Source organism: Phyllostomus hastatus, unplaced genomic scaffold (assembly GCF_019186645.2).
Source record: "Phyllostomus hastatus isolate PE091 unplaced genomic scaffold, TTU_PhHast_1.1 phas_contig_40, whole genome shotgun sequence".
Taxonomy (NCBI): Eukaryota; Metazoa; Chordata; class Mammalia; order Chiroptera; family Phyllostomidae; genus Phyllostomus; species Phyllostomus hastatus.
In genome coordinates, this window is record NW_025333872.1 from 16,238,745 (window position 1) to 16,512,491 (window position 273,747).

The 273,747-nt window shown below is 36.6% G+C and overlaps 1 protein-coding gene across 10 annotated transcripts; it reads left to right on the plus strand.

Moving 5' to 3' along the window:
- The first annotated feature begins 5,114 nt into the window (after positions 1-5,114).
- Positions 5,115-238,085, plus strand: LOC123822047 (muscular LMNA interacting protein). Of its 10 annotated transcripts, none has more exons than XM_045843868.1 (14): positions 5,115-5,277; positions 110,831-110,986; positions 113,747-114,139; positions 125,671-127,233; positions 137,051-137,122; positions 146,172-146,237; positions 146,321-146,404; positions 146,511-146,570; positions 157,850-157,894; positions 167,045-167,089; positions 182,909-183,037; positions 198,177-198,383; positions 228,774-228,827; positions 230,174-232,207. In XM_045843868.1, the coding sequence occupies exons 1-14, from the start codon at positions 5,215-5,217 to the stop codon at positions 230,204-230,206; spliced, it is 2,970 nt and encodes a 989-aa protein (XP_045699824.1). In that variant the 5' UTR covers positions 5,115-5,214; the 3' UTR covers positions 230,207-232,207. The 10 variants fall into 10 exon arrangements, with proteins under 10 accessions (XP_045699824.1, XP_045699825.1, XP_045699831.1 ...); XM_045843869.1 differs by having other exon boundaries at positions 146,321-146,380; XM_045843875.1 differs by lacking the exons at positions 198,177-198,383; positions 230,174-232,207 and adding an exon at positions 237,785-238,085.
- Positions 238,086-273,747: the final 35,662 nt, after the last annotated feature.

The window sequence follows — 273,747 nt, forward strand, 5'->3', positions numbered from 1 at the left end:
CTTAGAAAGGAATTATAGATCTTCCTTTGATATTTTTAAAAATATATTAGATTTGTTGAGGTACTCTCTTAGTATAACATTTATTTTTTAAAGCATACATAAAATTCAGTGATTTTTAGTATATTCAGAGTGATGCCATCATCATCATCATCATCTAATTTCAGAATATTTTCATCTTCCCAAAAAGAAACCTGTACCCATTAGCAGTCACTCCCTATTTTGCCCGGAACTAACACCTGGCAAGCACAAATTGTCTTTCTTTCTGTTTTATGGATTTGCCTACTTTGGGCATTTCATATAAATGAATCTTATAATATATGACTTTTTGGGACCAGTTCTTTCAGTTATCATATTTTAAAGGATCACTTTGTTGTATGTATCAATACTTCATTCTTTACTTTTATTGCTGAATGATGTGCCACCATATGGACACACCACGTGTTTCCCACCATTCCCATGTTGATAGATATTTGTGTTGCTTCTACTTTTTGCTATTAGGAATAATGCTATCATGAGTATTTGTGTACAAGTTCTTGTGTGGACATGTTTTTACTTTTATTGTGCATATGCCTAGAAGTAGAATTTCTGGATCATATGGTAATTCTATATAGAAAATTCTGAGGACCTGTCACATTGTTTTCTAAAGTGGCTGTTCCACTAAACAATCGTACCTTCAGTGTAGGAGGCTTCCAGTTTTTCTGCATTTTTGCCAAAGGTTGTTATTGGCCATTTCTTGACTTTAGTCATTCTAGTGTGTGTGTGTGTGTGGGGGGGGGTGTTAGCTCATTGTTATGATTTGAGTTCTCTAATCATAGTTTTATTGAATACCTTTTCTTGAGCTTGTTGGGCATTTACTCATTTTCCTTGGAGAAATGTCTATTCAAATCCTTTGCCAATTTTTAAATTGGGTTACTTGTCTTTTTATTGTTGAGTTATAAGAGTTCTTTCTATATTCTGGAAACAAGTCTCTTATCAGATAAATGACTTACAAACATTTTCTCCCATGCTCTCTGGTAATTTTTGTGCCACATTTGTTAGGACTTTGATTGTATATTTGGAGTGATTTTTCTAGGTGAACTTCACAAACCCAGGGAAATAATGGCAAATGCTTTTACTGAGAACCTGCCTGATGCCAGACACTAGGCTAAGTTCTTTGCACTATTACCACATACAAATTGTGTAGTAACATCAAGAGGTTGATATCATCCCATTATTTAAGGGAAAGGGAAATAAAACTCAGAATTAATTTGCTCAAAGTGACCAAACTAAAAAAGTGACAGAATCTGTAAATGAATCCAATATTTTCCTGCTTTCTAAGCCTGTTTATTTCTCCTTTAATAGTTCTTTGAGTAAGAAGTGAACAATCAATATTCTATTCATCTATAGTATGATTTGAGTCTTATAAATATGCATTTTATTTCTATTTTATACCAAAAGTCTTATAATTAACAATGCATCAAATGTCTTAAGTTACATCCATTTGCTACAATTCCCTCCAGTCCCACCCTCTTTCCCTTCCTCCCTCTTCCCTTCTTTCCTTCTTCTTCTTCCTGCCCTCTTTCCCTTACAAGACTTTATTTACTGTGCCCATGCAAAAGCTAGCCATTACTTTATCCAGGCACTTACTGTGTTCTCAGTGCCTGGATAAAGTAATGAATGAAGCACCCTCTGGTGCTTATACTCCAGTAGGAGGGACAAACTACAAATAAATGCATATGGATAAACTTGAAATACCATGTGAAATAACAGAATACCAGAGGTGATGAGACCTGTGAAGAAGACTATGGCAAATGAATGGACAGAGGGTTTGTTGTTTTAGATGGGGTCATTGAGGAAGACCTGGATGAAGTGAGAAGGAGCACTCATGCCTGGCTGGGGACAGAGCACACCAGTCAGAGGAAGAAACATGTTTGTTGTGATTGATGACAGAAGGAGACCAGTGTGGCTCAGTCTCTTCTGTTTGGCCAGCAAGTGGATGAAGGCTAGCTTTTGCATGGGCATATTTTTTTTTTACATGTAGCAACTTATTGGTACCTATTGGGGATGGAGAGAAGAAGGGTCAGGTTGGTATTACATTTGTACTTAAAAGAATGATGAATGATGATGATTAAAAGGAGAATTGCCATGAAGATGATTATAATTTTTTGAAGTGTTTCCACCATATCTTCCTAAGAATCTTGTTTTTTAAGAGTCTTTGGGATATTGTCTGTTCTGTCAGTGAAGATATGCAATCTTTCTTCACTTTCAATACTATATCAATATTTTGGGTCATAACATTGTTTTACATCAGTTACTTGACTCCTTGGTATAGATATTGAGCTGTCATCATGATTTTTATTGTATTTCATCAGTCTCATTGTAGCTTCTTCTTTATATCTTTAGTTGTGGGACTTCTGTTCAGCCAGATTTCAGGGAAGTTCTGAATGATGGTTCTTCTGTAGTTTAGTTGTTCTGTAGTTTATTTTGATACAGTTGTGGGGGTTTCTGAGTACTGCATTTACCTATACCACCATCTTTTTTTTTTTTTTCAGAGAGATGAGGAGGGAGGGAGAAAAAGAGAGAGAAATATCAGTGAGAGAAACATGATTGGTTGCTTCTTGTATGCGCCAGGACTGGGGATGGACCCTGCAACCTAGGCATGTGCCCTGATGCAATTGAACAGGTGACATTTCACTTTGCAGGATGACACGCAACTAAACAGTCACACGAGTCAGGGCCCTATACTACCCTCTTGACTCTCTATGTGAGCATAATTTTACTCAAGGAGAGCTCTTGTTCTTAAAACATATCTAAGATAATTTAAACATGTCTCTAAATGAATGGGGTAGATAGTATTCACCTTACAGTGCTGGTGCTATTTCCTCATTCTCTCTGTTGTGCCTGTGAGGAAATCACTTGTTCCGAGGCACCAAAGTGCACAGTGGTTAGGAGCTTGGGCCAGGGGGCTTGAGTGCCACGTATTAGTTATGGATCCAGTTGGGTCTTATTATTTTTTTTACCTCTAAAATGGATACATTAGTTTTCTAGGACTGCAGCAACCAATACCACAGACTTAAACAACAGAGATATATTTCCTCACAATTCTGGAGGCTAGAAATCTAAGATCAAGGTGTTGTCAGGGTTGGTTGTCAGGCTTAAGACCTCTTTCCCTCACTTGTAGATGGCCATCTTCTCCCTATGTCTTCCCTCTAAGTGCATCTTTGTCCTAATCTCCTGTAAGGACACTGGTCTTATTGCAATAAGGTCAACCCTAATGACTTCATTTTATCTTAATTACCTCTTTACAGACCCAATTTTCAAATATAGTCTTACTCTGAGATATTGGGAGTTAGGTCTTCAACATATTAAATATTTTTTGGTGGAGGTCACAATTTGGCCCATAACAACAGAGAAAATAATAGTATCTACCATCTAGAGTGGTTTTGAGAATTAATTGAGATCATACAAGGTTTGAAGCAGTTCCTGGCACATGGTGAATGCTATTAAAGCATGCTATATGAGTGTTATTACCCTACTTACATCCAGTCACGCCTATGTTGTGAGTTTGTTAAGGGAAGAAATGTAGACATTGTATCTTTTATTATTTAAAAAAATCTCCCTGCACCTAGGATGATCTTTGCCTATTATAGGTACTCAGTGCCTGTTTGTTAAATTACAGCTTTCATCCCTCCCACTACCACTGACACATCCCTCTTGTTACCACCACTCTCTTCCTCTCTCCAGCCAGCTCTACAACCCACCAGTCCTCTGCTTCTCTGGATCCTGAATTCTGCCTTCGGGCACGAAACTAGCCATAACTGAGTTTCTGTTTGTTGCCATAGTGCACTTTTTTTTCCTAGAGTGATTTTGGAGGTTCCATTCACATAAAATTTCAATGATTACCTTGCTTTCGAGACATGCCAGTCTTGCACTCTGGTAGACCTAGAAGACTTCAGTTTTCAAACTTGTCAGGGCAACAGCTAGCATGTATGATTTTCTTTCTGAAATTCAGAGTTGAGCCAGAGAGGGAAGCCCCTTTTAGGCATGAGTTTAATAAAAGGTTTTTGAATTTATTATGCTCAGCAGGATTAGTGAGACTTGTTTTCTACTCTATGTTTCTGAACTCCTCAGCCCTTCCGTCGTGATGCCAAATAAGCTGAGAGAGACCTGCCTGGCAGCAAAGAACCAGCTGTGATCACACTGAAGCCAGTTTCACAACACATTTTCTAAAATGCTTTCTTAAGAAGTAAAGTAAAAATTGATAGGAAATTTGAGTTAAGGTCAGAAACAGGTGTTAAAAAGACATTTAAAGCAAGTTGAGGGATTAGGCCAACATAGAGAGCAGTCTTAGCTGACTCTGGAAGCCATTTTTATTTTTTATTGCTGTGAAGAAAAAAAAACACAGGGAGAGTTAATTACTAGCTAGCTACATAATTAATTTTCTTTAAGGCATGTGACAGTTTCTAAAGAATTCTGAAAATGTTGTTCCATTGGTAAAATGAATTTCATCTATTATGTCATAACTTTGTCCCCAGTAGAAACACCAGCACAAAATCAGTATTTGTGAAAATGAACATGACTCTTATTTCATGATATTTCTAAACATCATTTGCCAAATTTTTATGGAACAAAACTGGCAATGGCCCTTGAATATATGTGTTACATCTTCATAGTTTTAATTAGTTATCCTTTGCTCTATCCTTTTAATTGACTTTTAAAATTTTTGAGCAACAAAATATTGCAGAAATCCCTGGGCCATCAGGGCAAAAATTGTTCGGAAGAATGACTGGTTGATTCATATTTGCTATATGACTATCACATTTGTCCTTTTGAAAGTGATTTATTAGGTCTTTATTCTGGAGTGTATTTTTTTCTGCTCCAAAGACTCTGAATGAATTCTTTGATAGTTGCTGTTTGTCACACACATCTTACTTTGTTCAGGGAACCTAAGCTGGTGGAATATTTTTTTATTGGAGAACTTGCTTTAATATCTAGTGACATTTATCACGATCCGAGGCCAGCTGCCTGACTTCTCTTCCGTGCTCTATCTGTGGGGATTGAACATCTATAAATGGAAACACTAGCTAACCAGAAATTATCGTCAGGGAGTTCTGATAGTGTCCTGGGCTTTCACAACTTGGAATGTCCTGTAATATCTAACATGTAAGCACGTCAAATCATTTTCTAGACAGAATCTGCATCTCTCTTTTTCTGTGTCTCTCTCTCTCTTTCAACATGGAATTTGAAAAGCATGAAAAAGGAAGCTTATTAAATGAGAATTTAGAGGAGAAACTGACGGTAAGATTTGTGAGACTTAGCATATGTAGTTTTACAACATAACTGCCAGAGTGAAAAAGCAGTTGTCACAGATTAGAAAATTGTGTTAGCCAGTCTATAATTTCATGTTTCTCTGGTCAACAACCTTGAAGTTAAGAATTCCACGGGCTTTACTGAAAATAATGTCATTAATAAAAAATTGTCATTACTGGAATATGGACAAATTCAATTTGGTTACCTTCACTTTAAAAGCCAGAATGAATTTATTTTGAGCCCTGATGTGATTGCCTCAATATTGAAAACTTATTTTATTCATTGCTGTAAATCTTAGCAAAAGTTCAAAGTCTAATTTCTCTTGGAGATACTGGGAATATATGTCAAGGAAAATATATAAGTATTATAGAATATTCTAATGTTTTTTGGAATAAGTTAATGAACTTCTAATGTAAGGATAAAGTTTATAGAATGTTTTATTTTTTTTTTGCAATAGAAGTTTAAAAGTAACTTTACCTTGATGTTAAAATATTAAACATCAATGAAATATAGTGGTCACCTGTATTTTCTCCAACAGAAATATATTGTTGCCTTGAGTAGAATCATGGTTCACCTGATGGGTATAGGAGGCTAATTCTGTTTGTAAACTTATTGTGGCTACAGAGTTCATGTTAGAAAAGGACATGGTCACCTTTAATAGTAGTGCAAGTAGCAAAAAGTGAAATCATATAGACTATAAAAACATGGTTTCTTAAACACATGAGAATGCATTGCTCTGAATGTCTGAAGTTGAGATTTATGCATTATTAATGATCTTAATACTTGTATTATGAAAAAAAAGAACCATATTGGGTTTAACCTCCTAAAGTGTATTAGAATTTCAAAGTCTTGAAGAAATAAATTGGATAAAATATAACCTTTCCTTAAAGGATTCAGGTCATACTTTTGAACATCAATTGTGGACCTCATTTCTATGTGGCTGTCTAAACGTGTAATGGCCACAGACTATTGCTTTTTGACTGTTTTTAAAAACCATGTGTTATTGCAGAACTCACCAATGTTTTAACTCAGAAAGGTGTGGGTGAGAATTCTCACTTCACACTTCCAAATGTAGGACTACAGGTTTTGCTTAAGCTCTCTCAATCTTAGTTAATGTATTTATTTGTGAGCCAGGGAACAGTAATTCCTGATTTGAAGGCTGTACTGGGGATTAAAAAATTATAATGTATGTGAAATCCTTAGGCTGAAGCTGTGACTTGCAAACTGTTTTTGGCCTGACTTACTTTAAAAGCACATATCCAAAATTCATTAATATAGAAAGAGAGAGCTGAAATGAATTGCAAAGTACAAGAAAAATTCAGATATGCTAACCATAAAGACTTGCTTAGTGGTAATAAAACCTTTATGGAACCAGAATGAGAGAATAAATAAATATAGTAATAAAGAGCTGCTGTGTATTAGTGTGCAATGGCCCAGATCTTCCTGGCAATCTTTTACAGGAAGTCTTGCAAATAAACATAGTGGACATGGGGCAAGTGAACAAAACTGAAAATGATCATTTATTATTTGACATGATTTGGTGTATAAACATTTCACCTTCTGGAGGGTCAGGCTTTCCGCATGCCTGACTCTACCTTGAGCACCACCACCAATCTAGAAGTGAGAACCAAGAAAGCAGCACAGAATTTATTAACACTATCTGGGGGAGAGGCCTAGGGCTAGTTTCTGATTAACTTTCAGAACTCCCAGAAGATTAGAGGTAAATACGGGGCAGATCAGAAGGCACAAGTACGTCCCATCTGCCTTGAGAAGCGACAGTTCTCAGGGAGGCAGGGAACACCTTCAAGTTCAATATGTGGGGCAATTGCCTGAGCAGGCGAACAGAACCAGGTTCGTAATGCAAACACTTTTCAGGCACAGGAATTCTGATGACGCTGTTAGCTTTTGTTCAGTATTTCTATTTAAGAGAGCTGGAAAATAGATATTTTAGAAAGTTTTCAATAGAATTTATTTTAGTTAAACACTTTGGCTCTTTACATGAATAAACATTCTAAAAGTTCAGCTCATGGAGTATTGTATTCCTTGCTAATACCAATGTAACAAAGTATGACTGGCTAGATTGCTGAATACATTCTAAAATGTGGTTTTGTGGAGTTTGGTAAGTTCTTAAAATTATTAAATTTATTCATTATAAGTAGTAAAGTTTATAAAAATATACTTTTAAAGGGTAGAATATTATGCCATTAAAATATTTAAATATACATATATTATTATTGAGTTTTAATATGCATCTGGTTTAAAATTAAAGGATACTTAAGACCTTTAACATGAACAATATTATAGTATTACATATCACACAATTAAGCAATGTGCATGGTTGGCTTTATTTGAAAACAAAATTTTAAGGTAAGATTTATAGCAAGTAAGAAAACCAATAGTCAGCAGATTTTAAAAAATCATTACTTCATTCTATCCAAATACATAGACAAAAATAAAGTAGGTTTCTTTACTACATATCCACTATGAATTGTACTTTATATGGGTGAGTGAATTGCTACCTTTAGCTACTGATGTTTTTGCCCTGAATTTGTTGCTCTTTGATGATTAAAAGTAGATTCCTGGGTGCTTGACAATTGGAGGTGCCACTTTTACATCTATTCATCAATAATCAGAAAAAACAACAACCGTGATTCTCAACTCCTTCAAAATGTGCCAAATTTATCTAAAGTCCTCATACATTGGTGGATGTCATCCCAATTTTTCAAATGTGAAAAAGATAAATCAATTAGCATGGATTTAGAAGGACATTTCCATCCCTTGAAAAACCAGCATATTGAGCTGTGTTGAATACTTTAGTCAAAGCCTGATTCTGAAAAGTCAGATTACACTAAAAGTAATTTTTGTGGAGGAAGGAAGGGGGCTATTTTGTAACAATACAGTTCAGTTTTGTCGATTCCACAATAATTGGTGTTGGTGCTGAATGCATTTTTGTTTTTCCTGGTCAGACTTGAATAACCCTTGTATCCTGTTTCTCCCAAAATATGTTCCTTGGAACTCTGATTTTCCAAACTGCTCCATAGAAAGATGTTCTGGTCTAGTCTCAAGAACATTCACGGAACTCTGTGTAGGAAATCCACTATACAGTATATTTCCCTTTGGAGACTCATATTGCATTTTAAATATTTAAGGCCATGATACACTCTGGAGGTAAATCTAGTCTTTGTTAAACTCCTTATTATAGTGCATTATATATGTGTATGCAATGACAGTGAACATTTTAAGTAGTGTTCTTTGGAACACACTTTAAAATCTGTGTCAACATATTAATTGCCTAATTTTTTGTGAGTTGCAGTTTCAGATACGGCAATAAATTCAAGCTGGGAATCATATCTATAATATGAAGTTATTTTTGGAGGAATTTAAAAAATAAATACCTTTCTATTTAGTATGTTCTAATAAATAAGTAAAGTTAAGTCAAGGAATTCTGACTTCTATCCAAACCATTTTTCTTTTAGATTAAATACACCAACAAAGAATTTCACTTACATTTATCTTTACCTGAAATTTCTTAATGAAAAGAAACAATTCATATTTTAATATAGTAAAAATGATCATGTACCTCAGAGCATTCTGATGTAATGGTGGTTTCTCTAAAAGATGATAAGAACAAGCAGATCTCATGTATAAATATAGTAATTTCTATCATATTTGTAAAATTAAGGAACAATTCTATCTTGCCAAATAATAAATGTTCAATAAGTATCACAAATATAATGATAACAAGGGAATGTCATCCAACTGATTTTTTTTATTGAGATTTGATGTACACAGATCAACACAGCAATTTCTAAATGTCATAAATATTACTTTATTGAGTAAAAGTAACTATCTGAGCTTGAGAAAGAAATGATGTCATCTGACAGTTTTTTTTAAACAGGGTATATCTCATATTAGAAGCTGGAAACATTTTAAATAATATAATTTTTACGTTTTATATTTAAAATATTTTTAATTTACTTTGAATTTAATGGAGGAAGATATTGAATGGTATGTAAATTTGCTTATGATCTCACAAACAATCTTCTCGAGATCATGCTGCTTCATTTTTAATGCTACAATGAAAGAGAAAGAAATTGAAGAAATACTGTGGGCAGAATGTAAAAATACAGAAAATTATGCATCTTAAAATCCTGTGATAATTCAGTGAAGGGTAGCTCTTTAAATAAGGTTAAGTTAGTTATTAATTCATAGCTTAATTAATACAAATAAAATTGATTACTTACTAAGAAGAGATCGATTACAAACAAAAAACTTGGAACTGGCACTTTGGTTATAATTCCTGTGTTATTATTGGCAAATTTGAGTTTGCTGGAGAGCATCTTCAGAGATGCAACCTAGTATCTACTTGGTAGAAATGTCCTCAGAAAAAACAAAATGAGTCTTTCAAATCAATACACACTTCTGAATGCCTATTTGGAACAAGACAGAGCACTAAGCTCTGCACCATGCAGTGGAAACACACATGATAAAATCTTGGCCACCAAGGAGATTATTATGTTTTGATTACATTTAAGCAGATTATGAAAGAGTAATGGTAACTTTTAGTAGCTTGGGAATATTCTAAGCGGACAAAATGAATACATCTCAAATTTGTTTTTCTCACATGAATTTGCAACAGCAAGTCTATAGTCATCAGAATGTCCTAACAAAAGGAACCATTGTAAAGCATTGTATGCAGTAACATATTTGATTTCATCATAATGTTCACTGTTGGAGGAGGTCATCGAGAGGACATGACCACTGGTTCACCCACGAGTGGGACCCTGGGCAGTCAGAGGCTCCCCACCAACTGCTGTCCTTAGAATGTACATTTTCCCCACCATTTCCACAGTGGAAGCTGTTTTCAAAGACACAGCCACGAAATGTATTGTTGAGAACATCTGAATAGTTTAGGGTACTGGACCCAGTTAAAACCTCTATAGAAGCTTTGAAGATTCTGGTGGTCAGGTGCAGAGATCTTGTCCTGAGGACACCCAAGACGAGCTTCATATGTAAGTTCCTTTGTGTATTAAGCCTGCCAGCTACCAGTCTGTAGTGGCCTGCCTCTTATGTCTCAAGAACATTCTCCTTGCACTTCATGTAAAGGGGCCAGTTTCAAATTTCCCCCAGGAACCTCCCAATTTTTTGAACTAACATCTATGTCTATATTTATTTTTCTAACTGTATCTAACTATAATAATTGGTTACAGGCACTAGTAAGCACTGACATACCTGAAGAAAAAATTTATACTGCTGATATTTCTGATGTGTTATTGAGAGATTATTTTCAGCATGGCTTGAATGTTGTTTCTGATCTAGACATGATTCCTGAGAAGGTTATATAATAAAATAAGTGGTAAATTTAGGGTTGTAAATCTCTACAGGGAAGATGCTAGATCTCTGTATCCTTGTATCATAATTGATGGCCCTGGATCTGTACAAAACTCATTTTGGTAATGATCAAAATGAAGGAAAGATGAAAACAATGACATTTCCTTTTCTGTGGCATTTTATTATTTATTTTGGAAACTTCCTTTCATTCCTTTGTTACTTGTAAGAGTGGACCGATGACCATTGCTCTATTCTGAATTTTACTGATAAAGGTGCACTGAATGTCCATTTTGTCTGAGTGGTCATTCTGATGGTAGGGAATGTGAGTTCATTTGTCGCCAAATGTTAAGCCCCTTATGCTGCTGGCTCATGTTTGCTTTTATGGGTGACACTGTCATGGAGAATGGCAGGCATCTGGGCATCTTTAGGAATGCCGCTGGCCTCTCTAACACGTTTGTGGTGCTTCCGGTGTGTTCTACAGCTCTATCTGGCACTGCGCCCAGGATGGCCTATTCAGCAGCAGTATATTTTGAATTTATAATAATAAATTCCCTTTTCTCCATAGAGGTCCAGACCTCTGTAATAAGTTGACATTTAAAATAATCAGTGAAAATAATTACTGAAAAAAAAACCCCCCCAACAAACCAGATGGGAAGTGCAGTAATGAACAAAATTGTATGGTTAGTGCCTCAATGAGTATCTTTCAACTGGAAGACAAGTGGAGGAAATTCAGACGTAGGATTCTCTGAAGTTATGAACTTAGTGTTGCTTACGTGATTTTAGTAAGATTAATTTATTCCCATTTCTAAGGGAGATAAGAACTCTCTGAGAAGTAAATGAATTGGATACAGGGATCAGTCTGCACCTGGTGTTAGAAAGTTATAAGTATTCCAAAGAGTTGAGACATCCCTCAAGCATCATGAGTAATAAGATTCTGGTTTTACTGCAGCTGAAGATGTATGGTTGCAAAAAGTAGCCATGAATCTTGATCATTTGGCAGGTCAAAGTGAAAAACTAAATAATTGATTTCAAGTCTCTTTGCATAAGAAATAATCCCACCCTAACATCTTTCTGGCTTCCTCTCCATAGAGCCAGTAACACATAAATTTTAAAAAATACCTGAAGAATCTGTAGCATGAAATTCAAAAAAGGAGGAAGGAGATGAGGTGCCGTGATAATGGTGAACTATGAAGATCGACAGGAAATTACTAAGCAGTGGGAACTGAAATCGTAGTGGGCATAATTGCAGAATGTTGAGTTCTGCATCATGTAGAATGATAAATTGCAGAATGATGGGACTGGAGAAATGGTGAGTTAGGGAAGGTGAGTGCATGCAGGTGTTCTGAGTACCATCGTACACATCTATGAAAACTGTGTGTGTGTGTGTGTGTGTGTGTGTGTGTGTATGATGATGAGGACTTCATCTTGCCTAAAAGAGACCTTCTGTCTCTTCCTAAGTGCCGTCTAGTGTGGTGAAAAGCATGCTGAGTCTGACTTTAGGAGGCTGGTATTGGTGTTAAATTTGTGTTTGTGTGGCCTTTGACAAATCACTGAACTTTGGTTTTGTTATCTATGAAGTGAGGGGTTGGATTGGATTGGGAAAGATGGCTATGCTCTTTAGAATTTTGTCAGTCAGCAGAAAGTGTCCTGTGGCTGTGTACTTATTAAATCCTTTTCATCGTAAATAATTCCTGTTTATACAAACATTAGGAACCTTCCAGTAGTTAATATTTCTATGTCATCACTCACCAAATGTAAAATAAACATCCTTGTTATTATATTAAACCTTTTTTGTAGTATAGAAAGTACAGTTTAGTGCTCGTGAGTTGAATTGCATATATTTTCTATATTTTCCCTGAGAAACAACAATGATTTGAGAATTGAATCATGAGTGAAAATTATGGAATATGTGAAGAAAGTAGCCTCAATATTAATATTGAAATATTATCAAAGCAAAGCATTCTATTTTCTCATAATATTACATAAAACAAAGTGGATGCTGTGTTTTCATTAGGAATAAAAATGTAGAAAACATAAGATCGGCGTTTAGATGTTATTTCTAAAATGGTTTCTTTAGCTTTTATTCATTCCCTCTTGTAGTCCGCACTGCTCCCTGCGCTGTGCCTGACACAGATATCTTGGTGCCTTTGCAACTCTAATTTTAGTCCCTTTGCATTGCCGCAGGCTGGGGAAAAGGTGGGCTGTGTGGAAATGGCAAGATCCTAGCCACCATTTCTACTTCCCTTAGTCCTTTAAGAAAAATGAAGGCTGTGTTTGTTAGATCCTGGGGAGGGGAAGTGGAAGTAAAGTGAAACTGATAAGGATCCAGATTTCTACTTTATGGTTCAAATGAAGTTCTTGAAGCCATCCAGCCCTTTGAAAACCACTGCTGATTAAAGCAGTGTCTGCTGATAATGTAAGTCCGAGAGGTACTGTTTCAATGCATCTTTTGCTACAGCTCTGTGTGATGGTGAATAACAGAAGGGAGATGGATTGCAGGCTCTAACTGAGCTGAGTTTTCACAGTGACGTTTATAACACACTGTACGTGTGGTGAGGTATTTTCTAGATTCTCATTGTGGGAGTTACAATTACTTACATATCTAGTTGTTCTGTTCCAAGTATGGCTCCCCTCAGGGAATGACAAATAGACTGTTGTGTTAGTGATGTAATTGCTTAGAGAGTCATGGGCCTGATTTTGCTACATGAGCTTCATAAATGTTAAGGAAGTGATTTTTAAAAATAGTGAGAGGATGTCTGTGGTTTAATTGCTGGTCTTTCTCTTTTATTTATAACCTAAAAATTTCTCAAAAGGCCTTTCATCAATTTTCTTCTCAGTTAATGGGCATTTTCTTTGCATGTATAGCTTCTGTAGAAGATGTCACCCCCAGTTTGTTCTCCAAAAAAGGCCTCATGTCATTGTCAGAATGTAGCAATTCAGAGACCACCTCATGCTTTTAAATACTAACTTGATGACATTCATCCCAGGAGCAGATGAGAAAGCCCACAGGATTGCTTTCCTGAACCTGTTATAGTTTCTCTGGGATATCATGTCCTAGTGGGAGACTGAAGGAAGAAATTGTCAGTGTGAATTAATAAGCTTATCACAGAGAGTTCTTTTAGAATGTGTGAAGGAAATAAGGGAAATAGAATTTTTTCATTCCTATTTTGCTTTTCTAGTTGAGTTCAGCTTTTATTCTGGAAATTCCTGCATGTTTTATTGTTCTATCTGCTTCTGCCCATCCGTCCACCTGTCCGTCCATCCATCCATCCATCCATCCATTGATTCATTCATCCATCCATTCATCCATCCATCCACTCATCCATCCTGGGAGTCTTTTGGTTGCAGCTTGTTGGCCTTCTGGCTGCTTCTATTCTTTTGCATGGGGTGTGGGAGGAGAAAGGGAGTTGGTCTTAGAGATTTTCAATGAATTCTCTTCTTTGCAATCCTACCACAGTGCCATCCCCTATGGAATTTGCCTTTCTTGACTCTGGATGGCCCTGTTGGGTTTGGTAAAGCATTTATTATGGTCTCTTTCTGGCTGGAGCTCTGCTTTGTCTAGTGTTACACCTCCACCTCCTTTTTATCATCCAGAAATTTATAATATGCCTTTTCAAGCTGATGCACCTACCCTTCAATATCTCTTATTGTTGTGGCTATGTTCTTTTTTTAAATTCCTTAATTCTCATTTTAATGGGGTCAAGAGAAAGATATGAGAGAAACTCATGCATTCCATCAGCCATCTTGAACCAGAAACCTTTCAATTTATTTTTAAAGCTCTTCCTTGATGCTTTGTGTTTTCACTATGTGGTGAGTGTTATAGAACTTCCCTATTCTTTATTGAGAGATAAATACCATTATATGGAACTATTGCATAGGCTATGTTAAATGGCATGCCAAAAAATTCCTGAGCATACAACAGAAACAATTTTATGCCAATTTTAAAAATTTGGAAATTGAAAATAAAAAAAGTTATAGTTTTTACTCATCTTCTTTGTGCCAGAGTGATTTTGATAGTTAAATAAAAGAACTGTGGGGTGAGGGTTCAAATCTAGGCTCGAGTGCTCAAACTATATGAGCTACTGTTTCCTCATCTGTAAAATGGGATAAAGGCTTGCCTCCTAAGGCTGGTATATGGACTGAGGGACAAAATCTTTGAAAACTGCCTATGCATAGTATGCACACAGTATTCATTAGAGTAATGAGAGTAACAGTGGTGTATAGTCACTTCTTTTGCTTGGAGAAACCCTAGACTTGTGATTGGTGTTTGTTCACTTTAGATGATGTGTGCTTTCAAACTGACTATTAGACTTGAGGCAATGCTTGCTTTCCCACCACGAAGTGGGTCATCTTTAAAACTTTGTTAAGTTTTAATTTTATGTCTGTCTTGTGAAGACTGATAGAGACTTAAAAATAAGAGTGTTACAAATAACTATTCTAAGACTTCTGGTCAAGATGGAGGCATAGATAAACACAGCTCACCTCTTTGCACAACCACATCAAAATTACAACTAAACTATAGAACAGCCATTACTCAGAACCATCAGAAATTGAGTTCAATGGAAGTCCGACAACTATGGAACTAAATAAACTACATCCATTCAGACTGGTAGGAGACATGAAGACATGGAGATACATAATCTTGAACCAGGCTAGTCCCTACCCACATGTGGCAGATAAAAATCTGAGAGGCATATCTGGGAGTGAGGGGTCCTAGCCCCATACCTGGCCCACAGTCCAGGGTTCCAGTTCCAGAAAGTTAAGTCCTTATAACTTCTGGCTGTAAAAAGCAGCAGGGTTTGAGTCAGTTAAAGGATCTACTGGATTCTACTGGATTCCCAAGAAGTGCCTCTTAAAGGGCCTGCGCACAAACTTACTCAGACTCACTTCCTTTGAGCTTTGGCATTGGGGGCACAGCTTGAAAGGCACCCATGGCATACAGGGAGGAGCTGAAGTGTCTGGTATCAAGGCAAGAGCTGTGGGACAACTTTTGTCCAGAGAGAAAGGCAGGCAGAAGCCATTGTTCCTTTTCTGAGCCCTCTCCACACAGAAGCACAGAGCTGGCAGACTGGAGCCATATCTGAGACCCCATCAACCTTGCTTACAAGGTTTGCTTTGCTCTGGGGAATCCCTGAGGCTCTGCCCCACCCAATTTACAGCACATGTAAGCTGCTAATTATGACTTTTCCATATGAATGGCTGGATTAGGCTTAGGCTTGCCATCTTTCTAAATCCTCTCAGACAAACAACAGAACTCAGGGAGCCTCCAGCCCCCATAACAATGGCTAGGCCACCTAAGGCCTGGAACTAAGAGCAGCCAGATTTGGATCCCATTTTGAATATGCCTGGGAACCTCACAGCTCAGCACAAGTAGTAGCCATCTGCACATTGCTTTCTAGCTCATGCTGGGTGGCTAGGAGTGGAACACAGGTGGTGGCTGACCCTGGCCCATACCACCTGAAAATCCCCAGAGCCTGCACACCCAGTGGACAGTTATAGACCACGTTGGAATATCACCATCCTTCCCCTGCACAGTTGATTTTCCATGATGGTCAGTGGTCACAGACAGTCCTTGCAGCCAACTGGCTGGGCTAAATCCCTCTCATTGACTTGCCAACAGCAATCAAGGCTCAACTATAAGAGGAGGGTGTGCTCAGCCTACACAAAGGGCATACCTCAAGTACTCAGCTTGAATGATAGGGGAGGCTGTGCCATTGGGTCCTGTAGGATACCTACTATATTACGCTATGCTACCAAGACAGGGAGTCATAGTAGCTCTACCTAATACATAGAAACAAGCACAAGGAGGCTGACAAAATGAGGAAGCAAAGAAACATGGCCCAGAAAGAATAGATCAAAACTCCAGAAGAAACTGAACAAAATGGAAATGAGCAAATTATTAGATGCAAAATTCAAAACACTGGTTATAAGGATGCTCAAGGAACTCAGTGGGGATCTCAGCAGTATGAAAAAACCTAGGCATAAATGATGGATATACCAATGGAAATAAAGAACAATTTACAGGGAATCAACAGTAGGATGAATGAAGCCAAGAACTGAAGTAATGATATGGAACATAAGGAAGCAAAAAACACCCAATGAGAACAACAAGAAAAAAGAATCCACAAAACAAGATAGTATAAGCAGCCTTTGAGACAAGTTCAAGTGTTCCAACATTCACATTGTAGAGGTGCCAGAAAGAGTAGAGAAAGAGCAAGAAATTGGAAATCTGTTTAAAAAAATAATGAAAGAAAACTTCCCTAATTTGGTGAAAGAAATAGAATGCAAGTCAAGGAAGCACAGAGTCCCAAACAAGATGCATGCAAACAGGCTCATACCAAGACACATCATAAGTAAAATGCCAAAGGTTAAAGATAAAGAGAGAATCTTAAAAGCAGCAAGAGAAAAGCAGTTAGTTACCTATAGTTCCCATAATACTGTCAGGTGATTTCTCAAAAGAAACTTTGCAGGCTAGAAGGGACTGGCAAGAAGTATTCAAAGTCATGAAAAGCAGCGACCTATAGCCAAGATTGCTTTACCCAGCAAAGCTATCATTTATAATCAAAGGGCAGATAAAGAGCTTCTCAGACAAGAAAAAACTAAAGAGTTCATCATCACCAAACCACTATTTTATGAGATTTTAAAGGGCCTTATTTAAGAAAAAGGAGAAGAACAAAACTATGAACAATAAAAAAGCAATAAGTACATATCTATCAACTGAATCTAAAAAACAAGCTAAGCAAACAAGAGGAACAGAAACATAATCATGGATACGGAGATCATTTTAATGGCTGCCAGATGGGAGAGGGTGTGTGGGAGAAGGGGTGAGGAGGTCAGGGTATTAAAAAGTACAAATTGGTAGTCACAGAGTAGCCACGGAGGTGTAAAGTACAGTATAGGAAAGGGAGTAGCCTAAGAACTTAAATGCATGATACATGGGCATGAATAAAGGGATGGGGATTGCCTGAGTGATTGGGGTTTTGGCATAGGGGGAAAAGGGGAAAATATTGGGGCAAGTCTAACAGCATAACCAATAAAATATAGTTAAAGTGAAAAATGAAAATAAAACTGTTTGAAACATGGAGAATAATTATATTACATGAGTGCAAATACTATATAGAGATAGGACTAAATGGCTAAATTATGAGTTGTAATTAATTAGGACCATACCTAATAAATGGCTCATACAATTAAAAAATATAACCTAAACTGCTAGACTTATCAAGGCAGGGTATGTGAAGGAGGGGGAGGATCTAGGTAAGGAGAAGGAGGGTTGTGGGAGGAAGGCATCCTGTGTGTGTGTGTGTGTGTGTGTGTGTGTGTGTATGTGTGTGTGTGTGTGGTATCTGTGCGTAAAGTGTTCAAAAGAAGAACATAGCTATGGTTAGCAGCACTGATTTTAAAAAGTTTTAAATACAGAAACTGTTGTATGCAGTATATCATAAGTTATGTCTCTTACCTTTATTTGGAATTTTTCTTCCTGTATGTAAGATAATTTCTTGTGAAAGGAACAACTCCAACAGTTAGTTTTTTTATTTAAGTGTATTTCTATAAAACATGTAGTTTCATATACTTCAAGAAGAATTGTAAATTATTACAACTTTTCTGGAGCACAATATGCATTGAGGCCAGGTAATTTTACTCTAGGGTTTGTTTGAAGTGAAGAAATATACAAATATTCAGTTATAATGATGTTCATTACAACGCTTTTTATAAAATATTATTCATAGCCCTGGCTCGTGTGGCTCAGTGGATTGAGCACTGGCCTGAGAACCGAAAGGCTGCTGGTTTGATTCCCCATCAGTGTACATGCCTGCGGTGCAGGCCAGGTTCCCAGTTGGGGGCATCTGGTAGGCAACTGATCAGTGTTTCTCTCACACATTGGTGTTTTACTCCCTCTCTTTCTCTCTTTCTTCCCCTCTCTATAAAAATAAATAAATGAAGTCTTTTTTAAAAAAAGACACTTTTCATAAGTAAAAATAATGGGCACAGTAGGGAAATTACTGATCTACAATAACATACAAGGAAATTTAAGGGCAGCCATATAGTGAATAATATATTCCATTTTTTTCCCATGAAAATACAGATGTTATGCAAAGAGGAATGATTCTTATATGAACCCTCTATGTTGGCAGAACATCGACATGCAAATCAGTGAATATATTTGTGCAGCACATCTCTCAAGCTAAATTGCTGAATCTTTTGTTAAAAAGGTTTTATTTATTCATTTTTATAGAGAGGGGAGGGAGGAAGCAGGAGAGATAGACAAACATCAGTGTGTGAAAGAAACATCAGTCTTCTCGTATGCACCTTGACTGGCCACTGAACTCACAATTTAGGCATGTGCCCTGTCCAGGAAATGACCTGGTGACCTTTTACTTTGTGGAATGATGTCCAACCAAATAAGCCACAATGGTAAGGGCTAAACCATAGAATCTTTATAGTCCAAATAAAAGCAAAATTACCACGGGTTGAATTGTGTTTTTAGGTTTACTCATATTTCAAACAACTCATAATGACTTTTCTTCATAATAACTTCAACTTTTTGTGATCATGACAAATTGATGAGGTTTTATGAGAGAAGAATACAAAGTAAGCGGATATTTGGGGCTTCATTCTTCATCTGAGAGCAGATTTATAGATACCTTTACTGCTTTCATCCTTTTGCCTAAACAGCTTTGACAACCAGCAGATATCAAATTCTTCAAGGTCAGGAACTTAATTTTCCTAGCACCTAGTGCTGTGTCTGATACATGGCAAGCGGTACTCAATAAGCCTTGGTTAAGCAGCATAGGTGTGACTTTTACCTATTCCTCTGTGTGTGCATGTGGACTCCTAACCAAGCATAAACTGAATTCACCTTAAGTTTCAGCTACACCTGGAAGGCTGATAGTTCGATAATTTCAAAGGATTGTTTTTAAGTGGCATTATGAGCCTCCCAGACAGAGACTCATCCCCAGGTTCTGAGGGAAAAGAACAGATGAGATACTTACATTGTTCGTTCAGAGAAAATGAGAGACCCTGAGTATGGCAGGCTGCCTCTCCTTCTGATTGACTTCTAACTCAACCTCATCAGTTTTGCTTGTGAGTGAAAATGGAAGGAGTTCCCTTCCATAAAATCTTTGAGCAATGTGAAAAGCACTGAATGCCACATGCTTGGTGCTAGCAGCTTCAACAAAGGTGTCAGCATCCAACAAAGAGCCCTGGACACCTTGGCATGGCCTTTGGCAGGCAGCCATGGTGTAGGTGGCAGAACTGCAGATTGGTGTTGACAGTAGCAAGGCAAAATGTGACAGGAGGAAAGTGGCAGACTCCAAACCTATGAGCCAAAGTACTAGTTCACAGAACAATGAAATGATTTTAAGGTTATGAAACTTTCTGGTAGTGGGTAGAGGTACAGCTGTAGAGATTTTAAGTACCATTTTTAGTGATTAATTTTACCTTGTTTTTGCTCCAAAAATAGATATATTTACAATTTACTTGTGGAAGTTAAGCACTATAAAAAATGGCATTTAGTATTAGATATTTTCAGCTATCAGGAAACTGCCACTAGCAGTTATAATTAATGAGGTATTAAGGAAATCAATAAAATCTGCATTACTTTTGAGGGTTTTTATGTTTATTTTTGAATTTATATTTTGCTTAGGTTCTTTTCCTTAACTTATCAAATTTCAATGCTGAGAGGTAGATTCTTCTCTGTCATACACAGCAATAACAACTGTAGAGTAGAAATGAAGTAGAACAGAGAACTTGAGATATTTGAGATGTTTGTGCATTTGGTTTTGGTTTGTTTTTATAATACTTAAGATGTAAGAGTGATTTTTTGGTTCCTGCATGTACACTAGTCCCTGCTTGCTTATTTGTGGGTTTGCTTTCCATGGTTTCAGTTTCTCCCAGTCAACCATAGTTCGACATGCTAACCATACTGAATAGTATGATGAAATTTCATGCCGTCCCTTGCGAGAGATGGATTATCCCTTTGTCCAGCATCTCCATGCTGCAGACACTCTGCATCGGTAGTCCCTTAGCAGCACTTCTCGGGTGTCAGATGGACTGTAGTAATATTGCAGTGTTTGTGTTCAAGTCACCCCGATTTTACTTAAAAGTGACCCCAAAGTGCAAGAGTAGTAATGCTGGTGACTTGGATATGCCAAAGAGACGCTAGAAAGTGTGTCCTTTAAGTAAAAAAGGTGAGTACAGTACAATAAGATATTTGAGAAAGACAATCTTCACATAATTTGTATTGCAATATATTGTTATAATTGTTCTATTTCATTAGCAGTTATTGTTGTTAATCTCCTACTGTGTCTAATACAAATTAAACTTTACCACAGGTATGCACGTATAAGAAAAAGCATAGTATATATAGGGCTTGTTACTTCCTGAGTTTCTGGTACCCACTGTTGGAACTGGAACATGTGCCCCTCAGATAAGGGTGGACCTGCTGATAAAAAAAAAATTGAGCCAGAAATCTGAGTTTCCTCCAATTTTTAATTAATATAATTCTATACACTTTTTTGGGGAGGGTAGAGCTTAAATTCTTGTAAGTTCTCACCGGCAAGACATCATGCCTAGATTTCCTGTTTCATCTGCAGAAAGAGGCAAGTTCAAAACATTTCTGGAGTCTTTACCATGGAAAAGAACCCTTGTTTGGGTATTTGTAATTATTGAAGTTGTACTTTTAAACACATAGATCTGTGGATAGTAAGAGAGCCATATTATGGAGACCCCAAAATTGAAGTTCACAGGAATGGAAAATATAGAATAAGTATTGCACAAAGATGAAAATAATTAAAAAAGAAATAGTTTGTTAATTTTAAAAACTCCAGTTTTATTTTCAGAATATTTGAGTTGGTTTAGGGACAAAGGAATCACATCATGGTGAAAACAGGCTCGATGGTTGTGCTGGGCATAGTTCCGGCTCCCACCACTCACCCACCAGCTTTGTGATCTTGGCAAGTTTATCAGCTCCTCTAATCATCAGAATCCTTGTCTGTGAAATGAAGATAAATGCTGCCCACATCAAACAATTATTGTGAGAAACAACACAAGTCAACTTCTTGACAATTTACTTCCCTGTAATTTCAGCCAGTCACCAAAGTGTGAATGGGGAGATTGTTAGGTCAATTCACCTGTATTTGTAGAAAAGTCTAAAAAGCCATCACAAGCAGACCTAACTATATTGCCTTAACTTTGGAAAAATTAATTTTTCTCTTACACACCAGCCCTGAGAAGTTCCAGGCCATCCATGGAAGAAGGGATGAAGAAAGTGGGGTCTCAAATACGTTCTACAAAGTAGAAACCAATTCTTTGTTATGGAGGCGTTAGGGATGGAGAGAAACACACACTCCTTCTTGGGAACTTGTGGACAATGCCAGGACTTAAAAAATTGTTCCTTCAAGAGAGTAGAAAAGTGATTCCCAGGGCTGAGGGTGGGGCAAACAGGGAGAGTTTGGTAGAAGGGTACAAACTTTGTTATAAGATGAATAAGGTGTGAGAATTTGATGAATAACATGATGACTAGAGTTGATAACATTATATTGTATATTTGAAATTTGCTCAGACAGTAGAACTTAAATGTTGCCTTGCACACACACAAAAACATAAATATGTAAGATAATGGATGTGTTAACTCAGTGGGGGAAATCCTTTCAAAATGTGTATATATAGCAAATACATATTTGATATGTAGATTTTAAATATCTTACAATTTTATTTGTCAATTATACCTCAATAAAGTTGGAAAACTGTTCCTTTAATATTACCTTTGGAGAGTCATAGTAAGTGTTCCTGATATTTATTGATCTCATCCTTGGTTGACATAGGTTATAAGTAATCAGAGTTCATGCACTCAGAGGGGGTTTTCTAATAGGTATCATTTTTTCCCATGTCATGTTCTGTTTTTATTTCAATTTGATTGATAATTTTAGTGTGTGCTCTGCAAAGAATTGGTGATAATATTCACAATGTTTCTATTATCTTAAGAGCTGGGGGCATGTCAGACAGCTGTAGCTCCACTAGCCCGGATTCCACATGCTTGGTGTCTGAAACCTTGCCACTGTCCCAAGGCTTTCCCAGATTGCCTCTGTGACCAAGATGGTTAAGTGGGCCCCTATAGAGGATTCCTTCTCAAAGGACATTTGTAAGCAACTAAGCCCAAGGAAATGCTTTTGTATGTGTGCGTATGTGTGTGAGTGTGTGAGAGCCAGTGAGAGAGAGACTTAAAAACTGAAAACATGGTGAAAGAGGTTTTAATAGGTGCCTCCACACAGTTATATTGCTCTCCATCATAATTTTGGATAAAGGTAATGTTGCTGTGAAATGGAAATGTCTATTAAAGGGGGAGGTGGAGCCTGTTAGTCCTTGGGAGGCTTTGAAGACATTTATTAGACGTTTTGAGAAAGTAAAAGTCAGGAGCCAGGGTACATTTTGATAGGGGAAAGACCATTCTGAAAAAGAGATTGATGGAAATCACAAGGGAGAGCTGTGGGTGATGATCAAAACAGCTGACAGTGCTGAGTGCCTAAAATGTTGTGTGGGGTTCCAAAGTGCAGTCACGGCTCTGAGGCCTCGCAGCGGTGGAGATGTCTTTGGCAGCTTTTAGTGAACCTCAGTTTGCTTTTTTAAAGTATTGTTACTAAAATCTACTGATAATACAGTAAAAGTAGGGCAAAAGTAGGTTTACAGTTGACAGTACACAGAACTGAGTTAATTATTGAATTATTTATTATTATATTTCCATGTGAATAACTGCAATGTACTTTTGCCCACACCTGTACTTTCATGATTTAATGTGAAATTAAATAATAACAACACCTAGACAAATGCGTAATGGTGTTCAGAGAGTGCTTGTTCATACCTCTCCTTACTTCCCTTCTCTTTAGTCTTCTCCCGAAAGTCAGGTCTGGTGCAAACGTGGCAGGAGCATTCATGAAACCACCAGTGTGAAAGGACATAACAGACCATCGAATACGCCCTCTGATAACGCACCAGTAGACATTTGCTCTTTGACATGACTTTAGCCTAAGTTAAGGTAATCAGTCTCATAGTGAGGTTTTCTCTTGTGTATGGACAGAAGAATGGAAGCTCCTTGAAAAGAGGTCATCGAAGGAGGAGAGTGCAGATCTCAGACACGCCTGGTCCCTCACGGAGGCCGCCATGAGACTGGGTGACGCCACGAATGCCTTGTGGGTCACTGCTGGTCTGTGTCAGGCCATGCTGCCCATAGAGTAAATAAAAAAGAGAACAGTGTAGTCTCCATAAAGTAATTTATGTGTATTCCATTTTTGAAATTACTCTCTCAACTTTTTGGTTTAAATTATTTTTTTTACTTATGAAATCATAATGAATCCTTAAAAAGCAATTATTGATCCATGAATTCTAAAAGTATGAAAAACCACTCTTTCTGACATTTCAGTCTCTGTTTTCAGATATCCTTAGTAAGGTATTGAGGGCATTTTTTTGTCATTAGCAAACTGTAGCTTCTTAGCTACAGTTTTATATAAACAGTGCTGTATCTCATTTTCTTTTGCTTCTTTCAGAATCCTAATTTTCTCCTCTAGCAAACATATCAGTTTTTCCTATATACAGATACTTAATTAATTTTTTTCTATTTTATCATTTTTTTTCATGTGTAAGTAGGCACAGTTACTCTTCATACTAAGAAATTAGATTCAAAACTTAACAAAGGTTTTGAGCACATATCATAAGCACAGGCCTTGGGATTTTTACATGTATTGTCTCATTTTTATATAACCACAACTTTGCTTTATTTTCCCCAAGAATCTGATAGTTCTTTTCTCTTATGGAATCAGATATGGTGTGGGTGATAACTGAGAAATTGTAATACATTAGATGTTCATAATGTTATTTTGGAGGGGTTTTTATTAAGGAAACCTGATTAAAGTTAAGATGGGTATTTTATTAGTGCTCACCTCAAAGAGAATCTAAAAAAGACCACAGTTCTATCATATAAGTTGATAGAAGTAGAATTATTACTGGAAAATTTATCTCTGGTTGAAGTGGAAGATACATAAAAATAAAAAAATCTATAAAATTTATTTAAATAATTTTCTAACATTGATGTTTTTTGGATCTTCTAACAATAAAGTTCTCACTAATAAATGATGCTAACACATTTGTGTAAGATATTTGGAAAATGGTATTTCTAATAATTTTACATCATGTTTTGTACAAAGTTTAAATGGTTTAAGTTTCATTTTCATCTTAGTTTCCTAGGTAATTTGTTAGAGAAAGTGGTAAAGTGTGGTGACATTTTATGAACTTTGAATCATTCTCCTCTGAAAATCATGCTGGGAGCTGCCATTTAAAAACAAACAAAAACAAACTAACCCATGAGAAATAAATAGATTTAATTTAAAATGGGTGAATGTTATTAAGTGTGTTAATGGCCGAGACTGATCTTAAAGCCAGAGCTCACCTGTCTTTCAAAATGAAAAGTTCTTTGGCATGGTACAAATAAAGGTGATTGTGACTGTCAGGTATAAAGGTCGAAAGAAATAGTATTGATGATGAAAGAAAATTAGGAATTTTTTTCTGGTGTGGTGCTGAACTGTGAATTTGGTTTCAAAAGAGTTCTGGGTGCTAGCCCCATATGCATGCTGTTGGTTTATTTAGTAACCTAAACAACCAAAATATAAAAATTAAAACCACTTTATTTTAACTTTGCCCTTAAATTGGCCAATTCCTTTTGATTTCGTAGTTTGTGAAATGAAGCTGAAAAAAATAGAGGTCATGTAGTATATACAGCTAACAACAGCTGTGTTTGTCGCTTTGCGTGTGCTCTGTTGAGGTGCATTCAGCATTGACCAGTGCAGTCATGCTAAGATGCTGACCATCTTTAGACCAAGACCAAAGAGTGACTGCAGAGTTCTTCACTGGCAGGTAACTAGGGTTTTTAAAAACAGGAAAGTGCCTGCTCAGCAGGCAGTGACTATAACAAAGTAAATACAATACAGTTGGCCTGATCTTGTGTGTATTACTATCTATTAACACATAAAACCAAAAACACACATTTGTATATATATTTGACATGAAGTGACTCTATATGTGAGGCAATTCTTCATATTTCTGATAAGGACAACATGAAGTTTCTCTTTGGCTAACTTGAATATGTAAATCTTGAGGGATACAGATGAAATAATCAAGTCTTCTCATAAATTATTAATTTAATTAACTATGCATACTTGATATCACATATATAAGATAATATTAACCTAGACAGATTTGTTTTTTATGCTCTTGAGTTTTTTGCAATTTTAATTAAGATCTTCACAAGTTAGGTATTACTTGAGATCATTTCAGGTAATACATTTCCCTCAGAAAAATGCTTCTCTGAATAATCTTAGTGAGTTAGTTTTAGTGGCTGAGGGCACCACAAAGCTATGGCATTTTCCCAACTGGTTTTAGGGGTGATACAGAGAAATCTGAGAGAGCATGGTTACAGACATTGAAGAAAAATAAAATCATTTCATGTCTGTCCTCTACCGAGGTCAGTCTGTTCAATGAACTATATATTCAGAATTTGTTTCTGCATAAAAATGTTTGGGAGGATATAAGCCAAGCTATGTTCAAGTTAAGAGTGGTTACCCTGGGGAGTGGATTAGTGGTAATTAGTGGTATGTGTGTGTGTGTGTGTGTGTGTGGCAGTTTAGTTTTACAGTTCTGTATTGTTGGACTATATTACATGGGTAAATATTACTTCTCTAGTACTAATGTTATAAAATTTTTTTAAATGAAAACTTCTATCAATCCTATTAGATCCAAGTTACCACATTTTCTCTGTGTCCATATTCTTACCCAGAAATACTTCTCCTCATTCAAATCTCTCAGTGGTTTTTGTTCTGTTTCTCATTTATATACTGTAACTTTCTAATGTGTGATCTCTTCTTTGCTAAATAAATAACTTTAATTTTTTCTGAGAACCCTGCTGCAAAGTGAAAAGCTATAGAATAAAAATATTTGGTAATTATTTTTCTTATTTTTAATTATAGTTTAAAGTTAGCACACAATATAATTGACTTTTTAATGTACAGTTCTACAAACTTTAACATGTGTGGGTACGAATACACTACCATCAGGATACAGAACAGTTCAATCATGTTAAAGAAAACTACCCTGCAGAACACAATTTGAAATTTCAAAATTGCCCTTTGTAGCTATAGCTTCTCTTTCCTTCTAACCCCAAGAAACCATTGATCTATTCTCTAAAACTGTAGTTACATCTCTTTGAGAATGTCATATCATTGGGATCATATATTATACAACCTTTTGAGACTGGGTCCTTTCATTCAGCATAATGCTTTTGAGATCCATCCAAGTTGTTGCATGCCTCAGTAGATCAATACTTTGCTCCTTTATTGTTGAGTAAGATTCCATTGTATAGGTGTTTCACAATTTGTTGAACCATCCACTCACTGAAGGACGTTTGGGCTGTTTCCAGTTTGAGGCCCTTATGAATAGAGCTATTATAAACCTTGGTGTACAGCTTGTGTGGGTGTGGATGTGAACATAAGCCTTCGTTTCTCTAGGGCAAATAACTAGGATGGACTTTTTGGGTCATATAAGGGTATGTTTACCTTTATAAGAAACTGCCAAACTGTTTTCTCACCATTCTGCATTCCTACCAGCAATCAGGGACATTTCCAGTCACTCTGTGTCTTTACCTACACTTGCGTATTTTCAGCATGTTTTCATTATAGCCATTCCTTTTTAAAAGTATAGCTGCAGTTGGTATATAATATATTAATTATATTGGTTTCAGGTATGCAATATAGCAATGGAATATTTTTATACCTCACAATGTGATCACCCCACTAATTCTGATAAGCATCTGTCACCATGCTAACTTATGACAATATTATTGACTGTTTATAGTCCCCTTCATTTTTTCCGTTCCTTTCTGGTAACCATCTTCCTTCCTGGCAACCATCCCTGTGGTTTCTGTGGTTGTGGGTCTGTTTTTGTTGTTTTGTTTTTCCTTCTTTTCTTTTTGATTCCACATGTATGTGACACCATACTATATTTGTCTTTTTCCATCTGCACTACAGCCATTCTAGTAGCTCTGTGCTGGCCTCTCATCATGATTCTATTGGCATCCCTACTGGCTGATGATATCAAACATCTTTTCATGTGCAGTTTTGCCATTTTTGTACCATTGGTTAAATATCTATTCAAACACTTTTGATATTGCCCAAGTATGTGGGTATTAATTAGTTTAAACCAGTGTTTTTCAACAGGCCCACTGTTGGTCATTTGAGTGGTGCAGTTCCTGGTTTTATAGGCCATCATATTCATTGTAGTTCATTTAGATTCCCTGATTGTGGGGCATGGAATACTTGAAGCATCTGCCATTATGAAGCCCCCAAAAAACACTCATACATTTCTAAATCTCACTAGGAGGATGATAACACTTAGTGAAAGCCGCTAGCTTAGAAATTAGGATTTTTCCTGTTGCTAGAATAAGGTCAGTTTCCCACAGTTCACATGGGGTTTATGCGGGAAGGGTGGCTAACTTAACAATATCAGCATTCTTCTAGGGAATGTATAGTTCAGTCCAGGTCTGAAAACCCAAGACTAGGAGCTCCAATGTCCAAGGGCAGGAGAAGATGGACATCTTAACTCAAGAAGAGAGAGAGAGAATTTACCCTTCCTTTGCCTTTTTTGTCCTATCAGAGCCTTCAAAGGATTAGAAGATGGACACTAACATGGGTCAAGGCCAGGTCTTCTTTCCTCAGTCATCAGATTCAAATGCTAATCTCTTCTGGAAACACCTTCACAAGACACAGCCAGAAATAATGTTATACCAGCAACCTGGGCATCTCTTCACCCAGTTAAATGGACACATAAAATTAACCATCACAGACATCTTCATGCTCATCCTCATCATCCTTTTGTAGTGAATTTTTAGCTGACTTGAGATGCAGGGAAGGGACTATGAATAAGGAAGGAGACATGAAGAGATGCAAGGTGTTACCTGGAAAGACGCAGAGCTGGTTACATGTATTCAGTACAAGCTGTAGGCAAAGTCTCAAGGCATTTGGAGGTTTTCTCACAGTGTGCTCTGCTTCCAGCCTGCATAGCACCTTACCACACCCCACCCCTAAACATTTAGACCCAGAGCTGCTGCCTTTGAGGGAGCCCTGAGTCAGGAGAGGGGAAGGAGTAACCCAAAAATCTTTGTCTTGCTAATGCTGTATCCTCCAAGTTAGACATTTTTAGAAAATGTCTTACTTTTTTCTTTAAGGAGGAATGTAAATTTTGTATTTTCCTGCATGGTGTGCTTGTGTTTGTTTTGAAGTGATGTTTTAAATTAATAATAACTTCTGCCTATCTCCCTTGTAGTAAAAATGTAATGAACTGAAATGATCAATGTTGAAAAATCGAGCTGAATTGAGAGAAGCTCAGCACAGCATGCCAGGTTCAGCAGCTACGTAATTTCTTTTCTTGATGTTTGGGTTTATTACAGATGTTTTTATTTTTGCCCAAATTCAGCCCTCTCTAAGGAAAGCTGTCTGCCCACAGCCCCACGACTTTAATGTTTTGTGCTGAGCATCTTATCTGCCCACCTCCATGTAAAAGTAACTGAGCAGGGACCCAGCCACCTCAGAGCCAGCCCAGAGGATAGTGTCAGTTAGAGAGACGGGCTGGGCTCTGTCTTCGAATTTGGGGCTGGGATGCCAGTTAGTGATATGTTACCATGTAAAAGAAGTAGGGGAGTTACATGGCAGAGCCAAACTGTGTGAGTTGCAGAGTCCACAGTTTTGCCTGTCAGTGTGGCAATAGTGTGCAGAATGAATGAGAATGAAGAGAAACTGGAATTGGGGAGCAGGACAGAGCCTCACTTAATTAAAAACTGTGAGGTAAAGGTAGACCGGAATGGCGTATTGGCCATGAAACCAAGGAGATTCAGATTTATGGGAAGTAATGTGTTTTGCTACTTTATCTCAAAGTTTCTGAAGAGATGATGACTTACTGCTTCTTTCTTCTTTTGCAAGTGGATAAAAGCCAAAATTCTTAGAATAAAAAAACCCCCACATTATTGTTCTGTTGTTAATGCAGATTCAGCGATACACAGCAAAGAGTAAATAGTCTGGTCATTTAAAATATTTAGTCTTTAAATTCGACAGATATGCCAATTACCTTGATCTGTGGTTCCTGGTTCAAGAATTAAAAGCCACAATCAATTTTAAAAGCTGCCACAGTTCTTTAGAAATGAATGAAAACAGAATGCCAAGCAGCTGTTCTGCTCTGCCTGGCCACCCGCCCCCATCTGTAAACAGGGTGTGTGCTGCTGGTGTGAGGGCGAACTGCATTCTTCTCCCTGTAAGCCTGGTTGCTCTGGCCCAAATGAGACACAGTGTGTCACTGGATCTCTCACTCCTGTTTAAATGCTGTTTTAAAAACCTCAGTTTTTTTCCTCTCTGAAAAGTTGCAATGTTTGGGAAGTATTGGGTTGGCCAAAAAATCCATTTATTTTTTTCCATAAAATAAAACACACATTTTTCATTTTCACCAGTAACTTTATTGATTTGAATATTTTGAGTATGTTGGCTGTCTCCTGCTTGGTATAGTGTTGATGGTTCTCAATTAATGCCTTGATTTGACTGCTGTTAACTTCAACTCATCTACTTGATCATGGAGCATTGTCCATTGAGAAATCTCCAGCACAAAACTTTGCAAACCACTTTCCACATGTTTATTCAGTCACAGCACCTTCTCCATACACTGCCCAAATCTTTTTTGTGTGTTTCAGTTGTGTTTTTACTTTTCTTAAAATAATAAAGCATAATATGCCAAAAGCATTGCATATTTTCTTTCATGTTTACTATTAAAATGGCTACACAAAAACTCATCAATTTTGGTAAGTTATTTTTAAATGTGTGCTGATATGACAGCTAACAAATACAATACAATACAATCTAACAAGATTGTTTTCAATGGAGTTAAAGACAACTAAGCACCACTAGAGCAAACTTATGGAAAAAACTAAATTAACTTTTTGGCCAACCCAATATTTCAAGCAAATTGGCCCATGCTCATTATTGTTCACATATTTAGGTCAAACCCATAGACATCTTGGCCTATTTTTAGGTGTTTGAAAGCAATCTTTTCTATTGGTGGTAGGCTTTTTTCAACATAACATTACTTCAAAAGAAAACCTTAAGTTTCATTCTGAAATGGTTAATTAATTTGTCCTTCCGTTATGAAGCCTTTACGGGGTTCTGCTCAGTGAAATGAATGCCACGCGCATTGGAAAGAAATAGGAAGAGCTGACCAATAGAAAGGACTCAGGGAACCAAGCATTTCTATTTAAAAAGTTCCTTTAAAAGTTTTCCTTAGCACTGCTCAGGTGCATCAGCTTTCCTCCAATCTAGAGTAAGCAAGAATAGAACACAAGTTAATACTGAGCTTGTATAACAGGAAATAATGCATGGGATTAGACACAATATTCGATATTTAGAAAAGTCTAGATTTTTATTTTAAAATGTTGTATTTATTTTAAACAGAGCTATTTTAGTCTTGGCTTCAAATTGTTCATTATACTTCCCTTATTAGAAATTCATGCAACATGGTGGCCCAGTGTACATGACCAAATTCTGAGAGCTGTATACTTCTCAAGGAATATGCTAGTGGCACAAAAATAAATTTGATTTTCCTGTGAGTCATCATAACCTATTTTATTATGCAGGGAGATTTGCTGTGGATGTTGAGAGAACAACAGCATAGTTGGCAGAGACCTCTAAATTTGTATTTCTTCAAGGTCATATGTATTTAGTGACAAGTTCTTTTTGGGCAAGATTACTAAATGTGGAAGCTGATATTTTTATCCTTCCCCCTTTTTTGACTAATTGTTGTTGGTGGCTATATATTTTTTCTTTTCAGTATCTCCAGAAACTCACATCTTCTCTCTCAAGACTCTATCAATCTATGCTTTCCACAAATGTTCAATAACCTGATTTATATTAATCGTACAGTCTTTACATGTTGACCAATAAAAAGCTATGCTTAAGGCATAGGCATTACTTTCACTCAGACCATTATTTATAATGACAAGAAAATTCCTTTTTTCTTTCCCATAATTTATTTTTAATTTTATTTATTTTTTATTTTAGAATCTAGAAAATACAGTCAAGCAAAAATTTAAAAAAGTCTCATGATTCCAGTCCTCCAAGACTTCCTCTGCTAATTTTGAATGTATTCTTAATATAACAAAGTAGAATCATTCTGTGTGCAAGTTTTAAACCGTGCCTTTTCTCTTAATTTTTGGTGATTTTAAATATCTTTAAACATGCTGATAAGCCATTTTTAATATTTCCATAGTTTTGTATTACATGACTGTACATTAAGTTATTTAAATAATCCACTATTATTTGACATTAAGATTGCTTCCATTATTTTGGTATTGCAAGTTGTCAAAATTAACATTCTTTAGCTTATTTCTTTAAATATAATGATGATTGTAGGGGAAGAAGCTTAGATATGATGCCTCAGTAGTAATGAGCCAGGGACAGAGAAATTTCTTGTCCCTTGTTATCATACCTCTGCAATCATTTCCTCTGCCTGCTGCTCAGGGGAGCCTTGTTTTCAGCCCTTGAAAGTTAACAAAAATTGAGCTAATTTGGTGTTCACTGAGGGAGGAAAGTACTGGAAAATAGTTGAAAGTTTGGAAGTGCTTTATGTTAGATTAACAACAAAAAAGTAAATTATCTGACCTATATTCAACCCAAATAACTATAATGTTTGGAAGTACTGTAATAAACTGACTTTATAGCATTTAGAGTTAGATACAGAGCCTCCAAAAGTTACTCATTGCCAAAATACTCATGGTTCTGGAGTGGTTTTTCTGAAACTGTGAAGTCTTGCTCGGTGTCAAAGTTACATGGCAGGTAGAACAGAAACTTCACTTGACACGTGTGAAGAAGAACTGGAAAAGAGAAATGGTCAGTGAATGGAAAGGAGATGGGTGTTAACAGAGGCAACACTTGTGGGATTTGACAGGCCATCGGTTGGTAGGAGAGGGGGAGTTGGAAGGTGAATGATATGAGCATGGGAGCAGGAGTGTGGTTCTGCTGATTTGTCAAGGACAAACAAATTGCGTGGACATGGGGCAAATTCCCGGGCTGACACTTACTCTGAGTTTCTGCCAGTTTAACCATGTGATGATATCCCAGCAGGGAGCTGGAAAAACAAAGCTGGCGTTAGGACTATAAGTGAATACAATTACTAGTTTTAACCAGTAGAAGGAATAATGGTTCCTCTGGAGAAAAAATGCTGCATTTGAAGGTTGACGTAAAAATATGACGGCAGAGTTAGCAGGGAAGATCGTAGCAGAGTGCAGCGTCAGCAGGAGCCCAAGAAGGGTGCAGCTTCGGTGACAGATGATGAAACCTGCTGACCCATGACTCAGTGTCACTGTTGAACCTCAACTGATTCAATGAACCTCAACTAGTTTCCAATGAATGTGGGTGTAGAAGCTAGAGAATAACAACAACAACAACAACAACAACAGAAAAACAATATTAACAAGAAGAATAACAGGTAGCATGTGTTAAGAGTTTACAGCATGACAACTACTGTGCTAAGCAAGTCAATTGCATTAGATCATTTAATCCTTTTAGCAGTATTTGTGATGTAGAAGTTTTTATTACCTCCCACTTTATGGAGGGAAACCAAAGTGTACAGGGATTAAATACTTTCCCCGAGATCATACAATGTGTCACATGTTAGACACAAACTCATGACTGTGCTCTTAACTTCTCTGTCTCAATGAGCTATTCAGCCTCAGGGGATTATACAGTAAATGCCTGGTGAGGAAGTGGGCAGTGGGTTGGATTCCTTTTGAAGAAGTGCAGCTCATTGTTAAAGAAAACCATGAGAGTCCTCAAGGAAGAAGAGGTGGAAAGGTGGAAGAGAGGTACTTTCACAGTTAGGCATTGAAAGAGGAGCCCTTCCTAGCAAGAGTCCAGGTATGGTGACATCTGTCAGCAGGGGGCAGAAGTACAGTGGATATAAAAGCCATTTTTGCTGGAAAGGTCAGGCTCTAACTCAAGATCAGACTTCTGGAAAGGTTATTAGTATCCATGTTCCCCTTAAGGGACACAGAAGAGACTGAGTTGAAGAGTAAGATGCTCAAATCATCAAAGAAGATGGGCAATTATCCTGTCACCAGAAGATGCCAGATCTGTGTCATCTGTCATGGGCTGAGAAATGGCCGCCCATGTGGTGAAAGTGCATTTTGAGAGAACAGAGGTTATTGTGAAATAGCAGAGAACAATAATTGGAAACCAGGAACTGAGGGGTGCCTTGACCTGCTTCCAGCTTCCCATAGGTGCATGCTCACAGATGAAGATGATAGGAAGGTGTCAGAGCTGTTGTCTTCCACCACGCCAAATGGTGGAAAGATGTTTAACAGAAAGGGAGCCTTGATGAGGGGGAAGGGTTGCAGTTACTGGGGAGGAAGAACAAAGAAAGATTAAAGCACAAGCTAAATATATTTTTCCCGTCAAGAGAAGAGTGTTTCCACTGGGGCACAGATGAAGGGGGCAGGCTGAACCTTTGGTGGCGTTAGTATGTTTCAATTATTTGTGGTAGGAGGTTGTGAATAGAGTAGAAATACTTGTCAGTGATGGAGGCAGATTGAGGTGGGGAGGAGCCCCATATTGGCTCAGTTTTAGACCATATCCCTTTTTCTGAATTTTCTGAGATGAACTTTTTGGTCTTTGCACACTGCTCTTCAGCAGCCAGGACCAAGAGCTACTCCCAGAGAAAGTGAGGAAAGGGGATGTGTGTCACGTTTGAAAAGAAAATGCTAATGTCCTGGTAGTTGTAGATTTTCCTTGAAGGCCTATGGAATAAATGATGAAATTTATTTCAAAAGAATTAGACATAACGTGGTAAATGTGGTTAGACATAGCCTAACATGGAATCAAGGGTCCCCAACCCTTGGCTGAGTTAGAATCCTCTGGAGACTTTCAGAAAATGCCTGCATCCCACCAAAAATCAATGGAAAACTAATATTTGTGGCCAGGGCTCTGGTATCGATGCTTCTGATGTACCTGTGAAGGCTGAAGGCATCACCTTTATGTAAAGAGCAGAAAATCTGGAGCATAGCTTAATAAACTTTTTGCTGATATGAACCCACCTACGTGCTCACACTTCTGCCGAGTCAAGGGTCTAGTGTCCTTAATAAGTCCTGGCATCCTTTGTTGCTTGTTCATCGTTAAGCTACAGGAATGTTGACACACATGCAGGATTAGTGTTGATAATATTGAGTATTTGTTTGACAGTCAATATTACTCTATGCCTTATCTCTCACAGAGACGAATGTTAGGTGAAGGGAAGCAAGTTGGGAACCACCCTATTGACTTGTGTGATGAGAGGGTAGGGCATGAGTCAGATGAAAGCTTAGCATGTACAGAAAGTTCCCTATCCTATAAGACATTCTGTAGTGCTCAGCCGAACACCACCACCCACCCTCAGCCACAGCTCCAGGCCTGGTCGTTAATGCATTATTTAAAATTATGCAAATTGAGCTCTTATGTAATTTACATTTTGCATACAAATAATAACTTGATGTCAATTAGTTGCAGTTTCAATGAAATAATCATTACATAGTTTGGAAAGGTCCTTGTGAGGTAATGTCCAAAGAAAACAAGCCTAATCTCTTTATTCTAGTTATTTAGAATGTATTATATGAAATTTTACCAAATTTCAACATTGCAAGTATTGTGACTGAAATATTGATGATAGCTTAAGAATTGTCTCAGAATTAAGCAAACAAATTTAAGTTTGACCATTGGTTTGTAAATTGTGTTGTAGGTGGAAAGAGTTTCTCACACAGGAGTCCTTGTTTCAGAAAAATGGAGTATCCATTCATTTTCGTCCTCATTTACTTTCTGAGCAAATATCTGTATCTCAATGTGTACTTTAACTTTCTCCCAGGGGAAGAATTAAGCCTTGTACATGCATAAATTCATAATATACATTTATATTTTTACTTTACAAGAATAACATGTATTTTCAGCTTAAAGCACAAATAAAGGATGAAAAATGAAAACACTTGCAATATATATTTTTTATCTTACCATCTGGCATTTATTGCCTTGAAGTAGAGTTTTACTTTACAAACACATACAATACACAGGTTAGTTCTGTCTATAATGTTTAAGTAACCTGTTCTTTCCTCACTTCACAACATATATGAACATTATTGTTTTCATTAAATATTCTTCAATAATGTGAATTTGGATGGTATTGATAGTATAATTTATTTGACAAATAATCTTCTGTTTGACATGTAGATAGTTTATAATTTTTTGTTTTTTATTCTTGCTAATATAAACAGTGATGGGCTGAATATTTTTCTAGTTCAAAGTTTTTAATGCTGAAAATAAAATGGTGCAACTGTGTTCTGCCCCAGTTGGTTACCATAGGTAATGTGCATTTTTAACATTCTGACAAGTTGAGTGGAAATCATTGTATTAGTCCCCTAAACTCCTTGATATTTTGAGAAGTCTGAAAGCCTACTGAAGACAGTAAGTTTTCCTGGTATTCTTCACCTAACACTAACTATTTTTACATACTTATCTTTCCCGTGCACTCATGGCTGTGTGCCTGCCGTGTGAATAAACACATCCTGAATACTGGAGTTTCTGTGTTCACGCCGCTGACTACCTCTGGAAGCTTTTGTTCACCGTGCTTCCAGCTCAAGCTTTTGAATCCCAATCTTCAGCAAAGCCAGTGCAAAGGTCACTTTTCAAGACAGCCCCCACTTGTCCTTCAGGAGGACTTTATCTCCATCTCCTTGGTGCTACTCACTTGGGCTTAGTACCATCTAGCATTAGTATTACTAATGCATAGTAATTAGGATTACTATGCAGTATTAACATTTGATGAGCTAGGTCCTACAGGAAGCATGTATTAGTCATCTTTGTTTTTTTTTTTTTGCAATACATCACATAGTGCTTTTTGGGTGCTTCTTGTCAATGCACATTCTCTGTAATACATTGCTTAATAGTTTACATTTAAATAAACCACTTTATATATTGTTTTTTCTTTTCATTTTCAATGCAGTACAAAAGCAGGAAATGGGTAGTTATAACAGAAACAAAAAATTCTAATTTGCTGATTAGCTTAGCCTTGTCTGAAAAAGTACAAAACCCACAACATACAAAACACCCCTAAACTCAACTTGAAAACAGGCCCTTCAGTCCCCACCCCATTACTTATTCATGAGAACATCTAATGTCTCTTTTAGGCCTTAATTATCCATGATAGTGTTACTGATATGGTAGATAATTTGGGGAGATTAGAATTCATAGGAGAAATACAGTCCATATTCTGATCTCAGATATGCAAAGGAAGAACAATTTGTGAGAAACGCTTTAATCTCCCTGAGTCTCAGTTTCTTTAGAAAACAAGGGAACTAGAATAGGTCTTTCTTGTCTAATCTAACTATAAAAGCCTATAATTTTTGAAACATGGCTGTTGACATATATACATGTATATATACATATACACATATATATGATTTAATTAGCACTACTATGGACTAGGCATATGCCATATATTTTTACATCTGTTTTTGGTTTTGGTTGTTGGTAACAGAGATTCAGCTCAACTTGCTGTAATATAAAGAAAAATGTTGGTTGGTATAACTGAGAAGACCCCAGGTTTATAGACTTCAGGCACAGCTGAATTTAGAAGCTTAACTTATGTGCTCCTTGTCCTGACTCTCTCTGTCTTATTGCTGTTCTGCCTTTCTCTGTCTCTGGCTTCCCTGCTGGCTTCACTCTTAGGTGGGCTCATAGGATGCCATGGAAAAGATGGGTGGTGATAGTCTCTAGCTAGAAAATGATGAGTGAGGATTCTGCCTTGCCAAGTTGAGATGTAAGGACTAACCCTGTGTCCAGTCACTGGGTCCCAGAGAAGAATAATCTAATCATCCTTGTGTGCGATGAATGTCACACTGGCTGCTTGCAGGACAATGTGATACATAGCCACACTGGGACCAACGAAGTGGAATGGAAGGTAAAGGAACAGTGGAGTCAAGAAAGTACATAAACTCCTATTGAAATCGTGACACTCCTGTGAGTGTCATCTTAACATTCACCTGTCTATTGTTCAGCCATCCATTGAGAACATCTATATTGTTTATGCAGTATTGGCAAAAAAAATAAAAAAGATTTACTTTATGCTTAAACAACATGGGTTTTAGAGAAACAATTAGCATATATATTTTAAGAGACAAAGATATCTATTTTTCTTTTACACAAAATAACTGAAACAGTAAATAATTATCAAACATAAAAATGGATAAACATTGTGAGTAATGTTTATGTAACATACTAAAAATTCCTTAAGTTGTAATCATTTGTCTTACCACACATTCAAGAATACTCTTCAGTTGCTGTTTCTTTACAGACAAATTAGAAGAAATAATTATTGTCCTTAAATAAGGGGATAGTAATGTTCCAAGGCAGAAATATAAGGATATATTGTGACAAATTTTAAGAATAGAATGCTAGAATGGGAGACTGAATTAGAGTGCAGGGTTGAACGATGTTTGGGTTCTAAAGTGAATCTGACGCTTATTTCACAGAAAAAAGGGAAAGTGTTGCAAATGAGGGCTCACTTTTGCCTGTCCTCTTGGGCTCAAGAAGTAAGGTAAGAGGAAGGTATGTGGATTGGTGGCTTGTTAACTTGGTTTGAAAATAAATGAGTAACACATACAACAGTCATTTAAGAGCATCATTGAGTGAAGGCCGTGGGGTGGGTACTCTGGTGATGCTCTGTACACATTATCTTCTCACAAAGGTGGCACTTCATCTGCCCCATTTTACAATGAAAGGACCTGTGACTGAGAGCAATAACCATGTGCCGAGGTCACAGGCCTCGAGAACGGCAGTACCAGGGCTGACTCTGAGTTTTGAAGCTGTGTTCTATAGTGGGTTGAACTATGTGGAATTCCTATTTTTTTTGTGGTAAAACAGTCATATATCAGCTATTTCATAAGATAAAAGAATGTGCTTGGCACTGGAACTTTTAAATATTAAAGAGATGAACTTTATATTTTTCTACCTTTAAAGCCTCATGTGAGAATGGTGAGTGTTCACAGTGTTTCTTTCTTCACAGTTTAGAGAAAATAATTTTCTTGTCTCCTAATTCTCATTCCAGATGAATACAATGTAAAGTTTGAGTTATTAGTCATATTTACCTTAGACAGAGACATGTGGAAAATCTTATTATAAAGCTCAAGTGATGTGATATTAATTTTTTTGATTTACTATATAGCAGGTGGTCATGAAATTAAAATGGAAGAAAGTAAATCCAACTGCAGAATACTATTATGATTACTAGTTTTGTGACCACGGGCAAGTAACTGGATGTAATTCAGTTATAATAAGCTAATATATCTTGTAGAGTGTTTGTGAAAATTAAATTAGAAAATGCAAGTGAAGGGCTCAGCACAGTGTCCAGCCGAATAACAATTTCCTGTTATTAATAGTTTTATTTTATTTTCAGATTTTAAGTGAGTATTTGAGAATTATATCTATTGGGGATATTCTGAGGTAGTTTGCTGATATAAGTCCATTAGTGGCTAATATAATAAATAATATAGGGATGAACTGAAATGAAGACTCCATAAAGCACTCCCAGACTGTTTAAGCCTTGGCTCTGCTGTCTAAGCCCGTAGTGCTGTTCATGACCAAAGCCTATTTCAGAGTGTAAATTTTATTTAATGAAAAGCATCCAATTTGTTATCTGAGCTACACGAGAGAAACTTAGCCACGTAACATTTCCTCTGGATGCTTTGGAGTTTTGCCTACCTACAAATTTGCTCTTTTGCACAAAAAGACTAAGTAGTAGAAGTTCTCAGCAGTCATAGCAACTTGTTAAAAGGCTCTCTCTCCTTCCTTTGCTGAAAGACTCCTTCTTTATCAGAGCTCTCCCAAGAATTCACACGTTGTAGTGAGTCACGCAGTAAATTCAGTGCTTCCCAGCAAGCAGCTTAGAGTCAGGTTCTGCAGCTATTTTCAGCTACTCCCCACCCTGTAATGGAAGATACTGGATGAACTGGCAAATGACACTTTGCACTGATGACAAACAGGGTGGATTGTGTCAGATTGAGTTTCCAAGTCTCTGTTCTCTTGGGTATAAAATGGAGAGTGGGGGAAAAAAAGACCGAAAAAGTCTTCTTGAGATCAGTACCATAGCAGATACAGCACCATGGAGCAGAATGTGTACTGAAAGCAGAAATGTGCTTCTTTGCAATTCTCTGATTTCCACACTGTTCCCAATCTATAAGGGGGAACCCCGGAATTTATTTATAAAAAGTCATGGATTTATTCTTACATGTTTAAACTTCAGTCACCTTCAAAGTACTCTCCATTTGATACAATATACCTATCAAGACTTTTTTCCACTGCTCAAAACAGTTTTAGAACTTGTTGATTTTGATGCCTTTTAGTTTTATTTTTCACCTCTTTCATATCAGCAAAATGTTTCCCTTTGAGGAATTATTTCATCTGGGGAAACAAAAAGTAGTTGCTCAGGGCAAGATATCATGAATAGGGAGAGTGGGTCATGAGCGTCATGCTGTTTTTACTCAAAAACTGCTGAACACTCAGCACGGTGTGGGCAGGTGATACTTAAATCAGCATTATCAAATGGGCAAACATGTTGAAAGAGCCTTCAAAAAAATTCACACGGCCTCTCACCACAGTGCCAGCTGGTACACTGATACAGATGGGCTCCTGGAACACTCACCTAGTGGGGGCAAGTTTCTTCTACAAGGGGTCCTCCCTCCAAAGACAATTCTGTTTTTTACTTTGTTCCCCCCTCATATAATCAGGGTGAACTTAAAGATATCAAAGCAGTTACAATCTATATTTCACTTGCAAGATCTCATTGTGACTGAATAATTCAGAAACAGTGGCTTTGCTTTTGAATGGTAACTAGAACATTGGCACCATCACATGCATCAACAAAATAACATTTCCCTGGCAGCTTGGACATTAAAGTCAGCATGCACATAATAAAGTGCCTTTTCTACTGAGATAACTGTTCCGACCTTTCTCCATTTATTTTCTCATGAAGCCAGACATTTCCTAAAGCAGAAGAAATGTGCATACCAGGTTGGGCAAAAGTAGGTTTATAGTTGTTTGTATGGAAAATAATGCAATAATATATAATAATACAAAAATAAACTGTGTGTTTCATGGACTCACAACTAAATAATATAGGAATGAGTTGAAATGAAGACCCCATAAAGTACTCCCCAGGGTGTTTAAGCCCATGGCTCTGCTGTCCCCACCCTGTATGTTCAATATAGTGCTTATCAAACTGTATCATTTTTATATGTCTGTTTCCTGAGTTTGCTTTTTTCATCTTTGTCCTTAGCATGTAGCATAATATCAGGTATTATGTACAAATATCAATATACAGCTATATTTATACACATATATATGCACATACATATATATGAGTATATAGAAAATGGGATTGTAATATGTATGTTCATTCACAATCTTACTTTGAATATCTAATGAACATCATGGAAATTGTGTATTCCACTATTGAGATACATATTTTTCATATAGTTCACTTTACAGAAGAATGATAATTTATTTACCCAGTCCTCTCTTATTGGTCTAGTTTATACTTATTAAACCAACTAAAATCAAACCAATCAAACTAATTGAAATAGTTTATACTTATTAGGAGAAAAGTACATTGCAGTGTGTTTTTATTCAGTCTCTCTTCATTTACTGATTCTGTCAGCAAGTATTTACTGATTGCTCTGTGTCAGACACCATTTAAACTCTGGGAATATCATAACAACTCAGCATTTTAGTGGAAATAGAGAAATGATAAACAAAATAAATTAAAAGACTAAATAATAGGGATCAAGTGACTCACTTATGATCTGCTTTTCTTAATGTATGTGAAACATGAATAAATGTGATTATTAAACATATATGTTCAAGTGTGGTTGGTACTATGGAGAAACTTTAAACAGGGAGCACTGGAGGGAATATTGAAATAGAGTGGTTAGAGGTTCTCCAGAAATATGACATCTGAGTAAAGACCTGAAGGTGAGGGGTCCCTGTTAAGCTCCTCAAGGGCAAGTGCCATGTGTCCTTGATCATCCTTATGTGGAGATCACTGCCCTTGTGGAGCTCAGAATCTAAGGTCTAATGCTATCTGGGTTATTTCCAGATCGTGATATTATGATAATTTTGTATTGTGTATGTATGTATAAAACACGTATGTATATAACAATGTGTTGGGTTGGCCAGAAGTTCCTTTGTTTTTTTCCATACAATGGCTCTAGTAGTGCTTAGTTATCTTCAACTTCATTTGAAACACTTTTGTTAGATTGTATTTTGACAGTTGTCATATCAGTGTGCATTAAAAATAACATATCAAAATTAGTAAATCTTTGTGCAGCCATTTTAATATTCAAGATGAAAAAAATACACAGCATTGTCAGTATATTATGCTTTATTACTTCAAGAAAGGTGAAAATGGAACTTCTAGTCAAGATGGAGGTGTAGGTAAACACGACTCTCCTCCTTGCACAACTATGGCAAAATTACAACTAAAATATAGAAAAACCATCACTCAGAACCATCAGACAATTGAGCTGTATGGAAGTCCGACTACAAAAGAATTAAAGAAACCACATTTAGCCCTGGTTGATGTGGCTCAGTGGATTGAGTGCCGGCCTGTGAACCAAAGACTCCACTGAAGAGCCTGGCATCAGGATGAGAGCTGGGGAACAGCTTCCTCCCAGAAAGAACTGCAAACAGTGACCATTGTACCTTTTCTGAGCCCTCCCCCACACAGAACCACAAGGTGGCAGCACCATATCTGAATCTCCATCAACCTGGCTCATACAGTAAGCCAGCCTTAATGATTACCTATGGGTCTGCCCCATCTCTCTTACTGGCCCACCCAAGCAGCCCTCCCACCCTGTTAACGGTGGTTATTCCATATGAAGGGCTGGGCTAGGTGCAGGTTTCAGACTTCCCTAAATTTGCCCAAGCGAGTAATAGCTGAGCCCAGCCGCTGAACCTCTTGCTGAGTGAATGAAGCCAAGAATCAAATCAATGATTCGGAACAAAAGGAAGCAAAAAAAAACAACCAACTAGAACAAGAAGAAGGAAAAAGAATTAAAAAAATTGAGGATAGTATAAGCAGCCTTTGGGACTTCAAGAGGTCCAACGTTTGCATCATAGGAATGCCAGAAAGAGTATAGAAAGAACAAGAAATTGGAAATCTATTTGCAAAAATAATGAAAGAAAACTTCCCTAATTTGGTGAAGAAAATAGACATGCCATTCCAGGAAGCACAGAGAGTCCCAAACAAGATATAAGCAAAGAGGGACACTCCAAGACACATTATAATTAAAATGCCAAAGATTAAAGATATAAAGAGAGAATATTAAAAGCAGCAAGAGAAAAGCATTTAGTTATCTATGGGGGAGTTCCCATAAGACTATCAGGTGATTTCTGAAAAGAAACTTTGCAGTCTAGAAGGGACTGGCAAGAAATATCCAAAGTGATGAAAAGTAGGGACCTACAACCAAGATTGCTCTACCCAGCAAAGCTATCATTTAGAATCAAAGGGCAGATAAATAGCTTCCCAGGGAAGAAAGAAAAAACTAAAGGAATTCATCACCATCAAACCATTATTATATGAAATATTAAAGGGACTTATTTAAAAAAAGAAGAACAAAACTATGAACAATAAAATGGCAATAAACACATATCTATCAACAATTGAATCTAAAAAACAAAGCAAACAAGAACAGAGACATAATCATGGATATGGAGATTGTCTTGATGATTGCCAGATGGAAGGGTGGTGTGGGAGAATGGGTGAAGAGGTAAGGGGATTAAGAAGTACCTATTGGTAGTTACAGAATAACCATGGGATGTAAGGTACATTATGGGAAATGGAGTAGCCAAAGAAGTCAGGAATGACTCGGAGATATAACAGGGGTGTGGGGATTGCCCAAGAGAGTAGGGGGTGCTGGATGGAGTTGGGTGAAGAGGAAAAATGGGGACAACTGTAAAAGCATAATCAATAAAGTACAACTTAAAAAAAGAAAGGTAGAAATGCAACTGAAAAGCAAAAAAGATTTGTGCAGTGTATGGAGAAGGTGGTATGACTGATCAAATGTGTTAAAAGTGGTTCATGAAGTTTCTAGGTACTATTGACATTTTGGCCAGATAATTCTATGCTCTGAGGTTGTCTCATGTATTGGAAGATGTTTAGCAGCACTCCTGGCCTTCACCCACTAGAAGCTAATAGCTAGAGATAGCCAATGTACTCAAAATATCCAAATCAATAAAGTTACTGGTAAAAATGAAAAATGTATCTTTTATTTTATGGAAAAACCATATGGACTTTTGGGTCAACCCAATATATAAATATTAAAAGTATGTATTTAAATATTTTCAAACTTTTTACAACAGCCACATGCCACTTCATTAATAAGAAAAATGAGCCCTGGCTGTCATAGCTCAGTGGATTGAGAGCGGGCTGCGAACCAAAGTGTCGCAGGTTCGATTCCCAGTCAGGGTACATGCCTGGGTTGCAGGCCATGACTCCCAGCAACTGCACATTGATGTGTGTGTGTGTCTCTCTCTATCTCCTTCCCTTCCCTCTCTAAAAATAAATAAAATCTTAAAAAAAAGAAAAAATGAGATATTAACTTAAAAATGCTTTCTTAAATTCATTTGTTAACATATCACACTGTGAACACATGTTATGGCTATAAACCACCTACCCCCTTCCTCAGCCTTATTCATGTGAGCTGCTATTGAACTCACCCATCATGCACATAGGCAATCTTCGCTTTGCTCTAAGTGCAACAGTTTGTATTTGCATCTCTAAGTTTTGGCTCTAAGTTGTCCTAGTTTGGGAAATTGTAAGATTTCTTTGAAAAACTGAAATGGGACGCACTGTTTGGCAGCTTGAATGTGAAAGGTCAAGAAGACCTTTGGAAGCAATTCCCAGAGGCTTTTGACTATTTCTTCTATCTTCCTTCCTCTGTTTTGGGAAGATGCAGCTTTCTTCGCTGGAGGTCATTCTGCTCCCTGCACCTCTGATAGACTGTTCTATGAATTGTTCACGAGGAAATAGTTACAGAAGTAAATAGAGGGAGATCCAAGAATGAGAAACTGTTCGGCTTCTGAAAGAAGGTTTTTATATTTTTGTGTAGCATGGTTTTAGCTCACTCTGTAATACTGCAAATGCCTCAATCTTTTATATGTAGAAAAATGCTAATACCCATCTCTAGAAGCTTACCAGCAAGAATGCCTTTATTTCTACAACTATTGTCTACTTCGATATAACATTTCTAGCTCTTTACAGTGCAAGATTTCTCTGAAGGAAGCTTAAAAACTGTTTGCAACTGAAAAAAGAAAGAATTTGCTTAAAGTTCATAGTATTGGTTTTATCTCCTCCTAGCATTTGCATAGAAGCTGATATATTCCAAAACATTTTTACAACTTTCCTGTGTTATTTTTGTACATACTTTATAAATGAGAAAAATAAGACACAGAAAAGATAAGAAAATTGCCCAAGGGCATAAGGTGAACATTTATTGAGTACTCAACTGTGTCATGCAGGATACTAAGTACTTTATATATATTTGCTCATTTACTTCTCACAATAGTCTGGATGATTTTTGGTAATACTTCTAATTTTTCAGAGCAGGAAATGAGGCATTGAGAAATTAAATAACTTAACTCAAGGATGTGCACAACTAGTTAGTGGCAGAGACAGCATTTTACCCTGGTTCTGAGCCTAAACACTAAACTCATGATTCAGTACAGCTGCTCCACTGGGTAGACAGGAAATGGTCATGGAATTTGAGCTCTAGAAGGTCTCTAAGTTTAGTAGCTGCAGCCCTGGTAAGAGTAGTGCCTTGGGATATATAAATAAGCCAAACTAATCTTGGGATTTTCATAGCTATTATAGGGAACTTACAACAAAATGTATTCCTAACAATTCTATTACATTCTGTTCTCTATAAAGGATAATAAATTAATAAAACACCTGCAAATTTGCATTCAAGGGATAGTACTACCTTTTTGGCAGCAGGACCTGCATTCTTAGGAAATGTTGATAATAGAGCTCTCCACAAAATTGCCCCCTCCCTGCAGAAATCTCTTTATGACATCTGTGACAAATGCTAACTCATTTCTGCTTGATCATGCCTAGCCATGGCAAGTACCCGAATTTTTTGAGGCAATTTGTTCTATTTGGGGCTAATTGTTCTGGATTTTATATATATATATATACATATACATATTTTTTTACTGGGTGAAGAGTTTATTAAAGTAATATCTCCCACATATCCATATATATTTTTTGGATAGAAATCTCTATCCTGATTGAAGTAAAATATTTTGCTTTAAACATTCTAAGATACAGTAGTCAATCTCTGTATTTAATTAGAGCTCCAGTTATATCAAGAGAAAGCAGGAAAGCTTTATAACTGTTTGGGACAAGAAGATAAAAAGAGAATAAATGTTTAACAAATATATTAATAGTTATTAACGGGAGAGAAGAATTTGACCTGTAATAATACACAGTGTTAAGGTCCATAATTTCTTCCCCTTTAACTCTGAAACTTTCATTATAAAGCTATGTTATAGTAGTGAGAGTAATATAAGCAAATAATTTTGGATCACTGCCTTGGAACAAAAAAAGTTTACACTGTGTGAAGATTGTGTGTGTGAGTGTTTTAAAGGGATGAAGAGAGAAAGATGTATGTAATTAATTGGGCAGACTAATTCAAAAGCTATTTTTATAATTTGGTCTCTCCTTTCACATGTCAAAATTTCAAGTAGTAAAATTCTGTTTGGTAAATAATTATTACTCATCTTCCAGGTGCCAGACACTGTGTGAGGTACTGGGGATGCAACGGTGAAAACACTGATATGGTCTCTGCCTGTAGGGCATTGTGTGAGTGGGGCGTGTTTCCTCCAAGGGTGTGGGTGGAACTGAAATGTGGGTGGCATTCCCTTAGAAAACTGCACCTTGGCCAGGGCTGCATCTGTCTGAGAAAAGGGGACCTTGAACCAGTGCAGATGTGCTGTGTGGGCTTTACAGCCATCTGCCTGCCTTTATAGGGCTTATCTTCTAAAAAGAAAGGCAGTCTTTAAACAAATAACTATGTGATTAGTACTACAAAGAGGAAGCATAAGACACAAAGCTTCTTAATTTAGATCAGAAGGCCAGGAACACCTCCTTGAGACAGTGACATTTAAGATGAGTGCTAAAGAACATGACTAGGAATTGGGGCCATATTGGTTTAGATGAAAAGAACCAGCTTCCTTATTCATGCCTCACTCAGAAAGCTGTTGGTGACATTGGCCCCTCAAACAAATGTCAAATATCGGCTGAAAGACAGTTGTAATTCACAGTTAGATGAGGTAGAACCAAATATCTATGGGAGGATGAAAAGAGATGGAAGGAGAAAAAGGAGGGGGCACAGAGAAAGTTACACGGACGTTGACTTACCTCCTTCCTCCACTGGAGTAAATTGGAGCGAAAAGCTCTGTAAACCTATATGGTTTCAACAACAACCAAGGAAATTGCTACAAGTTCATGATAATAATAATATATTATCATTTTAAAACTAATGTATAAGTTGGAAATGCTTTTTTAAGGCAGAGAGGAAAGAGAGAGAGAGACAGAATGAATGAGAGATAGAGACAGCCAGCCAGTGTTGACTATTGTATCTTTAAAGATATGAATCAGTGTACTCAGATACCTTTTCCCAGGGACCTAGCTTGCTTTTATCCGTCTTTTCCATAGTTCCTTTTGACTGAATGTGCTGGTTCTACATTTTTTTTTTTTTGGATAGAGTGACAGATTGCACTTAGGTCTCAAATCTATGTGGTATCTGAATAGTTATTAGTAAAATGTTATTTTGATTTGCCTTTGCATATGTTGCTCTCTTGGAACTTTTTGGAGTTGAGATAATTTGGAAAAACTCAGACATTCCTGTGTGGCTTGCCATAATACTATTAAAATATCACTACTGATTCCTAATAATACCTTTTCCTTATTCTCAAAATTAAAAAAAGAATATATGGGAAAAAATACTTGTTTAAATAAAATATGAATTAAAATATGAATTAAAGTTAATAAAACTTTGGAATGTGAGTGTCAGAAGGAAAATAATCATTTGCAAATTTCTCATTTTACTGAAATGATATGGATATGAAGGTGCAGAGTCACACAGTTAGTGAGTGAATGACCCTGGATTCACCAGTGAATATTGTTTTAAGTATCCTGCTGACCACAAGTAATAAGTTAGTATTTTGGCATGTCTAAAAGCTAGCATTTCTTGATAGTGATTGGTTATTTAGTTAATGTTTGTTTAGAAGGAAAAAGAGTAATAGAATATCTGTAACTTTGTTATCTATTACTTTGGTTTATGAATGGAAAATCACTGCATGGTCAAATTTATTTTTTTTCTCCAACTGCTGTTTCCTTGTCTAGCTCTCAAAATACTTTTTAGGAAAAAATTTTATTTTATTTTTTTATTTCTGAAAGTTAATTTTTTTTCCATTACCACATGGACTGAAGTATGGTGATTGCAGGGTTGGAGAGGAGGGTATAAGGGGACTAAATGGTAGTTCTCAAAATATTCTAAACCTTGATTGAAAATAAATCTAGTTCATTTGTAATGGGTACATATTGATTTCCCCAGAATTCTGTCTAAAAGTAGACTTTTGTTGAAAGATTTTGAAGACAATAAATTCAATGCTCTTGTATAGTAGTATTACTCTCACTCTATAAATGTAGGGAATTAGAATAGTGTAAAACTGGAAAAGACATATTAAATTACTGCGTCTGAAGAAATCTTGTGTAGTTTTAAGTAGTCTTACAGAGATGCCTAGATACTTCTATAGCCACTGAAAGCTATAGTTATCTACTCTACTTTTTAAAGATTACAATGTTATATCTTAAATAGGACATTCTTGCCAAAATTCTGAAGTGCTTCATGCTGAAATGACATTTCCTGAATCATAGTTACTTTAGCAACTCTTTCTCCTTAACAAGTTCAATTGGGATGTTAGAAATCTTAGGAGAGAAGTTATTATTTGTATTGTAATTTGACCTTTCACTCTTGAAACCAATATTCTTAGATGTTTCTAAAGGACCATGTAAGACAAAACAGGAAGCAAAGCTCAGCTGGATGAGAATATTTGTTGGCTACATGTTTAGCAATTATGTGTGGAGGTCACAGTTGTAAGGTGTGATTCCCATTTTGCATTCTGACCTGAGCCATGCTATCTCATTTACTATGCCTCTAATCATTCAGCTAATACAAATTTTAATACTCTTTAGACATCTTTAGAGAAAAATTAAATCTATAGAATGGGGATGGGAAGCGTTTTTACTGTCAAGGGCAATACATTAGTCAGGGGTTATATAAGTAACAATCATTCTAATTTCTTAGTTTTGGAACTACCTACAAAAGAGAATCGAGAACAAAAAATTATTTATTAATGACAATAAATTAGTGGAAAGGGCATTAGGAGAGGGCAAAAGGAGAGGAAAAAAGAAAGAAGGAGGCTCAATCACAGTATAAGGATGGAAAATAGACAAATAGAGAAAAATTACATACACATGTTTAATAGAAAACGATGGCATGCAGAGAGCAATGCATATTTAGCAATAGTGCCCTAAGAAGAAAATCAGGTGAGGTTAAATAGGGATGTGAGACCTAGGGATGTTCCCAAGGGACACAGACAGAGGTTTAGACTTGCATCAATTCTGTGGCTAAAGAATTTGAAATCTGTGTTGTGTTTCACACTTCCAGCCATAATCAATGTGGATGGCGGTGGAAAGTTTTCAAAAGAGCCACAGAGGTTGAGGTATCTGGAACACTAGAAACAGTCACCTATAATTTGTTATTTTCACTGATCTAAGCTAGTTTCCCTACTTGCTTTGGTTTTGCAATTATCTTGCCACATTAGCAGAAAAACAACTAGTACAGGAAGAAGATGGAGGCAGGAAGATGGAGCTAGCTCAGTTAACTAAGCTCTTTCTGCCAAGGACAAGGATCAGATAGGCAGGGAACAACACTGTATTAGGAGAGAATGAAGTTCTAAACTGTATCTCCCAACTGTGTAGTCCTGAGTTGATTACTTAAATGTGAGCTTGTTTCCTTTTCCGTAAATGTGAATAAAACCTTGTCTTACTGGATTTCTTTGAAGATCAAATGTGGTAGTATATGTTCTTTCCCAACCATAAAGTGGAAAAAATAAGAAAGTAACTACTGTTATTATTATTTGTGAGGTTCTTTTTTATTAAATTTATTGTGGTGAAGTTAGTTAATAAAATTATATAGGTTTCAAGTATACAATTCTATGATACATGATCTGTATATTGCATTGTGTGCCACAACCAAAGTCAAATCATCTTTGTCACCATGTATTTGATCCTCTTTACCCTTTACTACCCTCCCACCCCTCTTCCCTCTGGTAACCACTATAATGATGTCTGTGTCTATGAGTTTCAGTTTTATAACCCACATAAGAGTGAAATCATATGGTTCTTAGCTTTTTCTGAATGACTTATTTCACTCAGCATAATATTCTCAACGTCCATCCATGTTGTTGTCAATGGCAGTATTACATCTTTTCTTATGGCTGAGTAGTATTCCACTGTGTATATGCACCACATCTTCTTTAGCTAGTCATCTATTGAAGGACACTTTGGTTGTCTCCATGTCTTGGCTACTGTGAAAAATGCTGCATGAACATAGTTGTGTGTATGTCTTTACGAATAAATGTTTTCAGGTTTCTCAGGTGGCTACCCAGAAGAGGGATTGCTAGGGTCATATGGTAACTCTATTGTTAATTTTCTGAGTAACTGCCAGACTGGTTCTCACAGTGGCTGCACCATTTTAGATTCCCACCAGCAGTGAATGAGGGTTTCTTTTTCTCCACAACCTCTCCTACACTTGTCATCTGTCTTGTTGATAGTAGCCATTCTAACAGGTGTGGGGTGGCATCTAATTGTAGTTTTGTCTTGTATTTCCCTAATAGCTAGTGAAATTGAACATCTTTCCATATATCTATTGACCATTTGTATATCTTCTTGGGAGGAATGTCTGTTCAGGTCCTTTGACCATTTTTTAACTGGATTGTTTGTTTGGTGTTGAGTTGTGTGAGTTCTTTATATATTTTGAATATTAACCTCTTGTTGGAGATGTTGTTTTCAAATATCATTTCCCATTCAGTTGGTTGACTATTTGTTTTGTTGTCATTTCTTTTGATGTGCAGAATCTTTTTGGTTTGATATAGTCCCAGTCATTTATTTTTGTCTTTACTCTCCTTGCCTTTGTGGCCAAATTCATAAAATCTTCTCTAAGACCAAGGTCCATAAATTTTGGTACCTATGTTTTCTTCTATGTATTTTATTCTTTCAGATCTTATATTTAGGTCTTTCATCCATTTTGGGTTGACTTTTGTACATGGGGACAAACTATAATCTAGTTTCAATTTTTTGCATGTGGCTTTCCAATTTTCCCAGCATCATTTATTGAAGAGAATTTCTTTCCTCCACTTTGTGTTTTGGCTTCTTTGTCAAAAATTATTTGCCCTTTTACATGTGATTTTATTTCTGGGCCTTCAATTCTGTTTCATTAATCTGTTTTTTTTTTCCTGCAATACCATGCTGTTTTGATTAGTGTGTCTCAGTAGTAGAATTTGAAGTCAGGTAGTATGATACCTCTGGCTCTTTGGCAGGGATGGTCAGTTTGCTTGGGCTGTTTGAGGTCTTTTAAGGTTCCATACAAATCTGATGTTTTTTTTTGTTCTGTTTCTTTAAAAAATGTCATTGGAATTTTGATGGTTTGATGGGGATTGCATTAAATATGTATATTGCTTTGGGTGATATGGACATTTTAACTAGGTTGATTCTTCCAATTCATGAACATGGAATGTTTTTCTATGTCATTATGTCTTTATCAGTTTCTTTGAATAATGTTTTGTAGTTTTCAGTACATAGGTCCTTCCTGTCTTTTGCTAAGTTTATTGCTAGGTATTTTATTCCTTTTGTTGCAATTGCAAAAGGAATTGTTTGTTTCATTTTTTTTCTGAAGTTTCATTGTTAATATACAGGAAAGCAGTGGATTTTTATAGATTGATTACATACTCTGCAACTTTACTGTGTTTGCTTATTGTCGCTAATGTTTTGGTGGAGTCTTCAGGGTTTTCTACACACAGAATTATGTCATCACAAAAAGTACACTTTTTTACTTTTTCATTCCCAATTTGGATGCCTTTTATTTCTTACTCTTGCCCCATGCTCTGGCTAGGACTTTCAAAACTATGTTGGAGAAGAGTGGTGAGAATAAGCATACTTATGTTCCTGATTTTAGAGGAAAAGCTTTCAGTTTTTCACAATCAAGTGGGGCTCACTCTAGGGGCACAAGGAAGGTTCAACATATACAAATTGATAATGTAATATACCACATTAACAAAACAAAGCATAAAAATCATAGCTTATCAATAGATGCAGTAAAAGCACTTGATAAGATAAAATATTCATTTATGATTAAAATACTCAATAAAATGGATATAGAAGAAAGGTACCTCAACATAATAAAGGCCATATATGACAAACTATCAACCAATATCATGCTCAGTTATGTCATTATTATTACATTGTGTTCAAGTCTTTTTACTAGGCACCAGCTCTAGTTTTTGAAGAATTCATGTAATTCCAGACACAAAACATACAAATTGAATTTGAATAACATTGAATAAATGAGATCTTTTATGGATTAAACACTGTGCTAGTGTTAGAATGTAAAAATGAATAAGATAATATCCCTACCCTCAGAAATTTTATGCTGGAGAATTAGTATAAAAATAAATGCAAATTGTATTTTAATAATGTTACCAATGCAGATATGAAAAACAAAAGGGAAGTGATCAGAATGTTATATACAGGGTTATACAGGAAAATCTTAGAATGGGTGGGAAGTAATGCAAAAGACAGTTTAGAAGTTCTAGTCCTAGTATAAGCATTGCCTAGATATTTGACAATCCCATTACTCTCTCAAGTTGGTTACATTTATTTTTAAAACTACAGGCTTTGCTTTGAAATGTACTTATTTTTGCTCTAAACATTTAAAACATTTCATTTTGGAAGAGTTCTTAAATCCTTTCCAGTTGACCTGATTTTACAGTAGACCCTGTGTGATCAAAAAGGAAATATTCAGAGACATAAATTCCAGTTCTTCCCTATTTGAATGACAGGGGCAAATGAACCAAAGTGGAGAACAAATTACTTTCAATATTAGACTTAAATCTAGACTTCTTTGTACTGTTCCTAATTTCTAGTCCTAACGCTAATCTAATGTATCAGTTTACCCCAACAAGCTGTTCTTTCTCTCTTTCTCTGTTAATGATTATTATCCCAATCACAATTTATACTTTTCCTTTTCCTACCCCTCACTACCCTCAACTGGTAAGTTCTGACAAAGTTTTCTTTAAAATGTTTGAATTCAAGCTGTCTATTGTCCACAGCTAATTTCTTAGGATATTCTAAGGGCCTTTTGCAAATGCCTCCATTATAATGTACATGTCATAGCCAGGTGAATAGCTCTAAAACCATCTTATAAAAACATCAGGCTAATTTCTTATTTATAAACTACAATCCATGATTAAGTCAAAACTGCATTAAACTTTAAGATGAACTATGGTCTAGGCTAGTCTATAGTTGCTCACCTTTCTGAAGCCTTTCCTGTAATCTGACTTATACTCCTTTCCCTGAAGGCATAGGCTTTTTAATTTACTGCTCCCAGGAGTGTCATTGGATGAAGGGGAAAGAAGAGAGAGATGAGGAATGGAAGAATGAGGTGGGCTTACTCATCCTTCAATAGAATTCTGCTCTAAGCCTCTGTTAATTCTGGGTTAACTTTAATATCTACTTGTCAGTTTTTCAAAGTAGAAAATATAATAGTGGAAATTATCTATGGCCATTAGAAAACACATGAAAATAGGGGAAATTTCAAGTTTAAAATAGCCTCTTCATATATTTTTGTACAGAGATCAAATCTTGTGCCTGCCAAATAGTGGGTAGTTAATAAATGTTTGTTGAATGAATAGATGAATGCTCAGGGTCAGAATTAAAATGGGTCAAATTTTGAGGCCCCCTCCCCCCTGATTCCTCAGTTCCCTTGCCTTTCCCTATTCCCTTGTTTCTCTTTTAACTTGAGACCTCCTAATACTCTCTGTGTTAATGTGTATGCATGTGTGTGTGGGTATGTGCACTTTTAAAAACAATTAAAGAAGGGGAGTTCCAGTCAGGATGGAGGCATAGGTAGAAACACTTTGCTTCCTCATACAACCAAAAGAAGGATGACAACAAATTTGAAAACAAAAACCAACCAGAACTGCCAGAAAACCAAACTGCATGGAAGTCTGACAACCAAGGAGTTAAAGAAGAAACATTCATCTAGACTGGTAGGAGGGGCAGAGACAGGAAGCCAGGGCATAGAGGATTAGGGGGCTGGGAGGGGCGAGACAGTGGCTGGCAGACTGTGGTGGGCAAGATTGGGAGCTGGCGGACTGGGCAATCCCACATTCATGTGTGGATAAGCTGGGAGGAACAAATGGGGAATGAGACAAACTATGCAACCTAGGGATCCAGTGTGGCAAAACAAAGCCTCAAAACCTCTGACTGTAAAAACCTGTGGGGGTTGTGGTGGCAGGAGAAGTTCCCAGTCTCACAGGAGAGTCCATTGGAGAGGTCCACAGTATCCTAGAACATATCTAAGCCCATTGACCTGGGAATCAGTATCTGAAAGGGCCCAATCTGCTTGTGGGAAGTGAGGGAAGTGATGGAAAGTGGGGTGACAGTAGAGCAAGCTAGAAAATGACTTTGTTTCCTCTCAGCCCCTCCCCCACATACAGCACCAAAATGCAGTGATGTGGGTTGGCCCACCCTAAAGAATACCTAAGATTCTATTCCTTACAATGTAACAGATGCACAAAAACAAAATATGGCCTAAATGAAAGAAAAGATCAAAACTCCAGGAAAAGAACTAAGCCATGAGGAGATAGCCAACCTATGGGATGAAAATTTCAAAAAACTGGTATCAGGATGCTCACAGAAATGATTGAGTTCAGTTGCAAAATGAAGGAAGAAATGAAGGTTATGAAAAGTGGAATAAAGGAAAATGTACAGGGAACCAACAGTGAAGGGAAGGAAACTGGGACTCAAATCAACAGTTTGGAGCGGAAGGAAGAAATAAACATTCCACAAGAACAGAATGAAGAAACAAGAATTCAAAGAAATAAAGAAGGTTGAGGTACCTCTGGGACAAACTTTAAATGCTCCAACATCTGAAACATAGGGATGCATGTGAGAAGGAGAAGAAGAAGAGCAAGAAGTTATTTAAACTTATTTAAAAACATAATGAAAGAAAATGTCCCCAATCTGGTGAACGAACTAGACATGCAAGTTCAGGATGCTCAGAGAGTCCCAAAGAAGTTGGATACAAGAGGAAACACATGAAGGCACATCATAATTAAGTTACTCAAGATTAAAGGAGAGAATCTTAAAAGCAGCAAGAGAAAAGAAGACAGTTATCTACAAAGAAGTTCCCATAAGACTAACAGCTGATTTTTCAAAATAAACCTTGCAGGCAAGAAGGGGCTGGAAAGAAGTATTTGAAGTGATAAAAGCCAAGGATCTACATCTAAGATTACTCTATCCAGCAAAATTATCATGTAGAATGGAAGGGCAGGTAAAGTGCTTCCCAGATAAGGTCAAATTAAAAAAGTTCATCATGCCCTGGTTGGTGTAGCTCAGTGGATTGAGCTCATGCTATGAACCAAAGGGTTGCCAGTTCATTCCCAGTCAGGGCACATGCCTGGGTTGCAGGCCAGGTCCCCGGTATGGGCCATGTGAGAGGCAACCACACATTGATGTTTCTCTCCCTCTCTTTCTCCCTCCCTTCCTTTCTCTCTAAATAAATATATAAAATCTTTAAAAAAGTTCATCACCAAGCCCTTATTATATGAAATGTTGAAAGGACTTACCTAAAAAAAAGATGATCAAAAATATGAATGCTAAAGTGACACAACACAACTATCAACTACTGAACCTAAACAAAACAAAAACATACTAAGCAAAAAACTAGAACAGGAACAGAATCACAGAAATGGAGATCACATGGAGGGTTATTAGTGGGGAGGAAGAAGGGGAGAATGGGGGAAAAGGTGCAGGGAATAAGAAGCGTAAGTGATAAGCACAAAATGGACAGGGGGAGGTTAAGAATAGTATAGGAAATGGAGAAGCCAAAGAACTTATGTGTATGATCCATGGACATGAGCTAAGGGGAGAGGGAATTCTGGAGGGTGAGAGGGTTCAGGCCAGAGGGGAATAAAGGGGAGAAGAAAATGGGATAACTGTAATAGCATAATCAATAAAATATACTTAAAAAAAGAATAAAGTAAACCTTTACAAATAATTAAAGAAAAATTACATTTAAAGTATAATTTTGTAAATTTTGTAATATTTATAGGAAAAATTTTGCATATAGTGAAAATATGACTTTGGCATATTTAACAATTGTGTGGTAACTCTATATATGATTAATTTTTTTGTTGTGTAGGTATACATGTACTGTAAATAGGTAGTAAGCAATGTAAACCATTTGGATTTATCTAGTCAAATATTATTATGGTAATTAAATTTGCTCAAGATAGATTCGCCCTAAAAAGTCAAAGCTTTTTAACAATAAACATGATCAAGTGAGTGGAGGGGGCAGAATTAGGGCAGTGGTGTGTGTGTGTGTGTGTGTGTGTGTGTGTGTGTGTGTGTGACCTTTCATAGTCTAGAGAATGAAAATCTTATTTCAAATTTTATTGCCTGTGGCAGATATCTGTGCTTGGAAAATTGATTGTATCCTTTTATAATTCTATGCTGAACTAAATTGGTACAAAGAGTTAGAAAGGGCATTTATAGGTTTAAATTAAATAATTTGTTTTATCAAGAACTTCTAACAGTGTTTCCTTGGAAACAAGTTAAGCCGACTTTAGAAATTGTCCCTTGTTTGTACTCCCCTTGCTTGAGGTTATAGTACGGATGAGTTCTGATTTTTCAACAACTAAAAACTGCTGGCTTTAGTTTGGAAATAACACAAGTGTGTGAACATTGTTTTGACTTAAAGAATAGAAAATCATGAAAATAAGACATTGAGAAACGATGGCCTGATTTTTACTCACTTGTCTATGGGTGTGTGTGTTTAGCCTTAGTTCATCCCCAGGGTCAAAAGTTAACAACAAGGTACACATTTATTTATAGTCTGGGGCACATGCTGAAGTTTATTCAATTCTGGATAAAGGGGCATTAGAAAGCATTAGAAAGAAGCATTAGATTTTCATAGTATTGGGTCACAGGCTGCTGGTGGCTGAACTAAAGCAGCCTGCAGGTTTGTTCCCCAGTACCACCAATGCCTAATACGATATGGGTGTTAATTTATTGGCATGGTAGGGAAGAATATGGTAGGGAAGACTATAACAATCTTGAGACTCCGAGTCTCTTTCAAAAGCCTCTCAAACTTTGGTAACAAAACAAACACTTCTCCCCTTGGATGAGTCAAGGTCAGCTTGTAGTTTTTTGGAACTATGAAGAAAACTCTAGGGGGCAGAGGGGATCCAGGAACACTAGAGACAAAGGAATTAATTCACATTAAACCAAATAATGCATCTTCAGCAAATGATAAATTTTGAAGCATTAAGGAGTTTAACTGTATACATGCACGTATTGCAATTACTTCTGAGTTCAGATTTGGAAGAATCTGGAATTAGCAAGCAGCTGCATATCAGGAGATCTCTAATATATTGTTTCCATGTTTCTAAGACAGGGTTTTTAATGGGAGGGAAGTAATGGCTAAAGAGAGGTAGTATTGAAAATGATTGAATGGCTCTTTTTAATTTTATTTTTCAATGGCAGCTTACATTCATTATTTTATATTAATTTCAGGTGTACAGCATAGTGGTTAGACAATCATATACTTCACAAAGTGTCCCCCTCTGTCCCTGATATTTCCAGTACTCACTTGGCACCATACATAGTTATTAAAATATTATTGACTGTGTATCTTGTGCTGAGCTTCACATCCTTGTGACTATTTGTAACTACCAATCCATACTTCTCACTCCCTTCGTCTTTTTCACCCAGTCCCCCAAAGCCCTCCTCTCCTGAGTAGCTCTTCCTTTCGATGGTAGGTATACACATGCTGGTTCTATTCAAACTAGTAAAATATAGGGCAATAAACTTCTTTGATTCTTGGTTTCTGTCTTTGAGGAGCACAAATGTACCCACAGAGTATGATTGTTGTGAGGCTAAAATAAATTGATCCATGGTAAGCACCCAGAATGGAGCCCAGTAAATGCTCACTGTGCATTTCCTATGGTTGTTAACTAAATTATAAAGAATCCTTTTTATCACATCAAAACTACCTCTAGTTAAAAAGAATCAGCAATAGAATTCTCTTATTCTTTTAAAGAGGATTTCAATGTATTCAAAGATAACTGCTAAATATATAAAGGGAATTACACCAAGGGGGAATGCTAACTAAATCATTGTTTCTTCCCAGGAAAGAGCTATTACAAAATTCTTAAACTATCGCACAAAGGCATTAGAGAAACCATAAGGAAGAATATAACAGTGACATTTATGGTTAAGTCCAAGTGAGATTATGAAATCTGGAATGCTTTAGGCTGGTCATTTGAAACAATTGGGTTGAATTTTGGTGCTCTTCCTTCCCTTGGGTTTCTAGCTATTCCTTCTGGGGCTGCCCCAACCCTTCCTGCGACAGCCAGAAGGCTACCTCTGATTTGCCTAGTCAATATAAATTTTAGTCACACTTCATATAAAACATTTTGTAAATTTAATAGTTTTTACTTATTTAAATAATTTTTCAATGATAGAAAAGTGGATTTCTGACTATGATAACTGTATGTGCAATTTTTTCACAATCTCTCCAGCTTTCATATGATCGGAATTAAAAGTAGTTGTAATCAAAAGGTTATATAAGTTTTTAATTGTATTTTTTCCATTCAACACAATTTTCTGTATTCTTTCTATGTTTATCTTAGCTGTAGAATCATTAATCAAACTTCTATATAAATCTTGAATAACTTTCCTATTATTGACTATTTGGGTTGTTTTTATATTTTCCTTTTAAATGCTGTTATAAATATGTCTGGTCTTCTTTTATTTTCACATTATTTATTTAGAACAAATTCCAATTTGTATGATTAAGTCAAAGGCACAAACATTCCTATGTACCGGGTTAAAGGCATAAACCCTTTATGTATTAGCATGCATGTGCACACACACAGCCAGATGTCCCTCTAATAGTAATTAACAAATTTCTATTTCTGTCAGCATTAAATGTGTACAAATTATTTGACTCATAAATCCCCACTACCATACTTCCTGATATTTCAGGAAATAAATAATTTGACTAGCTAAAACTGAGGTATGAGTGACTGGTAATCCAGTTTTCCCCTCACTTAGAAAGAAATTCTATGCCGTATAAGTGTGCATGTATATGTACACATATGCATGACCTTCTGAATCTTTGAGGCAAGAGGACTTTCTCTGGTATTTTGACCACAGCATATAACTGTAAAATTTGCTTAGTTAGGACCCTGGCCAGTGTGGCTCAATTGGTTGGAGCTTTATCCCTTACAACAAAAGGTTGGGAGTTTGATTTCTGGTCAGGGCACATACCTAATTTGCAGGTTTGATTCTTGGTCAGGATGCATATGGGGGCAACATTGATGTTTCTTTCTCACATCAATGTCTCTCTCTCTCTCCCTCTCTTTCTCAAATCAGTAAACATATATTTTTAAAAACTTGTTTATTTAGGAAGGCCATTTTAAGTAGAATTTAAATAGATCTGACTGAAAAAAGACAATAGATGTTTCTGCAAGCATTTAACATTCTAATTTAATGAGAAATAGGTTGGTTTGGCAGGTAATTTGTTACTTCAGCAAACACTTGTCACATCTCTTCTGTTTCCAAAGCATGGAGTCAGAGTGCTGTTACATCTACAAAATAGTTAAAAACCACACGATCAGCCTCAATGACGTGTTAGTCAAATAAGGGAGCTAACACATGACCACAAGTCAATATAATGCTAAGTAGAAAGCGATGTCTCATCCAGAAAAGTGTGGGAGTTAAGTAATACTTTTATTTCCATTATAAGGCTGGTGAGACTTATTTTCAAATCCAATTATATAAGTTTTTTGGCCTTTATCAGTGACATTAGCACCTGTAAATGTTTGAAAGACAAGCAAGTCCAACATCTCTGTGGAAAGCAAACACACTGTAATTTACCAAAGACATTTATTTATCAATGCATAATCTCTTCTGGGGAAGAGGGAGGTTGAGATTAATGGGAGAACAACGTATAAATTATTTAAAAATTCATGAGTTGGCATTTGACCTTTAGCATGACACTAAGATTAATTCAGCATATAGTATGTAGTTGTAGTTGAATAAATTAATTATACTGAAATTGATAAAAGAAATTTACTTTGATGTATCATTTAATAGTTGTCATTACATTAAATGCTCAGCAAGTTCAATAAAATAGAGTTAGTTTAGAAATAAAACAAAGAGGAAAATGTAAAATTGGCACTTTAATCTTTTAGAATCATAACTTAATTAATCTTCAACAGCTTCTGCAGAATTCTTAAAGTAGCAGATTCCTTAGAAATAGGCATACAATTTCTATTCTTTAAAGTCATCAGCTTATTCCAACTCACTTTTTAGAATTATATCTGATCACTTTTTCCATTAAGCTAAATTTTACTCTCCTCTTCTAAACAGGAAACATTTTGAGATTTCCTTAGGTTCAAGGACTAATCACCTAAGATGAGTTCTGTGTTTTAATATTCAAGTCTCAAAGTTAAAAGCTGTCCTGCCCACGGTCTATACCTTGAACATTGTAGGCAGAGACTGAGGAAATCCGGGATGCCATAAAACATCGAATACCTTCATTGTAGTAATCAGACTGCTGTGATAGGAATCAAACTTTAGGCCAGAACAGTATTTTACTGATTCACATATCCAAGCCAAAGTTGACAATCCAGATCTCAGCTGAGCCAGGACTGCACAGGCCCTCACGGGTATTTGAAGCTGGGATTTCCAGTGGTCAGGTTATTCCCTGGGCACTCAGCCCTAGTTCTTCATCCCTCCCTCCCTCCCTCCCTCCCTCCCTGTCTCCCTCCCTCCCTCCCTCCCTCCCTCCCTCCCTCCCTCCCTCCCTTCCTTCCTTCCTTCCTCCCTCCCTTCCTTCCTTCCTCCCTGTCTACCTCCCTTCCTTCCTTCTTTCCTTCCTTCCCCTTCTCTTTCTTTCTTTGCCATCACAGACTTGGGGTTGTCATGTGGATGGAAACATGTCATCAAGGTCTCCTGTATTTTGTGTCTTAAACCCTGCCATCCATGGAGGGGTGGGCTATAACAATTCATCCCCTGACTTAAAAGAAGAAAGATCTTGTTGGTCCAGTTAAGGTTAAATGTTAATGCTGAACATGGTCTAATGAAATAATTAAGGGAACGCTTTCTATTAGAAGCAATCTTAAGCCCTATAAGTAAGTTTTTAACTTTGTTCTCATAACAACTCTTTGAGATGGGAATATTTTAATATTTATTTGATATATGATATAATTGAGACTTAAAGAGTTAGGTGACTTTCCTAAATTCACCAGCTAATAAATTTTACAGCCAGGATTTGCTTCTGGGTTCATCTTTGTCTAGAGGCCCCACTGTCCATCCTCCACCACCTGTCTCTGTGATTATATCCCCTGGGTTGGGTGTGCTTCGCCTACTTCATTGCTATGTGGAGAGACAACGTGAAAAAACGCGTCAATTCCCAGAGTAGTTAAAGTAGAAGAGGGGGTTGGAAGTGAGAAAACATTTTAGAAGAGGACAATATTATAGATGCCCTTTATGTTTCTACCATCACCTTTAGAGATTTTGGTGGTACTTGTTACCCTAGCTAATGTTGATTGCCCTGACTAATAAAGGGACACCTCTAAGTCACTTCATGTTCAACAGTACTCCAAGTGTCCGAAAAATCTTCACAGTGTCTCAAGGTCTGCAGCCTAGAGGTCACAATTTCACTTAAGGTTTATTTTATTCTTTTCTACCATTTTGTTTACATATTAGAACTAAGAGATATACAGGGTGGGAAAACAGTATGTTTACAGTTGTGGGTATGTGAAAGAGTTTAGTCTTGTATTATTATTTACTAGCTATCGCATTATTTTCCATACCAACTACCATAAACCTACTTTTGCCCCATCCTGTATTTGTTTTTTCTTGAGATAATTTCAAGATTATTCAATGACTGTTATCCTTTCTTTCTCATTGGGTTGATTAAAGATAACAAATAGAACAAGTATATTTACATACACATAGTTCAGGTGGAGACCTTTTCAATTGCTTGACAATGAAAATAATGCTTTTGGTTTCAAAATTAAATAACTACTAAAAATTTAAGAATATGTGGCTTTTATAAAAAATATCAAATTGGCATTATTTTTATTTCAAGCATAATAAACTGAACCACAGAGTAAGCTTAGACTATATCTTATGTCTTTTTGGTACCATAATGTTTCATCAATATAAGTCTTTGGAAAGTTGCGAAAAAATACTGGCAGAATGCACAGTGGTTTAGTGCAAAGTTTTTGGCTTACTCAACTATCTTTTCTTTTTAGTTAAGCATTTTTATCTTTGTGACAATGTCTTCACTTTATACTTCCTCATTTTATTTCATCCCCCCCCCCCCCCACTGCCATTCCTTTTGGAAGTAAACCACACCAAAGGATTGCTTTGACTTTTTAGTTTTATACATTAAGGGAGGGACCATTCCTGACATCTATGTGCTATTGCTTTACTATTTTAGCAAGACACAGCTCTCCAACTTATCTCCTAAGTCAGTCTCCATGCCTCATTCACCATTTCTATTGTTTCCCCATGTTTTTTTCAGGTATTTAGTGCCATGCTGAGACTAGCTCAGCTTGATATAATGTCAGATTTTCCATTTCTTTCCCACCTTCTCCACAGTTGTTATCCTAGATGAGAGCAAATTGTTCAACTAGATTGCTTTAAGCAGAGATTCTCTGCTAACATTTTGGTCACAGATATATATTAGATATATCCAGCTGATGATTTTCAAGGTAACAGTTTATGTAATGTGCCTCTGGGATAATGTTATTGCTTTTGTTTCTGGAAGAGGCATGGAATGTGATATTTATTACAGCAAAATTTACTTTCTAACCTTGAGGAGCCCTTTCCACAGCTATTATGGTGTTCTGCAATCTTTTGCTGCCCTGGACAGAGAAAAACAAATATAATAAATGAACTCATTATGTGAGGCAGGGATTCCTAATCTTTGTTGAGCTATGCATCCTTCTGTCAGTTTAGGGAAGCCGATGGTTCCCTTTCAGTGTATTGCTTTTACATGAATACTATAAAATAACATGCATTAAAGGAAACTACTTACATTGAAATTGAAGCATCAAGATATTTTTTAAAATTGTGACATAGTAATATGTGCTTTTCCATTAAATAAGAAAATTTGGAAATGGGTCAATAACTATTATAACTTCAAAGTAGTGACTACTGAATTTGCTATATTGCAACACTTATAATATTTAAAAAGTCTATGATTTTTATAGGTATCAGAGTCACAGATAGTGCTAATTTTACAAAGGTTGATTGATCACATTCGTAATCAAAGGAAATGTTAAATTTCAGTTAGAAATTAATGAAAGCATAATGTAAATTTTTTCCCATGATGAATCACTTGAGTTCTATGTGTAGACTTTTTGGAAAGAATTAAGATGAATAGCTTAGATAGTGTTAAGAATCACTGCTATAATGTGTAGCTGATTTTAAAAATCCTTTTTAAAAATTAAGGTATAATTGAGATATAACATGTTAGTTTCAGGTGTACAACATAATGATTTAATATTTGTATTTGTATACATTGTGAAATGATCACCACAATAAGTCTCATTAACATCCATCACCACACATAGTTACAACATCCCTTGCTTCTGTGATAAGGACTTTTAAGACCTATTCTCTTAGCAATTTTCAAATATGCAATGAATTATCATTAACTATAGCCATTATGCTGTACATTAAACACCCATGACTTATTTCTTTTATTACTGGAAGTTATAGTTTTTGACCCTCCTCACCCATTTTGCCTACACTCTCCCCTTTCCCCCAAAGCTGCTGGCAACCAACAATCTGTTTAAATGGTAGGGGACTTGATGTGCTACTTCTCTTCTAGGTATTTGTGTTTTAAAATAAGACCTATGAGGGAAGAGAAAATAAGTTCATCATAATGAAATTTCAAGCACTGCATGGCCTTCTTCTGTGGGGATGTATACATGTTGCTGTAGCAGTGATAAATGTTTTAACAAACATGACAAGCTTAAACATGCATGAATGCTGTCTCTGTCAAAGTCGTCACCTCCACAGACTATAATCATATTTGCATACTATTTCTAATTCTAGAAACTTTGTTGGGAACAATTTTCCTCATCTTTTGAGTGTATGACAAATCATTTTCTTTCAATAGCAGATTTTATTTTTAGAAAGAGTCAAAAAGTCACGATAAGTTAACCTGCTTAGGATTTTCTTTTAAACATGTAACTTTAAGGCAATAAAACCAGCTTTTAAAAAATAAATTAGTTTTTAAATTAATTCTAAGAGATATTTAACAAATATCTCCAGGAATGGCAGAGACATTAAATAAACATATGAACTCCCCAAGGTAAATTTTTTGTAGATAAAGTTCATAAGGATATGTTTGTTTTAAAAAAATCTTAGCTCGTGAGACGTATGTTGTAATTTAGGCATTTGTCTTTGTGGCTTCAGCTACCTGAACTCTTTCACGTTCCAAATGAAATGAAGCACTGCTTATGGTAGAGTCCATTAGTAGTTGTTTTCTGAAGTTTCCTAGGATTCTGCTGCTTGAAGCATGCAATGATTTACCTTGGAATGGCACTGCAATACTTTTGGAGAAGTCTTAAGCAGAGCAGAAACAATGTCTTGTCTCACTGACACAAAAGTAATCTTGCTCTCCTTCTCTTCTGTGAATATTTCATGTAAATGTAGTCAGTGATTGACTTAATTCTTCTCTGTTTACCAATGCCTGAGGAATGAACAGCCCATAACTGCAAACAGGTGCTTCCCAAGCATTTCTCTTTTTCTTCCCCCTCAGGGGCTTCTGTTTACTTTGTCAGCTTTTTGTGGGTGCCAGTAGCCTAGAAATCTCTGGGGATTTTGGCCGCCCCTCCCTCAGCCTTGCCATATGTTATCAGAGGTCCAAGGGTTGCAGTCCATGCTCCACCCTTCTGCCAGGGGACTCAGCCTCTCTACCTGCTCCTCTATGACCTTGCCAAACTTCCAGACTGCAGCGTGCTCTTCTTCCAGTGGGATTGGCCCAGAAATAGGGATAGGTGGGCTGGGGAAGGGGGACTTGGAGGGCCTTTTTGCAGTGGCAAGTTGGCCCTTCCTCACACACCTTGACCATGAGCATTTATCAGTTTCCGGTTTTCCATAGTGGCTTCTGCAAGGACATTTCAATACCCATTCAATTGTATTTTTAGTATGATTGTTCCAATTTGAGAAGTTAAATTGGCTCTGTGAATTTTACTGAGAATTTCAGTACATTTTACTATATTCTTATAGAAAAGCAACATAAAAGAGTTTGCAAGTAAACTTTCAGTTTATGTGAGTTGAGAATTATTGTAGTTCACCTTTCCTTTGGTTAGTCCTAATTGCACATATTTTAACCGAACTCTTGTAAACCAGAACGCTGAGTTCATGGGCCCTAGAGTAGTGGTTTTCAAATTTTAGAATTTTCTAAAAGCTTGCTGAAACATAGATTGCTGAGTCCCACCTCCAGAGTTTCTGATTTAGCAAGTCTGGGGAGGGCTTGAGAATTCTAATTCTCAGATGGTGCCATTGTTGGTCTTGGAACAGACTCTACCAACCACTTAGAGGGCAGGCTAGAGATGTAAAACTGTTAATCTCTGTTATAACTAATATAATTTGAATCTCAAAATTTCCTGAGGTTGTGAATTTTAAATTCCTCCAGCAAAGACAACTAATTGGAGGTACATCCAGGCTCCTTGAAACTTAGATTTAATTACCTAAATTTTAGGCTTCCTATCAGATATGAACTCCACAATTACAAAGATTTTTATAAGCCAGCAGCAAATGGGCTACTATTTATAGATTCACATTTTTAATCTGTGCGAAACCAAACTAAGTTTACTTTTTTGTCAATTTTTTTCAGCTGTTTCTTTTGCTGTTGAGCACATTTTCTTAAGTAATTTTTTAAGCAGTTTTAAAAGCTAAATTTCCAACAAGTTTGCTACCTTGTTAGTTTGAAGTTAAGTGCTTTTTAAATTTGTTTGTTTTGCAACACTATTGATAAATGGCTCCCAGTATGTGCCTGCTGTGATAGGTGGAAAATGTAATTGATTTTATAGTAGTGCTGAGTGCTCACCTCTGGGACTGGCTACACTTTGCAGATGTGTGAATTGAATTGGAATGGGAAAATTCTGTCGCTAATCGCCACAAGCCTTCAGACTTAGTTTGGAAGGTGAGTGGACATGGCATTGCTTTTCTTGAGAAAAAATGAAACCAAAGCCATAACGTGTTTTTCTGTGGTTGCTGACTCTCATCTTCTCAATTTAAAAAACAAATACCTTTTGATCACAGTGCAGACACCTTTGTTCAGTCGTCTTCCTGAAAGGGTCCTAATTTTGATATTTTAGTTTGGGGAGGTTTGATAAGTGAAAATAGCCTGGGTGTGGTTTTATTTATGCAAATTAATGGGTGCATCTCTTTGTTCCAGTGTTCCTGTACAGGGTTAACAGAGTGGCATCAAAGAATGAGTCTAACCTTGGGGATGTCAGTGTTGAGTTTAAAGCCCAGGTGTGGCATTTGTTAGTTATGGTGCCTTAGGCAAGCATTGCGGTTTCCTTGTCAACAAAATAATGTGGAGCCTGTGAGGGATTAGAAACAGTGGGTGTAAAATACCTGGTACACAGTAAATAGCTAATAAATAGAACTTATTTTATAGAAAGAAATTCTCACATTTGCTCATAAATTTCAAATTTTCTGACTTCTTCATTTTCAAAAGCACAGTTGCTATATTTGAGAAAAAATAGTCTTGAGTCCCCACAAAATAATCAGAGAGGTGCCTGTGTGCCTCTTACTGAATTTTTATCCAAGGTGATTTATGCTTGCATGTCCTTCCTTTTGAAGAAGAATTTTTGTTCGGCTGGTTGAATTGTAATAGCCACATCAGAACTTGCACCAATTTGATCAAATTCTTTAAATGAGCTTTTAGGTATGCAATCCTTATAAATGGGGTTGCTACTGTGAGTTTGATAAATGTTGAAAATCCTTACCACCTTGCCTAGCACGTACCTACTCAACAAATATTACTGATTAGTGTTAGTAACCATAATATTTAGAGATTCCATCCTACATGTTTCCAGATTGTAAATCTTTTAGAAAGTGAAAGTGCTATTTTTTTGACCACTACTTATGTGGGTCCATAATCAGGATGCAAGTTAAGATATCAGTTTAGAGCTATCTCACAAAAAGCTGCTTTCTCTTTTATTACTTTCGGCCTCCTGGTCTCCCAGGCTACCAAGGCAGGTCTTCTAACAAGCTCTGGGCACCCAGCACCAAAGCTGCTGCCTCACAGGTTCTTGTTTGGAATCTGCCAGGTAATGTCCCCCAGGTCAGTCCACAAAGCCACCCCGAGGCTGATTTTTGCCCCTCAAATGTCACTACACTTAAAAGAGGGGGTGTGAATATGTATTATCTCATCATTACAGAACCATTTTCTTTTCTTCTCTGTTTTTTAAGTTGACAAATGGCACAAAGGGCAGAAAGAAGTAACTTGGATCTTAATTAAGAATACTTTTCAGTAATAAGGTGAATTATTCCACTGCTTTTTTAGCCTACGGAAGCCTGCTGCTCTGGTGAGCATCAGTGTGATGCATGGCTGATCTCTCTGGGGAAGCCCAGACCCTACTCCAGTCCCCCTTCCTCCCCTCTACCCCACCCCGATCTTGTAATCAATGGATGGACCAATGGGTGGTTTAAGGTGGGAAACTCAAGGCTCCTCCCTGTAATCTCCCTTAGCTTTCCCAAAGCCACCCCAAATAAATATAAATCTAACTAAAAGTCATGGGCAATGTGTGTTCAGGTGTCCCTTTACCCAGTCTAAACCAGGCTGATGTCTCTGGGTTGTGCCTAAGCAGCATTTAGTGCCTTCTCTGCCCTTTCTTTCTCAATCACAGTGGTGAGTTTGGACCTACAATATGGCAAGGCTACTTAACCATATTTCTGGGGGAAATCATCTCTAGGGCACTGCATGTAGGATTTAATTAATAGAAATGAAATATAATGCCCATGTTTTTTGAAATAAGGCATGTCTGTAGCCCATGTTTGCAAGGTTTCCTGCTGGAAATTGATTGCAGCCCAATAGATTTTCTCTGGGTGTTTTTTCCCAGGCCCCAAAGAATAAATTTTGCATAGTGTTCTGCAGGCACTGCCAAGATTAGAGCCTCAATATAATTTTAGCTTAAACAGCCCTGCATGGAAAATGTGCCTCACCTATAATCCCACAGTGAAAGTGCACCCACTGACCATGGGGTCTGCTTGGTATTTTTTCTAGGCTCAGTTCAGGCTAGTGTTTTCTTGGGGTGAGGGTGGGATTTGCCAGAGGCTAGAACTTGATGCATTTTTAGTTTTAAAAAGATAAGAGGAAAAGGAAATGGAACTGGATGTTAACCTGATTCTTACAGCAGCTGGATAGCTGTTTCCTAGCTGTTGTATCTACCAGCAAAGGACTAAATTGAATGATACAGTGAGAATGCCTCTTGCATTAGACTGAGTGAGGAGAGAGCCCTAGTCACCAGATTTACTCTTCCTGTTGCATTGCTGGGCATTTTTACATTGATGTTTACATTTTTATTGACAGCGCTTTAGACTTTAGTCTCTCTCCACTGTGCAAAGCCTGAATTGTCAAAGCGGGCATACTATCCTAATTAAATCTAAATCAGCTCCAGAGGAAGGATCGTCCCCTTGACTGGTAAATGTCTATTTAGACAAGAGGATGACAGTTCTTTGTGTAAAGGGCCAGATAGTCAATATTTTAGTTTTTGTGGGCAGTAACTGTTTGACCCTGAGGTTGTAACAGAGGGTAATGTAGAAATGAATGAGTGTGGCTGTGTTCCAATAAAAGTTTATTTTCCAAAATAGGTGGCAGGCCAGAATTGGTCTGTGGACCTTAGTTGCAGACCCCTAATTTAGATAATTTCTGGTTAATCTATTAAAAGTAGACTATATTAAAAGCTTCAATATACCAAGTAATCAGCAGGTGTGATCTTGCTTGAAAAGCATACCAAACTTAACTTCTCCTTAAAAAATTAAAAAGGGCAAGGGGCTTTTAAAAGCACACCATCAATAGCAGTGGGAGACTGTGTGTCTTCCTGACGTCGGGAAAAGGCAATGCACCCTGACGGAAAAGGTGGGACCAAGCACTGCATAAGCTTAGAGCGCTGACTGATCACGACAGTGTTTACAGAGTTTGCAAGGAAGCAAATGCTTTAAGAAGCAGATGGATAAAGTTCAGTCAATAGCATTTATCTTCAGAATACATGGCTCGTGACATATGTGTTCTTGCCAGACATATAGTTGAGTTATTTAAACTATCGGCAAAAAAATATGGAGCATTTTTCCATTAATGAGAAAATAGCTTTACATGCAGGTAAAAATGAACAGTTTTCTAGATCTGGAATCCACTTTGCTGTGGTCCAGTTTGGTCTCATTTTCACTCACCAATTTAACAGAAAAGTGGAACAGTGACCTGAATTCTATATATGCCAACATGACCCACTATTATTTTGGCAGAAATGTTTCAACTGGCTCCATTTACCACTCCTGACAGGCAGGAGGTTCTTTGTTGTATCATAGTGCTGGCTTTGAGACGCCTAATGCTTTTAACTTTCACAAATTAGGTTAACGGTGTTTGAAAATGGATTTGTAATCAATTCATTTTCTCTATTCTCTCCCTAAAAATCTGTGGTCATGAAATTCCACACAGGTAGTAAGTAGCTGAAGTAGCTCTCTAGCACTTTTTACAGTCTGGGACAAGGCTTGAAAAATAGTGTTGCCAGATTTAGCAACGAGAAATGCAGGACTCCCAGGGCAATTTGAATTTCAGATGAACAACAAATAATTATCTTAGTGTAAGTATGTTGCATAAAATATTAGGGACATACTTATACTAAAAATTATTCATCCTAAATATTTGTTGGGACATAATTATACTAAAAACTTAGTTGGTGTTTATTTGAAGTTTAAATTCAGTTAGGTATTCTAGCATATTGAAGCATGTTTCAGTAAACAGAGTTTTTGCCAAATACTATGTTTTATATTGGCTATTACTAAAATTTAAAAATGTGGAAGTTTCCAGTAGACAATGCTTAATGTTTCATTGGTGAATTTGTCTTGTTTAGTGTCTACTCCTAAAGCACCTTTTTAATGCAAATGTGGGAAAATGCTTTTACTGTCAAGGGTATATTTTTTATAATTCACGTTGGGCAGGAAAATTTTAAAATGATTGAGTTTACTCTGTATTTTAATGATATATTTGTTTTTGTTGTTTCATTTTAAGCTTTGTGGTGTGTTATTCAGAAATTAGAGATGAGATAGAGAGGGAGGAAGAAGAAGGGAGGTGTGGGGGAGAAAGAAAGAGACAAACTTATACTCACCAATACTATCATTATACAGAGAAAACCACCATAAACATTTTGGGGTTTATTGGTCTAGCTTGTTATATATACTTATATATGTATAGTAAATAGAGAAGCTGAGATGTCTTAGATATTTTAAAGCACTTCAGCTCTGAAATGTCACCTTTATTGTTAATTTCCCAATGAACTGGCTTGATTCTCCTTCCCTGTATTGTGAGAAGTCTGAGGTGCCCAAACTATTTGAAAAGATTCACCCAAAGTGTGTCACCTCAGTTTCACATAACCTCTTCTCCCCATTCCTTCTTTCATGGGTCCTTAACCATCCCTCCAGCTGTCACATTTCTTCTTTTCATTGGTTGACCTCATATTAGCAGTTGTCCCTCCTTCTGCATTGCTATAAACACCACTCACACAAAACTGGTGCATGGAGTTGACTTTTACTAAAAGGTAGAGCGTGAGTGGAGGTGGATTACACAGTGTAACACGGGTTGGGAAGTGACTTGAGGGTGGGTACTAGACATGCTGTTCACTGCCGTATCTCTGCCAGTCCCCACTGAGGGCTTTTCCACTTGGGCAGTGGCCACCTTCCTGGCTGGAATTGCTAACCCCATATGTGCTCTCCAAGACTTCTACCTGATCCCTCTTCTCACTGTAGAGCCCTGACACACCCTTTCCCCAACTGCCTGTGCTTCCTTAGACTCTAAAGCTGAAAAAATGTTCTCACATTATTATGTAGTATACCTAGGAAACTGTTTCATTGCCTCTTCACCCTGGCCTTCCCAGGGCCCTTAGACTTTCTCAGAAAAAAGCCTCTTATTTTTTATACTATTTATTCCTGACTTTTATAATCAAGTCATGTTAAGCCCCTTTATTAACCTTTAAAAATTTATCTATATCTATATTTATATACACCTATATGTAAAGTTTTGCTAGAGAAAAATGTTTGTGTGTTAACTATGATAACTATATATCATATAATGATATAATGTGATAATGATAATATGATAACTATATATCATAAACATATACCATGAATATATATGTGTGTATATGTGTATGTATATATAACATGTATATATACCGGCTATGCAAAGAATCAGAAGCAACTTTGAAAGTACAGTTTTTCTTTAATTTGCATCACACCAGTTACTTTTGGACAAAACTTCCTTCATCACTACTCATTCCTGTGAGTGAAAGAACATTTATTCTTTTTTTATGCCCCTCTTTCCCTGATCTTCCTCATTCTGACCTCACAGAGTTTTAAAGGAGCTGTATTCTATGATTCATGGTTTTGCTATATGACAAAGAGAAATAATGAACTTTCGATATCTGTTGAAAGATTTTGCCTCTCCCTTTCTACATTAGTTTTCTCATTCTTGCCCAGAGTTTACTATCCTGAATTTAGTGTTTATAATTTTCATGAACATTTTCTATTAATACTATATTTAATCTATAAAATTATATGTAGTTCGTTTTAGATTTTTTTAAAGATTTTATTTATTTATTTTAGAGAGGGAAGGGAGGGAGATAGAGAGAGAGAGAGAAACATCAATGTGTGGTTGCTGGGGGTTACGGCCTGCAACCCAGGCATGTACCCTGGCTGGGAATTGAACCTGCGACACTTTGGTTCGAAGCCCATGCTCAATCCACTGAGCTACGCCAGCCAGGGCTGGTTTTAGATTTCTTAAAAAATAATATGTGCCCTGACTGGTGTGGCTCAGTGGACTGGGCATCATCCTGAAAACCAAAAGGTCACCAATTTGATTCCCGGTCAGGGCACATGCCTGGGTTGCAGGCCAGGTCCCTGGTTCAGGAGAGGCAACCGATCAGTGTTTCTCTCACACATTGATCTTTCTCTCCCTCTCTTCCTCTTGCTCTAAAAATAAAAATAAATAAAATCTTAAAAAATAAAAATACTAGGCAAATCATATCATGGTAGTTATTCTAGGTTATTTATTTTATTGCTTTATACTATTTCCCTGGATAAATATATGATATTGTATTCATCTATTCTTCAATTGACAGGGCTTTAGATTATTTCCCATTGTTGTGCTCTTTTCCTCTTATGTAAAGCATTAATAAAATATGTACATGGTTTCTTGGGTCAGGTACAGGAGTTTCTCTAGGGTATATACCTAGGGATGGGATTGCCGAGTCTAAGAGCATACGCATGCTCTTCTTCTCTGGGATATTGCCAAATTGCTCTCTGAAGTGGATTTATCAGTTCACTACTCATTTAGCTCTATGAGACATTCATTACCTGTTGCTCCCTATCCTTGCCAGCATATAGAGTTGCCAATTTGGTGGGTAAGAAAGAATATTTTATTATGGGTTTAATTTGCATTTTTCTGATTACGAGTAAAACTGCATATTTTTCATGTTTTGTTTTTGTCACTTGTGTTTCTTATTCTTTGTATTTTCTTCTTTTATAATTTGGTAATTGCTCCATTTATTTTAAAAATTGACTTGGAGGGCACTTAATATACATCTATATTTTAATTTTATTTTTCTGCATCTATGAGTTTTTAAATTTTTATTTTTTGCTTAATCCCTTCACCAGTTTCACCCAGCCCCTCAGCTCTACTCCCCTCTAACAGACACTGGTCTGCTCTCCAGATCCATGAGTCTGCCTCCGCCCTGTTCACTCATTTTGCTTAACAGATTCTACACATAAGTAAAGTTCTGTGGTATTTTTCTTTCTTTCACTGGCTTATTTTCCTTAGCATAATAGTCTCCAGGTCCATCCAGGCTGGTGCAAAAGGTAAGAGTTCCTTCTTTTTTATGGCTGAGTAGTATTTCATTGTATAAATATACTGTAGCTTTTTTATCTGCTCATCTACTGATGGACATTTGGGCTGCTTCCAAGTCTTGGTTATTGTAAACAATGTTTCAATGAACATAGGGGTGCATATGCTTTTTGATTCGGTGTTTTGGGGCTTTTTTTGGATATATTACGAGAAGTGGAATCACTGGGCCATAACACAGTTGCATTTAAAATTTTTGGAGGCAACTCCATACTGTTTTCTACAGTGGCTGCACCAGTCTGCATTCCCACAATAGTGCATAAGGTTCCCCTTATTCCACATCCTCACCAGCACTTGTTGTTGATGATTTATATAGGACAGCCATTCTGACAGGTGTGAGGTGATATCTCATTGTGGCTTTAATTTGCATTTTTCTCGTAAGTAGTGACATTGAGGATGTTTTCATATATCTATTTGCCATCTCTATATCATCTTTGGAGAGGTGTCTATCCAGGTCCTTAGTCTAGCTTTTAACTAGATTGTTTGTTTTTTTGGTGTTAAGTTTTAAAAGTTCTTTATAGATTTTGGATATTAACCCCTTATCAGATGTATCATTGGGGAGTATGTTCTTCCATTCAGTGGGTTATCTTTTTATTTTGTTGATGGTTTCCTTTGCTGTGCAAAAACTATTTAGTTTGATGTAGTTCCATTTGTTTATTTTTTCTTTTGTTTTCTTTACCTGAGAAGACATATCAGAAAAAAAATATTGCTAAGAAAGATGTCAGAGATTTTACTGCCTATGTTTACTTTTAGGATTTTTGTGGTTTCAACTCTAATATTTAAGTATTTAATCAATTTTGAGGTTATTCTTGTATATGGAATAAAAGAGTGGTCTAATTTTACCTTTTACATGTATCTGTCCAATTTTCCTAACACCGTTTATTGAGTAGACTATCTTTACCCTATTGTATGTTCTTGTCTCCTTTGTCAAATATTAATTGACTATAAAGATGTGGGTTTATTTCTGGGCTCTCTGTTCTGTTCTACTGATCTGTATGTCTGTTTTTATGCCAGTACCATGCTATTTTGATTATTGTTGCCCTTTAGTATAGTTTAATATCATATAGTGTGAATCCTCCAACATTGTTCTTCTTTCTCAGGATTGCTGAGGATATTTGGCATCGTTTGTGGTTCTATATAAAATATTTGTTCTAGTTTTATGAAATATGCCATGGGTTTCTTGATAGGAATTGTGTTGAATCTGTAGATTGCTTGGGTAGTATGGACATTTTAATGATGTTGATTTTTCCTATGTATGAATATACTATATGCTTCCATTTAGTATCTTCTTCAGTTTCTTCAGTGTCTTATATTTTTCTGAGTATAGGCCTTTTAACTCCTTGGTTAAATTTATTCCTAGGTGCTTTATTTTTTATGCAGTTCTAGATGGGAATTTTTTTAGTTTCCCTTTTTGATAGTTCATTATTGGTATATCAAAATCAATGGATTTATGGATATTTATTTTGTATCCTGTTACTTTACTGAATTCATTTGTCAGTTCTAGTAGTTTTTTGGTGCAATCTTTAGGTTTCTCTGTATACAGTATCATGTCAGCTGCAAATAATGACAGTTTTACTTGTTCCCAGTTTTTTTTTGAAGCATTTACTGTGAATATCTTCTCTCCATCTATGAATTGGCATTGCATTTTTCCTTCTGTGGATTAACATAGCAGTTAACTCATTGCATAATATTTTGTGTTTGTCTATTTCTTTCTCTCTCTTTTTTAAAAGATTTTATTTATTTTTAGAGAGAGGGGAAGGAAGGGAGAACAAGAGGGAGAGAAACATCAGTGTATGCTTGCCTTTCATGCAAGCTTCTACTGGGGACCTGGCCGGCAACCTAGGCATGTGCCCTGAGTGGGAATTAAACTGGCAATCCTTTGGTTTGCAGGTTGGCCCTCAATCCACTGAGCCACACCAGTCAGGACTATCTCTTTCTCTTATAAGGCCATGAATTCAAGTGAGAGCAGGTACAGAATTTTTCATTTTTATTTTTTTAATCCCTGGTACAAAGATGACACTGAGCAAAATTGCTTCAATTGACTTGGGAGTGCTACTTAATTTAACAAATGCTATTGTAAATGCTTATTGATATTAGAAGGTTGGGGGGAGGGAGAAAGAGAGAGAGAGAGAGACAGAAAGAGAGAGAGAGAGAGAGCGCAACATAGACATGAGAGAGAAACATTATAGGTTGCCTTTCATACATGCCCCAAAGGGGGTGGGGGAAAGTAGGGAGTGAATCTGCAACCTAGGCGAGTACCCTGATGGGGAATTGAACCCATGACCTTTCCACACTGGCCATGGCTTTAAAAAACACACACACACACACAAACATTCAATGTGAAAGCATTTTTGTCAATCTTAGCTATGTGGTATATACATATATATTTGTATATATATTATCACTTGAAAGAGTGACATTTTGCAACCAAGTCATATTAGGTCCTTTGATTAAACTTCAAAATAGGGCTTCCCTCAATTTCCAGGCAGAGTTTCTCTTAGAACACTTCTAAGGTCAAGATAGGTTAATACATTCAGATGGGATTGAAATAACAGATATATTGCTATTTCTAGTCCAGAGCTGTTGGGGAAGCAGGGAGGAAGGAGGCATAATTGTGCAATGCTTTGCCATCTTTGAAGCTTATCAATATCAGCAGCTGACACAGGCAAGTGTTTGCTAGTGACTTCTATTGGCTGACACTGACTTTGTAGTTACAAGCATTGGTTCAGTGACATCTCCTAGATAGACATGTGGCACCAGGCTCCGTGCGCAGCTGGTACCTTGGAGTTGAATGTACTGTGAGTTCTCTGGCATTGTTAGTGCAATTCTTTGTTATTGTCACTATGTCACATACCTTTGACATCAACAATAGCTGCATTTTGTCTTTGTTTCTTGCTTTATATCACAGTAGTTATATTTTAGTTGATGAGACTTTTTATAGTGGCAGGAGGTTAGAGAAGTTAAGTGAACTGTGGACTGATGATTGCTCAAGTTTTGAACAGCTCAAGGAAAAGTTAATTTGTAGTAAAACTTTATATAATGAGAAACAATTTAAGCAAATTGTGGGTTGCAGGGAGAATCATGAATTTGTAGAATTGCTTTTCATTTAAGATGAAACTGTTTTTAAGGCTAAACTTGAGGGTATATATATATATATATTTACATTTTTAAAAATTTTAAGTAGGAGGATCTTGGGAATGTAAAAATGTATTGTGATATGGATGATTTGTTCTTGAAATACATTTCAAATGCAATTTTAACTTCTTAACATATTTTTAGTTATGCATTGAGATTACAAAATACAGAAGCCACAATTCTCACATTCCCACCTTTTCCTTTCTTTGAACTTCTCTCTTCCCTTCTCCCCCTCTGTCTTTCTCACTTCCATCTCTTGCCCACCCTCCCTTTTCTCTTTCCTAACATGGCATCCAAATATTTCTACACTCTTCAGGTGAAATCTAGCACTCATGTTTTAAAATTTTATTACCGTTCCCACCCCCCTCTATAGTGTCCTTTGAGACTAAGAATTATCCACAGTAGTGACTGGAGATAAGATGGCTATTTATGGTGCTGTACATAATTACACTTATGGTTGGGTGTGTCAAGTCTATGATGATGGAATAATACATGGGTACTGAATGTTCCTGCAGCTTTTATTTGTGAGGCATTGCTCATGCAATCCGGGTCACATTACCCAGATGTAAGTGAAATAAAACAGGGAAAGGAGGATTTATCTAATCCACCATGAAGGCATTCCAGAGTGATTTGATTGTTTTTCTCTACTTCCTAGCAGGTGGCAATGCACACATGTAAGAGCTGGAATGTTTTTTCTTTTGGGTTAATATGAGAGAAAAGTATTCTTTGCCTTGAAATGTAGCCATTTTTTTTTCTTCCAGAATTCTTCAAATTGGGAAGACTAGTACATTTTTATTGCCTTTTCAGCTGTAACTGTTTACAGTATGTCCTGGTTGTTATGAAGGTCTTTTTATCTCACAGTTGAAAGAGCAGTTGAATAGAGAATTTTTATTCCAGAAATTCAGCAATTGTGAATCTCTGTAAATTTTTTCTGCTTTATTTATTTAATGTCTCAAAGTTATGTATGCTAAGACTTGAAGGTTTTTAAAGATGTTGTCAGAGGTTATTCTAGAAATGTGTTCAGATTCTACATCAAGCACTCACTTCTTGGAAGACCCAATAGCATGCATGGATCTGATTTCTAATCCACTGCACTTATCTTGTAGATGGCTTTTCACTGGCAGTGGCATTCATGGGAGAATTTGCATCCTTAGTTAAGTCATAGCTCTAAATGGGTGCTCCTTACATGGATTACTGAGGGACATGGCCAGGTTGATTTGAGGGTAACATCAGTAGGCTGGAACCCTACTCCTCTATCTTGATTCCAGTCTCACAGTTTCTAACTGGCTGCTATTCCAAGTGGCATTTCAGAGAGGCAAATCTCTGAGAAGCATTGTAGGAGAGTGATTAAGATAGTGGTGCCATGGAGTCAGAAAGACCTATATTCCAGTCTAGACCTATCATTTGCTTGATGTATGAAGAGTTATGTAACTATTTTTAAAAATATATTAAGGCTTTAGTTTTAGAGAAGTATAGCTTCTAATTTCATGTTTACCACAATCTCATGATTATTATCATCATCTCTGATTGTGTCAAAATTCTATGGGGGTATTTGAAGATGGCAGATTTCTCATTTGAAGGTAGCTTACTGGTCAACAAAAGGAATCAATGACTAAAGAAGGCCCAGCAGGGTGAATCTGAGCAGTTTTACAAGGACAGCTGTGCAGTATCCTGTGAGAAGCCTTCACCTTGCCAAGTGCAGATCTATTCCTGTGAAGAGATCACTGTGTATAATCTCTTACAGTTGTCCTCACATAGCATATATTCACACTCATTTTCTTCTTCGTGTCTCCAGAATGCATGCCCATCTCAAGGCTTCTCTTCCTGCTCTGGGCAGTGTCACAGCTTATTAAACTTCATTCTCCTTCATGTTGGTGACTTCTAAGTCTACATTTACTACTATTGCTTCTCCTGAATTCTAGTACATTTCCAGTTGCCACCTCAACATTATTATTTCTAAAATAAAGTAATTTATTTTGCTAGTGGCATTAGTGTTTCTCAAATCTATTTCTTTTAAATTCATATATGGAATGTTTCTAAATGTAATCTCTATTTATATTTTTATTTATATATACATATTTCATATCCTTAATGGACATTCTCAATGATTCAAGGAGTAGGAACATATATCACACATATTCCCTGAAAAACTTACTAACAAATCTAATCCAAGTAATCAAAGAGTTAAAATCAAGAATTTCTGTGGAATCTATGATAGGAATTGACTGGTATAAGCATTTTTAAAATGTAAATACATCTAAATTATTAAATGAACTGTGATTATGAAATCCAATATTAAATTACAATTTTAATGCAAAAGCTATATGATTTTAAGAAATAACTATAACATATTGGAATGATACAGTACCAGAATATACAGATCTGTGTTTTTGTAAGGTATGCATAGGTAAGTTGGAAAAAATAAAAGATGTAAGACTTTTGTCATTTTTTATGTTAGAATTGGTCTCTAGATACAATTTCACTTCCATCTTGTGGATTAAAATATATTTGTGTAAGCATGTGAATATAAAGTATACAGTTACTCAGTAATAGAAGTAAAAACAGATAATAAAATAAGTTCCAGGTTATCAGAAATAATAAAATAAAGGGAAAAACGTATGAACTGCAAAACACAGGAAACAAAAAACAAATGAGAAAGTATTAACAAACAAGATGATAAAAACAGGTGCTAAAATATTTGTTATAACAATAAATGAAAGGGGGAAAATAGCTTCTTAAAGGCCCTCATGGAATCCTACCACTTGATAAATAAAGTATACATTTCCGAGGCAGCATTCCAAACTCTCCGTATTCTTCCTAGATGCATTGTATGCAGCTTGAACTTCTACTGCTCAGATTTCTGTGTCCTAAATCTTAGATAAACCACTCTTCTGGCTGTTTTTGTGTGCACACATGTTTTTTTGCCTTTTCCCACCTCAGATTTACCACTTTTACATGTTTGTTTATTTGTCTTCTACCTACACTTACTCATTGGTAGGTGATATAATTCAATCTTAAAGTTTTATTTATTTATTTATTTATTTATTTATTTATTTATTTTTCAATTACAGGTGTCTCCATTTTCCTCCCACCACTCCCCACCTCCCACCCTCGATCCTAACCACTTTGGCTTTGTCCATGGGTCCTTTATACATGCTCCCTGATGACCCTTCCCCTTTACCCCTGTTATCCCCACCCTCTTCCTCTCTTGTTACTGTCAATTTGTTCTTTATTTCAATGTTTCTGGTTTTACTTTGCTCAACTGTTTGTTTTGTTGACTAGGTTCCACTTATAGGTGAGATTATATGGTATTTGTCTTTCACTGCCTGGCTTATTTCACTTAGCATAATGCTCTCCAGATCCATCCATACTGTTGAGAAGGGTAGGAGCTCCTTCTTTTTTTCTCCTGTGTAGTATTCCATTGTGTAAATGTACCATAGTTTTGTGATCCACTCGTTTACTGGTGGGAAGTTGGGTTGCTTCCAGTACTTGGCTATTGTAAATTGTGCTGCTATGCACATTGGGGTGCATAGGTTCTTTTGGATTGGTGTTTCAGGGTTCTTAGGATATGATCTCTGCAGTGGAATTGCAGGGTCAAAAGGCAGATCCATTTTTAGTTTTCTGAGGAAATCCCATACTGTTTTCCAGAAAAGACTTAAATATAAGTCATGACACCATGAAAGTCTAGAGGAGGACACAGGCAGGAAAATCTCAAATATTCCACACAACAATATTTTCACCAATATGTCCCCTAGAGCAAGGAACATAAAGGAAAGAATAAACAAGTGGGGCTTCATCAAAATAAAAAGCTCCTGCACAGCTAAAGACAACATCAGCAAAATGAAAAGGGAACCAACCATGTGGGAAAATATATTTGCAAATGATACTTCAGACAATGGTTTAATCTCCAAAATATGTAAACAAGTCACATGACTCCACTCTAGGAAGACAAACAACCCAATTAATAAATGGGCAAAGGACCTGAACAGACACTTCTCCAAGGAGAACATACAGAGGGCCCAGAGACATATGAAAGGATGCTCAGCATCACTAGCCATCAGAGAGATGCAACTTAAAACCACAATGAGATACCACTTTACACAAGTCAGAATGGCCATCATAAACAAATCAACAAATAGCAAGTGCTGACAAAGTTGTGGAGAAAAGGGAACCCTAGTGCACTATTGGTGGGAATGCAGACTGGTGTAGTCACTGTGGAAAACAGTGCAGTCCATGTCATGTGTCATATTTACATATCATGTCTTTTTGGTTTTCTTTATATGGTTTCTCATCTTTTGTTTTTTTTTTATAGTTTCTCATCTTTTCTCTGTCCTTTCTGATATTAACATTTTGAAGAATACAGGATATTTTATGTTGTAGCCCTTTATTCTTGGTGATTTCTGCTTGTTTCCACATGATTGGATTCAGGTTATTATTTTTTGACCAGCGTGAAATATTATTTAAGTGATATATTCTTCATATCATATCATATCATATCATAATGCACATGATTTCAGTATGTTCATTTAAGGTTGATGCTAATGAACACTTGGTTAAGGTGGTCCCCTTTGGAATTGATACATAATCTATAAAGAGGCATTAAATATCCTTGTGTCAATTTCTTTTCTTTTTCTTGTGTGGTGATATTTCAATTCTATATCTGACTAATTTCCTGTTTATATTCACTTTTAGGATCCCCTCCATTATTGTTGATTTAATTTTATCTTTCTAAACATGTAAAACATTAACAAGATTTCAAAAGTCAAATGTCCTTCCTGCTTTTTCCTTCCCTTCCCCACTGCAAGTAATCACTTTATTCATTTCTGTTTTATCATTTCCTGTTTTCTGTTCCTAATATAAAAGCCAGAATGATCCCTACAAAAGAAGCATAGTAAAATCATGTTACTGCTTTGCTCCAAATATTCTAATAGTTTCCCATCTCACTCAGAATAAAGGGCAAAGTCCTAGTGTCTGGCAGGGCCCTGGTAGTCTGGCCTCATTCTCAAGCACTGTTGTCTCATCTACTATGGCTCATCCTCAGCCTCACAAGCCTGCTTCCTTCCCACCTTTGGATTTGGCTTTTGCGGTCCTCTCTTCCTGGAGTGTAGATACATGCACAGTTTATTCCCTCAGTTTCCTCAAGCCTCTTCTTAAAAGTCACCCTCAGGGAATTCTTCCCTGTCCAATCTATTTAAGTGTATTTTACTCTTATCCTTACCTTCTGGTACTCCCTATCCATCTTCCATGCTTATGTTTTCTCTTAGCACTATCAAATTCTAACATGTAACACTTATTTTATTGTCTGTCTCCTTCCTCTAGGGCAGAGGCTCCATGGGGTCATGGACTTTTGTGTGTTTAGTGCATGTTTTATTTCAAGGACCTAGAATAAGGCCTGGAACATAGTCAGTGCTCAGATCAGTACTTACAGAACAATGAATGAATGAATGCACATGGTTGAGGAGAAGGCAGTATGGATTCGCCTTTGGAAGGTCCATACCAATATGGCATCAAAGTTACAATAATACACTGTGGCTTCAACACTTTTGCAACCATGAGGGTGAAGAGTGAGGAGGAGATATAAAATCTGCCTTAGGTATGTCAACTGCTGAGCGGGTGGAAGTTTCAAAGTTATGGCAAATAGCTTTGGGAATTTAGATTGTTTATTAATAAGAATGAACTGAATGAATTAACTGAGGTGGGTGATTTCATAGAGGGAGCACGGCTTAAGTAAAGGAACTGTTACTTGATGAAAAAAGCAAATTAGGGAGAAGAAAATAAGGCAAATGGGAATAAATGCAATGAAAGAGGCAAAGGAATCAGACAAGTAAGGAGACCCTTGAAAGCTCTTGGGTTCCTCCTGGGTGACCCTGCTTCTCCACCATGTGGCAACTAGTTTCAGAAGAATGTGTGTGGCAGTGAGAAGGAAAAGAACCCAATCTTTTAACCTACATGGGTATGTTTGTTGGGACAACATTACATTGCCTAAATATAAGAAAGCAGATTTGGCCTGGGTGATGCTGCTATTTACTGAACTGATTAAGAAGAGTTTAAAAAAGCACAAGATAATGTCAGGTGCTGATGGAGAAAATACCTTTCTTAGACTCTTCTACAGTGTGAGATGCTTGCCCTTTGCCAGGGGGCCCATCTGCCAGTCAGCAGGCAGCCTTTCTGCAGGGCCTGAAACTCTACCTGGGGAATGTATCTAAATGGAGGATGTCTGGGTGGGCTGAACTTACTCTTTATTGAACTCAACTTCTTGAGCAGAGCCCGTCCCTTTGGGAGTCTTCAGAAAGGGCTTTGGTGTTATTTTCATTTTAGCTCTTGTTCCAAAGATACACTATGCATATCCTTATGCCGATGTGTTTTCCAAACTTCACACATTTAGTTTAAGCCAGGTGGTTTTGGAGTTGAGGTAAAATAGTTTGTCTTTTCTGAAGAAAATCCAAGGGGAAAAGAGAAACTTCTGAGAGGTCTTTGAGGCATCAAACTCTCTGAACATGTCAAAGGTCAGATGCTGGAGGTTCAGAGAGGAAGAGTTGAGAATATGACCTAAGTGGGAGACCTGAGAAACAGGGCCAGACACACAGGTTTGGACTGGCAACTATTTTAACCTTTTTTGCTTTCCTTGGGGTTCTGTGGCACATGAAACAATCTTTGACACCAGAGTTGAAAAAGGCCAATGAGCTTGAGTGTCTGTAAAGACTAGGTCATTACTTAACCTTATATAGGAAGATAAATGCTACTCACCCCCACCATCTCTCTAGCCCATCTTTTGAATTGCAGGAATATCAAAGAATGTCTCCCAATGCACAGCTGTATCTTGTATGTTAGGGTAAATTGTCTTTTCAACTTTGCTGGGTATTGTTTACCAGCCCCTGTCAGGCACAGAAAACGTTGTGCCATACAAACCAGCTACCATGTTTGAACAGCTGAATCATCCTATTGCAGTGCTCTCTCTCAGAATGAGTGAGCACATCACAGTGGCTGTTTCAGGCACTCCTTTAGGGCATGGGGAAAAGTTATTAATCTGAACTAATTTTTATTTTCATCATTTTAATTTCCATTTAGGTACATGTTTTACATTATACATTGTACAGGATTACATATATAACATAATAAATATTCCTATAGTGGAAGCATGTGCTCAAATTATTTTATTGATGGGTGCATGCTCCAGAAATGTTGGAGACCACTGTTCCAGTACGCCCTTTGATACGCTTAGCTCGGCTTAAGTAATCTTTACATGCTAGTACCCTGAGACCAGGGCTTCTCCCTCCAGTAAGTGTTTAATAAACACTTAAGTGCTTGCTCTGTACTCAGCATGATAGAGGATACTGACCCACACTGGAAGGAATTTTCTTAGTCTTTTTTTAATGGGCATACTCATTATTATCTTATGGATGATAACTCAATAATTTTTCTTGAGATTTTTTTAAAAAAAATAACATTCTTTTTCTACAAATTAAAAAGAAAAACTTGTGGTCAATGACAAAGAATTTGAATTGTTTCTAGTAGAACCTAAAAAAAAAAAAAACAAACCAGAAAGAAAATACAATATTTAGTCAAAATTATGGTGAATTTTTAAGAAAAAATTGTGCTCCCATAACAAAAGAGCATTTAAAAGTACAACATAAACATCTTTCTTTTAAAGAAACCTGATTTTCTCCAACAGTTTTAGTTGCATTAGTAATTAATTGATTCAGGATTCAAAAGATGTATGAATTTGCAGAATTGTATACACATTTAGCTATGTTGAGTTATGTAACTTTAATTATTATAGAGAGAAGACCTTTCACAATAATAATATTTCAACAAGGCTAAAATATCTGTTATCTGGATGTTATCTGGTGCTATTGAGAATTACCTTAGCTGAACTTGAATTTTGGACTGCTTAGTCTTTTATGTGACTGGAAAATTTTTGTGTCCCCAGGCCACAAGATAATTTTACTCCCAGGAATTGAAGCCATGTTTTTGCTTTTAATGGAGTGCAGAATGTGGTGGAACACACGTTTCTGTTCTGAGTAGTGAGGGTTAGCTGAAGGATCTGGATTTAGGATAGCCGTGTTTCTAATGGATGGCCTGTGCCACGTAACGCAAGCTCTGAGGCCATCCTTCACAGGATGTTCATGCCCGACCTTCTGAGTCTCTCAGGAATCAGAATTGTATGCCCTTGAAACAGTATCTCACAAAACAAAACTAAATACTGCCCCATAACAGCAAATATACTTGAAGAATTTCCTGACCCCTGAATTAAACCCAAATATTGAGTTTGTTTTTAAACTAAAATCTGTATTGAACATTTTTTAAGTATTTAGTTTGAACTGCTGCCAAACTTCAACAGTGTTGAAAACTATGGGACTGTGGTAAAACTAGGCCATCAGTATATTCTCTGAATGAAATTGGATTTGATCCAGTGCATTTTTCTTATTTTCTTAAATTAAACCTCCTTACAGCAGTGGGGTCCTCATGGTGCCCATACTACCATAACCAATTTCTCATTAATCTTTACCAATAGTACCTTGAATAACCTTGTCTCTAATTTGGAAGTATCATTCTTAGAGAGATGAATATGAGTTGAATGATATATTGGTTTTTATTTGTTTTCTGATTCTTTATTACTTTTAGTGTGCTGTTGCATATTAAACGTATAAAGAAAAATAAGCAGTTCTCAAAATTCACCTTTCTATCATCAGACAGAATCTGATCCTTGAGGTAGTTTTCTCCTCAACTGTTCATTGTGGGGTGATAATCCCCCTGCCATATCTCCTCTGGCAGCAAATGCTCAGACTGCTACAGAAAGTCCACCAACTATTTTGTAAGGATGTGTCAGGATGCAAAGGTTACGCACAGTACTTACATTGAAGATACCTGCTCTTTGTTAGGGTCGACTGGATTACAAATTAGTCCTTCTCACGGAGATACTCACACCTCCATAATCAGTTAGCATATTTGACATACTTTTTCTAAGTTTTTCCTTTAATTTGTTTTTATTTTCACTTTTTGTCCAGAACAATTTCCATTGACCATTAAAATATTAATCCTTCTAACTACAAGACAGTCATTTTGACCTTCTCAGTTGGAGCAAATGGTTGGTATGGGCACCAGCTGTGTGCAGGGTGTTCCATCTGGGTGAAGTATTGTACATGTGTGTGACAGAGAGAGACAGAGTCGTACACACACACACACACACACGAGATAGTAAGCAGATGGTTTTGGCATGCGTGACTTTAAAATTCTCAAGCAATTCTGCACTTCCAAGTCATAGAGTCATGTAGTGTGCTCTGCAATTATGCTAGGCACGAATTTGAATTCCATGTAGTGGAGCTTAATATTGGGGAGCAAGTCACCTGGCTAGAGCAGGGTTTCTCAGCCTCCGCACTAGTGCCATTTTGGTAGGTCATTGTTGGGGGCAGCTGCCCTGTGCACTGTAGGGTATTTAGAAATGTCCCTAACCTTTGCCCACTAGCTGCCAGTGGTACACCCCTCCCCTATTTTGTAACAACCAAAAGTGTCTCTGGTCTGGGGGAGCAAAATAGTCCCAGGTGGAAGACCACTTGTGGGTTGATAAATGAAAGTTAGGCTATTGGAATTTTATTCCTCAAAATACATTCCTTTCATAAATTATAAAACTGACTTAAATTTTTGTTTTTAAAATACACTTACCAAATATGGAAAGCTAAATACTATAAAATCTATATTCCTTTTTAGGGGACGTCTGATACCTGGTGCCTCTTAAAATCTTATTCAGTGAAGTTTGAACTAAAAACTCTCTTTTTCTACTGAATGTCAGTGTATCCACTGTAGGCATTCTTCACTGACATTGTTTGAGATAAATTACTTACCAACTGAATATAGGAGAAAATGTAGAGTGGAAAGGGCTTATTCAAGGAACTGGCCAGGAGACTGGATTAGCCTTGTCTATAAAATAGAAGTAAGGGTATGCTTTCAAGATCTTGTGGAAGAAAAATGAATGAGTTCCAAATAAATGGTAATTTTTATTACTGCCAATGAAATCTAACCATTCATTCCTTCACTGAGGGAGAACAAACACATGACCTTCAGAGTCTGGGAACAGCCCCGTGAGCTCAGCCTGTGCTCCTAGGATCAGCTCTCATGATCCTTCTAAACCCGCGGTGTCTCGTCATGCATCTCTTTTAATTATACTCACACTTGTTGTTTGGGAACTTGTAAACATTCAGCACACTCGAGTATTCTTATTTACTCTCTCACTTGTTAGTACTTAACTAATCTCATGATTTCTACTTTTTAATTATTCAGTTTTCAGAGTCATTTCTCTATTCAGCAAAATTGGCAGTGAACTGAGCTTGTGTTTCTGAATACTAATCCATGAAGATGGTTTTCAGAAGGGAAATTGCAGCTAAGTGAAGCACTGATAATTTGTCAACCTGGATACTTTTCACAACATGACTCGACTAGGATCTGGAATTAAATACCCGAGAGAGAGGATTAAAAATAGAATGGGTTTCAATTTCAAAAAGTGGATTCTTGAAGTGTCTTTCCTGTCCTTTTTACTCAATTTGTCACATACCCTGGCACTACCACTTCTGCAGATGAGGCAGTGTTTCCTGTGGGGCTTCCAGATGGAAGTGGAGCTGAAAGGGCTGCATTCTCTTGGCTGGATTTTTCTGTAGACTGGTGAGTTGCCATCTCAGTGCAAATTGGAACATATTGGCCTAGAACTAGCCTATTCTGTACCCTTCAAAAGGAAACAAAAACTGGGAAGTTTTGCCTTTTTTACATATCTTGGTATATGTTTGATTTACTCTGATATGGCCTCATACTTGACAGGCTATGAAGCATCTTATCTGATCTTGTTTCATTTATATGTAGGCAAATAGTTCTATGAGAATCAGGCAGGTTTTTCAGAACTTATTTCTTTGTTGAGCATATTTTTCCAATCAAAATATGTTTAATATCTTTATGATTAATATAATATTAAGATATTAGTATATTAGTATAATATAACATACTTATATTATACCTATGTAATTATATTACACCTATATAAATATATTAATATATTTAACATAGGTATAATTACATTATACCTATAATGTAGCAACAGTATTATTACTGTTAATATACTAATAGTATTATAATGGCATAAATAGAATTATACTATGATTCATAATATAACAGAATTTATAAAAGCTGGTTATAGTTTCTCAATAATTGCAAGATTTTGAGATTCTGACTGACAGGATTTATAAGAAATACAATTCTATTGACTTTCAATCACTTCACTGTATGGTTTGATTGGTTTTATTGAAGGAAGAGCAGGTTATAGAGTTATTAAATGTTAAAGTTTCACAAAGCTCTCAGATCATCTGGTTCAGTGGCTTTCAAATTTGTTAACCACAAAACTAGTATGTGTGAACATGCTTGTATATATTTATGTAAGTCTTAAACAGTCTCTAAAATAGTGCCTCTTTGAATATTTTCTATTAAATTTAATTCTGTTCCATTCTACTCTTCTCTTTTCTAATTCATCTTAAAAATACTGAACAGGACTCATTCATAGTCACAAATTGTGGTTAAAAAAACAAAGAAGTTGAAGGGTCTAGTCAGGGAACATGTATAAAGGTCTGTGGATATGGACACGCGGTGGGAATTGACTGTGGGTGGGTGGGGCAGTGGAGACCAATGGGGGGAAGCTGGGACAACTGTAATTGAATAATAACCGCCCCCCCCCCCAAAAAAAACAAACAAACAGGCATTAATCTGATCCAGGTCAAATAGCTCATTAACAGCCAAAGTGAGTGTTCTTTTAAAAACACATGGAATTTCAGTGTCAAGTCATTTAGCATTTGGCCTTTGAAGTGTGATTTATAGTTAATTCAGAAAGACTTTAAACTGCTGTGATGGAAATCAGGAGGCAAGCTTTCCCCACTGCGCATGCACACACACACTTGCTGGTCTCTGTGGCACACCTGGCCCAGGGAGCCTGACTCATGTCGTTGGCTTTTAGTTACTTTTGTATGTTTGGCATGGTGGCGGGAGAACCAAAAATTCCTGAGTTTGGCATGGACAGCTCTGAGCCTTGGAGAACCCATGTGGACAGCACTACGGGAGGAATGTCAGGAACAGGTGCCAGAACTTTCTGCTCCTCCTCAGGCCACTGGCACAGTGTGTGCTTTGAGAAAGTCACTTAACATTTTTGGACCTTAGTTTTTCTCTTTTGCAACATGGGGGTAATAATATTACACGATTTTTCCTTCCCAGGCTTTTTGTGAGAATGAAATGTGAGACAAGAATAAAAGCTTTTAAAAGACTGAAATGATACATACACTAAAAGTATTTAAGAATATTTCCCCACTTGTCAAACATCAGCTATAATTTTTCCTTTATTTTTAAAAAGTAGAAAGACATGAACATGATTATATAAGGATTGCTCTTATATTTCATCTGAAGAAATAACATTAGTAAAATCAAAGGTTGGAATTGCTGTTCATATTTTTTCATACATATTAAAAGAAAGGAAACTCTAAAAATGTTCATATGTGTACTAAAATCTGGAATGAGAGCCAGGGGTACATGTATTGCACTGTGGGATGCAACGGTGAAGAGCAGCCGGTTGTTTGGCGAAGGTTAGACCTTGGCTCTGACCCTGCCCTCCCCTCCATCTGCTCCCTGTGTGACTACGGACAAGTTAGTCAACCACTGACAGGCTTGGTCACCTCATTGGTGAAATGAGGATGCCTCTGCCAACCTCACAGCATCATAAAGATATTTATGAGGTGCAGGGGCTGATAAACTTATCAGGCTTCACCTCACCAACCTCTGATTTTGTAAATAAAGTTGAATGGGGATACCCACAAGACCATTTATTTGCATATTTTCTATGACTGCTTTTACCCTACAGTGGCAGTGTTGAGTAGTTGTGACAGAGACAGTATGACCCAAAGAGCCTAAAATATTTATTATCTGGACCTTTACAAAAAAGCTTGCCAATTCCTGAGAACTGATGACAATGTGAAGCACTTACCATTTCTAGTACATAGTAAATGCCCAAAGAAGAATAGCTATTCTTATTATATAGTGGTAGTGAAGATTAAGATGGTGTGAATTATGATAATTCTGGTGCTAATAATATAACTGATGACGATGATGATGATGTTAATAGTGATAATGATGATGATGAAAATAATCTTTTCTTTGGCTATCAGTTTCAAATTCTATTATCCTATTATAAAAACCAATCCTTATATTGCCCAAATATATAACACTTGACATTTTTATTTTCCTAGTATTTTTTTTTCCAGAAAGGATCTGAAACTTGCCAGAAGGTTAAAAAAAAAAAGAAGCTCTAGACATTTTAGGCTTAATCAGAAGAAGTGCAGAGTTATTTTAAAGGGAAATCCAGACCTGATTCTTGTCCATTTCTGCAAAAAAAGTGGCCACCAATCTCTTCATACTTAATTTTTCATGATGGAGTTTTGTTTTCTTCCTAAAATTACATTCTTAGTGTGTGCCAGAGGCCTTCACTTGTGTGGGGCTTTGAGATGAAATCCTGGTCACTTACCTGGATCCCATGGATTTCCTGGAGAAAATATGCTAATCTTGTCTGGACCAATCTTTTTTTTTTATTTTTTTAAGATTTACAAAGTGAAGAGAAGGAGATGAGATATTTTTTATTTATAATTTTTCAGGTGTAGTATAAAAGTTTCCTATTGAGTGAATAGTTTCGCTCTATTTATATCCAAAAAATGTAACCTATTCTTACCATGCATGGACCCCAAATATGTCCCAAAGTCAATGATCCTCACTCAAAAACTTAGCATCTGTTTTCTCTTCATTATAAATTCACAAATAGGATTGGTTTCTCCCTTTAAAGCAGTTTCCCTGGCAACTAGACTACCCTTATAAGATCAGAGCAGTTGTCACTTCTAAAGTTTGACTTTCTGACAAGGCCTTCTGGCTCAGGGGAATGAAGAAAACAACATCCAAACACAAACATTTCAAAAACATTCAAGTATGGAATTAAAAATAGAAACTGCATTTACGCAACTTTTCTGTGGAGTGTGTGTCAGTCCCCAGCATCCCCACCCTCCCCTACCAACCAGCAAAGATTACGATCTATTGAAGTAGCTATCTTTGTAACAGAGAACAGATGGGAGTGATTCTTAAAGTGGCTAAATTACCCTAAAGATATATTCTGGGAAGCAGTGGGTAGGAGAAGATACAGGAAGATTTGCAGCAGGCAGCCACACAAAGTGAACTCACCTTGTGATTGTTCAATCTTGCTTATCTTTAGGCTGAAATAGAGGTATCAGTCATAATGCAGACATATCACGGGAACACAGACTTTTGCTCCCTCTACTCATAAAGGACCGAGAAGATGGAAGGATGGATCTCAGTTAATCCTAAGACTGGCTATTATTGTTACTTAGCCCTTGTGCTCCTTCCCCCTGCTGCTGTCCTATTTATCAATGCCCAGAGTCAGAACCTCATTCAGTTCAGGGGTTCCTTCCCCTCCACAATTCTGTTCTAGCTCTTGCTGTATCTAGAGAACAATTGGAAGTAGATAGAACAATTACAGTAGGAAAGAAGGGTAAACAACAAAGTAGGCTGCTTTCTTATATCATTTCCTACCACCCCTTTAAAAAAGAAGGAGACCAATTTATAAGAATCCGTAGAGACCCTCAAATGAGCTTGGAGTGAAAAACAATTGGAGCATATGAAAGAAGAGTGGAAATAACAACTGTGGATGCTTAGTCTAAGTGTTCTCAGTGAATTTGCAGGTGAGTTTTCTCCCTTGAATTTTTTCCCCAAGAGCATAGTGTTTCTCATAGAAATCAAGTCAAATAGGTGGCTCTCCCCAGTCAGCTCATACTTCATATGGAATGTGTCTGGAGGTCTGCCAGCATCTAGCATGGTGGTACACATTACATGGAGTTAAGTAAAAAAGGCACTTTCTGCAAATCAAGGGGGGCTTAAATCTTTTGCAAAGTCAATGCCTGTTCCAGGATGTAGAAAGAAACTATTTTGAAAAAACTTTTTCTCGCTCAGGAACTTTTAGGGCATGGGTATATTTCTCAGGCCAGGCATAGACTATGTTTTAATGAAGTATTCTGTAGGTATTTATCAAACACCTATTGTAGGTTTAACATTAAAATTGGTGTTTTGGTAAGAGAAGAGTAAAATCTAGACACAGGGTGGTAGATACAGAGATGTAGTGCCCAGAATCCTCTTTGAGGAAGGTTTGGCTGCTAAGCTGCAGGAATTATGGTTGCCAGACAGCTTCCAACTGTCACCTCCTTCAGGGTCTGCCTCATCTACAGAAATATGGGATACTCTCATGGTGTCACTCACCCCTGAGCTCCCTATCCAATTATCCTGTCTCTGCTGGGTCTGCATCACAGTTTAACTTTTTTGTCTTCCGAATCCTTTCCTGCCCCTTTTCTCTCACCAGTGTTAATCCCTTGTAAGCAAGTGGCATCCTGACCTTTATCTTGAGATCTGTTTCAGGAGAAACTACCCTGCAATTAATTGATTATTAATTATCTTACAAATAATTCGAGAGACAAGACTATCCTATGGGGATAATTGTGATGTGGAACAAAGTACAAACACTACAACATGCAGTTGAGAGGGAGGGAGTTCAGTACTTTAAAACTCAGATATAGGCTCCTGGTAGATAGAGTCTATATCAACCAGGAGCCTATATCTGAGCAAACCCCAACTTTTTGGCAGAGAAAACCCAAGATATTTAGACTTGAGGGTGGGAATAAAATAGAGTAATCTGAGCCAAAGCAAGTTGAGAGACTGAAGAAACTGGCCGGGTTAGAATGAAGGGTTCATGTTAGGGCAGAGCTAGAAATTAAAATGTTATTAATTCACGTAAGGTTGTATCTGACTACAAAAAAGAAAGAAACCTCACTATAGATGCTTACTTCTCTCTCACATAAAAAATAATTCAGAGATTGTCAGTCTCTACTTTTATTGGGAGCTCTTCCTGCCAGTCCATGCATCGTTTTATCATCTCCAGATTAAAACTTTTATCATCAGTGTCTAATATAGCTGCTAGAGATCCAGCCATCACATCCAGATTCCAGAGAACAGGATGGAGTATGAGATAAAGAAGATCATTGCATACTATTTTAAGGAGATTCATTTTTAATTACATCTCACTGGTCACAGTTTAATCACATGGCCACACCTACCAGTAAGGGAGGCTGCAGAATACAATCTTTTCTTTTTTAAATTATATTGACAGTTTTTATTATTTAAAATCACTCTAAAGATGTATTTTAGACTTACAAATAAACATAAGAGCAAAGACATACCACTTTAATTTCTTCAAATAAATTCTGAAATAAAGTATGTATTTATTCATAACTACATTTAGAAAAGTATTCATAGTGTCATGATTTACCTGAAGCTGCCCAGAATATAACCTTTAAACTACGCAGCAACATACACAGCTAAGGAAAATTTAAATTATAATTGAAGAATACATTATTATATTTTATTTCAGATGATAGAAACAAGTGAGACAAAATAATAAAAAAGCTACAATCTGGTGTCTTGAAAATGATGGCAGCAGTAAAACATTTCTAGAAATTATGGCAAAGAAGAGTTATTTTATATATGTGTGTAAAATGTCAAAACATTTTTGGACATATTTAGTTGGGCATTAATGTTGATAATGATCTAATATATAATAAGTGTTTTCTATACACCAGGCAGTATGTCAAATACTTTACATCTGTTGCATTACTTAATGGAGCCTGTGAGGTAGGTTTTCTAAATGATCTATTATGGATGAGGAAATGGAGATTTCAAGTTTATAAATCGACAAGGTTATGAAACTTGTAAACCATAGAGCCAAGCCTCAGGCATATGGTTTCTGAACTCCCCAATCCAACCACTTTCACTGTGGTGCTTGTGGTAGAGCCATCAGGTGAAATATCAAAGAGGAGAAGCTGGCGCTCAGGAGAGTGGGGAAAAGTGCAGGTGAACTTGAAGAGCCAACATTCATTTCTTATGAATGTTGAAACCACAAGAGTAGAGGACAGCCATCAGGGAGGAGAGACCTCAGGCAAAAAGAGGAGGAGATCCTAAGTGCTGAGTCTCTGGACTCTTTCTCTGAGGAGGGAAAGACACAGAGCAATGACTGGGGAAGAGCCAGGGCAGGGAGGTTCAGAGAGGACAAGGAGAATGACTTTCTTGAAGATGAAAAGAGCCAACAATGTCATTAACACAGAATTCCAGAAAAAACAGCACTGAAATGAGTAGTTAAGAGGTCACTCATTGATTACCTTTAAGAGTGTGGGGCCCTAACCCATGTGGCTCAGTTGTTTGGGCATCATCTTGCAAAGTGGAAGGTCATTGGTTCTATTCCTGGTCAGGACACATGCCTGGGTTGTGGGTTTGGGCCTTGGTTGTGGTGGGTATGGAAGGCAACCGATTGATGTTTTTCTCTTAACTTCTGTGTTTCTCTCCCTCTCTTTCTCCCTCCTTTCCCCTGTCTCTAAAAATAAATAAATAAATAAATAAAAACCTTAAAAAAAACGTGTTGGAAGTGGGCTATGGGAATCTGTAGAAGAAAGAAGAAATAATAAACGAACTAGTAAAACCTATATGTCCATCCTATTGTTAGTACTATCAGATAATAAGTTAATATTTGCAGAACACTTACTCTATGTCCAGTTCTGTTCCTAGGGCTTTCGTGTACTAATCCATCTCACCTCAACCCAGTGAGAGAGCTACTCTTACCTACATTTTACAGATGAGAAAATTGAGGCAGGGAGAGGTTAAGTAATCCATCTACAGTCACGCAGCTCTTTAAGTGGCAGAGCTGGGATTCAAGCCCAGTTGTTTGGCTGCTGAGCTCATGGTTAGTAGTCTAGAAAAGTCAAAGTTTTCTTTAAAAGTAATGAATTTGTAAAAGTGCACAGATTTTTTTTTGAGATAAAAATCTCATGTACATTTTCATGGGCAATGTTAAGGGTACTTGGTGATTATTCGCTCTTCTTTCCTAAAACACTATTTCAAAGAGGGATCCATTTTGTTTTATTTTTTCCTACTGTCAGTTTTTAAACAAAAAATATTCTTTGAAAGTAATTTAAGTAAAATTTGAAGTCCTGAAGAAAAATATATTGCATTTTTACTAGTAAGCATATTGAAAGATTGAAATGATGCATTATGGGCCTTAGTAAATGTCTCCAGAAAGAAAGAGGGCATTCTATTTTTACAGCAAAACATTTTAATAACTATGTGCTGCAACAAAGATTCTTTGTGCGCCTCAGATTCCTTTATGCCTACATACTGCTCCACTGAATGTCATTAAAAACCTCTAGGACTCATTTTTGCAGAGTTTGAAGGCTCACCCATCTCCTACACAATCACATGCTGATTTGAAAAAAATATGTATATATACACACACACACACTGCTGGGTATAATACAGTATGGGCAGCAGCATCTAAGACTTACAGATTGCCAGCCTGCTCAGCATCCCTAACTCTTTCCAGGTAACCAGATTTATTAATGTCAATAACTATTTTAAATAGACTGAGAAGTGATTTTTAAAATATTTCTACCAGGAACACTGTAGTTAGATTTCTGAGCAAAATAGTGCTGTGGTGTTTAAAATGAAAGACTTGAAAAGTATTTATGCTTTAGAATTTACTGGTAACTAGAATAGGTAGGTTTGATAAAAATAGGTTTGCCTTTCCATGCAGATTTATCAATTAAAAAAATTATCAGTGAGAATGGGATTTCATTATATACAGAGGTGTAAACTATAAAGGCCAAAAAAAAGAAAAATCCAAATACTGATTGTAAAGAAAAGTACTTTGGAATAAATATTCAATAATGATATTTTTATGAAACTTAAAACTGATGATTATGTATCTGGCATTAAAATTGGTTTTAAATATATACTTAATGTTAGATTGCTAGTTAATTTGGACAACTCAATATTATTATTCTATGTAGCTACAACTACAACTAATCATGTCTGAAAGCTTATATGGTAGGCATAATATTGGGAATGTCCCCATATAATTTTACTTAAATATCACAAAATCTGTATGAATTAGGTAATCTAGTTTTTTTTTATGGAAATGAGGGCACCATTTTTCACTGCAAACTTTTAATAGACTTTTAATTTGTAAGCAAATTCAGTAAATAGTGCTCTCTTCAAGGAAGATGGTTGCTATGTCAGTCTCCCTTTCATGATTTACAAAATACCTTTACATAATCTATTTTATTAACTTGAAATATTTCACTCTTGTGTCCTGCATATTACTTCATCACGCACTGTGAGAAGAAAATAAATAAAAATGTTTTCCTCATCATCTTCTATATTGGTCAGTATCTCACCTTTGAAGCTGCGGTAATTTATGACTTAGGCAACTGTCTAGAGTCTAGTGACTCAGTCAGTCAGAGAAGGGACTGTGGAAGGGTAAGAGGCAGTTGCAGCTACTGACTTACCACTAAGGTGAGTCGTGGGGAGAAAAGCTTTGTGTTTTATCTCCTATTTCTTTACATTTAACCCATAGCATCTTTGTTTCTTACCTCTTATGTTCTCTAGGGTAGGCATATAGGATTAATTAATTTATTCAACAAATGTATATTTAGTAACTACTAAATGTTAAGCATGAGGGATGCAGTGGTGATCAGGAAAAGAGCATTGGTAATTTCTATCTTCATGGAAGACTACATTACACATTGACCCCAGGACACCTTCCAGCCTGTAGGAGTACATTGGATGCTGGGTGAAAGTTACTAAATGCCAACTCTAAAATGAAAAGGAACAACTATCCCAGTGTAATTTGATTCACCTGCAACTCTTCTCCCACTCAATTATCCTTTACAAACTCATCATCTGCATTCAAGAGAACCCCTCTGTCTAACTGGTGATTGATCCTAGAGGATATGAAGCAAATGTCTGACCTGTTAATTTGCTCTCTATTTTGGGCAACTCCTGATGAGTCTAGTTTTTAGCAATGTGGGCAAGTCCCAGGATTCATAAAGGATCTTTAGGATGATGATAGGCAAAGGTTAAGATCTGCCTTTCTTTTTTGTTTTGGAGTGAATACATTAAGGGTAAGAAAAGGAAGAAAATGCAGATAAATGTGGTAGGGTTCTGATACTTATATCAATTATAGATTTCTTTGAAAATATAAAAATAAATATATATTTAATCTATTCTAAAAAAGAGAAATTAATATTTATTGCATATCTACTATGTGTCAAATGATACACTAGAAGTAGTATATGTCATTTCATTTAATTTTCACATTCATTCTATGAGATTTGGATGTTTATATTATGCCCACTTTATAGATGAAGAAACTAAAGCTCATAGAATTTATGTAACTTACATAGTAGATTTATGATTTTAATCTGACTCTGACTTCAAATTTGTTTCTGTTAGGAGAGTTAATAAATAGATGGTATGAAACATAGAATAGAGCTCACAGATTACTTGAGATATTTTGAAGATAAATATTGTTTATTTAATATAATGAAATACTTATACACATATTTAGCCACTCAATGTTTTTCTGTGTCTATGGGGTACTACCCTCACTGAAATTTATGTAGCTTTAGCACTGATGCTAGTAACATTTTTTGGTGATATATCATTTCTGTTTGAAATTTATGTTGCAAAATAACCATACATTGCTTTTATAGCTAGATCTGACATAGACACAGTAAAAGAATAACAGACATGAAAGGCAGAAAAGTCAGTGTGTAGCCACATTTTGAGAAAGAAATCCTGGAGGCTTGGAAAAACCTCCATCAGAACCTCCAATTGCCCCAGGTAGGAGCCATGTTAAGAACAAAAGCCTTGCTGGCTACAGCATTGCAATATATCCTGTGCTACCACCTTTCTTACTGCTTTCCTACAGATGGGTATTTCTAAGGTGAAGCTGGCAGAAGCAGTCAGCAAATAAGTGTCACCATTAACCTGGCTCTAGCCAGGCAGATCTGAGTTCAAATCCAATTGCATCATGTGCTGGTGAAACAAGTAATTTAATCTTCCACTTGTCTAATGGAGATCATAATTCTTGTGCTGGCTTGTTGAGAAATGAAAGAGATGATATATATTAAATATCTAGAGATGGGAAAAGATGCCCAACATCACTAGCTATCAGAGTGATGCAAATTAAAACCACAATGAGATACCACTTCACACCAGTCAGAATGGCCATCATAAACAAAGCAACAAACAAGTGTTGGAGAGGTTTAGGAGAAAAGGGAACCCTAGTGCACTGTTGGTGGGAATGCAGACTGGTGTAGCTACTGTGGAAAACAGTACGGAATTTTCTCAGAAAACTAAAAATGGATCTGCCTTTTGACCCTGAAATTCCACTGTTAAGATTATATCCTAAGAACCCTGAAACACCAATCCAAAAGAACCTATGAACCCCAGTGTTCATAGCAGCACAATTTACAATAGCCAAGTGCTGGAAACAACCTAGGTGCCCATCAGTAAATGAATGGATCACAAAACTATGGTACATTTACACAATGGAATTCTATGCAGCAGAAAAAAAGAAGGAACTCCTACCCTTTGCAACAGCATGGATGGAACTGGAAAGCATTATGCTAAGCGAAATAAGCCAGGCAGGGAAAGACAAATACCATATGATCTCACCTTTAACAGGAACCTAAACATCAAAACAAACAAACAAGCAAAATATAACCAAAGACACTGAAATAGAGAACAGGCTGACAGTGACCAGAGGAGAGAGGGGAGGGAATTTCAGGGGAAAGGGGGAAGGGTTTGCAGGAACAAGTATAAAGGACACATGGACAAAAACTAGGGGGGTTGGAAATGGGAGGGAGGTGGGGAGGGATGGGTGGGTAGGCTGGAATGGGAGTAAAGGACAGAAAACTGCACTTGAACAATGATTAAAATAAAAAAAATAGAGAAGCTCATGTACAACTTGTTAAATTGCATTTACACATATTATATGTTGGACAAAATCTGTTCTTGGGGTGAGTGGGTGCAGTGTTTGAGGTGGCCAGGGTGGCAGACCACAGCTGTAGAGAGTGAGAGGAGCAATCTAGATAGAGATGCTTTTCCCCATTTTAATCCATGCACCCTGGTCCCTCACACACCCTTTGGGTGCTGGTGCCTTCCATACACTCCTAAAACACTCACAGCTTTGGCATTCAGTGTGGGTTGCTATTTTTATGCATAGTCTATCTCTAAAGTAACAAAATCACACAATGATTAAATCACTCTCATTGCTCTGTGGATCCTGACACTGTGTTTCTTGAAAACAGAAATCTCTCTTGCCCTCTCTGAATGTTCCATACAACTATCATGAATACACACAACCATTCATTTATGTAATGGACATTTATCCCTCCCCCCCCCCACACACACATACACTATGTGATAGGCACTATACTTAGTGCTAGGGCTTTAGCAGAGAACAAAATAAAATTTTCCTGTTGTTCCTGTGCTTATGTTCCAATTTTGGAGCAAGATACTAAAGAATTCACAATATAACCATAGAATTCAATAGCAGCAAATACTGTGAAGAAGTACAAGTGCTAAGAGTGTACAACAGGAGGCTATATCCAACCTATGGGGACATGGAGGAGTCTCCAGGTAGCAATTGTATGAAGTACATTGTCAGAAATTGTGTCACTTTCATGATGCAAATTAAAATGATTCACCATGTAATCTCTGAGTTTCTTAGAACTCATCAGGGTGGAGAGTTAACTAGGGAGAAGATTGCTAAAAAGCATCCCAAGCAGGGAAAGTAGCATGTTAGTCATTTGTCTAACACCCTATTTCTGAGAAGGGAGTAGTGACCGTTACTGAACACACGTGTTGTCAAGCTTCCGATACAGAATATTATATCATGCTATTTTAATCTCACCACAGTATTGAGATGTTATTACAGAATTGCAAATAATTAGGCTGATTATGTCTTGGTTTGCCCCAGATAGTTAAAATTTATGCCTATTGTCCTAAAGTAAACTTTCTAATTGTGCCCCTGCCTGCCTTTCATGCTGGAGAGCATCTGAGTTTCTGGGATAAACTCTGTGGTCATAAATAAAGGGAGCTCAGAGAGATCAACAGTCTGCCTTCGGCCACACAGCTAATAAGTAGCAGAATGTTGGGAATACAGCACCAGTCCTCTCTAACCTAATGCCCATGTTCTCTCTACTATATTGCACAAACAATATTTAGCTCTACTTTTCTTTTGCTCTCTAGTTTATTCTTCCAATCTAAGGCAAAACCTACAAAAGCTGGCTCTCTGACATCTGCCTTCAGTTACTCTGCTAAGTCATGTGTTTCTACAGAGTAGAAATGAAAATAAATGAATTAAAATAAAATACAAAATATGTATAATAAGCAGTAGATATTTATTTGATGTGCATGTCTTTACACGTATATTTGGCCTATTCTCTATGTTACCCAAGTATATGGGCGTTAATTTAAAATGCAATTGCTTCTGAAAGTGAAGATGTGACTCTAATTACAAAACATTGGTTCTTGATCTTTTCTGTGACAATATACCCTGTGTGTGGAGGAGGTTCATGACTTCCCTGGGGGGCAGAGCCTGACTGTGAAGACTCAAAGTTTTTAAAAATAATCAGTTAAACCCTTTTATGTTTGAGCCATTCGAGTAACACATTTTGAGCACAGTTTTTGTCATCATTAAAACTGAATAATACAGATAAAATACTTATCTGTAGAACATGATAAAGACGTGTTGAGGGTATTCTTCATATGTAAATATATCTGAAACATAAAATAGGATGCTATTGTTTCCCCTTTTATTTTAAATAAGAGTACATATAAATCATATTATACCAACAGTTATATTGGAAATAAATATTTTCTTATGTTACTTTATGAAATTATGATATAAACTTAAAGATGCTAGCTAGCATCACCCTGTTTATTTACCAATAAGATTTTATGCACTGTATTCTGGATCAGAATTTGTTTCTCTCATGATTGATATAAAAAATATTCACTATGGAATCTCTGAGTGTTAAGACTAAATAATGGGCTTTGTTTCCAGCTGTTTGCCCCACTCTTTGTTACTCCCTCTTTGGACATGTTTTGAGATCTTCTAGTTAATTCTTCATCCACTTAATCAATTCATATTCCTGTGCTGTTGAATGTGTTGTTTGCAAACTGTTGGCACAAGTGGGTTTATAGTTGATAGACCTGGAGTATGTGACTGGAAGGTGTCACTCCTGGGCTATGTCAAAATTTCAGGGTCAGATGGCACAAAGCAGACAGAGGAGGGAGGTCCAGTGTGGGAAGAGGACAAGGGCGAATAAATGGAAGACAGAAACCAAGCTAAGGCAGTGATTCAACAAAAGGAGAGTTACCGCTGGACACTATTCCTGATGGATAAACGTTTCTTATCATTTTCTCTGTCCCCCTTTCAAATTCTACCATGCATAAGGCCTATTTATTTCTTCTGAGTATCTAATTATGTCGAACAGTCTCATTTAGGTGCTAGATTTTTTTTTATCCATCGCTCCACTGGCCATGAGACACGATGCTAGGTTTTGTTAAAATGGTAGCTTCTGGTTTACTTGAATTAAGGAGGGTTACTAGTATTATTTTAACTAGGATATGTACCCAAAGAGAAGAGAATCTACAAGCTGTGTTAATGGGAGGGTAAGCAATGTAGATGAGGCCAAACTTAGTCTGTGATGGAATCTCACGTCTTTTTGATGAGAGGTCAGAATTCACTTTAAATACCACACACCCAGTTCTGAGTCTGTGAATTGGGATAGTCCTGATTGGGGTCTCTGGAGTCACGTATTATCCTGGAGATGGGGATCCAAACTCCTGTTGATTCCCATCCTCAGAGGAAAAACACCACTCAGGGCTAAACCAGAGCAAGTCCCAATGTTGGTCACTGGAAACAGAAACTGAGTCCAGAGGCTAGAGTGAAATGACCCTGGGAATGGCCTGAGACCATTTCCCCATGCGGCCTGTATTCAGCATGTCACCTTGCACTCTCTTCTACTACTTACCACCAGTGAAACTTACAAAGATGTCTCACTTATGAGATTATCTCCCGTGTTAAAGTTAGAGTCCAAGTTTTCTGTATCCTGATGTCTCCCAGCAGTTAAAATAGTGCCTGGCACTCAACAGGTGTTTATTAAGATAAATAAATGGGATTCGTAGTACCTTTGTTTATCAAGCACAAGGCATAAAGAACAAATAAGTGGACACCCAAATAGCCTTGGCAGCTGGATCTACTTAATCACATGTTTCTTGGCAAACTTTTGTGGACTAATTTATTATTTCTCAAATTTGTTTCCCATGTCAGGAAGGAAGACTATTTATTCTATATTATTTATTTAAAAGACAATATCTTAAAAGTCTTTTGGCTGGAAGTTATTCAGTAATGTCTGTTTGGTAATAAGGGTGAAGGATGCCTTATTTCAGCCATCTATCATGCCAGATTTTAAAGAGAATTTTGGATTATATTTGTTGCAAATTTTGACAAATTCTTTTCTTTTGGAAAAAGATCATTCAGGAGAGCAGTTTGTTCTCCTTAGTTGAAGAGAGATCATCATTAAAAGACTGTGTTTATAAAATGCTTCAGGGTCTTGGGCAGACCCTCTGTGACTTTCTAACCCATTGGGAATATGTTGTACTTGGAGGACAGGCGCCCCTCTCCCCCACCCTGTAGAAGTAACTAACTTGCTTTTCGTCATCCAAGCCTGGGGCCTGTTTTGCCCTTAATCAAGTACCATCATTTTCTGTTCAAATAAGGATGGTTTCTATAGATATTGTCCTCAATGTATGTGCTTTTTGAACTTATATGTAGTTATTAACCTTATGGCTGATGCATGCTGTTATAATGCATGACTACTATGTGTTTTTTAAGGTAAAAATTATGACTTCTTTCAATATAATAGTCTATAACACCAGTAAATATCAATTAATAAAACTAATAAGGGAAAGAAAATGACTAGTGAAAAGTTTCAGATACAACACAGTAAAATAGCAAAATATAGGGTGGGGCAAAATAGGTTTACAGTTGTGAGAATGCAAAATACAGTTTATTCTTTTATTATTCTTTTATTATTTTATTATTTTCCATATGAACAACTGTATGTCTACTTTTGCCCCACCCTGTAATTGATTAGTTTATTTGGTTTTATGATTTAAATGATTCAATAAAGGATTTAAGTAGGGCAAAATATAGGGGCTGAAGTATTTCCTCTTTCATATTTGACTGTTCAGCATACGAAACGATTGCTTTCTTTTTGAGGAGGTAATAAGAGAAAAAAAATAGAATAAGCTGCATGAGAACTTCAGTTGTTTGTATCCACTCAGAATACACTGATTGAACCACTGATAAAAGAATAGACTGTTACTTTCCACTGGGGAGCTGAACTCTGAGATGGTTTCGGAGTTTGTCAATGCTGCCCTTTGATGTTTGTTTTATATATACATACAATAGTAATTAGATATACAATAGATAATAATATGTGTAGCTGAATATATATTCTTCATTCCTATTCCCCACTGAGTAACTTAAAACATCTTAATTTAAAATCTTTGATCATCAAGACTTGACTTGCTTTTCTAGTCTTATTTTCCTTTATTCTCATTTATGTTATTTACCAAACTAAATAACAATGGCACTAACAGGGTTAACATATATTAAATATTTGCTAGCACAGAGTTAAAGCTTTACATGCTGAATTTAATTGTTATCCTCACAAGAACCCTGTGAAAGAAATATTGTTCTCATCCATACTTTACAGGTGAGAGGATGGAGACTTTGGGAGGTTTAGCAGCTTCTCCTAGGTTGCACAGCTGGTATACAAGTGATGCCAGGGTCCTGTCCTTTTCAACTACACCTGCTGTTTCCTGCAGTTCTGAGAGCTGCCTTCACTCAAGCTTCTCCTCTGCATGCAATAACTGCTATTCTTTCCCATCTTTATAGCTCCCTATTCCCCATCTTTCTAAGTGCAGCCCAAATCCCCCTTTCTCCCTGAGTTATTCCAGGTAACTGTGATCTCCCCATGCTGGAGAAATTCCTCTTAAGTTTTCATGACTTGCAGCACCACAGACCAGGAACAGGGCATCAGATGGAGATGTGGCATCTGAGACCCCACTCCAGATGTCCTCAAGCAAAAACTGCATTTTAACAAGCTCTTCAGGCAGTTTATGTGCAAAGTTTGAGAACTGCAGTATGGGACAGTTTCTTTTTCTTTCTTCCTTTCTCTCTTCTTTTTTGCTTTATACCTTTGTTATTTGTATACCCGTTTTATAGTCTCAATTGGAGTGTAAGCTCTTTGGAGGCAGGAGGGTACTATATCCTCCTTTGAGTATATAAAATATAAGTATATACAGCATAGAAAAGGCACATGATTTGGTGATATAACAGAAATTATATTAAAAAATTTAGATCATCTTCTAGGTCAAAAAGTACTGTGTTCTTTGGAATATGTTTTCCCTGTGTGCTAACAGAATCACTTTGGCAATGATTTGACTTGTAATGTTTCCACAAATTCAGGCTTTTGACTACATTGAAAATGTTAAGAGGTATAATCCAGGTCCTTAAAATAAAACCTTTATTCTTGATCCTGTATCCTTTGTCTATAACTAGCTCTTGGGACATAGCATCTTTCACTGCCAATGTGCAAATATAGATACTACAGATTTGGAGAAAAATCAATATTTACAAAATAGAAATACTGAAAGCTGAAGACTCTAATACGTTTCATGCATGAAGTTTTGAGGTTTGTTTGTCTGCATTTAGGACACTCACTGTCATCTAAAAACCTTGGAATGGAATTTTGTTTTGATGAATGTTTGATTCCAAGCTTTATTTTATAGCTAATTTGTTTAATAGCAAAACCTCAGTCACTGCAGATGCTCCTATATCATTGAAATGATCACTGTATGCTTTCTCATTTTTTTATTTAGACACAGTGTTTGCATATATTTGTACCTCTAAATGTTCTCAGGGAGTGTGACCAGCTGATCACTGAGATTGGCAGATGCTCGGGCCCTTCAATCAGCTTCTTAATGCTGTACAATCTGGCTTCTCTCTTCTTTTTGCAGAATATGTAATTGGAATACATGTGTGAAAAGAAGGCAAACATGTATCTGTGGGTGGCTTTTTTTTCTTTCTGCTGGCTCCATTTCAGCAGTCAATACGACCTCTCATGAAGTTCCAAATCTAAAAGTTGTCTACACATAAATCTCTTTGGAGCTGATACCATTCTTCAATTCAGGGAGGATTCCACTTTACCTCTTTTTAGAATTCTTTTTTTCTCTGTGAGTGTGTGTTTTTTCAGTGCGAGGCTCCCTTCCCACCTCATCATTGGTTTGCTCACTCCCTTATGTGATGAATCAATGCTTCCAGAATAGGGGCTTCCGAGGGACTGCGGGAGCTATTACTTCCAAATGAGCTCGTGCATCTTAACAGGGAGCGTTCAGACAGCACCCCAGGTAAAAGGGAGTCTTTCCTTAATGCTTTCAAGAACTTTTAAAGGCTGTGCACTGTAGTGTTTGCTGCAAGAGGGCTTATGGGAGAACTGCCTGGGTGTAGTAGATAAATTCGCGTGTGTTTCAAAGTGAAATGTTACCTACGGCGTCTGTACAGGCAGAACTGCTCACTGGGGAGCTAAAGAAAATGCTCAGGACTGCCCTTGGCGCAGTGTCAATGCTAAGACATCCTGTAATGTCGTTTTACAAAAGGAGGCCAGTGGCCATCTGTGAGTGGGGGTGTCAACATCGGAAGAGAACTCTTAGGAAAATAGAAGAAAGGAAGGCATTGCAGCCCGAAACTGAGCAAAGGAGCAGTTTGCTTCATGGCATGGGGGAGAACAGTTTCTTAAATTATGTGGCTGCCTGGTGAGAAGGTGACAGTCTCAAAAGTTTGAAGTGCTTGAAACCATATTTAGGAAAAGATTTTAATCCTTTCAGCTCTAATTTCTATTATTAAAATAGTTTCCTAAGGATAGGAAGGAAGATGTGATTTTAAACAGCACTGACAACAGAAAATGTTAATTAGCATTTAACCAATGCAACGGTATTAACATGCATCTGTTCCTGCTTTGTGTGGAAAATGATTTTTCATTACCATAGCAATTCATTTCTGGGCTCCAATGGAACGTGGCCACAGTGTGCGGTAAACAGCAATTATTATTTTTTTCTTTCCTAAAAGAAGAGATTCAGCAGTCTACTGGCTAACACTGGAATACATGCAGGAGAAGAGGGCAAGTGTATAGCGGCCGCCTTTTCCCCTTCCTGCTAGCTCCATTTCAGCAGTTAATACGACCTCTCAGGAAGTTCTAAATCTAAAAACTGTCTCCACATAAATTATCTCTTCATCTGAATGTTGCATAGTGTAGCTGGTGTAATTCAAATCATTTTTCAATGAAAATTCTGTGAAAAAAATTTTTGTGCATCTTTGGTAAGATAAGAGGATGCTAGGTAAAGGCAGAGAAAAGAGCTCCACCCTAACATTGTACTTTCAGCTTAAAAGAGAATGCCAAATCATTGCTCTTTTTTGGATTGCTCTTCTGAGGAATGTGTGTGGACAGGAGCATATTCCTGATCTTGTTCTTCAGTAGTAACCTAGGAGGATGAATGAGTCTTTAGTCCTATTAGATTTTTTATGTTATTTTTAAAGGACATCAACTAAAATTTAAAAATTTTGTTCATAGCTGGTGAAGGAATTTTATGTAGCATTTGGATACTTCCATAGGAAAATACAATACATAAAGTAGAAGGAAATAATTTTATTTCTTTTCAGGTGCTTTCAATGTCAACCTGTGGTTATGTTCAGACATTCTTTTGAGGGCATTGTTATAAAAGCACAGCTTATGCATTGAAGCATCAGTTTCCATTCACACTCGTGTAGATCTACTTGTATTTTATAGAGGTCTAAGTAATGTGGAATTACACAAATTGTGCAAGGCTTAGTGAATTTTCATTATTTTATATGCTTTAGAAGGTAAAGCCACTTACTTTTAATAATGATTATATGCATTTCATAACAATGGGGTGCTCATACTGAGGGCTTTGCTACATTGGTACTTAAATTGCATTTGGATGAAACCAAGATAGACCTATAGTCATCATAGGTGGGGATGAGGGAGGCCTATAGAATCTGGGGACAAAGTCGCATTGTCACCTCTTCTTTGACTTCTAAATGAAAGTCTGTGATGAACTATATGAACTACCCTCAGTGAATTCTGTGCTCTCCATCTATCATGATATTGATGAGATTAGTTATGCAGACTGCTTCATAGAAAATAATTCATATAGAAAGTGTGTTGTATTATGTATTGCTGATAAGACCAGTGGGCTTTCTAAATCCCACAAAGGGTCTAATGTTCTTTCCTACAAAGGAAAGCATTGATTTATCATTTTCTGATAATAAGCTGAAATCTGGGAACTGTAACATGACTGCAGTCATGGAATAATGACAAATAGCTTTCCAGGCTGAAAAGAATACTAAAAAATAAAAGTTGGCTCAGAGGGTTTGTCTATGTATTTTAACTCCCCTAAGGAATATACATCTTTTTCATAAGGCATAGATATTTTAGTTGTTAAGTTACCAGAAAGATACATCCTGTGGTAAGTGGTCCAGAGTTAGTTCATTAGGCCTGTAATTTCAGTAGAGCCACCATGCTTAGCCACCGCCTTTCTCCCCAGCCCAGTCTTTCTGTCACCCAGTGTGTCTTGTGTTTCATAAGGACTGCCCTATTAACATTCTTGTCTCACAGTTCCTTAACCTTCACAATCTCAGTGCCTCCCTGCTTTCTCATCTGACACTCAGCCTCAAGGCCAAAGCCTGGACCTCATAATCATCCAGAATTACTGTTCTTAAACTCTCACCGTCATGCCATCTTTCCTAGTTCTTCCTCTGCTGCAGACCACTTAATGGTAGAATCTGGCGCGTTCAGTCTTGGACCCCCTTTTCCTATATGTGTGGGTTACCCCCTTGGTGTTCCCATCTAGTCTTGTGGTTTTAAATACCATACATTGGTTAACAACCCTAAAAATTTTATCTCTGGCACAGACTTTCCTCTGAACTTGTTTCCTTACTCACATTTCCATTGGGGTGTGTATTTGGCATATCAAATTTGATCTCTATTCTCAAACCAGCCTCACCTGTTGTTTTCCCCATTTCAGTGAATACTAAATCATTATTTTTCAAAATTATTCAGGTCAACAACTTTGTACTCATCTTGACTCTTGTTTACCTTTTATATCCCATATTTAATTTTTCAGCAAATTCTAAGTTTTTCTTCTAAAATATAGCCAGAAATTTAACGCTTCTGACCACTATTAACTGCAGCAAACCAAGTTCAACCTAACATTTTCTCTCTCATGGGTTATTGCAACTATCTTATAGCCAGGATTCATAGTTTATAACTATTGTCTTTTTTACTACTTATTTCACTAGAATGTAAATTGTTTATTACTGTGTTTTCACTAGAATGTAAATTCCATTGGGGTAGAGATTTTTGTTCACTGCTATATGACCAACCCCTGCAGTATTCCCTCACATTTGGTAGGCATTTAATAAGACCTTGCTGAGTAAATAAAAAGAAGTATAAGGTAAAGTGTTCAGTGAGAGTTGTGTTTAGTAGGAGCATAGTGGCTGGGCTGAAGGCCACATTAAAGGACATAGAGATGGGGGTGGATGAATAGATGTGGTGATGAGGACCTTAGAAGTTCTTCTCTGATTCCTTCAACTATCTCAGTGGAATGAGAAACAAAGTCTTCAGCCCATAGTAAAACTTGGGAAGATGTTGGGGGTTTAAAGAAAGAAAAAAAAGATATGAGTTTTCTAGGCAAGTGGAAGAGTGAATGGGCTATGGAACTACATGTAATTATACAGCAACACTGAAGGGCCTGCTTAAGGCTCAGAATCATAAATTTGAAGTGAAACCACTAAGCATGGTCGTGAGGTTTTCCCTAGCCACATTTACATCTCTTATGCAGGGGTAGAGGAGGTATGGGGTTAGATTTAGTAGGGACTGTGATTTACCCAAATGGGGATGACGATGTGAGACAGGGTACAAAATGTGAGGGATATGCATGGGAGTGATCGTGGTAAGTGCAGTCCTTTGGTAAAGACAAGCTAGTTAAAACAAAGTACAGGAAAACCTAGTGTTGGAAGGATCAATAGATTTTTCATTGTGGTGAATTCTGAGAAGCATTAGAATTGGAAAACTAGTGGGAGTGGTATGGAAAGAAAAGAAGTGGTGGTCAGAGAATTAGAAAACTGAAATTACAGAAGGACTGTGGTTCTTGGTCTAGGCTGGAGATGTGAGAGACAAGGAGAGTAGAGATTGAGGCATCACAATATTGGAAAATTTATCCATGAGATATGATATTGAGTATTATAAAAAGCCTAGTGTTAGAGAGAGTAGAATTGAACTAGGAATTTAATCTTCAAAGAAAAGAGGGTTTCATTTGGGTGTGGACAGGTGACTATTACAAGGAGAGGTAGTGAGTAGTCTAGACTGATGATATGAGATTCAAACTGGAAGTTTCTAGGTAAAAGAAAAGGAGAAGATTTTGGAATCAGTAAAAAGGAATAAGGAGCACACCTCTTCCATTCCCAGGTCTAGTGTGAGAGAGAACAGCTCCCATTGAGGGAGCTCCTTGGAAATGAGTCCTTCAGAGGGAGCCGTAGTTTAGTTAGAGCTAGAATATTTAGAGAAGAGGTTAAAGATGATATGAAGGATTTTTTGATGACTGGCTGGGTCCCAGGCAGTGTGTTTCAAGGGTTGGAACATGGTACAAGATGGAAACAAAACTGGGGGTGTGCACATAGCACATGGGGATTGTGGGGAGATTCAGGGGCCTGGATTCCTCACAGGGACAGACATCGTCAGATTAAAGGGCATACTGAGATAAGGTCCAAGTTGTCCAAGGCACAGAAACGTGATACAACTTGAAGGAAAAGGAGAGTAGGGATCTTAGCAGGGCATATCATATTTTGTGACAGAGTCATGGAGGCAGCAAAGGGACAGTGTTACTCTGACTAGGTGGGGCTGGTTTTATCATGGTCATTATTTTATCAAAAGTGATTTCCCTTTACCTTCCCACTCTCCCTATTTTATCATGTTCACGAGCCTTTCTTTATCTTAGCTCATTTTCTCTGGACTCCAGGGAGACCATGTTTCTTCTCTTGTTTCCTTACCTTGTTCTGCCCGCCCCCTCCAAGATCTTGCTCCACTTTCATTCTCTCCTGGTTCCTCCCTTCAGGCTACAGACATGTTTAAGTCTATCCCCTTACAGACAAGAAGGCATCTCTTTGACTCTACTTCCCTGTCTAACTGCTCTTAACCTTTCTCCCTACTTCTCATCCATACTTCTTGAAAGAGAAATCTACAGCACCATCTTCTCATTCTCCCTTTTCATTTAGTCCTCAAACTATTTGCTATTGACTTTTCTCCCTTCTCTCTAGCCTTGTGTCTTTCAAAGCCAGTATTATTTAAAATTCTAGTGTGGCTATGTCATTTCCCAATCTGTAGTGCTTTATAGAGCACAATGGTTCTCTGTTGGCAATAGGACAATGTGCAAGCTGGATCCACACCCCACACTGCTGCTTCTTTCCATGCTTCTCTCAGCCGGTTTTCTCAGCCTGGAACATCTTTATCTTCCTCTTCACTGGGACTTAAATTTCAGGTGTTTTATTTTTTTTTCCTAGAGTTTCCCAGGTTGGGTAGGCAGGTTCCCGTCATCACTTTTCCCTCAGTATTCTGTGTATATCCTCTTTCTACTTGTGAGTGGTCTATTGACTCTTTCCTATTCACTGTTGTGTATCTAGCTCTTGACTGCCTGCTGCACAGGAAACACTTAACAAAATTACTTTTGAATGAATAAAGAATGAATAAAAGATAAAATATATCTTTTAGCAGACATTCACATTTTGGTAGTGAGAAAAGTTTACTTCTAATTTTAAATCCATATTTGGTATTCTTGTTAATGATAAATGGAAGCTTCTTGCATGTTTGGTGATTATGAATCAAATTGAACCTGCTAACCTGGGTTAAATGGATAAAAGTCCATTTTGAAACAGATTGACGACTGTGTTTGTGATAAATCCACTGAGGTAGAGATGCCCTATAATATTCCAGCAGATTAACACCTGTTATTTTATTGCCATCCCCTATAACAGGATCCTGCTGGGGTTGTATTGCTTTTTCTGATAGTATTATAAAAAAAAGAATCTGATATACTATGACTATTTTTATAGCTGTTTTCTTTGGCAACCATATATATGATCACAGGAAAATGGGCAATTTATCAAAATAAATAAGTATCCTGGTGTATAGAGAAAAAGTCAAGATAAACATTTGACAAGACTACAGGCCTAATTTATTACATGTCTCATAGGTCTCTTCTGGTGATTCTGAAGCCAAACCTTTGATCTTCACATTTGTCCCCACTGTCAGAAGATTGCCAACCCACTCTCAGTTGGCTGACATCTCTAGATTCCTTGTTAAAATTCCTGAGGAACCAAGTGATAAGAATCCAGAAACTGTAAATAGGGTAGGACTATTTTTATTCTTTTTTTTCAGCAATTAACATTAAATTATCATAATAATAACTGACAAATTTGAATGAATGTTTATTTCCTCTGCTTAAAGTGAGACAACCATGAAATCTAAGATTGACTAAAAATACAATTATGTAATAGGAACGTAATTGTTATCTAATTCCAGGTTCTCTGTAATACATTATTCTCAACCTTTTTGAGTTGATAGCCTATAGTTTGCCTCCTTGTACATTCCCTTCTCTCAAATGTATCTTAAAATAATAAAAACAAAATTAAAAAGAAGTTTGCATTTATTTTGAAAGAAAATATGATTAAATAATGAGGTGCTACTACCTTACATGTAATAAATTAGCAACATGATAAAGGTATAATACCCATTGTTAGGGCAGTTGTGGAGATATTTGCATGCTCATATTTTGGTGCTACTTTTGTGAATGTGTATAATTTTGGTAGAAAACCTTTATCCACTTTCATGAAACTGTTCATAGCCTTTCAATAACCTAACTCTTGGAAATGTATCCCCCAAAATAGGACAAAAGAAGAAAAATGTTATAGAGAAAAATAATTAGAAAAAAAATAAAAACAGCCTAATACCAGAAAAGTTAAGAATATGATAATACATAACTTTGACAAAGTTATAATTATAGTAATTATGTAATTCCATGAAAAATGTTAACCTTATAATATTATGTAACAAAACAGATGATAAAATTGTATTTATGCCCTGGTCATACCTTTCTAAAATGAAACCAAGACTGAAAATTAAATTAAAACAAACCCTGAAAATGACGTGCTAGAATAATGACATTGTGGTTTAGAAATATTCTCATTAAAATGTGTTGTAATACTGTCTTATTTAAAATAAAGTGTGACTCTAAGGAACTTGTGGTATTCTTGAGCCAACTGGAAGGGCAGGAAATAATCTAATTTACCTTGTATATATGAAAACATCTTACAGGCAAGTAGTAATATATTTATGTTTCTGAGATTTTCAGTGCTATCTTATTTCAAGATCATTGGGGCCACATTATTTCAGAGAAATCCTGAATATTACATAAGGCTCTTCTGGGAAGTTTCTCCCTAACAGTACTCAACTATACATAATATATTCATAGTATCCTTTGTTATTAGGTGCTATGGTTACATGAGACTGTAGCTATATGAACCAATTTTGGTTGCAAACCTCCAAAGCCTTCTGAAATGATGATATTCATCTGATGATTGCAATGATACACATACAACTATGACATTAAAATGAGATTAAAGTTTTTTCTATCTTTTAAATGGTTCAGTATTATAATCAAACAGGGTAAATAATCCTTCATTCTTTCTATGTTTAACAACTATTGACTGGCAACATGTTACGTGCTTGGTGTTGTGGATTCTGAGTGAATAAAGTCAACTCATTACTTACTTGTTATTGGGAATGCAGACTGTGAAAAAACTGAAAAGTGTATAACCAAATCTCAGCTATTGATGAATGCTGTAAAAATATATCGGAGTGAAGGAACATAGAATGATAGACTATGGAGGAAGGAAATTGTTTTAGAGCATTAATGATGTTTTCAAAAACTAGTTCAAGTTTTTGCTGGTTTTCTAGTTATTCCATTACTTTTCATAGGAAGCAATTTGTCACTGACTACTTCTATTTTTAATTTAAACTTCCTTCCAATTTGGGTTTTTGTTACTATATAGTATTGTAATTAATATGTGAAATCACCATTATCAGAGAAATCCTAATCAGAGACAATTAGTTTTATTCTGACTATATCATCATCAGCTGAAAAGTGTGGAATTGATGTATAAAGTGATGTCCTTAGTTTAGTTATGACTAATCAATGGTTGATTTCTATTGTGTTTTCACACACACAAAACACAAACACACATATTATCATACATTAAATTGATGATCATAGTTGAAATTATTTTAGTTTAATTAGTGTCTTCTTTAACTTTCTATTTTTAAATAAATTCACACTTAAAGAAAAGTTTAAAGAATAATAAATATAGTATGGTTATCAAAACCAAGAAAATTAACATTGAATCTTCTCAGCATACATAGCTACTGCCTTTTCAGAACAAAGCCTTTTGTTAGCATGGTAAAGCTGTCTTACTCCTGGTCTTATGAACTTTCTGTGTGTTCAAAAAATTGTATGAGAAAAGATTTGGAATTACAAATCCAAAATAAAATAATAGTAAAAAATAGTTTGTGCTAAAAACATTTATCTTTTTGGTGTCCTAGTCACAGGTTCTTCCCAATTAGCTTAGGTTGTTTTGTCTAATATCTGTGCATTTTGTTCTGATATAATTTTTCTGCTCAGACTTTTACAGAGATTTATATTCTTTTAGAATCCTTCAGTGGGATTTCCTTTACCCCCTGGCTTCCACAGAGTATACAGGTTTTGCTTGACCATTAACTAAACCTTTGTCAAGTCTCCCTTTGTTCCAGGAATGTCTTCATGGAAAACATTGCTCTCTTCCTCTTCTTTTAAAAACTCATCTCATGATTTATTAGAAAGCAGGTTTGTTTGTTGATGTTGATTCTGGGCCCTACATTGTTTGGATTTAGACCAGAACAAACAAACAGGTGGGCTAGTAAAAGTAAACTGTTAACTTCAACCTCATTTCTCTTGATTTTTACATATGTTTTTATAAAGTCTTGTCCTTAAGCAGGTAAAGCTTTTAAGTGCATAGAAAAAAGAAGCAAGTATCAAACCAATGTCAATGCTTTTATGTCTATACATTTATTGCAGTCAAATTTCAATGAGTACTTGACCTTGAGTGCTGGGAGCCAACAGAAGAGAGACCCAGGAACATTCACTTATCCTTCAGAAGTCAGCAGAAAGATTTCACAAGTAAGGGAATTTAAAACAAACAAACCTCAAGAAATGCAGCAAAGTGGCCTCTTCAAAGCTGAATATGTTTTTATTGTGGACTCTGAAGGGGAAGATGAAGCTACAAGCAGAAAAGTTGAACAAACTCCCCCAGTGGGGATGGGCACCACAGCTACTCGGCCCAAGTCCCTAGCTATATCCTCCAGTCTGGTCTCTGATGTGGTACGTCCCAAAACACAGGCAACAAGCCTCCAGGCCTCATCACATCCTGAAATGCCCCACGGGATGGCCTCTCAGCAAAAGCATGGGCAGGTAGGTTTTTCTTCTTATAAGAAAAAAAATATTGTTTACATATCGTTTGTTCCAGGCTGTGTGTGGTCTTGGAAGCCTCCAGTGTGGGGCTGCCTCAGTGAAATAGGGAGAAGGTCCCATCCCAAAACTTAGCAGCAAGACTGAATGCCTTTTTTAAGGTGGAGAGTCTATGGTACAGTAGGAGAAGTCCTGTGTCTGTGATGGCAAGAAAGAAACATCAAAGAAAGAAAGTTAGGGAAAGATTTTGAAGGGAAAAATAGAAAGAATTTGTTGTTGGCTATTTGTTGTAGTGAAATTATAATATGACTTTGACAAGGTACATAGGATGTTAGGGATGCAGAGGCTGGCTTTGGAGTAAATAGTGGATGGGAAGTTGCCCTAGACAGTAAGCGTGAATCAGTACCAAAGTGTCCTGTTTAGAATCTACCAGATCGGGCATTTGCAAGCTTTCCAAAGTAGATGGGAGAACATTTTTATTGGTGAGTTAGCCTTTTGCTGCTACTAGGATTGATGCAAAACTGTACAGTAGGCATCTTGTTTTTGGTGCCACCCCATCTTTATTCCTGTAGCCTTCACTGACTTCCTGATGATGTATTCATATCTCCTCCAAGCATCCTGTATCCTCATTCTGCCTTGTGGTGATGGAAGACTCACACTGGGCTGTCCATACGCAGGTCTCCTGGACTAAAACGTTCATTTCTTTTTGAGGTTTATTCTCAGATAATTATTTAAAATATTCTAACCACATTAACATATTCTCAGTAAGTGTGATAGGTTTAAACACTTTTTTCTTATCTCAGGAAAATAGTGGAAAAACCAATAGGAGATGTAGGGGTTTCCATAGTCAGTGGAGAGTACCAGTAATTCGATGGGGTGCCTTTGAAGAAGAACATGTAGGTGTGATAATACAAGATATATGAAAATGAAAATATTCTTAATGAAGCAATTTTGGTTTTTAAACTTACTCTTTTCTCCAATTGGTAATTTTTTTCCCAAGTTGGTCATTTATTTTGTTTTAATGTGATTATATATATATATATAACATGTATGTGTGTATATATATATATGACATATGTATGTGTATATACATGTCAAACTGGAGACTAAACATGCACTTTGGGATTTTTTTTTGGCCAATGTAGGTTACTTAGGAGGTTATAGTTCATGTTATTAATGCTCCAAATGAAAAGACAAAACTCAACCTAATTCATTAGTAAGGGCTCAAAATGATCTTATCACAAATGGAGGAATACTGGATCCTGAATTGTTTGGGAATAGCCATGGTTCCTGTCTCCATTTATCTTAATAATCCCTTAATAATTCCTGCCTGAGTGATGAATAGATGTCATCATGAAATAAAAATAAGATGAATTAAAAATAAGATAACTGTTACTCACAAATTTAAACTAAAAAATGACCAGGGCACAAAAGAGGGCACTCTGAGAGGTTTAATGTAGTCAGGAGTAGAATTTTAATATAAAAAGTCTAGAGACTACCCCATGATTGGATTACTTGATGCCAACAACAGTAATTTTTCAATAAGAAATTTTAATTTTTCTATAAAGAAGTGATTTTTCTGGTCAACCTGGTAAAAATGAATAGAATTATCTATAAATTGGTACTATTAGTTAGTAATAATAACTTAAGCTTTTCCTAAAAAATGTCTTTAGTTCTTAGTTTGGGCTTTACCCTTTTCATAACCTAACCTGTATGACATTTCCTCTCACATCTTGTTCCTCATTTCTTCAGCTCTCCTGTATTATCATCACAGTCCACACTTTATGCATTTCTGTCCCTGAGCCCTTGATTCCTCTGAGTGTAGTGCTTCCTTCTTCCCCAGACCCAAGGCCATTTTGGCCTCAGCTACTCGATATTCTAGGTTCTGCTCAAGTTGCCCCTTTTCCTAGAGACATTCCCAGATGGATTAGTATTTCTCCTTCATCTTCATCATTTTTCTCATAGTTTTGTAGCCTTTTTGGTAAATCTTCAATGTAACTCCTTTCAACTTAGTTCTAATAGTTGATTTTATCTTTCTTCCTCACTAGACTAAAAGCAACTTGAAGCCAAAGTCTGTCTCCTGTTTATTTCTGTATCCATAGCACTTAGTGCAGTGTCTCAAACATAGGTAAAGTTCAATAAGGTGTATGAAAAAATATTCACAAGTTTACACATTTGAAGTCTTTTCTCAGATATCAACTCCTTCATAAAGTCTGCTTTGGTACTTTCAGGGAAAGCAAACTCTCCCTCAGTTTAATTCTGATAGCTTTTTTCTCCCTGAATATCTTTTATTATAATTATTCTATTACAGCATGTATTATAACTGTTTAGGTGAATGCCTTATCTTCCCTAGCAGACTGTAAAGTTTTTATAGGTAAAGACACCATTAAATCCATTTTTATTAATCATTTTGTTCTCCAGAATGGTTACTGTATTCTCTCGAACATAGTCAGTATAAATATTGGATTGAGTGTATTTTTGTTCCAAAGGTTGTAGTGGCATGTTTACATAAAAGCACATTATATTTAAAAAATCCCTAAAGAATTTAAAATTTAAAGTGTAAGTCAAAAGTAAAAATGCTATGAGAGCAGTTGAAATAAAATCCTCACAAATAGAATTCAGAAAAAAATACTCCATAATGAAATACTCCATTCATGTTTTTGAGTGTCGGTGTAATGATGTAAGAATAATCTTACCCAGGGATAGTATTGGAGTTCAAAGAGAGGTGACTATACACAAGCAAACGCAGACTGGTTTGTCTGAAAGAACTTTGATAAAATCTGGTATCAATCAGGTCAACTTGGGAATACAAAATAATAACTGATGACTTTTACTATACTAATGTATTAATAACTAACATCTTTCTGGCAGTGTGTCATAGTTTGAGTACTGACCTAGGGTTATCGAAGCACAAGAGCTCTTCTATTTTTAATGCTGAGAAACCTCATGGAGAATGAAGCATTTCTTTACAATATTGTATTTTCATGTTTTATAGATGCCTTGCCACATTTCTTCACTGTACAGCAGCAAGTAATTTTGTCAAGTGGGACAGGCAGGTTAATATATCCTGCCGCTTGGTTAGGGAGGAAGGGCAGGTTGGGAGATTCACGAGGCCCTGATCAAAACCGAGGGGAGGATCAAAGTCCTTTTGTTGACAAAGTTGGGTATGAAACACGAGGAGACCCTGATGAAAGTGTGTCGCCTGTCAGGCAGGAAGGGGAATCCTCTTCCCAGTGAGCATTATAAGAACCAGAAGATGTTTAGGGATGAGGCCAGGTGTGTGGGGTTTGACCTGGCCAGAGTCTGAATTTGAGACATGGGAACACTTTCACTCCCATGGGTCAGCCCCTAGAATCTTATGCTGCATTACCTGCTGGGAGCCACACCTCCTCTGTGCTCTCTCCTGCTCTGGGAGGGCAGGGTGAGGGTTCCCAACATTTGACCAGTTCAGCTACAAAGGAGGTGCCTGATGCCTGCTATTAAAATATACTATACTATTATTTATTAAAATAATGTTATTTAATATAATGAAAATATTATAAATGTAAAACAAATTCCAATAAAACAGGGCCCTCAAAGCTTTTTAAATTGGAAATTAAGAGGTTATTTGGTGACTTTAATGAGAACAGTGTGAGTGGGGTGCTAGGGGCACAAGTCAAGTTGAGAAGTGGATGGGTGATGAGGGCAAAGAGGTTGCGTGTTGGAGGAATGGACTGGGAAAACCAAAATGAGACAAGCAACTGAGTGGCCATGCTCTTCTGGGTATTTACTTATAACCATAAACCCTAGTTTCCACATTTGTAAAATGGGGTGATGATATCAACCTTTCTTATGAAGATCAAATGAGATTATATATTATATAATGAAACTATAAATTTATTTGTGTATATTTATATATAAACTGTTCATCTCAGTTCCTGGCCCATGGTAAGTTCTTAACAAATAATTTACCATATTTAAGAAGTCTAAGAGGACAGCATGTGTTGGGGTATAGTACAGGGTAAGGAATGTGCAAGGGGGGAGAGGTTTTATATATTGGTTCAAATGTAGCTTGGATGTAAGAACTTGGGGGAGGAACATGGAAAATAAGGTCAGAAGAACTGGCTGTCAAAATAAAGGAGGTTCTTACATAATATCCTGGAAAATTTGGACATTAGCTCTCATATTTACTAAGTACCTAGATTTCATGGATCCATGGAAAAAAGATTACAACAAATTTGGACAGGGCATTTGACATACAAATCTTCTTTATACCCCCTAGGGACTCAATGTTATAATGAAATATTCTATTCATACCAACACACTGTATTAGAATAGTCTTTTTATGTTTCTATTATTCTAGTATATTTGTGAGCCTCATCATGCCAAAAAATCTTCTTGTCTCTGGTTCCCATCACCTAACACAATGCCTGGAACACCTGTAGGGGCTTGGAAAGTGTCTGATGAGTGAATAAGTGAGTGAATGCTCCTCCTTTTCACATGGAGGACCCTATAATATATATATATATATATTATTATATATTATATATATTATATTATTATAATATATTATATTATATTATATTATATTATATTATATTATATTATATTATAATATAATATTATATTATTATAATATATATAATTTTATAATATATAAATTATAATATATTATATTATATATTATATATTATATATATATATATAGATAGATAGATAGAAAGATAGATAGATAGATAGATAGATAGATAGGAAATAAACATCATTATATGAACTATCTTAACCCATAGCTGAGAGAAAACTGTCATGGAAAATAAAAAGAGAGCCTAGGACTCCTGCCTCATAGTTTAGCTCTTGCTCCATATTTTGCTTATTAATACATGATCCAAACATAACTCTTGGCCTTAGAGATTTAGAGATGGAAGACTTTGGAAGAAGCTGATAGGTGAAACTTCCAAGTTGGATTCTGCTAACTGCTGGGAGGACCAGCTTAGAATGACAGGAAATATTTCCTGAAAAATGACATTTATGTTAAGATTCCAGAAAGCAATGTGCACCTGACCATCATCCGCACAACACTCTAGCTGCATGCAGAGCAGAGCTACGTGGAGCAGAGTGAGGAAAACAAAAAGAGAGCCTGACTTGCTCGAGTAGGGGAGAGGTGATCAGGTGGTAACTCAGATTCTAGGTGGGCCCTCTCGGTCACTTGCCTAGAGGCAGCTGTGATGATTAAAACTGTAGAGGCCCTCATTTTTTTAATTGCTGCACACATTCCTGACCAGTTAAAAGTGGATTAATTTATTTTTGAATTTAAGTATAGTTGGCATACAATATTATATTAGTTTCAGTTGTATAATGTAGTGATTAAAACTTACAATGTGATCACCACATTATAGTCTAGTAACCATATGTCACTGTGCAAATTTTTCACCATAATATTGAGTATATTCCCTTTCACCTTTGAATAAAATCACCAGTGGGTGATTTTACTTTTTTAACCACTTTTCTCTAGTGGTCTTCGCATTGTCACCTCCCCATTTCCCTTTTTGCTTAGGGTGAGGATATGATTCTCTCCTCTCAACCTTTTTGTCACCTTCTATGGTGAGATTGGACACACTTGGGAGACTTGTTCTGACTCAGTTGGGAGGACCCAGGCTCTGCTCTGATGCTGGAAGAATCCCTGTGATCCATGGTGGCCTGTTGCTTCCCCTGGCTGAAACACCATTTATTTGTACCTTTAGTTCCAGGGACAGAGAAAGTACATTTATGGAAAATCAAGTTGCTTTGTCAATTCCAGCAGAAAGATGATGGAGGTCTTAAAAAGGGTGGTCTCTTGACTTGATGTCAGAACTCAATTTTTTCTCTCTTGTGAGGTAAGACAGAATTGACTGTCAGAGCCACAGTTCCCTCCACCCCATACCCTCCCTCACTCACTGTCTGGAGTCTACAGCAGAGTTAGAAGGCGTCACCGCTGAGGAAGGTGATGAGGCCTTCTTCAAGGAGGCGCTATGTCCCTGCTCTCTGTCCTTTTGTTCCTACATCCACAGGACACTTTACTTCTCTATTCCTGCAGGAAGGCAATATGCCATGTACTAGACAGACGCTCTGTGAGTACGCGTTAAAGACATAGTGCCTACCTTCAAGGAACTTTAAAAAACAGATGCACCTGAAAATAATGACAGTGAAAAGTAATGAGTTTGAGTTAAAATAGAAATCAGCCTTGGACCTCAGGAAAGGTTCATATTGTATGAGCTAAAATGTAAAGAATAAGTACAAGTTTTCTGGTCAAACAAGCTGTGCTTAGGCATTTCTGGGACTCAGCAAGAATTACCAACATAGAAGAAGAAGAGAAGAAAAGGACTTAGTGATAAAATAGAGGCACAGATAAGGTAGTTTTGAAAAGGAGGGAGAGATTAGAAGTATCAGGTTTTAGAGAGAAATCAGAAAAGATAAGGAATTCAAATGCTTGTTGGTTTTAGGAAGTGGAAATCATTGCAGGCATCAGTGACAACAGTGTCAGTGGAAGAGGAGGGGCGGTGGACGGGGGAAGTATATTAGTTTTCCATTGCTACAGAACAAATCACCACAAGTTTAGTGGCTTAAAAATACGTTTATTTTTATTTATTTTCTCTGCCACTTTGATTTCTAATCTTTCCATTCACCTTTAAATCATTTATTTAGGTCATACCCACTCTGGATAATCCAGGAGATGGATAATCTCCTGTTTGATTAACTTGAAGTCATCTGATTAGGGACTTCTAAATTCCTTCAGCTTCCACCCATACTCAAGAAGAGGGAATTATACAAGAGGGGATTCTGCGTAGTTACTTTTGGGTATGTTGGCCACAAAACGGAAAGCAATACAATGATTATTATATTTTTCAGGTGTAATTACCAAGAGAGAAATGTGGGCCTGTAATGATGGGAAAGACAGGATCCACAAAGATCTTAGTGTACATGTATGCACACATTTTCAGTTACCTTTTTCCATTTAACAAACCGTGACAAAATTTATTGTTTTTAAACACAACCTTCTATTTAGCTCAGAAATCTGCCACTCTACAATTGGGCCAGATTCAGCTGGGTGGCTCTGCAGGTCTGGGTCAGGTTCAGCTGATATTTGCTGTAGTTCACTTATGTGTCTGTGATTAGCTGCTGGTTGAATGGTAGATGATTAGCTGTCTGGGGGCTGGTTAGCTGAGAGATGGTTTTGTATTTTCCAGTGGACTAACCTGGGCTCATTCATATTGTGGCAATGTTCTGCATTCAGCAAGCCAATAAGTTCCAATGCACAGTGTTTTTCTCGCCACTGCTTCTTGAATCACATTTGCTAATGTTGCACTGGCCAAAACAAATTATATGGCCAGTTGAGATTAAGGGATGAGGAAAAGGGCTTTGCCTCTTTAATATAAAGAAGACTAAAGAATGGTAAAAATTTTTATAATCCACTACATGACATTTATTATTATGGTTTTAAAGATTGGAAGGATTCTGCTTTATATTTATGTTAGAATGAGAGAGCTAATAAAAAAGAAAAAAAAGAATGAGTACATAGCATAGGAGTGATGGAATGTGATCCCTAAGAAGACAGGAGCTACTGCAATTTGGAGCACATAGAGAAAATTTACCTTAAAGAAGTGAAAGGCAGATCTAAAAAAAATGGATTTTTCTGGTAATCTCAGTTTTCCTTAGAAGAAAAGAATTCTAGGTTGTTGAGAACAATGAGGGAATGGTGAGAAAAGGATTTGTGGTCAGTGTTAACTTTTTAGAAGACCTGCTATTCAGAGCAAAAGAGAAAAGCTGAGGTCCAAACAAAAGAAAACTTAAAAAAAAAAGCAGCCAACAAAAACGCTGAGGTGTCCAGGGCCCAGCTGAGACTATAGACCTCAAATTTATGAGGACACCAGCCCACAGTGCCTTATTCATCCTCTGTGCGAATTAGAGACCAGTGCTCCTTCTGCTGGGGCACAAGGACGTTCTGCCCACTCTCCGCCAGTGCCCTGGTGCAGAACCAGTTCGTAAATGAAGTGCAGGAGTCCTGCCAACCAACAGGGTTGTGTTACTTTTTTTAGTAGCAGCTTTAAATAGACTAGGTCTAGGAACATAATGGCAGTTGGTAGGAATGATTTAAGAATGAAGATTTGCCAACTAGATTGGTAAAAAAACGATAGCTAAAATGTTGACTATACTCACAAGGAATTTGAGATTGAAGAAAGTATTACTAAAAACTAATGCAAACATGCTTTTAGTAATAACATATGCAAAATATGCAATATAGCAAGGAATGGGGGAAACGAGATTGGATAGCAAGAGAGGGCTCTGTTAAGAAGGACAGGTCTTTAGATCATGGTAGACACAGAGAAATTATTGATGACATCTTGTACATAGGTATACCTTGATCAGATTGTAAGAGATCAATCTGATGATAGGTTGAATGTTATTTAAATGTTCAGGTAAGAAAGGCTGAGAATCTGCCCAGTGATATTGTGAGTGTCCGTCAGTGAGAAGAGGACTGATAATAGGTAAATTTAGGAGGCCAAGCTGCATAATATCTTGATTGTGGGAACAGAGAATCTTCTGGAGTTTCTGCCTTGCAAGGCTGTGCAGATTCAGGAAGAAAAGCACAACTATACGGGACTGACACCTGGTGCTGTCCAAGTCTTGGGAACTACTCAGAACATCAGACAGCAGCAGACCAATCACTTTAGTTTTATTCAGATGCTTTGGAATATCATAGACACATTAGGGAAAAATGAATATATACAGGTACAGTTTACTTAGATTGACTAAAATTACAAGGCAGCTCTACTTCAGAGACTGGTTGTTAAAATAACTAATGACTCCTATTATATAGGATCTATGGGTGGATTTATGACTAAGATTGTCCACTTGATGACAGCAGAACATTGCAAGTATCCTCTGATCCTGAGATTATTGTGAATGTCAAGGTAGTCTTTCTAGGGAAAGAGAGTTTTGAGAATGACTTTGGAGGTGTGTAGTCAGGGGACTCAAGGAATCTGAGGAGGGCTTGGGATTGGAGAACACGGTCAGGGCAGCTCTGAAAGGTGTTTGAAGCAAAGGAACCAACAAAGCTCAGGCTAGAAATAAATAGTGGAGAAGAAGGAGAACAGGTTTGAGGGAGAAGGAATTAGAGCATTAGAAACAAACCCAGTAACAAACAGCACAGGGGGTGAGTATTAATAGAGGAGAATGAAGGGACAGAAATAATTTGTAGACATTACTAGAGAAGTAAAGGGTTTATAGGGAAGAGGCAAAATAAAGTCTGGGCTACTGACTGAGCACTTGACAGGTATCCATTTTTTCTCTCTGTGTAAAATTATTCATGTCTTTAGCTCCTCTTTAAAAAAATTAGTAATAAGTGGAACTCAGGACAATGAATATTTTTCATTAAAAATGTATTCTTCACTCCTGAGAATTTTATAAAAATGGGGAACTACATTTTTTATGCTAGTGTAAATTAGAATAACACCAGGATGTGTTTGCAAATTAGAAATGAGCATATTATGAATACTATTGATATATTGAATAGGAAATTATAAAAACATGTAGCTTAATATAAACATAACATTCTTAGAATTTTTGGTTATTCTCTTTTAAGTTCTTCAATAATCAACTATTAAAAATACAATTAAATTCTGAGTTACTTATATTAGATAACATATGACTTAATGCAGTAGAAAATTTGGTAATTAAAATCTATACTCTTGAGGAAGTTTGAGGGAATAGTCTTTTCCTCTGAGTGAGACCCTCAAAATTAGAGCCCTACTATTTAAACATGATACTTTGATGGATAGTCAGGATGAATTAATGTTTGCTGAAGTTGTTTGGAAGATGATTGCAAAGATAATGGGATTTTGGGGTTCTTATTAACTTATAAATTTTTTTTTACCAATAGCTCTGGTATAAACTGAAAAGGCACCCTACTGGGTCTTCAAATTACTTTATTCTGTCTGTGAAAGAAGACAGATCATCACTGGAAACAATGAGAAGACCTTCATTCAGGGCTAAGCACGTGAAACAGTTACATAACCAGTGGCCAAACAGACTTGTTTCTAAGTAAAATTTATGTGAGGGAATTTTTAAGCTTTCTTTCTTGATTTGATTGAATTCTGTTTGATTTTTGAAATTATCCCTCATTTTTAGATATTCTGGTTTATGCCCATATACTCAAATATTATTTATATGGCAAGAATTCTGTGTTGCAAAGGCACAAGAGTTTACATATTAAAAACAGGAATATTTTGGGTATGTTTGCTCAGAGACTTGGAAGTTTGGGGTGAGTTGTTTGAATTTATTAGTTTTAAATATTTTTTAGAACTCAAAACTATATGATATGAAAATCTTCACATTAGGGCTGATGGATGACTTAATATGGATATCTTAAGCAACAATAAGAACTATCTTTTACTGAATTTGTAAATCAACCTTTTATTAAGTTTAAATATTATGCCCACACACTTTTCTGCTATGTAATGTGAAAAAAAATATACCTATAAGATCATAAATCTTAATTAATTTCCTAAATTCTTTATTAGACACAGTAGTTTCCTTTCTCTTATGGATTGATAGGATCAAAACAATAATTTTGGCAAAAATAAACCCTCTGTTTAAAGATTTAAAGAAGGAATAAAGAGCTTCCCAGACTAGAATCACTTACAAATTCAGTATTTATGGGTGATTTTTAAAATAGCACAGGAATACACACAGTCCGTCATTTTACAGGCCCTGCCTATCCTCTCTTGACAATGATGCATTATTTCTTTATTTTATGTGGAATTGATGGGCTGCCTTGTTTCAGGCAGATTGCAGTTGTAAAGTACTCAGGATTCCTTTGCTGTGAGAGAATACGTACTCCTTTCAATGTAACTGAATCATTTGTTTCGTGTTCATTTTGGCAAGTAATAAGGGAAAATATTTTCTGTAAGCTAGAATTCCCTCTGTGGTTTGCACTTGCTTTCACTCTCTCATTGTTTACCCCTGTATACTGAGGTTGAGTGCTGCATTTGTTGAATTCTGGGCATTTTTAGTTTCACAATATGTAGGAGTAGTCCAAGTTTTAGAATTTCAAGCTTCGAAGTATGTTAATTTTTTAAGGATTGCATTAATTATTATTATATTATGGTTTATATACTTCCAATAGAAAATTTATTTCATTTTCCAAGGTGAATTTTGAAATTTATATTGATGGTGGTTTAACTCTTTTCAAATGACATGACTCCAAATTAAGATAACTCTTTTAGATTTTGTTAATGAGTTTCTAAATAGAAATATGTGAATACAATTTAATATTGATAGTCATCCTAGGGAATCAATGTGCTACTGTATATAATGCCTCATAGTTTATTTATATTTTATTTCAAATTGAAAACAATGCCTTATTAGCAAAACAGAATTTCTTCCATTTTATGGAGATTTAAGGTATTTCTTCATACAAACTAATAGAACTGTTTGTATAAACACACAAGCACCAAGAATATTTGGATAATGTCACAAATAATGTCCGATTACAATCTGTCTATTTCTCTTTCCTCTAGTTAACTTCTTCTTCCACTACCTCTGAGCAGCTTGCCTGTAAACCACCTGCTCTCTCCTTTGTTTCTCCAACTAATCAGAAAACACCACCTGACCCAGTTAACCTCGCCGGAGCCTCTGTCCTAGAGGAGTTCCACACTAGGAGGCTGAATGTCAGTGGGGCCTTGGTAGAAGAAACAGCTACGTATTTCCAAACTTCTGCTCACTCTTCACCCTTTTTTGCATCGAAGGTCACCTCCTCGGCGGTAGAGTTGCCCTATTCCACTCAGTTATCAGGTTCTAATTTATCCAGTCCCAGTGAAGCAGATCAAAAACCTGGACTGACTTCGGAAACTCTGAGGAAGACGACGTCAGCCTCAAATGTCCTTAGCCCCAGAGAAAGTCTGAGAACCTCTCCTTCACAATCCTCTGGTGCTTCTCTGAAGTCGAATTCAGCCTCGTACATACCAGTCCGTATTGTCATGCATTCACTCTCTCCAAGTCCAAAGCCATTTACCTCCTCTTTCCATGGCTCTTCTTCCACCATCTGTAGCCCGATGTCATCCAGTGGAAATCTCTCAAAGTCAGGGGTGAAATCCCCAGTGCCCTCCCGGCTTTCTCTTCTCACTGCCATGCTCAAGTCAAACCCTTCTCATCAGAGACCCTTTTCCCCTGCATCCTGTCCCACTTTCTCTCTCAATTCCCTGGCCTCATCCACACTCACACTCGATCAAAAAGAAAAGCAAACCCTATCCACACCTAAAAAGTCTCTCTCAAGTTGCTCACTGAGAGCAGGGTCTCCTGAGCAAAAAGAACACCAGGTTTCTGACATTAGCCAACAATCCTTTCACTTACCTTTTTTCACCCAATTTGCTTCCCTTTCTCAGGCACCCTCCCTCTCTCCCACAAAACATGAGAACAACAGCCTTGCTTCTTTGAGTGTAGAGAAAACACCATCATCTACTTCTTTGAAGAACAATCCTACCCTCTCCCTGCTACAGACAAATACTTTGAGTCCTGTAGGTCTTCCTCCTGTTCCACCTAGCTTTTCTCCTTTTTCTTGGAAGGGCAAAAGAGATGCTGACCTCAGAGGTCTGGAAAAGTCCAGGAATATTTACACATATCCTTCTGAATCAGCCTCCTCTACATTATCTTCTACATTTCCCACTAACCAAAGAGCCACACTCTCCTCCCAAGAGAAATGTTTCCATCCTTCCCCAGCTCTTTCAAACCTGATCAACAGGTCCCAGAAGGTACCACCCCAGATATGGGGTCAGGGGCAGAATCCTTCAGCTCCTCCTTTACCCCCTGTTTCCAGTGCTGGCTCTGCCTCTCCCCCCAAATCCTTCCCTCTCCCTCATACTAATCTTCCCACTCAGGCACTCCAGCTCAGTCCTTCAGCACTGCACCCAAATTGTGGCAGTGGTACTTTGCCTTCAAGACTTGGGAAATCTGAAAGCTCAATATCCGACCACAGGTCATCTGTTTCAACCCCATCACCTCCCACCTCTCTAACAAGAACCAAGGACCTGATTTCACCTTGTGCATTGCCCACATCAGCAGACTTTGAGAATAAGAAACCCAAGGTATTTTTTGCACGTTGCATGGTGCATGCTTATTTTGAAGCATGGAAGAATCTTTTTCTCTGGTGGGGGGGATATCAGCAATTATGACATTCATTCTGTTCTTATGAGGAGGCAGAGAAAGTGCAAGGGCATTTGGCAGTGGAGGGATGGAGGGAACTAGGATTTGGTATATTTGAATGTGGGGATGAATTATAATCTGTCTAAAACTGTGCATGTTTCTGTAAAACTCTTTGAGTTTGCAAATTCTTCTCTTACTGGAACTTCTTATATTTATAGCTTTAGGCATAGTAATATGAGTTACACCATAGATTCCAAAGATGGAATTTAAAGCAGCTAGTGGAGATTTGGGAATATGATACATTTCCAATTATTTAATAAATGGACTCTATTATCCATCAAAATATTCTGTACTGATAGAATAGTAGACAGGATTAGTGTAAAATGGAACATTATCTTAGATCTAGGCCCATATTCTTGCCAAGCCAATTTGAAATCTATTTCCTTTGCTGTCATTCATTCATAATTATTAATTCTTTCTCCTTCTACCAGGTTGACTTCTTAGTTGCTCTTTATACCTCAAGCTAAAGCAATATGGATCTAGCTATATACATACAGGGCAAAAAGGAATGGAAAATTTCTTTATGTGTGAGAATTATTTGATTTATAATAAACCTAAAAACTTAGTAATTAAAGAATAAATAGGCTGTGTATAAGGAAATAGAATTAATAAAGGGGAAATATTGACTTTTAAATGCTCTGAAGCAAACCACTGAGCAGAGGTGTGAAACTGACATTTATTTCAATATGAGAAGGGATATATTTGAAGGAGCGACCTGTAAAGTTCATTTCTTCTGGAAGAAGGCACCTCTGTTCTAGAGCATGACCACTTCCCAGCCATTCTCAAATACTTTAGATTGTGGATTTTATACACCCATAATTTGGCCATTATTATAGAAATAAAATAAAATTATTAAAGTATTTGTATAAAGAGGGAGTTCAGATTTTCAGTTCAGTGCATTTAAAGTAACAGCTTTAGAGCTTCCAAGTTCCATGAAGATTGTGTTCAACTCTGTTTCAATGATGAACTTAAAATGGGAAAGATAGCCCTGGCTGGCATAGCTCAGTGGATTGAGTGTGGGCTGCGAACCAAAGTGTTGCAGGTCCAATTCCCAGCCAGGGCACATGCCAGGGTTGCAGGCCATGGCCCCCAGCAACCACACATTCCTGTTTCTCTCTCTCTTTCTCCCTCCCTTCCCTCTCTAAAAATAAATAAATAAATCTTAAAAAAAATGGGAAAGATAAAACAACCCACATTCTCTTGTTAATCATATTGCAATGTGATTCAACTTATGCATGCATTAAACACCCACTGTATGCCTACCACTATACTAGTGTTTTCTGAGATGTGTGTATATACATGCTTGTGTGTGTGTGTTTAAGGAAAGTAAGAGAAAATTTTTTTGCCTTAAAAATTTTCATTCATCAAAAAATAAATGCATAATGTGGAGAAGGCATAGAGTTATTAAATGTATAATAAAGCTAGAAACAAGTATATGGAAATATTAACATAGTATAATGTGGATTAACTGTAATTGTGCCCTGAGTTTGATATACTATAAATGTTATTATGAGATGTGGTTAGTGAGGGAATTTATTATAAATGTCAGTCCTGTTGGAAATATTTAGAATTAATCTTAATCAAGAGGGAAGAAGTTGGTATTTCAGAAATGGTAACTAGCTGACCAAATACACAAAAGAAGATTCCAAGGGAACACATGTGGGGACATAGGAAGACTGGCCTACCATTGAGCAGTGATGGTGATAGTGATGGTGATTGTAGCAACAGATATTGAATGCTCTCTGTGAGTCAAGAAATATCCTAGCAGTTATACAAAATAGTTAGAAATTAATTAAAAGGGACTATGTCAGTTAAATTTTATGACCACTTGAGGTTGGTAATATTATTTTCTCCATTACATACACCAAGAAACTGAAGTTCAGTGACTAATTTGCCCAGGTCACTTGTCTTTTCCTGGCAGAGCTGACATGTGTATTTAATTTAAGTCGACTGATTCCTGAAGCCATGTTCTTTATTACCATGCTTTATTGCTATAAAACAAAAACTCATATATTAATTATCATTTTAGCCCTTTTTAATAACTCATGAAAGAAATCATCATTATGAAATAATGATAAGAATTACTAATTTACATATACTTGAGTCATCTTAAAAATGTATCATGAGAGATTAAGTCCTTGTATTTTAAACTTTCAAAGTAAATGGAGTAGTGAAAATCTAACTTTTTCTATAATTCTAAATTTAAAAATATTATTTATTTGAGGTAAAATTGATGTGGTGATTACCATTTCAATACATGTGTTTGATTATGGAATTCCTTTGTAGTGTATTAAACAAATTGGTGATCTAAACATTACCGTTTCCTGACTTCATTAGCAATTATTTCTGAAACCATAGTGCCATACACTTAGTCATCACCTTTGTGAACAGCGATCATACTGCAGAGGCTTCTTCAAATTGTTTCTGTTTGTGGTTCACTTTGCTTCATTCATGTTTCATCCTGTTTTTTTTGGAGGTAGTTGGAGGAGGATTGGCCCAGAGGGGCTTTTGATAAGTCGAGCCCTTTTTTGTCCTAAAATCAATTTTGTTAAAGATCTGTTTTTCCACAGCTCACTTATTGCTCCTAATGTTAATAAATTTTCAGCAATTGCCCTATATTTTGTTTTACTTCATTTGTAAGTTAAAAATTAAATGTATAGAAACACATGATAATTTGATGTAAATACAATTATGAAAATATGAAGAAATTATAATTTGTCTACTTTCATCTGCTGCTTTGAAGAGAAAAATATTTCTTATAATGGGTAAAACCTAGAATAACTTCTGCAAAAATAGTCATTCTCTGAGACATGCTGTTCTTTGTCTAGTTATCTCTTCCTTGCTTCTTGTTATCATCTCTCCAGGTAAAAATCAGCCTCTATATTTTTTATTGCAAACTATTATTTGTAGAAATTATAACTTGAGTATAAAAATTCATTTAAATGGATTCTGGGATAGATAAACCTTATTTTACTTTCTTTTGATGTTTGACTAGTTTTTATTAAATTGCTAAGATTACTTTGTAGATTGGTAGGAATAGATAAAAGCTTTGGGATATCAAAGAAGTTATACACTTTTACGAATTGTTTCTTGTTTTGCTCCGCTGTGGTGCTAGTGTGAGTACAGGGCTATCTTTGAAATCAAAGAGCTTTGGATTTAGATCAGCCCCACTTAGTGCAAGATCCAGAAAGAAAAGTGGTCCTGTTATACAAATGGCCATCAAATTAAAACACAAATGCTTGGAGGATATTAGTTCAAAGGCCCTGCTGGCCTTTGGTATTAAAATAAAATGAAACAGCTAGAGCATGCAGAGCTAAATTCAGATAAAAGTATGTTTAGTGTTCCTTTTTCACAGATTGAGTCTTAAGGTTCTGAATCTGTTTGCATTAGCTTGATAAAATTGATATATTTTTTTTATTTTAATTGTTGTTTAAGTACAGTTTTCTGACTTTTACTCCCATCCCAGGCCACCCCCCAGCCCTCCCTACCTCCCTCTCATTTCCATGCCCCTCCTAGTTTTTGTCCATGTGTCCTTTATACTTGTTCCTGCAAACCCTTCCCCCTTTCCCCTGAAATTCCCTCCCCTCTCTCCTCTGGTCACTGTCAGCCTGTTCTCGATTTCAGTGTCTTTGGTTATATTTTGCTTGTTTGTTTGTTTTGTTGTTTAGGTTCCTGTTAAAGGTGAGATCATATGATATTTGTGTTTCACTGCCTGGCTTATTTTGCTTAGCATAATGTTTTCTAGTTCCATCCATGCTGTTCCAAAGGGTAGGAGCTCCTTCTTTTTTTCTGCTGCATAGTATTCCATTGTGTAAATGTACCATAGTTTTGTGATCCATTCATTTACTGATGGGCACCTAGGTTGTTTCCAGCACTTGGCTATTGTAAATTGTGCTGCTATGAACATTGGGGTTCATAGGTTCTTTTGGATTGGTGTTTCAGGGTCCTTAGGATATAGTCCCAGCAGTGGAATTGCTGAGTCAAAAGGCAGATCCATTTCTAGTTTTCTGAAAGAATTCCATACTTTATTCCATAGTGGTCATACCAGTCTGTAATCCCACCAACAGTGCACTAGGGTCCCCTTTTAAAATTGATATTTTTTAATTGCAGGTACAGTTAAGGAAATTGTTTCACATATAGTGATTATTTCAGATATAGTTGAGGATATTATTTCACATGTAGTGATTATTTCAGATGTAGTTGAGGGTATCATTTCATAATAAGGATGTCATGGCTATGGACAGGATGGATTACCCTGAATGTTGTTCAGCCTACTTTTTGATCAAGATCAATGTTGTCTGAGATACTCTTTCCCTTGGGAAAGCCTGAATATCACAAAATTAATCCATGGAGTTGTATTTGGGTCACAATATATTTTGCCTCTATTTATGAAATAGTTTAAATTTCTCTTAGTGAGTTATTATGATGTTCCATGCATTTTGACACTTACCCAAGTTGGTAGTGTGCCTGTGCAGGCCTTAAAGTTATTTGCAAACATAGTATATTTAAGGAAAGAGTTGGGAGCTTTTTGATATTTCATAAACTTCTAGCTGGTACTTTATTTATAAACTCGCATTCCTTGAAGGCCTCAAAACACTTCCAAACCTATTACCCTGGCAACAGTTTCTATGTAACTCTCTCCATTACTGCTGATCACATGTAATCTGGAAAATGAGCAATATGAAATATACCTCTGCGGGTTTGCATAGTTCGTGTGGGCTCAAACAAATCACTCGTTCACTCAATAAATATGTACTGAGTGCTTATCATGTGCAAGGCACTTTTCAAATATGTAAGCATGTATTTCCATAAATATAATAGCAAAATATCTGCTCACAGAGTATATATTCTATGGTGGAACAGAAACAATCAACAATAACCCCTCCCCTTAAATAAGTAAATTTCCTTGTGTGTTAGAAGGCCGTATGTGGTAATGAAAAAGTATAGCAGGATAAGGAATGGTGTCACAAATTCATGCTGGGCAGTCAAGACAGATTTCTTTCAGAAGGTGACATCCCATGAGGGGTTGCTCGTGAGAGAGTGTAGTAAGGAAAAATTCCTGAGGCCAGAGAGTGCCTGGCAGACATAAAGAACAGGGGAGCCAGTGTGGCATGAGTGGGGTGAGGGGACCCTGAGGTTGTCAAGAGGGGGATGTAACTCAGAGCTATTGCAGGCCTGGGGACTCTTGCAGACCGCTTCTAAGTCTTTGATTTTTAATTTGAATAAGACAGGAAGCAATTGCTGGGTTTTGAAGAGATAACTAACACAGTGTTATCCATATGGCTGCTGTGTTAAGAATAGACTCTAAGAGGTTGAGAGGGGAAGAAAAAACACCTTAAGAGGCTCTTGCAACAACCTCAGTAAGTGATGGTGGCTCTGGTGACATTATAGCAATGAAGACAAAGATATATTCTGTATCTGTATATATTTTGTAGGTAGAGTAACATTCATCAGTCATTACAGCCAGACATATGTGAAATAGTAAAACAGCTGAAATTACATACATATGTATTTTTTTTTTTTGTTTTCTTTTTCTCTTTTGTCCTACTGTTTTTCACTCTACCTCCTCCACGAAGTTCTTGGTGCCTTTCTGAGGATTCTGGATTTTCGGTGATTCTCCCATCCCCGCTATTCTGTCACTTCCATCTCTATACTAGCCAATGCTGTGTCCCATTTTCTTCACTTCTCTCCAGCTAGGCTTTCTGGAATGATCTTAGCAATGATTTACACGTTGACAAGAGCTTTGTTTTCATCCCTTGGGGAATATTTTGCTACATTCAGGGTCAGGCTGGTCAGGTCTACCTTCTGTGATTAGCTGACGGTGATTCCAGCCTGTAATACTATAGTCTATTATTCAAGTTATATTTACCTTAAGTAGAGTGATTTGCAATTTTAAACAAAGGAAGGGAAACCAGTGAATTTGGTTTTAACACCTGGGAGCCTTGGAGAGCTGTAGAAGAAATATATTTCAATTTAGAATAGTGTTAAAAGAACCCAGAGGAAATATAGTGAACCCGAAGTGTATCTATTATGGCAACAGGAATGATTTTCAGACTGAAAAGGGAAAGCTATACATGTCGTAGAGATGCATAAAGCCTAAGATAGATGAGGAACTAGAAAGATTACTTAGTTCTAAGTAAGTTCATATTTCCTGGTCTAGATAAATTGTGTCTTAAAACAGATGAAATTTCTACTTCTATTGCAAAACTATTTTAAATGATGGAAAATAAGAGATTTACCAGGAATAAGAAGTGAGCCATATGTTTCATTTTTCAAAAATATAGAAGATAAATTCTGAAAGTTATAGCCTATATTCTTGGTTTGTGAATATTTACAAAAACAGTTATAACTGGAAGTAAGACATTTTCTTCAAGCAACAGACATTTATTTATTGAATGCCTTCCAAGTTCTAGCTTCTGTGATATCTTTTATTATATCATGAACAAAAAGAGACATGCAAAATGTAATGATGTGTTTCTGTGAACTCACATTGTTCCAAGGGCCCAACCCAATGCATCCTCAAGGTCACTCTCTAACCTATTACCTTATTTCAAATTTCTGGACAGTATTTGTTTCCCTATGACTTTTCCTTTGCTTTCTTATTTGTTTATGGTTTGTCTTCATCCTTATGTTAGGACATAAGAAGCTCTAGAAAATAAAGGCTTTGTGTGCTTTGTTCACTACTGAATCTCTAGTACTTAGAGTGTATGTTACAAAGTACGTACTCAATAATATTTTGTTGAATGAATTCATGAGTTGAGCTGCCATATCCAAATATATTTATAGGATTGATTGATGTCAACTAGGTTGACAGAACTCAGTAGACAAGAGTTCCTTATACCTGCTATATGACTTGAATGAAAATAAAAATGACATACCTAACAAAATGGTTCATGAAATGATATAAAAATATCCATCTTCATAGTTTACAATGACAAACCAAATATAGTCAGATGAAACTAGATAGAGGTAATCCCTAAAGTACTCTTTCTGGATCTAGAGAAAAAGCATAACTACAGGATGGATTTCAATGTCAATAAATGTGTAAAAAAATGAAAGAGGATTAGAGATTTTGGGTGATAACATGCTCAGTATGATCTAACAATATGAAATAACTCCAACTTCACTCTCTGATATTTTCTAAACTCACCACAAAAACCAAAGAGATAATTTCAATTATTATAGTCTTCATTGTATTAAGTGACTTCATTGTCAAATTATGAAAATGATGATTATATTCTACTTTGTATTAAAAACAGATCTAATTAAACACATACCCATTTAAAACTTAAAGAAATATTGACAGAGGGAAATGATAAGAATAGTGAAATTCTTCAGTTAAGGACCGCTCAGGAGCGGTCGGTAGGAACAGCCGAATATTCCAGTATCATGCTGACCAGAGCTCTTACAGCATGCATGATTCCAAGGGAGGAGAAATAGAAGCAATGGAGTAGTTAGCAGGGAGAGTATTTTGGCTCAATATAAGTAAGAATTTCATACCAATTCTAACAATTTTGCCTAAATGTGTTGCCTTGGGAGGTAGTAAGTGTTGATGTGGTGCCTGAACAGAGGACCAAAGAGATTTATGTCTTGGGTGAGGGCTGTTAAACCACATGGCAGTTAATATCACTTCTGATTCTAAAATTCTATGGCATGACATGTGCATTAAAATGATATCTTTGTGTAAAGGTTCCTCCAGCTATAAGCTTTAGGGCAGTTGAAGACAGAGGACAAACATTATAAATGATTATGCAACCTGAGCTGAGAGGCAAGGGCGGGTAGTAAATAAGTGCACTGTTAACTGAGCTGGTGTGTGCACATCCAGATCCCAACTATGACTTACTAGCTAGTTACCCGAGATAAGTTATTTAACATCCTGTACTTTAGTTCCCATATGTCAAATGGATATATTACAGTATCTACCTAATAGACTTGTTGTGCTAATTAAATCAGATAATATACATAAAGCATCTAGAAGAATGGTGCCTGGCACATAGTGATTGCTAGCTATTATTATTATAGCAACTGTCATTACAATTAAATATCCATAAAACCATCATGCAGTATTAATGATATATTTTATTCTGTATTATTTGTCTTTAAATATTCATTGGGAGGATGCATTATCTTTTTTAAAAAGATTTTATTTATTTATTTTTAGAGAGGGAAGGGAGGGAGAAAGAGAGAGAGAGAGAAACATCAATGTGCGGTTGCTGAGGGTCATGGCCTGCAACCCAGGCATGTACCCTGACTGGGAATCGAACCTGTGACACTTTGATTCACAGCCCGTGCTCAATCCACTGAGCTATGCCAGCCAGGGCTAGGATGTATTATCTTATAGAGAAAGTATGGATACTGGATGCAAGCAAGCCTGGATGCCAAACCTGTTTCCACTCTTTATGGGCTGTGTAGTCTTAGGCAAAACTGCAACTCACCTCACCATGTCTCCTTTTCCTAATGACTCTTTTGTTACACTGTTTCTGTAAAACTAAATGGGGAATGTATATAATTTGCCTAGTGATAAATGTCAGCTCCTATCCCCTGTGAAGAGATGACTTTTTCTTTTATCTGTATCCAAGCACATCGTTGTCTGGAGACCATAGCAGTGCTGGGTGAAGATAGAGACTTAAGGCTTGAAAGGGACCTGAGACTTCTTTTCGGTTGGATATTTTGATTTTTCTTACCTTCATTGCACCAGTTTAATGACGTTTACTTCAATTATATCCATAAAACTCAAGGTTTTATTTGATTTGATTATCCTGTCTTCTTGTGTAGTCTCTTTGTTCTGCTTTTTAGTGGACTGAAGCAGCTTGGAGCTGTGTACAGATTTCCCCCTGACTCTGAGCCCCGGGGAAAGCTGCCTGAGACAGAGGATTCTGAAGTGACAGGAACCTTGAACTTAGTTAAGCAGCTTGGGACCCACAGCAATATCAAAGCTGGGCTTTTTATTATGAATATAATCCTGATTTCTACAACTTCCTCATGTTCAGCCCTCTCCCCAGATACTACACAAAACTAAGCTACGTTTCTCTGAATTGCACTTAAAACTCAGGACATTTTATCATTTGATTCATTAACATTAATATATTAGAAAGTACAGGAGATGATAAGGTTTAAAAAATTAATTTAAGATCAACAGCTTTCTAGTGCTTCCATTTTGCAGTTAAACTGATGAAATTACTTCTATTCAGATTATGCTGCTTATTAAAAGGCTACTAAATCTTATGTATTCTGATCTTTGTTTTTATGAATGATGTAAGAAAATGTATCAAAAATTCAATACATTTTATTGGCATAGTATTTGTTAATTATGATGCTATAAATAAAGAACCATTTTCCTTTGAGATTCAAGAAAAAGAGAACCCTCAAATTTACAGAATAATACTCCTATGAGGGAATGCTATTAATGAGAAATTTATATATAACTTTCTATAAATTGATACTTTTAAGTTCTGAAACTATAGATCATATAATTGCCCATAATCCCTAGGCTTATTACTGTGATATTTCTTTGCTTCTCATTCTATGAAATATTAACATGGCAAACTAATTTTTTCCATTAAAAACAAGTTATTCAAGCCTAATGATTCTTTTCTTTGTTTAATAACTTGTCATTTAACCTGGTAGAACTAGTCTAAAATTATGTTATATTCTTTACTCTTTTCATCTCCACTCTTGCTTTCTGGTTACCCATTCCAGCAATACAAGACCAAGTCAAGCTACAAGGCTTTTGCAGCAATCCCTACAAACGTATTGCTTTTGGAACAGAAGGTCAGTGTTGGCTCAAAAGCAGAGTGACTTTTATGTTTCTAATGTCCTTTTTGTTATGTTTTCTGAATTTTCTCTTTTAAAGTTCTGTCTTTACTAAAGGAAAATTCTGCTTTTGGTTTAGGATGATATGATTAAAAACATCTTGGTGAATAACATTGAAGACATCATTGACATCACCAGAGGATCGATAAGAGCCTAGTGTTGTCCAGCCTCATGTCAAGTAGTCCTGGGAAACTTAATTTAGATTTAGATAGATCTCTGTCCTTTGGGATTTTATATGGTTGTTATATTCAAGAGCTTATACTTCTACTTGTATTGATCAGAATAGTGGAGGTAAAATGTGGTTACATGTACCACTGGCCCCCTTGGTCAAAAGTTGGTCTCATAGTAACTTCCACAGTGCAGAAACATGTTAGCTGAGTATCCGCCTTAGCTCCTTAGATCCCATGATGTGCTAACTCTCTTTACCATTCCTGCTGGCTATTGATCCTACCTCCATAAATGACAGGGAGGATTGAGATTGCTTCCAATGACCCATCCTCTCACATGATTCTAGTGCATTTTTGCTTTGCTATTAAGAGTCATTAATTATAAAATTATAGGATTCTGCTTCAGTAGGCAAATTAGATTAAAGCCCCTCATTCAATAAACATATTACAGATGCTCAAATGAGGGCCAAAAAAAGGATCATATCAGAATCAAAGTGAAATCAATTACTAAGTCTATGAAATTATTTATTTTACATGTTATTTTTCTGATATTTAGGCAATATATCTCTGTACATCAAACCCATTTTTCTGTATGATTAATATTTCAGATACTATTATTATTATTTGTCAAATTTAATGTTTGCCAAAGAGGTGGTATTTTGACCACTGGTATGAATCTATGTTTTTGTTATTTTAGCATGATCTGGGGAATAACACCTTTGTATGACCTCTCATCTACAATGTAGGAATTATTAGTAAGCAATGCTAAGTAGCAAGTAGGTGAGTATTAGTGGGCAGCATTGCTTATATCATAAACTACCCACACGTAGTCCAGAATCTATACTCTATGTTATCTAAGTGCTTTGAATTGGGGGCAGAGATGTGTCACTGGACTGCAGGGAGATTAGCAGCTACTTCTCTAGCTTCTCTTCTAAATTTCTATCTTTTATAACTCTTTAAAAGATGGGCCTAAAACACGGATTCCAAGAGGCTTCAGGAGGATGCAATAAGTGCACCCAGTTTCCCCTTATCCTAATCGCCCATCTTTTGTTTAGTCATAGTAGCAGTGTTCCCTCACCACAGACCCTCTGCCTATTTCAAGTGGACATTTCTGAAATTTGGTCAACAGGGTCTGCCCTCCCAGAAATGGGAGAAACTCTCCCCCGCGTGAAATAGCCAGGCAAGGAGAAGGATAGGGGCCTGTTCTGCCATGGTGTCTTTCCATCATGCTTGTCTCACCTAACCTGGCTCATTCTCTTCTGCCTGTGTAGTTCTGCTATATTAATTCTCTACTGAAGAAAATAAGTTAATTATTTTTGACTTTTATAAAATAAAGCTGAATGTCACTATTGGTTCCAGAATCACTGTCTGCCAGCTCTCTTCTCTTCCAATTAAATGGATTTTAGAGATTATCATCTATTAGTGATTAAAAATAAAGAACCATTAACTTAATTTCCAATTTTATTATAAACCCATTTCATCAATGTGCATGGTTGTATTACTGTATACTGAATCTAATACAACTTCATATGGAAGAGGTTTTGTGTTTTTAATTTTCAATAAAACAGACTTTTTAGGAAAACTATTATTTTTGTTTTTTACAAAAACAAAGTACAACAGAGAATGTAAATATCATGATGCCTAATTTAAAATATTTTTTTCTAGGGAGGATTGATTATTATACAAGAAATAATGTGGGTAATATTCTCTTGGCTAAGATAAATTGTTCCATAAATATTTGAATTGTTCAAAGTTCACAAGATATGACTTGATGTTTGTTTTTGCTTTTGAGCCTTTGCATAATTTCACATATTTTTTGCTGGTTTCCCATGTTATGAGCTCCTCAATGAGAAACTTAACTTTGTGGGAGTTTTTCAATAATGAAAATCTTATCCCAATATTTTATGAATTTATTTAATTTTCACTAATATTTCTTAAGTGATATTTTGCTGCTCTTTTTATGATTACTGTTTTTAAACAATAAATCTGATCATTGAGACCATTTTACCATCTGTTTATACTAGCTATTTTCAACCGGTGTGCCACAAGAATTTCGAAGACATGCAATACCTGACTGTTTATTCAGGGGAACTGACCTCTTTCCCCTTAGATTGTAAAAAAAAAAAAAAATACCAACAATCAACACAACAATAGTCATTGAGTATAAATGAATCAAAATTATAGCTATTTTTTGTCAGATCAGCAAAAATTATAATACATTTTTTGGTGTGCTGCAGAATTTTAGTAGTTAGTTTATGTGTGCCATGAGATGGAAAATGTTGGAAATTGCTGGTGTATACAATAAAACTCACCTTATGCTGTTTAAATAAAAGGAATTTATTTCTGAGTTGAGTGGGAAAATTAAGACTATAATCATCATAAACTCATCTATTTTCCTAAACATTAACATTTTGGAGTATTTTAAGTCACACAATCATTTTTGAGATCCCTTTAACATCACACAAAACACCACCTTTAAGGTTAGGGGTGATGCTGCAGCCTCATTATAATAACCTGGTAGCATCTATTCAGTAAAATGGCTTGAAGATAGAACTAACATTTAATTGAAGTCTTAGTTCAACAATTAATTCTCTCCTTTAGTTAGATTAAATCCATGGTTGACATTTTAGAAAACATTCTGCTTTATAACATATAGTATAATTAGTGAAGAACCAGACTCAATTAAAAATAATATATTTTTTTAAAGCTTTGGTGAGGGAATCGAGAGTTTCCATTTTTAAAAAGATTTTATTTATTTAGTTTTAGAGAGGGAAGGGAGGTAGAAAAAGAGAGAGAGAGAAACATCAATGTGCGGTTGCTGGGGGCTGTGGCCTGCAACCCAGGCATGTGCCCTGACTGGGAATAGAACCTGTGATGCTTTGGTTTGCAGCCCATGCTCAATCCACTGAGCTATGCCAGCCAGGGCTAAAATAATATTTTTAAAAGCAAGGTTTTCTCCAAATTCAAATACAGGCATCTCTTTTAATGAGACATTAAGCTATCATTGAATCACTGGATTGGTTTCCGAATTAATCACCCCTAGATGAATCACATAATTTTCAAAAGGGTACATTTTTTTGGCAGGGTATATGAGATTTCTGGTACTTCTGTAATTTATTTTCTGAACCAAATTTATAGCTTATTCAGTATTCTTTCTTTTTTCCCTATGTACATTTATGAGGGAAGAATTTTTAGCTTAAGTCTGAACTAAGGCTTTATAGGAAGAAGTAAATGTAAGGCATCAGATTTTAACATGTTTGCTTTAGGGTCTTTGGCTTAATCTGCTACCAATAATCATCTCCAAGATGGAGATGAGGATGAAATAAATACAAGTCATTGTAAAGCAGAAACAAAGTAATCAGATTACCGTGGATTTGTGACTGTCCATGGACTTTGTTACAATATGTTCGACAGTAGAGAAAGAATAAGCTCTGGAGAGAGCTTATTCTAAACTCTCTAAGCTCTGTAGAGAAAGTAATTTTGATATGGACATTATGTTTTTAGTCTATGTGTGTACTGTTGTTCTTTTCAGAGAAGGTTAAAAGTATCTCTCTTATTGACTAATTTTTCTTTTTATCACTTGCCTGATAACAATAGATAAAAGTTAAAATTAAACAGAATACATATTAACATTCTAAGCAGATTATTATTTGTGTTGTACACTTGTGCTAAGAAAAGGAAAGATGATATTTTTTCATAACAGTATAAATTTTCTTCTTGAAATTAATTTAAATTCTTTGTTCTTTTCCTCATAAGCATTGCTGAGGATAAAATCAAGACTATGACCAGTACTCTTTTCCAACCAATGGCATTTCAAAGATATATTTAATGCATAAGTTATGTGTGTTTGAAAGAAAAATTCTAGAGGTGCTCAACTTTTTAAGTAACATATATAAATTACAGGATTTATTATTTAAATAAAAGGTCTGGGATAAATTGTTTTTTTGTTGGAAGGAAGATTAAAAAACAAGCATTTTGAAGACTGTGCTTTAAAAACAGAAACTTAAAGATTCGAGATATCTCATCAGCTGTCAAATTAATATATTCTAAGTTGCCAGTTTAATTTTTTAAGACATGAGTTGGTAAACTCCAATCTGATTAAACATATGTCTTTGGGTGAGACTATTTTAAAATCTCTGCATGTCTGAAAAATTGAACAAAATCTGGTTGCTAACTTAGCATATGGCCTATCCTAGAGAGATATCTCTTCATTTAGATTAGTATAAATAGTGAATGTTATCCCAATTTCTTTAGCAACAGAGAAGTGCCAGGACCCAAATCTACACTAACTGGTTCTCCTTAGGCATTTGTCTACCACGTACACATCTCTTTTTAAACACTTACCAAACCATATTTAATTATGCATATTGGTTGTTTTATTTTTTACTATGAACTATTTGAGAGAATAGAATAGATTTTTGCCAAATGTTTATTGAACAAATAAATTTAGTTTATAGCTGGGCATTTCTCTAAAATTTCCAATTTTATTCCACGGGATTTTAAAACACATTTTTTTGTTCATAGGATTATAAAACAAAGGAGTCTTATATATGACAATTAGCATCTTCTTTTAGGGTAGAATAAGCTTCATCAATTTTGCTTCCATGGAAAATATACACAGGACTTTCTGCTATAAGGGAAGCACGTTGGTATCAGACTTGGCACCTTTTACAATGACAGAATACAGTCACAATCGCTGCCATGGTGACTGTTACAGTGTATCAGACACTGAGCTGAATACTAGGCTCATACTCCTGTGAAGAGTTTGATGATCAAAGATGTCAGGTAGATATCTCAAAGTAGCAGGGCTAGTAAGTGGCTGAACCAGACCTCAAATGGGATCTGATTATCCCCTAAGGTTTTCCTCCTCCTCATGCAACAGTGACACCAACTAGCTGAAGTGAAATATTGAGGCAGAGAGGATGATTTTGAATCCCTGTCCATAATCCTTTTTTTCATTACTTGCTAAAATATATTTAAATTCTCATTAAATTAGAGCAACAGAAGTGTGTTTTTAATTGAAGAACAATGAAAGGAAATAGGAAATGATTTAGCTCTGAGAAGAATTTGGTGAGCAAGGAATTACAAAACCAGCCCAATTTCTTGAGCTACTGAAAGATGTGAATTACAGTGGAGGAGGTGCTGGCTGGAAATAGGAAACACCCTTCTGATACCTTTGATTAAATGAAGGAAAAGTATGGATTCTCCTGCCACTGAACTTTGTTGGAAGGGTTTGATACTGCCTGTAATGGTTTGCAAACAGTTCTTCGGTTGGGAAGAACAGACATTTAACCCTCCAAAGATCTTGGGATTAAAATTGCCAAGTAGATTTCCCCAATTCTTGGACTTTTAAAACCAATCATATGACAATAATTTAATGATAAATATTCTTTAAAGAAGAGGTACTTGTATATATCTGGATGCCCCTTTGCCTTACAGTGTACATTTCTCCCTATTCTTCAGATTTGAATGCTATTTAGTCCTGAATGATCAACCAAATATAACCCAAGTGAGATTTATTTTGCCAAGACTATCTTCAGTCTTATAGGTAGTTTCATATTTATCACTAAAAAAAATCAAGCAACACTTTTGTAGTCCTCAGAGGGTTTTTTTCCCACCAAATGGCTGGTCAGATTAACAAAGTATAAGAGCATTTAAGTTTAGCGTGAATCATATCGAGGAGAGGCTAAAATATATAGTAACTCTCCTATGAAATTTTTGAAATCCAATTCAGTTGGATAACGTAGGCAATGCAGAAAGTTTACAGGCCCCTTTACATCATTCTTCCTTTGAAAGCTGTGAGTTTCTAATTCTATTTAGAATGCATCTAATGTATTCTATCTTTGGATACTTTTTAGAACTTAATCCTATTTCCAAAGACAGTAGGTTAGACTGATTTAATATATCAGAATAAAAATTGTTTGCAATTCCATCAAAGATGTTCCCTTTGCTGGGGGCACACATGTCACAGTTTGTTGGCATGTATTCCCATGAGGACTTGGATTTATGATGCTTGCTCATAATTCATAGCTATTACTAATAATTTAGTATTGAGCTAAAAAATGATTTTGTTTTAAAAGTCAGATTTACTATGTCTTTTTTCAACAATGGGGCCCCACAGTTGGCTGTCCAAGCAAAATATAACTACTTTTAATAAGAATATTTCTGATAACTTACTTACATTAGTTAAGAATCTTTGAAAAGAGAATTCCAGCGTGTCCCAATTATGCCTCACTTGGCTGTCATCCAGTTGGGTAGAAAAACATGTTTTTAATAAAAATATTTTATTGGAGAATGTTCTGAGAAAACTTCACTCAAAGTGAATAAATATAAAGAAATATCAATATAATCCTGCTGGCTAAGTTGTGACAAAACAATCTGTGGTCATATTTCCGGTTAATGGAGATTGAATATATTTTATTTTAATACATTTTTGTACTACCAGGAAATAAACTACTTTTTATGGCTGTTGGAAGGAGTGGATCAAGATGATATGTTTGATAACTTCTGATCAATCAAAAAATCAATTCTGGTACATTTTGAGGCTATTTAAATTCAAAATAACCACCTTCCAAATTTTAAGGTAGTCTTAGTGTTGTTCCCATTTCAAAGTTTCAGCACATTAATGACCTAAACCCATTATCTACCCTGATTTTCCAATTGTCCTGAGTAGATAGTTTTCTTTTCATTGTTTGAGCAAATTTCAATGTTTTAAATAGCCGAGTAAAAGTTGTGTTTGCCTATAATAAGTTCCAATAGAGTAACAAGGATTTTAGCCTTATTTGGGTTGAGAGAAATAATATTCTCTCATTAAATTAGCACTGATCACATGCTCAGATCTTTGATGGTAAACAAATTTAATGAAATATAGGAAAAGAAATTATTTGTTAGTTAAAATATTTAAAGAATTTAAATCACTTCCCTATAGCATTTTACTGAGAAGTATTAAAATCACATTTTCTATTATTTATATGTTCATTTAACTCCATTTATTTGTCAATTTACCTTTTCAATCTATCCCTAAAGATCTTTACTAAGCACATATCATGTGCTCTTTCCTGAGGCTACAAAAATAAATATTATATTTTTTCAATTGTAATAGGACAAGTGGTCCAGTATTATGGAGATACAGTAAAAAAGTAATTATGATGCTATCTGCTTAAGTTATGTGCAAAGCGATGGGGTGTCCCAACTTGACAAACATCTCATATAATTAGAGTAAAAAAGAAAATGGCTAAGAATTAAGTAAGACATTTTCGAAGAATAAAATCTGCTGTTTGTCTCATTAGATAGCAAGGCTTTCTTTGAATTTATGTTCTAAAAGTATGCTGTTGATGTATAGAATAAAGCAGAATATAGAATAGCTTACATCTATGCAAATGACAAATGAAACAATGTCAATGAAGAAGAGGGGAATAAACATATAAAAGATGCCCAATGTCACAAATTATCAAGGAAATAAAATCTAAAACCAGAGAGTTACTGCATGTACATCAGGATGTTAACAATTTGTTTAAGTGTGAAAACAAGAACTGTCACTTGTCACTATGATGAGCATAAAATTATTCAACTCTTTTAAAGAACACTTTGAAAATACCTGATAAAAGTGACTCTCCATGATTAGGCTATTATATAGGTACTGTAATCTTAAGATTACAAATATGTGTCTAAAGAAATGTGTACATAGATGATAGTTATTACAGTTTATAACAGTGAAAATTGGGGGCACTGTAAATATCCAGCAAAAGAAGAAATTATCCATTTTTGTGTGGAATATGCATATAATGGAATCCTATATGTATGTTAAAGATTAAACGAATAACTACATGGAAGAAGTAATAAGGTAGGAAGAAATTTTCAGTGGCTATGGATATATTTGTAGCCTAGATTGTGGAGATGGCTTTATGGATGCATACTTATTTCCAAATTCATCAGTTACATACATTAAATACAGGTTTTTGTATGTCAGTCAAAATTCATCAAAGTGGCTGAAAAAAAGCAACAAAAAACAAAACAAGCTCTGCAAGCATATGTTATACTAACACAGTGCAAAAAAACTATATAGTGTGTTGTCTAACAATGTATGCATATATTAATATGATAAAACAATTAAAGACATACATATGATGATAACCACAAAATGAGTGGTAATGGCTACTTCTCTCATGAGGGGGGAGAAAAAGCAAGTAGGGTGGAATGCATCCTGGCTTCTGTTATTTTGTAATATTTTATCTCATATCCCAAATGGAGTGAACACGATGAACATGAGTGTTATCTTATTCTCTCCATTTTCATATTTGTGATCTATCACAATAAATAAAAAGTATGTTTTATTTGGAAAATAGTTACATGCCACTTGAGACCGAGTCTTATGAGTAAGGTAGCTACTGTATGTAAATAATTAAAAATGAGGCAAGATTTTTTTATTCCATATGCATATTTCTTGTAAACTGGTCCTGAAGCATTTCCTCAAGAATGGATTTTGAAAATTTTGAGAAATGTCTACATCATTTTTATCTCTGTGTGTAGCTTCTCCAGATGACTTCTTGGAAGGGAACAAGGCTCATCCAGATGTATAAGATGTCCAAGTTTTAATTTGCATATTTAAAAACTCAGCCTCTTTTCCTTATTCCAACATCTTATAATAGAGATATTGACTCCACAAGAGAAATAGACCAATGTGGAAAATGCCTCCATGACAGAGAAGAGCTCATCAAATTATTCAAAGATTTTTTTCCTTGGAAATATTGAGATATAGAAGGATTTCTTTGAAGACACTTTTTAATGACATTTATATTTGACTAAAAGCCTCATGTAAGAACTATTTCATTTACCACTAGGCACTAGATGAACCAGCCAAGACTGAAAGTATCTCCAAGGACAACGCATTAGACCTACCTCTGGAGGTAATGACTTTGTATTATCCCTGCGTTTGAAGTGCAATCCCGAAACTCTCTGCTAACTCAGTGCCTGGTTTCAATTCTTCCAGTTTTGTTCCCCTGCACAGCTCAGGCAGCAAACTGAAGAGCTCTGTGCTACCATTGATAAGGTCTTACAGGATTCCTTGTCTATGGTAATGCCTTAGACTAGAATGTGCAATTCAAACATTTGCTTTGCTTCTGTTTGTTTGCCTCCGTTTGAGTATGATGTATCACAGGCTTGTCCTTCTTATTTTCCAGCATTCTTCTGATTCTCCTTCAAGTTCCTTACAGACATTGTTGGGTTCTAACACTATCAAAGTATGTATTCATTTAATATAATTTACTGAATCATAAGAGTTTCTATATCAGTGATTTTTTAAGCTGCAGGTCAAAGTTCAGTAGGGAATTGGGAAATTAATTTAATAGCAACTAGCTTTCTTTGTTGTTGTTAGCAAACTGTATTTTAAAAACAGAACAGTAGGAATGTAAAATATCAGACTCTTTTTCCAGGTTGTATAGGTAGTATTGAAATTTATTTCAATTTGTTTATGTGTACATATATAGATATATTTGTACACGGTTGTAAAGTAAAATCTGTTTCTAACCATTGGCCAAGTTCAAAACACTTTGAAAGCCAACATAATGGGCTACATTATATGTTGACATTTTTAGAAGCTATGTGTACAATTTGTTACCTAATCTCTTCTCAAACGATGTCTCCAGAACTTACGCAATTCACCAGCCACTTAGAGTTATAGAAGTAGAAAATGAAGTAGACTAAAATAGCATTAGCCTAAGAGCTTTAACACAAGTATTATTTCTAGGATATTATTTCCTTTGGTTGATGGAATCTATTTCACTGACTCAGAGGGACAGAAATTTGGATATTTCAGATTGTTAGGGTACTACTGAACAATTAATTTTATATTTACATAATGAAATATTTCCTTCTTATAATGTAGCTATTTTCATTTGTTGGAATAAAATACTACATTTTTCCATTTTTTTTGAGTGCTTAATACAGACCTACTCATCCAAATTTCAAAATGGGTTGTGTTTTTTTTCTTTATTGATAATGGCTAGTTTTTTGTCAGCCTTATATTCTCTCTTAGAATTGGTATACTTTGTGTATGTTCCTTTTAAAAATTGGATACTGTGTGTGTAAACTAAGTTTTAAATGTAAAGATTGCTTATAATTAGAAGAGTAATCCTAAGTATTGATTAGGACATTATGGACAGATATTCATTAATAAAAACACAGAAACCCAGTAACCATTGTCAGTACTAAAATATTCCATTTTATCAGAGAGGACCTACAAATGAATAATTATAGTTTCTGTGTTTATTATCTGTTTAGTTGTATATACTTTTTCTTTTAATCTAAAAATATAAAACTTTGTTTAAATACTATATAAATTTTAAAATATAATTTTTTATTTTTGAATATATTAATATATCCTACATTATATTAACTGTAATATGAATAGAACTTAAAAAGTATAATGTGAATAACCATCTTTATTATTGATTTATTTTAAATATTTAGTGCTTATAGTGTTTAAAAATATTAAATCACTGTCACTAAGGCAATTATTTCATTCAATGAATATTAAGTGCCTACTATGGGCCTGGCCCTGTGAGGCATCAGGGAGATAAAGGTAAACAGGGCAGAGTTACCTGGGGTGGGGGGGGGGTGTACTTTGGATGTGGTAATCAGAAAATAGAATTCAAGCTGAGATCAAAGATGGAAAGAAGCCAACCCCAGAAAGATTAGGGAGAATAGCTTTAGGGTAGAGAAGTAGGAGTAGGCAGATTTCCTCAGTCAGGAAAGCGCTTAATGTGTATGAAGATGAAGACAAGTGTGGTTGAAGCTTAGTGAGCCAGGAGTGAACAGTGTAAAAAGAGGTCGAGAAAGTGGACCAGAGAGACAGTGACGATACTTCTGGGTCATAACATTAAGTTTGGATTCCAAGAAAAATGAGAAGACATAAATATATGGGGGAAATTATATGGTATCGATGGAAAAGACCACAACAGCTGCTGCAAGGAGGCTACTGAGGCCAGAGAGGAAGTTGATGAAGTTGGCCTGTGTGGGGTGGGTTCATAGCTCTATAGAGAGCAGTGTGTGAGCATGAGAGATATTTTTCAGACTTGCCGCAGGTTTGGATGTGAATGGGAAGGAGAGAAGAATCACAGGTGAGCTCCAGGTCCCTTCCTTGAGCATAGATGACTGTGAAGGGGGCAGAGTGTGGGAGAGGAAAGAGAGCTCATGTTTGGTTTGGATAGGATGACTCTACAGTGTGCCTCACAGAGGACTTAAACATAGGTGTGTGAAGGTAGTAGATCTTTGAGTATGGCCAACACATGAATGTTGCAAGTGCCCTGTACAGAGCTCCAGGGAACAAAATATCTCAAGTCCAATAAAGGAGGTGGAGCAGAAGCCTGCAAAGGAGAAGAAAAATCCATTACAAAAGACCAGAGCAGTATGATCTTATGGAAGCTAAAAGAAAAGAGTATTGAAGAGGATATAATTGTGGGGATTGCTGCCAAGAGGAAGAGAAAGATAGGGCTAGAGAAGTATTCATTAGATTTGACATATATTTTGAAACTATATTGCTCTTTCTTATGTGTTGGTGTTCATTCTCATCTTTTTATTTTTAATAAACTTTACTAGCATTTATAATACTTTTGAACCTAAGATTGTATTTTTAGTGTAGTATGAAAATAGTGACCCTATATAGGTAATATATATGTAATTTTTAATTCATGTTTTGTTAATGTTTCATCAGTTTGTTGTTCCCTTTAAAAATCAATTTCTATTAGTTTATTTTTTCTTTATGTACTGTCTTGTTTTTTTCTTTAGAACAACATTTCTGGATATCACTTTTATTTTCAGTCTGAGATTTTCTTTATTAGAGACCTTAAGTCTTTTATAATTATTGTAATTCTTATTATATTAATACTAATTTCAGTGATCTTATTTTATATTTTCTAACTTAAAATGTTTTCTTTATCTTTTCTGCTTTCTTCTGGATATTTTGATACTAGTTTGAAACTTTTGAAAATTTTACTTTATATTTTTGTTAGTTTTTATAGTTCCATATAATTTATTAAAGATAATAATTATGTTTATTTTCCTATCATTTTTAAAGCTTACAAATATTTTCCCCCAAATTAGGTAAATACTATATAGCTCTTTCACTTTTACATGTTTTAATTAAGTTACACATTTAGACAGGTATAGTTTGTTAGTATTTTTGACTTTTATATCTGAATTATTATGATTATATTTTTATGTAACTCTATTTAGATACTTATTCTTAGATCTTATTTCTCACAAATTCATGTCTTTCTCTTTTATCTTGGTGGAATCTTGCTGAAAATTTTATTCAACATCTGATTGTGTTGATTCAATGGCCTCTGTCCCTAAAAACGTATTTTTTTGCCCTTTCATTTAAATTATAGTTTTGCTGGACATAAAAGTATAGATCTTCTCTCTTCTGTCTACCCCAGGTTCTTAGCCCTCAACTACTTTCTTGTGAGGTATTTTGTCAGCATGATATTTACTCTTCTACAGAGTAATCATTTACAGAGTAGTACTGTAATCTTTCCGTATTTTATCTTGATCTCTAATGTGACTATTTTTCCTATAGTGTGTCTAGGAGTACATTTTTTTTTTTTTTTGGTCTTATGTATCTGGACTGATGATCTCTTTGACCTTTCACTTGGAGTGTTTAATTTTTTTCTTCCCCTTAAATTCAGGATAACTTTTAGTCATTTTTTTCACGTTTCTTTCCTGCCAGGACATTTATAATACTGATGCTGACACTTTTGCTTCTGTATTATATATCTGTTAAGCTTTATATATATATTTTCTATCTATTGCTTTCTGATTCTTCCAAGAGGATTCCTTGATTTTATATTCCAGTATAAGAATTTGTTCAGTGTCTATTTTGTTCTCTAACGCCTATGTAAATTTCTCTTTTCTAGCTTATATAGTTCTTTTATTTCAAGCCAGGTTTACTGAGGAATAATTTACTTACTGTAAAATTTACCCTTTTAGTGTATAGATTCTGAGAAAGCATGCAGTTGTGTAACCACCCTCACATCCGAAATACAAAACACTTCCATTGAAGAGAAAAGTCCCCTCCTGCTCCTGTGTGGTATATCCGTCTCTCCAACTCAAGTGCTAGGCAACCGCTGGTGTTTTCTCTATCTCTATACTTTTGCCTTTTCAAATGCCATATTAACAGAATTATACAGTATGCAGGCTCTTGAGTCTGGCATTTTATATTTAGTAGAAGGCAATTGAGTTGATTAAGTCATATTTTTGCTTGTATCAATAGTTCATTTCTTTTTATTGCTAAGTAGCATTCCATTGTACATTTGTACTGTACATTTACTATTCACCATTTGATGGGTAATTGGGTTATTTCTAATTTGAGTATATTACTAATAGAGCTACTAAGCACATTTGTAAACCAAACTTTGCATGTTCATATGCTTTTGTTTCTTTGGGGTAAAGACTTACAAGGCAAATGGCTGGACCATTGTTTTTCTTTTACAGTATTTCCATTTTTAGGTATCCTATTAGGTTTCCATGGAAACTCAAATTTATCTGGGCATATCAGCCATTTTGGCTGTATGTATGCCTGATGCTTGTGGTGGAAGATACTAAAGCCTAGTTCCTAGGGATCCCTAATTATGGAGTGTGTGTGTGTGTGTGTGTGTGTGTGTGTGTGAGTAGAAGGTGCATAATATCAATGATTTATCACTTGCCACTTCCTCCCAGCCTCAGTGACACTGTCTTCACCTTTGCTTTCCTGCATCTCTGCTTATGGTATTCTATACTCCTCTTTTACTATAGCTGTCTGAGTTGTCATTCCCAAGAAAGAAATCAGGAAAGGGACTCATTAGAAGCTGGCTAGTTGTCCAAACCTATGGTTAACTCTTCACATCTCTTCTGTCAGGCTGCAGCTATAGGATCACCTTGATGCCATAGATTCTTCTTTTTACCATTGCTAAATTTTACTTCCTTGCACTAGCCCTTTGCGTTCCTTATCTCTGGTGATGAAGGTGTTATGAATGAGAAAGCACAAATACTGGTCAAGATGGTGGCATAGGTAAACATGACTCACCTTCTTGCATAATCACAGCAAAATTATAACTAAAATACAGAACACCCATCACTCATAATCATCAGAAGTCAAGTTGAATGGAGGTCTGAAAACTATAAAATTAAAGAAATCACATCCATCCAGACTGATAGGGAAGAGATAGATGTTTAATGGGCTGTTTCCATATCCACATGTGGTGGATAAAAATTGAGGAGGGATATCTTGGGATCAAGGAGTCCCAGCTCCACACCAGGCCCCCCAGTCAAAAGTTCCAGTGCTAGCAAGATAAGTCCCTATAACTTCTGGCCACAAAAATCAGTGGGGGTTAAGTAGGAGGAAGAAATTTCTGGAGTCCTAAGCAGTTCCTGTTAAAGAATCCCCACATAGGCTTACTCAGACTCACTCCCTCTGAGCTCCAACACTGGAGTAGCAGCTTGAAAGGCACCAGTGGAATACAGAGAAGAAGTGAAGTGTCTGGCATCAAGGAGACAGTTGGGAGACAGATTTAACCCATGCAGAAAGGTAGGCAGAGGCCAATATCCTTTTTCTGAGCCCTCCCCCCACAGAGCCACAGAGTCTGCTGGTTGCTGTCATATCTGACACTTCATCAACCTGGCTAACACTGTTTGCCCTGCCCAGGAAATCCCCTGAGACTCTGTCCCATCTAACTTATGGGCCCACCAAAGTGTTAACAGTGATTTTTCCATATGAATGGATGCTCTTGGCACATTCTTCACAACTTCCTAATTCCTTTCAAACCAGCAACCACCAACCTAAGTGAGCCCCCATCCCCCAAACCTCTTGCTAAGTGGCCCAGTTATGGCACTAGTAGCACCCAGCCAAGATTCACAGCTTGGCTTCACCTGGAAATCTCCAAGCCCAATACAAGTAGCAGCCATCTCAGATGCTTTATAGTTCATGCAGAATGGTCCTTGGCAGAACATAGCTGGGGGCTAACCTTGGCCTGCACCACCCAAGAAACATTAGAGCCTGTGCACCCAGTACAGCTACAGACCATGTTGAAACACTACCACCCTGCCCCAGCATAGCTGATCCTTCATGGAGGGCAGATGTTGGCGGTCAGTTGTCACAGCCAGTCCTTGGAGCTGACTGGCCTGGGTAAATCTCTCCTACTGACCTGCTAACAGCAATCAGGACTCAACTACAAGAGAAGGGTATACTCAGCCCACATGAAGAGTGTACCTCGAGTACCCAGCTTGGGTGATAGGGGAGGCTATGTCACTGGACCCTACAGGACACCAACTACATTAGGCCACACTACCAAGACAGGGTGTAATAGCAGTTCTACCTAATACATAGAAACAAACACAGGGAAGCTGCCAAAATGAGGAGACAAAGAAACATGGCTCAAATGAAAGAACGTATCAAAACTCCAGGGAAAGAACTTAAAAAAATGGAGGTAAGAAATCTATTAGGTGCAGAGTTTAAAACACTAGTTATAAGGATGCTCAAGGAACTCAGTGAGGACCTCAGCAGCATAAAAAAGATTCAATCAGAAATGAATGATATACTTACTGAAATAAAATCCAATTTATGGTAGGTTGTGTGAAACTGAGAAATCAATAATTTGCAACTTAAGGAAGCAAAAAACAACCAATGAGAACAACAAGAAAAAAATCCAAAAAAATGAGGACATTGTCAGCATCCTCTGCACCAGCTTTAAGCATTGTGACATTTGCTTCATAGGGGTGCCAGAAAGAGAAGAGAAAGAAGAAGTTGGAAATCTATTTGAACAAATAATGAAAGAAAACATCGCTAATTTGGTGAAGGAAATAGTCATGCAAGTCCAGGAAGCATAGTGAGCCCCAAACAAGATTGATGCAAAGAAGCTCACTCCAAGACACATCATAATTAAAATGTCAAAGTTTAAAGATGAAGAGAGAATCTTAAAAGCAGCAAGAGGAAAACAATTAGTTACTAACAGTGGGGTTCCCACAAGACTGTCAGCTGATTTCTCAAAAGGAATTTTGTAGGCTAGAAAGGATTGCCAAGAAATATTCAAAGTCATGAAAAGCAGGGCCCTACAGCCAAGATTGCTCTATCCAGCAGAGATATTTAGACTCAAAGGACAGATAAAGAGCTTCCTAGACAAGAAGAAACTAAAGGAGTTCATCATCACCAATCCATTATTATGTGAAATGTTAAAGAAGAATATTTAAGAAAAAGAAGATTAAAACTATGAACAAGAAAATGACAATAAATATATATTTATCAATAATTGAATCTGAAAAACAAACTCAGCAAACAAAACTAACAGAGACAGAATCATGGATACATAGAGCATTTTGTTGGTTGTCGGATGGGAGGGGATTATGAGGGAATGGATGAAGAGGTGAGGGGATTAAGACATACAAATAGTTACAGAATAGCTATGGGGATGTGAAGTACAGTATAGGAAATGGAGTAGCTATAGAACTTGTACGTATGACCCATGGACATGAACAAGGGTGGGTGGATTGCCTGAGGGAGTGGTGGGTGCTGGGTGGAGAGTGACAAAGGGGGAAAAGTGGGGACAAATGTAATAGCATAATCAATAAAATTTAATTAAAAATAAAATATAAAGTAAAATAAAATTTTAATAAAGGAAGAATAAGCACAGAGAAACTGCATAAAACAACAAAAGCAGTGACTTTGGAATGTGGGGTTGTGAAAGGGAGAGAAAAGTTGGGTCAGTAGTGGTCAAGGAAGAATTTTTTGTCTGCTTTTTAAAGCTGAAAATGACAAGAGCAAGGAGGTATTGTTTGTATATAGAAAGGAAGATCCTGAAAAAGAGAAAGTCCTTTGAAAGGGCACAGAAACTAGAGCCTAATTCAAATTAGTATCCTGTGATAAGAAACTGAAAATGTCATTAAACATTGTAATAGGACAGAAAATAAAGGAACTGTTAGGTACAGATGCTAGGATGTTAGTGGGCTGATGGTGGGAAATTGAAGAATTTTATAACTAGCTATAGTACCTAACTAGTACCTACTAGTTAGTTATATTATAGTACCTTCTAGTGAAAAAAACTAAATTCTTAACTGAAATTAAAGAGGGACAGTATAGTGGGGAAGAATTTGAAAAAAAAATGCTGAATAAGTTTTATGTATTCTACTTTCATTTTTTTCTTGCATTTTCCCTCCCAAGTCCCTTCCATTCAGGCCTTAACCCTGCTCTGCTGCCCAAATCATTTTCCAAAGTTTGTGGAAGTCCTTCCCATTGCTGCAAACCTGTTTTGTAACTGATCCGAGCTAATATATCTGAGCTGATCGGTCCATCCTCTTTACTACTACTATATATTCCTCCAGTACTTTCCAGAACACCATGCTATCTCAGTGTTTCTCCTACCTCACTTGCCATTTTCATTTCTTAGTCTCCTCTTTCATCCTCTCCTTCCCAAAGTATTGAATTTGGAGTGCTCTAGGGTCAGTGTATGGACTTCTCGTTTCTCTCTCTATTCATTCCTTTGGTGTTCTTGCCTTGTTTCCAATTTATATTTCTGGTCAAGTATTCTCTCCCAAGTTCCAGTCCCTTATTCTTCAATTTAATTTAGATTTCTAATAAATATCTTATAAATGAAATCTAGATTTTCTCCTACTAAACCTGTTCCACATACTGCCTTCCCTTCTCCAGTGACAGGGCCACAAGTTTGTGCAAGGCCAGAAACATTGGTGTCAAGTTTTATTCTCCTTTTTCTCTTCCACATTTTTTATATTAGAAATTCCATTGCTGTGTATTCAAAATATATGTAGAATATGATTATTTAGTACGTTATGTACTACTGAGCCATCTTCAGGTTTTGCTGGATAGTACAATAGCTCCTATACCCTTGCCTTACAATAATTTATTCTGAACATATCATACAGAGGGATTCTTTTAAAGAATAAGTCAGAATCTGATCCTCCTCTGCTTCAAATTAGCAGTGCCTACATATTTCCCTCGGAATGTAAGTGAGGGTCCTTATAAGACCTGGGAGGGCCTTGGAGACCTGGCCACCTGACGCTGCACTGTCTGCCCTGCAGCAACCCCCTTCACCAAACAGTCTGCTGCGGTTCTGCTCACCCCCTTGCTGAGGCTTGAATGTGCCATTATTCTGTCTCAGCATCTTTGTTCTTTCTCAATCAACTCTACCACTTTTTATCTTCTCTAGTTCCCTGTAAGAAATTGCAAGTTTAATTTTTACCTCAAACAATGTGGTTATGTGTGGTGGTTTGCAGTCTGGTTCTAAGATAACAAATTTCTGGATTCTTTGTGCATCTTTTTTTTTTTTAGTATATTATTGCTGCTAATTCTCACTCACATTTTCTTACCTCTGTTTTTCTGGATCTGATTGTGTATTGGATATTCTACTTGAAAATTTATTTATAGAAATCATGTGAGGCTTCAGAGATATTGTCATACTATATAGTCTTGCCTTTGCTTCTGTCAAATACCAGGAACCCTAGCAAAAGAGGGTTACTTTAATTTGATCTAAGGTTTTGAGATTTTTTTTTTTTCTAAACAATAATGTTTAGATGATTTGAGGCCAGGCTGAATTCCATATGAGATCTTCTGAATCTCCCTTACTCCTGGAGCTCAATCCATTCTTATCTCTGGAGACTCCAACTTTTATCTCTTTACACCTCTGGGAATGACCAACATTTGAATCAGCTTCTCAGCTACTCAACATTTGCAAATACCCACAAGGCAAAAGCAGATCTCAAATGCTGGACTCCTCTCTTCAGATTCCCACTCTCTCCTGATTTTGCTCCCAAATTCTTCACTCTTATTAGCTTACCAATGTTTTTAATATAATATTTTCCAATATTTTGTTCAATTTTGTTATTATCTATTATGGCAGGACTGCTTTGAGTTCCTTAGCCACCATTCTCAAAGGTGGAAATTCATACCAGAACTTTATACAAGTTCCATCTTGTTGGAATGCTTTTTATGTGGAGACCCACCCAGCCAACTTTCTCACCTTCTTCAAGTCTTTGCTCTAGTGCCACCTTCTGTAGATTGACAGTCCTATTTAAAATTGTAAGCACTCAGCACTCTTGACTTTTACCCTCAGAACAATTGGTTTTCTTAACATCTGGGCAGCTATATGTATACAGTGTCTGGCACAAATAATACTCCTTTTTATTATGAAATCTTTTATTAAAAATTATAGACATGTAATTCTGTAACATAACAATACCATGCTCAAGCACACCATATGGCATTTTAAGTAAAATGTTCAAATTAAATCTATAAATTATTACACCCACATTATTCCCCTGCCAACCACACTCAAGCAGGCCTTACTTCTGCAAGACCCCGTATTTTTGTGTGGGGGGGGGCCAGGGGGGCCAGAAACAAAGGTTTACTTTGGAAGAATGCAATACCCTAGCCTTCAAATTATTTCTCCTCTATTTTGTAATTGATTTTGCCACCTTCTAACATATGATTGAATTCACGGATTTATTATCGTATTGTTTATCTTAGCTCCTGCTGAAATGTAAGCTCCCAGGGGCAGGGCATCTTTGTCTCTCTTGTTTGCTGATAAGTCTGAAGTGTGCAGAATAGTTCCTGGCATACAGTAGATACACAATAATATTTGTTGTATAGATGAATGAATTATATAGCCACTTCATTTCAGAAAGTGGGAAGGTGAGGCTCTAAGAGAAAAACTGGGGACTTACCAGGGATTATTGAATACCCATTTGGAGTTTGTTATCATTAATTTATAGTGAAATTGATTAGTTTGATTGAAAGAGTTTGCCTGGTAATATTTTGCTTCTTAGGTTTAAGTTCAGAGAAAATGGATAAGGTTCATCCAGGTTGTGTGTGTGTTTGGTGGAGTGTGTTCACGAGGAGAAAAGTAGGCAAGAGAAATTAAGGTATAAATGATGAGAATATGCAATATACATAAACTAAGAGGTAATAAATCTCAAGTGGAGCTAATAAGGGTCAATGATTTTGAAGTCTCAATGAGGCTGAGCCTGAAGAAATGTTGCATTAGGGATATCTGAGAAAAGAAGATGGTGGCTAGGAGGGAGAGTTCTGAGAGTAGAATGTTAGAAATTGAAATTTCAGAGGTTTCCCATTAAAGTATAGGAATGGCTCTGGAAATGAATGATTGAAATGGAATGGATGAGAATACCTTTGGAGCTGAATAGCTTAAAGAACTGAGAGTACTTCTATATAAATTTTGAAGTAGGCAAAAATTATGTAAGGAACTATTATGATTCATGAATAAACATCATTCATAAATAAGGGAAAATTTACCAGAAAGCTGATACTTAACAGTAATGAAAAGTAATAAAATGATATAGTTTAATAAAATTATGTAGTCTAATAAAATGATTTTTAAAGGAACAGGGGACTTTTTATAGAAAAAAGGGAGTAATGGTTAGAACGCTCAATAAGAAAAAATAGGTAAACACTTATCCCAAAATTTAAATCTTTTAGTATTTTATTGATTACTTCAATATTATAATTATTTTTATTTTCATGCAGAAGCCTACAACTCTTCCAAGAGCAGCTGGCCGAGAAACCAAATATGTAAGTCCCTTCGTAATTATTGATAGTGCTTTTTTAATGGGTTCATGTGTGTGCTTTGAAGGCAATTCAATTATAGTCATTTGAATTGAATTCGTTGAGTTTTTTCATAAGTAGAAAGGGTTAAGATGGTATGATCAACCTAGATTTGGAAAATCAGATTATGTCTGGTAAGTCTATTGAGATAAATTCCTTCTTAAATGAGATCTGATTTGATTAATTTCACTAAGTAAAGCAGAACTTCAACACCTGTTTTCTGTCTTTCTAATTATCAAAGCTTAGATGACATTCTCATTTCTTAATGGTTTATTGTGGTTATTATACAATAGTCAACTCATATACTTGAAACAATGATCTGTCCATTTCTAATAGGAGTGTTAGTTTAGTTGATTTTTGACTAATTTGTTGCTTTTTTGCATTTAAATTATTAGCAAGCCAATTTTCACTTATGAACAAAAATAGATTAATAATAAATGTGTAAATACAGAGCCATACTTGTGATTCAATTAATTATTTATAGGTAGTTTTGAATATCCTAGACACATGTACACAGGCTTCACCCTAATAATGCGCTGTGGCCACTGTCTGCTTCTGTTCAAGCATACCAGGAGGGACACAAAAAACCTGGAATTTATTTATTAAAAATTGTGTATTTATTCTTATATGTTTAAACTTCAGTCACCTTCAAAGTACTCTCCATTTGATGCAATATACCTATCGAAACATTTTTTCCACTGCTCAAAGCAGTTTCTAAAGTCATCAGTTTTGATGCCTTCTGGTGCTTCTACTGTGTTTTGTTTCACCTCTTCTGTATCTGCAAAAGCATTTCCCTTTGAGGACTTTTTCCATTGGGGAAACAAAAAAAAGTCACTTGGAGTGAGATCAGGTGAATTGAGAGGGTGGGCATGGGGGTCATGCCGTTTTTGGTCAAAAACTGCTGAACACTCAGCATGGAGTGGGCAGGTGTGCTCATCAATCCCCCATCATGAAGTGGGCAAACATGTTGAGTCTTCAAAAAAAATTAACTGAAGTCAAACACAGCCTCTCAAAACACCAGCAGCTGGTACACTGGTATAGGTGGGTTCCTAGAACACTCATCTGGTGGGGGAAGCCTGTATCACAAGGGACCTACCCTCCAGAAGATAATTCCATGTTGGGGGGACCCCCCCTCGTTTTATAGTAGAAACAAGATGATTTTCTAACAAGTTCTTAGTTTAATACAAACCATTAAACTATTAATTTTATTATAATTATATTTTCTAATATGTATTTTCATCAGTATCATCACCATGAATAAATAGTTATTCAGTTTATATACTGTAACCTACATTTTTGCAATGATAAATTTCTACCTTCATTTGTATCTCTGTAAGGTGAATAATAAGTTGGGTGAAGTTACTGAGTTTTATCACATTCAGGAAGTGATATTTAGATGACATGGATAGGAACACCACTTAGAGCATTTCTAGAAGTTTGCACTGTTAATTTTTTTGTCATTATTAGAAACCATTTGGAATAATACTTAAAAGACTGGAGGCATCTAGTAGGCTATACTCAAGTTTACATCATATTATTGCTGCTTGCTATCTGTCTAACCCCAGAAAATCACTTAATGTTATGCCTTAATTTTGTCATATATAATATAGGGATAGGAATAACCTTACTTGGTTGCTGTAGGGCTTAGGTTGGTTAATATATGAAACACCCTTAATGTAATTCTGAAACACAGGAATCACTTAATAAATAACAGTTCTTCTTTTTCTTCTTTTTTCCTTCTTGCTTTCCCTTCATCCCTGCCCCTTCCCTTCTTTTCCTTCTACCTACCTTGGAAAGATGTACTGAGTTCCTTCCTTCTTCAGTTGGGTACAAGAAAAGAAAATATCCTAAAGATGTTTCTATACTTTGGTGACTAATACATTCTATAAGATCAAGAAGCAGGAAAAAGTAGCTAGAATTTTTTGCTCTCTCACCTTTCTTGTTTACTCCTACTTTTTATCAGAGTACCTTTTATTTAGACTGATTTACAATAAGATACAGAAGGCTGATGTCTCTTTCCAGCCCTTCCTGGTGGTGGTTAATTTGATAGGAATTGGAATAAGTCTGGAGGGGCTGCGTCAGTCTCCGTAGTTGGTTATTTGAAATTGTCCTTCAATCACTTACCAGACTTAAAATCAGATAACATTTGCTCAAACTTTGTGAGGGCATTTGAGTCGCTTGAAGTTTACATTGAATCATCAAACAAATTTACTATAAACTAGAAAAAATACAAACTCTGACTCAGATAAGGTTCTTGACTTTGATTAAATTTGTTTTTTTTTTCAGTGAGAACCTTTGCTTTGCATTTCCTCTTACAATCTGACATTTGCATTGTTGTTTGTGATACCTCAAATACTTTCTTACAGAAATTGGAGAAGAGCTGGCCAGAGATCTGGTCAATGTTAAAACAAATTTATAAAGTTGTTAGTTTTCAGTGTATCAGAGTGTCCTTTGGATTTTCAAATTTCCTGGGATAGCTATAAATGGTTTAATTAAATAATGAGAAGTTGTATGACCAACTCCTAATTATGGGCCCTTTGGCGAAAGGCTGACTTTTCTCCATTAAAAAAAGACAAGAAAACCAATGCAAGACATAGTTTCCTTTTCTTATTCTTTATTGTACATATTTTACATGTCCTGTAGTGTTTTATAGGATGACCCAGAAGCAGTACAAGTACCACCAAGTCAGAATAATTAAAGTTAAGGTTATTTTCAATTCATGGTGTACTTGAGTTGCAGGTTATTTTAAAGTACAGTTGACCCTTGAACAATGCAGGTTTGAACTGCGCAGGTCTACTTATATTTCAATAAATGATATGTGTTTTTTCTCTTCCTTATGATTTTCTTATAACATTTTCTTTTCTCTAGTTTATTTTATTGTAAGAATACAGTATGTAATACATACAATATACCAAATGATGTTAATTGGCTCTTTTTAATTTTCTTGTATTTTAAAATTATTTTAAATTGCCTCTTTAACTTATCTGTAAGGCTTCACATCAACAGTTGATTGTTAGTAATTAAGTTTGAGAAGAATCAAAAGTTATATGTGGATTTTTTATTGTGTAGGGGGTCAGCACCCCTAATTCTTGCATTGTTCAAGGGCCAACTGTGATTTAATTTAGGTTCTCTTAAGAGTAATAAAATTTAAACTAGGTTAATGACATGCTCAGTGATATCCACTGGTGGTTACTTGTAGAACCAATTATGTGGATTTGTCAGCAATATTTCACTGATTGTTGTTAACAGATGCCAAATTCAACAACAATGATAATAACTATCGTTTTAAGTTCTCATATTTCAATTGAGGTTTAGTCCTCTCATTTAACCTCACAATAATCCCATGAGGGGGATATTGTGATTATAATGTCTCCATTTTACAGAGGAAATAACCAAGTGTCAGAAGTCACAGTAGGTAAAACCAGTCAAGGTCTTCCACATGTTGAAGGCATTGATATTAATATTTATATAAATCTACAGAAGCTTGGAATAGTTTGTCTTCCTCAAATAGTTTACCCATAAGTGTTTATTCTTTGAGTCTAACTTATTTCTTTATGTACAATTACCTTCAGTCTAACTTTGAATAAGTAAGTTTGTATTTGGTAATATAGGATAATAATGTTTTACTATATTGCTAGAGTTTTAAATCACTTGCTTATATGTAAATTAACTCATAATTTATCAGATAATTTATGAGTGATTATTTCTGATGATACTCATTTTTTAAAGACTTTCTTTCCCTCTGTGTAAAGGAATAAATTTTGTATTTAAATTTATATTTCACTCTGTTTTAACTCTATTTTCTTTGGAGGGGAGTATCATTTTTTTCTTCACGTTACAGTTATCTTTGTAACTATGTATTATTTTTATTAACTACTACCAGTTTAAATTCACTTCATTCATGAAATTCAAAACCATAGTATACTCTTAAATAAAGAGAAATCTCAAAAAATAGGGCAAGTATTTGGAGTTATTAGTAATTTGTCAAAAAACCCTTGGTTAGAATCACATTCTGTTGATAAAATCTTATATTATAAACTGTGTACATTTCACAGGTTACTTTTAAATTCCAGAGAGATAACAGAGACAGACTTATTGAATATTATATAGAATACAGGCAACATCTCATTTTAATGAGCTTGAGGGACAGAAAATATCATTACAATTGCGTACATGCTGCTTTCAAAATGTCACAATATATTAAAAAGTGTGAAACTTTATTAAAAAATTCTCCACTATATAAAAATGTAAAGGTCATTGTCTCCAATTTAGCCAGCTCACAAACCCCTTGTTGCTATGCTTGCAAATGTTGCTGAGCTGGAGTGTTTCAGGGTTGATGAGCAATAATGTAGTCAGAGATCTCAAGCTAAGAGGTGACTTAAATCCAGACTTGGGTTCAAATATGCTTCTGTAGGATGTAACCAGGGCTTTGATGAGTTACAGGAATAGTAGCGAAAAATTTAAGCAAGAAATTCCACTCTACTTATCAGGCAGTCTTATTTCTTTTTTTCACTGTTTAGAGATATTTCTAAGGTATCCTCACAGGCAAGGGGTTGAGGAGGGAATGGAACATCATTATCTGGGTACTGCTAGCTGGGGGGAAGAGAAAGGATTTAATGAGAAACCGTTTGCGCCCAGTATCCATCTCATCATTTCAGACTTCATCAAGTGTAGATAATGGTGCCATAAGCCAGGTTATAGAATATAGATTATGGGATTTTGTGTCACAGAAGAGCATTCTTACACTCATCTCTAATGTTCTTCACAATCAGTATTAACATGAACAGACACAAATGATCAGCAGCTTAGGGTTGAAATCCCTAGTTCTTGAAATCTAATTTCAATTTCATTTTTATGTACTTCATGTTGCTTCTCTATCTTAGTTTAATTGACTGATAGGCAGTTGTTCATATAAATAGTAGCCTCCTCCCTGAACGCTCCAGTCTCAAGTCACCAAACAATGTTTTCTCACTTTTTGAAAATCAGTTGCTCAATTTTGATAATGTAACTATAGCTACAACATTTAATAAGCATCATTAACCTGTATTTGGCAAGGAGAGGGGGGCTTCTCAAAAGATTGTATGTGATCGAGTTGGTTGAAAGATTATGGTTTATATTCGTGATAATACACATAAGCCAATATTTTTCTTCTTTGCCAAAGGATCTGCAGTGGCTTTATAGGTTTTACTCCACCCCGAATTTCATATTTATTAATTCTGTCCTTTTTCTGGGAGTAATTTCTTGTAATAATGATATGAAGTCCATTATATTAGCTAAAAGAAAATGTACTGGGGATATCTAAAGCATCTTATTGTTATGTCATGATCCCCAGTGAAGAAATTTTAGGGACTTTTGGAGACTGGATACATTGGGTTTTTCCTAATTTAACTAATATGTTTGCTTGAGCATTTTTTTTTCCTTATAATAGATATCACTTAGCTCAGTGTACTGATAAATGTTAGCAATATAGTTAAATTGTGCAAATACTTTATTGTTAGCATATAACCTCTACTTTCCTATAATTATTGAGATAAAAATTTATATTTTGTTTTAGCCAAGATGCATTTAATTCAGCATATTTTATAGTAGGTATTAGTTTAACTAAGGAAATTCATAGAGATTCTCTTATTATTACAATAATGTAAAATGAACTAAAGGGAAAAATGATTTTAAAAGAAATCATTATTTCTCACATTACATTATGAAGTTACAAACAAAACTCTAAGTGAACAGAAAAAAATACTATTGTCAGAAAAAATAGGGTTCTTCCATTATACTGTAGGAAATGCACTTCAGGGTTGTGTGACCAGGAGGATTTGAGGCAAAGTGGCAAGACGTACTGGAGTGTAAACAAAGGACACCATTGTGTACCCCAGGTATACCATGCACAATGTCTCATCCATGACTAGGTGGTTCAGCTCCATGTCACTGAGGAAGAAGTCCTGCCTCTGGGACCACAGGCCAGCACTTGTCCCCACCAAGCGCAGGGGGAGGTCCAGGACCCAGGGCTGCTGTACCGTTAGCTCAGCATCCAAGGCTCCAGTCATCCAGCACAGTTCCCAGTGGGCTGGCCATTCGAGCTGTGCTTTGGCCTGGGGCTCCTGCAGAGAGAAAGCATGAAGGTGGTTGGTACCCAGAGCAGAGCAGGCTTTCTTTAAACTATCCAACCTGTTTCCCGAATCTTCCCAGGGCTATGCTGATACTTCCCCCTATTCAATCTCTTTCCTGGGTCTTCCTGGGGGTTGTGCCCTTAACTTATTGAATCTTTTCCCTAGGTTTTTCTCCTCCCCTTTATGGTCACCATTTTTGTTCTTACTGTGCACACCTCATAGTAAAAGGACCTCCCCTCAAGTCATCTTGGCTTCTACTACACATGCCTCAGCACAGCAGTTCCCGCTCACTGTTTATCCCTCCCTGGTTAATCTGGGGAAAGTGTTGGCTGTTCCCTGGGGTGATTGGAAAGCCATCTTTCCTGCCTACTTGGCAATTAGTATCTGTTTGGTGGAGGATGTGGCTGTTCCCAGGAGTGTCTGTGAAGCTGCCCCTTCCCAGTTAAACTGGCTTAATTAGATGTCTGGCTCCCTTCATTCATCTAACTTTTAGTATCTAACTGGCTGCCTACTGTAATGACAATGTGATGTACATTCTGAAGGGCAGTTTCCCGCCGCACAGAATAGCCGTAAACTTCAGTGCATACTACCCTGGTCTACAGCAGTTAGAGCTGGGAACACTTGGCCAAGATGTTGGTTGCCACGAAGCATCCAGAAATGGCAGCAAGTAGTGCCTGTCCTACAAAATGGCCTGACTGCAAAAGCAGAAAACAAACAATGTGGGACACACTGTGAAAAGGACTGCACGTGCCTCTTCATTGTGTTTGGTGATTCACAAGCCTCTATGCTTGGCAATACCATTAGAACTACTAAGTTTTCAGTGTTCAATGCATTTCATCTGTCAGAGAGTAAGAGCCATATTGACACATCTATAATAAACTCTGAAAATGTTTGCTGTTTCAACAAGAATAGACATATTTAGGAACACAACTGTGTTATATTTTAGCTAAGTATATTTATAATTGTGCATCTTTGTCAACTATTCTCCACAAAAGTTGAAGGTTTAGCTGATATGTGAACTCAGCCCCCTATTTAAATGCAACAATGCTTGATAAAATATATGGTAACTATTAAAATAAGCCTTTGTAACCCAACTGAAAAAAAAAAAGAGAAATCTCTGAGTGCCAGAAATGGTGTAGGAGCTTCAAGTGAGAATGTTAAAAAGAAGCTAAAGCTCCAGTGGAACATAGGTACTTCAGAACCTATGTACTAGGAGCCAGGAGCTTAGATTTGAACTTTCACTACTTAGTAGGTCTAAGACCTGTGAAGAAATTCTTGTGTACATCCAAGAGCCTAGAAGGTTACAGTGGACATAAAACATGAGACAAACAAACAAACAAAAAGGATAAATCCATCCATTATCTTTACCCTACACTCTTGGGTAGTAAAATAGACATACAACCTGGAGGACTTAAAGATGTGGTGCTACACCATGCTGGAGGTTTAGAAGTATCAGGGTGATAAAGTGGAAGCAGGTCCAGAGCTAGTCAAACTCCAAGGTCCCAACAAGGGTGAATTGGAAATGTATTGTAGAGATTGGTTTCCAACCCAGGGCTTGCTTCTCAGATACGTACAGAAATTGTCACCAGTTACCCTGACTGAAGATGAGCTAAAAAAGAAAGCTGTAAAATGACTAAAGATTATTATGGGGGAGAGACATGAGACAGAGTCTGCAGATAAAAGATATAGGAGATTTAGCAAAGAGGGACTATAGAAAAATCTGGAAAAAATTTATAAATATGTTCAAAATATTAAAATAGTTAATAGGAGTTATAGTTACCATAAAAATAGATTTATAAAAAGAACCAAATAGGACTTCTGTAAGTCAAAAATAAATTCATTGTTTATAAATATAAAACATACTAGTATACAGTTGAAGAAAAATTAATTAATTATTGGGCTTATGTGTGGAGACCATCTAGAATGCAGCATAATGAAATAAAAAATGTGAATGGGATTTTATAGAAATGGAGGATGGATTGAGAACATCCAAAATATATTTAATAGAAGCTCCATGAGATTAGATATAATGGGAAAAAGGCAACATTTGAAGAGATATATTCATGGAGGATTTTCTGGAATTAAAGACAGATATGCATACTGAAAATGAAGGAATACACCAAGTCCCACAGAAGGATGCATAAAAAGAAACCCACTCTCAGAGACATCATAGTAAAATTACAGAATGTCAGAGATAAAAAGTCTTAAACACTAACCAAATGTGTAGACAGCAGAGCTGCCCAGTCATGATGTTTAGCCACCTGGCCAGTGGGAATGGAAGCCCAAGCTGGTGTGATGGGACCATCGAGATGCTGCAGGACAGCAACTGTTGCCCCAGAATTCTATGTCCAGTTAAACTCCCATTCAAGAATGAAAAGAGAAATATTTTCAGATAAAGTCCAAGACAGTAAGGTCTGAAAAAAATTACTGGAGCATTTACTTCAGTAAGAACAACGAAATCCGAACTAAAGGAGTAAAACACAGAAACAAAGGATGAAGAAATAACATTGGCCTCGCCTTTAATTTAAAACAACTTGTAAAAAACCAAATCATTTTATTGCACAAATCATGAAAACTTTGGGTTTTTATGTATGAAGATACTTAAAGAAAAATCTGTTTTTGTTTTAATTTGCAATAAATGTAAATATCCAACAATGCTCATATGCATAAGTAAAATGTGATACAGAGAATTAACTATTATGTGACCTTGAAGAATTTTTGATGTTTTGTGATAGTGCTTATGCTAAGATGCTCAGGGAAATCAACATATAAAACATCCTATTTACTCTTATGTGAGCTGAATAAAAACACATAGAAAAAATACTGTAAGGCAGTGTACCAAAAATACTAAAGGTCATTTTTGGTGACATAATAATTTTTCCTTTAATTTTATACTTTTTCAAAATCTTACAATGAACAGATTACTTTAATGATAAAAGAACTTCAATATGCTGAGTAACATAGATATATTATTTTACTAAATAAACACCATGTTTGTATTTTGCAGGCAAACCTCTCCTCACCATCCTCCACAGTATCTGAAAGTCAGCTGGTATGTATCCTCTGACTAAGTCATAGATCTACTTTAGAAATTTCTGATCCCTCAAGATAACTTTATTTGAGCAAAAGTGAACTGGGAATAAATTTATTACATATAAGTTAGTTTGCTTACTTTTCTAATAAAAGTTTACTGATGCTTTACTGAAGTTCAATGGCAGTTGTTTTGCAGGCTACAAACATACATAAACCCACCCTTATTTGCCAGTAACTTGCATTCCTAGTAGTGGTGTTAGAATAGACTTGGTGGGGTCAGCAGCAAGAAATTGGATTTTAGAGAAGGCGAGAGCTCACTTCCTGATGGAAGAGATCAGAAGAGCATTCAAGGAAAAGGTTATATTAGATAATGCAGGGTAGGATCTGGACCTGAGGAAATGGGAAACAAGGTATTTCAGACAGAAAGATTATTAACATGAGTATGGCCTAGACTAGTGATGAGCAATAGAAATATAATGAGAACCATAAATGCAAGCCACATATGTCATTTAAAATTTATTAGTAGCCACATTAAAAAAGTAAAAACAAACAGATCAGATTCAATACTATACTATTTGTTCAATTATATTATATATTATGTATTATATATAATATTCTATAACAATGTTATATATTCAATAATATGTATCGATAATGATTATATATATATTATTTCAACATATAATCATTATAAAGTTGAGATATTTCACATTACTCTTTGGACACTGTGAAACTCATTACATATTTTACATCTGTAGCTCATCTCAAATGCAGACTAGCCACATTTCAAGTGTCCCTCACAAGGACTAGTGACCACTGTGCTGGACAGCACAGATTGAGACTCTAGAATCTGTTATTTATAGATAAAATTTTGATTAAATAGGAGGATTACTTTTTCCTAACAAATTGAATCCATGAAGTAAGTTACCTCACTATTACTAGTTGAAGAATCCCTTTGTAGCTTTAATTTGTATTGCTTATAAACTGAAAATTCCTGAGAAATAGACATGTTCAGTGAAATTAATGAAAGTTTTTAGTAAAGCAGTTTGAGACATTAAGAAAACAAAATCACTGCTTAACATTGACCTTTTTCCCCCTTTCAAAGCAGTTATTTCAGTGTCCCACCTCCATGGCCAACAAGTCATCTTGTCATTATCATGCCACAAGGACAAAAACATTTTTATTTTGTCTGCAAAACCATAAAAGGGTAGTCTGACTGTTAAAATAACCTGATTCAATCAAACTGCTTGGGTTGGTGTTCACACACATAGTGCACATGTATGGAGCATGTTTGCGTGTGTGTGTAATTTTAATGGTAGTTGGTTTTGAACGTGGCAGGCAGTATAAGATTGTTGAGAGAGTGCTGGCATGGGGGCCACACGATCCACCTGTACTTCCTGCTCTGACACTGACTACTGCACTGACAGTAGATAAGTCATGAATCTGAGACTGGGCCTCCAGCTCCTCACGGAACAATAAGAGCATTCTCTTACACAGGAGCTTCCCGAGCCTTTCAAGTGCTGTGAGTCTGTCATTACTAACACAGTGAAGTGAAGGAGTTGCCATGGAAACCAGCACTGCAATAACATAATAAAGCTGAACAGTTTCCCACTTTAGATATGAAAATATTACTATAACTATTTTAATATTTCAAATAATGATATACTTTTCTTGAGAATAATGTTGAAAATCAAGAATATTTTTAATATTCCTCAAAGGAGGCAGGATTGAGGGTGGGAGGTAGGGATGGGTGGGGTGGGGGAAAGTGGCCGTGGGAAAATGGAGACAACTGTACTTGAACAACAATAAAAAATGCAAAACAAAATTCCTCATGTATAATTATACTCAATAGTATAATAGATTTTAGATATTAAATGATGACATATGTATTTAGTTATATACAAATATTTATTTTTTTGCATATATATTATCAGACTGACATATATATGAGAGTTCTTGGCTTAATATTTTAGGAAATTATTTCAAAGAAGCAAATATACATAATGACTTCATGAAATGGGACATAGTAAAAATAACTCATTACAAATATAATATTTAAACCTTTTCATGCATTAAAAAATAATTCTATAAATTCTATGTTTGTGTTCTCTAGGGAGGAAAATACAAAGCATTGCTTTGACTGACTTTGATGATAATTTCTTTGCATTTACTTTAGACCTTTTCTCTAAAAGGTTCAAGAAAATTTTTAACCAAGTTTTAAATTAAATTTTAATATCCAAATGCCCTTGAGATATACGTGGGTTTGTGAAGGGATTATAAAGTAAACTTATCACATAAAAAAGGAACATTTCCTGTGTTGATATTATTATTTAATTCAATCCCATTGACTTCATTTTGTGACATTAACCCTGTACTTACATTACCTGGGAATAAAATAGAATAGATTATAAATTGTTGCCTGCAGCAATGTTATATGGCATTTACTTTTTAAGGATTTATAATATTTTTACTTTTAAGTAATACAATTTGTAAATTAAATTATACTTTTTTAACTTTTATGAATGAATTTTCAATATTTGCCTGACTTGGACTCTGGCCTGCAGTGTCTGTGGCATTATGGATGAGATCTGAGACAAATTCACATGGACTACTGAGTCCTGTGGAGGAAAAAGAATGGTGCAGATTCTCTTTCAAGAGGAGAAAAAGCCTTGGAGTGCCTTGGTCACTCTCTCAAGAGGAGAGGGCCCTGACCCTTGCCTTGACAAGCTTTTATTGGATTCAATTTGCATGGTAATACAGGGTGTATACATAAAGCTCATCAATCATTGTCAGGCAGAAATGATCAAACAATAGATAACATATAAAGAACTCTGAAGGCCTATTTTAAGTCAGAGTCAGATAGCTAAAGGGCCATAAAACTTTCAGGAAAAAACTCACTTCCTGCTTGATCCCTTATTATTTAAATTAGCAAAGTAGGCTTTATAGGATTTTAAGCATTTTTTCTTAAGCCTGATCACCCTAGGAAACCTGCCTTTTCCAGCACCCACCTCCAGCATTGTTTCAGGCTTAAGCCAGGCAGGGGAGTAAGGTAGCCAAGAGATTAGGAGACTTCTTGCAGACAGAATGAGGACTCAGGCTATGTCAAAGCCCAGGGGTGAGGGTCCATCACCCCCTTTTTCTATAGCCCCCCAAGTTCATGCCTGTCTTAGATCGTCCCTCCCTTGAGGAATCTTACCCATCATGGGATAACCAATCAAGAATTGGGGTCCAGGCAGGGTGATGTAAAAGAAGCAGAGTGGCACCCCTGCCAGGGAGATAAGCTTTGTCTCCTTAGTAGCTTATGATCCCAAGGTGCTCACTCAGCCTTAGCCTTGCAGGGATTATAGCTCCTGAAACCAGGCAGGGAAGTTCCCAACATTTGCCATAATGAATTCTCTTCAGGATTAAGTTCTGAATAAATTAATAAATGAGAATCCTTTTGAAAAATAAAACTACATATATACACACATATGCTTATAACACATACATGTATAGATGCCGTATGACTGGTAATTCTGATGATACATATTGGTTTTTGTTCATATGTGTGTATTATATATATGTATTTGTAGAGCACAGAAAAACAAAATTACTGGGAATATGTGATAGATTATAATTAAATTACATAAGTAAATGTTGTATGTTTTATATAGAATAAGTAGTTAAAATTATTTGGCTCCTATTTTAGGCAGGAAATGTAATAAACTGGTTGAAGTGAAAATGTATGATAAAATGCTGTGGCAGCAAAGCCTCATACAGAAGCCATTTTGTTTTTGAGAACTGGCTTTTTAAGAGTATATCACTTTTTCATAATTATTTTTTTCCAGTGAAATGGAAAATTTATTCCTCTAAATTTTAAAAAACTTTTTTTTCTTGAATTTTTCAAAATTGTTGTTCAAGTACAGTTGTCTCCATTTTCCCCCCACCCCGGCCATCCCCACCTCCCACCCTTGATACTGCTTGCTTTTGGTTTTGTCCGTGTGTCCTTTATACATGTTTCTGAAAACCCTTCTCCTTCCCTCCCAACTGTCCCCTCCCCCCTCCCCTGTGGTTACTGTTAGTTTGTTCTTTATTTCCATGTCTCTAGTTATATTTTGCTTGGTTGTTTGTTTTGTTGATTAGATTCCACTTATAGCTAATCATATGGTATTTGTCTTTCACCGCCTGGCTTACTTCACTTAGCATAATGCTCTTCAGTTCCATCCATGCTTCTTTACATTGCCATTGTGCCAATTAAACATTGGAAGAAAAAATATATGATCTGACCCTTACTATAAAAATATGTTTATTCTTTGCTCTGGAAGCCAAATTATTTAGTAGTGAGCTCAAGGAGAGTAATTTGGGGGTTCTTATGAAACTAATTCACCAATCTCTGCATCAGTTTCTCTTTTTCTATTAAACAATATCACAGTACATCAAAACTGAAAAGAAACTGAGAGTCAAGGGTCTTGGAACTACCTATCTAGAAAATGGGGGTTGGTATAACTCTTCTGTCAGCCTCAAGGAGTTACTGTAAGGCTCCCCTAGTATAGTATGTGAAGCTGCCACTGCCCCCTGTCCAGATGGGAGGTATTATTATTAACACAAAATCTCTAAAATATTAACTCTGAGATAATATGAGAGACCATTTTTATAGACCAAAACATAGGCCCACAGCTTTTAAATATATTATCTAAGATCAGTGTTAGTGGTCATCCTTGCTCTGTATAACTTTCAAAAGGAATTGTTATGGATTTTAGATAATTTGAGGGAATATGAAAGATTGATGAAGAAGTTGGGGAATTGGGTCTCTATGGAAGTGTGACATTCATTTGGACATCTGTGTCGGGTCTGCAGAGATGTGACCCCTTACTGAAGAGAACACTGAGCAGGGTCAGTCTGTACGGTGTAGAGGTTTTTCACCTGTGGGTAGTATGCCCCTAGTATAACAAAGCGAGCAAAGGAAAGGAGAATCTAGTTTGAAACTTCACAAGCTTTCCTAATTCCTGAGCTGAGTTATCACAATATTAACAGAGGCTGGTGGGATGTCTCTTCTCTGGATAAGAGAACAGGTGGGGCCTTGGCTAGTGTGGCACAGTCATTTGAGCAGTGGACTGCAAACCAAAAGGTGGCATGTTTGATTCCCGGTTAGGGCACATACCTGGGTTGCAGGCCAGGTCCTCAATTGGAGGTGTGTGTGAGGGAACCAGTCTCTCTCACACATTGATGTTTCTCTCCCTCTCTTTCTCTCTTCCTTCCTCTCTCTCTAAAAATAAATAAATCAAATCTTAAAAAATAAAAGAAAAGAAAACAGTGGGGTGCTACAAGATGGGAAAGTGCCAGCCTTTTTCCTTGTAGGTAGGTAGGAGAGTGTGGTTGAGGTGGCATTTGACTTTTGCTTTTGAAATTTCATGCCATTATAAAATGTTCATTGTTTTCCATGATGGAATACTGTATCTAGAGAGTACAAAACAATAGATTTAAAAAATAAGACACATGGCTCTATACAGGTAAAAGCAAATACAGTTTCCTGGAACACTATAAAGAAGAGTGCTTAAACTTGCAGATGTTTCGTTCCGGGTTCTGAATGCCAGCCGATGTGTCCTGTTTTAGCGCTGCATGACTCATCCTTCTGAGGGCTCTTGAAGTCTCCGTTGTTCAGAAAATGTGGCCCTGAAAGCTTTTGTGTAGAACTGATGTCTTCTTCAAGCTTAAAAGCAGTTTGTCCTTGACCAGTTTTTCTTAACATGACATACTTAAGTGCTACAGCATTTATCAGATACTCCTCCTTGGGTCTGAGTCATGCTATTGTCTTTTCTCTAACCATTGAAATATTTCAATTTGGCCAGTCTGTGTTGCGTACATTCCACAAAATGTTTCTTAAGCCCTGGTATGTGTTTTTTAATTATTGAAATCTTTTGGATATTTACTTTCATACAACTACCACAGTAATTATAATTTTTTATTTTGGAAAAAAAAACATGTCAGGTAGAAATTGTTATGTATCCATTTAGTATCACTTAGTATTAACACTGTATCATAAATGTGAACATAGAAAAACATTTTCTTTTCAGATTCTTTTTATGCTGCTTTTTTTTTTCTTTACAAAGTGCTGTTCAGCATGTTATCCTATTAGATTCTCATGACAGAAATTGTCGTTTTTATTGTTCTGATGGAAAAAAATAAACTGAGAGCAGATACCTGTAATGCCATTTCAACAGTCCTGCAGCTGACGGGCACTGTAACATCCTGTTTCTCGGCTGCTCCTGTTGCTGTTATCTTTTTTTCTAATCTTAAAAACTGTAGTGTTTTAACATTTGAGATAGTTCTCTGAGGGGAAAAATAAAGGTTAAGAATTTGCTTCAAGTATATAGTATTGTTTTTTGGGAAAAAAATCAGAACCAAAAAACGTTTATTATTTAAATGAGTAAATCAGCTATATAGTTTAGAGAGGTGCTTTTGTCAACAGTTTTGACTGGTAGAATGTTTTTGAGTTTCTATGAGCTTGTTGCCACAGACACTCTTTAAAAAATAAATAAATAACACTAGAAAATAAAGACAAGACTGAAGAAACGGGTGAAAACAACTATGGCTCTGATTGGTAGGTGTCCTAGGCAGACTCATAGAATTTTCTATTTTTTTGTTTTATTACATTTTTTGCTGTTTTATTATATATCATATTTCATCAAAAGGGTGAAAATAAGCCCTTGAAAACTGGGACCACCACCTCCTCACGAATGTCTTAGAGCGTACTCCTGTAGTCAAAGGCAATTAAAAACATCAGTGCTAGTTGAAGTTACTAATTTAAGAAAGATCTTGCTCTAAGAAGCCATTATTTTAAAATACTAGTAATGGTTTTTCTAGGTCAGTACTGGCAGTTAATTTTCAACTTTGGTCTTTAGCCAGAGGCAGTATCAACTTGTCATAGAATATGATTCTGAGTTCCAAGTTCCGGGCAGAAACAGTGTCTATTTTTACAGTGCCCTGAGTAGCAGTGTTGAAGTTTAAGTGTATACGTGATGAGTTATAAACACGATGAATAGCAGGCCATTAAAACCTGCCCACAGGCCCTGGGGACTTTACGTACTCTAGCTTTCCAACTTCATCTCCCTCAAGACTAACAATAGAGTTAGGTATGATCTCCTGAGTTCCACCTCACTTCTGAATTCTCAAAAAAGATGGCAGTACTATTTTTCAGTTTTCAGTTTTATTGTTTATTACCAGAAGCAAACAGGGGACACAAGAAAACTTTTTTTTTTTTAATGGAGAGGCTTACATTTTATAAAGTCCCTACAGAAATGCTATCTGGCCTTGACTTCCTATATCCATCAGAGATGATAACTCCAGCCTTTTATCTCTGAGAGTTGAGTCGCTAATCCACTTCCCTTCTTCTGGTTCTTTGTTGATGAAAGGCATTGTGGATCTTCTGTCTTGCAGTTTACTTTTCCTAGGTCATACAGTAATCAAAAACTCAATTCAGGAAAAATCATGGGACGCCTCCATGTTTGAGGCCTCTATTGGATTATTGCCAGTATACAGGGCTTCTGCCTGTCAATTAATTTACCCATTCTTTAAATATTCATTTAGTGTCTCCTCAGTGTCATGTGTGTGGTTCTAGGTGTTGGAGATACAAAAATGAACACAACAATGATCTCTAGCCTCACAGAGCTCACACTCTAGTGGAGAAAGCAAGACAATAAATGTGAACTGGTATCAGATTTTGGTAAGTACTTTGGAAAAAACTAAGGCAGGAAAGGGAAAGAGGTAGGGATTGCAATCCTGGAAAGGGAGAAAAGAGTTCCAGACAAAGCAAAGAACACGTGCAAACTCCCAGAGGAGAGACTGGCACAGTGTATGGTGGAGTGGAGAGAGTGAAGGGGTGGGAGGGGCAGTAGCAGGAGACTAGATTGGAAAGGCGGAGCTGGTTGGGGAGAGAAAAGATTAGGTCATATAGCACTGTGTAGACTTTTACTTTAAGTGAAAAGGTGAAGCATTGAGAGGAGTGACGTGACTTCACTTACACTGTTATTGTTCTGTAGTTTACTCAGTTGAATTATCAGCCCTGTGAGAACAAGGGTTATGAGGGGGGAACAAAGGCTTCTCCCACTAGGTGAGTGTTCTAGGAACCCATCTGTATCAGTGTACCAGCTGGTGTTGTTGTGAGAGGCTGCATTTGGCTTCAGTGAATTTTTTTTTGAAGACTCAATACATTTGCCCATTTCATGATGGGTGACTACCAGTGCACCTACCTATGTCGTGATGCATGCTGTGTCCAGCAGTTTTTGGCATGACCAAAAAATGGCATGACTCCCATGTTCCACCCTCCCAATAAACCCAATCTCACCCCAAGTAACTTGTTTTTGTTTCCCTGGATGAAAAAAGTCTTCAAAGGAAATGTTTTGCTGATATGGAAGATGTGAAACAAAAAACAACAGAAACACTAACAGGCATCAAAATTGACATGTTCAAAAACTTTTGAACAGTGGAAAAAAATGTCTCAATAGGTGCATTGCATCAAATGGAGAGTACTTTGAAGTTTAAACATGCAAGAATAAATACACAACTTTTTAATAAATAAATTCTGGTATTTTGGGGGTCTCCCTTTGTATATCTTATTCATCTCTGTAGACACTACAGTTTCTGACACAGGCTAACTTCCAAGTGAGAAAATGGCTCCAGACAACATCTAATAGAGGTATGCTTAAAAGCTCCAAGATGATAGTGGTTTTGTTTTTGAAGTACTTCTAAAATCATACATCCAAGGTAAATCAGTTTTCAGTGGGTTCATCAAAATGAATTGAAATTTGCCATTTGGAGAAGTTTCTCATTGTTCCTTCCATGCGTTTTGTGCTGACTGTGGAATTATTACCTGTTTTTATTTCTCCACTTAGGCTGGAAAGAAAAACATGGAGTTGCTATAAGAATGATATTTGTATTTGTAAGTTTTGAGCCTCGCTCTTCCATGGATTCTATAGCAGGTAGAAATGAAAGAAGGGCCTCTTTGGGCTAGTTTTGTTGTAATATTGCTTGAAAACAACAATCTTGTAGTAGTTCACCTTTATAGACTCTTCTAACTTAATTCATATTATTTTCTTTGTTTTTATTTGGACACAGACTTAGCAAATTGGATTTGCCAGGATTAGAGAACCAAAGTCTATTTGAACTTGGAAGATATTAAGGGCCTATGAGCAAAGCTGCACTGTAGATAGATTACTAAAGGATAATCTGTTTTTAAGCCTCTGCTTCGGTCTGGAGGCAGAAGTTCAAGGTTAAACAGATGTCTCTGGAATGGCAGACAAAGGAAGGCCTGTCTTTGGGTGGGCAGCATGATATTTTAATGGGATGGGTTCTAGTTGGGTACCTTTAATTTTAATGTGCATATGAATCACCCAGGGATTTTGTTCAAAGGCAGATTCTGATTCAGTAGATCTGAGGTAGGGCCCCAGCTTTGGCACCTCTAACAGGTTCTGAGGGGATGCAGATACTGCTGGTCTCTAGTCCCCTTTCTTAGTGGCAAAGTAGTAGCAGACATCTCACTTGGAGAGAACCATTAGTTTACTTGTGTTAGTCTTCAGCAAATGTGGATTACATGACATTGAGGAGCAAAATATAGGAAGAGCAGAAAGGAAGTTAATTAATATTCTAACAGAACCTTATGTGTACTGGCAACACCACCAGCTGCATCTTATGTACTCTTTTATAGACTTTCTAAGAGGCACTTTTGTAACTTTAGTTGAAAGATGGATTTGAATAGCAGGAACAAGCCTTATGCAATAACTCTGTGTGGTGTGATTCCTGAGGAGGCAGGAGTGTAAATAATAAAATGTGTCACTACTCACTACTAAAAGACCTAATCATGAGTTAGAATTATAAACCTTTTGCAGAAAGTCCAGACAGGTTGAATGGCTTTTTCAAGGTCATACAGTTGATTAACACTATTGCAAAACATAAAATCTATGTCCTCAATGCTCTCTTCCCCCAGTATCATGCTGCTTCTTGGGAGTGGATTTTTAACCAAGTCCAGGGAGATATTAGTATAAATTTTGATGTCTTGGCCACATAAACCCTAGAGTTCTGTAGGAGATAGAGTGTGCAGGGTGTGAATGTGTGCACAGAAGAAGGAAGGATGTATGGATTTGTATATTGAACAGGAAACATCAGGTCCTACAGTATCCAAGAATATTCATTTGGCAGGAATGTTAGCTTTCTTTTCATTACAGAGAAGAAAAACTGGATTTAGGAAGACTATAAAAAGAAAAGTAAAATGATATAGAATGAGGAAACAATGGCCAAAATCAAGGATGTGACAATCATTAATGAATGGACATGGAAAGTTATAGAGAGATAGGTGTTTAAAAATTACTTTTTAAAATTATATTTTATTGGTATACTATTACAGTTGTCCAATTTTCCCCACTCCACCCAGTACCACCCTCGCACTTAGGCATTCCCCACACCACTGTTCATATCCATGAGTCATGTATATAATATCTTTAGCTACTCCATTTCCCATAGTGTACTTTACATCCCCATGGATAATCTGTAACTACTTATTTGTATTTCTTAATTCTTTCAGTCTTCATCCATTCCCTCACACTCCCCTCCTATCTGACAATCAGCAAACACTTTCTATATCCATGATTCTGTCTCTGTTCTTGTTTGCTTAGTTTGTTTTTTTAGATTCAATTGTTGATAGATATATATTTTTGCCATTTTCTTACTCATAGTTTTGCTATTCTTTTTTCTTAAATAAGTCCCTTTAACATCTCATGTAATAATGGATTGGTGATGATGAACTCCTTTAGTTTTTCTTGTCTGGGAAACTCTTTATCAGCTCTTTGATTCCAAATGATATCGTTGCTGGGTAGAGCAATCATGGCTGTAGGGCCCTGCTTTTCATGAATTTGAATATTTCTTGCCAGTCCTTTCTAGCCTGTAAAGTTCCTTTTGAGAAATCAGCTGACAGTCTTATGGGAACTCCCCTGTAGTTAACTGACTGCTTTCCTCTTGTAGCTTTTAATATTCTCTCTTCATCTTTAAACTTTGACATTTTAATTATGATGTGTCTTGGAGTGGGCTTCTTTACATCCATCTTGTCTGGGACTCTGTGCTTCCTGGACTTGCATGTCTATTTCCTTCACCAAATTAGGGAAGTTTTCTTTCACTATTTTTCCAAATAGATTTCTAATTTCTTGCTCTTTCTGTACTCCTTCTAGCACCCCTGTGATGTGAATGTTGGAATGCTTGAACTTGTCCCAGAGGATGCTTACACTATCCTCATTTTTTAAAATTCTTTTTTCTTGTTCTGATTGGTTGTTTTTGCTTCCTTATGTTCCAAATCATTGAATGTATTCTCAGTTTCATCCACTCTACTAATTGTTCTTTATGTTCTACTTGAAATAAAGAACAATATAAATCATTCTTTATTTCAATTAGTATATCCTTCATTTCTGTCTGGATTTTTTATATATTGTTGAAGTCCTTTCTTAGTTCCTTGAGCATCCTTATAACCAGTATATTGAACTCTGCATCTGATAGATTCCTTATCTCCATTTCATTTAGCTCTTTTTCTGGAGTTTTGATCTGTTCTTTCATTTGGACCATGTTTCTTTGTCTCCTTATTTTGGCAACTCCTCTGTTATTCCTATGTATTAGGTAGAGTTGCTTTGACTCCCTGTGTTGATAGTATGGTCTAATGTAGTAGGTGTCCTGTAGGGTCCATTAACAAAGCCTCTCCTATCACCCTAGCTGAGTAATTGAGGTGCACCCTTTGGGTGGACTGAGTATACCTTCCTCTTGTAGTTGAGCTTTGATTGCTGTTGGCAGGTCAATGGGAGGGATTTACCCAAGCCAGCTGGGTGTAAGGACTGGATGTGACTGCTGACCACCAATCTCTACCCTCTGTGAAGGATCAGCTGTGTGTGGGCAGAGTGGTGGTGCTGCTACGTGGTTTGTAACTGTCCACTGTGTGCCCAGGCCATGCAGTTTCACAGGTGGTGCAGGCCAAGGTCTGCCCCCAGCTGTGTTTTGCCTGGGGCCACTGTGACTGGGCTGTAAAATGATCTGAGATGGTTGCTACTTTTGCTGGGCTTGTAGTTCCCAGGTGAAGCCAATGGAAGAATCTAGGCTGGCTGCTGCTAGTGTCAGGCCTGCAACAACTTAGCAAGAGGTATGGGGTATGGGGGCTAACTGAGATAAGCTGTTGCTTGTTTGAAAGAATTTAGGAAGTTGTGAAGCTTGAGCCAAGACCTATCATTCATATGAAAAAGTCTCTGTTAACACTTTGGTGGGCCCATAGTTTGGGTGGGATGGAATCTCAAGGAATCTCCCAGGCAAGGCAAATTGTGTTAGTTAGGTTGATAAAGTCTCAGGTATAGTACCCACCAGCTGACCCTGTAGCTCTGTGGGGTTGGGTTCAGAAAAGGGACAATGGCATCCATCCACCCTTCTATCTGGGAGAAAGCTGTCTCCCAGCTCCAGCCTTGTTGCCAGATACTTCAGTATCTCCCTATATGTCACTGGTGTCTTCCAAGCTGCTACTCCAGTGCTGGAGCTTAGAGGGAGTGAGTCTGAGTAAGTTCTGTGTGTGAGTTGTTTAAGAGGAACTATTGAGACTCCAGCAGTTGCTTCTACCAACTCAATCCCTACTGTTTTTTTCAGCCAGAAATTATGGGATCTTATCTTCCTGGCACTGAAACCCTGGGCTGGGGTCTGGTATGGGGCTGGGAATCCTTGCTCCCAATATAGCCCTCTTGAATTTTTATCTACCATATGTGGATGTGGGACCAGCCTGTTCCACGTCTCTTCATCTCCTACCAATTTGGATGGATGTGTTTTTTTTTTAGTTTTGTAGTTGTCAGACTTCCATTCAACTTTATTTCTGATTGTTCTGAGTGATGATTGTTCTATAATTTAGCTGTAATTTAGATGTGGTTGTGTGAGGAGATGAGCCATGTTTACCTATGCCACCATCTTTAATAAATTTAAATTTCTGTCTGTACTCTCTCACCTTTCTGAGGGCATAGGTGTAATCCAAATCATGGACTTGATGATCAGATCACACCTGGATTTAATCTCGATGACTTTATGTACGAGTATTAACTGGATGATTTGGCATGGAACTTACCTTCTCTAAGCCTTTCACAGGCCTATTGTATATCAGGAATCAATGAGATAATCTATCTAAAACATTGCATCTGGATCTGTGGGTGAAAGACAATGTAACTAGCTGCACTTGAGTCCTCAAAAATTTTGAGCTGGTTTAAAAAAATGTGGAATGATGTGAGCAAGGTGCAGAGGCTTATGTTTGGTTATGTACATGGTTATGGAAGTGAATGAGGTTCAGAATTGGGCCACCAGGATTCTATTTCCAATTTGACTAAAGAGTGAGAGGCAGTTAGTTATAGAGGATATGATTCAAGGTTATAGGATGGGAAGTATGAACAATGTTGAAGACAAGCTATATCCAGTCTTCTTTTGCCTAGAATTGGCCTTCATGTCTATGAAATACTGACTGCTGAGTGACAACTAGTTAAGGTGAAGAAGAAAATTAGGACTAGAGAAAAGAGGTGGCCCTGCCTTGGTAGCTCAGCTGGTTAGTGTGTCTGCCTGATATGCTAAGATTGCAGGTTCAATCTCTGATCAGGGCACATACAAGAAGTAACCAATAAATGTATAAATAAGTCAGGCAGACCAAGACTGTGGACAGAGTCCAAGAAGAGAACACGTGGAAAATCTGGTAAAGTAGGAGAAATAGGTAGAGAATCATTATCAAGTTGTCAGACAACCATGAAGTCCAGGAAATTCATGGGAACTAATGAGTACAAAGGCTGGTAGAGAAACAAAACTGAAGCATCAGGTACATGATATTCAACCAACCAAAAGGACCTTTTCTAGTCTCACCTGGAACATGATGATCCCAAGAGAAATGATCTGAGTGAAAGGCTCCAGGCCAGGATAACCCCCAAATTCTGCCTGCTAGGAGTACAGAGACCAGTGGTCATGTTTTTTAGCAGAGGGATTCTCTTAGCATATTGAGTGCTCCAGAGACGTTCCTTCTCTCTGCTTTCATCTTCATGCGTATCGCCAACAAGTTCAGCTCCTAAAGCTCAATGATGATTTTAGAATCTGTTAGGCCGTGAGTAGTGTTATTGTATTGTCTTCCTGCCTCACAAAGAAGTGGGAAAGAAGGAGAAGGCACAGGAATAGGAACAGAAAGAAGGAGAAATGAAATAGGAAGTACAGTTGACAGGAAATCTGGACAACATAGGATCATGACTCAGATATTTGGGGAGATAATCAGGTGCCTGGGCTGTGTTGTTCTGTTGAGTTTACTTGAGGGATATTGTTCTCTTATGTATACTCAACTGTGTGACTTCATTCATAGTTGGATGTTACTTGCTCATTTTCCCCCCTTGAAAGAAATTAGGGTTTCTTAAGTGGGAGATATTTCTCAGCCTGAGGAAGAGAGAGACTTTTCCCCATCTGTATTTCCCCAGTTGGGGTACACACACACACACACACACACACACCAACTGGGAGAATATTGATTGAAAAAAGTATTGCAGATCAACATTTATTCAAGACTCAAAATATTTCAGGTGGTTTATAGAGCAGAGAGACAGATGTACTTCCTTAAGGCTTAAGTTGTGCACATCACCTTTGATTGAGGAGAGCTAATTTACTCTTTTCCGAAAGAAAATGGGGTTGAGAAGAATGATTACAGCAAAGTGCCTAAACAGAAAAAGTGTCACAATTTTTTATTGACTTTTTGTTTGGGATATTTTTGCTAACTTATCAATTATTTTGTGACATTTTACAGTGTAACAAGATTTTGGTTTTTGTAAAACATCATTTTGAAATTGCCCCAAACTAGATTTCTCTCTCTCTTGCATCAAACTGACATTGGGTACAACTTTATGAATCTTGAATGATTGGTCTGTTAGCTAAAAGTCTTTTAATGGCAAATTACAGAAATAAACTTGACTTTGAAAAAAAAAGGGAGTCTAGTGTATAAGAATAGGAAAGTCTTAGGGAGGCTCAGGACAAGAAATGTAGGTGGGCCCTGGGAATGTTTTGAAATTCATTCTGGAAAGCCCTCAAATGCCTGTCTGCTCTCTGGGCTGCCTCTTCATGCACTTTTGTTTATCATTTTTTACCTCATCTGATCTATTTTATGGTAGATTAAGGTTTCCCCATAGCTTCCAAATTGATATATAATAATTTCAATCTCCCAAAGTGTCCACAGAGCAGTTTAAATACTTACTCCACATTCTTGGGAGAGAAAATCTATTTGCTACTCACTGCTCACCCACATAGATTAGAAGGCCACTCCTGGTTTCATCATGTATGGTATGAACATGGTTTCTTGGATGCCTAGCTCTGTGGACTTGGAGACATGAAGGTGGGAGGCACTTTCCAGAAAAGAAAAGTTGTTAATGGGCTTGATGAATGTGCCATATTTCATCTGTCCTCCCATGCCCAGAATGAGAATACTACCTGGCGCTGAGTGTGCTCTCAGTAAATATTTGTCTAGTGAAATGATTATTGACTGAATGCACTGGTAAGGATATATAAAAACATGTTTGGTTAGATACATGAAGAAGTTTGTGCATTTTGAACATCATGATAGTAAATCTTTGCACGTTGGTTGCTATAACAGTTAACTGAAAACTAAAGTTATATTAGCTCAAATCATTTGATTTCTAAGGTTGTTTTTTCTGAATTTGAAAAGACATTTAAAAATTTTTTAAATTATAAATTTTTGTGAAAACATTTGGATGACTTAATAATACGCATATTTATTTATTTTAATAATATTTGTCTCTCTATTTTAAAAAAATTTTGGATGTTCCTGAAGACTAAACCTGGAGTAATTCGCCCGGTACCTGTAAAATCCAAAATATTATTGAGAAAAGAGGAGGAAGCCTATGAACCCAACCCTTTCAGTAAATACCTGGAAGATAACAGTGACCTTTTTTCTGAGCAGGTGAGTAAATGTGTGTGAACAAATCTTTGATATTTTGACAAATGGCTATATATAATATAAGATGGTTCTATGAATATAGTCTGTACAAGAAAAAGTTCATTTAATTGGAGTATCCGTAGTAATAAAAAAGGTCAAATTTTACATGATAAAAATAAATTCTTATGTGTTTTCAGGATGATATTTTGAAGTATTAAATGTATTATTTTCTCCTAAAAGTGTTCTACCTACTGCACATATGATTCTGGTAACCAAGACATTACTCTCTATGAAGACATCATAAAGTCACTGGTTGGATGTATCATATAGGTGTTAAATTCTTATTTCTAAAATCCTGTTTCTGTTTGAAGAGATGTAATATTTTAGACTTGGTTTATTAGTACAGTTGACAAAAGATTTACTGTTTCAATTCATATTAACATGTGAGGGACGATGCGATCCCCTACATTGAGCAGTACTAGTTAGAAGATGGGGCCTTGTGTTATTTAAGGCTTCGTTGTTCATTTGGTTTATGTGTGAAACGGGTATACTATCTTCCTATAGTATATCTTATATGTTGGAGGGGGTATAATGCAAGGTTGTCAATGGTGCTTTGTTAGATATTTGGGAAAATATAAAGTATACATTATACAATATAATACTTCAAAGATTATTTCAAAGAAAAACTTTATGTATTTGTTCATCTTATTAAAATGCAACAAATAGGCATGGGTTATATATTTTACAAATTAAAGATTACATGAGTAAACAATGTAAGCCATCCAAAAGTCTTTCTGCATACAACTAGGGCACGTAAGATCATCACATTTGATAATGTGTAATAAAATAGTGTCATAAAGGAATATAAGCTCTTTTTAAGTTTAAGTTTGAAAATATAGGTAATGATATTTTTGAAACTATAAATGACATCTATCTATACATATGAAATATAAGGAGTATCTTATCTTCCACATATTAGGTTTATAACACTCAGCAAGTTGTTTCTTCTCTCTAGTTTCAGTTTCTTACTGTATAAAATGAGGCATTTAGATCAGGTACTTTTAAGGGTCCTTCAAATTCCAAAATTTGGATTATTTAAAATCTAAGGGTAACTCTGACTGTGTCTGAAGGTCATAGGTACCCCTGAAAAAGTTCACTAGAAATACTTTCTCATGATTAGTTATAGTTTTTAACTTATAAAGTGGAAAACATTTTATTAATAAAATGAAAATACTTTCTGTTTATTTATATATACTTTGTGAAGGCTGACATTATTTTAATAAATTAACATTTTTAGAAAGCACTGATAACATTGAAAATGATAGAGGAAATTAGTTGCATTTAGTGGCATACAATAGAGTTCTCAATTTAAATTAAATACAGAAATCTTATTGATACATAGGGTTGTTCTTATCTAATTCCACACATAACAGAAATGGGAATTCCTATTAGAAAGGCATATTTCTATTATCAACAAAACACATTATAAATCTATTGCTTGCATGACACTAACATTTTAGAGGTCCAGTGTGACATTTTAGATAGTATAGGGTCATTATAAAAACTTTGTAAGAGTAATTTATTCTTATATGACAAATATGTCAATAGTTAAACTTTACTTATGACCCATGTAGCCTACATTCTTCTATATGATCTAATGCTGTAATATAATAATTTTACTTTTGTATTATAATTTCAATTTTATACATCTTACTTTAAACAAAATTCTGTGTAGAATATCAAGTTAATCTACTTAATCAAAATTTGATGTCCTCTAAATGATAAATTTCATTTTCAAGTGTAGGAAATCCTTGTTATTAAAAGGACTTGCCGTTTTTCCTTTTCTTTTCCTGACTATACAGCAAGTTTAAAGCTGTTTATATACAACATAAAGCTATGTGTTTCCAGGAAATTTGTTGAACATTTCAGCTCTTTTGCAAATATTAAGGTGCTACAGATATAATCTTACTTATGTTTTCTTTCAACCAATTTATTCTTGTGTGTATCCCAATTTCTGTGTGGAGCATAGGAAGTAATAGGAGTCTGCAGACTGTTAGAATTGAAAAAACTTCAGCATACTACTTAAATGTGAATGCCAAACATTCCCTGCCCTTTTTTGTTGACCATTCATGCAAGGAGAAATTACGATGGACCCTTGGGGTCACTGCATACCGGGAAACTGCATGTACTCTCAGTTTGCCTCTTTATATTGAACTTCAATTACCATCTCATTGCATATGGAGGCAGAATCTGCAATGGAGGCAGATAACAAAGATAGCTCACAAGTGTAGATGTTTAGATCTACTTAAAAAATAAATTGAGTTATAACAATTTATAATCTCAGCATTGCTACTTCATGAACACTTTAATAGAAGAGAGCGTACTCAAATTCAGTTCTAGTTGCTATTGTGTCCGTGTCTGCTACCCCAGCGTAAATTGAATGGTTCCAAACTCAGTTGCTATCACCCACCCATGTAATGGAAAATTCTTTAGCCAGAATGTTGGGCCAAATTGAAGCAGCTCACATTCACTAATCTCCCTTGTACTGGGACAGTTCCACATGACAGGAGTTGTTGGATGTGACTATTAAATCAATAAATTTCCCCCAGTAGCTTCACTGCCATAAAACATGATTTCAAAACTCTGTGTTGCAAAACATCAGAAACTAAAGATGATGAGACAAGACAGAAATGTATTTACTGTTGCTTAAGAAGGTACACTGGGGCAGCCTTTTGAACTGATAATGAACTGAAAATTTGTCCAGAGTCGGCCTCTGAGTACTGAAAGGAAAGTTTGAAACCACATGCACAATCAAATAATTGAGACTCACTAATTAACAACTTTCCCATCAAAATGGCATAGGCCAGAAGCCTCATTTTGAGTTAGAATGATTTTTTTTAAACAAAACCTCTTCATAATGAAATTTACGCTTTTCTGAAATTACCTTTAAATCCATTACTCTATCATTTTGTGGTTCTATTGAGTTTTTATGAAATATCCTCACTCCCCACATATGGATTTAAAACTATGAAGTGCTTTGAAGCATAGTTCTATTGATAACACAATCAATTCACTGATATAAATGAAGATGCTAAAGGCCCCAGTGGTTTTTAGTTTGACTACTTGTGAGTTTGCAAATATATTGGTTAACTTCTGGTCATTTAATGTATCTGGTTAGATAAAGGTTGATTTCTTCACTGAATACACTCAGTTTAATATAAAAAGAAGTTGCTACCATCAGTTATATAAAATATTCTCTAATTCTTTATAAATTATTAATTTAACTCATGACATTAGGTATGTCATTTCCTTCTTAAAGCCCTAGAATAATGTAGAAAAAACAGTTTAGGGCAAAATTAAAGGAGAAATATTGTCATTTTATGTCACTTTCCTAGAACTGTTTTTTTTAATGGGAAATAATGATTCCCAGTACATATGCCTCTTAAGTTTCATTATTCTTTGAACTTGCTTCTCAATAGGGAAAATAATATGTTGATGTGTGAAAATGACTATTTAGCAAATTTTCTCCACAGCACTTCACAGAGAACATAAAAGGATAAATATAGGGAATTTTCTTTGTTGTATTTCTTTTATTATTTCTTTCTTTCCTGATTTTTCTTGGCCATACAACTTCCTTCTCTTATTTACCAAACTCTCTCTGGTTGATATTGAACTTTGATGATTATGTGGGAGACTTTCAGATATCTATCTAATGAATGGTCAAGTTATATTTCTACCATGATCTTCACTTTCACTTCTTTATGCCACCCATGTGTTAACATAGGGCAGATACCTTTTTCATAAGGTGAAACTGACAATATTGCCTTAATCCTGAATGACTTCTGGCTTTGCCACAAATTGCTAGTTTTTCAACATTTGTTTGTCAATCAAGAAGGCTCATTATCTTTTGTAATGAAATGATCATTTATTAAGAAATATTTTTCAGATTAAAATGTTTAATTTGTTTAGGTCTAGAGATGATTAAGTGGTCTGCTCAATTGCTTTTAGGGGGAGAGAACTGAAATTGCTTGTTGTGTATCATTTCTTTTAGAAGAGTTAAGATCAGAGATCTGGCTTCTCCAACTTTTACCAAGTTGTTTTTGTTTACTCAAGTAATAAAATCCGTGTGGGTTGTTCTTTTGTCCTTCTCCCTCCCTCGCTCCCTCCCATTGTTCCTTCCTCCCTTCCTTCCTCCAGATGTAATGGGTAATAGGCAATTTACCATAAACAACTTAAGTACTATATGTACTAGATATTCTATCATCAATACAATAAACTATTTTTCTAGTTATATATACATGTGTATATATATATTTTAAATTGTCTTATGAAGACAATATTTGCTTTTTCCTCTAGGATATAATTAGATAGGATCACTTCTTGATACTTGTGCTTTCATATCTCCCTTTTTTAAGGCTTTACCTTTGCCTTGACCTTGTGTATGTATCAAGATTGGATAATTGTAACTGAAGAACTGTAATTTTCTGTTGTTTCTACATTGCTAAGGGATACTACTTTTTTGTCTCTCTTCCCTTGCTTTATGTAGGTTTAAGAATCTTAAAGACCTATTTACTATTTCTATTGTAATATATGCAATTACATAATAATTCTAATAATGAAGCAACTGAATCTAATAATTGGTTAAGCTCTGAAACACTGGTTGCTTAACAAATATTTGGTGACTTTGTAGTGTCTGACTATGTATACCCTATGTATTTCCCAATCTACTGGGAAACAATGACAATCTGAAAGGTTTTTGTGTCTACATTCTTTTACATTTTCTTAACCCATGATGTCACCCTATGTCTTTAAGAGAGATGGCCATTGCCATATTAAGAACCTATTATGGGAAGTATACTCCAGTTTTAAAATAAGGCCTTAACAGCATAGAATTAAAACCTCAATGTTGGTTTCATCTGAAAAATAATAAACAACTGTTAAAATGTCAATAGAGAGAAGGTAGCTGTGCAAAAAGAATTTTGAGTATATCTAAAGTAAATGTTATTTAGGTAATAGAAGGTTAATTTTATTTGTTTGCAAGAAAAAAATATACATTCTTATGTTTGGCTTCACAGGAGTCTCTATTCCAAAACTTCGCCCTTGAACCTTGAGTCAGGGTCAGTTTGGGAATAGAACTGTAGATGGTAACAATCACATGTGTTTGGCACAGTTTCCTCTTATGGTGTATAAGACCATTTGGGTAAAACTAGTGCCCTTCTTCCAGGACACTGTCTACAGATTTTTCCCCTCCTGCACTACACAGTTTCGGTTCCACAAGTGCCTTACAATGATCTGAAGGACAGTTATTAATAAGTGTCCATAGGCAATACAGTCAGAATGAAGGGCTTGTCATTTCATTTGCTCTACTGAACACTTTCTTTGACTCACGAGTAGAATCAAGGTAGAGTGCCGAGGAGGACATAGTAAAAACTGGATGCATTATTTGAATATATGTGCTAAGGTTGATGTGTTTGGAGCACATATTATAATCTCTGATTATGGGAGAGGTTGTTACATATTTTACAGTGTGAGCGAAATAGACTTTGAATGATGACAGATGGAAAGGTCACATCTAGGTATACAAGTTTGAAGATGAGTTTTGTGAAGAGAATTAGGAACCTTCTTTATCTCTCTGTGATCCAAGATAAAATAGCCTGAAGTTGGATATTCAGGCAGAGAAAATGAATCCAAATAAGAAGAGTAACCAAAAGACTGACAGGAGAAAATGAGGCAGAGAACTAAAAGTGGTAAATAAGCTGTTTTTGAATTTCCTTAAAAAACAACGACAACAAAAAAACCCAAAGAAACCTTTAGAAGTTTAGCCTGTAGAAAACTGAAACCAGGCTGGTGAAGGAGGTCATTTAAAATAAATATCATATGAAAAAAAGAAAACAAAAAATGTATTTTTCTTTATTTCAAAGGCTACACACAATGGAAGCTCTGTAGTTGATTTGTAAATTTAAAATCAGTGATTCCTTATGGACAGGAGAGTTGTAGGGTTTTAGAGCTTTTCAAAATAATGTTCTAATCTCCAAGTGCAACCTTCTAAGTGAAATTCAATCTATTGTAGGGCAGCTATCCAAATGTCAATTTGTCTTATGGATCTTTAGATCCTTAACATTTTTAAAATCTTACTTTCCCTTGAAAATAGAAAACTACATTTGGTAAGAAAATAAACAACTAACCAAGAACTGGATTGTCAGTTATCTCTGTGTAGCAGAGTTCAGAGGCTTAGCAAATACACCTGCTCACATAAAAACAAGTATATATGATATTTGCTCCATTGGGTAAGTTCAGAAAAAATAGACGTGTTTTTCTCAATCTCTGGCTTAAGTGGTTCCAGGAAGTGTTAGATTGTCATGAATTGCTTTGGTTGAAGGACTGACCCTTTACAGGGTATTGTAGGGTCAGGTTAGTTTCACCTTCCCATTTTAGAGCCTGTATTCAGGCAGGATCTAATGACCTTATTCCTTTTGTTGTGTAATTGAACCAAAGGGAAACTAGGGCAGCTTGGTTTTACATAAAGAGCTCTGCAATGTGGGTTCTACTCAGTGTATTCACACAACCTGAACTTTACTGACAGAGTCAGGTGATTGGACTAGACCAGTGGTTCTCACCCAGGATGACCTTGCCCCAGACATTGTGGTCGTCATGACTAAGAAGGTTGGTGCTACTAGTATCTAGTAAGTAAGAGGCAAGGAAGGCTGCTCATATCCTACAATGCATGGGATAGTCTTCTCCCCACAGCACCCCCCGCCAAAATTATGCTGCCCAGAATGTCAACAGAGAAACTCCTGGAATGGACCATCTCCTGGCTGCCTTTCAGCTCTAAGAATACTATGACTAATGAAGCTAAATACTGTCCCTGCCAGCGGCATTTTATTCAATTAGCATTGATTAAATGCCTTCTTTTTGTGTTTAAACTAAAAACTTTTCCCTATTTGATTTACACAGAGGAGATAAGTAAGCTTCCATTTAAAGAACTTCCCACATTCTATGTAGCTTCTACTCAAAATGATAGCCCTGTTTGATAAGGGGCATATACAGGGTCTGGCAGCAATAACAGCAGTTTAGTGTGCTTGGTAGGCTACGTAAATGTCTCACACGAGATGGACAGCAATTTGAACATTTCATCTACAATGTCATATGGTGTGCTTGAGTGTGATATGTTATGTTGCAGAATTCCATGCTTACTATTTTGTAATAAAAAGATTTTAATGTAATAAAAAAGGGGTGTTATTTGTGCTGGACCCTGTATTTTCATTGCCTATGAATATTTATTTCAGCAAAACTGTGGCTTCTCCATCTTTCTGGATTTTCTCCCTTCTTCTTGTATTTTCCCCAGTTGTTGGGTGTCAGGGCAGTCAACTAGAATAGAAATTTTTAAAAGCTAGGCAGTCTGTATAAGAGCTCTTAACATGCGTAGTATTCAATTAAGTCATTCCTGATACGGGACCTTATTATACATCTGCAAAATGAGGATGTTGTATCTTTTGTCACATCAAAGTACTTTTGATGGTGACTTATTACACTGAAATTCTGTGTTTATATATTTAAATATTATTGAAACCTTTGTGATATTTTACATCCTTAGATGATCCCCAAAAAATAAAAGAAGAAAAAAATTGCAACAATTACTTAAGATATAAATTTGGAGAGATGGAAAGTCTTAATGTACTATTTAAGTCAACATCATGATAAATAGTACCCATCCCTGTAAAGTTTGCTATATTTTTTTTCTTTATGGATTGCACAGTTTCTTTATTTTGACTTTTTTCTTTCTTTAAAAATTACTTCCTATTTATTTCCTCTTTGTAGAATATTAAGGAATCATTAATATATTACCACTATTTTCCCTTGAATAATTTTTCTTAAATTAAAACTGTGGGAGGCGAAAGAATTTCTTTTCAAAATTAAATATGTGTTTGCCCTGGCTGGTGTGTCTCAGTGGTTGAGTGTTGGCCTGTGAATCAAAAGGTTGCCAGTTCAATTCCCAGCCAGGGCACATGCCTGGATCTTGGGCCAGGTCCCCAGTAGGGAGTGTACGAGAGGCAATCCACAAATTGATATTTCTCTCCCTCTCTTTCTCTGTCTCTTCCCCTCTCTAGAAATAAATAAATAAAATATTTAAAAAAAACAAAATTAAATGTGTGTGTGTGTTTATATAAAAGACACACATATTTAACAGGCTTTTTTAAGGGCCCTGATATTTGCTACTTAAATTACTCTTTGTCTATTTTTTTTTTGCATTGGCAAATATGGCAACTATTTTTGCTGCAAATACCCTAAATGGGGAGACTATTCCCTCTATTCTTAGCATTTAACATTTAATGTGTGTGCCAGGCTCTGAGATAGCTATAGATGACTCCACAGGAAATAGAGCAGATAGTCTCTGCCCCACCCACTCCATGGAGCTTAGATTCATTCTAGTAGGTTCTAAATATTCTGAACCTTGGTTTCTGTTTCTTTTCTGCTACTCTTAATCTTTTCCTGCAGGCCTCAGTATTTCTTCACTGGAAACTGTCCCCCTCACACTCAGGCTGTGTACTCCATATCCTGGTCCCCTGGTTCTCTAATCTATGAAGGGACCCTCTCCCAGCTGCTGGTTACTTGAGCTTTTGGCTTTCCTGCAAAGAAGAGAAACATGATGATAGAATGCATCATAATCTCAGGAAGATCAATGCCACACTTAATTTTATCCTAGAAAAATGGGGCTACTAATCTCATTTTAATGGTACCCATATTAATACCCATTTGTGGGTAAATAAAATAGTCACTACTTCTAAATAGTCACTAAATGAATAGTGAAAGGACTCCAGACACTTTAAATAGAATGCTTATTTTAAATATTAATTGTTACAATTTCCTTTAGAGTTACTGTAATTTTGGAAGCAAGAGGTTGACTTCTTCCTAAAGGTCACCAAATATGTTCTCTTTTCTCCTCACCATTATGAGAAATCACAGATGCCTATTTTGTGTGTTACTTTCTGACTTCTTCAATATAAATTACTCCTCTCCACCAAATACATCTAGGGCAGCAATGCAGGACAAGAAGGAATTAAACTATATATACAGAAAAACATAAAACAGCATTTTAACCTTCTGGGGCCCATTGTGATTGATGATAAAATATTTTATGTTTATTTTCCCTTGAGCGTGTCTCTTTTAAATATCTTTGCATTTCTTTATGTCATCTGCTCTGTGAAACTTGCTGTAAGACAACCACAAATTTTAAGCACTAAATAATCCAAGCTTATCTCCAAAATTATATTTTAATTATTTAAAAACTTTTTTTGTATAGGGGATTTGAAATAGCTAAGCATATGCTATCTTTTTTCATGCCTCACAGATTCACATTTTTTGGTTAAAATTAGGATTCAAAATAGATTGTGTTGCTTGAAGTACGTCTGTTTTTAAAATGCATATGGATTCTTCAAAATTAGGGCTGATGAGCAAGAAGTTATGCCATATGTTCAAAATTGGGACACCCAATTTATCTTGGCTTGATCTTAACGAAATGTAGATTATTAGAATCTCTTGGTAATTTTGGGTTTCTGTGATGGCATCTGTAAAATGTTGGTATGTCTTTGACAGAAGGAGTCACTCTGTAAGAGTGCATTGCAACCATTCTTGACTTTATGAACAGGATGTTCTTTTAAGTTACAACTATAGCAGAAATCCTGTACTTCAGATTTTCAATTGTTAGATACTGTAGGCTGGGAAGAAAAGCTGAAAAGAAGTGCTTTATTTAAAAATAAGCGTTTTACCAAAGAGGTGAGGAGAAGAGAGAGAGGACAGAGTTAAACACTCCAGTCATCTCATGCAGTGGTGCTCTGAGTTCCCGGAGGAGGCACAGGGACAGTGAGAGCACAAAGAAAGTGCATTTTTACCCTTCATTTCCAAACCACAGGGAAGGAGGTAACTTTAAAATACCAGGATGCAACAAAAGAGCCTCAGATGTACAGACTTTAGTAAAAAGAACCCATAGTACTTTAAAATGTCCTTTGTTGGTGTGGCAATGAAAACAGTGTTTGAAGGTAAACAGTGTGACTTGAGGACTGAGGAGTAAATGGACTTTTGCTAGAGTGGTGAATGCATTGGATATGGCTGTGACATTAATTTTCTGATGTCTCTGTCAATATTTAATGCTGCAGTGCCCATAATTCCTTAATCAACAGAGCTAAATTCATTTATCCACTGCATATTTGTCTGCTAATTTTTCTAATGAGCAAAGATATTATTTGCTTCATGTGTTCTTATGTTCTTGAAATTGTGCCAGAATGACACTATAAATCAATCAAAATAAAAATCAAGCTCCTAAGCAAAGCTTATTTTATTTTGAGAAATTTATTCTCTAAGTATTTTTATATTTAGGAGATAATTCTTAAGTGAAAAAATTTAAAGCACTTTGTCAGAAATATGTCAGAAATAACTGTTACGTCTCTCACTGGTAGAAACATGTACAAAACAATTTTATGATCCTTGTCCTTCCCTCAAAACTAGAACATTAAAAGATTCATTTATTGAATGCTAAAGCAGTGTAGAAAGTTGTTCATTTTTCAGGAATAATTTAGAAGAGTGATCTCCAAAGTAAAACATACCAGCCTTGAGATAATTCATTGGGGTGGAGGTGGGGTGCAGGTCTGATAAATTTTTTGTTAGTTTTATTTTTAAACCTACAACGGGGTCACAAACTTTGGCCTGATGTACCTCCTGTTTCTATAAATATATATATTTTATTGGAACATAGCCACACCTATTCTTTATGTATTATCTAAGGTTGCTTTCATGCTACTATAGTAGGAGCAACTGTGACAGAACATATGGTGTGAAAAGCCTACAATATATACTAACTGTACCTTTATGGAAAATGTTGGCCAGTCCTGACCTAAAATCGTAAGAAAGAATTTAAACTTTGTTGTATTATATGGGTTTACATTGGTCTTCTTGGTGAGTCTGAATGCTAAACAGTCGAACTTACGTGTATTCTAAGTGAGAATGTCAGGGAAAGTCTCAGGGCTCTCTAACTTGGTGTAATAGACAGAGTCCTCAATTGTCTATTCTTTAAGGGTGTTGCAACCTATTGCAGTTAATATGCCAGTTGGACATATGATTTATCATTTTAACTATTTTTAACTAAAATAAGCTTCATAAAATGAAGCCAATGACTTGATTTTTAAAAACCTCTGGCAAAATCTTCTTGAATGGAAGATGCATTGACTGCAGAGTGCAGAGTCAGCGAACACTCTTCCTGAATGTGTAGGATACACGTTAATATGCACCCCCCCCCAAATCCTTTGTCTTTGCATGGGTGTGTATGTTGGCAACAGGGATTCCCTGACCTGATTTTGCTCTGAGAAGCAGAGGAGATGAAGATGTACATCCAATCACACAGCAGTCTTATTTACAGGAGGCTTTCTTTCTCTTTCTCTGAGGCAGCCTGGACAGACAGGTTGCTAGGTAAAGTATAGCTGAGTTTTGATTATTTGAGGAAAAATAAAGGCTAAATTAACTAACAAACCAAAGCCTGTATCTTTGGAGCACAAAAACAATCCCAGTAGTGGTACCTTCTGCATGTGAACCTCTTACAAAAACATCTGATACAGGAAAGGTTTAGTTACTATGGAGATAAAGAAAAAAAATAAGGAAACAAAACATCTTCCAGACTGCATAACAAAGTTGATCTTTAGGTTGAGACTGTTAAACAAAGAAATTGGGAACAGTTGAAGATGACAAAGTATTCTAGGTACTACAAACAGAAGGGAAGGAGAGGTTATAATCTTCACAATGGGCAGATTGAAGTCAGGCCAAAAATTTCTTAGGTAAGACAAGTAAGACCCACTTATATGCTGAAGGATAAACTTTACAGGGAAAATGTAATAGGGTATTTTAACATCAATACTCATAAGGCAATAACAAGAGATAAGAATAAAGTAAAATATATTAGTGATAAAATACTTTGTCATTTTTCAATTTATGATAGAATATATGGAAAAATAAAAAAAAATTTGTGGAGTCTTCCACAAATTTTATACAAAATATTTGTATAGCCACAAAATATGGCTATATTTTAGGTCAAAAATAAACATTTATTAATTGCCAAGACAAAAATAATGCACACAAATGTCTTTAGTAAAAAAATCATAAATTAAAACAAATGTAGAAAACACAAAAAATTAATACAAATTTAGAAACCACAAAAATTCCATGACAGCAGTATATTGAAAAATTTGCTTTTTATAAAATCTTTGATTAAAGAAGAAATTAAAAATAAATTTCTACCTTGAAAATAAAAGGTAATTATTATCTATTAGAACTTTTGGGTTACAGTTAAAATCATTCTTGGAAGAATATTTATAGCTGGAAGTATGTTTAATAAGTAAATAGAAAAATTAAAATAAATTAAACATTCAATGTGGAAATTTTAAGAATCATAACATTTTCCCAACCTAAGAAAAGCAACACAAAGGAACTAAAAAGAATTGACAAGAGATAACTAAAAAACAGAAAAGATGTAGAAATGATAAATATCAACATTTTTTAAAAAACAAATAAATCAGTAACAGTATAGTAACACTATTCTAGTGTAACAATACTTTCAAAATTCTGAAGGACATCATTTTGCTTAAAATTCTACATCCAAAAACTTAAAAGTAAGAGCAGAAGAAAAATTTTAACCTGTAAAGTGTAAAAAAGTTTGCTTCTAATATTCCATTTTTTTCCCCAGGAAGCTCCTTTAGGGCAAAGTACATATGAGAGAAACCAAGAAAAAGAAAGATATGGGACCCTTAAAGGAGGAGATCAAACACAAGAGATAGGCAAAGAAAATTTCTAGTATATTGGTAAAGAGAATCACAGGATGAGAACTTATACAAAGCTTAGAAGACAACTAGCACAGATTGGAATAGGTATGTCGAGTGATGTCTATGTTGAGGCTGCCACTATAGAGAATCCTTCCACCTTTGTTCTGTATTGTCAAACAGATGACGCTCCAACGAGCCTGGTCAAGATTCTTAACTCTCTTTGGCTTTTCCAAGTGTGAATAAAATTCTTTTCTCCTTCCTGCCTGGAGTAGCTGATACCTCCTGACCCTACCTATAGCCATGTTCAGGTTTAACTGAGTTTTGAGAGATGGAGGTTGGCCACAACAAGCTTAGCAGCATGAAACAACAGTACAAGTCACCACATGTTTTACTCCTAATTGGTTAGCCTTGATGCCATCAGATTTCCCCCATACAGGAAACTCTCTGCTTTCCATGTATCATGCAGACATCCTCAGAATGAGCTCTCAAACTCTCCAAGAACAGCTGAAGCCAGAATATAAATAAACCAGAGACTTTGTTTAGTTCATCTTTCCCTAGGCACCATCAAATCTCAACAATGCTGCCTTTTCATTACACAGAGAGGCTTGTACTTGCTATTCAGTTTTCATATTAACCACTTTTTCACTGATTAAGAAATGTAACTAATTTTTGATAAAATAATGAAATAGTTGATTGAGAAATAAAACAAAATTAGAACATACTTCCATCTAAAAGCCATCTTTCACTGACAAAACTACAAGTATTCCTTTAATATTGCACACTAACATGACTATTATTTAATAATGTTAGAGGTGTTAACCAATGGAATTAGACAAAAGAAAGTAATAAAAAGTATATGAAATGGCAAAGAGGAGGTAAATTTATCATTATGTTAGGTGATTCAATATTTTAGGTGCGATACAAGAGAATCTTGTATAGGAACTTCCAAGAGAATCAACTGAATGATAATTATAATCAATGAGACGACTCAGTAATGTATCTCAGTGGGAAATCCCACTGAGGCTTTCATGTTCTGACACAGAAATAGCCCAAAGCTGTTATTAAGTATAAAATAAAATCCAAACAAATAAAATGAAGATAATGGATGTAAGTGCTATCATTTTTATAATAGTATATACTTGTCATATATATGTGTGAAATTATTTGTATTATCTTCATATGTAAAATAAACACTTGGAGCGCAACAAGAAACTAATACAAATAAAACACATGTCTCTGTTTCAAGGTACAGAGGGTTTAAACCTCTCAATTCTACAAACTTAAATACCTTAAAATTATAATTTTCTAACCTGTTTAAATTTTCTGAGAGTTTTTTTAAGTAAGTTTACGAAGTAAGTTTTGAACCTGTTGCTTTAAAAAAAGGGGGAGCATCTACTGATAAAGCAACCACATTCAACATAAATTTTAGAAAATCAATCAATGGCTTAAAATACATAGTTCTGGCAAAGTGAATTTAGCTTGAAATGCAAAAGGTACTTGTGTATCTGCCAAAAAAGTAGCCCTTCTCTTTCATAGAGATTTATGTTGATAGACCCTTTTTGCAACTTTAATTTGTAGGCTCAAGACTTTGCACTCTGGTGGTTTCCTTGTTCCTTTCACATAATCCCTAACCTTGTCCTGTAACTTCCTCAAAGTCATTGGCATTAATCCCCTTTCCAGGGTAAAGACTCACTCAAATTAAGACCTCACCACCTCTCCTCTCTACAGTTGAACTCATCTGTTTGCTCTATCTGCACTTCCCATAGCAACACATTGCCTGGAATTAAAGACCTCATTCATTCATTCTAGATTCACCTCTCCCTGATCCCTTGTTCATACTCAGCCCAAATCAGCAATTTACCGTACTATGAACTAAACCAGTGTTTTTGCTCCTGATCAGATGCTGATATCCTGTGTCAGTGCCTTCCCCTTTCTTGTCTGATTTCTTCTGGTTCCAATCAGAAGCACCCTTAAATTAATTTTCCACTGTTACCTACCTTTTCAATGAAGACTGTCTAATCTCATCTCCCCCTTTTGGGATGAGCTCTCTTCTTCCTTAAATATTTCTCCTTTCAATACTGTCAAAAAGAACAACCTTGGCACCCTTTAGGACACACTGAAGGCATTTGTTTAGTTCTGTAGAAGAGGCTGGAGGTAGGAGACTGGCACGAATTATTAAATAAAACAACAGCAAAAAACCAACATCATAAAAGCAAATGTCTTGTGGGAGACCTGAGTATGAGAACCGACTTTCTCACTTGTAAGAAATTCTAGCATTACGTCTATAATATTTAGACGTAACTCTAAGTAAGTTTGACTTTTGTCCACTAACATACTCTTTGTGCATTTCTTCTTCCCAGGAGGTGACAGTCCCTCACAAGCCTGCTTCTCTCCATCCTTTATATCAGACTAAACTCTATCCTCCTGCTAAGTCCCTGCTGCATCCACAGACCCTCTCACATGCCGACTGTCTTACCCCAGGACCCTTCAGTCATTTGTCCTCCTTCTCTCTGACCGATGAACAGGAAAATTCCCACACCCTGTTTAGTCACAACGCATATAATAAGGTGAGAATTCCCTGCTGAAAGGGGAATTATTCTGTGCTGTGAACTTTCCTTATGCTTAACTTTTAAAACCTTAGTGTGCAGGAAACATATATTAAGGTTATTTAAATATATTAAATATTTGCATTAAGGCACATGACCTTACAAAAAGGTAATAATTAACCTTGGGAAGTTATTAAATATTTATTTTTTCTTTTCAAGTCATTTCCTGATTTGCATTCCTCATTGTTTCATGTTCTAGCCTAGGGTGGAAATCCCAAGAAATTTTCTAAAACCTTACAAGATGCCATTATTAACTTACCTTCTAGTCTTACTTAAATGTTCTTAAAAAGCTTCTTTAAATTAAATGTCTCTAGGAGGAAGTACTTATATTTGTGGTCAATGAGCAAAAAGTACTTAGAATTCAGCAGGTACCTGTAAAATATGTCTATTTGCTTCATAATTTATAGTAATGGGATACATAAACAATAATGAAGTGTTAGTACCATAAATGTCAATATATATTAAAAAAGAAGTAAAAATATTTATAGTTGGCTTTGGAACATAATCATGAAGTTTCTATTAGAAGCAAGCAGCTGGCACCACACTAGGCATACATGTTGGGGCCCTTGGCCCCACTGAGCATATACCACTGATACTTAAAAATCAGTCAAGGCCATATATTCCAGAATGAAGTAGAACAATATTACTTGGGCCCTGAATCTTTTTTTACTTTGAAAAAATGTTCATAAACCCAGTCTAAACACAAACGTCGATACAATTGTATGGGGGAAAATTTGCTGTTTATATTTAATAACATGTATGACAACTGAATGATGAACCATGAATTAAACTTTCAAAACATCTATTTTCTGCAAACAAAATGTTTTGGGGGCAAGGTTCAGGATGACATTTTTATGACCTTTGTTTTCTACTCAGTCTCCAAAAAGGAAGTATTTCAGAGGAAGCATATTATTTTTAATGATTATATATTATGTGAAATTCTTCCTGATTGAATGCTTGCCAACATCCATGAAATGTATTTAGCTATTCAATAGAGTTAACAGTGCTGCTAATAACATCATTTTTATAAGCTGTCATCTATGATGGGGTTACAGTTGTATTTTATAGGTCTTGATAGCATTAAACAGCTCAGTTTTTTGTTATTTTGGTGGTACTTTCTAGAACTGTTCAGTAAGGATAGAGTCAACATTTCATCCATATTTTAGTCTGTGCTTGGTCAGACTGTGAAAAACAATACACAAATGTCATTTTAGGTTGCGCAACTATTTTCAGTCTATACAATCTTCATAATAAATTTTATTTCTCAGAGCCAGAGATTTATTGATATTGAAAAAAGAAACATATCTGAAATGATAATAATACAGTAGAACGATATTTCTGATCAAAGATTCAATTGCTTAGTCTTATACTTCAATTGTTCCTATTAAAATATATAGATTACCAAATTTGATGTTTACTAACCTTAAATATGGAGCCAAGACCACTCAAAGTTTTCAAGATCTGTCTTTTTTATTTGAAATAGCTTCTTGCCTAGCATTATAAAATGTAATCTGCCATCTAAATTAACTTCTCTTCAATACTCCGATATCATTCCAGCTAGGCCTGATTTTACAGCTTTACCTGCTAGGCTCATCTCCAAACTCTAATTTTCCCACCATTCCCCTAGGAGAGCCACACTGAGCTTGATTTAACTATCTCTGATAGTCTGTCATCAGCTGGGGCTCTAAAAGGTGTTAAACTGGTTTTATTCTCCTGCTGAAGCTGTATTATGAGCTCCTCTCTTCTAAACCTTCATCAGACTCAGTACCTTCTAAATCCTTACCCTAAACTCTACCTTTTTCTCTTACTTTCAAGATAGAACTCTGTTATATGATGTCACATGATACATGATGATGCTCAGGTACTTTCTTTTTTACCTTAAAATAAGCCAGTATATCCTCTCTTTCCCCCAGTTTTACAAAGGGAGTCATTACTCTGTAATTTTTAAAAGTGATATAGCCCAATGGATAAAAGCATGATGTCTGTATGTATGTATTCATCTCTTGACACTGCTCCTTCCAGATAGTGATATTAAGTAAGTCATTTAGCCTCCATAAAACTGTATTTATTGATCTATAAAATGAAGGTGATAATAATATCCACCTTATTAGATGATGAGGATATTAAGGTGTACTAATATTTGCAAATCACTTAGAACAGTGCCTAGAATGGAACACAAACCATATAAGAGCTCTGGCCTGGTGGCTCAGTTTGTTGAAGTGTTTCAAATACCAAAGTGTTGCAGGTTCAATTCCTGGTCAGGGCACATACCTAGGTTGTGGGTTTGATCCCCAGGAAGGGCATATAGGGGAAGCAACTAATGAGTGTTTTTCTCTCACTTTGATCTCTTTCTCTCTCTCTAACCCCATTCCTCTCTCTTTAAAACCAATAAATCATATCCTTGGGTGAGGATTAAAAAAAGAACTACATAATAGTTAAGTCTTATTACTAATTGGCTTGCCCAGTGTCATTCCCATCACTCTCTTGAATTTTCATTTGGTCTTTTTTTCATTGGACCCCTCTTCTTCATGTTCAGAAACTTCAAAAAAGAAAACAAAATGAAAAACATCCCCATTCTTTTTCTTGGTGATGCAGCAAACCTAGTAATTTCAAGACTTGCTTTCTCTCAAAGTAATCAGTAGTCATGATCTGCATTCCCCCTCCATAACCTCTTTAACCCGTTCTGGAAAGCATTCTTTCATCTCAACCACTCTAACAAAATTGTTCTCTGAGTTATAAACTGCTTGTCAGCAAACTCAGCTGAATTTCCTCAGTCCTTTTATCCCATGGAGCAATTGACACAGTTGATCATAAACTCTTGAATCTTTCTCCTTGCTCTGCTCTTAGGAGATAGCATCTATGTTCCCACTTTCTGATGGCTCCTTCTTTGTTTCCTTTGTGGACACTTTTCCTCCTCTACCTCCTCCATAGTCAGCCATGCACAGGCTATCTTGATTAAGTGCTTGATTAAGAATTATCAGCTTAGTTCTGACAATTCTCAAATACACATTTCCAACTCTGCTTCTCCTCTGAGATCCCGTTTTTATAACTTCAGCTGCTTGCTTGTCAGTTCCCCTAGAATGTCACATTGTCACTTCAAACTCATCATTTATTTTGCCTCAAACTAGTTCTTCTCTGGTTTCCCTACTCTGTCATTGGTACCAAATTCTCAGTCCCCAACCTCCAAACTCAATTTATCTACTATGTTTTCTTTTTCTTTTTCCTCATTAATTCACCAAGTTCAATGGATTCTTCTTTTGTTAAATCTGTCATGTTGTATTCTCTCCCTGTTCTTTATTATCATTCTACTTTACTTAAACCAATTTACTTATTTCCCTCCAGGTACACCTTGGAAATTTCTTACTGTTCAGCCTACTCATGCATTCATCCTGCTCATATAAAACACCTTCCAGCCTTTCCTCCTTACTTATGCAAACCATTCTCGTACTTCATGATCTAGTCAGATTATCTCTCCTCTTCTGTGCTTTCCCCATGTATCAGCACTCAAAGTGGTATTTTTCTCCTTTGAATGTCCAAAATCCTTGCCTGTGCCAAGGTACCTCATATTTATCTGTTGTGATTTTCTTAGTGTCTGCCTAGGGTATGACGTGTGGTATGGTGTTGTTCACACAGGTTTAGCAATAAATATGTGTTAAATCCTAAAATGACCCAAGTTGTTTACTAAGAGCACAAGATGCTTGAATATTTAGAATTATTTTTATTTTAAGCCAAAACTAAATCTGAGTGAATTTATGAGTTTATCAGTATAGTGAGTACAATTTCAGTCAATTGAGAATCTCTCTCTTTTGAAGCCTGTATCCAATTTCCAGCGAGCTAATGGAGTCCCTGGCATGGGAGCATAGGTGGGATGGGAATGTGAAGGCAGGAGGATCTGATCTTTTTCTCTGGTAGACTCTGGTATCCACTGGGGGGTCCTCAGTTTTGTCTGGTATATGATCATTAATCATACAATAAATTGCTGCATCCTTTTTTCTTCACCTGCACTGCCTTCATTGACTTGACGTTAGCTACTTCTGAGCCTCTGTATGTGCAAAAGCATTGTTAACTTGCATACTGATAGAGTTAAACTTAAAGGGAAACTTACCTGCTTTAAAGTTAAAGCAGGTAAACTTTGTGAGGCTCTTCTCTGAACCCTCAGCTTGGATGCCTTAGGTATCCTTCTCTTGTCTTCTGTTCCTACTCCCTTTGCTATAGGGAATGCCACAGAAGCTCACTTGAGAATTTGTCTACTTGCTAAAATTTGTGTCCCCCAAATCAATACTCACTGCACTTTTATGGTCACCTGTGCACACATGAAGATCAGTGAAAACTATGATTGGCCTGTGCACATATTCCCAGCTGAGGCTGAACAAGGTGATGCTCTGCTTTCTTGTTTCAGTTTTCATGCCGTAAACAGTTGTTTTTTTCACAGTCTGTTTAGTGCTATGTGTTTTGAATTTTTGGGCTTCTGGTTGGTGCTTTGCTGTTTAAAATGGTGATAAAGCATAGTGCTAAAATGCTATCTTGTGTTTTCTAAGTGCAAGAAGGCTGTAATGTGACTTACCAAGAAAATACGCATGTCTGGTAAGCTTCCTTCAGGCACAAGTTAGAGTGCTGTTGGCTCTGACTTCAGTATTAATGAATCAATGATATATATATATATACCAGGAAATACCAGTTAGGGGAGTGAGAAACTGAGGAGAAGACATCTAATAAAGGGTGTGTCATCAAGCAAGTAACTAGCATGAGTATCTGAACTTGAGTTTTCAGGGACATTCTGGGAGACAGTGTAGAACACACAGATCAGCGTTAGTTGATCTGAGGTGGGGGCAGGGGAATCCTGGCAGTCATCAGCTGAAAGCTGTTCCTAGGGGAGGGGTGTATTGATCACCAGAAAGAACCCTCAGACAAAGAGGACAAGGGACAAGCATTTGAGGTTTGGAGGCTGGTAGTACAGTGTCAGTGCCTGAGCTGATATGGGCAGGTAGGGATTTCTATCATATATATTAATAAATCTTACATTCATAATCTAAATTTGAAGTCAAGTATCTTATAAATCAAAACTTTGGCTAACAAAACTCAAGAGAATTTTCTGTATTTTTAGTATATTATGCATTGGGAGGCATACAACTACTGGAACAACAAAAAGTGCAAAGGAAATACATCTGGGTATGTGGGATTACTGCTTTAAAACTGTGTCTCATCCACACTCATTTTGCCAATTTCCCCTCCATTTTGCAACACATTAAAATTTTTTTAACTTTAAAGCTCATAAAAGCATCATGCACAACATATTTGTTGATGTCTATGTCAAGGTCTACTGGAATCGTCTTCTATTTTTAAGAATTCAGTTCATTTAGAAAGAATCCCCTTCATGGCACCACTAATACATTGCCATGGGCATCTCAACTACTTTCTTGGTCCTCAGGTGAGAAACCTAACCTGCATATCATGTATATAAGTAGAAAGTTTATTGCTTTCCCTAACTTTCATTCTTTAATTCATCCTCTGCCTCATTTCTTTTATCTTCTACTCTCACAGTCTTTGAGGTACCCCTGTCTTTTTAAATCAACCCCAAATTCCAATTCTTTAGACCTGTTTTCCCATTTTAACATAAGTACTCAGTTCTGTATACATTTCCTCTTTTTAAAAATCCCAACTACATTTTCTTTCTTTGATCGAGCACTACTACAACCCATGTAGACAGGCAGGTGTCTTTTTCCTTGTCTCCCCTGAGTCTCTGCCAATTTGCACCAGCAACAAACAAGAAAACACATGGCCAGCTCATTAATAAAACTGGAAGGAGTGAGAACTAAGCCTTCACAACTGAGATGACTTTTCTGACCTGTTGGCAGGAGAAAGGCTGGGATTTCATACTCAGAAAGGCTGTATTTACAGGGAAAGCTAGAGGGGTTTTACAGGAATGAATATAATCTGTATAGACAGAAAGACAGCTTTGAAGTCCTGGGAGAAAACACACAGCCATTCTAAGAACATCTTCTCTTTCAGTTTTCAAAAACTACAGTATCAGGAGGCCTAGGTGGTAACTGTCATTTTACTTCACTTCTTTCATTATAGCTTTCACTTCAGAGCATAAAAGTGTCATTCATTTTCTGTAGACAGACCTCTATTCTCCCTGACCAGCATCCCTCCCAGCCCTGACCATTCCTCGCACGCCCACCTAAAGTCTCCCCCCACCACCAGGATACTATCACTATTGCTAGAGGTCAGGGCAAGACTCAGAAAGAGGAAAATGTACTTTCCTATGCAGGACCATCATATGTCCTGGATGACATATACTTTTTGAAAGTATACCAATATGTGTTTTCCTATATTTTAAATTTTATTTTTAAAAATAGTTTTTTGAAAAAAATTCCTATAGGTCTACTAATGTAACGAATGATTTCAGTCAATAAATAAATATTTTTATAATTATGTGACTTCAATTATTATTAGAGCCCTCTTCTCATTTAGAAATATCCTGATTTGATCAGTAAGTATACCTACACTTAACTCTATTGAAAGTAAAATGCAATTAAAAATTCATCTGCAGTCTATTTTTAACAAGACAACAGTTGCTGAATTAATTTTCTTGAAATAATGAATTATTTTGTGCCTATAATTGGAAAAGTAATTTAAACTTTTAGCTTCTTCGCCTGTAAAATAGCAGTAAAAATAGGATCTCTGTCATGGGAGTGTAACCAGGACCAAGTGACACGTGCAGGCAAAACTTCCACGTTCCCACTTCAGCACCCAGTTTTCTATCTTCTTCAGCATGCTAGCTCTTACTCATAGAATTTTGGTGATGGAGTGAAGAAACAATCCATCAACCTGACTAGTAGGACATTATTTTCATCTAAAATGTCTTTCATTCCTTTGAAGCTTTCAATTCATGCACATATGTATTCCCTTTAATTCTGATTACTCACTCTGCTCTGTTCCCCACAGTTAACTGTACTAATGCACTTTTTGTTTACATATTTTCTTTAAAAAGTTCTGCTATGTTGTGTGCATATAATTTAATTTACATAAATGCTATGTGTCACATACTTCACTCTTTTTCTGTGTTTTTTTCCCCCCTCCTCATCTGTAATAGTAGGTTATTATGGTTTGGTTCCAAAACTCTTAATCTAGGATCTAAACTGGGCTGATTGCATCAAAATTATGTAAGGAGCTTTAGAAAAATATCAGTTGCTGAGATTCACTTAAAACTTTAAACTCAGAATTTCCACTGAACTGGGTGATCTTAAAGTTTATACCTAATCGAAAATTTTATGCTTCCTCTATGAGAGCAAACTTTTCACTTTAGCTTCTTAAATTCTCTAATGATTCAGCACAAGAAATGAACTTTAATATGAAAAATAACGTCATAAATAAAAACTGTTTATATTGACATGTTTCTAAGTACTTGGTTGCCATTGCTTTTCCCCTCACAAAACCCTTAATAAGTAAAAGGAAATACAACTGTTAAATAGTATACATATTCATTTATGCTACAGAACTTTTTTAAATAGAATAAGATATAGAATGTTAGGTTGAGTTCTTAATTGATACCAGCCCCATGTGCTTGCAACATTTATAATTGGGCTGTGTTTGTACATTTAGTATGTATGGACATATTGAATCAGAAGGTACATATTTTTCCAGTGCACTACTGCAATTACTAAAAGCTATTTTTTTGGAAAAAAAGAAAAAAACCACAGCTGCCAACATGTTCTTTCTTATGATTTAAACTTTCAACAACTAAAGTGAATTTTTTCATAAGCAAGATATTAAAATATAACAACCCTTTGTTAGAATTATATTTTTGCTAAGAAAGAGAGAGCATTTTACCTGAAATGTATTTTTATCTTTATGATATGTTCACAGAATTTTACTGATAAGTTTTCATTAATCTCTTTTTCAAGCACCTACTTTTGAGATTGTAGATTAAGAAAAAAGAGAAAATATAACTTGTCTGTGATTTAAAAAAAGTGAGAGGAGAGTGAGCAAAATGAAGATGTTTTCACTCTAATTCCATCCATTACTTATCTTTTCTCTGCAAAGGATCAGTCCCCTTACAATAAGGCAGAAGTAAGACATCTGTTAGAATAGTGAGGAAACCTACCTAGCAAAATAGGTTATGAGTGAGAAACACACAGTTTAGTAATAGGAGAGAAAACAATGGTAACAGACAGTCAACTCTTTGGGGAGTTGGGCCCTATTGTCTTTGTTTTCACAGACTTTGGAACCTCTGAGCAGGTTTCACGGTAGTTTGGTGCTGTGTAAATGAGATAGGAGACAGAAGAAAGGAAAGAAACTTTGATGTCCAGGATAGGTAAGAGGGACTCTCCTCTTCATAAACTTGCTTTAGCTGGCTTTCTACATTATGAGCATCCTTTCTTTAAATCTTTTGGATATTGTACCCCATAAATGTTGACTTTTCTCACTCACATTCGTTTTCTCCATTTCTTTCTCCTACTCATTTATTTTTAAATTTAACGCATTTATAAAGTTTATATTTTTACATCATTGAGAATATTGGCTTGGCCAGAAAACTTTGTTTGGTATTTTTTGTAAAATGGCTCTAGTACTGCTTAGTTGTCTTTAACTTCTTTTGAAACAATTTTGTTAGATTGTATTGTGACAGCTGTCATATCAGAGTGCATTAAAAATACTTATCAAAATTGGTGAATTTATGTGTAGCCATTTTAATATTGACGACAGAAGAAAATACACATTTTTGGCAAACTATGCTTTATTATTTCAAGAAAGGTAAAAACGCAACTGACATGAAAAAAAGAAAAGGATTTGTGGAGTGTATGGAGAAAGTGCTGTGACTGACTTAATGTGTCAAAAATGGTTTGTGATGTTTTGTGCTGGAGATTTCTTGCTGGAAGTTGCTCCAGTCAGATAGAATGGTTGAAGTTGATAGTGATCAAATTGAGGCATTAGTTGAGAACAATCAATATTATACCACATGGGAGATAGCTAACACACTCAAAATACCCAAATCAATAAAGTTATTGGTGAAAATGGAAAATGTATCTTTTATTTTATGGAAAAATCCATGCAGACTTTGGCCAACCCAATATTTTAAGGGGTATTATCATTGCATAGCTATTGAGAAAATTGATTCTGCAAAGCTACAGAAATCCAATAAATAAATTAAAATATTCATATTATAAGCATGTTTCCAATATGGGTTAAAATTTTTAGTCACTCCTCTGAAAAGAATTGTTTTCTGAAGTTTCTTCTGATATTTTAACAGAGATCAATCAAAAAAATTTAAAGTGGATTATGACTTAGTTGGAAAGTCTGAAGTACTACTACCTACTAGTAGTTCAAAGACTGAGGGGACTTGAAATAAAAGTGTATTATTCTAATGTAATCTATACATATTTAGATCTACATATGTGGACAATATTTAACAAATATATTTGAAGAATGAAGCAACATTCCTTTGAGATAAGCAGTTTATAATTGTTCCTAGTTTTAATAATGAGAAAATGAGCACTAAGTTAAGTAATTTTGTTCAAGGTTACAAAAGCTTTCTCTACCATATTTTGCTATGTATAATGTGCACATTTTTGCCCAAATTTTTGACGGAAAAATAAGGATAGGTGTTATACATGGGCAGTACCTAAAATACATTGTATCTGTCTTGCGTTTTATAATTATCTATTACATGAAATTTCTTGTACCACAATATGTTCAAAAATAAATGCTCAGATTCCTTTGAAATACAAAAAAGTATCTAAATGTAAATAAGTAAACATTGAATTAAAAAATTAAAATGAGAAATTTCTTTTCCTGAAAGTTTGGGCCTAAAACTTGGGAGTGCATTATACACGGGAATACAGTATACACAGCAAAATATGGCAATAGCTTAATTCCTACCGATAACAAAGAGCATAGACTTTGCAATTTTTTATTCCATCATTAAGTTTAGAAACCCTGGAGTCAGGATATTGACATAGATGATGATTTATTCATTTCAGAAAGATTTATTGAGTATCCCTTACTGACAAAGCTCTGTGTCTGTGCTGAACATGCCCTGGAAAAGAATGACGTCATAACATCAGGGGTCTTTGCTAAGTACTTGTTCTGTATTTGGGAGAAAACAAATTAAACACATAAGCAAAAATTCATACTTAATGCTAATTGTGACAACTGCCTTGTGGAAGATGATCAAGTAGTTATGAATGCATATAACAGAGGTCGTGATCTAGTCTGATGAATCAGGAAAGATTTAAAGAACCGACAAGAAGCAAAGGTTGAGGACAAGCTTAGTATTTCAGCTACAAGGAACAGCATTGGGGAAGGTTTTCAGGAGCAAAGAAAAGGAACAGAGCGAGCCTGTGACAACGGAAGGAGGCCCGTGTACTGGGGAAGCAAGAGGAATCAGGAAGTTTTTTGCCAGATGACATCTGCATCCCTGGGTATGAGTTATTGTCATTTGTGGGAACAAAGCAGAGAGTGATTTGAGGATGAGGGGTGTCACTGAAATTTTGTAAGGAAGAAATTAATATTTAGAAAAGTAGAAAACATGCCACTTACTTTACAGACAGTATTTTATTTAAATTTAAAAAATCATAAAGTAGGGTTTATCCTCTTTCTTTTACATATGAAGAAACTATGGCTCAGAAAGTATAAATAATTTGTACAAGATTGCACAAAACTGACGTAAAAGCTGATACTACACTAATTTTCCTTAAGATACTTCATCTCCTCACCCCAACACCCCCCACTCCAAATCTAGCCATGAAATAGCATCACTACCTTTGTCAACATCACCACCCTGGAACTACAGGCTTTTAACTGCTCAGAGAGCAATGCCAAATATCTCAGCACAAACTCACTGCTGAGGCTTGCAGGTGATATTTATGGACCAAGAACCGGAAGACTAAAGATACAAAGTGACACACCCAAGGGTGTGTGAGGCTTGGCAGAGCCCTAGTTTCTCGTGAACCACACAGTGCTTTTCACATTCATCCCAGGCTCCTACCTTCTTTTGGCAGCAACAGTTCCAAAGGCTAGAGAACCACTATTCATCTAATCCTCTGACAAAACTACTGAAGCAGCCACATTTACAGAAAAATTTCATCTTGAATTTTGGAGGCAAAACCTCCTTTTATCCTCATTAATAATCTCTACTGGTATTCTGTCTACATAATTAGAAATCTTTCTGTGTGAATAAACCAAGGTAATTTATTTTCTATCATCACAGAGATAAACTACCTTGCTCTTGACTTTAAAACTTTCTGACAACTTTTGGAGTTAATGGGAATTGGATAATTGTTACAATGTTGTGGAATAGAAAGCATTTGAGGTAGATGGAATAGGAGAAAAAGCTTTATATACTCAGAATTGCTTTTTAACATTTAGAGAGATTTTTCAGAAAACCAGAACATGGGCACTATTTGCCTATGCCAAATAGTTTTCAAATTGGATGAATTTGTATAATATGTTCATAAAGAATATTCTGTTCAAAATGGCTAAATGCAAATTAATTGGACTTTTAATATGAAAAAAATGAATGCCAGTGAGCAGGTATTTTAAATCAAGCACTTCTGAGAAATGCAGTATCAATCATATTTATTTAAGTTCTCCACAAGAGGGGAAAAAAGAACATTTCAACCCTGTAGGTGCTTTGGTGGGCTGGCATTTGAAACCAGTCATGTTTCAGGTGATGTAATTGCCAAACATCATTCTTAAAATGCGCTTAATTTGATCACAAACAGTTGACTTAAATTTCTTCCTGGAAACAGAGAATAATCCATTTCTTTTATATCTGCCCTTAAATTCATTTGTCGTTCTATAGCAGAAATTTTTCATTGTAACACTTTTTAGTGAGGAGACATATACTTGGAGAAAGATGATTTTTAAAGCTCTTGTAAAATAACACGTTGGTCCCTTAGAATTTATTGACCACTCTTGTGTTTTACAGCCATAGAGAAAATAAGTTGCCATCTGTTTGCCTCTTGTGCTGATGGAGGCACTAAGGAAAAATGAGTTCCTTGTATTTCAAAGCACGCAGCGGTCCCGGGCCCCTGCCCCTTCCCCATTACATGGTGTCCTAGATCAATTTCCTTAGAAGTAGAGCCAGAGACAGGAGTTTAGACTTTTCTGATATATTGAGGGTGTGCTCTTCAGAGAGACATCCTACAGAGGAGGGAGTAAATTCTAACTGGAAGGGGAAAAGCCTCCTAATTCACAGGCAGCGGAGTCTGGGCATAAATTGCAAAGTTATCCTCCATTGATAGCCCTTATGAGCAAGTCACTGGCTATGGGCCATGATGTGGAGAGAGGGTCAAGTCACTCAGCTTTAGGACTTCAACTCTACTGAGCATGTGGTCTGTGGAAGGCGGCAATCATGGGCCCCGACATGTCAAAGAAACCCTGATGGCAGCATTTATCTTTGCAAATTGAGTCTATGTACATCTACATACATACGTATATGAAGATATACACACAGACATAGATAGTTTACCCTTAACTGTGACTGCTTATCTAATCTCCTTTTAATGCTATTACTTTTTTAAAAGTCTTTTATATGCAGTTGAGTCACATGATTCATATGAAATTGCCATTATTCAACAGTTCTTAAAAACATCAGTTTTATCAATTTCAAATTCTTCAACCTAATTGTTTCTTTCACTGCTTTAATTTATTTTGTTAGCCTATTATACATTCTGTGCAACAAAAGCCGTACATGCCTTCTGTCATTTACATAGTCAAGGCATCACTTATTTTGAAACTTCAGGGCATAATTTGCCTGTGTTGCTTCTTCTTGCTTAACGTGGCTGTTGTTTTATCCCTTTTACTAAAATATGAACATAAAATTCTTTCAGATTGCTAAATTTTTTGAAGCTTATCCTTGTGTGACTGATTGAAATACAACCCAGACATTTCATTTAAGCCATAGGATAATGGTACCCATTTGCCCACATGTAAGCCGTAGGTTCTATTTGTTCTGTGAGTCAAACAGAAGTCTCTTTTGCAAATGAAAGATATGACTGTGGGGTTGAACTCTTTCTCAGACTGTATAAAAATATTCGTTTATCTTCTATGGAACACCGAAACACATTTTTAGCCCTTAAGGCATTTAAATAAAGTGTAAACCACCCCTTGCTTTGAAAGTATTAGAGGTAAACCATTGAAATTTTTGTAAACTTTGAGATTGTATTATTAGGAATATATGTTTATTATGATCCTGACTTCTTGTTCATTGTTCTTTTTTTTTTTTTTTACAAATATATAATATCTTTTTCTTTTGGTACTTTACAATATTTTTCTTAAATTCCATTTTAAAGATAAGATTGTTATTTCCTCTTTATTTTGGTTTATATTAGACAGATAAATCTTTTCCTCCTTTTATTTTCAACTTTGTATGCCTTCTTGTTTGTGTGTGTCTCTTGTTGACCATATATTTTCTGATCTTATTTTTTTTAATCTTGAGAGACTGCTCTTAATGTATGAGATTATCTCATTACATGACCTTAACCTGCCCTATTATTTTACATTGTCCATTATTACCATTTCTCATCTGTTTTCAGTTTTGTGTCCAATAGGTATGGTTTTAATTTACTAGCTTAAAATTTATTCATTGTATTTTGTTGTTACGATTTCTTTTCACTTAGGGTTCACATTCATGTTGATATACCCTTATCAACATCTTTGTCTTCTCTTAGTGATGTCACCGGGGAGAGAGACCTGAGTCAGGGCCCACCTGGAGCTGGTTCTCAGTTCTTGTCTCACTGCAAAAGACAAATTCAAGTGAGACAACACTTAAATAGAAATGAGATGGCAAGTTTATTTATGAAACACATACGAACACAAAGCTGTAAGCAGGCACCTGGCTAGTCTAAATGCTCCATCTATAGAGGAAATAAATTTGTCAGTAAGTTTGTTAGTAAGTGTTAACAAGTTTGTTCAATGCACTTGACCAAGGCTCCAAGAGGCACTCAGCTAACCTGAGTGGGCTGACTATTGGGGTTCAGGGATTATATACCTTAGTCAGCTTTTAGGTTCCCTCTCCATCTCCCTCTTCTAAATCTTGGGAGTAACATACAGCTACAAAGGCTTTTTTTCTCAGCTAGTAAAGACTCTTTGTCTACAGAGGCTCCCCTCTCCTGTGTTATCCCCTGCTTGTGATGTCTGCCAACCTGGCCATCTCATCCCACCAGGCTCAGGACTGCTGAGTTCATTGGTGACACCTGACTTCCTTTGGTTTCCAGCCCCCTGTTTTAAGTTCTTTGTTGGATTCTAACGGCAGTGGCCCCACTTTACTTTCCTGTTGGCCACTCATTTCCAGCTGCTACCTGCAGTAACAGTGAGACAAGTCCATTGGTCCCTTCTCTTATCCACTCTCATGTTGATTATGCTGATATGTTATGGTTATAATTTTTTCTCTCCCATGGTCTTTCATGGATTTTTAAAAAAATGGCAATGATACTCTTACTCAGAGTATTTTATTGCCATGCTTTCCTATATGTTTTGCTCTATCCTACAGTATTTATTTTTCTTACTGGAGTCTTTGATCCAAGAAAGCTTTTAAGTTGCGCCTTTATTTGGGAAGTATTCTGAGGCCTTTTATACCTGAGAATATATTTTATGGCTTTCACATTTGAATGACATTTTAACAGTTTATCAAATTTTAGGTGATAAAAGTTTAGATAAATTTTGTAGTATTAAAGAATGTTTATCCTAATTTTCAAAAAGCTACTAACATAACAAAACTAAACATAGAGTTTTTCTACTGGCTTCTTAGCAATCAGTAAATGACCTGTCTATTTTATGGTTTAAGTGTGAATAAAGAAGTATCATGGCTATTAGTAAGTGTTTCTAGCAGGAACACAGCAGGAAGTAAAAACATACAGATTTTCCAGAGAGTAGGCCTTAGACTGTAGCGAGGCTCAGGGAAGCGGGACTATCAGACTCTCTCAGGGATGGCTGCAGTCTAAGGCCAAGCTGCCATGGCTGGCAGGATAGTTAGGGCAAGGACAAGGAGTGGGGACAGGACACTGAGAGTGTACTGATAATTTAAAGATGTGTAACCCACATAGTTCGGAAGTGTCTACCTCATTCCTGAAATGTAGTTTAAAACAATGTGTAGGGAGATGGGTGATGGAGGAATAGCGTCCAATTCCAGGGAGGCAGGGCTGGCAGACACCCTACTGGAGGCCACCCGCCAGTCACCTGTGGATGACAGTCCTTAGCTCATATGCCTGCCAACCATTTATACGTCCTCTCTGTCTTCCTCACCCCTCCCCCAACCATTCTCAAAGATGCTGGAAATATAGTGTTAGGAGAAAACAGAGTGGTGTCTGGTAGGGGGCCTCTGGAGATGGACAGCATGGATTAACCCCATCACAATCATGCCTGTTCTTCCTCTTAAGGCACTCTTCCAAGATTTTATGATACATCAGTTCACATCTGTTGACATAGTCCTGGGTTCTGGGATAGGTTTCTTGCAACTTGGGGTAACTGCTTGAAAATTAGGAATGGTTTGGATGGAACTAAGCAGGCTATGACTTGAAAAATATTTATGTAGTTGAGGGTCTTAATACAGAGTTGTTTATTTACTATTATATATCACATTGGCATAAAATAGCTAGTACCCCCATAGTCTATAGAAAAGAAATAAAGGGGAGAAAAAATTGCCATCAACATTGTCTTTTGTGAAGAAAGAGACATTTGGTTTGTGATTATGCTAGGGTTAGTATGATATTGAAACAAATTGGAAATGATATTTTGTCTGTAGTACTAAGTACTAACTGTGTCCTTAAAGAATAGGAGGAAGAAAGAACAACAAATATACTTCCTTGTCAATTCCAATTTTAGTTTCTGAAATTTATTCTGAGGTCTAAAGTGGTGTTGGAATATAGATTCTGCTACATTTTCATTACAGCCAGAGAACTGTGCAGTGAAAAAAGTGAATGGTGTAGTTAATCCCCTTGGGGTGGTTTTCTAGTTGAGAAAGAAGCAACTGCAGAGGAAAAATTGTGAGTAAATATATAGGGATGTGGTTTGTTTTTAAAACAGGCTGAACACATATTAGATGGGAAAATAATTCCATTATACTGTCCTTTATTTTTTTTTTTTAAGATTTTACTTATTTATTCCTAGAGAGAAGGCAAGGGAGGGAGAAAGGGAGAGAAACATCAGTCTGCTAGAGAAATGTCAATCGGTTGTCTCCAGCACACGCCCTGCCCAGAGACCAGGCCCGCAACCCAGCCATGTGCTCTGATAGGGGAATCAAGCTCTGCTTTTGCAGAATGACACCCAACCAACTGAGCTGCACCAGTCAGGGCTCTGTCGTGCTGTCCTTTAGATGGTGGTCTTTGGGGAGAAAATTCTAACATGCCCCAAGTTCCGTGCCTCTGGAAGGCAGAGGAAAGGCCAAGAATAAAATAGTGTAATGTGAGAATTTTTAGCCGTATCTCAAAAGACTTTTCCCAAAGATCAGAGCAGAAAATTCTTGTTTTCTTACTGGTATTAGACTAGTATAAGGCTTACTGGGACTTAGACTGCAGTGTAATAATAGTAACGACTAACAGCTAACAGCAAGTTTTCTGCAGGTTTACAAAATGATTAACAAGTACCAAATTCCAATTGAGTATATGATAGTACTCAGGGAATACACAAAGGAATGTTGTGAAATTTAATAGTGTTTATAAAATTTCCTGTAAGGAGCAGGTGTTATGGCTAAGAGCTGATAATAGGGATCCCAGGTAAGATCTATGAGATCTATGCAGAGCTCATTTTTGCTGTTGCTATAGACATTGCTTCTACCTCAGCCATGGCTCATTGCAGGAGACCCCTAAAAGAAAGAACCTTTTTTTTTTCTAAACAGCATCATTTATCAATCAACTGATTTTTGCTGAAGCATCACAGATTCATTGAGTTATCTAAGTGGACTAGGAACTGAAACTCGTCCAGTTAGGGCCCAGATTTTGAAAGAGAGGACACTGAGGCCCAGAGACAAAGTGATTTTCCCCATGTCACTTAGGGAGTTAGTGGCATCAACAAAATCATAAAATCACCAAAGATAGATGCTGTACCTGTAACTTCTAAAAGTTAATATTTAATCTATTGATGGCCTGTAATGTTTAAAAATATTTCAGGCTCATGCAGAGGAAATCTTTACAACATATGGGTGGGAGTAGCATATTTGTGACTGTCACTAAAAGTAGCTTCTCCCTCATAGCACATCTCATGAGCTATTTTCATTAAGGAAAAACTCAGAGCACTGCCCACATTTTGTTCCAAGGCATAGAATCTTCACGATGAAATCAATCAACTAGTTTCTGGGGCAAGGATGCTAAGATGTCATGGGCCTTAGCCTCCAGCAGCTTACAAACTTTCTGGTTAATGAGACAAACTCATATTTAATAGCCTTCCTTGATTTAACAAGCATTTCCAAGGCTTACTCTTTTGCTTCCTAAGTGGAGTTGATGCATACTAAATACCTACACGATAGTCCTCCAGCCTTAGTTCCTGACATTCTGAGACTCATTTTGCCCATTTACCCTGAATTTTCTCCCTGTCTTCCACTCAGTCATTTCTTTTCAGCTACTAACCCCATATGCATTTTCTAGTCCCCTATAATGCTAACAGGAGATTTATCCTTTATATTCCAGCCTCTTGGGAAAAGATTCCTTCATCCTTCTAGATTAGGTCAGATTTATCTGCTATGAACACAGCACTTTGAACTTTTGCTTCAGAATACATTATTTTGTGTTTGTTTCTAATTATTTCTGATTTTTATAATTGCTTGTATTTTGCCAAGTATACTGTGCAACCACATTTTTGGCCCAAACTTACAGGAAAAAAATCTTTTAATTTTTTAATTCAATTGTTTATTTATATTTAGAAACAAAATCAATTATTGTTTTCCAGGCTATTATTTTGCATACAGATATTGTTACTGCTTTCTAGAGTCATGCTTTTAATGCATAAGCATAAATAAAAGAATTAAGAACATTTATATAGAAATGGAATTAGTACTACCCATGTATAATGTGAATCCTTATTTTTCCCTTAGAAATTTGGGCAAAAAAGTGTATATCATATATGACTCAATATAGTACACCTGTCCTTCCAAGGGTAAGGATAATGAGTATTTGTTCACTGACATGTAGCAAAGTGCCTGGGACATTTGTAGGCACTTAATAAAAGTAATTGTGCTAAATTATTTAATTAGGCAATTGCAATACCACATAACTAATTAGGAAATTTTTGATATAGTTAATTTTAGTTGTGAACAAATATTTTTAAAGCATCAACTGCATCCATTCATACAAAAGTGTTGTTTATGGCCTCACTGTTAGAAATGCTTAAGAAATAGAGGCAGGAGGAACCAAGTGATCTGATCCAAGTGCCTTTATTTGATGCTGTGCTTATAGATGGGCTGAGTCTGGATCCACTGCAGCCCTGGGAAGGCAAGAATGGGGTTTTTAAAAGAAAAAGTGCTGGGTTTATAGGGGGATACAGGAGGGAGTTAGTCTCTTGTTCTTCTAGGCAGTTGCCTCAGGGTTTCGGGATATGAGTTGGGACAATGGTAGGTAAAGGGCCAGCCTGGTCCCAGGTACAGGAAGATCAGTCTGACCACCGGCCATCATGGCTAGTGTCAGATGTCTGTTGTGAGAAGTGGGAGAGAGTTTCAATTAAGCTGCACACTACCAGTTGAGTTGGGATAACTGAGTCATGAGTAGTCCAGGGGGCTGGAGAACTGGCCTGACTCTTTCACTCACTACTCAACCTATGGTAGCATTAGCATCAGTTTAGAGTCCTTTAGAAATTCAGACTCTAGGACCACTCTCCAGACTTGGTGTGTCAGAATCTGAAATTTGTAAGACTCCCTGGGTACTTCCTCCTGTGCACTGGTGTATGTTGTAAATCAGGAATTCAAAACTCCATTGTTCTGGTAGGCCAGATTCCCTAACTGACTGAAGTAAGCCAGATAGTCATGTGTAAGCACTATAACAGGTTAGCTCTGACCTTTGGCATTCTCTTAGCGGGCATGGTGGGACTGTGCTGACATGGAGGTTATTAGCTTCATCTAAAGGGGTGGGCTGGCACACAGAGCAAAATGGCAGTGAGAACTTCGGGCAGTTCAAGAGAAACACAGACTTGCAAATATTGTCTGTGAACTAGAACACTGACAACAAAGGACTGTGTAAAGCAGAAGGACTGTGAGGGTCAAAGAGAACACATGTGTGTGACAGTTCTGGTTCAAAGGTCTGTCACTTACAGAGTTTCATATAAATGAGGAGGCTTTTAGGAATGCAGCAAACACTTCCTGACTCTTCACTAATATAGACAGACTTTAATTCTGCAAATCAGAAAATGCTCTGTTTCCTCTAATCACTTCATTCACTCTTTCTTTCATTAATTTATTCATTTGGTACTCTGTGTCTACTCAGTACTGAGGGACCCTGTGCCAGGTGCAGGAGACTAAAGATGAATAACATGTAATCTACATGTTTCCCATGGCTGACATCTCATAATCATTACTTTATATATCATGAAATGCTATATTTTATGTAGGAATTGCTACAGTAATTTGTCATATCTCTTTTGAGAGATTTCCTTAAGAAGGTTTCACTCTAGCTTGAGTAGTTCACAGATCTAGATGGGGAGACAGATGTAGAAGGTACAGCTTATGTAGACAAATAGAGTAAGGGAGTTTAACAAAAGGATGTGGTAAAGCAAACAAAACAATCCCAAATAGTGTGTGTAGCGCCCTTGACAGTTTTTAAATGTTAACATTTCTTGCATCACTTCCCCAGCTTCATAATTTCTGGCAGACAAGAAAACCTACTTCATCTTCATGCAGCAGCGAGAGCTATTGCACACAGGCGAGAGCTTTGAAATCTGTTTCTCAGGTAGATCAGAGACCTGATTAAGTGATTTAGACACATCTTGCATGTTTCCTTCTAGTTGTAGGGTTTTCATTTCTCTAGTTGGTTTGAGAGAATTTTATCTTTGTCATACAAGTTCCTGTTACATCTGGAGAAGCAGTGACATTTACAGGAGAGCCCCATACTGGTGACAAACATTTCAAAAAGCTTTATATTCGTTTAGTGGCAGCTGTGATCAAGTGTAATAAAAATCAACTGGACATTTTATTCAAATACCACTTGTTGATGATCCCACAATGGTGAATGAGCGCAGGTCTAATTAGTCCATTACACAATTATCTGGGACTGAAGTCTGCATCTAGGATAACAGTATGTTTTGTCTTATTTAATCTGAGCTTTCTCTTCCATCCACCCTTCTATATTGAATAATGACTTCATGAAAAAATTTGTAACTTTTTTCCTTCTTTTTTTAAAATTTTAATCATTGTTCAAGTACAGTTTTCTCCCTTTTACTCCCATTCCAGCCCACCCACACATCCCTCCCCACTTCCCTCCCATTACCACCCCCACTTAGTTTTTGTTCATGTGTCCTTTAAATTTGTTCCTGTAAACCCTTCCCATTCTCCCCTGAAATTCCCTCTTCTCGCCGCTCTGAACACTGTCATCCTGTCCTCTATTTCAGTGTCCATGACTATATTTTGCTTGTTTCTTTGTTTTGTTGTTTAGGTTCCTGTTAAAGGTGAGATCATATGGTATTTGTCTTTCACCGCCTGGCTTATTTCACTTAGCATAATGCTTTCCAGCTCCATCCATGCTGTTGCAAAGGGTAGGAGCTCCTTCTTTCTTTCTGCTGCATAGAATTCCATTGTATAAATATACCATAGTTTTTTGATCCATTCATTTACTGATGGGTATCTAGTTTGCTTCCAGTGCTTAGCTATTGTAAATTGTGCTGCTATGAACATTGGGGTGCATAGGTTCTTTTGGACTGGTGTTTCAGGGTTCTTAGAATATAGTCCTAGCAGTGGAATTGCAGGGTCAAAAGGCAGATCCATTTTTAGTTTTCTGAGGAAGTTCCATAGTGTTTTCCATAGTGGTTGTACCAGTCTGCAGTCCCACCATGTGCACTAGGGTCCCCTTTTCTCCACAACCTCTCCAACACTTGTTTGTTGCTTTGTTTATGATGGCCATTCTGACTGGTGTGAAGTGGTACCTCACTGTGGTTTTAATTTGCATCTTTCTGATAGCTAGTGATATTGAACTTAATTTCATGTCTCTTTGGATTCTATGTATGTCCTCCTTGGAGAAGTGTCTGTTCCTGTGCCCATTTTTTTAATTGGGTTGCTTGTCTTCTTAGAGTGGAGTTGTGTATGTTCTTTATATATTTTGAGATTAAACCCTTGTCTGAGGTATCATTGGCAAATATGTTTTCCCATACAGTTGGTTCTCTTTTAATTTTGATACTGTTTTCTTTAGCTGTGCAGAAGCTTTTAATTTTGATGAGATCCCCTTTGTTTATTCTTTCCTTTATATCCCTTGCTCTAGGGGACATGTCAGTAAAAAAGTTTCTGCATGAAATATCTGAGATTTTCCTACTTACATTCTCCTCTAGGACTTTAATGGTGTCACAGTTTATATTTAAGTCTTTTATCCACCTTGAATTTATTTTTGTATAAGGTGTAAGTTGGTGTTCAAGTTTCATTTTTTTTGCATGTCGCTGTCCAGTTCTCCCAACACCATTTGTTGAAGAGGCTATTTTTACTCCATTTTATGTTGCTGCCCCCTTTGTCAAATGTGAATTGACCATAGAGACTTGAGTTTATTTCTGGGCTGTCTGTTCTGTTCCATTGGTCTATGTGCCTGTTTTTATGTCAGTACCAGGCTGTTTTGATTACAGTGGCCTTGTAGTATAGTTTAGTGTTAGGTATTGTGATCCCCCTAATTTACTCTTCTTTCTCAAAATTGCAGCAGTTATTCAGGGGCATTTATGGTTCCATATAAATTTTTGAAGTGTTTTTTCTATGTCTGTGAAATAAGCCATTGGTACTTTAATAGGTATTGCATTGAATGTGTAAATTGCTTTGGGTAGTATGGACATTTTGATGATATTAATTCTTCCAATCCATGAACACGGTATATGTTTCCATTTGTTTGTATCTTCCTTGATTTCTTTCCTCAGTGTTATGTAGTTTTCTGAATACAGGTCTTTTACCTCTCTGGTTAGGTTTATTCCTAGGTATTTTATTTTTCTTTTTGCTATTTCAAATGGGATTTTTTTCTTGATTTCTGTTTCTGCTGTTTCATTGGTGGTGTATAGAAATGGCTTTGATTTCTGAATATTGATTTTATATCCCACTGTTTTGCCAAATTAATTTATTAGGTCAATCAGCTTTTTGGTAGAGTCTATAGGATTTTCTATGTACACTATCATGTCATCTGCAAACAGTAACAGTTTTGTTTCCTCTTTTCCAATTTGAATGCCTTTTATTTCTTTTTCTTGTCTGATCACTGTGGCTAAAATGTCCAGTACTATATTGAATAGAAGTGATGAAAGTGGACGTCCTTGTCTCATTCCTTATCTTAGTGGAAAAGATTTTAATTTTTGCCCATTGAGTATGATGTTGGCTGTAGGTCTCTCATATATGGCCTTTATTATGTTGAGGAATGCTCCCTCTACTCCCACTTTGCAGAGTGTTTTTATCATAAATAGATGCTGTATCTTATCAAATGCTTTTTCTGCATCTATTGATATGATCATGTTGTTTTTGTCTTTGCTTTTGTTTATGTGATGTATTTCATTTACTAATTTGAGAATATTGTACCATCCTTGCATCTCTTGGATGAATCCCACTTGGTCATGGTGTATGATCTTTTTGATGTACTGTTGGATGAGGTTTTCCAATATTTTGTCGAAGATTTTAGCGTCAATGTTCATCAGCGATATTGGCCTGAAGTTTTCTTTCTTTGTTGTGTCTTTATCTGGTTTTGGAATTAGGATGATGTTGGCCTCATAAAAGAGTTTGGGAGTCACCCATCTTTTTGGATTTTTTGAAATAGTCTGTGAAGGATAGGGGTTAGCTCTTCCTTCAATGCTTTGTAGAATTCTCCTGTGAAACCATCTGGTCCAGGGCTTTTGTGTGTTGGGAGTTTTTTGATTACTGCTTCAATTTCTTTTGCTGTTATTGGTCTGTTCAGGCTTTCTGCTTCTTTTCCATTGAGTTTTGGAAGATTATATTTTTCAAGAAATTTGTCCATTTCACCTAGGTTTTCAAATTTCTTGGCATACAGTTCTTCATAGTAATTTCTTATAATCCTTTGTATTTCTGTGGTATCTGTTGTAATCTCTCCTCTTTCATTTCTGATTGTGTTTATTTGGGTCTTCTCTCTTTTTTTCTTGATGAGTCTGCTTAAAGGCTTGTCGATTTTGTTTATCTTTTCAAAGAACCAGCTCCTGGATTCATTGATCCTTAGAATTGTGCTTTTAGTCTCTATGTCATTTAATTCTGCTCTGATCTTGGTTATTTCCTTCCTTCTACTTGCTCTGGTCTGTCTTTGTTGTTGTTCCTCGAGTTCTTGTAGATGTAGGGTTAGGTTGTTTGAAAAATTTCTATCTTTTTTAGGTGGGCCTGTATCGCTATGAACTTCCCTCTCAGGACTGCCTTCGCTGTGTCCCATAAGTTTTGGGTTGTTGTGAGTTCATTTTCATTTGTTTCCAGAAACCTTTTGATTTCTTCCCCAATTTCATTTTTGACCCAATTCACTGTTAATATCACGCTATTTAATCTCCATGATTTTGAGTGTTTTGGGTTTTTTTTTCCTTTGGTTGGTTTCTAGATTCAGTCCCTTGTGATCTGAGAAAATGCTTGGTATGATTTCAATTTTCTTGAAATTGTTGAGGTTTGTTTTGTGTCCTATCATGTGGTCTATCTTTGAAAATGTTCCATGTACATTTGGAAAGAATGTGTATTTAGCTTCTTTGGGTTGGACGGCTCTCTATATATCAGTTAAGTCCATTTCATCTAGGGTATTGTTCAATGCCACAATATTTTTGTTGATGTTTTGTTTGGAAGATCTGTCCATTTTTGACAGTGTGGTGTTAAAATCCCCCACTATAATTGTGTTGCTGTCAATATCTTTCTTAAAGTCGTCTAAGATTTTCTTGTGTATTTGGGTGCTCCTATTTTGGGTGCATATATATTTACAATATTTATGTCTTCTTGGTGGATTCTTCCCTAGAGTATTATGTAGTGACCTTCTGGGTCTCTCATTGTGGCCCTTTTTTGAAGTCTATTTTGTCCGATATGAGTATTGCTACCCGGCTGTTTTTTCCTGTCTATTTGCTTGGAAAATTTGTTTCAAGTCCTTCACTTTCAGCCTGTGCACGTCTTTTATCCTGAGGTGGGTCTCTTGTAGACAGCAGATATGTGGGTCATTTTTTTCTTATCCATTCAGCTATTCTATGTCTTTTGATTGGAGCATTTAATCCATTTACATTTAAGGTTATTATTGACAGGTACTTATTCATTGTCTTTTATGTACGGGTGTTCCTCTCTTTCTCTCTCTCTTTTCCGTCCTTTCATTAAAGAAGACCCTTTAGAATCTCTTGCAGAGCTGGTTTGGTGGAGGTGTATTCTTTTTTACTTCTTTTGTCTGAGAAGCTTCTTATTTGGCCTTCTATCTTGATTGAGAGCCTTGCTGGATATAGTAGCCTTGGTTGCAGACCTCTGGTTCTCATTACCTGGAGTATTTCTTGCCATTCTCTTCTGGCTTGAAGTGTTTCCATTGAGAAGTCAGCTGTTAGCCTTATTGGGGCTCCCTTGTATGTTACTTCCTGTTTCTCCCTTGCTGCCTTTAAGATTCTCTCTTTGTCTTGAAATTTTGCCATTTTAATTATGATGTATGATCCTAATGATCATACATCACAAGACACAATGATGAGTCTTGAGGTAGGCCTCTTTGGGTTCCTCTTGACTGGGACTCTCTGTATTTCCTGGATTTGGGTGACTTTTTTTCTCATCAAATTAGGAAAGTTTTCCATCATTACTTTTTCAAATAGGTTTTCTATCCCTTGGTCTTCTTCTTCTCCTTCTGGTATCCCTATTATACAGATATTATTACATTTCATATTGTCTTGCATTTCTCGTAATCCCTCTTCATTTTTTCTGAGCCTCTTTTCCTCCTCTTGCTCTTTCTGGATGCTGTTTTCTACTTTGTCATCCAGCTCGCTAATCCGATCTTCTGCTTCATCTATCCTGCTTTTCATTCCTTCTACTGTGTTCTTCAGTTCAGAAGTTGTATCCTTCATTTCCTCTTGGCCCTTGTTGATAGTTTCTATTTCCTTTTTCATATTGATATAGTTTACAGTGAGTTCATTGTAGCTTCACTGTAGTTTCTGGTAGCTCATTGTGAGCTCATTGAGCTTCCTGATAATCATTGTTTTGAACTCACTATCTGATAGTTGAGTTGCCTCTATTTCATTTAGCATTCTTTCTGAGGCTTCATCCTTTCCCTTCATTTGGGGATTGTTTCTTTGTCTTCTCATTGTTCATGAGACTCATCTTATTAGCCTCTGTTTCTTAAATTGATCTGTTCTGGTTCCCTGTGTTTATGGTGTGAACTTCTGTGGTAGAGTACCTGTGAGATTCAGAGGTGCAGTCTCCTTCGGGTATCCTGGTGTTCACAGCTTCCTCCTATTCTTTTTTTGTGATCAGTTGGAAGAGTAAGGCAAAATGGTTTAAGACAGCAACACGGTATTCTATGATATTTACAGTAGCAGCCAGTATAGAGGAGATGGGAGATCCTTTGGCTATGTATAGTGTTAACCGTGATCTTCCACCCCACTAGCCATGTTTTAGAAAGGATGGAAAGAAGATAAGACTCTTATTGGGGACAAAAGGATTGTTAGTTGGATCTAGAAAGCTATGAGGCTGTGGAAGGTCAGATTCTGAGGTAGGGTGGGAATAAAGATTAGTAAATAGGAGTAATGTGTAAAAGAATAGAGATAACCCCTGCAATAATAGAGTTCAGGAAATTGCGAAGTGGGCTGAGATCAGGGAGGGGTGTTGTGTAGTCTTTACAATTGTATGAAATAGGTCTTATTTACAGTAATATTAAAGCAACAATCATGTGGCAGAATCTATGAGATCTAGATAACAAGAATAAGGAGTATAGAACCTTGAGTGGTACACTAATGGAACACAAATGAAGAACAGTAAATTAGCAACACACTGTGAATGAGATAACAGGGGGAACCTATCCAAAGGACAGTATAACCAGCCACGCAAAGAAGATTATACAGAAAGAAAAAGAATACCAAAATACTATTAAAATAAAAAATGTCAGAAAAAATGATAATACCAATTTGCAGTAACTTGGAGGCTCAAAAGAAAAAGGGGGGAAAAAAGCAGAAGATGGAATGCAGGAGAGATAAATTTGGAGTGGAAGGAATAACAGTAGGATGAAAGGAAGAGAAACATAAGGAATTGAGAGATATAAAAATAATAATAATTAAAAAATAAAAAGTTACTTAAAAAACAAGATAAAATCAAACAATCAAACAACAACAGCCAAAAAAAAAACCCCAAAAAAACAAACAAAAAACCCCTTCTTGTTGGTTTCTAACTGGCCAAACCAGTTTTTCTGGTCTTGCTGGCTTCAGCAGGCTGAGGGGCGATTGGAATGCTTTTTATTCTTCCCAGTGAGCACTCAGTCAGTCTCTCATGTACAGTCCCCAGGGCTGACCGAGCGCTCTCCCCAGAGCTGATCTGATGCCTTTCCGCAGGGCCCAGGGTGTGGGTATGGGTGCTCCCAAGCATGCTCTTCAGAGCTCACTGCTGCAGTCCCCTGGGCTCTGGGGTCCCGCAGAGCATCTGAGTCTTTTCCAGGTTCATGGTGTAAGTTCCAGGGATCTCGAGGGGTTGCACCCTTCCCCCCATTTCCCCATTGCGGGCTCCAGGAATCTGAGAAGCACCTGCATCTTTTCCAGGTTCACAATGTGAGAGTCGGGAATCCCAAAGGGGCATGTGCTTCCCTAAGTTCACCACCGCAGGCTCCAGAATCCTGAGAATGCCCAAGCCCTTTCCTTGTTCAGGGTTGTGGGGTCTGGGTCTTCCACAGAACCACACTCTCACTGGGTTGTAGGCATGGGCACACAGCGAGGCCGCTCTTGGTCGAGCAGGCTGGGGCACTCACTTTTCCCAGGGCTAGGCGTGGGTGCTTGCATCTCCTGTGTGACTGTCTCTTAGTCTCGCTCCCCTCTCTGTGCCTTCAGGCAACAAGGCCTCCCCCAGTGCTGCTCAATCCTTGTGGTCCGGAGAGGGAGCAGTGACTCTGCTATCCTGGGTGCCCTTAGGCAGACCCTGGGGCACCAGGCCTGGGGGCTACAACCTCCTTGGTCCCTACACTGATCCCTGGGCCCTTATTATCCTGAAGCAGTCTCCTTACTGTCTGGTTTTTCAATGTCCGCTATAATTTTTGATGACATGTTTTCATAAATGTTGCGATATTGTTGGGTCCTTGCTCTGTTCCTCCACAGATCGGCCAGTTTCTCTCCTGAGTGTAGGGGAAGGGGAATACACTCCCTCCTACAATGCCGCCATCTTTCCGCTCCAAATTTAGTAACTTCTTATTTTATTTTTTTGAGACCAAACACTCATTTGTTCTCCAGAACAACAAATAAACAGGGTTAGAAGATTCTTTTTGTCCTTCATTATTTGTCAACTCTCTCTAGGTATATGTTCTCCCTATATAGATAGCCAGCCATTCACCTACATACATTTTATTTTAATGTTTTTGGTTTATCATTTCCATTCTGACTGTGAGAGCATTTTCACATCATTTTAGCTTTTCTCCCAACTTAACATATTTAGTCCTCTTGCATTAAAAAAATCTCTGCATTCAGCAGAGATATCAATATTCAACATTATTTCTTTTATGTTGTTGTTCAGTTACAGTTGTGCCACTTTTTCCCCATTGCTTTTCCCTGCCCTGCCCACCACTCTGCTCCCACAGTCTTACATATTTCCAGCATTTCCCAATTTTTCTTTCCTAATCAACAAAATACCAAAGTGTCTAACTTCACTAATCCTAAACAGTAGGGAGGCTTACAGTCACCCAGCAAAACTTGAGTCTATTCTCTTTTCTAAGGCAATGCTTAATTTAAACTTTTTTCTTTATTTTCTGTCTCTGATTAATTAAATATCTTCCAGTTTCCTTCTCATCCATATTTTGTACTTCAGCTGCATTGACTTTTTCTGAAGTGAAGATCTAATCACACATGCCCCTTTGTCACTTAGAATAGTTAGTTCAAGGGCTTCTCACTGCCTAGAGAGTGAAGCCCAGCCTCCTTCTCTGACACACAAGCTCCATTGCAGTGTGCCTCCTCCATGACCTTTCGCAGCTACACCAGCCACTTCTCAAGTGCTTCTTATCTCTGAAAGGGACACTCTTGCCTTTAGTGCATGGCTTTTCCTTTTGCACAATGGTACAAATCACTCCCAATCCGTGTCTCCCCCTGCCCCATCTCCTGAGTCTCCTTCCCAGGAACCTACTGCCACTTCCCACTCACTGTGAAGGCACAGTCTCTGGAGACTGTCGCCCTAGATTCTAATCATGGATGTGCCACTTCCTACTTCTGGACTTTCGATGTTATTCTCCCTTTCAGTTTTAGTTTCCTCATCTGTGAAACAGGGTGAAACTAGTGTTCATCTCACTAGATTGTTGTGAATTTATGTGAGAACTTAGTAAATGGTTATGACTAAATCTATTAATAATGTCCCATTTTATTTAGTGTTTTTGGTCAGCTTGAAGATAATAAAAAGATCATAAATAGAAAAAAAACACTACAAAGCCAAATATAAATGATTTGGGGATTGTCAATTAATTAGAATCAGTCATTTTCGTTCTCTTTTGTTGATTAGGATGGTTAACACATAGTTTTTGAAATTCAAAATTAAAATGAAATAAATCTAAATGAATAAATACCTATATTGAAAAAAGAATGGAATGTAAAAGTAGCTATGACATAATTACTCAACTGCTTTTCTAATCTCAGTAAGTATTTTATTGGGAGAGTTCCAATGTTTTCAAATTTCAGAATATTTATCCTATCCTATCTTAGGAGACTAGGAAAATGAAAATTTGACATTGTGCTCTGATGATTCATGTAATTACCACAGCACTTAGCTTAGGCATGCTGAAAATTTGGCTACCTCCAGGACCAATTACCTGGGTCTGAGGTTTGCAGCAGTACATAGGGTCTGATCTTAAACCAGGCAGCAGGGGATCCTGATGAATAGGAGAAAATAGGTGCTTTCAGATGATTTCTGGAATACTATTTAGATCTCTAGTTGGCTCAGGGTAAGATTATACTTCTATTTGAAGCAGCGTGTTCTAGAGTAGTTAGAAGGAGCCCTGATGTTATACCCAGGAGATTTCATAGTTGGGGACATAGTGCAATGGCTGGTATTTAGTGGTGTTATAGATTTACATAAGAGAAGGTTCCATTCCTAAAAATCTGCCAGGACAGAGGGAAGTCTGAGGAAAGGTGAGGGGTATTTCCTTGGTCTCCTTGATAGCCAGTGTTGGCACTCTCCTGGATGATTGTTTCCTGATTTTTCTAGGATAATAGAAGAAACAGGGAATGTTTTTGGCAAAATGGGTGTGCTGGTTACCCTAAAGTTGGAGTGAGGAGATGTGGTCAAAACAAAAAAAATTAATAGATTTATTACAAATGATTGCTCTTCTTGCCTCTCGGCACGTGTGTGTGTGTCCCTCATTCAGTCTCTTCCTTGTGTGTGTCTAGTACCTTCCTCTATGTTAATAGGGTTAAGTGTATGTGTAGTACTCAGAAGACCAATGGGATAATAGAAACTCTTATATATGCAGAAGGACCTCCCTTCCATTAAAGTGTCACTATGTTGTACACTACATTATAACAACATCGTCTGGGAAGATTGCAGTGATTATTAAGTCCCTTGTGTATTGAGACTATTAATGTTAACAATAATGCACAATGCTTCCATTCCAAGTAAGCATTTACATCTGTAGATACATCTGCATTTACCATGGGTCTGAGCATGATTTATTTCTTTTGCTTTGGAATTTTTCAATTTGAGGCCTTTTGTGAGAGTTGACATGAATACAGCTTTGTTTCTCTTTGTAACGTCTGTCAGTTAGTTTTAATAATTCATTAATTCAATAAACATTTAATAACTATCTATGCTACATGCCAAGCACTGTTAGAGTTTACATGGAACAGAAAAACAAGTAAGGTGTGGGCCTGTGCTCCAAGCATTCACCATCTGCTAAATTTTTTTCTATGGTAAGAATATCTTTCTTTATTTTTAATAACAATCAAATTTTAATGTTTATATGTGATAGAATCTACTATGATCAACAATAGTACACTTTATGCCATTATTTAGCTATCTATCTAAATGAAATTTAATCATTATTTCTCCTTACTTCTACCCTTCATCACATCCTGGGCATCTTCTCTATGAAGCTGAGTCATCCAATGGTGGCTATTCCTGAACATGAAACTCTTGATTCCAAAGAGGTAAATGTAAGATACAATCGGAGATTTTGTTTTCCATCCATATCCATGTAATATTAGATTGTAGGGATAAACTAATGTTATTTAAAAATATATTAATGTAATTGTGGGGTTTTTAAAAGAAAGACTTAACTGGCCCACTTTATGTTTGTTAAGGAGAACCTGATAGCTAAGTGAATTTTTGCTGCTTCTCAATGTGGAAGGTTGCTTTAGAGGTTCTCATGCAGGTAGCACCTCGATCACCAACTAACTCCTTCTATCCTGACTTTCTTTGTGATTTTCTCTTTGGATTCATTGTGAAGCCACTGATGCCTTTTTTTTCTGGAGGGTCAGTAGGTGTCACCTAATACTTACAGTGTATCTTCTGAGTCAGAGGTCTCTGTATTCCATGGTGTCTCAGTTTCTAGCCCCCCAAGTGAATTTTGCATGTGGCAAGCAGCATACAGACAAAAGCATGCCAGCTCAGACACAGCCTATAAATTTCATGTAAATGTTTAGCCACTTTCAAACTTTGAAAGACCAAAAAAATACATTTTTAAAAACTCATTTTTATTTTTGTTAATGACACAAAAAAAATTCTGTAAGTTTTTTTTTAAATTTTGTGTTTAGCAAAATATCAACAGCAAAAATAATTGAACAATGCTTTCTCCTTCTACATCCTCTCAGGCAAAGTGATAAATGTAAAAACAAAAGTGACTTTTTAAAAGAACTTCTTAAGAAAGGAACAAGTGAGCTCACCCATCCATTTCAGACACCCTCACCAATGAGCCATGCTCAGTTTTGCAGCCTCCAATTTTATGGGGAGAAAAGCCCCATTATTTCTACTTCTACAAAAGAAGTAGAAATAATAAAATTCCAAATAGAATCTGAATATTTTCCCCAAAGTATCTTTTCCACATTTTGGGGCATATTATTCAGTTTTCATAAACCGACATCTTATTTCTGCACATTTTTAAAGCCTTACCATACAACACAAATGTGCCTTTTTATTATAACATTAGACATTAAAACATAAAAGATGTGTTAAGAATAGGTGTGGATTTATATACTTGGTCACATCTCTGATTTTTAAAAAATAGGATTACTGGTTCAATGAGTATTAACTTATGGAAAATTTTGATACATATAGCCAAATTGCATTCCTGAAAAACTGTAGCAGTTCATCCTAACAGAAATCTCTAGTAATACCTGTGTCTCATGTATACTTGTTGCATTGAGAATTATTATAATTGCCAGTTTATTGAGAGCTTACTATATGTTAAAATGTGTTATGCACTTTATATGCATTATCTTACTTAATCTTCACCAAACATTGTAAGTTAAGTACTATTATTATTCCCATCTTACAGATGAGGAAACTGAGGCTGAGGGAAATCAGCTAAAGCCACATAGCTGGACAGTGCACGATCAGGAGCCCAGATCTGACTGCCTGAAGCCTGTGCTGTTGAGCACTCTGCCATACCCTATCTAGCTCTCTATCTTCACCTAAACGTCTCTCTGTGTTATCTAAATCTGTCTCCCTGTTAAAATCATATTTTAAAATATTTGCTATATAAAAGGATAAATTATATTTTGTTCTAATTTGCATTTTAAAATTCTGTATTTTCTGTTACTTTTGTCTATTTTCTTCTGCATTAAGTTATGAATTTATCTACTGGTATGGTGGCATTGTTCTTAGTGCATTGTAAACTACCTTTATATATTAAGGATATTAACTCTTTGTCAAATATGCTAGCTCTTTTGGTGTGATGGTGAAAAATTGTGTAACAGTGAAAATTCAGACAAGCATATATGTCCAAAAAGAAGAATGGTGGAATAAATTTTGCACATTCCAGGTGAATGCATAAATCAAATATTCTCTTTCTTTCAAACTATAATTTTGGCTGAGGTTTATATAGGTGATAGCTATATAATAAGAATGTTTCTATACAATAATAGAAAATCAGCTGGTTGATTAAATAACAAAAGCACCGAGATGTAACAATAAATACTGAACTAAAAACTTCTGAATATTAGGTAATGCTGAAAGACTATGTTGAAAAAAGAATTGGGTAGAGGTAGTATTATAGTATTTTCTTTTTTCACCAATTACCATAACTCTAGAGACAAAACTTAAAATTAAACTAGTGAGTAAGATTGTCAAAAATGATTTGAATCTCAGACTTGAAATATATGAAAACACCACATAAGAAACTACAGTTTGAAGTTTAGCAATTGTGGGAAACAGTAAGTTAGATAATATTAAGGAAATGTAAATAATTAAGAAAAAGGACATTTTGTGCTTTTAGTGTTCTGTATTTTGCTTTTTAGTAAAAGTGGCACATTTTGGAGCAATTTAACACAATTTGTGGTTCCTTATGATATGTGGTCAGACTGTAATACTAATCTCTGTTTTCTTCCCTAAACTGTTTTTGTTGTTTACCTGCAAAGCATCAATCAAGAAGATTATCTGTTTTTAAATAGCAGTTCTAGTCTTTTAACTATATAGCCTCAGGAGGAAAGCATTCGAGTCACAAACCCAGTAAAGTGAACAATTATGGAAGAAACCTTCATGGGATCTCAAAATTTACCTCTTAGGTTTTCTCCCATTTTTTTAAAGACAGCAGTCTGTCTTTTTTTACTACGCTACTCCCATTTCTTGTGTTCCATTATTCTATTGTAGATTCTAGTTTTTTTTTAAATTACCTTGGTAATTCGTTTAAAACCAACAGACCTCAGATTTATCTGATTTGACCTGATTACTGTTTTCATAATTCATGTAATTTAAAAAGTACATTGAAAAAAGAACTAATTCAAAACAATCCACTTATCATCTAGTTCAGTGGTTGTCAAGTCTGGTAGAACATTAGAATCTGCTTTATGAAAGTCCCAGGAGCAGGGTTCCACTTCTGGCAAATTGAATCAAGGATCTCTGGAGGCGGACAAAGACATTGGTATGTTTTCAAATCTTGGTGATTCAAAATCACAAGAGTTGAGATCCTCAAATTCTAGCTTCTTCATTGGCAGTTAGGAAAGCCAAAAAAAAAATCAGTTATTCAATCATAGAAACAAAAACTTGAAAGTAAAGCAGGAGAATTATTTAAGAAATTAGTTTCAGGGGATGCTTTGAACTAATAGAAATTTGGGCCACACATACCTGTCTGTTGAAAAGGCTTATGTGTGTTTTAACTTGTGTAGAGTAATTTTGAGAGCTCTGTCCTATTGAGATTCATTATAATTTATTTAGTAAAATCTAACACTTTGTCTCTGTGTGTTCTTTGTATTCCACTCAGTTTTGGAAAATACTTAGGCTAAAGTCTTGCAAAGCATTTGGTGCAAGCTGAGGTTGGGGCTGGTGAATTCCAATGAATGTTTTATTTAGCATTTTATGTGGCACTTTAAAAAAATACTTGCTCACTTTGGCTGGGCCTCAGTTGGTTAGAGCCCTGTCCTGATGCACCAAGATTGCAGATTTGGCCCTGGCTGTTGTGGCTCAGTGGATTGAGTGCCAGCCTATGAACTAAAGGGTCACAGGTTCAATTCCCAGTCAGGGCACCTGCCTGGGTTGTGGACTAGGTCCATGGTGGGGGGCGCACGAGAGGCAATCACACATTGATGTTTCTCTACCTCTTTCTCCCTCTCTCTCCTCTCTCTAGAAATAAGTAAATAAAATCTTTTAAAAAATTGCAGGTTTGATCCATGGTCAGGGCACAAGAATCAACTAATGAATGCATCACTAAGTGGAATGACAAATAGATGTCTTTCTCCTTTCCTTTCTCTCTAAAATCAATCAATTTTTTTTTAAATTTGGTCATTGATGAACTCTCATACAAGAAGATGAGGTCTCAAAATAATCAGTTTTAATAGTCAGTTTTAATAAATAGTCAGCTGGCTGATCAATTTTCAAAGAAGTTCCCTTTCATAGATTTCAATTATTCACACCAGTGCAGTAATCTCCAAGAAGATATATAGCTAATACCATCTAATTCTGATCAAATGCCCTGCCTGACATTCATGATTTTTTGAGTAGGGTTACTTAGAAGAAAATAAATTCTTGTAGCAATAATTATTTCTGGTTGTATTCATCACGTTTTGTGAATTCAGCATCTCTTTGATCCACAACCACTCTATAGCCCACTTCTCTTTCTCAGGTTTAATTGTAAAAGTCCTATTGGGGAATGACATATAAACAGACCTGCCATTTTCACATTATCTACTACATGTGGCCCTATGCCTGTTTTATTTTATTTATTTTTTAAATTTTATTTTAGTCATTGTTCAAGTACATTTTTCTGTCCTTTACTCCCATTCCAGCCCACCCACCCATCCCTCCCCACCTCCCTCCCATTTCCACCCCCCCTAGTTTTTGTCCATGTGTCCTTTATATTTGTTCCTGTAAATCCTTCCCATTCTCCCCTGAAATTCCCTCCCCTCTCCCCTGTGGTCACTGTCAGCCTGTCCTCTATTTCAGTGTCTTTGAGCCTGTTTTATTTTTAACTTGAGAGTCATTGGTTTCCTCAACATGATTAGATGCATTTGATTTCAACCTTTCAGATCTACTTTTTACTAATATCACTTGAAAGCTAATCATTTACTAGCTGCTCATAAAACATATACCTGGCAAATTCTTCTCCTCTTTTCTTATTCCTCCTTTTTGCAAATTTTGATCAACATTTAAGGGCTGGCAAGATCAAAATTCTGCTAGCAAGGTCACTATGAGTGATTTGCTGCTCCCTCCATGTGTATAAGCTTTTTATTGTGCTCACTTTATTTTGAGTTCCAGAACCCCCTTTGATGTCTAAGTTTTAGTTTCTCATTCATCTGTCTTTATTCTCCAGATGACAACAATAAAAAAGAAAAAATCAGTGACTTGTCCATGGAAGCCAGTCTCATTTTCTGGTTTGATTTAAGGGTAAAAATGAAACTATCAAGAATGGGCTCACTCTGTTCCCTTCACGCAATTAGTCTAAATATTACTTCTCAAAATCAAGTTTTGATAAATCTTGAAGAGTTCAAGGTTGTAATCTTAGGCAAGAACTTGAAATATGGATATCACTAACTGCTAATTAAAAGAAGATTCATATGCTTTGATAGACAACTGGCTGGAAGACCGGGGTAAATTTGCCTTATAAAGACATCTAATGGGGCATGTGAATTAACAGTACCTTGCCCAGGTATTATAGTAGGCAAGGAAATATTATAATAAAGGGAAGGGCATCCCTATTGCCAGATTTGGCAGCAGTGAACTCTGACAAAGTGAATTTCCTGTGTTGTAAGCCCCAATCTGTGTTGGGAAAATATAATTAAAACAAAACAAAACAACCCCCAAAAACTTTCTACCAAACCAGAAGTCAAATTCACAAAGGCACTTTCATGCTTATTTTGTTACTGAATAAGCATGAAACCAGAATGTGACATGCATCACAGACAGTCACTAGGGGATTGCAAAGCAGGACAAATCTCACCCTTACTATAGTCAAGCATACACACACACACACACACACACACACACATGTTCTCCAGATAAGTAATAATTCAATTCATTCTCCAGAAGAGGGCTTGACAGCGTCATTTATTACACGTAGTTTATCTTTTATCACCTGGTAAGTGAGGTGACCAACTGTGTCAGTTAATTGGCTTTTATACAAAGGAAAAATAAGCTTTTCATATCTTTATCACAGGAGGTAGTTTTATAACTTGGAGTCAGGGATCAGCTGAAGTTAGGCTCTTCCCCTCTCTCAGAAACCAAGCGACAGGGATGGTCTCTCACTTGAACATTTACTTGGTGGTCAAACCTTGTTTGTGGGCCTTGGTGGGTCTTAAAGCTGACAAAATGTCCATCTAATTTTCTAAAGGGCTTATATGCATTTTAAAGAATGGAGAATTTACTCACCGTGACAAGTTTCCTAAAGTAAATGCTCCAAGAACAGAGGGTGGGAGATCTCTTCCCTTATTTTCCACAGGAGAATTAAGCATCTTATGTTTTATTTCTATCTATCCTTACACCTGGTTGGCAAGGGGCAGAGCTGAAATCTGAGAAAGTCTTACTGTGAAGTAGTGAGTAAAAAGAAAGAAACCTCACTTACCTTCTTGTCTAGGGACTTAGTTGAATCTACTGTAGGAGCAGTTCAGAGCTGACACTTTGGGGGACTCCCCTTAAAGTCCTCTCAGTGGAGTGCTGTTGGATTTTGTTTTCTAGTGAATCATGGCAAAGCTGAGCAAAAGCCAGGAGCTGGAATGACTTCCACACTCTGTGTGCTAGTTTTTCAAGATGAACAAACAATATAAGATCCATGTTAATAATTATATGGAGCTTAGGTCATCCAGATATTAAATGTTTTTGACCCCAGGTTCAACGCTGTGCTCTCTAGGGTCCATTCTACCTGTACTCTCTGTCTATCACAATGTCTTTCTGGGACCTTAATTACTGAATGCTTTATAGCTTCTGGCTTATGGACAATATATTCTAGTAGTAGATCTTGTGTCTTTACACCAGTTAGTGGTTATGTAAATGTCCAAAGTACATTTGAAATCTTTCAGCAAAAATGAGTACGTAGCATTAATACCATGATACACATTTTCTGGAAATTGCCTTTTGTTCTGCATGCGTGAAGTCTGGCTTTATATTGACAAGAGCACATATATTGATCATTCTGTTTTCATTTGGCAGAGAAGGGTATGCATAGAGGGTTTTGTATTAAAAGGGGCTGAGAAGTCAAGGCATACTGCACATTCTGTAACAAAAATGCTTTCTGTAAAACTGGTCTAAAGTTTCACAATACTACATCACTTGTTACTCAAAGTAAATTTGAATTAAAAATATTTTTTGGAACTCAACTCCCTTCAAAATAATGATTTTCTTTATGTTTTCTTACATCCAAAAGAAACAGGACAGTCAGCTGGAAGCATGTGAAGTACTGGGCCTTCACCAACAGGATGCCAGTCTGCAAATAATAGTTTATTTCTTTATTTTATTAATGATTTTCATCTTTCTTAAATGTCAACCTTTGTTTTTTTCAAGTTTTTTGGCTCGTTACCTGTGTGGAGATCAGTAAAGGAAAGTAACAAAGTTCTCGGAATGTCTAATGCTGGGCCTCTGCCTGCCAGAGTGCACCGTCCCACCTCACCCCAGGGCCGCCCTGCAGTGCCCCCTTCTCTCCGCTCTGCCAGGGGGCTCAGGAAGCAGGGCTGAGTTTGCCAGCCAGCTGTCAGGATGAACTGCCTATTCCTCCTCATCTGATCTAATTCTTCATGTAATTTTAAAACTTATATCCGAAAGAGAATTTAGAAGGCGTTTAATCCAACATTTAATTTAAAGTTCTAATCATGTCTACAAATATTTCCTTATATGTCCTCTGTTTAAACTTTTCTGGTGACAAGTAAGATACAATATATGTTTTAAGTGTTGCTAAGACAAACTAACGACTACAAGAACAACGAAAACAAATAGAAAACATTGAAAGACGGGGGCTTAATTTCAAATACTGTGGCCTTGAGCATGATATTTAATCTTTTTCAGTCTCAATTTAATTCTCTGTAAAATGAGATCAAAGGATGAAGGTGAAGATATATATTAATGCATATAAAGTGCTTAGCATATAAAATATATAACACTTAATGGTTGTTAGTCAAATCATGATGATTTCTTTAAATCTCTTGTGATACTGCTAACAAATGTTGAAACTTTCAGGAAAATCTAAATAAATAATGGTTTTTATTTGTTAGAAGGAACAGGAGATGTAATTTCGTCATTTCCTCTTTTCATTTAAAGCTTCAGAGAATCCCAGGTGGTGAAAGCTACGACTCACTTATTTCATGACTGTTCCTTCTCTGGCCAGAACAAATCAGTAATGGAGCCACCCCTTCCTTTTAGTAGCTCTCTAACTCCTCTGTGTTGTCTAACAAATGCAGTTTCTCCTGAAGTGATACAGAATGTATTAATGTCTGACAATCACAGGCCGCCACTTGGCCATTGCTGGGTTTCCCGCCTGCTTTGCTCACCCCTTGCACACAGCCCGTGTTCTTCTCCCGGGGTGGGGGGGTCTCTTTCGGACCACTGCTTCTTCATGCTGTGACTCGGCCCAAGAAAAAGCAGGGAGAGCTGCCTTCAAAGAGCAGCTGGCCTCTGCAATTCTCCACCCGCCATTCTGGAACACTCTACTGTCAGCCACAAGTTGGCACCTGAAATAAAGTTTAGGTCATTTGCTTCCATTGGTGTCATTCTATTACATTCTAGCGGAGTAATGTTTTAGAATTAAATTTCTCTTTGGGCCTCATGTCTAATACTTTGTTTTATATTTTTGTCTTAAATTATATGACCTGCTCATACCCATTTCTGTTCAACTACATTTGTCTTATCTGCTCCAGACAGTCAACCACTATCAAATAGAAATACATAGAGATTGGATGGATAAATAAATTATTAGAATCACTGTCCTACTACATAACTATATTATAAAGCCAATTGAATCAATATATGAAAAAAAGGCAAGAGGTCTTTTGTAGTGTTTCATTTTGTAGACTATGGGACTTAATTCAATCCCAGTTCACTTTACCCCATTGTTTTATGGTTGACATTTTAGGGAATGATGTCATGAATGTTAAAAGATAGGGAAGGCAGCCGCCAAGTGGTGGCAAAGTGAGGGGCTGTGGGTGGGAGGTGGTGTGTGGCGATGCTGTTCCTGGTCCTTCAGAGCTATGATAACCCTCTGCGGGAGGCCAAGTCGGCTCTCCTGGGCTCTCAGGAGATCAGAGTCTGATGTGAAGCTAAGCTGCGTATCTTTACTATGTTTTTAATTGTGTAACAAGAAAACAGCTACCGAGGAAAAAAAAAAACAAACAAATTTCTTTTTTACTATAAACCATTTTCTAAAAATATGAAATGCTATGCCTAAATGTTAATATACAAGTTTTGGGATATAGTTTTTTAAAAATAAATATTTATCTTCATCACTTGACTGCTTATTTTTTTTATTTTTCAGCAATGAAGTTGGAGCAGAAGCTAAAAACCCAGGCTGCGCTAAAGAGTTTTGTAATGCTGGTGCTAATCATTTACTAGATTTAACTTTTACTTTTTCAGTATTAGTGTTCCCTTTAGCAGTGCAGCAGTGGAACTAAAAAAAGTTTCTTGCACGCATATAACATTTCAGTACTCAGTAACACCCAGATTTGCTTACAGCTTCTTGCACCCTTATTAGTCTTTAATGCCTTCTGTTAAGCTGACAGCAATACTAAGGTGACCTTGTATTTGGAAGTAAAATAAAGAATTGTGAGTAAATAGAACAATGGTTGTGACTGTTTTTCAACACGCTTTATTTAAGGCATACATTACTTACTGAATCAGGTTTCATTCCCCTTTTTCTTTTTCTTTCTTTTCTTTTTTTACATGCAAATAAAAAGAACAGCTTTTTTAAAAAAATGAGTCTCTGCCCGCTTTCTGGAGACATTAATACTGAGGGGTTCATTGGAGAGGTCTTGGATATGAGGAAGTTGGTATTTTGCAAAACACTGAGTTCCTGTTCTGTTGGGTCTGCGCTGTCAGGACAGGCTACATCGTGGGGCAGGCCGCTGATGTTGAGCATCGTGCCACGGCAGCATCTCCAACAGTGAAGGCTCTCTCAGAGTCAGCCCATGCTCAAAAGCCTGTGATCAGCAAAGACCACAGAGCAAAACCACGCTGTGATGACTGTCCCAAGAGCCCACCTGCCGGCCCACCTGATATGCATGTACTGGCCGTGCTGAGTTTTGCCCAGTCATCATCCAGTAGCCTGCCGAGCCTGGAGAACTAAGAACCCCCTGCACTTCTGACAGTGAGCTCCTGGTAGCAGAGGGGACTTAGTGATGGCTGATTTACTTACCCTCTGCACATAACTCATGTTCCCCCTGAAGTCAACTGTCTGACTCATAGCTCCCTCAGACCACTGCTTTATCACCCCATCATCCAACTCAGGGAGAAGCAGAAAGAATTGCCCACAGAAAAGTAACAGTCCTCCTTCATTCTCTACCCACCATTTTGGGGTGTTTCATTGCCAGTAATCAGTTGGCACTAGGAAATGTAAAATTCTCATCATCTTCTCAATTAGTGGGTGAAGAGCCATTGAGTCTTAGTAAAGTTCTCTGCTCATCTCTCCTCCCCCAAATAAAACTTCTCCATCAACCTGCTAAATTATGTGAGTCATCACCTTAGATTATTGATAAAATTTCTAGTATTCCCTGTGATACAGAGGGATCTGATCAGATCACTGGGGAAAAGGGAGGGGCGTAGGGAGGTTGGGTGAAGAGCCTAGGATGGGACTGGCTGAGAGGCTGAATGCCTCCAGAGTGAATGGAATTATGGGTGAGAAGATTTGAAATATGAAGGGGGCTGGCTCTCTGGCTCGCACTCTCTCTTGTTCCTCAAGGATGCCTGGATGATGATGATTGTTCTGCAGCTGCTTGTGTTTCCTAATAGACAGTATTTTGAATGGTAAGGAATTCCAGGCACAGGCTAGGATGGGGCTGGCCTGGCAGAGAGTGTGGCAGTGTTATTTTTGGGGGGCTCTAGAGGGGATGAGCTCTGAGGCAGAAGCCTACCATTCTTCCAACATTGTGTGGCTTTTGTATCTTATGTTGTTTTAGTTTGTAAACTAACCCTATAAAAATAATATAATTATAACTAATGGAGGAGGTGATAGGAGAACTCAGGTGTTAAAGAGTTTAGTCTTAATTGATAGGTCAAGTGATTAAAGCTATAACTCAAGAGTTCAAGATTTTCACCTTATATGATAGGCTTAAGTGACTAATGTATGTGGAAGCTGTTATTCTAAAATTGTGAGGCTTTTGAATAAAGACTTGCTTCCTTTATCACCAAAACTTTGCCTCTGAAATTTTGCCTAGAGGGTGGCAGCAGGCAGCAGGACCCCACTTGCTGTTCCTTAACACCTGTGCTCTTATCATGTGCCAGGCGCCACACCAAGTGCTTCACATGAATTTACTTTAACCTTCACAACATGCCTATGAATATTATTATTCATATTTTATGTTTCTAAGAGCAGGCTCCAATAGGCTGAATAAAGCTAGTAAGTGGAACAAGTAGAATTCAAATCAAATCAGACTCCAAATGCAAGCTTTTTATTCAATCATTCATTCATTTGTTTTTTGACCTTGAGTAAAAAAGGTTGAGTTGATCACATTCCCCAGCTCATGCCAGATTGTTATTATAAGTTTGGGAAAGAACCCTCTACTGTGTAGTTTGATTAGATGATTGATTGAATGATCTTCTATAACAATTGCTATCTTCCCTCCCCATGTTGTAGACACATTCTTTTTTTGTCTATTTTATTGATTATGCCATTACAGTTGTTTCATTTTTTTCTCCCCTTTATTCCCCTCCACTCTGCACCTCCCCTCCCACCAGCATTTCCCCCTCTTAGTTCATGTCCATGGGTTGTACATATAAGTTCTTTGGCTTCTCCATTTCCTATACTATTCTTAACCTTCTCCTGTCTATTTTGTACCTACCAATTATGTTTCTTATTCCCTGTACCTTTTCCTCCATTCTCCCCCCTTCCTCTGCAACCCTGATAACCCTCTATGTGATCTCTATTTCTGTGATTCTGTTTCTGTTCTAGTTGTTTGCTTTTTTTTTTTTTGCTTTAGGTTCAGTTATTTATAGTTGTTCATTTGTTGTCGTTTTACTGTTTGGATTTTTGATCATCTTCTTTTTCTTAGATAAGTCCCTTTAAGATTGCATATAATAAGGACTTGGTGATGATGAACTCCTTTAACTCAACCTTTTCTGGGAAGTACTTTATCTGCCCTTCCATTCTAAACATTAGCTTTGCTGGATAGAGTCATCTTGGATGTAGGTCCTTGCCTTTCATGATTTTTGAATACTTCTTTCCAGCCCCTTCTTGCCTGTAAGATTTCTTTGGAGAAATCAGCTGATAATCTTATGGGAACTCCTTTGTAGGTTACTGTCTGATTTTCTCTTGCTGCTTTTAACATTCTCTCCTTATCTTTAACCTTGGCTAATGTAATTATGATGTGTCTTAATGTATGCTTCCTTCGGTCCAACTTCTTTGGAACTCTGAACTTCCTGGACTTCCTAGAAGTCTATTTGTTTTGCCAGATTGGAGAAGTTTTCCTTCATTATTTTTTCAAATAAGTTTTTCATTTCTGGCTCTTCCTCTTCTCCTTCTGGCACCCCTATGATTTAGATGTTGGAATGTTTAAAGTTGTCCCAGAAGTTCCTAAGCCTCTCTCATTTTTTTGAATTCTTCTCTTTATTCTGTTCAGGTTGAATGTTTATTTCTTCATTCCTCTCCAAATCATTGATTTGAGTCCCAGTTTTCTTCCCTTCACTGTTGGTTCCCAGTATATTTTTCTTTATTTCACTTTGCATAGCTTTCACTTTTTTCTTTATTTTGCTATCATCCTCAACCATTTCTGTGAGCATCCTGATTACCAGTGTTTTGAACTCTACATCTGATAGGTTGACTATCTCTTCATTGTTTAGTTCTATTTTTGGAGCTTTGATCTGTTCTTTCATTTGGGCCATATTTCTTTTTCTTGGTGTAACTGTTATGTTGTAAAGGGTGGAGCCTTAGGTATTTGCCAGGGCAGGGCAACCTAAGTCACTGCATCATGGTGCTGTATGTGGGGGAGGGGTCCAAGAGGGAACAGTGCTGCTTGCCTGGCTCTTGGCCAGCTTTCAGTGACTTCCCCTGCTACCCATAAGCAAATTGGACCCTTCTGGTGCTGATTCCTGGGTGAATGGGTTTTCGTATGTTCTAGGACCCTGTGTAGACATACCATTCTTAAATGTTTAATGTATATTATTTACTTATATATGTTTTGAAGATATGCCTTGTTTTTGTTGACACATATATTTAATAAATGTAAATGGCATTATTGTTTATATTCCACTTTTTCTTTCTTTTCACTCAGCACTATTGTTTTTGCATTCTATTCACATTGCTCTGTAAATGTCTAGTGGAGTGCTTCCTTACAACTGCATAGTGTGCCCTTATCACATTTCACCAACTCACCCACCCCAGGGGTGGCACCTCAGGTGGCTTCCATCTGCCAGGAATGGTTATGATGTATGTCCTTGCATATTCCCCTATGTGGACCTTGGTGAGCATTTCTATGGAATATATACTCAGGATTGTTTAATCATAAATTTGCATGTGTTTAATTTGACTAAATATCCCAGATTGTTTCTCTTTAGTATGTACCTATTTTTATTTCTACCAGACTCTTAATATCCCCATATTCATCTTCACTCTTGAAGGTCTGAGCTTTGAAACACTAGGCTAGGCTATACTATCATTAAAAGCAACTTTTGACATGGGAAGCTTGAACATGGTGTCTTCTTCCCACTAAGTTTTCCAATTCTCAGAAACTTTTATACCCTATAACTAATTGCAGTAGTCAGGTATTATTATCTTAATTTCTTTGATGAAAAACTCAAACCTGAAAGGGCTATTTGACTGAGAGTACCAAAGTAGTGAATTATAAAGCTAGTACAAGAGCTTTTGATTTTCCTATTATGTTATTTTTAGTAAAACAAGCTGCTTCTGAACATCATGGCCTAATTTATTCAGTTTCTCAGCAAAGATAAAAGTCTTAGGAGCATGATTACAGGAGGGGCAAGTGTAGGTTGTAGGGAGAACATAAAGAATTGGCTATTTTTCATGTGGGTCTGTATAAGCAATCATTGGCCTAAGGAGCTTAGGGACACAATGGATGTTTTTGAGGAGGAGGGGTGGGAATATGTAACATGAAATTTTGAGGCTGTGTCATTTTTTGGATTCCCTGGAAAGCATATTCTGGGACATAGGAGATGATCACAAAGAACATTGGTAAAGAAGTGAAGAAGTGAGTTAGGGAAGGAACCAATAAATAATTCATTACAAAGCAGTTACGGGAATGGGCAACTGGAGCTCATCCCACTGGGGAGTTCTAGGAAACAAGGTTGAACATATCCCAGAATTAATTCTGCTCAGAGGAAGGAAAACTGGGGTAGTTATTCTAAAGCTTGACTATCAACATTTATGTAGTAGTGACTTTTCTCCTTTTAAAGCTCTTGGTTTTGTGGGTAGTTTTCTTTCTTTCTTTCTTACTTATTTTATATATTTTCTGATTTTTCACTATGACTACCCAATGGGACCCATTATTTTCTTGTGAAGTTTTAATTTGGGAACGATGGGGATTTATTGCATATTGTTCTGTATAGTCTCTGAAGTGTATGAATCTAGAGTTAATTGAAAGCTTAATAATGAGGCAATATTCTTAGAATTTGATTTTTTGAACAAGCAGAAGATTTTGCAATTAGTATGGGAACAAAAATGCTTCTTTAACTAGGCTGCCATAGATTTCCATTTTTGAAACTACCTTTATTTATTAGAAATTAAATCAATAGTGTGGGAAGATAACTTGGTTTGTAAGCAGTGAAGATGGTTTTGTTTAAAGCAAGCCTAAAGGCCTTAGGGTATTCAAATAGTAATTAGGAAATATTACTGAATTTGTTTAAAATATACATTACATTTTCAAGATTTTCCACACATTTCTGTGGTACATTCTAATACTAAACATTACATTCCCTTCATGTTTTAGAACATATTATTCTCAATTTATTTGACTAGAATTCAATTCTTCTTTATTTATACTTTAATGAACACACTTTACTTTCTTTTTATAAGGCTTTTCTAATGGATTAAAAAAATTTGCATCACTTAAGTACCTGAGTCCAAATTTTTCTTAACTAAAAACTCTAGAGACAAATTCAAAAGATGAAACTACACAATGGGCAGAGGGAGTCAATAATTAAAAAAATAAAATAGAAAAGACATCCAGGTGTCTACAGATAGAAGTACTGAAAGGAACCTCTAAAATAAATAGTTGAAGATTCAGCTACAAAGAAAGAAGACGCCACTGTGCAATATTTAGCTAAGAGCATGCTTTGTGAAAGTACTAATAGAGAGGCAAAATACTGAGCTATAATAGTGGGAATCGGGCTGCAAACTATTTTCTCATAAGGCTTAGGAAGCATTTTCAAATAAATTTGAGCTGAATTAAATCACTCATGGCAGTAGGAATTCCAGTGATTTTGCCAGTTCATTTTGGGTCACAGTTCAGTTGTTTGTTTTTTCAATTAACACTAGTTTAGGTAAAAAGTGTAGAAATTGTGGAGAAATTAACAATAGCAGCCTAAGTCTACTTTTTATTCTGATGAACTGATAAGTATATGGGAAACTTTTTACTTGAGTCATTTAAGATAAAGAAGCAGATTTTGAACAATATGTGATAGGCCATGCTCCAAATTTTTAAAAAAATGTTCAGCAGTTATAAAAATATTTGATAGGTTCAACAGAATTTGGGAAAGTACACCATCAATAACTCAAACTTTTCTTAATTATTATAATCAAGGTTAGTAATCCTAAGAAGAAAATGTCTTTCCCAGCATTTCTTTCTGCATGAGACCAATGACATATCCCTAAGGAGTAGAAAACTAAAATATGTATGTTTTCCTTTGAGTTTCCAATCCTGTTGCTAATCACAGATTTTGCTTGCAGAAAAAGAGTTGTCTCTTTAAACATAAATGTAATGAACCATGACAGTGATTTTTGTTCAAGGACCTACCTGAAGTAGGATGAACAGAGTTTTAGAATATCACATGTTCAATGTTTCTAAAAATAAGTTGAAAATACACAGTTCCATTGGATTTTTATCTTTTCTTCAGTAAGTTCTCCCCAATTTAACTTTGTCATGTTGAGAAAACAATAAAAATTCATGTGAAATAAATTATTTGAAAGCTATATTTGGCACAGAACAAGGAATTTTTGTATTATTAAGATGCATTTTAAATGGTTAAAGTTTAATTATTTTTGAAGTTTTAAACTTGTCTGGAGAAGATTCCATATTTGACAAGCATGAGCACACGAGGCACATGCAGAGTTGCTCTGAAGGTGCTCGTTGCAGAATGGATGTCCAGATGCCACGCTCACGTGGGAAAGAAAACGGAGCAGCCTCAGGTTAGAAACTTTCAAGACAGACTAGTTGTGAGTTCTTGGATACTTATTAGTCTGCCTTTACGAGGCTCAGTTTTTTCATCTGCAAAATATGTGTCAGACTAGATCTTTCTTCCCTTAGTTTTTTTCCAATTAACATAATTATGTAAACCAGTTGCTCAGTTTTAAGGAAATTGACTCAAAAACTTAAAACTGAGGAGCAGACTCATTTTGGGAAAGTGTGATTATGTTTCAGTATTATGGGCTTCTGGCAGTCCTAGCTATGTCTTTCAGAGTGACCAAGACCACCTGTCTCAGAATGAGTGAAGACGCTTTATTCAAAGCCATTTTCTGGTCCTCTCACATGCCTATTGAATCAGAATATATGAAGTGGGGCCTGGAAATATGCTTTTTAAATAAGTTCTTTGGGTGATTATTATGTAGACAAACTTTTGCAAACCACAGATTCCTAGATCAGTACAGTAGCTAAGTGGGAAGCATGGGGATGTTCTAAAATGGTTAAGATAAGCATATTATGACATTGTTTATTTCACTGGTGATGAGAGTGCATGAGAGAGAACCTATATTAAATGTGTTTGCATCCATCAAATAAGGGTGAATATTGTAATTAAACTGGATAGTTAGACTAAGTATATGATAAAAATAATAAGTGATCTGGTATTGGCAATATACTACTGAATTTTGCAGAAGAGAAAAAGATTTATCATTGCTTTGGTTATAAATATTAATAATTCAGAGTGAATCTTAACTCTAACATGCAAGACTAAATATAGGAGTGACAAAGGAACAATGTATATTTTTCTTTTATTCTCCTTTTATTTTCCTCTTTCATGACAATTGGAACTGAGGAATGGAAAGAACTAGCATCTATTATGAGCCCCTGAAAGGGCCAATATCAGAGACTGACTCATCTGCATATGTTAACTCATTTTATTTTATCCTTCCCAAAGTCATATAAGGTGGGCATTACTGCTTCACTAACGCAGAGAAGTAAAGAGAAGCTGAGGGAGATTAAATCCCAAGGCTAGCATATAGCAGGATTGGATGTGGATTTTGGTCTTTTTGCTCCAAAGTTCTTTATACTCTATATGTGTTTTTTCATCTTTCTCCCACCACATGCAAAAGAGATAACACTCACTGAAAAACACATCTGCTTCTGTAAGGACACATCACCAAGAGCACTGAATGGAGATCACAACAGGTGAGAACCTCTCCACCAGCTTGGGCTTCAAATACCCTTGATTATTTTACTTTTCAAATGAATAGCTCACATCTCCTCTTGCCCTGTGAAGGGTAAACCTGAATGAACATGTCTTGATTTGGTTGTCTGGTTCCCTTTGCCCAAAGACGTTATGCAGCTGACCTTCCTGTTGGAAACCTAGGTTTGACTTCTCTTAGCCCAGCAATCTCTATGGACCTTATACTACTCAAGCAATTCTTTCCCATTTAATAAAAATCTGCCTTAAGGTGACTTGTTTCTTAAACTGTGAAGAAGGACTAATGTATTTTTTTCTTTAAAAAAATGGTGCTTCACTGAGCACTCCAGCACAGTAAAAAAGGGTTTAGAGAGGATATACATTTCAGCTGGTATGCCAGCTGTCCCTCCCCCCTTTCTCTGAGAGTTTCACCACTTTGAAGCTGCAAACTGCTGTTACACCATACTGTTCCCTGAGAACTCAAGAAATCCCAGGGTGATTTATTCACCATCTCAGAACTCATTTGTTAAATCACCCTCAATAGTATATATAGAATGCTACCTCTAGTTAAGATGAGCTTGAATACATACTTATTTGCTAAGAAAAATGTAATGCTTTTTCCAAGAGAATTCTGTGAATTCTCCAAAACTGATATTTTCCCTAACTTCCTCTAGAACAGATTCCCAGCTTCTATGGAATAGTCTTACTTTAGTTTTCATTTTGCTGCTATGCTCTTAGAGTGTCCTCAGTATGGGTCACAACCTGTGAATGTGATAATCCCACCTAAAAGGACACCCTAACAAGGTGTGGAATAATCATTTACTGGAGATTTGTGGATAACGGTGAGGGATGGGGAGACAAGGAATTATAGTATGGAATCAAATGGTATTAAATTGGATTTTAGATTTGTCTGTTCTTAAAAGGGAATGAAACATTTATGCCAATTTGGTGTCTTTAGTTTCTACCTAGTAACTTTCAGCTTCTCCCATCTTCTGCCTCCTTAGCTTCATTGAATGCACATGTTGTTCATTAATTTTTATGCAACTATTTTAATATCTCTTTCTTAGATTTTCTTCCTACCCAATCAAGGCTTATTGATTTTCCTAAATAAAAATAGTTTATTTCCTCAGAGTCTTTCTTAAGAGATAAAATAATATGTTAGGCCATTAGTGTACAAAGAGTAGAATCTAAAAATTTCAGCTAAATTTGTATGACAATTTTTTTCCTTCTTCTAGCCTTTTACAGAAAGTGAAAAATTAAGCAAATGGAATCATCACAGTAAAAAAAAGAAACTTATTGCATTTGTCTACTCTGGGGTCATCCGTCCAGGCATCCCCTGCCCTAGGTAGCAGTAGCTGGATCCAGAGCTCCTGTGACAGGTTGCTCTTTGGCCTCTTACACCTACTCGATCCTTCCACCTTCTCAGCTCCTCTTGGTCACTGACATGTTCAGGCTCTTCCTCATTGCTAGGCCCCCTTCAGATTTGCAACTTGACTTTGAACTACAACTTTGGCTCATATCTGACATTTCCCTCAGGTGCTAATTCCCTTACTCTATGCACCTATATTCTAGAAACTTTGCCATATTTAGTACTCTAATGCAGCCATGGAGATCTCTGGCCCAGGGCCAACCTATACAGGAAAGTGTTGGGGGGTGGTTCACTAAACTTGAACCATTGGGGAATCTTGGTGGGTAGTTATGTGTTAAATAGCAAACCATGGTGAAGGTAACTTATTCTTTCTACTTTATCTTAGATGTAGAGAGTAATAGTGGGATAAAATAGTGAAAAGTGCTGTTGATTAAAAATACACTTGACTTTCTGGGAAAGCACCCAGAAAACTTTTCAGTTTTTATTTACTAGTTATGTGAGTATTGTGGCTGCATTAGGATTTAAATGGAGCAGAATATATGAGGCTAAGAGTGCATGTTAACTCTGAAGGCCATAACATTTTTGTCTCATAGGATACCTTTTCAGGTTTATTAAAAATATTACATGTCAGACCATTTCCTTAGTAAATGCTTTATTGCTACAATTAATAAAAAATATAAATGGAATCCAGCAGCTCACTGAATGGTCCTTTTAGCTTGCATCCTACTTCTATTTATGCCTAGAGCCAGGACTTAACTAAGAAAGTATGCTTAATATGCTTGATAAGCTCCTGCTTCACTGAATTGACCTGGGCAATGATATTTCCTGTGAAGAGAACTTCCCTTCTCTGTCAGGGCCAGTCTAGACACTCTCATTGGAGGTCTTCCTGACAAGCACTTCTCAGTCAACTCTCAGGGTATGAAATTGACTTTGGCAGTGTCACAGCCTGTTGGCATCTTTGCCACATTCAGGGATGAGAGTCAGGGGTGCAAGGGAACAAAAGGAGATGAGTTATCAAATCAATCTTTAGTTTTTGTTCCAGTCACATTTCCTACTTCCCAGTTCTGTCTGTTTGTCTCTGTCTGTCTCTATCTTTATTTCATATGTGCATACATACTACACAAGTAAGTGTAATCCTGTACTTCAACTTCATCACTAGCAGCTTATGGCTCTAGAATATTCTAACTTCCTTTTGAGTATTTTAATACAGATCAATGAATACCAGTGAGATTATACATATAAGCCTTTATACATATCCCAGGTGGAGGGGTTAGAGACAATCTTTCCATTCACAATGGCAAATATCTGACATCAATCTCCCCAACCCCTTATTCTGTACCCATTGCAGAATTTTTTTTTATCATGGTCTTGAGCTATGGAGTCTAGATTGGCTTCAGCATCCTCCATGTAGAATTCCAGGTGGCCATAATCAATTAGTTCTAATTTATCCTCAAGATGAAACCTGTTTTCATCACTGCTCTGAAGTGTCACAAGTTAGTCCTTTGACAATCCTTTTTTCTGCACTGTCACCCCAAGGACCATTCTCTATTATCTAAATCAGCTCAGATCCCCAGTACTCCCTTTATCCATGGGTAAGTAGGATTTATTCCCTGGGCTCTATAATTTAGAGTATCTTCCTCTAAAATGTCTAAACCCATCTTTGGTTGCTGAATAACTCAGGGTTGCTAGTACCATTCAAATGGTGCATTCTGATTTTAGACTCTCTGTTCCATTCCTGGGTCAAACAGGCACACTCAGTTGCTCAGAGATTGTTCCTAAAGGGTTGTCCTATGGTCCAACAGGAACCCCAGTAATAGGAGAGTGGTCTCATGACTGGATTACTCTTGCTACCCTATGTGTTGTTTCTTTCACAGAATCATGCAAGACTGGGCCTCTACATTATGCTGACATGCTGACTTTTTACTGATTCAAATTCCTTATATAGACAGAGTCTTCACAAAACATAATCTATTGTATCTGCAATACAGTAACATGATTTATGTTCTACTGATTCTCTTCTTATTATTAGTTTCTTAAAAATCCTACTTTTTTAACTGCAGAAAAAATATCCCTCTTCCAATATTTTGATTCTAAAATGAAAACTTACTTGTCCTGGTTCCTAGTGCTCTTGGAACCTACTGCCTCTGATGGCTTAAGAAGGGGCATAGGCCTAATTCTGGTTGATGAAATTTAAGAGAAGTCCTCTTAGGGTTTTTTAGTAAGGATTCCTTAGCTTTTAAAAGGACACAATAGGAAAGCAAGACTTTGGAATATAAAGCCTCAACCCCTCTTTCTCTCATAGAGATTCCATTCAACAACAAGACCTGGATCAATTCCTTTTATGAGAAATCTAGAAGTACTGGAGAAATCCAGTACTCCTGTACTCCAGGTAAGTGTGAAACCAAGTGCATCAAAACTGGTAGAAAATGTATGCACCTTCTCATCATAGTCCCTCTTGCTAGCATATTACTGTGGAGAAAACATTAAGCTCCTGGCTTCTCCTGGGTAGGGAAAAAGAAGACAGGACCTTATACCCAACATTATGACTTTTGGGGGGATAATCAAAGAATTGGTTTCTGTCTTACCTGTCTCATAGAATGTGTGAGAAATGGCATAATCCAAATACCCGGGGGGCTACTGAGAACAAAAAGGAGCTGGGCGGTGTGCTGCTCCTTTCTTATACAACATACACCATAGGGAGCAAGAGAGTATGAGCTCCAGAAAGGAAATCAGCAAATCCTTTTTATTAGGAGTCTACATATACAAATCCAGAGAAGGGATACCCACTGAAAAGGTTTGAGAATTCTCCAGAATCTCTAGCCAGAGTAATTGGTGAAGGTCTTGCTCTATATGAATCCAGTTCCCAAAGAATGGAAGAGGTGATTGTTCTTTTGAATATGGGGATACCAACTCAATGTTACCAGGAACGTGGAAACAAAACAAAACCAACCAAAAAAGAGCCAAAAAAAAAAGAAACAAAGTAAATCAATAGAAACTGACCTTAAAGAAATGGAGGTATTTGAATTATCTGAGAAAGAACTCAAAATAACAAGTAAAAAGATGTTCAATTAGCTCAGGAGTACAATGTATGAATGAAACGAGAGTTTCAGCAAAGAGAAGATGCAAAAAAGAACCAAGCAGAAATTTTGAAGCTGAAGAATGCCATAACTGGAATAAAAATATTCAGTAGAGGGGTTCAGCTGCAGATTTGATCAAGCAAAAGAAAGAGTCAGTGATCTCAAAGACAGATTTATTTGAAATTATCTAGTCAGAGGAGCAAAAGGCAAAAGCAGTAACAGAGTAGAAGGTCTAAGGAACTTATGGGATCTCATGTTATGTGCTTTTATCATAATTTTGATGGACAGTTCATTTTTAAGATTTTTACATTGACATGAGGAGATACCCCAAGCTATTGTGGTCGTTTTGCAAGACTAAGGAGTAATGACATAGTAGAATGTGGAAAGAACTTTGGTTATTGACATCTTTGAGTAGCTCAGTTAAGCAACCCTAGAGACAGCATAGGGTCGTTTTATTAATAACATCACTTTATTTTGGGTTTATGTTACTTACCAACAGAGTATTTTTGTAAATATACCATTTGTGACAATTTGTCTTTAGCAAATGAGACTTACAGGGAAAGGCTTAAATCAATCAGAGAAAACAACTTAAAAATAAGATACATGAAGACAAATATTAAGCATAGAGTTAACATGTGACACAGCAATTCCACTCCTAGGTATATATCCAAAGAAAAGAAAACATATATCCACAAAAAACTTGTACATGAATGTTAATAGTAGTGAGACAGGATTGTGAGAAGCTAGGAACATTTCTTGGCAAGTGGAATAGGGTAATGAGAGAACTGAGCACAATGACTAAGCAATTTACAGCCAGGTACACATGGTCACCAGGGCAGAAGTCCCAAGTGCCTGACAGGGAGCAAAACTGGGAAAATAAGAAAATCAGCCCCAGGGTAACCTCTTCTCCCTTGTCCTTTGCTCCTTGGAGATAACATCTAGGCCTCAGTTGTGTTTCAGCTCTAGGCCCAGAAAAGCAGCAAAGCCAGGTGGGGGATGCCAGAACCAACTACAGACTCCCAGACCTGCCACTGACCCATCAGTGAAGACCAGGACCCTAAAAGGGCACACCTGGAGAACTGATGAACATTCTGCTGAAACCATTCCCAGAGACCTCCCCTAAGATTCCTGACCTTAAGAAAGGAAGAAAAGCCTCAAGACAAAGGACCCAGCATGCACGTGCTCTTCCTCTGGGGAGCAGCTGGCACCATTTCCTTTCCTTTGCTCTACCCCTACCCTCACTTCTCTCTTCACAGGTGCATGTCTCCCAAACTCTAAAGCAGTGGGCATCTGGCAGCTTGTTCCAGGGCAACCCCCTGAACCTGCCCCCAAAGTCCTCTCTCCTCTGACTCCCAGTGAGTTGAGGCAGGCAAGCCAGAGCTCTCCTATTGCTTCCTCTATGCTAAGCCCTTCCTTGTTTTACTGTCTCCAGCTTTAATAAATGCATTTTCATAGTCAGGTAGACTTGTGTTCGGAAACCTTTCTTATACAAAGTCAAGGACCCACATACTACAGCTGGCTCTAGGCAGACCCACTCAGGGCCAGGCCCCTGCCTGGTAACAGTACCATTATTCATAATAGCCAAAAGATGGAAACAACCTAGATGTCCATCAGCTATTGAACACACAAACAAAATGTAGTATATTTATGCAATGGAATATTATTTGGCAACAGAAAGGAATAAAGTACTTATATGTTCTAAAGCACAAATATACCATGAAAACATTATGTTAAATGAAAAAGTCATAAAAGGCTAATATTGTTTGATTCCATTTATATGAAAATTGCACAATAGATAAATCTTTAGGGACCCAAGGTAGATTAGTGTTTGCCAGGGGCAGGGGACAGTGGAGTGCTAATACATATGAGGTTTTAAGGGGTGATGAAAATATCCCCAAATTAGTAGTTATGATGATTGTCTAACATTGGGATATGAAAGAAAAGGGGCCACATGCTAAACATGACAAGCTCAGGGAAGGCCTGTGTGGTGGCCTTACAAACCCAGACACCTAAAGTAACCACATTGGATGCCCTAAAATGAAAACGTTCTAACTGAAAACGGTTCATGGCAGGTCGTCATGTCCTAGGCTGGTATTTTTCCCTAACAAAGGCCAATCCTTACCTTAACTGAGCCTGTCTGTTGTCTTCTTGCATCTACAATAACATACCTTTGGAATGTCAAATTTCCTTTTTCAGGACCTGTTAAAGCACAGGCTCGGAACCAGAAACCACAAATAGCCTCTTTGTTATTGTCATTATGTTAATTGTTAACTGTGAACTATCCCTTACCCACCTGTGTAAAGTATGTGTGTATCATTTTGCTTTTTATCCAACCCCAGCAGTTTCCCCACTTCGCTTCCTCCCACCTCCCTATTCTATCGCCAATGGGTTTCTTGTAATTCCCTTTTGCCTCCTCTTTTGATTGGAATATATAAAATAAGATGCAAAACTGCCATTCTTGGGAGGGAGCATTTCTCAATCAGTTGAGATTTTGCTTCCCAGCAATTGTCAGTTTGGCTCCAATACACTCACCAAAAATTCTCCACAGGTTCGTATATCTCTTAGATTGACATTAACTTGGTGTAGTGTGGCAGGATTTCAAAGAAGCCCACCCAGGACCACCTTGCAGAGCTGGACGTGTGTGAGGTACCAGCAGGGGCTCATTGTGCCTCATCGGCCTCTCTTTTTGCAAAGGGTGAACTTGGGTGAGTTTCAACTGGAATTCTGGACCTCCCTGTTTTAAGATATGAGGCCCTGACTATATCTGAGCTGTCTTTTAAATCCTTGATGTGGAATTAAGGTTAAAGTTTTACACAACATGGGCTAAAGTAGAACTGAAAGGGAAAAAAAAGGGTGGCTGGTTTTTAAGTTTTCCTTTTCAATTGGAATTGCTTTCCAAGCGTCTGAAGTGCAGACTCTACAGATCCTCCCCTCTCCCCTCAAACTAAAATTAACATGGGAAATAGTGCCTCCAAGGCCAGAAACTCCCAGACCCCGGCCCTCATTAATACTGGTGGTAGGAAGCCTTGACTTGCAAGAGTGTTACAGAAATGAGGAGATTTAACTAGAAATGATATCAATTTAAAATGGCCAAAATGGAGTTTTCTTTAGGTGCTTAAATTACAACTTTGCATGCAAAATTAGAAAATGCCACCTCTAAACTAAACTGGGTGAATGGGAAGTGTCTATTAATTGGGAAATTGAAAACTTTTAGGAGCCATACTGATAAATTTTTTTAAAACTTACAATCTTTGAGGCTGTCTCTGAACTAAGGAAGGCTTCTGGTGGGCTGGGATGGGAGTAGAAGGCAGAAAACTGTACTTGAACAACAATTAAAATTTAAAAGAAAGAAAGGAAGAAAGAAAGAAAGAAAGAAAGAAAGAAAGAAAGAAAGAAAGAAAGAAAGAAAGAAAGAAAGAAAGAAAGAAAGAAAGAAAGAAAGAAAGAAAGAAAGAAGGCTTCTGAAGCTAACAAATGCCAATGCTCTTGTGTCAGTCTGGCAAGGCCAGGCAGGTTCACTTGAGAGATTCGGGCGGATGAAAGAAAAGTCACAGAGCTGTGGGGATGCTTGACCTGCCTTTATTCCAGGGTGGGCAAGCCATGCATGCTGCAAGCTGCGTGTGTAGCGGGAAGCCCCTAACCCCTTATATACTTAAAAGAAACAAAGCTGGCAGAGAACCAAACAGGTTCTGTAACAGCCAGATTCCGTGCATGCAAGCCTACTCTAGGCTATGGGAATATTTACCAGGCCCAGTCTCAAGGCTATGAGAACACTACTTAGTCTCCTGGACAGCTGGGTGAGGAAGCCAGACTGCCCCCATTTACCCTACAGCCCCATCCTCTCTTCTCTACAACTCTAACACCAAAAGTTTGTCTTTGAATCACAAATACTGAAGCTGGTCTCCAGGAGCTCTTATCTGGACCATCTTTTAAAGTGCAAATTTTTGAAAGGTAAAATCTTACCAAAGGTTTGTAAAACCTTAGTCATATCTGATCAGATCAACTTATTTAAGCTATTCCTTTCTAAATGAGGGAATTTTGATTAAAGTTATTGGATCTCTAGATATTTTGAAATGCTGAAACACTGACTGCTAGACAAGTTTTGGGTTTGTCTGCTTTTGGCTTTTGTTGCAGAGAGGCTACGGAGTGGATTCGGAGCTGTTAATGTTAATGAGTGTCTTGTTAACGTTCTTGTTAGAGGCGTGTTGTTTGAAAATGTGTTTACCAATAGAGGAACTTGTTTCTACAGGTTATAAAATGTGCTCATAAAAGTCAATCTAGGGAATTCTGGCTGCTTACTTTTGGTTATTATTGGGAATTCAGGTTTTTAAAAGTTAAAAATTCAAATTAAGTTGGAAAGAAGTTGTGTTTTGGTAATAGAAGGCATTGTTACTGAACAGCAAGTGGGGGCCTGCTGCCCACTGCCCACTGCCACCCTCTAGGGCTAGGCAAAATTCTGGAGGTGAAAGGTTTGGTGATAAGGGAAGGGAGCCTTCATTCAAAGCTTTGCAATTTTGGAATAACAGCTTTCCACAGGTATTAGTTACTTAAGCCTGCCAATTAAGGCTAAATTCTTGAACTCTTTAGTTATACCTTAACCACTTAAGCTATCAATTAAGGCTAAAATCCTTAACACCTTAGTTCTCCTTGCATTTCTCCTGTGAGTTTTAATTACATTATTTCCATAGAGTTAGTTTACATAAGATACAAAAGCCACACACTTTTGGAAGAATGGCAGGCTTCTGCCTCAGAGCCTAGTCCATCCAGAACACTCAAAGAAGAATAACCCTGCCATGCTCTGCCTGGCCAGCCGATCCTAAGCTGTTCCCAGAGTTCCTTCCCATCCAAAATACCCTCTCTTGGGAAACACTGGACGTTGCTGTATGGTCAGCCAGGCATTCTCGAGGAAGAGTCCAAGAGCCAGTCTCTGTCCTCTTTTTATTTTAAATCTTCTTGCCCATAATTTCATGTGCTCTGGAGGTATCCATCTTCTCAGCCAATCCTGACCTAGAGTGTTTACAGTTGCCTCAGTTGGGCAACCTCGTCCTATGGCCCCTCCTTACTCCTCCCCAGTGATCTGATCAGTTCTCTCTGTATCTGCAAAGGAGAGAAATACCATTGGGAAAAGGAAGGGAGTTCTCATGATGGTTATTTCTGAATGGAGAAGAAGGTTTGCGAATATGAAAGCTGTAAAAGTTTTGTAGGAGATTGTGAAGATTGTAGAAATTTGTGAAAGTTTTAAGTTTGTAAACTTAAGCTAAAACCTTTCAACATAAAAAAACATTCAAACCTGTGGAGAATTTTTGGTGAGTTTATTTGAGCTAAACTTTTGATAATTGCTGGAAAGTAATATCTCACCGGACTGAGAAATGCTTGGAGAATGGCAGTTTAGCACCTCATTTTATACAAAGCAGTTGAAGGAGGAGACATAAGGAGTTACATGAAATCCATTGGTGATAGATTAGGGAGGAAGGAGAAAGCAAAGGGGAGTGAATGGGAGGGTACCTCTGGGATTAGACAAAAAGTAAAATGATAGACACATACTATTTTTACATAGGTGAGTAAGGAAGGGATAGTTAATAATCAATAATTAACATAACAGTGAGAGGATTTGTGGTCTCAGTTTGTGCCAGGAGGGTTTGGGTAAAAAAAGGGATGTTACCTTGATATTCCAAAGTTCTGTTAACATAGTTTCAAAAGTACAATAGGTTGGCTCAGTTAAGGTAAGAATTGACCTTTTTTTAGGGAACAATTACAGCCTAGGACATCACTACTCAGCACGAACTGCTTTTAGTTAATATGTTATAATTGTAGACCATCCTTTGTGGTTACTTCAGGTCTCTGAGTTTGAAAGGCTGCCTTGCAGGCCTCTTCTGAGCTTGTAAGAATATGTGGTCCCTTTTCTTCCACACATCTCCCTACTGGTCACAAAGCAATCCAAAGGATGCATTGCCAATTAACTGTTTGATTGGGTAGCAAGGTCCCACGGTGCCAGGAAGGCACATTCCCAGGAAGTCTCAATGTCAGTGTTTGTCTTGCTGAAGGAGGTGGACTGCTGGGAATGGGACAAAACCACAGACTTATATGGCATTTAAGGTAGAATTGTTATATTTTTTTAAAAAAAGGGCAAGTGGATGGGAGATAGTCAGATCTTATAGGTCCTTGTGAAAAAATATTCTGGATCACTTCTAATTTTTGAGCTACCATGATCCAAGTCTTTTTGCTGCTTGTCCCAAGTTTTGTTTTTCTGCATTTAGTTTAAGATATTAGGAACATGAGTAACAGCATCAAAGTAGTAACACTGATTAGGGGTGGACAAGGAAGGGTCTGAGGGGCACAAGCATCCCAGGCAACCATAAAACCCTTCACAGTGTTATCATAATTCTTTATTAAGCTAATAGTATGTTTTTCCCTTTCACCCACTGTCATTTGTACCTTATGCTATGTTTGGCCAGATGAATTAAGACATTCTACTATTTCATTGTCCAGAAGCTCTAATTTTTCTTCTGGTCAGTTTCCATAGAAACAACTTCATGGGAGAGGATTAAGTTCAATTTCCCTATATATTAGATCTTCAGTATCAATATTATCATAGGTTTTATTCACTTCAGACAAAGCTATTTTATCTATAATTTCAGCATTACACCATATTTCAGTAATATTTAACGTAAAGTTGGTATTATTACAATGAAAGTCACTTAATACAATAGAAGAATTTTCTAACCCATCCCAACAAAAATGCCCCTTTCCCATATACCATATATTGATTTTTGTTGGGGTTGATACAATATCAATAGCCCCTGTTGGTACAGGTTAGAGAATTCTGTAATACAGAGTAGTGGCATAACCATTCACCTTTTCGATTTTCGCAAATAGTGAGGTGGGCTCCCGTTGTTCGTTATTTTTAAATTTGGCCCATTTACTTCCCATTGGAAGTATTCTAGTGTTGTTGTGGATGGTTCCTATGCCAGCCAATTGAACTACTAAGAATTTAAGCTTAATATCTAACCAAGGTGCCAGGGCTTTTAAGACACAACGTTGTAGATTGCATTTCCCATCCAAAATTTTCCAAAATCCAGGTGACTGTATGAGTCCCATAAATGTCTGGCCTGGCCTTCTGCACCCCTTATAGTTGGCCACTGTTTCATAGCCACTTGAGTTTCCATTTGCATTAGTGCAGACAGTGGTCTCTGTTGAGATAGGATACAGGCACGGTTCTATTGTTGGGTCTCTGCATGAGTTTTTACAGTCGGTGGAGTTGTTTTATCTATTAAGTTAAAAAGCCTTATTGTCTTTCCATCCTGCTTCCCACCCTTTTCCTTGTTCTTGAAACAACATTCTCTTTCTATGAGCTATTTTAGATAATGAGTCTTCTTCTAATGGATGATGTTCCTCATTAACTGCAAGTTCAGTTAACAAGTTCCTCATTAACTGCAAGTTCAGTACATTGTTCAGTTAACTGCAAGTCTCAGAATAACAAGGTCAGCCCCTAATTCTCCAAGTATCTCTTTTTTTTTCTTTTAGAGGGTCAGTGTTGTTGCATACACTAGGAATAATGTTGCCACTGGGTAACAATGGCTATGGAGCAGTTGGGGTATACTGAATGGACACACAAATGTTGTTTCTCATACTATAGTTAAATGGGTAGAGGTAACCCCAAAATGAGCTAGAGTTTGAGTATTGCATAGGGTTTCCCACAATCATATAGAATGCAAGGAGGATGGGGTATTTATAGACATATCCACTCACCAAGTAATCCCAATAATACTTGGAATTGGGGCATCTTGATTTTTTCTTATTTCATGGACATCCAGTCACAAGAGAATGACTGGTGAGCCTGAAGCCAAAACATTCTGTGACAGGACAGGTCACTGCAAGTCTTTTTCCATCACATCTAGCTATTGTTCTTAGCTTTTCATATACATACTCATCTAGATTGGATCCATATATAATTCTATTAGGGGAATATTAGGGATTTGTTCTTGGAGGTATTTGCCCAAGATGGGTCTTTTACAATAGATATATCCAGAAAAAAAGTACCAAAACATATAATGATAGCAGGAGTTAGGCTAGTGTGTGGCCAACACAGTGTTACTTCACTATTACACCTAATGGTTAGAATATCATCCTCTAGTAGGTGGGGAAAATTAGCAGGTACCCAAGTTAAATTTTTCATATCTAATAAGGAAGGGGCTCTGCATTGCCACTAGGAAGCCAGAAGGAAGATGATAATAATATAAAAATCATTTTATGTACACCCCATCCATAGCAGCATCACTTTGTGAACATACAGTGCTTGCTGATGTCTTGGGATAGCTGTCTGCCTCTATGGTCGGCAGCTTCTCATCCTTACAAAGTTCTTGATGCCTGCTGTAGGTGGAGGTGAGTGTCAGAGACAGATGCAAATGGGCATTTGTGGTTAGGTCCCTGATAATGTCCCTTCCAACAATGCTGGAGAGTCTTTACTTCCTTTTCCAATGGACAAAAATCTCCTGGTTGAAAGTCATGATCTTTGAAGTCTTTGTCTCTCAGAAGTGCACTGTGAAATATTACTAATTTATTAGTCCCTGTACACTAGTTAATTAGCCCTTAATAATAATGCAGGATGTCTCCTTTAAGTAAAGTTGATTCACACATCCCTTCTTCTAGATTCATAGGATGGCTGGTGACTATTTCATAAGGAGAAAGCCTATATTTACCGTAGACTGCATGTTGAGAAATGCTATAAGGAGAGATTTAACCACAGGAGATTAAGGGCTCCTAAAAATTTACCCACTTGTATTTTAATTGTATCATTTGTGTGTTCTACCAGTCCAGAGAACTGGGGGTGATAGGCACAATAAAAATACTGTAGAATAGGCCAAATGTTACAAATGGATTGCATTGTTTGTCTAGTCAAAGGGGTCCTTTAGTCACCAGCTTAAAGGGAATGCCCCAATTTGGGAGTTATTATTATTTTGTAAATAGTTTATCTACCATTAAAGCTGTTGTTCTCCTGCAAAGGAATGCCTCAGCCTGTAGATAATCACAACTAATATCCTTTTTTAGAGAGGCATTTGGGTAAAATCCAACTTCATCTCAAATGGATCTAAAGGAAGTGGGAAATGTCCTTGAGACCCGTGGGATGATTTTTCTGGGTTACACAATATTCTGCACAGATAGAATAGTTGCCATATACTTTATAAACTACAGTCAGAGAAAGTTTCCAGTAATATTGTTTACTCCACGAAATCATTTTTTAGGACTCTAATCTTAGCTCATGTACATGCTAAAATACAGTATAGTAATTAAACTCCTATAGGTAAGATTGGTTTCTGATTGGGTCCAAGCCATATCTCTTTGTCTGGGACAAAATTTCCCCCTTTTGTTGCCATATTCTCTTTTCCTCTGCAGCTGTCCATTGGAACTATAAAAGAGAGTTTTTATTGATTTATTAGGAAGCAAGGAGCATTCACATGTCTGGACAATTTGGCTGTTTAATGCTGCCTGTGTAGCTGCAGCATTGGCTAAATAATTTCTTTTTGCTTCCATGGTAGCAGCTTTAGAAAGCCCTGGAATTTTGATAATCGCCAATTGTTTCAATTTTTGTATGGCATCTAATAATTTTACAATCTACTTTCTACTCTTTATTGACTGCCCTGAAAAAATTAAGAAGTCCTGCTGCTTCAATAACATTCCCAAGTCACGAGCTATGCCAAATGCATAGTGACTGTCAGTGTGAATACTGGCTATTTGGTCTTTGGCCAACTGACAAGTCTGAGTTAAAAATTAATTAGCCTTGTTGGGAAGGTATTACTCAGGTACATAAGAACATTGTTATGCCCATCATGGATGTTATTGTATATCCAGCTTAGTAACATTTCTGTTTATCTTTCAAAGATCCATCTGTATCCTAAATTAAGTTAGCATTATCAAGGGGTTTCCTATAAATCTTTCCTAGGAACAAGAAAGTAGATAGGTCAATTTAATTCAAATAATACATATAGAGGTTGGGTTATTAATAAAAATTTGGAGTTCAGCTGTGACAATATCCAGTCAAACCCAGGAATCCTCTAAGCTGTTTTTTGTTTTTGGAAGAGAAAACAGGATTCTTCTGTGGCTTTCAGGGTTAATTAGTAGCCCATTTTTAGATATTAAATAACCCAGTAAATATTTTATCTCAGTAAACAAAATCAGAGCTTATTCCTTTGGGAGTGCAGTGATTTCCTGGAGCATAAACTGCATCATTCACATATTGGATTAGAGTGGAATTGATACAGGGTGCAGCCAAGAGGGGGGCACCAAATAGGCATTTGGAATGGGGTCCAGAACTCAAGGTGTCCAGGAAATATTAGAAAGACATATAAGATGTCTTTACCCCTTCCCCCACAGGTGTGAGTTGGGGGAAGGGACACATGGAGCAGTTTTGTACAGCAACAGCTTTGCAGATAACCTCTGGCATAGTCATTTAACATATCTACAACATTTAACTGGGTTCACAGATGTGTTGAATAGCTGTGGCCATGCTTTGAGCCAGGGGGATGGAAGTGACTTCTACCCAAGATGTAACTGGGGGGCAGGTCCCCCTGGTTATAGCACCTGCATGAGAGCCTGGACAAGATTGTCTCCATGACATGGGGTCACACCTGCCCAGACTCACGATGGCAGCCCAGTGAACTTGGAATAATACAGGAATGCTGACAGGTGTAACTGATTGTAGGACGAGTTGGAAATATGGGTACAGAGGAAGATTGGCACAGGGATTTAAACCCAGACTCAGCAGCCATTGAGGAGAGATCCACATGGTTTTGCCAGAGTGCAGACTCCCAAGAGAAGGGGGTGGAGAGAAGTACCATGAGGTTTTGGCCAGGGTGGGGACCCCTGAAGCTCTGGTAGAAGAGGACCATGTGGCTTTGGGGTGCTTCCTTTGGCTGAGTGGACTGGGAAGCAGAAGAGACTTTGCCTGGAAGAAGGGTGAAAGAACTCTTGTCAGTAGGCTGTGAGAAGGTGCCGCATGGCTTTGGATTAATTGGAGGTCCTACCTGAATGGTGACACAACTGATGGTGCCAGTGGCCTGAATCACAGGTTTGCCTCTTTTCTGGAGTTATGGTACCCCAAATTAGGGCAGGGGAGAAGGAAGCACTGTGGGCATCTATGGGTATCCTAAAGGAGTTTGATATTTTAATGAAGACTTTAGGTCATTACTTTAAGTCTGTATAGCATTAAATAAACATTTCCTTTCCCTTCCACAAATCTCTGGCATTGAGAGATGTCTTTTCTATAAGGCAGCGGGCATAACAAACCGGGGTGGGGGGGTGGTCCTTTTGGTAATAGTATACCGTACCCCCCTTGGCTCTTTGTTCTATAACAGAATCTCTAGGAAATTTAAAATCATTTAAATTAGCTTTTAGTATCTAAGATGATAGGTGAGTGGGACTTTCCCATATATACCTGGGGCATCACTGTCCAAGTAAACTTATAATCTTCCCAGGTAAGGGCAAGAGGTATACAAACAGAACATGGTTGTTGTTGTTGTTATTATAATTCTGGCAAAGCTTCCCATATGAGTCTAATTAATTTAAAAACTTTTCTTCTATAAGGAGAGAGAATAAATCCTTGAGGTATTCCAGGACTTATTGGAACAACTCAAAGTCATTTCTTGGTTAAAAAGTCTCTTAAAATTTAAACTTTGGGAAGTTTTGTCAAACAAACTGAACCTAAACACCATACAATAAACCCCTTTTGTTTATTTTGGTAAAATAAACACATATTCCATGGTAATAATGTTAAAAGACATCAAACTTAAACCAGATTTAATATTAAATACTTTCTCCAGACCACAGGATCCTACTTAATTTATATAAATATTTAAATGTATTTAGGCCAGTAAAATATTGCACCCAGTAACACCATCCAGAGGCAGAAAAAAACACTACACATAATATACAGATGAACACATATTACATCAAAACCATATATATCAAGGCCATACACATAATCTGAATCACTAATATTTGTAGAGAAGTCAAGGGCAACTTTAGTTACTTAAGGTTGTCTCGGTTTGGCTCAAATAAACTCACCAAAAATTCTCCATAAGTTTGAATGTCTCTTACGTTGACATTAACTTGGTGTAGTTGTCAGGATTCCAAAGAAGCCCACCCAGGACCACCTTGCAGAACTGCACGCACTGCTAGGTACCAGCAGGGGACCATTGTGCCTCACTGGCTCCTCATTTGTAAAGGATGAACTTGCGTGAGTTTCAACTGGAAGTGCAGACCTCCCTCTCTTAAGAAATGAGGCCCTGACTGTATTTGAGCTGTCTTTTTTAAATCCTCAAGGTAAAACTAAGATTAAGTGTTGACAAAATCCAGGCTAAAGCAGGACTGGAAGAAAAAAAAGAGTGGCTGATTTTTAAGTTTGGCTTTTCAATTGGAATTGCTTTCTGAGAATCTGAGGTGCAGACTCTACAGATCTCAAGATAAAACTAAAATTAACACGGGAAATAGTGCCTGTGTAAAAGTATGTGTCTATCATTTTGTTTTTTATCTAATCCCTGCAGTTTCTCTGCTTTGCTTCCTTCCACCTCCGTATTCTATCACCTATGGATTTATTGTAATCCCCTTCCAGTTCCTATTTTGATTGTAATGTATAAAATAAGGTGCAAACTGACCTTCTCCAGAGGGAGCATTTCTCAGTCAGTTGAGATTCTGCTTCCTGGCAATTGTCATCAATTGGCACAAATACACTCACCAAAAAGTCTCTGCATGTTCAAATGTTTCTTATTTTGACAGTGAATATACTAAAAACCCACAGAATCATTTACTTTAAAGGAGCAAATTTCATTTTATGTGAATTATATCTTAATAAAGCTGTAATGAAAAAAAAAGAAAACAAAAAAATGAAGAAAGAAATGAAAACAATTCAAGAAAAAAATGCCCACCAAAATTTTCTCTCTTTCTAGGCAAGGAAAGCACATGGGTTATGAGAAAAAGAAAATTAGATTATTATCTGAGTTTTAGATACTAATGTTGAAAAATCATACAAAAAGATAAAGTACCGTATTTAAGATATTAAAAAATGTGGCCAAGAATTTTATATTCAGTGAACTTTCCTTCAAGTATGAATGTCAGTGACAAACTGGCCACCATGAAAGAACTCGGGACATTGCTATTAGGAGCCCCATTAAAAAAGAAATGTACTAATGAATGAGCTACAGACAACCAGATATAACCAGACAGACATGCAGACATGGGATGAAAGACATGGAAGTTTGTGGTAAGTATTACATACGTAGTTACTTGTACAATCAGGACTAGGTAAAACTAAAAGTGAGAGATTATACCGTTCATATCCATATGCTTTGACAGTGTAGATATGATAAGACATTTAAAAAATGGCAGGAGAATGAGGAATGTATGTGTGATATTTTGATTTATACTAAGAAATATATATATTTGGCCTTTGTCCAGGGTAACAGCTGTTTCTGGCTAACAGCTTCCAAAACCCTTGGAATTTCCTGTGTAGAGAGGGATAAAGGTATCTTTTGAAAGTAAATTCTGGAAAGAATCTAAAGATGGAGGCTGCTTGGCAGTGGAGCCAACCATGTGACTAGAAATTTGGAACTTTCAGTCCCCTTCCCAGACTTCCTGGGAGGAGAGAGGGGCTAGAGACGGAGTTCAATCACCAGTGAACAATGATTTAATCATCCATGCATGTGTCATGATGCCTCCAACAAAACCTGAAAGGACTGGATTTGAGACCTTCTGCATAGACGAATAGTGGAGGTGCTTGCTGGGAGAGCGGTGCACCCACCGGGGCATGGAAGTCCTGTGCCCTTTTCCCATACGTTGCCATAGGCGTCTCTTCTTTTTGGCTGTTATTGAATTATATTCTTTTATAATAAACTGGTAATCTAGTCAGTAAAATGTGTGAGTTTTGAGTCACTCTAGTAAATTAATCAACTCTAAGCAGGGGGGTCATGGGAACCTCTAATTTATGGCCAATTAGTCAGAAGCACAAGTAATAATCTGAGCTTGCAATAGGCATCTCAAGTGTATGTGGAGGGGCAGGGGACAGTTTAATAGGATGGAATTTTAACCTGGGGAATCTAATTATATCTCTCTTTTTAGATGGTGTTTGAATTAAGTTGAACTTTAGGACACCCAGTTGGTGTCCAGAAAATTGCTTGGTGGTATGGGAAAATCCCCCCCACTTTAGAACTGGAACCAGAACACTTTTAGCTGTTTTTAATAGTGGTATTGATTGTAGTGGTTTTATTATTTCAATTGTTTTTAGTAATCATATTGGGTAGTAGTATTATTGGTGCCATTCTGAAACTACTGTGTGTGGAATGTGAAATAAAGTCAGCGAATAAATGAGGAGTGTTTTAATTCTATTAGCCTCTGGATCTCTGAAAACCAGATGCTTAGTGTTGGAGAAAACTGCCCTCCAATCTGATTTTTAGTTCAAGTATTAGTAAAAACTCCTAGCTCTCACCACTGAAGATGCCTAGAAATGATGACTAGCCCATTAGCAATGACATTTCTAGGAACTGGATTCTCTTTCCACGTACTATATCCCATTAAAAAACAAAAACAAAAACAAAAACAAAACAAAAAAAAATCTAGCTTCTTTCCCTAATGGCTGATTTATGTTCCAGAGAAGGAAATGCCTGAGATGAGCGGGAAAGCTATGGAATACCACTAGTCTTGTTGGAAGAACTCGTTAGCAGACTCGAAGAGATTATAACTGGCCAAGATGAAACAATTTAAGTTTCAATAAAAGTAAAATTGAAATGAATTAAAAACCCATAAGCTTATAATAATATTAGAAAGTAAACTCATTGTGTCAGAATATAAAAGGAACTTAATTTGTCATCCTGAAAACTGAGTAAATAAAAGGAAAGAATGAACGTTTATACTGGCTTCCCTTTGTGAATGGTAGCACTGGTGAATTAAGTAGGAAATGAAGGGAAGCATTTCCTTATAAAACTATTCCAGCTAATAAATGAAAATGAAATGATAGAATAATAGTATTTTGCAACCTGCCATAAAGTCATGGATCTAGGAATTGAGCACAAATGCAAATAAAATGATAGAAATTACTATTTTGTAGCCTGCAATGAATCCACGAATCAGGAATTGAGCCTCAATGACTGCGAATATCAAAAAAGAGGAAAAACTGGACATTGGGCATTATGTGCCTTCTGATTAAAAATATATCATTGTCTACATTCTGTCAAATGGAGTAAAGCTGATTTTATCAGGCTTCTGTATCCATCCAGACCACAGGAAAATATAAGACAAACAACTAAGCTCTTCAGCAGAAATATTGTAAAAGAATATATATTCTTATAAAATACAAAAGATAAAGAAGAGACTTTATCTAATTTAATCTTCTTTCTAGATTAAAATAGACTTCAAAAACTTAGGAAAAAAACTTAGGAGAGAAAAAGGCAAGAATATTATCTATCCCTGGCTGGTGTGGCTTAGTGGATTAAGCATGGCCTGTGAACCAAAAGGTTGCTGGTTCAATTCCCAGTCAGGGCACATCCCTGGGCTGAGGACCTGGTCCCTAGCTGGGGGTGTATGAGAGGCAGCTGATCAGTGTGCTCTGTCACACACTGATGTTTCTCTCCCTCTCTTCCCCTCTCCCTAATAATAAATAAATGAAGTCTTTAAAAAAAATCTAGGAGGGAGAGAAGGTGCTGATTAGAGAGTGACTGTCAAGTTCTGTTTTTTGACTTGGGTGGTTATAAAGGTATTCACCTTATAATAATTCAGTAAGCTGCAAGAAAATAAAATAACACTAAGCATATATTTGTAAATCCTAAATATATCATTCATCCATCATCCACAATCCACCCATTCTATCACCCATATAATCACCCATCTATATTCCAACATCACCATAATAATAATAGTTACTATAAAATTAAATAAATTGTTATTAGGTGTCAAGCATTACTCTAAATTATTAATTTACATGTGTTACATCATTATTTACCATTGTAATTTCCAATTTACAAATGAGAAAACTGAGGCACGAAGATGTCAAGTAACATGACTAAGTTCATATGATTACTAAACATCCCAGAGTCAAATGTTCCTTACTGAAAGAAAGACGTCTGGCTAACTCAGGTGGCAAAAGCAGCTTTAAAGGAGGATGTGTTTGCACTTTATTCATTAACTGATTCATTCAATCATTTTACAGATTTGTTGGTGAGTATCCGTTCTGTGCCAGGCACTGTGCCCAGGGCCGGGCTGCAGGGGCATATGCAATCATCTCTCTCAGTCTCTCTTGTTGCCTGCAGACTTACAGTGAGACAGAAAGCACCACAGGATGTTAGCCGTGGGATGGGTGTGGTCTTATTGAGGGATGGAGGACTCAGCAGATACTGAAGGGTGAAGTACCATTGACCAGGCCAAGGAGGGTGGAAGTCTTAGAAGAGACACAGGTGGAAAGGCATTAAGGGCATGCTGGAGGGGGACACATTCCAGAAACTGTGAAAAGGGTTCCTGAGTTCCCCTGGTATTTACACTTCAGCTCTTTCCATGCAGTTGCTATTTAAGAACTAGTGATATTAGGAAAGCAAAACCAAGCCAAAGCTAAAACCAAACAATTGCATCCGAAGTGAACCTGGAATGAAAATCTCATCCTTTCTGTCTCTCATTTTACTTGAAGTACAGACTAACTTAATACATTTAGCAAAGAGTGGGCAGGAGGCTTTGAACCAGGCTGAACGGAAACTAAACTATACCCAGGCTTATGATTCAGTGCGGAGCCTGAGGGCTAGATTAGTGCCAGAGTGAGGGAGTTTATGGTATCATGTTTTTATTGTATTATTTAAAGTTTCAGAAAAGAGGGGTAACAAGTTTCTACCACAATAGGGCAATAAGCCCTGTGTTGAGGAGAAGAATGGCCTTTCTGAACTAAAAGTTTCTCTCTAACCCATTTTCCTAAAATAAGAACATTAGGCTATCCTCAGAACTGAACAACAGTTGGACACAACTATTTCATTACACCTGAGTACATCTGCAGGCTCTGAGCTGTGTTTTATAACTTGCTTAAACTCGGAGCAGCTGATTTAGAGTCCTTTCTGACTACACGAAGGCCCACAGGTCCAGGGGCCCAGCTTCTGCTGGCACAGGCTTGTCCTCTGTTGAGGATACAGTGGCCCTGCCTTAGTCTCATCACCCAATGCTTGACAGGCTCATTTCCTTCTCTCACAGGGACCTCTTCTCGGTGCACTGGGTAGAAGTCAGGATGCTGGCAGTACCGCCGATGTTCAGAGTGAGTATGGCCACGTCACTGGCTCTGCTTGGGCTTCAGTTTCCTCATCTGTGAAGTAAGGATTCCATCCCCTCCCACCACCAAGTGACATCTCTCAACCTTTCTGAAATTTATACTCTGAGATTCTCTAATTAATATGTACCCACCAATATGTATGTAGCTAAACAAAAATCATTGAACCCTGGACAATAGGCTCAGGGAACTGTGGCCAGAGCTTTAAAGTTCACTAACACGCAGTTCATTAACCAAACTGTTCAAGTCCTAAGTTACATGACATTATTTTCTAAAGCAATAGTCAAGGGAATTTCCAAACTATAAAGAAAGTATGTCTTACAGATTCTGTCACCGCACACAGTCACCTCTGCGGTCAGTCTTACTTTTGCTCTCATACTTCTTGGGCTTGATTGCCTGGGGGGCTTTCCCCTTTTCTCCTTTGCTCTGGTGCTACAAATACTTTCTTCACTTCTATGACATACACGATCATTTGTACTTTAGATTTGGCTACCAAAGTTCTTCAGAGTTTGCTTTTTTCTTTTATATATATCTATATATTTTTTACTTTTTCATTTCATTTGTTCATTAATTTTTTATTAAATTTATTGGAGGTGACAGTGGTTAATAAGATTATATATAAAATGCATTCCTGTGATAAAGAACAAAAGGGCATTATTTTAAATTCTCTTTTTCTTTTTTAACTTATTGGAGTTGATTTTGGAAAAGTGATCTTTCTGAGTCTCTGTTTTCACATTCACTAAATAGAGATACCAGCACGGAATAGCAATTTTCAAACTCTTTAATCTCATGGCACACATTAACCAATAAAATTCTGCAGCACCCCAAAAATATATTACATTTTTTGCCAATCTGAAAAGAATTGTTATAGTTTGGATTCATTCACACCTGATGACTATGGTTGTCTTGGCTGTTGTCTCTTTTAACTTGATGATCTAGAGGAAAAGAGGTCAGTGCCCCTGACTAAATAGTCAGGTGTTGCATGTTTTAAAAATTCTTGCAACACACTGGTTGAAAATCTCTGCTATAAAATAATTTATATTGTTAATATGAGGACAAGATGCAATAAAAAGTAAAAAGAGCTGAAATAGTACCCTATACAATAGAAACTAGTTTTCTGTGCCTTCCTTCATATTGCCAAGAATGAGCCCCAATGCGTCAGGAGTAGCTCAGGTGAAGGAGGCGGTTCACCATGTGTATGTGCATTCATACTCAGGAGAACTGGGTGTTTGAGGTTGTGATTTAGAATACTGTTCTTTTATGCCTTCAGTAACAATGACATACACAGGTATGTTTGAGAATCATAGTTAGGCTTTCCTTCTTCCCTACTTGTGTTAAATACATATTAATTTTTCTACCTCATACTATCTTTTCTAGGAGTTACTTAGCCCTTCTACCTACACACTGGCCTGCCATGTACATAGTCATTGGGAAAGCTGTGGTGTGCATACAACCATTATAGGGAGGCTCCCAGGTCACAATTCAGCTACACAGAAATAAAACACCAGCTCAAGAGCCTACCTCAATCCACATTTAATTGGCCATAATGGGTATATATGTCCAGCTGGATGAAAGAACTTCTTCTCCAGAAATCTGAGTTTTGACTTTAGAGAATTAATTCCATCTCCTATGTAGGTGCCTGGCTGTTAAACCATCTCAGAAGCTTTCAGAGCTACTTCCCACAGTGGATGTAGGTAAAGGCAGAGCATGTGATTTGCAGTGAGGGTCAAAAGAAGGAAACGTATGAGAGGAAATAGTGGTATAAGGGACTAGTCTGAAATCCTTCTGGCCTTGCACTCCCTGGTTCCACTGATTCCCAAGGGCCACCTGCCTCTGTGCCTTGTAAACTCTCCATACACACTTCCAATGAATGCATTTATTTTTGCTTAAACTAGTCCTAGTTAAATTTTGTTACTTGTAACCAAAAGAAGTTTGACTGATAGTGACATTAAAACTCACAGCCTGCTAATCTGGGTAGTCACTATGGCACCTAGAGACAAACTACCTCTTTTCAAAGATTTCACTGTGTATATATTTCTAGCAGCATTCTTTACTCCTAAGAAGTATGTCCATGTTCTAGAGATGTTTAGGTACAGGTGCTCCAGTGTACTTTTAGCTTAGCTTAGACCTATTAAGGAGTATGGCACATTAGGTTCATTAGGGTAAGTTGCAATATTTTGTGGAAACTTCCATTAAAGTATACCTTAAGAAGGGTTTGGGTTTACAGCAGAGGTCTCTAAATGGGGTTCAAGTATTAACACTATATTCTTAGGATCCATTTCAGCAACTCCAGAGTGTGACAGTTGTAATGCTTTTATCATGTTAGAGAACTAGGATGTAGAGTAGAGAGTTCCACAGTGATAACCGAAAGATCACTCAGATATGCAGAAAGAAACCAGTGTTGTACCACAGTAAAGGCATGAATTCAAGACTAACTTGTCTTAGGTTGAATTATGATTTTGACACTTAACAAATATGTGACTTTGGACAAGTTACTCAAACTCACTTGTAAAATCGGAACATTTACAGTAGTAAAGTTCTGAGATGCTGTGAAGTAGTATTTGTGAACACTCTTAAGTAGTCTGGCTCAGAGTAATAGTTCAATAAATGTTAGCTATTATTTTTATTACAGCTATATAGACTTAGCCAGGTTTAGAATTTTCTTTTTTTAAGAGAATAAGAGAGAGGGGAATGGAGAGAAAAAGAGAAGGAGAGAAATATCAATATGAGAGAGAAACATTGATTGCCTGCCTTCTTTACACACCCAAACAGGGACCAAACCTGCAACCCAGGTATGTGCCCTGACTGGGAATCAAACTGGGGATCTTTCGGTTTGTGAAACAACACCCAGCCAAGCCAAGCCAAGCCATCAGGGATGGTATAAAATTCCTGCGTGGCTCAATGTCTAATTAGAATCAATATCTGGAAGTTACATTATTTTTTAAACTGTTTGCAGAAAAAATTATACCAAAGATTACACCAAAGATTTATACCAAAGATGGCAGATATAAAAATTAATTTTCTATCTTTAGGAGTTTAAAGTCTGGGACAATAGTCCTGGCTGGTGTGGCTCAGTGGATTGAGTGCCGGCCTGTGAACCAAGGGGTTGCTATTTCAATTCCCAGTCTAGGGCACATGCCTGGGTTCCAGGCCATGTCCTAGGTAGGGGGCACATGAGAGGCAACCACACATTGATGTCTCTCTCCCTCGCTTTCTCCCTTCCATTCTCTAAAAACAGATCTTTCTTTTTAAAAAAAGTCTGGGAAAATAGTTGAAGAAAAAATAAATAATAAATATCAAAAATAAGTATGTGAAATATATAACACAAGTGCCAATCAATGCTAAAAATAACAGTGTATTTTCTATATGTATGAGGAGCTAGCATATTTATCTTACACTACCTGCTAAACCATGTGGATTACTGGTGAAATTGAAGGTGACTGGTATTTCAGAGGATGAATTTCAGCTGAAATTAAAAGAAAGTTCAGGCAAAAATTTAAAGAGATAAACAGATGGGGCTCTTCCGCATAGGAGCAGCATCGTAATAGATCTGAAATGGGAGGTAAAGATACTGTCTTCCAAGAAATAATGTTGGAACACCTGCCATGTGCTGTGCACTGTATTAGTCACCAAATTTGCAAAGACGAATAAAAATTCTTACTACTGACAGGAAACTTATACTCTGAAGTGGCAGACTCATGAATAAATGTCACGGGGGACAATTCTTTGCAAATGAGAAACCCACGCATTTTCACATCCCTTGTAAAATGTGTTTACTTGCAGCTTTCTCCCAACTCATGCTGAGACACCAGGCTTCTGGCTCCAGGGAAGGAGAAAGATGATGTTGTTTAGGAAAGAGGCCACTCATTAGTCTTAACTTCCAAAGTTGACTTTCTTGACATTTTTAAGAAGTCAGTAACTCTAAAAGAAATGAGAGAAAACAATTTTCCAAATTAGTTTATCCTCCTTTAGCATATCAAGAGATAAGTGAAAGACTGGACTGATGGGGTAGGCTCTGCTAAAGAGATCTCAGGATATCAGGGGAAGGTGTAGGATGTCAGCTGTTGCCCTTGAAATTGGTGAAAGAAGAAGGAAAGACGTAACGCAGGAGAAGCTGAAGATCCCTGGAAGAACCCTAGCCTTCAGCTTGTTGTCTCAATGAAATGGTCCATAAATGACTGGGTGGATGTGCAGCAGCAGGAACTCAGGTAGCACTCTGTCTCCCCAAGGTCATGTGCAGAGTTCAGGGGATCCAGAGGTTCACAGATCAACAGGAGGTTCTATTGATCCCAGACGGATAATAAGGCCTATGTTCAGAATTAAAACAAGAATCAACTATTCCGGTCTTCAAGACCAGAGCAAAATAACTGAGATCAGGCATTTTTATGGTAGGTCCATTGTGTCAGCCCAAATATATTTTCACTGCATGTCTGAGAGTGCTCAGGACCCCATTTTGCAGGGCATTGTATTGCAGTTGAATAAGAAGGTTGGTTGCATTGCTCTGAGCCAGGGTAGGGTTTTTGAGGGAGAAGGCATCTGTTTGCAGTATCTGATACGGGCTTGATGAGAGGGCTTCTTTGTAGATGTAATGTTCTTTGTTTACATATATTCAAGTTCTTACAAATAAGTAGGAATTACTCAGGCAAAATTAGGGAGATGAGATTGCATTCCAGGCCACAGATACCATATGAGCAAAGGTCTAGTAGAAAGAAGGAAGAGTATATTTGCAGTGCTGTGAGTGTTTCAAATGGCTGCAGTGCAGAGTTTGAGGATGTTTTTGGTTCCCCGGGAAACAGATTCTAGGACACAAATGTTGGTGTAGGAGGTTATGAGAAGGTTTTGGGGAAGGCAGGGAGAGACTGTGATCCAGATCTCAAGCTGTGTCATAGTAAGTTCTGGAACTGGGATGGCTCTTTAAATTTGTCACAGATTGAAGCAAGGAGATAGTTTTTGTGTTCTCTCCTGACCTTGGATAATTGTTGCCCTGGGGTGACAATATAGTTGCTGTCCGGAGAAGTGAATGCTGCAGACGCGTGGGGGCATCTGGTAGCACATCGCAGCTTCCACTACAAGGTGTGCATTTGAAAAAAAATGAAGTTCGAGAAGCAAGCATAAGCAGGTAATACAGCGTTTTATAAATTGTATTTATAGGCTTGGGCAGTTTAAAAAATAAAACAACAGGGAGTACTGTAGGGTCTTAAACAAGAAGTTAAATCAATACAATTGTGTTTGTATTTTAAAAAGATCACTCCGGCTGCTGTGTAGAGAATTGATTTGAGAGAGGATACTGGAGCCAGGGAAACCCGTGAGAAAGTTGCTCCTGTGATCAAAGACTTGGTGAGACCTTGACTTTATTAAGTGGAGGTGGGAATAAAGAAGAGGAAACTGATTGAGAAGGGATGGAGAAAGTAGAATTAATGCTATCTACTTATTAATGGAACATGGCAAGGGGGCCAGAGAAAGATGGTTGAAGTCATAGTTTCTGGCCTGAGAACCTGAAAAGTGGGAAATTTGGCCAAAGAGAACATTGTATAGTTTTCATTTCCTAATTCTTCTTTCTGGCACATGGACAACTACACTTGGCAACCCTCTTGTATAGGAGACACCACATAATTATCTCTGGCTAATGAAATGTAAATGAAAGCAATGTATACTACTTCCAGGATGAAGCAGTAGAACCTCAGTACCATTCTCTAGTCTTTTTCTTCTTTGGCAAGAAGCAGTGAGGCCATGATGTTGAAATGATGGAGCCACAGAATCAGAACAGCTGAGAACCCCAAGTTATGCCCCAGGGAACAGGTGCTTTAGATTGTTGCCCAGTTGTGAGAGAGGAGGACTTTGGGATGGGCATAAACTGTATATGTTATGCTTTTGAGATTTGGGGGCTGTATATTCTCATACAATAAGGCTAGAATAGGGCCAGGCTATCCTGACAAATACTGGAACATTGAAAAAATTGTGTGTGTGCAGCTGGGGTTAAAAAAAGAGGGGAGCAGAAAAGAAGA

Coding starts and splice junctions, on each gene's coding strand:
- LOC123822047 (XM_045843868.1), top strand. CDS start 5,215: ATGGAATTTGAAAAGCATGAAAAAGGAAGCTTATTAAATGAGAATTTA. Junction 114,140..125,670: donor CTCAGCAAAAGCATGGGCAG/GTAGGTTTTTCT, acceptor TCTTTCCTCTAG/TTAACTTCTTCTTCCACTAC. Junction 146,238..146,320: donor CATTAGACCTACCTCTGGAG/GTAATGACTTTG, acceptor CAATTCTTCCAG/TTTTGTTCCCCTGCACAGCT.